Raw genomic sequence first — 235,189 nt, forward strand, 5'->3', positions numbered from 1 at the left:
AAATAAAGTCGGAAAAATACACTTTGCAAAATCAAGCCTTTCAAATAAATCTTTCAAAATCCACACTCTCTGATTGGTGGACAACGGAGACCTGATAGGTTCGCGTCGGAAAATAGTACGCTTTTCAATCTTGGTACAGAGCTTTCATCTGGGAACGATGATGTCGCAATACCGGAAGTGGGCTGTCTGCAAACCGTTCATGACCGTGTGCTACGTACATCTGTATTTCTTTTTATTTTATTTTATTTTATTTATTGCACGAAATGCCACTGTGTGGTTGAGCGGCGTCCCTTTCATATTTATACTTGTTCAATAATGATGTTCGACTTGTTCATGTTCAACTTGTTCACAGCGCAGCAACTCTTCCTGCATGTTGTGGTGTGTGTGTACGTGTGCTTCGGTGACATGAACAGTTTATCCACTGCGATGTGACTGTGCATGTCTCTTGACCGTGTATTTCGTATATTTGGGTTCCTTTTGCACGAAATAGTTGCTACCCGCTACGATCTCCAGGAGTAGCCTCGTTCACAGCTCAACGGAAGAGCATGTGTGCTATGACTGTATTCATACGTGTCACCCGCGGCACTTTCAAACGGGATATTTCGATTTCTTCAGCTATTATGAAAGAAATATGCTTAATTGCGCTACATATCTGAATAAAAAACGTTAATATAGCGAGTTTCGCTGAACAGAAGATAGTTCCACCCGTAAACTAACGTACTGCAGAGAGTAACCTCACTATATGATTTATTTTGACAATGTGAATTTTCTGAGCGTGAATCCTTAACTGATTTATTTCAGCGAAAGGATTTTGACGCGCGGAATTTTAAGCGTGCATTTTTTAACGTTTTAATTTTAAGCGTTTACAGCCTTGTTAAGGTAGGAACTATTGTGAACCGTTGTAACGATTATCTCAAAACTGTAACCGTTGATTATCTGAGGACATGCATGTGTTCAAGTCACGCGCGGTGACTGTTTCTTCCACAATGTTATAAAGACAGGCTACATGATCCTGACGCCATAATATCACATAAGACAAGAAGCGTTCCATGACATCCTCTCTCACACGCACACAAAATCCATGGCATAAAAGGTATTCGGGGCCTCCCACAGTAAAAAGAGTTAATGTTCGAACACAATGGACCTATAAGAATATCCCATTCCAGGGTGGTGACCATTCTAGTCACCAGCTTGCTAGCGTGCTTCCTAGCAATTCTTTCTTTGCAGTCCTTTCTGTCTTTTTTCTTTAAGTTCCAGTAACCTCGCAAACGTTCGGACACTGTCATTGCGGATGCCGAGAACCTCTCATCACATATTCATTTCAATTGAATTCCATCGGGAAAAATTGCCGCTGATGAAGGCTGCAAGAAATCGTACGATGATGCCACCTCATTCCTCAAGGATTCAAATAGCTGACTCACGATGACTTCATTGCCGCCACGCTTCCAGTCAACAAGGCAAAGGAAACCACCACTAGATGGACAAGACTGCATGCCCGTCACTATCTTCCGCTTCAATTCCTCGAACGCAATAGGCTGTCATCCTCAGCACTATCGTCCACTCCTGGTATACGGATATCAGATGTCGGAAGACATCGAGAAAGTGCTGGATAAAAGATGGCAAATTTCTTAGCGAAACAGTCTTCAAGCATTCAAGGACGCGGAAACAGCAGATTTCCGTGCCTGCATTTTCACTATATGCTCACGACACAAGGTCGCACACTGTGATCCTTTCCTAGAACATGGACTCCCCACACTCAGTGTGTACTAAGAAATCGAGTGCGACACCGTTCGTGGACCAAGTTCCGCGTGTCCTTGTTCCTACTTTTAGGTTGGTGCTGTCCTTGATTCATTCTAGAACTCACCCCGTGTTGTGATGTTGTGGAGGTATTACTCGAAGTTTGTCGTCGCCTTTTCCTTGGCGAATACGTAGTGGAGCGTTTCAAGGTCCCGTCCTTCGGTGGGGTTGTTAAACTCGCTTCTTGGGCAAGAGAAGCGGCGCGACGCGTGCAAGTCAACAAGAGATACGTGTGTGAGATACGCCCGTGCATCGCGAGCCAGTTATCGCTTCTTTGGATCGAGAAAAATCTACGTATGCATGCGAAAGTAGTAGCTTTTTGGCTGACGGTTTCATGGAAAATTTGAACATGAATCGTGTCGCAATCTCAAAATGTACTTGCAATATATATATATATATATATATATATATATATATATATATATATATATATATATATATATATATATATATATTGTAGTTGGGAGCGCGGGTACTTCCTTGCGCTGCATCGAAAGGAAATAATTCTTAGTAGTTGTTAGTGGCATTGGCAGTGGCATTGTTGAGTCTATGGTTTCCATTTGTACTTGACTCACTTGTTGTTCATGTTGTATATTCTTGGGTTTCTTTTTCTTTTCAATTAATATTTTCTGCTCAAAGTTACATTGCACGAATCATATTGTGTATTGTCGTCACGTGTGTATTGCGTGTATGTACTTTACTGCCGTTGTGCCGAGTATCCTCTTGGGGGTGTGCCCTCGTCAAGCAGCAGTCTTGCTGCTTTTAGGCCATCCCTTGTACATAGCCAGTGTAAGTTACATTCCCATCTCGTGAATAAATTCAATTCAATTCAATTGGTACATTTTTATACACACACTAAATAGGCTTCAAATTCAGGGCCGAAGTTCTGTACTCAAACGTACGTATATATATATATATGTATATGGCTTGAATATGCGGCTTAATATGCGGCTTGAATATGCGGCTTGAATATGCGTCAAGCGTCTGGGATCCGCACCATGCTAACCTCATCTGCCTTCTTGAGTCCGTTCAAAACCGCGCCACTCGTTTCATCCTTTCAGACTATTCCTATCCTTCTAGCATATCATCACTTAAGTCTTCTCTGGACCTTCCGCCTCTCGTAACTCGCAGAAGTTTCTTCCGTCTTTCCCTTTTTCACAAATTTTATTCCAGCCCATCTATACGACCATCTTTCATCACAGCCGCACCTTACATCTCAGGCCGATTAGACCACCCATATAAGGTTGAACCAATCACTTGTCACACTTCCCACTTTTTGTATTATTTTTTTCCACATACGATTGCCGATTGGAATGACCTTCCTCAGTCCTTAGTCACCTCGCCTAACCATCAAACTTTCCGTAGAAACTTGGCATCATATCTACACATTTAGTGAGAAAGCATTATTTCATCTCTTGTATGTGTGTGAATTTTGTTATTACCTTAACTATTTTGTGCAGTGTATGTGCTGTTTCATGTACTAATGTTGCATATATTGTACGTATCCCCCTCATGTATCGCCCTAAGGGCTCTTTGAGGTATTTACATAAATAAATATATATATATATATATATATATATATATATATAAACAAGTGTTATATATATATTCCTTCCTTGGTCCAGACAATTCCTTGGTTTATCAGATTGCTGTTGCGGTAGGTGTCATAACTGGAGGCTGCTACTACTTTTGTCGCAATCTCTATATGTCGCAGATAATGATACTGGAGAATGTATTTAAAGCTCAAGTGAACAAGGATGGTCGTTGTGTGCTTACCTGTATTGAACACGCACCTCAATGTACCTTGGTCTCTGAACATAAAAAACAACAGCTGGAAGTCCTAGTTCACTTAGATCCAAATGGATTCGACCTATCGGAACATAGTGGGGGAAGGGAATGCTTACCGTTCTTGACAATTGAAGGCCCATAGGGGACGGTGCCATACCAGAACGATTCCGAGTACATCGCATCTTTATCTTCAGGAAACCCATGGAAGGGTGCGTTTTTTTATTCTACCCGGGTAACCCCCGAGTTACGCACCACGTGACCCGAGTGAGATGTCACGTGACCTGTGGTTAGGCACTCCCATTTAGAAATTTTCGCCCATTACGAGTTACGCCCGTCTCAGCGAACATGGCGGCAGAGGCAGACGACGTTTTTGACGAGGACATATTTGTAGAAGTTGCGGCACTTGTGCTGCTTGACGCATTTGACGAAGGGGAAGATGGTGACGAAGGAAGAAAAAGGTATGCATCCAACGAAACAACAGTCGTGCTAAAGCCACTGAAATATGCAATCGAATGGCAATGGTGAAGGTGACAATCAGCGCTATGCGCAGTATTTGCTGACTTGGTTTTGCTTTATGCACGTTACGGCCGAACGATTCCGAAGGTCGCCCACTATGCCGAAGAAACAGTGCAAGCCATGAGGGGAAGACACCTTCAAGTCGCACTTTCGACTCCACAGGTCAACTGTAGAGAAGATGGCAACGCTGTTGGCCCCAGCATTATAATCTGCAACTATTCGCCCCGGACGGCCCACGATTCCCGCCATGAAGCAGCTTCTTGTTGTTATCTGGTCACTGGCGAATTTGGAATCCTTTAGGCAAGTGTATCTGCACGTTACATGGCCTGAGAAGCGAAATACTGCTCAGTTGAGGAATTCTAATGCGATCCTGCTGTTCATACCACACATTTTTAGTAGTGCCCACTTCGAACAGCAACAGATTAGTATCCTGTCTGTCTAGTGCGAATGCCTCGCCTTGTCTTACCCCAGCTGTTACATGACACTATCATTCACTTGCAGGAGTGTTGGGGACCGCTTCGGTGTTGCAAAGTCTACGGTCTTCCATTGTGTTCGGAGGGTTGGTTCGGCTCTCTTGGACATGGCACGTCTCTTCGTTGCCTGGCCTAGCAACTGTCACGATGCGTTGCCCATCATACTTGGCTTCCAGGGTAAATCTCGGTTTCCTAAGGTCCTGGGAGCAATTGACGGGTCGCGTATAGAAATTGTTGCACCTAAGGAGAACGCTTCCTCGTACGTCAACAGGAAGGGTTTTCACTCTGTGGTGCTACAGGCAGTTTGTTATCATGAGATGCGGTTCCTGCACTGTTCAGTTGGTGAGGCAGGCTCAGTGCATGATGCACGCGTGCTTCGCCGTTCTGAGGTGTATGGAATGCTCAACTCAGATAACTTCCCACTGGACAGTTATCTAGTGGGAGGTGCCGCCTATCCCATTGGCCCACATCTCTTGACGCCATACAGAGACAATGGTCACTTGACAGCCAAGGAAAGGAGGTACAATGTGCATCTTTCTAGGGCAAGGGTAACTATCGAGAGGGCATTCGGACTGCTGAAGGGTCGGTTCCGAAGGCTCTTTCGTGTGGAAACCCGACGACCAGACATAATTGTCACCATCATCATTGTGGCATGTATTTTTCATAATGCTTGCCTGATGTGGGGTGACACATTTGAGGAGCCACCGGTTGCTGACAGGCAGGATGAGAGGAGTGTCCCAGAGGACGAAACCCCTGCCGACGTAAGGAGGATTGCCATCCAGAAACGCGAGGATATTGCAAATTCCTTGTAATCGTTTGCTCCATGGCCGTTTTTCATGCGTTTCAACTTGATTAGTATGTAAAGGGTGTCTACCAGACTTCACTGACCCTTCCTGGCTTTTGCTGACAATTGGAACAAAACTCCCTGACCATCAGGCATGATGTAACGTTTTACAACCAACGCCGTTCACAAAGCTAAGCAATTTACTGAAAGCAAGCAAAGGATGGTTTCGCTGACACTTTCTGCCTCAACTGTACTTTGCCATTATTCAGTTGACCTTTTTTGGCGTCAGTGTTGTGCTCATCTCCAGGAAACACTAATGCAAAAGGCGCATCAGACACCCGCAGATCAGGATGCTGCAGTGAGTGAAAGCTTGTGATCTTCCCTGACTTTCCCGGCCATTTTCATTTTCCTTTTAATTCTCGGTTGATAGACATCCTGTAGATTCCGTGTACTACTTTTTTACCAATGTACAAGCTTTTCACTATTCACTAGCGTTTATTTACTGTACAGTCATGAAAACCATCCAGAACTGTATCCATTGCAAGCATGGCCATTATTTGCACATTGTTGTGTACATAGCGCAATGCGACTGCAGGTTGCATTAAATAAATATGACAAAGACAAGTGGAAATGTCATTTTTGCTTTCTGTTTTCCTCTTTTTCTTTTTTTGCAAATGCACATCAGTCTTTGGTACATTACCCTGTGCTTCTTGTTTGCCAGAAGTCATTTGTCAGCAGGGCAAATGCTTAACGCATTAACTTTTGGGCATATTCATTTGCACTTTCTTCATTTCAAGGTACTCTCTGAACAGCTGATTGAAGGTCCCCAGCTGTTCAACCCTCTCATTTTCCAACATTAAGCGTTCTCCAGCATAGCGTACGTTGTTTTTTTATGTTCGACTCTTCTTGCGAGGTGGAGAGACTTCACTACGTGGGGTTTCTGATGTTTGTTCTTGGTCCTCAACGAGGTGGAGTCCACTAGATGTTTTGAGCCAAAGCGGGTGGCTGTATCTCGGGCTTCTTCCCAAGAACATCGTGCATAATACTCCAATACTCCCACTTTTGACTGTGTGAAAGTAAAAAGCAGGTGTTGGCCTGAAATCAACCTGACTTTATGAAGGAACCTTGAAAAACCCAACAGACCTTCCATTCCCACTCTTGTTTTTGCTGTCTGCCACTGTTTTGTAGGTTTTCTTAAGATTTTTCCACTTGTCAGAGCACTGGGTGGAAGCCAGCGTGTATCCCTTTTCCGCAAGCAAGGCTGAAGCCCTGAGGTAGAACATAAGAACTTTTGCATCTGTAACATTTCTGGATTGACACTACACCCCTTCTCCAAACGTTTGCGCGGCTTAAAGCACAGCTGAGTTCATGTGGTGCACTTACTTAGACCAAAAGGCCTTCGTGAACTTCATTGTGCCACTCCTCTCTTCCTCCTCTTGGCAGAGGCTTAGAAAGAACCTTACTGCCTTATCAGGCCACAGGACGCCGTTTAGTCGGCTTGTGTTGTTTTCAGCAGTTTGGGATGGGGAGATGCTCGGCCCATTCGTGCAGGGTTCTCCAAACTCATGTGGTTGCGCAGCAACTACCTCTTGTTGAAGAGGGACCACCTTGGGCGCTGTCAAAATACGTTAAAGAAGCTGAGCAAGCCATTCATGATCTTCAGCTGCAAAGAAGTTTGCAGACGCTTGTCAGCACATGATTCATGTTCTGCTCAGCCGACATTTCTCGTGCAACACCTAAGCACGGTTTGAATACGTGCCCATATATTCGTTACGACCCTCTAGAATGCGTGCTTAACTACCACCGAGAAACGCAGACGACCATGTGTAGCTGACAGCACGGCTTGCTTCTCGACCGCGCATAAAGCAGACGGCTTACCGTTTGACACGACAGCGACGAGACCGTGGACGATACTGATACGTTCCACGAGGTCTTGTATTCCAAAGCTGGGGACATCGCAGTATGGGCGCTTCAGTGCCTGCACCGCCTGCATGCTCGGAGTCCGAAAGTTAAAAGACGCAGGACTCTCACTTGAATCGTGTGACGTCATAACCCTTTGCTACCCACCTGCTGAGCTGGGTCAGTGAGAGTAGGTACCCAGAGTAACCCTCGAGCGACGAGAGTTGAATTTTCGCCGGTAGGTTATGACGTCACTTCCTTCACCCTCGATTTTTCGCCCAGTAAGGGTTACCCCCGAGTTACCCGGGTAGAATAAAAAAACGCACCCAAAGTTAAAAGCGATAACGAAGCACGACTTCGCGCCTCCTAGGGGCTATAGGCTCTCCCGGGTTAGGATTAGGGGCTAGGATCGTAAAAGGATTTGGCATGGTTATTGCTTCTATGTTCCTCCTGATTAATTCGAAGACGATTATTGCGGTTTTTCACAAGGGTCTAGGACATCTCGCTGCACGGACATCTCGGTGCGCAGACATTTCGGTCATTTCGGTGTCTCCACGGTCTCCACCTTTTTGGCATATAGTACCTTTCCGGTGGCCGATTTTCATCAGCGTGGGTTTTACTTGTGTTCTTCGTGGCAGCACGTATACCTAACATAGGATGCAATTTTTCTTTTCTTTTCTTTCAATCTTTTCTTTTGTTTTCTTCTTCTTTTCATTCTTGACAACGACGGATTTGAGAAGCTTTACGCGCGAGGTGCTGCCAATACACTGAATGCTCGCGATACTTTGCAACATAATTTTGTAGGAGCTGTATAGTTTTTATAAATACTTTCCCATTCATCATTAAGTTATCTGTTGTTCTTTTCGCGTGCTCCATAATAAGGATAATAATAATTTACTAATGAACGCCGCGAAACAACTGTGGCTATGAGCGCTCAACAGACGTGGACAGATGGAGAGAGGACAGTAGGAAGGAGTGGGAGACAGAGGGGTTAGTACGCGTCATGGGTCGACTTCAGGGGGGAACTGTGCCGACATTAGTCTGCCGGACAACCCAGGGAAAACCCAGACAGCACAGACGGTGCGGGGATTCGAACCCGCTACCACGGGAGCTGGTGGAATATGCTTTTGACGGAACGTTGCGATATTACTTGTCTTTCCCTGGTTGCATGCTACATCGTCGCAGAAAGACCTGCGTCACAGTATTGACAATACTAAATTGGAATACAGTCCGATTCTTATTCGGTCGTCGTTAGAATGCACTTTTTTTCCCGCGTGTGTCTAATATTCTTGTATGTGTCCGCCTGAGAAGCTATTTTGTTTTTGCCTCTTACTCATCTATAGGATAGCCTTTGCAAGATAACGTAGCGTTGACAGTCACTTGGACACAATATTTATTTAGAACTTAGCTATATGATACGAAGGGAAAATTAGAGGAGAAGTGAAAGAGAAAAGCTTGCCTGCGGCGCAGTGTTCGAACGAAAGAAAAAAAACAAATACAGAGGGACACGATGAGCAGAACCCCGAAAATGACTCCTGATCTCTTTTTACTCCTGAAATGTCTCAAATGTACCATTTCTTAAAAGAGAAATGTATATTCGTGTCTCTGCATCTTTCTGTATCGCGTGGTCGTTGGCTTCGTCGTCCGAAATGTCATCATTTCCCAGAAAGAAGGAACGATGACATTCTTCTTCAGACGAAAGTTATTGAGCTCCTCAGCAGTTCGGTAACTTTAGAATCGTCAAACACTTGATATCCCAACGTAAACATTGACCTTGTGGTCACCCTGCCATGTGGTATGTGTCATAACATCGCATATTTAGAGTAGGCTTCGTAGGATTGCTAAAGGGTACGTATATTTATCGCCAGTTGCACATAGGAGGTCGAATTTCAGAACAAGTGAGTGTCTGGACCACGCCAAATATTCAGCATTTTCTTTAGGTGTCCGTCACGGTCGCGGTCACGTTTCTTCGCGCGGAGTTTATGGATATTTGTTCCGTCATTGCAAATTGGAAAAAATAATTCTAACATCACCTCATTTTGAAAGCAGTGTTGATCCAATGTTCTATCTTTCGCCTCGTTGCCTATACCTGAGACCCCTGCCCCTTCACCTACCTTGTCCATGTCGCAGTTCTTCACATCGGAAATAGTCAAAACCGCACTAAAATTGGGAGGTGATTTGAGATCCAATCCCGTTGCCTATGCCATCTGCGGGTTTTTCGCGAACGATTTCACAAGCATATTGTCCCGGTTCTCGACGAAGTCGTCCCAGGGCGCATGATCAGTCGTGCCTCCACCAGGCAGGCGAATCGCTTAGAGAGAGAGAGAGACAGAGTGGACAGCGGTCTTTCTGCGGACGGACGTAGTTTGCTCCGACACTAAAGTAATTCATTATGGCTTCTTTTTTATTCGTGTCGTATCTATGAACTGGCTTTACAGTGGCTTTACACTATAGGTGCCACTAAGCATGAGCAGCCGTGGAGCACTGGTCTCCTTTTTTTATTTATATTACCCCGAGGGCCCTTACGGGCATTACATGGGGGGTGGGAAAAAACAGTTAACAGCCATATTTGTGGCAATTATGAACTTCATAATTTCCACAAAAATGGCCTACGCACACGTTTCAGCACATCAGGGGGATGAACGATGCCACTCGGGACTACGGTTGGCGGGAGCGTGCTATGTGGTGAAGTTCATTTTTAAGAGTGTACTGCGTCTCCATTTTTATATGTTTAAATTGTAAATACACAAATACAAGTTATAAAACTTTAAAATGTGTTTTGTGATCTCTTACGATCTTATGATCTTAAAATGTTAAGCGTTATCTCTCACATGTACAACTCAGCGTTGTGCTAGGTTTGCAACTATGGTTTACAAGCAGAACGCTGTTATTTTACGCCATCAACATTTACCGCCTGTCTGCTTGACCTCTAACGTTTCGTTTGTGTGCCAATACTCTATTCATGGCCATTGCCACGTTTCCCCTTGCCATTGTGCAAATGCACGTATTCTGTTACAAACACCCCTATATGTAAATGCCAGCTTCTTGTTACAGAATCGGATATGTTGTTTACAGTGAAGCCCCCTAGTGACGTCAATCACAACAGTGACTTCACACAGCAGACGCGCGCACTCATTAGACATCACGTGATGGGATAAAAAGGAGCCAGATTAATATTAGATGCGTTGAACCGAAGAAGTGCCGGTCGCTGGGCTCAGGATCTACACGGTCATGGGCGAAATCGAGACAGCCATCGTTACAGCTGTCGTTAATTATCCTTGTTTCAGCAAAAATAGAAATACAATGCAAACAGACACTGGTAATCATTTCATTTTATCTTTTCTTACAACCAACCTACCAACGCTGGTAATTTACGAAGTGGCTGAGAGTCATTTCGATATTTGTGTCCACAACCGTTGTGTTTAAATCAACGCCGTATATATTTTGAAAATGTCGGAACTATAGATATTTTTAGGCTACCAAATTTCATCGATGTTTATCGACACTCTGTTTCAGACATTGATATTTATTGGTATTGCGCGAAGAGTAATTTTAAGACCGAAGCGAATAGTTATATAACCAACCCCAACACATATGCAACTCTTATGCAGATATAAGCAGCAGATCTACGTAATATTATATGGATACAGATCTTCGTATGAAGCAGCACTCGCGTTTTTTTTCTGTTACGAGATTAGCTTCGGAACTATTGGAAGATGCAGATATTTATCACGAAAGAGGCATTTTTTTTTTTTTCATTGGGGCAGGGAGGGGTCTGTTTATGGGAGTAGCCGAATTTTTCGTGCGACGAATTCAGTCTCTCCCTATTATTATTATTTTTTTCGCCAACCAACCAAAAACAATATACCAGAGGCATACCCGAGCGGATTAAAGCGTCCCGCTCATTGGTGGTAGCAGCCAAGGTCGTGCTGAAGACTGCCAGTTCGATTCAAAATTTGAATATAGAATTTCATATTCGGAATCGGAGTCAGATGTGCAACTACTGAATTCAACTGATTGGGAATAGCGAATTTCCCCATTCATTATCGTTAGCTTATTTGTTGTTGTTGTAATTGAGAATAGCGTCGTGCAACTACAGTTCGTTTCAGTAATCAAAAAATTCGAATGTACTGTCACAATTTCATTCAATTTCATTACTTCACTCAATGTCTATTTGCGAGTACTCATTCAGTTGCAATGTATTGTGGTGTACGGTGAAACGGTATCGTGTTGTTGTGTTGCACGTATGTGTGCGCGTTTTGCATGTATTTGCGGTAATTTGCCACTCTACGGTAATTGCTATTTCTCTGCCTCTCTTTATGTGCACCGACACCAATGCCCTTGTGGCTGTTCTTGGGCACGAATGAATCAATAAATCAATATTCGCACGGCCCTAATATTTACCCATATTCGAAATTCCGGTACTTTTGCACCTCTATAGTGCACACCGAATGAGCATCCACTTATGCGTTATGGTAGGGAATACAATAAAAACAGGTATTTTTCTTCGTTTAAGTTTTTCCGCACAGATAAGCACACTCTCGAGAGCACAGGTGTTGTCCAAGGCCCTCAACGGTTCCAGAAATGACGGCATTCGGAAGCTTAGTTGGCTGTTTTTGACGTCACTCAAACATGGGATTTCATACGACGTCGGTATATGTCTGGACCGTGTAACGTCTGGACCACCAATATCGCTTTGATCAAGAAGTTTGGTAGTGTTGACGCTACATATCAAATATTTTTATTTTTTGTTGTTGTTGTTGTTCAAATTCCGAACGGCATGCCCCACTCGGGTAGGTACGATTCGTCAAGGGCAGAATATGCCGACATTGATCTGAAAATCCAATTGGGATGGCAGATGGTAGTGGCTAAACTTGGTAAACTTAGTAAAGTGGCTAAACTTGGCTAAAAGTGGTAAACTTGTCCCGGTCCTGACTCTTGACCGTCAGTTGTCTACGTCTCTTGAACGTCCCCTGGGCTGCACAAAGCTTCCGATATCATCAAGTGAAGTTTCAAATAGAGAACGAAACAATAGTGGCTACGAGCGGAGCCGTGTACAGATGGAGAGAGGGCAGCAGGAAGGGGTATAAGGAACGGGCGGCTTAGTATGCGTCCTGGGCCGACTTCATGAGGAACTGTGCCCACATTCTTCTGGAAAATCTGCCAGAAAACCCGTGGAAAACCTCAGACAGCTCATACGGTGCTGGGATTCAAACCCACGTCACCTCCCAGTCTCGGCGTGTAACTGCGCCACGGATCTGGTATAGTCAACTTTATACTGTCATGTTATAGGTACATGTATATCGGCATGTTATTATGCCCGGCAGCACGTTCGGAACGCATATCATGAAACCAAAGTATAGCAAGGCCTTTTTCGAAAGACGCACGGTCGGCATCCTATATAGTCTTCTGCGGCGAACGCAATCAGAATGTGGATTGCACAAGAAAACGGTAGTCCCCCGCAGCCCAATGCTAGCTCTCGCTTCGTCTCGAGGGGCCGTGCTTCGTTTATGTTGCTCGGTTCCACGGTACAAAAAGCTGTGGTCCACGCATAGGACTTCGACATTCTCGATTGCGAAATCCCCGATCTCGAAATTTACGTTCTCGAAACAAGGACAAGGAAACAAGGGGAATGCTCGATTGCTTCGTAAGATGATATGCCGCATTTAAAAACACGACACTCAAATTTACAGGTTTTCGATGCATAATGTAAAACCCCGAGACTAGGGAACACGAAAGGACAGACACAAACACGAAGTCTCACGAAGTTTCGATGTCTGTCCAATACACTTTAACGAACGAAAGCCACATTTTAGCGGTTGTTAGGCTTAGTAGAGCGGACACGAAGGAGCAACTTGTTGGTTAGTTTATTATATGGGTTACATTGTTTGGTTACTGTTCCGTCCCCGCAAGAAAAGTATAAAGAAAATAAGTTTTTTGTGTCAAACGGTGCTATAGCGTAGCGTTGCCCAGCTGCCCCCAACCGCATGGCCGTAAAAACGAGCCTAAACTAACCTAACCTCTGAAAACTAACCTACGTTCCCACCAGGGACGACTTCTGCGGGGCCGTTTTTTCCGGGGTCGATTTTTCCGCATCCCGTGTGTTTTGATGGCGTTCCGTCCCCTTTGGCCAAAAATAAAGTTGAAGTGAACCGGACAGCTGGGCCTCTTTAACGAATATTTCATTGGGTATCGTTCTTTGGGCAACTCCAATAGAGTGCAAAGACGCGTCCTGTTTGGCAGTGTAAACAAGCAGGTGATAATCCGATGCGTACGATACATTAGTACCGCGGACTTAACGATCAATCCCAATGTCACCCCTTAGAAGGGTCACTGACTGCAGATCAGTGAAGTTACTAAGTGCCCGTAAGCCTTGTGTTTTCTGAAAAAAGAATATGTTGAGCAGCTGGACCCTGAACTTTATCTCCCGCGAGGTTATATGAGGACAGCTACACGTCAGCAAGTCATCTCTAAGCCCCGCGCTGGACACGCAGACTCAAGAAAGGTAATCCGCTGTCTCAAGCCGTCAACGTTGGAGGGCAAATTTGTCACGACTCCTTAGACCCACTGGTGCCACCCAAGTGTTAACCCTGGATAACAGCACACAGAAAAGCATGGGTTCATCAGTCGCGACCTTCGTATACCCCAAACGCGGGGACACTTGCTTCAAAATCATCCGTGTCAATCAATCATGGAGCGACGAACCTTGAGACGCATCCAAGGACACTTGTCCACATGCAGTTGGACGACCGATAAGTTAAGACAATGTTTCGATATACCACGCCTTTTCTGGCTATACAAGAACCTCTTCAAGATCTTGCTAGTGGATTGTACATTTTCTGCCTTCTTTCGTATCTCTTCGGCTGATGGACAGTCACTTGACCAAGGCGGCCTCCTGCACAAGTAGTGCACTGTGTCATCTTGATTGCGCCTTATCTATCTCCCTTTTCTACTTTTTCCCCCAGCTTGTAGTACTATACGTTTGTTCAGTGATAAACACTGTGTCCAGCGTAAATACGGCTCTGTTTCCGCGAAGAAGAAAAAGAAGAACATTGTCAAGGACTCGTAAGCTTCCGTTACCTCTTGTTGTTGCATTTCACTATGGCGGGCTAGCCCGCCATAATTTCACAAGTATGCTGTAAGAGTGTTGTGCAGATTGGTTGTTTGAAGGCATGTGCTTTTCGCTAAGGAAATCGAGACTTTTTTATGGCATGGCAAAATATGCAGGGTCTTTGAAAGGGGGGCAGAGGGGATAATGCAAAGGAGAATATACGGAGACGATGCTGCATTCGTGTCTTGGTGCAGACAGAAGCCACTAGATGTACCGAGGTCTCCTCTTGTGTCTAACAGGTCTTTGCTGTTGATAGGAAGAGCCCCAAGGACGAGGGGACCAATATGAGCGTTAGCAACTTCCACGTATAGCGAAGTACTTTACCATACTGAAAAAAATTGCATACACGCGGGCGAGCTCGTGGACAATATTCATGCCGACGAAGCCTGAGCTTGGGCACAACGGCAACAGGACGTAACGTAACGTAGCACAACACGAGCTCAATTTTTCCGTTTACTATTCTGCAATTTTAGGATCTACTGACCCGAATCCTGAAACAGGAATGTGTGAGTTTCGTGAAAATTGGTTGATAAAAATTAGGGATGGGCCAACCGAACCCGCGAATACTCGATTCCTATAGGCAGGGATTCGGGATACGGGAATCCGAATCCCAGTACCCAGAATGGCGAATCGAATCTTTCGAATATACCAACCACGTTTGTTTGTTTCAATTTAAAATTGGCGCCTCCGGAGCCCATCGGAAGCCTGATTGGCCGACGGGTTGTTTGTTTGTTTACATTGCTCCGGACCGAAAGAGTTCAAGCAGGAACTGTCATTACATGCATAAAGGCAACACGGTTTTGCTCTCGATTATCTCTTAGTTTTACGGAAGAAATTCAGACTAGAGAGTTTATCTATTTCCTATAGTCTATGAACAACATGTGAAATAAATCATATTTAGGAAGAGGTAATACGGGTATGTTTCCTCGTTGAAAGTGAACTATTTTATTTTAGTGAATTTGTTTTTCATAAAACAAAGATATCTGATTCTGCTTCAAAACACTTTTCCGTAGAGGTGTTTTTTTTTATTCGGATTCGGAAAATACCGGATTCGTCTCATCTCTAATAAAAATAGTCCATACACCAGAGGAACACATACATTTAATCGGCGTCTAAAATATGCACTGGTGTCGCAACAATGGAAAACAGACAATATGACGTGTCGGAACTTATGCAAGTTTAATAATCAGATCAAGTTGTCTCTTTTTAATTGTTGTGACACCAGTGTATATTTTAGACGTCGAGTGTAAGCTGGTAGAGTCACATGCGAGTGCTGTCTATCTCTGTGTTTTTACTCTTTTAATCCAGGTGCTAGAGGATCAAGCGTACCTTCCACTTTTACGAGCGATACGTAGGCTTCCGTGTCATCGAAAAAGCTCGGTAAAATGCTGCGGTCCTTCGTGTGTTTGGTAAATGTGCAAATCAAATGGGCGTACTTGGTCATCTGCTTGTACTGCGTTTGATACTGTAAAGCTGCATGTCACGGTCAGTGTGGAACGCTATGCGGCGTATCCTGCGCAGTGCAACTCACTGCGTCGTCCATATTGTATTTCCATATTCATAACATAACATGCAGCTTTTGATTGATTGATACTGCCATGCATAGATTCGTCTACCCAAAGTGCTGGAATTCCGTACTTTCGGGTTATGACATTAGCGGAGGACTGTCTGGGCTTCGAGACGACAGGAACTCTTCCGATTGTGCCACTCTTTCTATGGTCCATAACCATAAGTAGTTACACTTGGATTTAAAGTGAGGACAGCGTTGACATTAACAAAGAGTTGAAGCTGATCGGGGTATTTCAGCATGATGTCGCCTATGGGATCACTGACGGGATCGGAGTAATTGTGTTTTCTTGTAAATTCGGTGTTCACAGTATTTCCTCCAGTCGCGGGTAAGTTCTCAAAAAATGTAATAAAGTGAAGTTACAGTTAGCCTACAAAAACAGTAACTGAGTTACAGTTACAGTTACTCTGTTTGAAAAAGCTGAATAAATGGAACTCAAAAGCTTGTTTTAGCACTTGTACTGTCCATGCATGGTCATATACCGATAGATGATTTCCAGTGGGCATCACGGCGTGAGCTAGTGCAAGGCCATCTTGGCTGCCTGTGAGGTGACAAGATTAGTGAAATTCCTAGCAGGGAAAAGAGGTGGGGTATTTGATTTTTTTTTAAAATTTCGCGTTAGCGCCGCGAAGCAACTGTGGCGGTGAGCGGCGTACACAGACGTAGGCAGATGGAGAGAGGACAGCAGGACGGAGTGGGGGACGGGGGTTAGTCTGTGTCTTGGGACGACTTCAGGGAGAACTGTGCCGACATGCGTCTGGAAAGTCTTCGGAAAACCCCAGCACAGCCGGTGCCAGGATTCGAACCCGTGTCACTTCCCAGTCTCGGCGTGGACATGCGCTATTTGAAGCCTCGACAAGACGATGCCAGAGAACTACCGCGCGGAAAATATCGCAATATGTGAGTAGCTTAGTTACAGTTACATTTTACAGATGCTATTAACAAAAAGCGGTAACAAGTTACACCTACAGGCTACTTTTGTAGAAACGTATGAATAAGTTGCTGTAAGTATCACTCTAAAAAAAAAGGTGTACTTTAACTCCTTTCCCTTGCCACATATACCATTCCCTTTTGGAGAGTACAATTACTCTCAAAAAGCAGTCTCCTCACTCCCTTCTGACCCTTTAACTCCCTACTGGAAAGTAATATTACTCTCCAGTAGGGAGTTAAAGGGTCTCCTCACTCTCACTCTGGGAGTGAGGAAACTCCTTTTTCACAGTAATTGTACTCTCCAAAACGGAGCGATATGTGTGACGAGGAAAAGGAGTTAAAGTACACACTTTTTTTAAGAGTGTATAGTCGTGTTCAACTTAGGAACGAAGGGGAAAAAAATGTAGTACGTCAACTACATACGCCGTTGGAGATAAGGAGACGCAACAGCGCGCCAGGAGAAATACCGCAGCGCCACCAAGCAGCGTATGTGTGTCATGCAGGGATATGAACTGAAACTGAACCCGAACCGAAAGCCGCTAAAAACCCGTATTTTTCGCTGAACCGGAACTGAACCGAAATAAATTGAGGTGGTTACCGGTTCGCGAAACGGTTCAGACATAACGTGCGTTGTGAACGATTGGAACTACGATTGGAATTGAACCACGTTGCTAAACAAATTTGAAACCGAAACTGAAAATAATAAAACTGCAACCTCAAGTGCACGAGGTATTTGCTCCTCGCAGCTACTGCGTTCATTCAGTTGTGTTAGCTTTGAGGTCGTCCTTCTGGCAGTTGTAGGCTTCGTTGTACGCGAGTTTTGTCGTCCAGCACCCCCAGGTTTTCATTTTGGGCTGTGAAAATAACGGCTAGTCCCAGAGGAGGATGCAACAGCAGTAACAAAAGTACATTTGTGTTGTTTGAGAATCGTAAGGATGTGCTTGCTTTTAACCCATGCAATCTGCTCAAAATTCACTTTCCTGAAGCGGTTCGAAGGGGCTTAAACCGTTTTTACTGCGCACCTTTTACGTATAGCCCGAAACCGAAACCTTGGCGAGTCAGCGTCGTCTGACGACAGCTCACAAAAAATTGTGTATGAGGCAGATGGCTCAAGGTAGACGAAATCTTCCTGGATGTATCAATTTGATATCTATTTTACTAGTGTTAAATGGATAAGAATTCCCCTTCGAGGTATCTCCATTTTGTGAGTGATTCAACAAAGTGAAACGAACGCATGAAATGCGACATGAACGATGTAGAAAAGTACGCCCGATCCCCTAAAAAAGAGAGAGAAGAAAACGTTAGGTTCAGCATTAGTTGTACACCCTCTCCCCTCCCCAACTACGCGCTTCGCAAAAAAATAAAAAATGAAGCGAGTGTCTGGATTCGCCCTGGTAATGCGCACACCGAAAATTTAATCGCACTATAATCTACCAGCCAAGACATATTTCTCGCAAGTTGAACAATTCCTCATGGCACTACGGGATCTTAAAAATGCATGAGGATCGAGTCCCACAGAGGCTGGAGAGTGTCGCGCCTTCTTAATCTCACGAATTTTGAGCTCCAGTAAGGAGCGCTTGTTGTTTCTTTTTTGCGCGTGTATCTTGTTTGTCTTAGTGGGATGTAAAAAAAAAAATAATAATAAGTGAAAACCAAGAACCACGTGCATTCGTGTCTGCTCTCCTTTCGACATGGCGCATAACTGGTTCTACACTGAAGGGCTACCGGGGCCAGGAAATAGTGTTGCCTCTGCACGATGACCGGTCCGGAAAACCCTCTGCAGTGTAAAGCAGAAGGACCAGCAGACACGCTGCCCAAACCAGTTTTTGGGCGTGCAGGTAAACAAACCCGCACGTGCGTTTCTGCAATAGAAATCAAGGTGCCAGCTCTCTTCCCTTTCGCCGACGGTTGAAGAGGGGAGAAACCCCGACAATTTCTCACGCTGTGACGTTGTTATGACGCCAATGAATGCCGGCTATGACGTCATCAGCAGGAACCGTGAAATACACCAGACGCCCGCGCGGGTTCGTCGCACCGAAGACACGGCAAGGCCAGTAGTACGCGCGCAAATCTGTGTCGCCGCGGCATATCAGCGGAAAGAAGTGTGCTATAATTGTCCCGCGATAAATAAAATACGACTAGTGCGCGCCGCCTCTGAAATAGCCAAGAACTTTGGTGGTTAAGAAAAGAAAAAAGGAAAATGAAGGGGATGTGAAAGGAGACAAACCAAATGGACGAATATATGGGCTACACAGAACACAATGGCGATCAAAGTTCTCGGTTTATGCGTCGAGGCAACTGAATGACGGCATGATCCTGGTCAACCTACAGATCAGTTTATCCCACCACACGGTGGTACTGTGAGTGACATACGCAGAAGCAGCAGTATAGTGTAGTGTTTACCGGCCCTGGATGGAGACGACCTGAACAACCTACGATGGCAAAAACCATAGTAGGGATTTGTGGGCGCCCTCGACGGGTGTACCTCGAAATAAAGTGATCGAAATCCCCGTTGCAAAATGAGCTACCGTAAATAAATGTTGTTGGGAAACTGAACTGCCAACATCGAACTTAGACTAGCATAAATATGTAACCACCGAACAGTGGTGGTGGTGGTGGTGGTGGTGAAAGGGTTCGCCAAACTTGGACTAACCTAACAATAAACTAACCAACGTGCTGTTCCGTCGTGTCCGCCCTGCTAAGCCTAACGGCCGCTAAAATTTGGCTTTTGTTTGCGAAAACAATCTTGTACAGACACGGGAAAACCCGTGAATTCGATTGGTTAAGTAGTGATGTCGTGATTTTAAACATCGCATATCATGCTTACAAAGCAGTCAAGCATTCTTCTTGATTTTCCTTGTTTCGAGAACGTGTATTTCGAGATCAGGGGTATCGTAACCGGGAATGTCCAAGTCCTCCTTCCTCGACCACCACTTTGGCGCTATGCGTAGCCGACAATGTTCTTTCCTGCAGCACCAAGCCTGCTGATATACCGATAATACAACAATTCGTTTTCTTTTGATTTACATATTTTCTCACACACTTCTTATAACGGTACCTCTTGTTAGGGGCTGCAACTTTAGGGGTTAACCCGTTGCAACCTTAACGCAATTGTAACAAAGACACCACCCCACCTACTTTCCAAACACCTACACCACTTCGTCTAACACGACCTCATCCTTGCGATTCAGTATAAACGGCTACACGCTAACATATTAGTTGCATTAAGAGTGACGATCCCTTGGTCTGCATTGGTCACTATTCGGATAAATTTGGACGCTGTAATTCTTCTGTCAAAGAAAGAAAATGTACTCCCTCTGAGGCACGCTTCAAGTGTGGAATTATTTATTCGCAGAGCTTGCCCATACTACCGCAGAACAGAGGTTGTTAACAGCAGACCGCCCGGAGGCCTGAGGTGGAACATTCGCTTCCTATTCACGGCCGGCAATGGGGAAGCAACGTATAGCGCACTTGTTTCCTTCATGCTCTGCATGATCTGCTTATTCCAAACTCATCAAATGTTGCCTCACGTGAGAACTGTTGACTCGTTGCACAAACGGGCGCCAGCTGTAGTGCCGTGCGAATACTCGAATTTTTAGAATATGGAAGCGAATACTTGTATGTTCGATTCGAATCGAATAGAATCGAATCGAATGCCTCTTCTGTACCGAATATGCCCGAATAGTTGCCGCGCAAAAAGCCACGCAAGAACAAACATTTAAGCTACAGCGAAACCGCCAAAGACACTATGCATTAGTAGACTCCTCCTATCCCTTTCCTTTAGCCAAAAAGAGGTAGCGCAGAACTCTGTTTCGTCCTCGAATGCTTCGTCGTCGAATGCGCCACGTTCTGAATGCATACTGACAGATATTTTGCGCTTGTATACCGCTGCAAATTATAAATATCTGTTCTCTGCTAACGTTTCCTGTACGTTTACACTTTATTTCCCCTCAACCTATGCGTGCAAACCGTTTCATTTTGCAGCTATTCGCTTCGTATTCGCTTCGGTTGTACAGTTATTCGTTTCGTATTCGAATATCCAAGCCAGCTATTCGCGTCGTATTCGCTTCGGTTTTCAAACCACTATTCGCACGGGTCTAGCCAGCTGCTTCGGAGATCGCAATCAAAGCTAGCAAGCGCACATGTAGGGCAAAAAAGAAGCCGGAACTCAATGGCTGCGCGTAACGCGTGTGGATACTTAGTTACACATACACACGGCACTCGTTGTGTGTACGTGTCTCTTATCTACGTCCAGTTTTTCGCGCTGTTTTTTCTATGGTCATTTTCGTGTGATGTTTGGCAGCAGACTAATGACATTCAATGTGAATGCCATTAGCTGGGAAAGACATTTCCGGAGTGACAGGCGCGGGCGCGGATCTATAGGAAGTGCGTCCGGACGTCCTGACCCCCTTCTCAATTTCTGTCTTCACATACTGCTTCAGTTGATCTTATAGGTTGTGCATGTAGCATGCTGGTCAATGCGTGGACCCTCCTCCCCCCCACCCCCCCTCAGAAAAATCCTGGGTCCGCCCCTAGACACTATTTCCGTACCGGATCCTACACAGCCGGAGCATATTCCAATATGGGAAGAATATATGGCATGTCGACAGTTTGCCTCACATTAGAAGGTACAGGCATGCTTGCAGCTGCGTCGAAGAAAAAGCTAATATGCCAGGATACCGGCATATTAGACATATCGAGTAAAAGGGCCGTAAACAGGTATACAAGGCGCGCATTTCTCACCGTTATACTATTGCAACTTAGGCAGTGAAAGCTCCTTGTAATTACTAGCGCTCAAATCGAAAAGACGCTTTGCATACGGTTGAAATATTCACTGCACTCTCTCGATCGCTTTTTACCTCCGCCACGCGCAGTAACTTTACGTTATTTTGACGTGGCGCTTTCCTCATCAATTACGATCAAGGGCTCAACGTATTATTTTATTTCACTTGCGGAAATTGACTAGATGAATACGAGTCTTATTCTATTCAAAATCTAAACAGTTACGACCTCAAACTGGAAAAGAAATGTGTCCAATTTAGATATCACTCGCGCACTACATTTTCCGCGCAGTAGCACGTAGCACACCGCGAGCGCGAATGAATAACCGGCGCTACAATTCCCCTACAGTTACCCCAGATTGTCATGAGCTGAGCTGGCACCAGGAACACAAACGCACTGTGACCTCTTTGTAAGATAATTGCTTAGCCACTTAATTACCAACGAACCTAACTTGACGTTATCGAGCAATACAGCAAATTGTGAGGCACAGCATCGAGAGCTATATATAAAAAATAAAGACAAGGAAAAATAAAAACGCAAACCGCTTGGAAAGCCCGGTCTTAAACCAGAGTGTCAAAGTGGTGGGAACTCACTAGGTGGGTAACACATGAGAAACTGGCATGGAATACGTGCCGGAAGGGTCAAGGTACTTCGCAGGTGTTAAAGTGAATGATATTCTCGAGTGCCTTAGATATAGTACACAAGGACGATTTGTGCTGCCTTCTCTTCCACTTTTGCTCTCTGCAATGCGTTGCCACAACTTCCTTCTGTTCCTCACTCTCTTTCGTTTCAAAACATGTCGCTTTCCTTGTGAATTCCGAAATCAGGGACTGGAACCGGAACGGAACCGAAAACTGAGTGGAATCCGAATTTTTTTCAAGAACCGTAACCGGAATGTAACCGCAATTCACCATCGGCGCAATTAACCGAAACCGTAACCTGAAAAGAAAAATGTGACTTCGGTTACCGGTTCATATGAATCGGTCAAAAAAAAAAAAAAAAAAAAATACCGGCTCAACGGTTTGGTCTCCGGTAACCGTAGATATTAAAACGGCGAATCCCGTAGCCGTAACCGCATTGAGAGTTCTAACACTGAACCGTAACCGCAACCGAACCATATTCGTTTCGGTTCAGTCCTTGTCCGAAATGATATGTGGCGCCATCCATGGGCACTACCTAAAACTTCGGAAGAAGCTGTGAGTAGTTGGCTGTAGATGGCGCAACACGACGAAGTCGTGAAACGTAACCGAAACTTTCTGGCAGAGTGATCGAAACGAAAGTATGCGACATCAGTAACGTGCCATAAGCGGAATTACGCTTGTGTTTCTGCGAAAGTGGGACAAACGTTGCAGGTTGACGTCGATTTGCATCTGACATTGGTAGACGAGAGACAAGTACGTGAAACATTGCCTATATTTTGTGTTAGCCATGACCGAAATTATCTTGGTACACACGCACTTGACATATGCTTTTGCCACTAATCTCGAATTTTGACAAAATAGCAACACCCTCGATTCATACGGAGTTTGCTTCGACATATCATATTAATATCTGACTTCCTACACCACGACGGAATGCAAAATATTCTTAGAGGCGTTTCCCACAAATATTACACATTTCCTTCAATGAGTAACAGCAACTTTAGAAATTCCTGTGGGACTATTTGTCTTCCTGCTTTCGTAGTAGACGAGATACCTTTTTGTCGCCTCAAATGTAAAATGATGTTACCCTGTCAAATCTACCCAAAATCTGTTCCAAATATTGTTCCTCATTTAAGGTACGCAAAATTTTCCTTCTGCTCATCCAATTTCTTCATTTACGATCTCCTTATGCCGTTCTATGATCGCCGCTGCAACCACCTATACACAGCGCCCGTCTCAAGTTCCAACATTACTTGATAGATGACGCCCCACTCACGACTCTTGACGTCATCGAGCCACGTGCGTTTGTGCTGCTCCGCTCTTTGCCTCCGCTTTTGGAGTACGCCTCGCCGTAGTGTTCGTTCTGGCTGTTCTCTTTGGTGGATCTGTGCCGTCAAACATCTGTTTCTAGCGCTAAATATGTGCAGAACTTCGTCGTTGTGTGCAGCATAACAGTGGTGTGTTGGTCGACCTTCGGATACCGTCTGTGATACTGGTTCAAAGCTCACCATGGATTCGTGGCACTAGCTGGTAGGTGGTGGCATTTTTCCGATCGTGCTCTCTGGTTGCGCATGTTATTCGGCGGGTGTTTTGAAACCCCGGCGACACGCCGCTGTTGTGAATGTATCGATTTCTTCCTTTGCGTTTTCTACGGACGTGGGGTGAGAGCTCGGCCGTCTTCGATTCTATACACGAGCAAGGTGGTGTACATAGTTCAACCGGTTTCAAAGATTGCCTGCGCGTAGGAGCTGGTCGTAGAAACCGGAAAAACAGTGATATCGTCTATAAAAAGATTTTCCTCTACAGTTTGAGGCTGATGAGTATACAGCACGTAGAGGAGGGCGTGCTAGACGGTGAATGACTTCTAGGATCGAAACTGGTCTGGGATTGTGTCCGACATTGAGCATAAAGAGGCCCATGAACTGTTTTATGCGTGGCTGCCATTAAATATTACCGATCGCTGATGACTGATGCCGATAGATGTGCGTCTGACGAGGTTTCACTGCGTAGTTAAACTCCTACAACGGTTGGAGTAAAGGAACATCCGCTACTATTCATTGGAACGTCTATATCAGTGGCCCTCACTGCTGTTTACCATATGGCGAACGGCACTGGATATCATAAGGATAAGATAACAATGGCAGTATTGGTTCATGCTTGCTATATCTTTGCCGGTTGATACCTTCATCCACGTGCACGTCCTTTTAGTCCATGGAACATTATTCGAGCGCATGTCAGCCTCAAAATGTCAGGCTGCTCTGCACAACATTTCTTTGCAATCGGTCATTGAAGATATTTCACAATATGTGCAGAAGCAAAGAAGTCATTGTTTCTTTCGTCTTCACACACTGTTCGCAGTCTTTCAGAGCAAACATAAATCCAAAAACGGCGCTCTATGGTCTCAGTCGCTTTTGCGCCAAAAACCTCCAATTATCATCATAAATCCAAAAACGTTGTTTTCCACGAGCGCAGACAACTGACACCATCGCAGAAACCTGTGCATTCCAAGAACGTTCTTCGTCTGCACGCTGATTAATCACGTTATCTATACTCGCAGTATTCTACCCTATGGGAGAATCTGCCTATATTTGCGGTTCCCGAATAACAGCAGGAAATAACCAGATTTAAAACGAAATTACACCCTGCGCAACGGTTTCTTTCTGATACCGCCTATTTGCGTCAAGCATTCGAGCATGTCGCATTCTTTTCTTCAAACTATGTTGGCTGACGCAGGCGTTTCAAGCAGATACTTTCCCAATCTCGTGCTCGGCTGACCTGAACTCTCCCGGCTGAAGTAATCCAATAAACCTCCCCATGCGCTGCTTTGTTTGTGGATCGGCTCCCCGATCCCGTTGCAATAATGAATACCGATACTCGCCTTTAAATCTGGGCTTCTCTGTCCGGGACGAACATTGCATCCGCCTCTCCGCGTACGGTCTTCGGTGGATGAGTCCGTGATATTTCCACGTACTATAGCTAGGGAGTGACTTTTTCGGATTAAACCCGATTCCGCCCGGTTATTCCCCCCGAACTGACCTCCGACCAATTCGGGTTAAACCCGATTTCTCCCCGAATTCCAGTCACTATGAAATCCTCAAGTGACGTTTCCACTGAAGACGAACAAAGGTCGCCACGCGTAACACATGTAAGAATGGGTCACTTACGTTCCCAGCGATACACCCATGTGTGTCCACACTGTCTATGCCTTCGGGGATTTCCGCTGGAAGGTCACGATCTCGCAAAAAAAAGAAAAAAAAAAGAGAGATTAGGAAATGACTTAATAGACAAGAGGAGAAACAAAAACACCCGACAACCCCCGAAGGTACAATTATCGCCCGATTTCTCCCTGAATTACAGATTTAAAAATAGCGCCCGATTTTTACCCCCCGAATCTGAGAAAGGCATTTAACCCGAAAAAGTCACTCCCTAATTATAGCTCCAAGGTCGCGGGTTCGTACGCCGCCGGGGACGCTAGCAACTTCGAGACATGGTATAGTACGATAATGTGGTACGTGTGATATGCCACGCACGCAAGAGAAAAGCTGCCATGCTCTTTATGGAGTGAGTAATAAGCGAAGCATAAGACAAAGCCGGAATATTTTCAGAAGTAGTATATCTTCCAGCGCTTTGTGCTCTGTATTCATTTTCTGACACGGTGGTTTACCATCAAACAGTCTCTCTGAACTGAAACGCCTCCTAGATAACAGAATGCCTGAGCACTCTTTTGATAACGTCACGCACCAGAGAGGGCTTAATCGCTTCGCGGGTCCAACTTAACGACACGAGACAGCTGAACGAGTCGTTCAGGCTAACGAAACGAGCAACTTTATCGATGCTTTGCTGTGGCCACAATCTGTGCTCCTCGTGAAGCTCCCTCGTTGTGGCTATTTTGCACGTTACGTGCGCTCACGTGTTGTGATGTCACCGCCATGAGCGAAGAGCAGGATGCCCGCGAGGCTGCATTTTCTCCGACCAATAGGACTGTTTTATTTGTTCCGATATATCGCATTCTCGCGCGCTCGTGCATGCTCGTTCTGTTTCAGTGTTCGTTCATCTTCATCTTCTTCGTCCAGTCTCATTATATGGCTCGCTAGTCGTGTAAAAATAATGAACAAAAAAGTATGTCACTGTATGTATAATCGTCGAGCAATACACAATAATTGTAAATCGTATTCTTGCCACGGCGATGGTGTCGGGTGAGAATGGTATTAAGTATGACACGAGAAGTAGTGTGTGCCCAGTTCTAGGGCACATTGGGAGTCCGAGGCGAGAAAAGGAAGACGTAGTGGTATCAGTATAGTACCAGACAGTATAGTACCAGAAGAAGAAAAAGGATCACGGCCATTATCTCATTGGTAGAAGAAGAAGAAAAAGGAAGATCGAGGCTGCCCTTTCTCCTCAGCGTAAACACTTATTTTATTACCTCTATGTAAATTTTTCCTTCAGGCATGGAAGTACAACGCGCAGCCTTCGGGCTTCATCAACAGCAGACTTAAAATAAATTTGGAGTGCAATAAAGCGTTTTTTTTTATTGAGCTTGAACAGAACGTTATTGAACTTTTTTAAAATTCCGTGTTCAATTCAAAATTATCTACCTCAGGACATATACAGAATGCTCTGCTGTTCACATTCATTACGACATCAACACAATGTCTGCAATCTACTCTAAAAGAGAAGAATTCGAAAACTACTATAGGCATCCAATTCGCACTTAGTTGTGCATCACAACACCCGTAGCTATCAAGGCGGTGTGAAGTACGGTCGCAACGATGCGGACAGCGTTTTTTTGGCGGACTTAACAACCTTACAAAATCTGTCTCGTCCAGTTGAAAGGCATCCTGACGCCATCGAGTCCATGAGGCACGGTTAGCCGTGCTTGTGTGATCGTCCGAGCGAAGATTCCTTGCGCCATCTTTCTTTGGCAGCTTCAAAGTCAGCGAGTCGTTAGGAAAAACGAAACGAGGGACCTTGTCGACGCTTTGCTCTGGTCACATTCTCTGCTCCTCGTTTAGCTTCCTCGTGGTGGCTATCGTGCTCGTTACGAGCCCTTACTTACCCTTACGTGTTGCGATGTCACCGCACTGAATGCAACACACGTCAACAGCGATGGCAGGGCCACGTGCGTTACGTCAGTTGAACGAGTGCTGAGACCTTGTGTTGTCTAGGTGGTGTTGACTGGAACCACCAGGGATTTCCTTACGCCCCCCCCCCCCCTGAAATTCCTGAGATGCCCAATACAGCTCGACTATCGATCCGTTAGAATCGAGCATCCTGTGCTGTACATGACATTCCGCTTTGTAGGGCTTGGATGACAAGTTCAGAGCCATGCAAATAACCGTGATGCAGTTTGGAACGAACTTTTGCAACCCCTTCAACCCGGATATAAAATGAAGCACAAGTTGCATAGCAATCACCACCGCTCTTACATCTCATTTTACCAGCGGCATGGTGGTAGCAAGGTCGTGCTGAAGACTGGGAGGTGGTGAGTTCGAATCCATCCACCGGCAGTGCTGTCTGAGGTTTTCCCTGGGTTTTCCGCAGACTTTACAGACGAATGTCGGCACATTTCCCCCTGAAGTCGGCCCAGGACGAATACTAACCCCCTGTCCCCCACCCCTTCTGTCCACATCTGTACGACGCTCATAGCCACCTTTGCTTCGCGGCGCTAACACAGAATCAAAAGGAAAAAAAAACAATTTTCCTGCTGTTCTTCTCACCCCAGAACAACACGGGGCTGTCCTATTGATATCCGATGTACGTCTGAAGCTGGATGTTGGGATATCCTGGAGATAACGAGTTTCGTCCAATACGAACGGACGTCCGAAAGATATCCATGGGGACGTTAAGCGGACGGGGGAGGGACGGTTTATGCACATTTCTTCCAGGTAATGCTCCTAATAAACCAGGCATACTATGTTCTTAATTTTAAAGCACACACGCTATATTACTAATTTGAATAATTTAATCAGACGAAATTGTTGGAGTACGTTAAATTAATGGTTAACACGGTAAATGCTACGCTCAGACTCTCGCAGACTTCTCCAGCGGGAGCGCCCCTCAACTTCTCGGCTCTCATCGTTCGTTGTTCGCTTTGTGTCGGTTCGCAGACGTGTTGTGCGCACTTGCCAAGTTCGAATATTCTAAGAAACAGTCTGTGTTGGTTCTTTCATCTTTCCGAAAAAGGAAAGGCGCGTTTATAGAGTACACTAACTGCAGGCGAGGAGGGGGGGGGGGGATTATACTCTCACAGCTACACTCTTAAAAATGAACTTCACCGCATAGCACGCTCCTAGCCAACCATCGTCCCGAATGACAACGTTCTCGCCCGTGATTCGTTGAAAACGGGAGGCGGAGCCTGTTTTGTGTTCATTATGCACGGCACAGAATAGGCTCCGCCTCCCGTTTTGAACAAATCAGGGGCGAGAACGTTGTCATTCGGGATGATGGTTGGCTGGCTAGGAGCGTGCTATGTGGTGAAGTTCATTTCTAAGAGTGTACCGTCACTATTTCGTGTCAGTTCAAGTTGTTTCACAAATGATGAAATTCCTGATTCCGGTTTCAATAACGGCATGTTGTGCTTACTGTCGATCCACATTTACGGTGCAAAAAAATGCTGGGTTCACTAAATATGTCACATCAAGCGCTTGAATCACACAGACAAAGAAAAAATAAATAAATAAATAAAGAACGAAAAATGACATCAGGGGCAAGCAGCGCAGGACACTGGATATCTGTCGGACATCGCAGAGGACTCCTTTCTCCAGTTGGACCTGTGAGCGGACATGTATTATACCTGACGAAACTCGTTATCCCCAGTATATTCCAACATTCAGCTATAGACGTACATCGGGTGTCCATAGGACTGTCATATGTTGGTGTTGTTGGAGTATAGATTACCGCGTAGGTCCGTTTCTGGATATCCTGAGGATATCATTTTCGCGCTTTATTTTCTTCATCCATGCTGGATACCCATCAGACAGACTAATCCGACCACGGACGTTAGGACATTAATCTTACATCCAGTGGATATTCGGTGTTGTTGGGGCCGTTAGTTATCGAAATTCGAGAGGCACACAGAGAATTCAGCTGCGCTGAGATTGTAAGGTATTGTGTGGTCATAACATATTTGCTTACGGAAGAATATTATTGACATCTCATCAACGTACCGGTGTTGTTCTACAGTTCGCACAAAAATTAAGCAGACGAGGACTTCAGCAAACCTAATACCCCCCCCCCCCTCCTGGATGCTCGGCACCCCACAAGAGATCGATTACTGGGGACATTACTGGGAACCACCATGCACAATATTCTCGCCGTATACGATGTCATGTCGCGGCGAAATTAAATTCGCAAAAACGGCTTGGGGGACATGGAGCCAGGACAGATGCGGTGACGTAATCAGATTCGTGAGACGTAGCATCACCGTAGCGGGCAGCCGCGATGTCTTGACTTTCCCACTGAAAATTCGTCTCATATGGGTAGGGTTGCCACCCGGCCGGTATTATACCGGCACGGCCGGTTATTTGCCCCCCCTGCAGGTTGCCGGTAGGAAGGTGATACCGGCAGCCTTTTGCCGGTATTTGTGGCTCAAGACATTTCATAGGGGCTTTTACGGCTCCCTTCAACATTCCACTACAGCTTGAATAAAACTGGAACCCAGACCCAACGCCATAGTCACCCAACTCCGTAGTCATTTTCGTAGTTATTCATATTATTATTATCATTGTTGTCTTGAGCGAGTACGCTTGTTCTTTCTCTCTCTCTCTCTCTGTATGCTCTCCATCCCTCTCCCACTTTCTCTTTCCAGCAAACATTTCCTCCTTTCCCTCTATTCCACTTCCTCTCCCTCAGCCGGTATTTTTCACTACGAAAGGTGGCAACCCTACATACGGGCACGGCGCGGCGCTACTTGCGGCGTACTCTATACGTCATTCCGTGACGTCACTCGCTCATTAACTTACGGGCTCTCTTAAGGAAGAGAGGGTATATGTAGACCAAAGACCTCTGTCGCGTGGTGCATGTCGACTATATACGATCATCAGGCGCGAATCAGGCACAGGCCACGTATTCGCGCCCTTTAAGTTTCGCGAAAACTTCATGCTGAAATTCGTGGTTTAACTGGCTTACTTCGTGATAAGCCCGATATCATATGATTATACCTCCTTTGATAAAAGGGACGACACAGGTGGTTGTGCTACAAAGAAGTTAAAGCTTACCTGTAACCTGTACAGCCAACTGGAACATAAAGGTTTCGAAGTGTCGAATCTTGCTAGACATTTTCGCGAGCCCTTAAAATTTGCGAATTTTCCAGTTAAGGATATTTTTGAAAATCGTGGGTTCGCGAACAATAGGCGTTTTACATATATTTGTTGCACAGTACGCCGCATCCAAAACGAGAAATTTATATAGGGGCCTTCGCACCTCGTTTAAGGCCTCTCAATATTATTCTATAAATTGAAAAGCGCCAACGCCTGGAAGCGCTGCAGGATAGCGATATATGTCAATTTATAGGCGGTCGCCATAGCAACTGCACTTGACGGAGCGAAATGTCGACATTACGTCTTTGGTGTGACGCTTCGAGAACTGCCCAAATGGTTATAAATGAAGCGATAGAGATCTCCTCCCACCGTTTGCTGATGGCTGTCCCTCCAAATGTTTTCAGACATGTGATTCGTCCGTCTGTGAGACCTGATTACGGTATCCATCGCCCATTCGCTTTTTCCAGCTTTTGCGTACTGGATCCTTTTTTCCCGTTCGGGAAGATGCATGATGGCTTCGAAATGGAAGGCAAATATTCAAAACGCATTCGCCCCCTCGCTAATCTTTGTCTTACCTGACAGGCTAAGTTCTTCCCATTCACACCGCAGCAAATGAAGAGGGTTTCGTTAACGTCCCGATGAATCTTAGAATTTGCAGAAATAGCCGGATATCTTTTCCAGGTTGGAAAGCTGGCACAGTATTAAAGACAGAGTGACAAAACTACAGAAGGAGCGAGTTCTTTCACTTCATTTCATTTCATTCTATTGAACCCCTTAGATGTCCGAAGGCACTACGTAGAGGGAATGCTCAGTGGCATATAGCGATTTGGATGATCGCGTTCCAAGCCGAGACTGGGAGGTGAAGCGGGTTCGGCTGGGATTCGAGTCTGGGGTCTTCCGGTAGCCATTCCAGACGAACGTCGCCACAGTTCGCCGTGATGCCGGCCCAGGACGCATACTAACCCCTTTGTCCCCCTCTCCTTCCTGCTGTCATCCTCTCTTCATCTATCCACGTCTGTACGCCGCTCATAGCCACAGTTGCTTCGCGGCGCTAACACGAAAAAAAAAAGGGGGGGATGGAGTATCCACACTCTAAAAAACGAAACTTCACCGCATAGCACACTTTGCAATAACCATTGCTACGAATGATAGGGCTGCCGCTTCTTATTCCATAAGAGAGAGAGAGGGTATGACTAGGGTTCCGGCGTTTGCGGTTTTTATTTTTTTGCGGATTCTGCGTGTGTTTTTCGGTGTTTATTGATTTTCACGAAATCGGCGTTTCTCGACGTCTTTCCTGGCGTGTACATGGTTTACCCGACAGTTACTGGCGAACAGAAATCCAATGGAATTTCCGCACGCCGCATGTTGAACATGGCGTTGTTGACTGCGGTGGCGTTTTACGGCTGACGAAAACGTCAACGGACATTTTTCACGACCATCGTATTTCTGTATGGTTTTCTGATCTGCATCAACAACTTGCTGGGAATGTGTAGCAAGTTTTCTCTGTCATGCCCTGGAATGTGCCTGTGTATTCGATGTTTCTCGATTAAAACCGAATGAGGGAAAATTTATCCGGCGTATGTTTTTCGGCGTTTTTCGGTTAAAACCGAAAACGCGGAACCCTGCATATATCACAAAGGGCGTACGCCTCCCTCTCTCTTCGAATCAGAGGCAATAACCCTATCATTCGTGGCAGTGGTAATTGGCGCACAGCGTGCTGGGCGGCGAAGTTCTGTGTTTAGAGTGCAGGAGTACACATGTTCATAATCGTAAACGGAACAATACAGGAAAATGTGCACAAAAGGGGACCGTATAAATGATCATAAACTATTGCATACCGCTGTTACTTTACATAACATGCGCTCGCGACATCATGCTGCGGTGCGTTAATTATGAAGCGCGGAATAATCATTGTTGTCGACCTCAAGCGGTGCGTTTCAACTGTACGTACTTTATGCAGATGCATCACTTATACAGATAAAAAGTAGAGAGATTACTCCACACTAAAAGGGAAACCAGAAAGAGAACGCGTCAGTGCATATTTCATGATCTGAAATGGTAACAACATGTTGAAAAGAATTTCTCCTCCAGGATGATTTTTCTCCACATTTTTATTTCCTAACTCTAATCTAATCTAATCTAATCTAGGATGATTATAATGGTTGTTGATTGTATTACGGGCGGCTACACGGCGGAACGTGGCGTACCTGGCAAAATTCACACTCATGAGCATGCTAACTCATACTGAATGTGACGAAAGAGTTGAGCATGAGAGCTGAGTGAGGAGTGCGTGAGCAAACAAGGAGCTGAGCTGAAGTTGAGTGAGTAGGAGTCACAAGTGCCGACCTCTGCATCTGGATACATACTGGCTACATCTGGCTTGTTCCGCGGAAGAATAAAAGCTAGAAAGCCTTTATGCGAGTCAACATTACATGTCACCTTAAAATGCTTCAACTGAAAAACTAACTAAATAAAGAAAGAAAGAAAAAAAAATAAAGAAAAGGGTAACGCGACTTCAATGCACGCAGCTTCGACGAAAAGGAATTCTCTTTACATTTCTTGTCGCGAGAGCGCTCGTCGAACAAAAGGAATTCGACATATGCTCTGCCGGCGGTACTTGACGTAGCAACAAATGAAGATCGAATCAAAGAGTGAAGCATAGAAAAGAAGTTACGTTGTCGGGACGAAAGAAACTCCTCATAAAAGGAATCGAAAGTGGACTCTCCTGGGCGGAAAATAATGATTTGTCCTCGACTGAATTGCCAAGACACGCTCTTCGGACTTCACTTGCATAATGAACGGTCTTCTGCGTCGGAAGAAACGTACCGCCGTGTTAGATAGGAAATATTATAAACCGGTTCGGTGGAGACGACTTTGTGTCCAACGAAGCTTATTGACAAAGGGGAACTAAGTATAGACCAAGATGGGTTTAGTACCCCGACATACGAGTGGGCGGAAGTGGGGACTTTAATTTCAACTTTTATAATTGAAGGAAGCTTTGAGGGTTGGCTTTCTTCGGCACTCATTGTGTTCTGCATTGAGGGAGTCTTTTGGCGGGCTCTTCATCAGTGTTCGCTTTCTTTTCCTCTTCACAATGTGCCGAGATTTCGATTCCTATTGTGACGCCGGATTGTGTTGTGCCAAATACGACGGTGATAGCACGGCGCTGTGTGCGCTCAATGAGGAGGGTACATATCAACATATTTCCGGGAGAGATTTCTGGACTAGCGATGAAAATTTTCAGTGAATGACAGAAAGCAAAACATTGTTCGCGTCTCTCAGAAAGATGAAGAATTTCGAGAAAGAAAAAAGGAAAATAAATAAATAAATATGGTACAATTAAGCCATTTAACGTATGGTACCATTATGGTAACGTATGATACCATTAAACGACGTTAGGCTTATGATAAAGGCAACATTTCCTGAAGTTTGAGGTGACAGATTCAAGGCCAGCAAAAAAAAAAAAAAAAAAAAAGAAAAGAAAAAAAGAAAAAAAAGTGTTCATTTATGGTTTGGTGTGTGTGCTGTCCTTCCGTGTCTCCTCAAATTCGGGAGTATTGCCCTCCTCACGTGTACACTATCGAGCTTGCATTCTCCCACATTCTCCCACTTTGTTCGTACTATTATTCCGCGACATTGCAGGTTATGCAAAAGAAGAAGAAGAAGCAGCAGCAGAGAAGGTTCCTGCAGAATTTTCGCAGCAGGGATGTAACATTTCGCGTCAAGCGACAAACTCGAAGGTTTTTATCACTTTGAGTTGGTGCCGCTGGGAGCGTTTCGCTGCGAATCGCCCCATGTTTTTCCCCACATTGAGATATCTTTTCCTCTTGGCAATGTGCAGATATTTCGATTCCTCTTGTGACGCTCGATGTGTTGTGTCAAATGCGACTGTGATAGCACAGCGCTGCGTTCGCGTAATGAGAGGAAATACGTACTCCATAGTCATCGCCTGCGTTCCCCGGCATTCACGTTGCGTATTTTAGTATATCCGCGCATTTTGAGACCAGCTTCGTTACGCGACGCAGATGCCTTCCAGGGCAGCGGAAGCATCGTGAGGCATGAGGATGTAACATTCCTGTCTCAGGGGCAGTCTTCTATAATCATTGAGACCAATAGCTATTGAGCGTGTGCTTAGCGGCCCCAAGCGGGCAACGTGTCAACTTCTCAAACAGCACGCCTGGTGGTTCAATGCAAGGTGCCTACATGCCCTAGTTCAATGGCCGTGGGTTTCAACGGTGATTGAAGTCTTCCCGTGTCCCAGGGGCATATAAGCCACGTAGGCCACATGTAATCCGTGGGATACTTTACATGTGCTTGGAGACTGCGCGCCTTTTGCCTAGAGTCGATAATTCGTAGATTCGTACCTGTGGAGAAATGTTGCGTAGTGTCCATTATGCCGCATGGACGAGCTGCTTTTCAAAAGTTTGCTATACTCGCAGAGGAAATGCGCAAGTTTTATTTTTTAGTTCCGTGTTAGCGCCGCGAAGCAACTGTGGCTATGAGCGGCGTACAGACGTGGACAGATGGAGAGAGTACAGCAAGGAGGAGTGGGGGGTTAGTATGCGTCCTGGGCTGACTCAGGGGCGGATCCAGACCATCGGTTTGGGGGGGGGGGGTTTCTGTGCCGGAGCGCGTGGTGGGGGAGGGGAGAGAGGGAAATCCAATGTATAATCTGAAGTTGGGAGGAGCGATCGCCCCCCCCCCCCCCCGTGGATTCGCCACTGGGCTGACTTCAGTGGGAACTATGTCGACATTCGTCTGTAAAGTCTTCGGAAAACCCAGGGAAAACCTCAGACAGCATAGCCGATGGTAGGATTCGAACCGGCCACCTCCCAGTCTTCAGGACGACCTTGTCTACCCTACCACCAACGAGCGGGTTTTCCCTGGGCTTTCCGAAGATCTTCCAGACGAATGCCGGCACAATTCCCCCTGAAGTCGGCCAAGGACGCATAGTAAACCCCCTGTCCCCCGCTCCTTCCTGCTGTACTCTCTCCATCTGTCCACGTCTGTACGCCGCTCATAGCCACAGTTGCTTCGCGGCGCTAACACGCAATCAAAAAAAAAAAAATCTCTACTCGGAACATGTTGTCACCTCGTTGCAGTAGGTGTCTGTTGAATGGGGACGAGAATGTGCGGAAGTCTTCTATCTTTTTTTTATTATTCTGCACGTGTGCAAGCGTGAATGCCCCAGCGTTGGTATCTTGTCAACCTTGCTCCTGTTTTCGTGATACGTCCTTTCTTTCGCAGACGTTCTACTGAAACTGCATCTTCTGACGTCACTAATAATCGCGTTATCTAAGTTGGTCTGCCATCAGCGTATAGTGGATGAAATAAACGATAGAGACGGAAGCTGCCATGATAGGGCCACAATTAAAGGGCGGCTACCGCACGCATGCCCGTTATTGTAATCTGTAGCGAACGGGTCTGCTGGCAGAGCCTCAAATTACGTTTCACTAATATCATTGTTTGCGCGCTCAAATTACGCTAACTTTTTTTTTCTGAGTGACGGATAAATAAAAAGAAAATCTTGCGTTTGTCTAGCGCTGTGCGCTTTTGTCACTACACGGAAAATATTGCTGCCAACAGGTTGATGATACATCAGTATCATCGTATCGTTTTCAAGAAGTGTCAATAAAAAAACCCGAATGTCCACATTTTGTTGTAAATCCGCATTTGGACACGCGTTACATTACGCTTGGTGATCCTGTTTTTTTATATTTTTGTCGGAAATTCTATACAACGAACTTCCTAACAAAATGCGTTCCGATCCTTTTTGCAATGGGGACTTTGTTTGAACGCCTATATGGTCATTGACATGGTTTTTATGGCGGGGTCAATTGCAATAACCCTGCAACAACCACGCCCGTGGCTGTTCCGGGCGGAACAGGAAGTTGTTAGCCATTAAGTTGATGAATGACACGGTGGCAGGTCCGGTTATTGCCTCGCACGCTGCGACTATATAACCCATTGGGATAAGAATATGGTGGATACGTGTGCGAGAAAAAAGCCATAAAAACGCTCGTCCGTGTTCGGTCAAAGTCAAAATTTGTGTATGTATAGTTCCTGTGACATTGACATTATTCCTGTGAAACTTCCATTATTATGATTATTATAGACTGTGCCTGTGACAAAACGGCACTCGCCGCAAGGCTCGTGGCGCAGGAGGGAACAGATGCGACACGACAACACCAACGTCTTCTAAGAACTGAACTTTAGTTTTTTTTTCTCCCGGTTTATTATTAGTCTATTTATTTATTTTATTTACTCGTTCCGTTTTGTTTATTTTTTTTTCGCTGTTCTGTTTATTTGTTTATTGACTATTAATTTACCTGTCTCTGTTACGTCGTGCTCCATGTACCTTGCGGTTCACACATCCAACTCGCTCGCGTCACCGCTCTTGAAGATGGCACTGCAGCAATAGCGCATACTGTATGCCCTATTGCTACAGTGGTTGGCGCACGCGTTGAAGTTCCGTTTTTTAGTTCCGCACGCGTCTGAGGTTCCGTACACTCTAAAAACGGAACTTCACCGCATAGCACGCTGTGCGCCAACCATTGCCACGAATGGTTAGGTGAGAGCCACGAAGGCTAGAGGTCCGCGCGGTTGCGGGTGTAGCCGCGGATCCGCGCGGATACCCCCACCAATCTCGGATTTGCGGGTAGGAAATGTGACTTTATGCGGGTCGCGGCCAATGTGCGGGTGCATCCGCGTTACCGCTCCGGGTCGTGCGCGTTCCGCGTTCATGCTTTTTCCCAATAAACACACAAAACACCGGACTTCCAGTGCGTTTTATGATAATTTGATGACCGTTCTTTCATCAGTTATGTATCATGCATTTGATGTACCAGATGTAAAGTGCGATGAAACGTCTCCAAGCGCTTTCGTGTTTTTCTTCATTGCGCTGCAGCACTGTAACTTGTTCAACTCTGCTGCACGCCCCTGTAGGGCGGGTCTGCGGACGACCGCAGTCCGGTCGCAGGCGGATCGTCGCACCACCAGCGGGTGTGGGTAGCTCCACCAAAACTCGTGCGGGTGCGGCTTGGGAGACCGTGTCTGCCGGGGCGATGCGGGTGCGGGTCGAGACTGACATACCCGCGCAGACCTCCAGTTATCGCTTCTGATCTGAAGAGAGAAAGAGGGGGGCGGGGGCGTACGCCTTCTTGAAAAAGAAATATGTGACACCGCACTCGCGCCTTTCGATTGCAGCGTGCGTTTTCACGTGTTTCTTTTTTTTCTTCTTTGCATTTCGTGGGTTTTCTTTTCAGACCCGAAAAAGGAAAGAGGTAAACAAAGTGTACACTTTGTTGGGAATACCTCGGTTGAAGTCCTTGTCAAGGCGCTCTGCAACGGTGTACGATAAGAGGAATATGAAAGTTCTAACGGTATCTTCCACGGGCAGTACCAATGCTCTAAACCACCAGTGACTTTTTGTGTCTGCTTCCAATCACTTATGTGATCAGATAAATATATTATTATAAACCAGAGCGATCCGACCTGGAGGAAGAAAGAAGATGGAAGAAACAAACAACTGCCGAAGCTGTTGTCAGAGCGCTCCGGTTGGGCAGTCGAAGATAGAGCACACGTTCTATAGAGGTCGATTGGTGGCTGCCAATGGAAGATACCATTATTTCTTCGAACGAGTCTTTTCTTTTTTTGCGAGCAGTCTAAAAAGGCACGGCATCTTTGACCGGCGATCAGAGTATTATGGGTGTGGTGCCGTGCTTTCTTGCTACAGTGCCCCAAAACGGAGCTGTGCATTACGCGAAGGAGAAATCCATGGGTGGCTCTGCTCTATGCAACATGAGGATCCCGGATTTAGGCTTATTTTTGCGTAACAAATCGCCTGTCGCTGTCGGATACATAGAACAAGTTTATTGCGTTTTCGCAGTGCTCCTAAAAAATCTGCTCTCCGGCGTCCCTTTCCGCTCATAATCGGGTAACTTTACACAAGTAGTAAAGCTTTATATGGCACAACTTCTTATAGTGCCGCCTGTCGACTTTTATTATTTCCAACATTTATGATCGCCAAGCAATAAAGTTACACGCGCGCACAAGATCCCTTCTTTTTTTTTTTTTTTAAAGGGAGCGATATCGCGTCTGATAACTCTGCTTTCAAGCTGTCCTCCTTTCAAAAGTCCCCGGAAAATATCGATCCTCGTCTTGTATGCTTGCCATTGTAGGGAGACCTACAAGTCCGGCAACAGTGGGTACCACCCGCCGCCACCTTTGTTTTTTTTTTCCTTGCGCGTGTCCACTGTACTTGTCGATTGCGCTGTGTTGCTTCGCTGACCTTTTTCTTGCGTTTTCAGTCGAATTTATTGTCGATGTCCGTTTTTTATGCATATGTTCTTCTTTTTCTATGAACTCCGAATTGCGTTTTACAAAAACGGTCTTTCGGGCTGGTTGGCTACGGTTAGACATATTAACCTCCGTAAAGAGACACACACCCACGAACAAAACAGCGAACACGACAGAAGTGCTATTCGTGTCCTGTTTTTGTTCTCTCTCTCTTTTTTTGTGTGTGTCGATGAGTCCTAAAATGTGTAAGACGGAAGTCGTCCTATCAGTATTTCAGGTTATGCGGCAAATCTTTGGAAATCATGCGTACGTTACAATCATAGACTACTATAATACGGACGAGTTTTAATTAAAATTGCAGTCGATGAAATGATAGCAACAGTGGTATATGAACCCATACCCGACCAAGCGGTAGTCAAAAGTGCTCCCAGTTCCATCATGCTAGTGACCTGTTTAGCGTGGCACGCTGCAACTGCATGGCAGCAGCTGTGACTGGAAATCGGTCTACTGCCGGTGGCTTTTGATTTAACTGATGGTTTTTTTTTAAATCGAAGTACGCAACTTGGCATTGTGAAGGTACGAAAACGTTGGCACACGTCTTCTTATGACCATTAGATTCACCATGCAAAGTATTCAGAGTTAGGATGAGGCAAGCTAGCTGATGTATCCGAATTCGCCCTACATTACACCCTGTATCACACCCTCATCACAATATTTTAGAAAAGGGTGTAACATACCATATTTACACTCTCAAAAACTCCGAAACGAGACTCGTGGGGTGTAAAAAGGGTGTATAGTACTGCTAGATACACCCATTTTGCACCTTTAAATGTGTGAAAAGATTTAGAGTGACATAGTATATAGCATTGATAGGACATCTTCCTCACCCGGAACGCCTCGCTGGTGTGTCACGACCAATCCTAGGGGCGCACAGTACTGGAAAGTCTATCTAGCGGGCATGGTCGCGGCAGACTTGTACACGTTGCTTGGAAAATGTTTCCTTTTCACATACGCGTGGTATCCTAGCGGCTCTCCAGCGAACCACGCTCGGCGCGCGTCAAAACAAATCCACGTGGGGAGCACAAAGGACCAAAACCGGTCCGGAGTGGGACCGACGAGCAGCGCCGTTCGTGCGGTCTCCCCACTGGTCCAAACTTTTGTCGTCTTCCTCCATCTAGAGTAACTAAATATGGATCAGAGTAGCGACACTGAGTCAAGCCGGCGAGCGAGTCCGCCATCTTGGGTCCGGCGCGGCTGCGTCGCCTAGCAACGGGACGCCAATCTCCCCCTTCTCCGCCGGAGAACAGCGCGCAGGCGAGCCAACTCGCAACCGAGGAAACGGGTTTTGGATGGAGGGGACTCAATTCGGACGACGGGTTCTTGGAAGGAGAAACCACGTGACACGATCGGCCCAATCGCGGACATCGAACGGCGGCTCCGGCGCGGAAAAGGAATGCGATACTCTGTACCCCTATTTAGTGACTCTAGCTCCATCTAGTGAAGACGGAGATAACCCCTCTCCGACGCCTCAAGGTCATGCGCATGCGCATAGGCCATTGTGAAAAAGGTCCATTACTCTGGCGAAAAAAAAATTACCGTTACAAGGTACTCGACTAAAATTGTAATCAAGTAACGGTTACAAAACTAACGCCTTACTTTGAGCGTTACTTTGAAGTTACACATACCTTGACCGGCTTTCTGAGATTGGAGTTCGTCGCCTTTGAACAGGATGTGAGCTCTTCTCCATGTAAACATATTATGCATTTAAACATTCCCGAAAAAATGAAGCCATGGCGGAGCAGGAGCGCTAGTCGACATGGCAGGTGTCGGAGAGGAAGGACAATCGCAACTACGAACTCGGTTCTGAGCAACCTCCCATACAGTAGGTTGTGGTATAGGAAGAGACTAAGGTGACCCCAGGAACTCAAAATACATACGTGTGGAATGACTTCCAGTTATTGTAGTCGAAAGCAAAGCAGATAGGAAAGGCTGTGATGGAGCCTGTGGGCTGGTTTCGTCTATGAATTGAGTTTGGTCGAAAAGTAATCGATTACCCAAAATTGTAATCATATCAGTAATTGAAAAAAAAAAAGCTTGCTCGCTAAGCTAACCGATTACTCGCAAAATTACTCAAAACAGTAATTGATGACTAGTACCGCAATTACTTGTAACGCGTTACGTACAAGTCTGTAGTCGCGTACAACAAACAATACTTTCGAGAATTGATTACATAAATGCATAATACAATACAATACATTAGATACAAATACATTGAATTTTTTGTATATTGTTACTTTTGAGGCATTGTAGTGTGTGTGTGTGGTGAGGAATAACGCTGAATGGCAAGAAAGGTTCAGGGAGCAAAAAAAAAAAAAAAAAAGAAGAAGAAGAAGCAGAAAAATAAAAAAGCCTGTACCTTAAGACCAACAAAAAAGGAACGGAATTTATACTGATTCGTCCGGGATTTGCGTGCGAAAGAAACCACAATTTACGCTTTCCCTCTCCTCCTCCTTCTCATGAAGGCCGGTAGTGGGGAGCTGTCTCCCATTGGTCTCCTCAAACGATGTGTCTAATCACTGCTGGGATCCTTTCAGGAGACCAATGCGGGGCCTCTCCGTATTGTCGCGCTTCTAACGATGTCGTCTTCCGAGTATTGTATTCCTCTTTCATTGCCTCAGTTACTGCTAAAAAAAATTGTAGATGAAAGACTTTCCGTCCGGCACCTATGATATTCTTACGTACTGCGAAAACCGAATATTAGCAAAAAAAAAAAAAAAAAAAAGGAGCGTCCTTAGCAAGGAGCAGATGCTCGTCTCCAGGGGAACAGACGAGGTGTAAAATGAGAATGCAATCAACGAACCTCTTGCGACGCGACCGTGATTGAATAAATAATGGAAACTCTGGGGAAGAAATCCTGCTGGATTATGCCGTACAGGCGTGTACGGGAGACCGCGCAATAGGATTATTCTGAATCAGGTAGGAGGACCAAACGTGCCTCGTTTTTAGTACTCATCCTTTATAGGATTTGAGGCAACCGGATCAAGAATGGCGGAATGTTCATGGGTGACCGTTGTTTTGGTGTGTGTCTCCCTTTAATGCGATGAACGCGAATATTTATGCCCAACGGTCCTGTGGCTTGCTTTTTGTCTACCATCGTGCGGTGCCCTCTTTCTCTATGTTATGCATGATCATATTAAAGAAACGATGTTGATTTCACCTTTGCGTATATCGACAATAAACGGAGTCTCTACTAAAGCAATGCACTATCCGCGTATATCTTCAGGAAACTTGCGGGTTCGGATGAAATATCGACGATTGTTGTGATCTGCGGATTGGATGCGCGGATGGTGCCGGATCAGGATCGGATCGTATGCGGTTGTTAAGGGAGCGGATCGGCGGCGGATCGCATTCCGATAATCCGCGAGATTGCGCCACCAATTTTTTTCTCGCTAGACCCCGAACACCGACTGCAAGGTAAACGCGAGCCGCTCTCGCGACTGGAAAAAGAGACCTCCGGCGTCTCGAGTCAATGCGCGCGTTCGGCGACGATCTTGCGTTCCACTCGCGATAAGCCCTACCTGCTCCGTTCGTTGCAAAATCTGTGTTTGCTGTAGTGCCCCCTTTAGTAGCATCATGGAGGCTCAAAACCTGCCCTCGCTATTGCACTCAAAGCTATTGCACTCCGGTATCTTCACTGTCAGAACAAGAGAGAGGAAGTCGCCCGTGTGGACGAAGTTCGGTGACAGCAATTTTTGTTATCCTTTTTTTTTCTTTTCTCGGTGATATTTTTGCCGACGGGAAATAAAGTTTATTTCCTGCAAAATTGGCTAGATACGTCGAGCACAGAAACTGAACCATCTCTGCGTCCATGGGAGACGCGGACTTTGCGGGTCCGATGCGGATGACACGCTCAACTTTGCGAGTCGGATGCGGATGTAGAAGTTGGTCGTCGTTGCGGATACATTGTGCGCGGATGCTGATCGGGTGCGGATGTCAAAAGGCTCATCCGCGCAGGGCCTTAGTCTCATCCATCATCAGCGTGATCCATCACAATAGTTTCAGACTTCCGCCGCGTGACGACGTAGCAGGTCTTCGGTTCGCAGTGGGCACATTTAACCGAAACTGTGGATTTCAACTTGTCGATTACAGCATAACGGACCCCATTGTTCAGAGTACGTCCTGTGTTTTTACCACGGCTTTCGTTGAGATTCTACGGCAAGTTTAGGTGGGCCACTGGTGGAGCGCGTTACCTACCACAACTAAATGGCACGGCCGCACAGGTCACGAATTACGTGGCGCTATACAAAGAAACAGTGACGCATTTTCTGAAGGAAACAAAATCCCGCCGTGCATGTTCGTGAGCGTTTATACTTTCAGGCCAAGGTGATCTGCAAATCAAGCATGATGTTCCGGCGGCGTATGCTTGGGGGAGGGGGAACACTTCCTGTTTGTCTGAGTTGTAACGGTGAATTGTGTCTGCGGCAGCGAAGCCACATATCAGCTCTGCATCTATACCTGTGTTACACTCGTACTGTTGGTTCCCCTCTAAAACAGTTGCGGTTGAAAACTTTTCGTGTCTGTGTAATTGACGTCACCAACGCAATATTTTTTATGTAAAAAGTGCGAATTAACTGAAAACGGCAGTGGATGGGACCTATTGGGACAGATGGCGCGTAACGTTACTACTACATACTACATTCCACGATGTGACTTTCGGGGGAATACATCCCGATGTGTCCCATTCCATTCTTCGAGTTGATATAACGAACGCCGCGGTTAATTGCAGAGTGTGACAGCGATGTCTGAGATGCTGACGAATTAGCTCGTGTCGTCGAACAGCGACATTCGAAAACGATGCGAAATCTTCCGGGGGAAAAACTGGACGGCTTGGCGAGCACTTCGCAAAGGACACCGGGCGAAGGAGAAGGGAGTCGAAAGGAATGTTTCGCTCGAATGTTTATTTGCTCAGAGTGTCTCTTTTCCTGTGTCGCCACGATGCAGCCATTCGCGAAATACAGATTGCTTCGTGTACCCATTGTGTATAGTTGCTTCTGCGGCAAGCGTTGAACCCCCCGGCGCGCTGAGATTGTTCTTGTCTATGAGCCGGCCAAATTTTGTCTATAACGCATTTCCGTTTCTTGTTTTTCGGGACTCAGACCAAGATCCACAGTCCACTGTGGACCAAATTGCAATTGGTATATTACTTGATATCTGTGGCTCCTGCGACTTCTACGGGCGTAAGGAATGCCACATAATTGTAAACAAGTATCTTTCGTTTCTGGACCTGCCTCAACAATACATAGAATGAAAAATTGAACCTCTCCAGAAAAGGGCTTCCCGCTTCATACCTAGGGTTTATTCCGTCTAGAGTATAGCATCTCGCAAATAAAGAAAACTGTCTGTTTCTCTACCACACTTGTCAAATAGGAAGAAAACAAGTTTATTGTTTTTTCACAAACTTTACTAAACTTCTTCCCACTTCCATCGGCTACATTGTCCGCTGGCTCTTCTGTCGATATATCGGTTTCTACCGTCCATGCAAAATTCGTCCATGTGTATCCCATTACTTTAGTCCCCAGATCAACATATTACATATTGTTCGTAACCTACCAGTCAATGTAATCTCATAGCAAGTCATCCGGATATTCCGTTCAATATAGACATCTCCCGGTTTGTAAACAAATGACGTCGATAGTGTTCGATGGCGCCACCAATAGAAGAGTTCAGAATATCCCAGTGCTCTTTGCGCACGCATTGCATCCTGGGCGCTTGCTGAGCGGAGGAACGAAGAATAATCCTTCACATTTCGCTTTCGCTTACCTTGACACGCGTCGTGGACAATGGACCAGTAGGGAAGAAATCTGAACAGTTTGGAGCCCCCTCCCCCGCCCGTTTCTTTCGTATTACTAAACTCCCACAGTTCAAAGCGGCGCTAAGCACTCTGGGATTTTCCGAACTCGTCTATTTGATAGAGTTGAACTACGCCGGAAGCTAGGGGTGAACAAGGCCGCGCCCGGAAGCCACGGTCTTGAGGGGATTACGATGGTCCCTGAAAAGTTCGAGACCATCGGTCCTACTTTTCTTTCAATAGGAGGCAGCGAACAAGTGCCCATTCGTGGAACCCAGCCCTCCCCTTCCGATTTGTTTCGGTTTCAGTCTGTCTACCAACGTCATGATGACGTTTCTCGGGTAGAGGTCTATTTGTGAATCAGAACTGTGAACCTTCTGAGCGCTTAATCTGCATCCCTGCTGTTCTTTTCTGCTATTTTAAATGATATTTCTTTTTGTCTTCAATGGCGTTACGCACTATTGTATGCGCTTGCTGTCTTCCTGAAACGGAACAAATATATGTATTGAGCGAAGTCGATAAATAGACGCCATAACTGTTGACTCTTGCTGTCACACCTATGCGTTACGAAAAGTAATTTCATTGCATCACTGGAATCTGATATCTATGCGCCACCACCTTCAGTTTTTACCTTACAAATAATGCTTTACTTTCCAGTCCTTCCATGGGCACCTTCCTCGAGAGGCTCTGTGTTTTATTACCTCGCAAGTGTTCCTTCGTCAGGAATATAACTGCTGTCTGTACTATATATAGCAGTATACGAAGCAATGACCAGCCACAAAACAATTGCGCCGTATACCAATATAGGGGGCACAATACTGAACAACTCCATTATACGGCTGCGCCTGAGATTGATCCGGGCGCTCTCCACGGCAGAGAATAATACAAAGCGAAGTGGTGTGCAAATCGACCCTCGTTGTAGGCGAAGGTAAACTTAACGGTGTGTAATACCCGAATCGATGGAGGCATGACAGGTTTTGCGATGACGAATGAGTCGGAGTATTTGCACGCTCCCATGATGAGCCAATACTTTCGCTGTGCATTTGGTCGTTGTCGTCCTTACATGTTGGACGAAATGATCGGTTTCTTCCGCTGGACGCAAGAGGGCATTTCTACTCGGGACTTCCTGTTCATTATCTGCCGTACGCGAAGACGAAAAAACAAAAACATGCATTCCTCTTTGATGTACTTGAATGATAAAGAATGGCGGTTGGTTAAAGAATAGAAGTTGATGAAATGACACCAGCAGTGAGATTCGACTCCCACATGCTCCGATGCTAGTCACAAGTGCTGTACCAGTTCATTGTCTCCTGTATACGCCGCCTCCTTAAGAAGCGCGGCAATGCAGAGAGGCCTCGAATTGGTTGCCTCTAATGATCTCTCACGCGATGATTGGACAGATAATTTGAGGCGACCAATGAGCGGCCGCTCCACATTGGCGGCCTTCTTAGAAGGAAAAAGAAAGCGTACATTTGCTGTTCTTTTCTCGATATAGTTTCGTATGTGGATGATGAAAAAACACTTTTGGTCTTGGTTTGGGACCGATCAGAAGCGTTCTATGGTGCATATAAATGCATGTTATGCACGTTGTGGCATATATCGCATGAAAGTGCTTTAAAAGTGCACATTTTGCCTTATTTTAGGATGCGAGAACTTGCTTCTTCTTTTTTCATGGGTGGTTTTGCTGGTTTTCGGACGGCGTTGGGTCTTTCGCAAAAATTTCGGTCGGGATCGAATATTTTCCATTTTTTGGTGGGGTGAGGTGCGGTATTCAGTCCGTACCCGGCTGCTCCATCGTCCACAGCTTGCATGGCTGATGAGCCACGTTACCGTTACGAAGACGGGCGGCGTTCGCATTTTAATCGGCATGATGCAGTGTCAAGCTCAAAGCCATGACGAAACAAGCCTGAGCATGACCAACACGAAAAACACGAACACACATGTTTGTTCGTGTTTTTTTTTTTTTTGTGTGTGTTGCCCATGCTCATGCTTGTTTCGTCATAGGTTTGGTCCACCAGCTAGCCCGCGCTTACAATATTTCATCGATCACGAACGGAAAGCTTTCAGTTCCACGATTTATATATATCTGTGGCGCAAGTAGCCTTTGTTGTGTTCTGCAGAACGAATGCGTATTTATTTTATCGTATTATCCCTAAGAAAATGCTGCACACTTTTTTTTTAATATAGGCATTTGGTGCGTTGCTTTCGCACCAAAAACAATGAAAAACATTGCATACTATATTAATGATTTTTACTGCATATTTCGAAGATTTTCAGTGCATAGATTCATGCATATAAATCACAGTATACATAACGAACGACGCAACGGATGAATCTCGTTTGATTTTATTTGATTTGATTTGACTTTACTGGCGCAAGGATAACAGAGGGATGAATCTCGTCCCTCTCTCTCTACGTCCCGCACAAGGATTATAGACCTCTCCCTGCTTGTAAACAAATGACGTCATAGTGTTCAAGGACCAATTCGGTAGAGTTGAACTACGCTGGAAGCTAGGGGCGAACGCGCCCGAAAGACTCGGTCTTGATTACGATGGTCTCTGAAAGGGACTCGACCTTCGGTCCTACTTTTCTTTCAGTGGGAGGCAGCGAACAAGTGCCCATTTTTGGAACCCAGCCATCCCCTTCCGATTAGTTTCGGTTTCAGTCTGTCTACCAACGTCATGATGACTTTTCTTGGACGTCCGGAGGAGTTGAGCACGTGGCTGTCGTATCGTCAAAGAGAGAGGACGCAGCTCGTGGGACTTGCCTCAAGTTAGCAAGTTATCTAAAAAGGAACGAGTTCCTCAGGAAGTTACTGGACAGTCGAAAGTAAAGAGTTAAGAAGTAACTCGGTTGCAATAACCTGAGCTCTGGTTTCGCTTTGGTGCTAAAATACATATATATTTATATTACTGGTGTAAGCCCATAGACAGATGATAGATGTGTATTTTACTCTATCAAGTATAAGTAGTGCATGAATTGATTAATTAGTTTCTGCATATAGAGTAAGCGTCTTCATATATTGAGTAAAAACATTTTTTGCAATTTTTTGGCACAAAGACGGATATTTCCATCTGGTATGCCTAATCGACGTTTAATGGGCATCGAATCCGGAGGTTTTGAAACTAGTCTGACAATGCAAATGCTGACAAGGACGATGCTTCAGTATGTGTGCATTGTATGTGCAGCTTTCGATATATCATGATTAGATGATGAGTAATGATGTCGATTGCCTCCAACGATGATATTTTATCCGTTTGTACGCAAGCAACAACCTTTGTTTTTTCTTATATCGCTGCAGGAGTGACAGCTTATTATTTTTTTGTCGCATGAAATGAAGCATGGTCTGCTCTGATGACATCACGCGCCAGTAGTCGCCCGGAAGCTGCTATTGTTGCAGCTTGTCGTCGGGCAGCGCGCGCGGAGCGGTGCTGTTGCACAATGTTGTGTGCTTATCCTGCGCCAGCCTGTGCGCTGTTCTAGTAAAGAGGCGCCCCAGTGTTGCTTCGCTTCAAGCTTGACGCTTCTTTTTCGTGTTGTCTTTTAGCAGTCGCAGGCCACCGCACTTAAAATATTCAGTCTGGCTAGCAAGTACAAGCTCTTGAAGAACAAAATCTTTCAGTGCCGACGAAACAATTTAACGTCGGTTTGACATACGCACACGCACACGCACACACACACACGCACACACACGCACACACACACACACACACACACACACACACAAAGAAACACAGACAAAGACACACAAAGAAACACAGACAAAGACACACAAAGAAACACAGACAAACACACACAAAGAAACACAGACAAACACACACAGACAAACACACACAGATACACACACACAGAGACACACACACACACACACACACACACACAGACAAAGAAACACAGACAAACACAGACAAACACACACAAACACACACAGACAAACACACACACACGCACACAAAGAAACACAGACAAACACACACAAAGAAACACAGACAAACACACACAGACACACACACAGACAAACACACACAAAGAAACACAGACAAACACACACAAAGAAACACAGACAAACACAGACAAAGAAACACAGACAAACACACACAAATAAACACAGACAAACACACACAAATAAACACAGACAAACACAAACAAACAAAATTAAATTCTGTCATTTCGCAGTGTTGTACCCGTTACCAAAGTAATGTAACGTGGTCCCAATACTCGCTACATACGCAAAACGTAGCGAAATACAGACGTCGACACAAGTTTTTTCGAGTCACGCAATACCGCAACCCGTTACTCATAAAATGCAACGCGATACTTTGTCCGTTTCCCCTGATGGCGTCCCAGGACGCATACGAACCTCCCACTCCCCTGTCCCCCTCTCCTTCCTGCTGTACTCTCTTCATCTGTCCACATCTCTACACCGCTCATAGCCACAGTTGCTTCGCGGCGCTAACACGGAATTAAAAAAAAAAACTTTGTCCGCAACTTTTGCTAAAGTTAGAAATAGGTGGCACGAAAAGCGCGCTACTCGAACCTAACTCGAACGAACACTTAATTCGTGTCAAAGTGAGCTAGGTGACAAACGCCTTGCAAACAGAAAACTAAAATATTGGTTAAGCATCGTGGTTGACTTTTAACAGCTATATTGTCTGTCTCTTTCGTCACCGTGTCTGCTACAGCTATTGCTATATCTGCTGCGTTCCATCGTGACTGCATATTTACCGTGACAAAATTTGCTGCAAGATATGCCACCGCATATTTTGATGCGTCAATTTCTGCAGTACTTTGTACTTCAGCTTTCCTTAGTATTTTTGTACAAGCGGTGGATATCACACGAGAGATGCTTCTTTCTAAAGTTGATTATCATCATCATTCTACATGTTTTCATATGAGCTGTCGCCTGCTACGGTAGTCGCACGTCCGCTTTCGCGCGTTCAAAACACAAATTTCCATTGTCCAATCATGATGTAGCGTAGATGTCGCAGGCCGATGAGTAGCGCCCCTAGCGGATCGTGCGGTCGGGCTCCTTACAGGGGTTGCCGATTGTGACACGGTCGTGTCTTTATTCGCACTAGGTTAGGGGGAAAAGGAATAGAAAACGCGATGCGAATGATTCGCATCGCGTTTTCTGTTCCCTTTCTATTCATTTTCGCTTTCTATTCCCTCGATGAACGAGTTTGGACCGAACTTTCGAATCGTTAGCGTTCATTTGCACGCTTTCGCGGCAGGCCGCGGGTATTTACCCTGCAATTTTAGCGGTCCCCGAGGAGAAGCCCAGTGTGCAATCGTTTGAGCTCTTTAAACTATCGATTTTGCTGACACAAAAGTTGCCGTAATTGACGAGCAAACAATGGCCTCTTCGGCTTTTCGAAATCGATATTCTCAAGTCACAAGATGCTGGAAACGAAAGGGTTTTAAACTTCGGAAAAGGGATAAGAGGAACGGGGAATTAGGGAGGGCGTCGAAGGAAAAGAAGACAGACGAGGGGAGATGCAGCAGTCCTGCCATGCTCAATCGAACACTCTGTTAGCTGGAGGGGCAACTCAATCCTATTAATCCCATCAGCAGAAACACGTAACACTTTCACTGAGTAACGATCTATGTATGCTGCATTTCTGCATGCGTGCCGTCCTTTGAGCGTGCCGTCTCAAAATGAAGTTGTTGTTTGAGTGAGCTCGGTCATATGCTAGTCGGGAGTGCGTTGCCGTTCAGAGCCATCAGAAAGCTTACTTATACGGTGCTGCAAAGCGTGTAAATGTTAGCGTTATTGCACGCAGTATACGAGATGCCTTATTCTCGTATCTATACATGCTCACGCTATTTTAGCGGGAAGTTGTAAACGTAGGTTCGTGTAAGCGGGCAAAGAGTTCTCGCATGTTCGCAAAACCCTGTGTTGTCAATATTTTTTGTGTTGGTCCACGAAATCCGCGGTTTTCCATCACTTCAAGGCAGTGGCATATAGGCAACACGAATCTTGGACAAAGGCATACGCGTGTTCAAGTTCTCCAAAAGGAATAGTCACGGAAGGCACGGATGCGAGCAACTCCACTATAGTGAACTGATGGGCTGTTACACAACATTCCACAGCGAGAAATCATGAATGGTTTCGTAAGGTCCGTGTCTATTCTCTCGTCTTGGTCGTCGTTTTGACTAAGTATGTTACGTGTTGTAGGGTCCGATCTCACCGCTACTTACAAAACGCTGTATCTGTTTAGCCCGTCGTGAAATGAAAACCGTTGCTGTCCGATTGACGAGGGTTTCCACAGCACCAGCCTGAAGTGTTAAGAAGTAGCCGAGATCCTCAGAAATTTGAAATTGTTTCCACAAATCCAAATGGTAGTGGCGTGAAACTTGCGCGAGCAATCGCTGCAAGTGGACTATTTTTTAGTGAAGCGTTCCGCTCTCGTGCGATAAGCTTGCGCAGCGCAAGCGTCGCGCAGAGAGATGATTTATCCGTGATCCTGCCACCGATATCTAGCATCGCTAATCGACGTGACGCGTGGTCATTAAGAGGACAATATTAACTACAATATATTACTCCCGTTTCATGCAGCTTTGTGCCACCGCGAAGAAATCCGCTGAAAGCCAGCCGTTGCTCTGATTTATGGAAAACGCACGGTTTGGACCGTTTTCTGACGATTCACAAAACTGCGTAGTTGCCTTAAAATTAAGGCGTACGCCTCTCGTTTTGAACAAGTCAGTTTAGAGAACGATGTCATTGGGGATTATGGCTCGCTATGAGCATGTTATGAGGTGAAGTTCTGCTTTAGGAGTGTAGAGGAACTCCCGTGTTGATATGCCCAGATCATCCCTTTTCATGTCCAGCAACTTCAACTTGAAGGATCTCTGAAGAGAACATCAACTCATCACTCCACTGCCCAGCTACTTGACATTCCTCAGCAGGCTCATAGGTTACATCGTCTAACGAGTCGGATGTGCCAGTCAATCAATCACTTGGCCAACAATAGCTGCGTTCTATCAAGCGTCTAACGAACTGTCTCCGCGGGCGCCCACCCAGTTCGTTACTCGCACGTATCGTCTTCGCTGCCACGCCCAGTAGCTTTACAAAATAATCTCTTCCTGAACATGTCGTAAGCTCACATTGTTCATTCGCCATGTTGCCAACAAAGATGTTCGCGAATTCCCGTACACAAAAGCCATGCACCCACTCATGGCAAAGGGTGTGGTGGAATAGCGCGTCCTCCATGTAGAGCACGTCTCTATCCAGGGTGAGTCCCTTTCACCTTCGTTCACTTTGTACTGCTTCTCATGCAAGACGGCCCCAACCCCAGCTCAGCGAGTAATGGTCCGGCGTTACGCTAATTTCGTTTAATGACTCTTAATTCTTACTTTTTTTTTACCTTACTCGGCGCGCTGTATAGCGGTGCCCTCACTTTGTATTCATGTGCGGTGGCCCTCTCGGCGGTACTTTTGGGGCTGGGTTGTCGGCTGCCGCCGTTAGTTTTTACGAGGAATACTTCCTCGGCTTTATTGGATCTTGTGGGGGGGATCCGATGGAGCTGGAAGGGTTAAAAGTTTGTCGTGACGGTGTGTATGGTGGAGTCGGAATGCCCAGTGATGTTACCCAAGAGCGGCTGTATACATGGTGTTGACTAGTTTGAAAGCGCTTGCGCATATATCATTGGACCGGAAAAACCTTACGACGTCGCTGCTGGGAGAGAATTGAATGTGGCAACATGTTTAACATTTTCATCGTGGACAAGGAAAATTATAAGAACATATCTACACTTTTCGAATCTACTTACAAGATTCCAAATTCGGCTCGGAATTCGACTACATCACAAAATCTCTGGCTGCCGGGACCGTTTTGCTTCCAGCAGCAAGATAGGCTCAGTTCCCGAGATAATAATCTCATGGTCGTATCGTAGCACGTCGGCATGCAGTAATCACTTCTGCCGCCTTTCGTTTTTTTCGTGCTGGGAAGCAGTGATGATGATGACGGCACTTTCTGCTCTTTGTCAGTGAAGAGGGGGCGGGAAATATATGCCAGCCATGGGACAGCCGCCATCCGGCGCGCGTTGCAGTGAAGGCAGCAGTACAATCGGGTGCTGCTTGGGCAATTCCCTCGTTAGATGACATTTGCTGTGCGATGACTGCAGTCTTTTGTGTGCGAGAACCGATTGCCCGCTTGGAATGAGGCCGCTAGTGAGGCCTGTCTTTGATGGGCTGTGAGAAGCTGCCATTGTCGTCGGGAGGTCGCGGTTCGCCCTTTTTTTTCTTTCTTTCTCGTATAGTGTACGCGGTATAGTGACTTCGACGCAATAATGCCAGGAGAGCGAGAGAGAAAGAAAAAGAATAAAGTAGATAGAAGGTTCGAGAGTCTGGATTCGGACGAATAAGTGTCATCGGGGAAGGGAAATGCTACTAATTTAAAACTGGAGCGTCGCTATGGGTCGTGTTGCTTACGTTTCGCGTTCTCTGGTCTCTTGAGGGCAAGTAATTGTACCATATAAACAACAAGCATGAAGGATCGTACCACATAGACAAAACGTCGCATCTTCTGGCCTTGACTCTGACGCAGAGGCGCGCAGTGTTGCCAGAATTCTAAACGAACGAACCGCCAAAGTAGCCAACCGATTCCATCGGAATCCGCGAAATTTTGCGAAGAAGCCGCTAAGGTCCGCTAAACGTTGAAAAGTGCCTGAACATGTTGTGATTGATGTAGATTGCACCTGTACTTATATTGTTCAGGAGCTTCCTTCGCATTGTCGTTCATTTCTTCGGTCCGATGTTCCTGGCAACTTCAGGAAGGAGGTCGTACTCGAAGCAGCTCTTTCCATGCCGCCTCAAGCATGAGCGAATTGCCAGAAGAGCTTCGAACAGGTCCTGCTTCATTTTGTTGCGCAATTTGTTCTTAATCGAAGTTCAGCTGGCTGAAGGTGCGATGAAGATCGTCCTTGAAGTGCGGAAAAAGCACATTCTTTAACATGGCTGAATATTTGGACCGATGCATCTTGTATTCCTTTGCCACAGCACTGTCGGGGAAAGACTTCTTTTAAAGTTCCCCGAGATGATCGGCGGTCAGCACTGAACTGTGTTCAGCAATAAAAAGCGCTGTCCTACCTTCTGTCTCATGCGCTAGATCGACCATCCTCGGGGCGATGCAAACTGTCTGTGGACCGGACGTGAAATGTCCCAATGCCTTTCTGTACTTTGCGCTGTCTCCGTGTGCCTTCAGGTATGAGTACCTCGCACACAGCACAAAGCCACAGAACCGGCACAGCGCCGTTTGTGTCCCATCTGCCGCCGTTCTGCACCGTACCCATGCACTTAGCAGAGGGTCCCGGAATCATTCCTTGCAAAATTATTACTTGTAACTCACTTTTAGCATTTCAACAGAATAGAAGAGTGCACACTGCCACAGACGCTAGTGAAGGAGAGAAACGAAGCCATGGACGGCAACTCCACCTCGCAACTGTAATTCGTGTTCTGGCGCAAAATCTCGGACGGTTATATGTCATCATTTCCCCTCGTAAACAATGCTGTGCTGGTTGACGGCAATATTGAAGGCCTTAGTAGTTAGGGCCTTAATTTCGTGCCCTTAGGACAGAGCTAAGTCGGTTCGATGCGATGACATTTGAGTGACTTTTCATTTTATTTTAGTACTTTGATGACTCCATTCCCTGCAATGCTCTAAGTACTACACACGAGAGCATGGGAACAAAGAGCAATACTGGATCTCGAGGGTGCAACCCTCGCTTACCTCGTCCCAGTCCTCATAACTCCATGACATCAACACGTGACTATACTCCACCACAGCACGAGGATGACAGCATATTTAGTTATTTATTTTGTACTTTTTTCATTTTACTATGGCTATGGCAGTATTATTTACTGCTGAGAGTGTCCGCTTATGAATGCGACATTGGATGAAGATCACGTCCATCTTGAGTTGCTGGACTGGTTGAGTGGCTGAAGACTGAGGACATGTTCCTACTTTTTTTTTCTTTTCATCTTGCAAGATGTGCACATCCCAACGACGTAAAATTACTTGTGCAGTGTGTACGCGTGACACCGAAGCAGCGCTTGGGCAAAACAGGGTACTGACAGAGCCGGACTGGCTGTCCTCCAGCAGCTCTGTAACAGCCGTTCGATTACCGGAAACAGTAACGGAAACGAAATTGAAAGGCTGGTATCAGAAACAGACAGGAAACGAAAATATAGCAGTAGCGAAAATGGAAACTGTAACGGAAATATGTCCGTTACCCTTCCCTGGTTTCAACGACTTAGAGTGTCGACGTGCGACGTGTTTCTTCACTTCTATGGCTGCTGAACCTGGTCCAGAGCTGCTTCTGGCAAAGATCAGTGTGCATCTAGGGAAGAACAACTTTATTTGCTAGGGAAATACTAGGGAAAGAAGAGCCTTCGCTCGAAACGTTACCCTTTATGCTTTCCTCCCAACTTCGGTACACGAGTCTCCTTATTTTCTGTGTTCGTGTTGTGCATCTGTTAGCCCCTTGGGTTTTCGTTCAAATACTATAGGGAAATGCGAGTGGGCATTCGTTTTCTCGGCTTTCCCCCGCAATGTCTCCAGAAAATGAGCAGCACACAACTTTCACTTCAATTTCGCGCATGTTCGTCTTGTTCTATCTCTTAGCTGCTCTGCACTGCGTGACTTCCGAGATTATCAGTATGTCTCGTGCAATTTTACGTTCCTGTCGTTCCCTTGCTGACATGGGATGGTAGTTTATCCAGAACCGCAAGCTCGAAACGGGGGAGGGGGGTGCAAAAAATTGGGGGTGCAGTTACATTGTAACAGTGGTACAGAGGAAAAATACATTTGGGGATGTTTGGGGGGGGTCTGAATAAATCACTGCTTGGGACCTTTGGAAAGGGGGACAAATGTATAGGCAATTTAAGCGACCATTTTTGCCGCAGATGTGAGTGAAATAACGTATCAGTTACGCCCTTTTCGGCAACAATTCTTTGGTGAAAACGGTGTTTATTCGATGGATATCATCGTGAGAAATCTCAGAAATTAGGCTGTAATGCAGTCTGTGAGAGGTTCGCTTTATGCTGTAGACAAGCGTTTTTATTGTGATTAACAGCCAAGCCATTAGGGGCCTCAGGTACTGCAAACGGGCACGATATGTTCACACATTTCATCAAACGACATCTTACAATGAAAGATGAAAGTCACTGAAAAGGTTAGCCAGCTGGTAGGACTCGATCTCACATCTTCTGGATTACCGGTCCAGGACTCTACCGACTGAGCTAAGCTAACACTCCTCCTCAGCGACTTCCAATGGTGCGTCATCTGAAGGGACAAACCAGCCACTCTCTTTCACTCATCCTCCTTTCACTCTTACATTTTTGCTCACTCATACACACATTCATACGACGGGATCGACGCAAGCGGCAACTGTTGAGCAAACAACAACAACTTTATTTTGACTTTGGAGAGTGGGGAGGTTCATCGCCAGAGGCGATACTCTACCCCATTGCTGGTGCATGGGGATGTGAAGAATAAATTTTTGTGGGGAAACTGTTGAGCAAGATGTATGTATTTGTCCTTTCTATGTTGTTCCAGCCTCAGAACATATCAGTTGTCTCTTGACATCCTACAGTCTGGAACCTATACAAATGGACGTACACGTGCCCGCGGTGTATTCGGTCTGCTTTTCCACCCCACACCGGCACAAACAAATGATTGTCAGTCTACCTAATGGTTAGTATTTCAAGTACCAAGTACATTTCTGAGTACTTGTAGTTTATTTCAAGTACGTTTCCAATTGCATACTTTGTGACGTACTTTCCTATCAAGTACTAAAGCACCCAACTTGACGTGCAAAGACAAAAAACTGAAAGCATCTAGTAAGTTTTGTGTCACGAAGCAGTATTTTTGAACAAGAAAACTGATTTCTGTCCTCCTTCATAGTGTACCAAGAGATGCGCGGTTGAATACATCGGGACACTAGCGCAGCTCTGCAGCCTCTGCAGATGTCAACGGAAGTTATGCCATGTCTTACACTATATATTAATGAATAAGCACAGACTGGCATTTGCAAAAAATGCCTGCATTGGCATTTAGCCAATAAGAATATGCTCATTTTATCAAATTTTGTCACCACCTAACGTGGACAAGTGGCGCTACACAAATGTTGCAATCAATGCCGTGTATGCCAGAGGGAGTCTGGCCATTAATGGGACTTGCCTATACCTGGAGCTCCACCCACTTTTTGAGCTCTCTGGCCAATCACGAGCCAAAATACAGTTCGCTATTAACCCCAGGCTATCCAAGATATATATTACCTGTATTCACTGGGTGCCGACATTTTCGGGAAACTGGATTGTATTAGATTGAATAGGATATTCCCTGACGACCTAGCAACATAATGGATTTTGCGTCCACATTTAACGGCGCCATCTGGATGGTGAGGGGCACGCCGGGAAGACGCAGAATAGCAGAAGTAGCAGAAGCAGAAGTGCTTGCTAGCAAAACTGATTGGCCGGCAGAACCGCTAGTTGGAACAGACTGCCGGTATTATACGTATTTTAACTATGAAACATAAGATTGAACCAAGAACGGGCAAAGGTGTGTATATGAATAAAAGTATATCATAAAATGAAAATTTTTGGCCATCCGTGGCGTTTTTCTTGCTATTTGCCTGTGATCGCTGTCGTTACTAGGCCTAACAAGGACGACGAAACATATTTTCAGGTAAACATCGACACTGGAGCGTAATTTAAAGGTGATTTGCAAGATAATTGCAACAGAATGTACACTTACGGAATAAAATTGACGTAATTTATGAAAAAAAAATTGTCATGAAATCCTCGCTTCGCCGTTCCAAGCTACGCCGCCATTTTCGGGAAAATTTTGGTGTCATGGCGGCCCGCATAGAAAACAGCAGCCAATGAAAAACGCTCAATTTGTTTGACAGGTCGAGCCCCTTTTTTAGGCTCCTCCTAATGGCCAGACTCCCTTTGGCATACACGGCACTGGTTGCAATGTACTTCACGAGTATTTTCCCAGTACTTTCTAGTTTTCTTTAAGTACATTTATATGGCACCTTGTACTGTACTTCAAGTACCAGAGACACCAAATACTTTGTACTTTACTTTGGTACTTTGCCCATCACTGTATAGTCTATACAACTCAGCAACATAACGGCGCACCGGTAAGTACCTCCCGCAACTTGACTACATGCTCTAACCCGAGCCCGGCCTAATGTATGCAAGCAGACTAATATGTGCATGCCGTGTTCTTGACATGTTCTGTCACGGCGTCGACTTTTCCTCAACTTCTGTTGCCGTCACCTAGGAAGCGCCAGGGTTGCTCATCGAAGGATGAGAAGTCACCTCGTTTTTTTTCCCTTTTTTTTCGGGCGGTGTTTATGCTCTGGCCTGGGTGAACATGTTAATTTCCGGTCGATGGCTCCATTCGCGTCTAGCAACCGCACGTGCTGTTTCGACATCACGCTCACTGCTCTGACGTGGGGAAACTTTCAAATGGCATTCGTCTGTAGGGAGCGTTTAGTTGAACTATAGTTTGGAAGTTGTCTCTCTCGTGCATCCATGCACAGATCCGCAACGCATAGATTCTACGCTGCTGTGACAGCGTCCATAGTGCAATTTTGTTGTGTATAGATTGCGCCCTATCATTCGATATGTGATACTGTTGCACCATTGAATTGAAGGAGCGGCTCGGACAAGTACGATGATCAGTTGTGCAAAATAGGTTCTGGTTTGTCCAATAAATTCGAGGTGAATGCGTTGCCTGTGCTGCGACTCCAATTAGAAATCGTTACAATTCGATTCGTAAGTGTGTTGGTACATTACTTCCAGAAGGTATTCAACCGGTTAATAAATAAAGCTTCAAAGTGAAAAACCGGGCGTGTTGGTGTTGATGTTGCATGGCGAACTAGCACTGGGAATGGGACAGAGTGAAGAGATGCACAGGTCTGTCCTGCACCTGACCTGCCGTCTCTTCTCTCTGTCCCGTTCTCAGTGCTAGATCGTTATGCAATAAAGCTTCGCTCGCCATCACTCTAAGAAAAAAGGGTGTGAAAAGGTGGTAACTTCTATATAGTTACCACCTAAGTCGACATAGCCTCTGATAAAGGGTGTAAAAGGGTGGCAGAATCAGTGATCATATATCCAAATTGCTACGAAAAGGCATACGCCCCCCTCGCTCACCGAATCAGAAGCGGTAACCCTATCATTCGTAGGCAGCAGGTAGAACTTTGCAACCTTTTAGGCACAACATATGGGACAACTACTACCTCCTAAAAGGTGTAACTGCTCCACCCTTTTTTCTGAGAGTACTCCATGACGTATCGGGATACTAACATTACGCATTCTTAAAACGGAACTTCACCGCATGGCACGCTCCTCGCCAATCATCGTCTCGTATGGCATCGTTCGCTCCCGTAATTCGCTGGAGACGAAAGGATACGCCTTTTTTGGTGATGCCCATGCAGTTAATTGCGCCATGTGTCACAAAATGATGAATGGGGAGTTTCATCGCCAGGGGGCGCGTTTTAGAGTGTGCTCACTACATGGGTTTCTAACATTCCATGTGCAGAAATCGGCGACTTGCACCATGCTGTGCTGCGTCCAGTCTCATATATTCACGTAACTATAACTTAGTCCTCGTACTCACCACTTCTCTGCACAAAAGGCTCAGAACCAGGCGCGCCATTCAGAGTGATGACGTCCGCTTTCCTGATTTGTCGAAAATGGGAGATGTACACCCCAGCCGACCATAATCCCGAATGACATCTGATTTGTTTAAAACGGGAGGCGTACGCCTTTTTTGTATCAATTATGCAGTACATAATTGGTAAAAAAAAAAACAAAAAACAGCGTACGCCTCCCGTTATAAACAAATCAGGGGCAAGAGCCGTCATTCGGGACGATGGTTGGCTATATACGAGCGTGCTATGCGGTGAAGTTCATTCTTTATAAGTGTACGCCTTTTTACGTCGATTTGAATGCATGCATTCACAAACAGGGGTTATGTCCAGCTCTCTCCTCAAATCAGAAGCCAGAACTGTGCAGTCTCGAAACAGAATTTCACCACGTAGCACGCTGCAGAGGCAACCATCGCACAGAACTGTGCCGTTATCATTCGTAATTTTTCGAAAGCGTTTTGCGAACGGCGTTTTGTGACAGTTGTGACTGCATAATCGTCATTAAAAGGCGTACGCCTCCCGCCTTCAATAAATTCAGGGGAGAGAACGACCTCATTCGGGATGCTGGTTGGTTAGGTCATGATTAAACCTGTTATGTGTTTAATTTCGCAAGGTTACCGATAAGACGTTCGATTCCATGAAAGGCTCTCACCGTGCTCAATCATTTACCATTACGCTTGGCTGCGAGCTGTTGTTCGATCAAGTTCTGTTTTCAGAGTGTGTATTGATCGTCCACTTTTTCGAATTACTACCTTACACGGAAGACAATAATGTGCTTCCCGAAACCCACCCATTTGTTTGTCTTCGTTCGCGTTGCAATCGCCTCTCGTATTGTAGAACACAGACCGGAATCGCTGTCGTCTATATGAGCTTACCGGAATGGAGCTCTGAGTTCCCTCCCAGGCGATTATTTCGAACTGGCGTCCTTTATGGCGCGTTTTATGACGCAGTCCGGGGCTGAAATGAACGACAGCGAGGACTTCCATTCGATATAATCGCGCGCTGCCGTACTATATTTCCTTCGATCGGCGACGGGAATGCGCCTGGATCACGCCATCGGGCATAATAGGGCAACATTTGGGCCGTCCAACTCTCTTATATTAAGTTGCAGGAACCAGCTGGCTTGTTCGTCCCCGTGAGGCGATGTAACGTCCACCAGAGTTTGATGTAATGTCCGATAGCGGATGATGAGCTTTTAGTCTTGTTTATGTATTTTTGCGCTCCTCATATCTTTCGTTGACGATGGGAAGTAAGAGTGTATTGGTGTGTGATGTGAAGGATGATGAAAGGAGGATTTTTTCTTAAAGGATGTTTTGGATCTGAAGTTTGCGTCACTTGATTGTACGACGTGATTTTCTGGACGACGAACGATTTATTGCCGACCGGAGATGGAACTCGATTCAAGGGTACATTTCATCACCAAAATATTGATTACGTGCTTCTACTGACGACTCTGGGGACCGGCCAGAGCGCGATTTTCGGTTCCGAAAATAGCACTGCCCTCGGCCTGAAACGAAAAGCATACTCATTGTGCTGTTATCACAGGGCGAACGTGTATAGAGAGCAGATTTGAAGATATAAGTGTGCTCGAAAAAAATTTTGACTGTTTTCTGTGTGGCACTTTGATTAATACTTTTCACATCCTTTCACTGTATTACCAGAACCTCACCACATGACACCGCTCGCGGAGTCAACGGCCATTGCGAATGGCACCAGTCTGTCTCCTGGTTGGTTGAAAATGGAATGGATCAGCCTATTTTGGACGCTCTGCGCTTTGCGTAATGTGTCGAAATAGTCGGATCTATCCCATTCTCAACCGAGGCGAGAGGACGATGTCATTAGGAGTAATGCTTGACCAAGATACCCTTATGCGGTAAAGTCCCGTTTTAACAGTGTACTTTTCGCATCTCCAATATGTATGCACCGCTTCAACGGTAGGACGGCATTCGAGAAGGTTATATCTTCGTGGTGCTTACAAGAATCATTTTTTCTTTACAGGGGCGATCTATGTGAGGCTCAAGATGAGTGCATGCTCCTGACTAGGCGAGCTGAGTGACAGGCACCCCCCGGTTCCTTCGGGGGTCTTGCCCTCCACGCCATGGTGCGGCGTAGCACAAAGCGGCTTTTCAAGCTGGTTGGATGGGCAGCGGCTCTGCTACTGTGCACGTCCCTCCTAGTGAAAATGTTTGGTGCTCATCAGGGTTTGGACTTTGTGCCTGGAGGTGGAGGCGCCTTCATGCCTCGTGCGCCACATTTAGACAGATCACAACAGGTGAGACACGTCTTGACGACTTCCACGTGCCCCATACTGTGTATTCACAGAAGCGATATTCTAACGGAATATTCTGGTGAATATATATATTAAAAAAAGTAACTGCTCACAGGGAACAAATACCCCCGCGTGTTATGCTGTGCATTCACACGGTGCCGGAATATTGCGAGTGCGCACTTAGCAGAAGACTCTTAGCAGAAGACTCTTAGCAGACTACACCATCCGCGTGTTTTCCTGTGTCGTCTGCTTCGGAATATCATGTGGCTGCGCAACGGGATGTTTCCCACGGTTAGCGATGCACGAAAAGACATGATTTTGAACGCGCGCGCTTACGTGACAGTAGAGAAAGCTATGACGTTTTTCGTACCTCCCGCTGGACTGTTCTGGAGAGCCTCACACATGCGAATACACGGATACAGAACATTGTATTTGCATCCTAGACCCCGATCGTCGTCTTCGCGATATTTAATATTCTACGATAACTGCAACGGGTGTTCGCAAAGCCTATTGCAGTGTCCATTGATAATTGATGTCCACCACGATGGCGATACACATGCTCTCGCTTCTGAGGCCAGTGCCTCAAAACTTGGCTGAAGACTCCAGCGGGCTCCTGTTTTTGGTCGAATGGTGTTATTTGATGTCGCATATACGTCGAACAATATTGATACAAAGGCACACGGTGCTGTAGAACCGTAACATGCAGCGTGTGTATCTTGTTTTATTTTCGTAAGCTATAAGCGATTACGTACAGTTCAGACAACGTGCACATGTGAACTGCTCTTTTCGACCACCACTGGTTGGTAACACACATTGACACGAGTAACTGCGGTGCCCTATCCACGGCATTCATGTTAATGCAACTTCGCCGACGTCTACCAGCATCTGCGATACCTGAAAAAAAGAAAAGAAAAAGAAAAGAGAACATCAACAAAATAACGGTTTATTATCCAAAAAATGAACTTCGTGCCGTGGAGCTTATGGATCGTAGAAACTACAAATCGTGCCTTGTTTGCAAACAATATAGCCTATACAGTACGATACAATGGTTATTTATTCGAGAAATCATACAAGCAATCTACTAAGAGACCGCTATGATGCCCTGTAAAAAAAAGAATAGCTTACGCTACTAATGCGCTACTATGCACCACTTTGCGCATGGAGATTCATACCACATAGCGATATATGCCATATATTGAAGCAAGGGCGCGCATCTGCACACCCGTCAATGCAGTCTGCATTTTCACGCTGCTAACCCAACGACACCCATTAAAATGCGCATTTGACACCATGGGCCACCATGATTATAATCAGTGGCCATTCCTCAAGGGGGTCTTATTGCACACATTAATTAAAGCGAGATCACCTGCGCACGTGGGCGCGCGGCGATGGGATGGCGGTAATTGAAACGCATTCATCAACGATGATGCGGAAGAAATATTTTGGCGTTAGCAAAAAATCTCACCAGGGATATTGCTGGATTTTCAGGAACGGGCATAGGTGGAATCTTGAGGAATCCATGATGAAGGAATTCCCCCTTCGCGATGAAAGGTGGCGTTACCTTGACATCAACGCAAGAGGAAGTGTATTCGTCGGTTGTGTTGTTCGTGATTGATGATCGAGAGGAAAAAAAGAAAAAAAGCCCAGTCTATATGCTTTCTCTCTCTCTCTCTCCTTCTCAAGAGGTCAACATTGCGGATGCGGCTCTCATTGGTCTCCGCAAACGATTTGTCCAATCATCACGGGAGGTATATAGTTTGAGGGAACCAATCCGAGGCCTCTCCCTCATTGTGGTACTTCTTAAGAAAGAGAGGGATGGGGAAAGCGCACATTGCGGTTTCTTTCGCTCACAAACCATGAACTACGCAACCGTTGAGTCCCGTTCCTTTTGTGTTGGAGTCAAGGTAATGATATATCTCATTCCGCGCGAGAGGCACATACGTCACATCCACTTCTTCCACCAGAACGGTGGAAGAAGTGGATGTCCTGCGCAGCGCAAATCTCTTTTGCTTGTGGGACACCGACACACCGTGCGTATTTATCGACTGTCCGCTATCCGGTGCCGGAACATCAAAAACCCGAATTTTCGCAGCAGTGTCCCGCGTTCGTACACGGCTTCATTAGTCTACCTCATGCACAGACCTCGATGAATAAATAAACACCGGACTATATATCGTGTGATAAACAATGGTGCAACCCACTTTGAGCGTCACGTAAAGCTGCTTCCTTGCCGCGAAAACAGGACAAACGGTTTCCGGAACAAATGGCGTGTCGGTTTTTGTCCCGAACCGCAAGCACGGTGCCGTTCTTTTTCGTGCTCCCGTCGCTATGGGCATGCGTGGTGGTGGGCTAGTGGAAAGTAATTAGGGTTCCTCGCGCCACACGCCGCTGGATTAATGGTCGACCGTCGGGACGCTGCGGGTTAACTTTATTTGGACGGGCGTCCGTTAGGCTTAGGTCCTTTAAGCGTACGATTGGAGTGTGGGTTTGCGTCGGCGTTGGCTGCGGCCGCCGGAAGTCGTGTAGGCGTCTTGCAACGGGATAGACGTTCCGTGATATGGCTCCTTAATGTGTGCAGTGTGGGTTTGCATGTGGTAATGTTGTGCGGTACTTTGAAAGTTTGTTTAATTGGCCTAATTTGGGACCGGGCGTTTCAACATTCGGGGATTTTGGAGATGAAACGGTGTATGTGGAGCTTACGAAAAATTGTTTCGGAATGTTTGATTTACGCGCGGAATTTCTTTAAAGACGATTTTTTGGAATGTTTCGTCAGCCCCCATTGCCGTACACTCTTAAAAACGAACTTCACCTCATAGGATGCTCCTGGCCAACCATAATGTCGAATGGTATGGTTACCGTATATATGCCCTGATTTGTTGAAAACGTGGGGCGCACGCCTTTTTTGTAACAGTTATGAGCAGCATAAGTGTCGCAAAAAAAAGCGTACGCTTCCCGTTTTCAACAAAGCAGGGCAGATAGCGATATCATTCGAGATGGTGGTTGGCTAGGAGCGTGCTATGCGGTGAAGTTCACTAGTAAGAGTTCATATGTGCTGTTGTCGTTCTCAGAGCCACGGATTATCATTATCACCATCTTGGCCTATTACCGTATTGTTCTTATTATCCAGTACAAAGGACAACTAGAGTGGAATTGGCGTTCAGTACCGTTATTTCGAAGACCAATTCCAAAATGGTTCCGTTTAAACCATTTGGGTTTTGTAATCGATAGGAGCGGCTTGTCTCCAATAAACACTTCTTCTACTGCGCGGCAGTCTGGGTTTCGTTCCTCACGCCATTATTGCGTCTCGTTGCTTATTTAACAGAGTGATCATTTTCATGAAAGCAGATTATCTTCTCAAATGTCATGTTCCCGCGTGTTCGACAGTCGATGCTCTCTTTCCATGAGAAGTATAAATTAACACAAGGCGTAAACATGTTGAATTTGGCACTGCAACAGAGTAAATTTGTCATAATGCGCAAGTCGTGGACATCATAGATATCGTCGCGGTTGAAGAACACAGTTCAAACAGAACTTCACCACATAGCACGCTGACACAAACCATACCACGGCATGAAGGCAAAATTCGTACGCCCCCATGCTTTCCGCACATCAGAAGCGATAGCGGTATCATTCTGCGCTATGTTTGGTCTTCAGCGTATTACATGGTAAAGTTTCATTTGAGAGGGATAGTTTACTTCCTAAGCTAATTGAAATAAATGTATGCGACGGGAACATTTGACTCCAAACAACTCCCCTGTAAGACGCTTCGCGCGAAATCATTGTATTTCCACTCGAAAGCCTTTACTCTGCACGCGCATGACGTTTATTCCGGGCCGCTCACGTGGGAGCGTAGACGACATTTAGCATAACTGCATAAGTGCCACAAAAAAGCGTACGCCCCCGTTTTTAACCAATCAGGTTGCAGAACGATGTCATTCGGGATGGTGGTTGACTAAGAGCCTGCTGTCCGGTGGTGTTCTCTTTTAAGGGAGTATACACTCTAAAAACAGAACTTCTACACGTAGCACGCTCTTAGCCAGTCACCATCCCGAATGACATCGTCCTGCAACCTGATCGGTTAAAAGCGGGAGGCGTAAGCCTTCTTGGAACACATACGCAGTTCCAAAAAAGGCTAAGCCACAAATCGGGAGTGACAAAGGTATCATTCTGTGCAATCGTTGGCCTTCACCGTGCTATGTGGTGAAGTTCTGTTTTTTAAAGTATGGTCTGGCCAGGAGATGGGTGGGACGCCCTCGTAACGTCGCAGTGCGTCATAATGACGTCGCATATGCGTGTGTATGAGCCGGCACTACATCGCGAAGCGGGGGCGTCGTGCAAAGGCTGGTAGCCAATCGCAGAAGCCTTCCACGGATGAGTGGGCGGTCCCAATTGTAGGACTTGCGTTGTCACTGACTATAGGACCTAGCAAGATCTAGCAGTTAGCAGCACCTTGACAGCAATACAAAGGACACCGAATTCAAGCGTCGCGTCGTTCGTGACCTTCTTCCTCTCCTTCTCAGGAAGGACGGCAATACAGAGCGGCCTGTTATTGGTCTCCTCAAACGATTTGACCAATCATTGCGGGAGATCATTTGAGGCAGGGGGGGGGGGGTCGGACTCGGTTGAGGAAGCGTTGTACCACAAGGGAGCTGCCATCCGTTTGTCATGGAAGACGTTGCCTTCGGTTGACTGCTTCATTCCGCTAAACCTGCTTGTTTTTCCTAAATTCGTCGCCCGTCATCGAAATTCGGCATACTAATTGCGTATCTCATATATATTTGTTAAACAAATAACCAGTGAATATTTTCCGCTACATTACTCGCGGGTGTGCTGTCGTTCGTACGTCACTTTATTATTACAGAAACTCGATAGACCAGAGCAAGGAATGACAGGTGGTTTCGGTTTTGCATACTTCTGGTTCGCGTTGGTTCGCAGAGCATCATGAAGATCACAGTTAAAGGGGCCATGAAATGATTTTCGAGAAATCTGAGTACTCTGCAGGACACCGTTCTCATGATCCATCACTATCGTACACACATCGACTTTTGGCCGTATTCAGTACAACGGGGGCGCAGTTATCAGACAAAAATAGAAGGGCGTGACCGCTGGATATATGCCTTCGAAGTGGGCTTACGTCATCGCCATCCAATCCTCTCAGCCAACTGTGAACGACGAGGAGGACACACCCCGCCGAACCACGTGGGTGCATGGTTTCGGTTTGGACAACAACGACGTTGTATATCTCCCGTCGAAATCACTTGAAATATGGCGAAAGGCAAATTATCAGCAATGGAGGAAGAGGTTATGCGACACACACAGCGTCTATGTATCGTTCGGTACGCAACAGCTCATAAAATGTCACCGACGAAGGTATGTTCTGACGAAGATGAAGTTAAAAGGGGAAAACGTGCTCCGGTAACCATGCTGACAGTCAACGGCTATATTACATTTCTCGTAGGATTTTGTGTTAATGGTTAGTTACAATCTTGTCTCCAAGTCAAATTAAAACATATTTCATGACGAAGTATACAAGCTTGTTTGAAAATTTCGCACTTTGCTCGCAAAAGCCCGTCCGCGAATCGGCAACATGTTCTGTGTATGATGTCACGGCCAGTTCGCCTCGGAGGCGGGCCGTAGCAGCTGCTGTTCACGGCTGTGGTAAATATGGAATATTTTCGCTATTTGTACGATTTTCAACTTCATATTTCACAGAGTGAATGCTTTAGTACAGGGGAACTAATTAAAAATGATCGTGGGCTTGTCAAATATCGTTTCATGGTCCCTTTAACTGTGTATTCATCTTTCGATGGCTGCTGTCTTCGGAAATGCATGCCTATATTCCTCACGATTTATTAATTTCGTTCGCAAAGCATACAAACGCTGCTTCAGCACGTCATATGCGGTAAACATGCTGGAAAGCAAAGTGCTCGCGGTGCCGTAGACGACCTCATGGGTAAGATATGATTCACAACGTTTACGCTGTGATACCGATACACCTCTTTCCCAGAAAGGCCGTGCGTACGTAACACAACGTACGGGCAGAGTACAGGGCTTGCCTCGCTTCCTTCGCTGGCCGTCATTCCCTCCACCGGCCCGTTTCGCCTTTCGGTTAGTCCACGTGACTGTACAGGGTTGGTAACAAAACGGAGCAGCTCCGCTGTAGTTAGGGGGCAGAAATTTGTCCACTGTCCATGACCAACGGATTGCTGCGCTCGGGCGGTCACACTCGGGGATAGGATGACCCCATTGCCGGCGCGCCAAGTCCATTCTCTAGAGTCCTCCTATCTTAACTCTGTGGTTTGCGGATGCTAAATGGCGATATTGATGCGTATACTGTAGGGATATTCGTATTGATGCAGTAGGTAAACTGAAGCAACATCCCTCATGCACATCGTGCGCCAGCCGTCTTTACCGCTTTCCTCGTTTACCTTCTAACCGCATCAAGTTTCAGTCTCGCCAGGAATCTGAATAAGAAGAAGAAAAAAGCGCGAAGTAAGCAGACCGCCGCGTTTTCTTCGCGGTGCCTTCAATTTCTTAGCCTCCCTTAAACACCCAGAAAAGCGCTCTTATCGATTCCGCCGAAAAAAGCCCTTCTATACTCTACGCCGACGAAAACGGCACGGATGCCGCCCAGAAAATGTAAAACTGTCCAACCTTAGCGCCGTTATTCCGCTCCTCGTGATGATTTTTTGATCGCATTCGAACGTGCGATTCAATTCCAACTTTGGTCTCTGATTATTCGAAATGGATGAAGGGAGAAAAATAAATGCCGGGAACGATTGGAACGAGATTACTGTGCGCCGTTTCGGGGTGGAATCCCCCCCGACTGTTGGCGCGATCGGGAGTGTGCCATTCAATTCCTGCCGCCTTACAACGCGAAAAAGGCGCATTCGCATGGCTAAACAGTTTGCGTTTTGATAGTGTCATGGGAACAGAATGTATGTGCAGCTGTTGGATCATTTGCTTGAAACATGGCACATGCAGTGAATGCGCGAATCAACGTATAGGGAACATCATGTGCTACTATTGTTAAACTGACATCTAGCATTGACAGTGCTGTTACTCACTATCTGCTTCTGTTACCCATCGTTGCAGTATTTTCATGTGAGGGGAAGAGGCTGAGGAGCTGCCGATATATCGAACAGAAACTCTTCTTCGGGGTATCGTCGTTATCAATGGTTCTGATGAGGACGGTGCCCAGAAAAGGAGCAGTCCCTGTTCGAAATATCTGCGAGACATCGGCGAAATATCGGCGTCCTGAGGCTTTTCCCTCCACATTTCCTCACCGGCCGTTCGGTGAATTTTCAACCTTTGTATTTTCGTGCCTTTGTGATATTATGGTGTGATTGGCGGTAATATTGTAGTAGTTAACGCATTACCAACCGTTGTGTGCAATATTATTACTTTCGGTAGGTACTCAAGCGGCACAATATCTTGGTCCTATATTAATTGGATATATGCAATACTGGTCCAATACTGGACCAATATTAGAGCAGTATTGACGGTATCCAGCCAATATTTATCCAGCCAGGGGTAGTAGTTACACGTTGTTACGGACGTGGTTACAAGTACGACGTCATAGAGTCCCGAATCAACAGCACGTCTGGCAACATTGCCCCTCTGAGGTGTATTTCTGTCTCCTGACTACAGCTGTTGGCAGCCTTCCAACGTGGGACGGAGGGTAGAGACTCGCGCTGTGCCTATAAGTAGCGGGTTCAAACCCATCCTACTGGACACTGGCGACTTGGTGCCGGGCTGCATATTGCTTTGTCGTACACTGCGTGGAGCGTCGAACCCGGTTCTTATGAGATGTGCAATCCAGTTGCCACTTCCCGAACCACTAGTTCCCACCGCACCCTGTCGAAACTTATTCACCTGTTCCCAGTATCAACGTTGACAGCTGTTGCACCCTTTTGTAATGAGCCGTTGTCCTCTGTTAACGAGTCCTCTGCTGCTTTGAATATGCAAATGAAGGTCGCCAAAGCATCCTGTTGCTACAAAACTGACGCTGTGTCGCAACAAATCCCCCGCTCTTGTTGCCGTAGCCGGAAAAGCCGTTAGCTCTGGAGATTATATGTCACCGTAGGGGCCGGTGGTATTATGGAAGCTCTTCGCTGATGCAAATGGCGTGTGGTAATGCGGTGGATCCTTGGATCTGGAAGTGTTGTCTGGAACTATGGTTCAGCGACAGCGCCACTTCCTGTATCCGGTCCACGGTTGATGCGTTAGTCGGTTTTACTGAATGCTAATTGCGCACGTGCTCATTCTATCAGCTCGCTTGTATGTAATCTTGTATGACCAGGCTGCCGTTGTTCGTGGCGTTCGGAATTGCGTTTCCAGCAAGGTTGTGCCAACCACACGGATACGAGAAAAAGCAACGTTAATTTGATAACGGCTGACGAAGCTAATTGCCCCTCCTGGTGTTGCGCAACCAACACACGCAGGACACGGCACATGCGCTGCGCTAGATATCAATATGGCTTCGCGGTGAGGATGACGTATACGCTCTCCAAGCGCAGCTGCAAAGATGTGCATAAGGGGCCATTGAAAGATATAGATAGTTTCAATACTGACTGCGGAAGTCTACGCAAAAGCATTGCGTACGCGAGAAGGGCACAACTGTCAAGAACACCGTACGAAAACTCTCTAATGTCCTAAAGACTTTTTTTTTTGCGCGGGCGTACTGCATTGCAAAACGTGGAAGGGCATAACAGGTGTTATGTATACACATAAGGGTGTACAGGTGTTCTACGTAAATTGTCACAAAAGTCTATTGGAAAGTCTACTTGTCTGAAAGTTATGGGGCTCAACGATATTTAGTGTCGACGAACTTTGACCATGACTTACGAGCACTTCGATGAATTTGAAGTCGCGAGAAATTTTCTGAATTGAACTCCGAAATTGGCCAAGTCAAGGTAACTTTTTGTTATAAAGCAACAAAGCGGATTTACCCCATTCCATTACCAAATAACATGCGTCAAGACATACAGCATTCGCTGGCATCATCATCATCATGTCAGATCGCCGATACCACAGTATGATCTACGAAATTGCTTAATATAGTTGGTTGGTATTACCAATTCCTTATAGTACCTCTCACCGCCGTCACATAAGAATATGGAAGATATTTTTCCGCGTTTTTGTAAATTGCACATTTATATGCAGTTATCGGTCTGGCATCTTCTGCTGCATGCTTGCACCTATAGTTGCACGCGCAAGAGAATTTCCAGGCGCCAAACGTCACCCATGAGGCTTCTCATGGGGAGGGGGGGGGAGGGCTCCACGTGGCGCCATCTATGAAAACATCGCAATCCGGGAAAAGAGCGGCCGATGGTATCTTAATGGTTTTCATCATTTCTCGCTTCCACTCCTCGGTGTCACGGCTCAGTGAACTTTGTCACACCAAAAATCATACACGCGTTTATTTCGGGGTAACTTCGTTCCTCTCAAGCCGAGCCTAGTTCAAGAACAAAAGCGGCACTTCTAAAGTCCACACATCGCTATACCAGGGACCGTAAAAATGGCTTGGAGTGCGAGAAACATTACACATAAACGAACCCTATAAAGCCGAAACAAATTGTACAATCTCAAGACGAGACAGAACAATCAATTCAGCGTTTCGTAAAGTGACAAAAAAAAAGGGGGGGGGGGAGGGGCAAGAAAAGAGAGGCAGGAAAAAAGTAAGCAGACGATCTTCTGCGACATGGCGGCCGCTCTTTGGCGCCAAACCAAACTTCGTTAGCGCTGACTTTTCTCCGCGTCTTGGAAGAATGTTGTTCGGGGCGCTGTGGCGCTGCGCTCCGGTTGGCCGGACGCTTAAATAGCCGCCCAGTGAGAATCACTGGAATCACGTGTCCGGCGGTGAGGGATTACAATTATGCGTAGAGGCCCTTCATGAAGGATGTCATCGTCGATGAATTAGCGGAACTCGTCTTCGCTCATGATTCGTCTTGGACGTCGCCGTGGCAGTTGAAATTGGGGTTCGCCGAATTTCAAACGCTAAAAACAAGCCCATTCTCCAGTGCAGAGGTTTTACTGAGTTATTTTATGTGTACGTCAAGCATGTATTTTCCGTCGGGATTACATTTGAGAACATGCCGAGCTCGTTTGTGAGCTGCAGAAGTTAATTAGATTTCGAAATGAACTTTCTCGGCATCCATATTCTTCAGCGCTTTCTCGTTTAATGAGTTCTTCACGTCACTGTCAGTCTAAAATGAAGTTGCTAAAATGAAGTTTCTCTGCCAGTGCAAAACGTAAAACAGGGCTTCACATACTAATTAAACGAAGGAGAATAATGATTTTTAGTTTTACAGAAATAACTGGGTTTACGATATTACATTATCGTGAGGTGTTTGGGGGAAATGCGCAAAAACATACATAAAATATGCGTGCATATCTGATGTAAGGCTGTCGAGACGTGCTCGTCAATAATGAAATACAAACAAGTAATATGCGAGAATGAACAACGCTTCTGAAACAGATTGTTCTTCTGACGTCGTAATATTGCGTGGGAAAGTGCACATACGTTGTATAAGCAAACACACACAGAAATATAGGAAGGAGTTGCCTCAGGACAGAAGCCGCCGATATTTCGAACAGAGACTGTTCTTCTTCTGGGCACCGTCCTCATCATTGGCATGGTATTTAAAGGGTTAGGTGTGACGTGTTTAAAGGTTCATGCGAATTGTGCGTCAACAGCCCGGAGGGAAGAAAGGTTCCGTACGGGGTTTTACGGCCGGAGTAAATGGCTGCTTTGTTAGAGTAAGAGAGAAACTGATGTTCTGAGGCTGGAACAACATAGAAGGGACAGATACAAACAAAGCCTCAAATTGCCTAAGAAATCAACGATGGTGAGAAATAACGAAGAAATAACGAGGGTGATTGAGAGTGAGTGGCTGGTTTGTCGTCCCTTCAGATGACGCACCCCGAAAGTCGCTGGAGAGGCGTGTTAGCTTAGCTCAATTGGTAGAGCCCTGGACCGGTAATCCAGAAGATGTGGGTTCGATCCCTACAGCTGGCTAACCTTTTCAGTGACTTTCATCTTTCATCGTTGTTAGAGTGTGGAGGGGATTATGTGAACATAGTGATCTAGGCTACAGACCGGTTACAGAAAAATGGAAGGTTCACGAACACGTGGACGAAACGGGACAACAGGCAAGAATTGGCAAGCATAGCGAAATATAAGGAGGTTAGTGATTACGTAAGGAAAATTCCAGAACGAGCAACGTTTTTTTTTTTTTTTTTTTTTGATATTCGTAATGCAAAGTTGTGGCATGCAATAAAGAAAGTAGAAAGCAGTGGCCATGCAGAACATAACAGATGATAATGGAGGTAGAAGGGAAAAGCATATTTTATTTGTGAAGTGTTTCTAGGGTGCCTTGTGATTTGTTGATACCGGACGGGTGAAGAGCGTTGAACTTGTATATGAGATAAGACTCCCTATCACGTCTGTCACGTGTGGATCTAAACCCGGTTTCTAGAATATATAGTTTAATGTTGTCAAAATTGTGACCAGGAACGTTAAAGGTACTATAAAGCAGTCGAGGTCGAACCTATGCAATCAGCATGACGTGAGAGTGCTAGACTCAAAGGTTCAGCACAACAAGTAATATGCGCAGGAGTTTACTCTAAGTATTTTTAATTGGTAAATAAAAACGCAGTCAAGAATGTCATGGCGACGCCTGGTGGGAAGAAGTCCTCAATTTGTCAAGCAACCCTGTAAACAAGGAGACCGATAAACAGATGGCTTTCCTGTTGGGATTTGCAAATACTATCTTTTGAGAAAATGTAATATGTGTGAAAGAAAATAAGCAAAAGCCGAATCTTGCACTCAGTAGCTTAACGTCTATGCCTGGGCCTTGTTTCAGCACCGTGGCGCTGCTATCGTACGTCGCTTCTGTTTGCCCCAGAGTCGTGCGCATGAGACATTTTCGCCGCCGTACTTGGCGGAGTTGGCGTTTCGTCGGTCTGCTTCGCCACAGTGTTGCCAGTAGATTTAAATTTGCATTTTTTCGGGAGCTATAACGTCTATGTGAGAAAATTTTGCGCCATTTTACTCCTGAGGACGTACACAATTCCGGGCACACAAAACATGAGGTTACACCTCGACTGCTTTATAGTACCTTTAAAGTGTTCGGCGACTGCTTTGGGGAGTTTGTTGGACGTGTCGGTTCTGTGTCCGGTAAGGCGGTTGTTCATTTGTTGGCCGGTTTCACCAATGTATTGCATAGAGCAGTCGCCGCATTCAATGCAGTATATGACATTGGAGCTTGTGCATGTGAATGCGTGGTTAACGGGGTGGGTGTAATTGCTCGCAATGCTTTTGATGGAGTTAGCGTGTTGAACGTGCTTGCATGTTTTGCAGCGCGGGAGGTTGCAGGGTCGAGTTCCCGTGTACGGGGTGCTTGTTTTGCTGATTTTGGCATTGACCAAGGCGTCTGCCAGGTTTTTTGCGCGTCGGTATGTCACCTGTATGGGATTTGTGAATATATTGCTAAGTCGGTCACTGCTTTGAAGGAGGGGCTCGTGCTTCTGTAGAATGGCTTTGATGTTTGGAAGTGCGTTGGAATATCTTATGATGAAGCTTATTTGGCACGCGTCAGGATTTTTTCGGTTTTCCAGAACCTCGTCTCGATCGAGTGTGAGTGCCTTGCGACGGAATTCGGTTAGGAGGGAGTCTGGATAGTCCCTTTGGGCAAGTGTACTGCAGAGTTCGTCAAGCTTCTCAGCGTAATCTGTGTCGTTTGAACAAACTCTGCGTAGTCTTACACTCTGCCCATTAGGAATTCCAACCTTACAGTGACGCGGGTGGTGACTCTTGAAGTGAAGGTATTGTTGTTTGTCAGTTGGCTTTTTGTACAGGGTTGTGATGAGGTTGCCGTTGTCTAGTGATATTGTGGTGTCGAGGAAGTTAATTAAGTGAGTTGACTGTTGTGATATGAACTTTATGTTGCTATGCGCGGTGTTCAGTAGATCTATGAACTCTTGAAATTCATGTTCCCCGTGTTCCCATATTATCAGTATATCATCGATGTATCGAAGGTACACCGTGGGTTTCAATGAGAGGGCGCTGAGAACTTTGTTTTCTAAGAACCCCATGAAGATATTTGCGTATGTGGGTGCAACAGGTGTGCCCATACTTGTACCGTGTACTTGTAGGTAGTGTTCGCCATTGAACTCGAAGTAGTTCAGTTTAAGGACCAAGTCCATTAGAGCGAGTATGGTTTCCGTGTCTTTTCTGGTGTTTGTTGTAGAAAGGGTATTGCAGAGGGCTGTGATTCCGTCGTTGTGTGGGATGTTAGTATACAGTGATGTCACATCCAGCGTGGCTAGTATTGTGTCCCTACCAAATGTACGAGTGTTGTTTATATCTCTGATTATTCTGAGGAGGTGGGGTGTGTCTTGTACATGCGATGGCAGTGTTGTCGGAATATGGTTTAAATAGTGGTCCAGGAATTTCGAGAGTCTTTCTGTTGGTGTGTTGTTATTAGATACAATTGGCCTGCCGGGGATGACAGCCGTATAGAGCTCGTTGGCGTGTACCTTGTGGATTTTGGGCAGTAAATAGAAACGACCTGCGCCTGTGTTTGATGGGGTGAGATATCTGAGGTCATCACGTGTGATGAGCTTTCGTTCGTGGAGGTCCTGTATGGTATGGGTTATTAGCGCCGTGTACTCCTTTGTTGGGTCATGGTCCAGTTTGAGGTAGTGTTGCGTATTGTTGAGTTGCCTATGAGCTTCAGAAATATATTTATCTGTGGGCCAGATGACGATACTCACACCCTTATCTGCGGGCTTGATAATGATATCATCTCTGTCAGCTAGCGCTTTGATGATGTCACGCTGTGTTTTAGTGAGGTTGTGACCACGCGAGCTTTGGGAAACACCGCGAAGGATATCGTTGCTTACTTGTTTAATGTACAGGTCTAATGCGGGTTCACAACAGTCAACTCACTTAATTAACTTCCTCGACACCACAATATCACTAGACAACGGCAACCTCATCACAACCCTGTACAAAAAGCCAACTGACAAACAACAATACCTTCACTTCAAGAGTCACCACCCGCGTCACTGTAAGGTTGGAATTCCTAATGGGCAGAGTGTAAGACTACGCAGAGTTTGTTCAAACGACACAGATTACGCTGAGAAGCTTGACGAACTCTGCAGTACACTTGCCCAAAGGGACTATCCAGACTCCCTCCTAACCGAATTCCGTCGCAAGGCACTCACACTCGATCGAGACGAGGTTCTGGAAAACCGAAAAAATCCTGACGCGTGCCAAATAAGCTTCATCATAAGATATTCCAACGCACTTCCAAACATCAAAGCCATTCTACAGAAGCACGAGCCCCTCCTTCAAAGCAGTGACCGACTTAGCAATATATTCACAAATCCCATACAGGTGACATACCGACGCGCAAAAAACCTGGCAGACGCCTTGGTCAATGCCAAAATCAGCAAAACAAGCACCCCGTACACGGGAACTCGACCCTGCAACCTCCCGCGCTGCAAAACATGCAAGCACGTTCAACACGCTAACTCCATCAAAAGCATTGCGAGCAATTACACCCACCCCGTTAACCACGCATTCACATGCACAAGCTCCAATGTCATATATTGCATTGAATGCGGCGACTGCTCTATGCAATACATTGGTGAAACCGGCCAACAAATGAACAACCGCCTTACCGGACACAGAACCGACACGTCCAACAAACTCCCCAAAGCAGTCGCCGAACACTTTAACGTTCCTGGTCACAATTTTGACAACATTAAACTATATATTCTAGAAACCGGGTTTAGATCCACACGTGACAGACGTGATAGGGAGTCTTATCTCATATACAAGTTCAACGCTCTTCACCCGTCCGGCATCAACAAATCACAAGGCACCCTAGAAACACTTCACAAATAAAATATGCTTTTCCCTTCTACCTCCATTATCATCTGTTATGTTCTGCATGGCCACTGCTTTCTACTTTCTTTATTGCATGCCACAACTTTGCATTACGAATATAAAAAAAAAACAAAAAAAAACGTTGCTCGTTCTGGAATTTTCCCCACGTAATCACTAACCTCCTTATCTTTCGCTATACTTGCCAATTCTTGCCTGTTGTCCCGTTTCGTCCACGTGTTCGTGAACCTTCCATTTTTCTGTAACCGGTCTGTAGCCTAGATCACTACGTTCACGTAATCCCCTCCACACTCTAACAAAGCAGCCATTCACTCCGGCCGTAAAACTCCTTACGGAACCTTTCTTCCCTCCGGGCTGTTGACCCACAATTCGCATGAACCTTTAAACACGTCACACCTAACCCTTTAAATACCATGCCAATGATGAGGACGGTGCCCAGAAGAGAAGAACAGTCTCTGTTCGAAATATCGGCGGCTTCTGTCCTGAGGCAACTCCTTCCTACATTCTACCGGTTCGCTGGATTTCTACCCATCTACACACAGAAATATGTTAGTCGATTATATCTATCTTTAGTATCTGTCTTATTTATCGTATCATATTATCTAGGTGAAGGATAACTTGATACAAAATCCTGACTGCGCCTGATAAAAAATAACAGCGCCTGGCATATCTATATATGTTCATACTATTTATATATTCCATTCAAAAACTAAGTATCACACGTGACACGAATACGACAGAAGCGTATCGAATCGAGTCGAAATCAGACAGAAGGCGATACGCCACCGTTTACATGGGTGCGCATCGAGTCCAGACAGTCCAGACAGAGCTCTGGGTCCAGACCGGAGATGGCGCCACGCCGTGTCGTATCGGAAAATCAGAGGCGCACTTTCGCAAATACTGCCGTTTCCGATGTCCCGCTACCTTCGCACCGAACGCCAAAATGTGGAAAACGTATCATCTACGCCCCATGCTGTTTCAAGCTTACTTCAGAATGAACTCTGCATGCTCTACGGTTGCAAGCCCTGCTGGTTCTGTCAGTGTAGACTAACCTACATATCCAAAACGGACGGTGGCTGGGAACTACCTAATATCACCATTTTGTCATCCCGACTAGTAGCAGACGACACAACTAGCCCGCAGCCGAACCCTCCTTTCCATAATCCTCTCCTCTTCCCTCGTTGCGCATCGTCTGCTCACATGCACAATCTGAATGCGCTTGTGTGTTCCATATTCATGTAAACGCGGCTAATGCAAAGATTTACAGTGCTGTTAATTGAAGGCAATGCAAAAAAAAAAAAAAAAGGAGTCCATGAACCTTCTGATGTTCCTGTTCATTTCATTTATTCCCGAAAGCGCTCTTGGGGCATTAACGTATGTTAATGTGTGTTATGTGTGGGCATAACTGCATGTTCGTAACGTTCTCTGCGTTCAAGTTTGCAGTAGCAATTTTTTTAAATTCCATGTTGGAGCCGCGAAGCAACTGCGGCTGAACAGCCATCAAGCAAGATTGTGATGATCCGTGCGAACGGGACCGAACATATTCTATCAGCCCTGATCAGACTTGTGCCCGTTACTCGAAAAAAGTAATTGATTACCGTTACCGTTACTTCTGTGAAAAAAGTAATTGATTACCATTACCAATTACTCGACTTCAAATGTAATTGAGTAACGAGTAGAAAAGTAAGTTACTTCGGTCGTTACTCTGCATTCACGCAAGTTATAACCGTGTTTGTGTGCCTCAGAAAAAAGAAAAAAAAAGGTTAACAGCGGAACAGCAAATAACAAGACAAACAAAAACACGTAGGACAAGGAGATCTATACGACCGGGAAGACGTTGACCCGATTGTGGAAGAGCATTGCGGGAACTTCCCCATGACTCACTAAACCTCCAAAGCTTCAGGTACCATCACACTGGTGTAGGAAGAGATTAGGGAGAGAGACTCTGAAATTCCAGAGCGTTATTACAATGACCTCCGCTTGCTATAGTAGAACAGCCCAACAAAGGCTGATGGCACCAGAGGCTTGACTTGGGGCAGAACATCTGAAAGGTAAGCTAATCTTTGCCGAAAAAGTAATCAATTACTGAGTAATCGATTACTCAGAAAAGTAATTGATTACTCGAAAAATTACTTTGACAGCAAAGTAACTGATTACTCGAAAAATTACTTTGACAGCAAAGTAACTGATTACTCGAAAAATTACTCAAAAACGTAATTGATTACAAGTAACGCAATTACTAGTAACGCGTTACGCACAAGTCTGGCCCTGATGGTGTACCACGGTGAATGGTAGTTGGATGACACCACCAGAATGTCAGTTGACTTGACTGACCATCACGACCTCTGATGCGTCGATGTACTTCCAATCCACATGATGGTCTGGTAATTCAAAATTCAAGACTGATGCCTATGGAAACGATTACATGCACACTTATTTATTTATTATAATACTTCTTCTGGCATTCTAGACTTCCGGCACGGGTGCCTTTGAAGGAGAGGCAAATACATAGTATTTAAGTAAATTCGCCGAAACGTACACGGGACAACTCTGAAGTCTGAACGACGGCTAATTGACGGCTCTGCGTCTGCGAACCTGAAATCCCAAATCAAATACGAATGTGGTACTAAAAGAGTGAAATATCAGTACCGTGAACACCACAAACCACAGCACACTACAAACAAATCGAGGTGTCACGCCCTTTCTTTGTTCACAACCAAACTCAGTTATGCTTCGAGGGTTTGCAGTAACGTCGCACGGTGTCGCTTCCGTGGAAGGTGTTCTCGTTTCTCTTTTATGCCCTGTTGTGTTAACTCGCAAACAAACGAACTCTGGAAACAGGCAGAACAAAATTTCCTATTGAGTTTGGTACAGAATGCTTTAGCTGTGGAGCTGCTGATGTGTACATGGCGAATGCGGGTGCGTATACGGAACGACCGGTGCAATAAACGGCGATGTTCCCAGTCAAATAAAACGTCGCGACGACGTATTCAACAGTCACCACCGTGTAAAACTTCCGAACAAACAAACAAGCGCACAAAGAATGAGAGGAATGGTGAAAAAAGAGGAGCAGGAGGAAGTGAGTCTTGGGGATGCTCCAAATGAGATGCACTTGAAACTTTGTTACCCCGAACTTTTTCTTTTCCTTGCTTTCCGTTCACGTTGCTCTTGATACCTCTTTTCCCCTCTACGTGTTTGCGAAACGCTCTTTCGGGGAGCTGCTGAGTGGAGTGGAGCTGTAAACCGGACCCAATAAGGGGGTGGAGAGTGAAGCTTGTGGAAGTGCGGTATAGTGTGTTTTGGGGGTAGACTCGCCACAGCGCCACCACTTGGGGGCGCCCCAAGCGTGCCACGCTTGAACGCGTTGTGCTCCTGCGTGGCAAATCTCGAACCCTGATCCGTGAAGCCTTCTTACGCTGTTGAGGAGTTCCGTTATTGCAAACCATTTCGTTGCATCCACGAAAGGGTTACTCGCAATCGCCTTGCTTGCGTTTACGTACTTTACGTCGCGGAACTGGTTCACGTTGCCGCTCTCGTAGTCCCCGTCTTGTAGTCCTCTGCAGACTCCGTTCCCGAAAGGAAAACGCCGCAGCTATCATGTGCTCCCTGCGCACACAATGAGCACGGGTTATGTCCTCACCTCCTATTATACACTTGACTTGTGGTTGCGGTGCTTGCGTCTAGAAAGTTGAAGTTGGCTCAACTCCTTCTGTTCCGCTTACGTACTGCGTTTGCGGAGAGCAGGGCCATGTTGCCATGGCGACGTTTTCCGTACAACCGTAGACGCAGCAGTGTGAAGCAGCCTTTAGTGCGTGTTTTTCGCTAGAAATACGTTACTACGTTCTATGTCTTTGACAGGACTTGTTGCTTATCTTTCTTGGTTGTTTGTTTTCGCCTTTCTGTCTTTCTTTTTTGTTACGTCACACTGGGAACGCCACTTCTGAGAGTAAAGCACAACAGCAAAGTGGAAAGGAGCTGCACTATATAAGAAACCTGGATGGGAGCCTTGCCTCGGGCAGTTTGCTTTGTAAATAGAAATAATAAAAAACGTACGTACGCTGCCATTTCCAGAAAGCGCCCGAGAAACGCGGATCGGGCGTGTCGTGGAAGATATCCCCAGATTCTTTCCTCACATTCCGTTTCCGTCCACACGTTCCATATAAGTTGCGCTTGACGGCTTCCTAAAATGGCTGGAAATGCGTCTGTCACAAGTAAAAGCTTGTACACAGCTTTCCGTTTTCAATACTTAAAACCTCGATAAGAAGAGTACCCTTGTACTGTGAGCCAGTGGGAGATCATCTTTATTGTATTCCTCCTTTTTGCCTGTTAGCGAATTTTGCCGCCTGAGTTTGCCACGTATTGCCGAAACAGATAAGACTGTCATGGACCTTTGTTCGCGAGGCGCCTCTTAAAATAAAACTCGCTCTTTTTTTTCTCACCCGCTATTGCTTTGAGCTCGAGGCGTTTTTCTCCCCTTGCGCAAGCAGCGAGGGATTTGTTGCGACGGTTTTATGCGGCTTCCTTCGTTCTGTTCTCTATATGGCTGCAATAACATCATCATTAAAAAAACAAAAAAACAAACAAACAAAAAGAATTCCCTTGGGGCCTCCTTTTTTAGAATCATCTTCCAAATAGGAAAATGACGCACAAAACATGCTCAGGGAGAGATGCATAACGAGAGGAAGCTGCCTGTGACTTATTCGCTTCATTTCTCTGGCGTTGAAATGCCTTTGGCGACACGTTTTAACTGTGAACACAGCGACGTATTTAATTTGTGTTTCCCTGGTTTACACGTACTTAGGGTGTGACTTTTTCGGGCTAAATGCCTTATTCTGGGATTCCGGGAGATAAATCGAGCGCTATTTTAAAATCTGCAATTCGGGGGTGAAATCTTGTGCTGCTGACACATTCCTGTGTTATCGAGGTATTCATTTCTTGTTCTCCAGCAAGCCGCCTGCAGTTAAAGCGCATGTATTGGTCAAACATGTAGTATACCTCGCTATTTGTAGTGAAGTGATAAACACACGTGTATGTGATTCGCATAGTTTATAGTTTCACTGACATAATATTTGCATGAGACATATATGCGTACAAATTTATTCAAAATAGTGCACGTAGCACGTGATACAACGTCATGTATACGCGATTTGGAATTCGGGAGAAATCGGGTTCCACCCGAATTGGTCCTAAACTGATTCGGGAGGAAATAATGGGGAAGAATCGGGTTTAGAAAGTCAGAAACAGCCGAAGAGGTCATACCCTGTCATACTCAAAAACAGTTACGTGTCCGGGGACGTTTCTTGAGTTCAACGTACACGTAGAACGGACGCGTTCCCACATTTGGCAATGTAGGGACTTCGGCGGAACCCGGTTACAGTTGGAAAAGGAAATGCCGACGACATCAACATCATTTTTTATTTTATTTTTTTCAAATGTTTGCCTCTCCCTCGGCTTGGGAACTCAACAGCCAGTTAAACCTCTGTCATTGTGTTTCTCCTGGTCATCCTTCGAACACATGACACTTGTTTTCCTTGTCAGGGAGATAGTATACCCGCTCACTTGTTGTATTGTGCACGCCTCAGCTTTTATCCCTGCGCGACAGCAAGTATATGAAACTGAAAAAAAAAAAAAAAAAGAAAAGAAAAGAACTGAATAAAACTGAAGTGTTTAACGTTCTGTATTTTTAACCGTTTGCCTTTCATCCCGTAGCAGCTTTCTCAGGTGTTCTTTTATGCAGTTTGAACAGCCTGACGAGAAAAAGAGAGAGAAAAAAAAAACAGGTTTGTTAAACATGCGCTACAGATGTTCCAGTTCGAAGAACATAACGTTCGAGACTTGTCAGCACCGACGTGAAACCTTTCAAAGAGAGGAAAGGAAGCACAGGGGAATGGTATTTCTTTTTTTAAAAAAATTCGTGTTAGCGCCGCGAATCAACTGGGGCTGTGAGCGGGGTGCACAGCAGGAAGGAGTATGGTACGGGTAGGGGGGGGGTTAGTATGGGTCCTGAGCCGACTTCAGGGAAGACTGTGCCGACATTCCTCCTGGAAGGTCCGTCGGAAAACCCAGAGAAATCCCGCGACGTGGATTCGAACCAGCGTCACCTCCCGGTGACGTCGGCGTGGAAGGCGATCATCCTAACCACTGCGCCACGGGAGCGGGTGTACAGTGAAGTTCATGGCGATATTGATGCATGGTCGCTTTCATATTGAAACCATTCACCAAGGACTCCTCGGGAGCATGTATAACGTAGCAATAGAGTATACACTTAAAAATGAACTTCAACACATAGCACGCTCCTAACCAACTATCATTCGTGTGACATCGTTTTTTTTTAATATAAGTAGAGGAGGCAAGCAAGCTGGTTTATACGATTGAACGGAAACGTCTCCTTGAGACTGAGGAGCAGCGAAGGGGGGATTGTCGGTTCTTGTCCCGTGTCCGTCCTGTCTAGTCCCCCCTTCGCTGGTCCCCGTGCTCAAGATGATGTTTCCGTTCAATCGTTCTTTCCCCTGATTTGCTGAAACCTAGCGGCGTACGCCATTTTTGTGGCATTATCCCGATCATAATTGCCACAAAAATGGCGTACTCCCCCCGTTTTCATCAAATCAAGGGAAAGAACGATATAGTTCTGGATGATGGTTAGCTAGGAGCAAAGGGGAGGCGTACGCCCTTTGTGTGACAATTATGACCAGCATAAGTGTCACAAAAAGGCGTACGCCTCCGGTTTTCAACAAATCAGGTCAGATAATGATATCATTCGAGATTATGGTTGGCTAGGAGCGTGCTATGCAGTGAAGTTCATTTTTAAGAGTGTACTATGCGGTGAAGCCCTGTTTTTAGAGTGCAGCAACTGTGACCGGAAATCGGAGGGTGTGGCTTCGAATCTCACTGCTGGTACCTTTTCCTCAACTGGCATTATTCAAGAGACGACTTGCTGTTTGCAAACAATCTACGTCACAACGCCAGACGTCGCGACCCGTCGTTGGCAAAAGAAAGGCACGTGCCTTGGCAGCCGGCGATCACACGCGTTGCTTTGATGGTTGTTTCCGATGATGGATGCCATTGCACGAAGGAAAACTTCATGTGCGAGGCAGATACTACAACAGAAAAACAGATCTCCACCGCATAGCACGCTCCTAGCCAACGATCATCCCGAATGACATCGTTCTGTTCCCTAATTTGTTGAAAACGGGAGGCGTACGCCTTTTTTGCAACAATTATGTACTGTGTGTGTATAGATGCATAAGTATCATGAAAAGGGCGTACGCCTCCCGTTTTCAACAAATTAGGGAACAGAACGATGTCATTCGGGATGATCGTTGGCTACATTCTAAAAACTGAACTTTACTGCATAGGACGCTCTGCGCCAACCACTGCCGCAAACGGGTTATCGCTTCTGATTCGAAGAGAGAGGAGGGCGTACTCCTTTTTGTGTCAGTTTGGATGCATGACAATTCACACAAAAAAAATGCGCCTTCCTTTCTCCTCGAATCTGAAGCGATAACTAGAGGTGTGCGTTTACGCGGTTATACCCGCGTATCTGTGCGGATATCTGCGCGAAACCTCGCTTTGCGGATAAAAAGTCTTTGAATGGGGACGTCAGCACCAGGTGGAATAGCAAGTTGCGTATGCTACAAACAATCCACTCCCAATGGGATTCCATCGATTCAGTTTTGCGAACTACACGAAACAGCCTCTACATTGATGTTATTGACCGCATAGTTCTCCGTGCAACACAAAGATATTTGGAACCGTTCACACAAGCGTCAGATGCCATTGAGGGCTCTATAGCTACACAACTCTGTTCTTTACTGTGCCTTGGTACTTCAAGCTGAAGAACATCCTTGATGGCCTTAGTGGCCTCTTAGTGGTGAAACGAAACGGTATTCAGCGCTGAAGGCACATGCAAAAGCTTGTCTGCTGTCCAAGTTTGAAACCACCACTTGGCATATGATTGCGCTATTTCTTCACCCCAATTACAAAGGAATGAGGATGCTTACTGTCCAGCAGAAGGCTGAAGCAATCGAAAAAGTTCGCGAGTTCTCGGAAGCGCTCGGAGAAGACTGGGCTCGTTCCAGTGGCGTAGAACGCGGTGACGGCCACCGAGTTTGCAAGAGATCCAGATCTGAGGGCCAACTGTCAAAATTCATGGATGACTCAAACGACTAGGAGGACAATTGTGAAGAGATTGATTCCTACCAACAGATAAAAGGAAAAATTGATGACGCAGACTTACTGCAATGGTGCTAAATGCAGGAAACCAAGCTCCCTTCTTTAGCAAAAATTAACGGCTGCGTTCGTACACAGCATACCAGCGCCCAGCGCGCCAAGCGAGAGGGTTTTCTCGATCGCAGGCCACGTCCTCGAGCAAAAGAGAACGTGACTCTAAAGCGAGACAAGGTATAGATGACGTACTGTTTCTCAACAGTCTGTATGCAAAAAAATATAAAATGATCTCTTTCCATCTAGTACCCTTCTAGCGCACGTTTCTTTCCACCGAAGATATGACCTTAATTTGCGCGGATCAATCCAGAAACCGCGCGGGTGCGGATGCAGATACGTAACTACTTTTGCGGATGCGGTTGCGTTTAGTGCAAGCGCGCATGCGGATACCGCGAAGGCTATCCGCGCCCACCTCTAGCGATCACCCTACACTCTAAAAACTGAACTTCACCGCATAACACGCTCTGTGCCAACCATTGCCACGAATGATAGGGTTATCGCTTCTGATTCGAGGAGAGAGGGAGGCGTGCGCCTTTTTGTGCCAATTTGGATAGATGATAATTGACACAAAAAGGCGTACGCCTCTCTCTCTCCTCGAATCAGAAGCGATAACCCAATCATTCGTGGCAACGGTTGGCGCAGAGCGTGCTATGCGGTGAAGTTCAGTTTTTAGAGTGTATCGTTCATGGCAGTGGCTGGCACAGAGCGTGCTATGCGGTAAAGATCTGTTTTAAGGCATTTTTCTGGCATTATGCAGTTCATAATTGTCACAAAAATGGCGTACACCCTCCGTTTTCATCAAATGAAGGGAGAGAACGTTGTCATTCGGGATAATGGTCTCTCTCAGAAATGACTCACACACGCCCTTAGAAATGAACTTCACCGCATAGCACGCAACGAGCCAACCATCATCTCGAGAATGATATCGTTATCTGTCCTGACTTGTTGGAAACGGGAGGCGTACGCCTTTTTTGTGACAATTATGAACAGCATAAGTGTTACAAAAGAAGGCGTATGTCTCCCATTTTCAACAAATTAGGGCAGATAACGGTGTCATTCGAGGTTATGGTTGGCTAGTATCGTGCTATGCGGTGAAGTTCTCTTTTAAGGGAGTATCCAGCCATCATCACGAATGAGATTGTTTCCTCCCCGGATTTGTTGAGGACGGTGGGCGCACACCGTTTGGTCACGCTTATATTAATTTTCACAAAAAGGCGTAGCTCCCCCCCCCCCCCCCCCACGTTTCCCTAAATCAGAAATGATAATGCCTTCAGCATGTCATGTGATAAAGATCTGTTTTAAGTGTACAGGATCTCTCTCATTTCCTTCGTGCTTCATCCTTCTGTCTCTGCCAGTCCAGTGTTACGACGATCCGATCATCCACGATGACATTACCTGAACGGACAACAGAAAGACATCCCTCATTCATCCCGAGTCACAGCCATCAAGAGAACATCCCACCGAGCAGCAAAAAACACTCGGTAGGCCTCCCTTCCTCGTCTGCACACACACACATACGCCTCCTCTGTCAATGTATATTTTCGTGTGTGCGCGCCCTAAAGGAGGACGTAGCCCTTGTTTGCGCAGCTTGCCTCTTACAATCCCAGGGGAAGGTATCGGATGCTACCCAGAGAATGTCCTCACTGGCTTCCGTCTCTGTCAATCCACCTAATAGGGAGACCGCGAAAGTTGCCCCCTTCTTGGTTCTTTCCCGTCCCCGTTCCGTTTTCCTTCTGGTCAGATATAATCCGCCCCTTTTCTCCCGGCACGGAGCAAAGTGCAGTCAGACGCGATGATATCTGTTTGCTCTCCTTTTGTTGACAGTCGTCTGTAATATGGCCATATGGGAAGGGACAGCCTTTGTTATCGGTTTGGTACGGTGTGTGCACGGTGAGGCTTGGCGATAGTGTCTGTCGTCTAGCGGATTGGTAGAGGTCAGGTACTGCTGCCTGTATCCTAGACGAAGGATTTAAGCTGTAAGGACAGAACTTCACTGCGCAACACGGCTTGACCGGCCGATCCGCGTCCCAATTCGTTCAGGGGCATACGCCAGTATTTGTAGCATTTGGCTAATACGTAAATAATAAGAATAACGACGACAACAAATAATTATAACTACACTATGCCCGGAACCAGGGGGGGGCCGCTCCCCCCCCCCCCCCCCCCCCCCGGTACCGCCACTGCCCGATGGAAAGTAATTGTTCTGAGGCTGGAACACACAAACGCGACGAACACAACACGAGCCTCAAAGTGCCCAAGAACGCGAACAATTGAAATGTGGCGGTTGTGGAAAAAGCAGTACAGCGGCAGGATTTCAACCAAATGAGGCCCTCGGTAAGTCGTCGCGGGCAGATACCAGCGTAGCATAATTGGTTAAAGCACACGACCGGTAATCGGGAGATGCCTGGTTCAAACCCCGTCGCTGTCTGGCTTTTTCGCCGACTGCCATATTTCAATTGAACATCTTTACCCGTTCCCGAAGTAGGTTGGCGGGTTGCGGGTTGGCTTTCCTTGCTGCATTCGATTGGATTGGATTGGATTGGATTGTCCGCTAACGTGGCTACTCCGACCAGCTTCTGCTAGATGGAGGAGGATGAAAACCTGGATCTCGAGTGTTACTGCAAACAGCAAGTGTATGAGTGTCCACGGTTGAACGCTGATGCACCTCACGCATGATAGTGCCTATGGGGTGATAAATGTTAGGATATTAGGACGGAAACGCAGATGCTCACGGGAGAGAGAGAGAAGGAAAATGGATGCATGGTTGGGCATTGCTGCGCACTTGGTCACGTGTATCGCCATTCAATTTATTTAATACTGAACGAAATCGAGCTTAGGATTACGAAACGGTTTTTCAAATTAAACCTCGTATTGAAAGCATTTTGCTGTTTTGTGAATTGGACTGCTACCGTGCCAGTGTAGCGTAATGGTTGGAGCACTTGACTGACACCGCAAGCGCAGTCGTCGTGGTCTGGTCACGGACGGACATACCAGGAGGTTGGTCCCATAAAGCTACTATATAAGAGAGAGAGAGAGAGAGAGAGAAATGAAGAAAACTAAACGAAAGGTCTGCACGTCCATCACTTGAAATGCTAGTATTTACCTGTTCAATGAAATTTGAAACGGCATTATAACTTTCAATGAAATGTCAATGAAAAATTTCAATGAAATACTAGTACGTATATGCGTGTTCAATGAAATTTGAGACTGCATTCTGAGCGGCCGAGAAATAAACGCGTTACGTCATAGCATAGCAGAAATTCTTGACGTGAACGCCATTTATTCAGTGCATCGCGGAAAAGAGCTGTACAAAACAGAAACAAAGACACTCAGGACGATAACCGCGGATATTCCGAACAGAGACGGGTGTTCTTCTCCTTCGTCTCTGTTGGAAATATCGGCTTGTTTTCGTCCTCACCCGTTCGCTGGATTTTCTAAAAACGGCCATAGTGACTAGCGAACTAATCCGCGCGCGCAAAACTAATTTCGGTACGATCTCTTCCCCTCAAGCACTAGCCTCGTCATCGCGTTCATCGTATCGCGTAGCGAAATAAACGTACGCGGAAAATGCGTTTTTAATTTGGCGCGTTGTTCTCATAAAAAGAGCATTTTGCCGGCTGTTCCGCTCTACCCGTTTCAAGGCAGCTGTTCTCGTCCCCTTATCGTTCCGGATATGTATTTCTGACGCGTGAGACACGCGCCCTCACTTCCCCGCATCCAGGAGCTCTTTAATCCCAGGGCGTTTCACAAGGAAGGAAGGATTTGATCGACGTGCAGTTTAATTACGGGACGGAGGGCAACGAAGAAGGTGAGGGCTTCATTTGCTTTCCCGCGGCGGTTGACGCTATGGGAGAGGGAGGAAGCTTCTCCTCCTCCTCCTCTTCAACTTCCCTCGTTGCGAGGTTATGAGCGTCCCTTAGGGTTGTCATTGCAGATAAGGGAAGGAACGGAGGATGCTGGGCTCGATAATGAGAGAAGATATAGCTTCAAGATATACGAAAGTTGTAATTTTATATTTCATTCGCGTTTGAAGTTTTCGCAGATCTTCGTTAGAGGGTGATAGGAGCTCATGAGAGAGAGGCGTTTCTCGAAGAAGCGTGTATGAGTGGTGAGGAAAGTTTCTATATGACGCGGAGAACTCCGCAGGATATGTTTTCGCACACTCTTAAAGGTGTCGTGAAGCACAGACATGCTATCTCTGAAAACTTATGTAATGTAATATAAATGTAATGTAATGTAGCCTGAACACTCAGTACTGTGGTGTCGAATTTTCGCCCAATTGCACTCGCAGTTGGAATGGAAAAGAAAAGCGAGATTGAAAGCTACGGGCCGCACTGCGTCCATGCCGTGACCGACTTCGCGCTGTTCGTCAAGCATTATGGCAGAAGCACATTAAATGCGCACAACATTGGGTTTAAAAAAAGGTCGCTCATAGTTACATTTAGAAGATTAAAGTAGAAAATTACGGGCGACACTATGCAGAAGTGGCCACCAACTGCGTATTGTTCGCCAAGTACGGCGGGAAAACGACATCGCGCGAGGACGACACTGGGACTAAAACGACAAAGTTGTCCTACACTCTTAAAAATGAACTTCACCGCACAGCACGCTCCTAGCCAACCATCATCCCGAATGACAACGTTCTCGCCCCTGATTTGTTGAAAACGGGAGGAGGAGCCTATTTTGTGCCGTGCATAATGGCACAAAATAGGCTCCTCCTCCCGTTTTCAACAAATCTAGGGCGAGAACGTTGTCATTCGGGGTGATGGTTGGCTAGGAGCGTGCTATGCGGTGAAGTTCATTTTTAAGAGTGTACACTCTTAAAAATGAACTTCACCGCACAGCACGCTCCTAGCCAACCATCATCTCGAATGACATCGTTCTCTCCCCTGATTTGCTGGAACCGGGAGGTGTACGCCTTTTTTGTGACGCTTACGCAGTTCATAATTGTCACAAAAATGGCGTACGCCTCCCGTTTTCAATAAATCAGGACAGATAATGATCTCATTCGATATTATGCGATATTATGGAGCGTGCTATGCGGTGATGTTCATTTCTAAGAGTGTGGGAACGGTTGACAAACAGTGTGCTACGCGGTGAGGTTCTGTTTTTACAGTGCAATGTTCATTTCATGGATCCATTTCGAGGGGTTCTCTACACAAAGTGATGAGATTGCGGGATCTATACACGAGCACGACGCTTCTCAAGATGAAGTGCTGCAACACTATATATGGGAGGGGGGGGGGGGGACGTAATATCCGCTAGAAAAATAATACAAATCTTGGCATTTGATCCAGTAATTTGTCGATGCTGTGATAATTAAAAAGAAAAGGATAAGAGCGTCGTCCTCTTAAACAGGTAATAAACTGCAAAAATTTCGCATCCCGGAATAAAAGATGTTGTTACCTTAACAGCAATACAAAAGGAACGAGATTCATCCGATGTGTTCACTTCGTGATTTTATGCGCGAAAGAAACCGCAGTTTACGCTGTCCATCTCTTGTCCTTCTCATGAGGGGCGTGGAGCGGCTTGCCATTGGTCCCCTCAAATGATCTCCCGCGATGATTGGGCAAAATCGTTTGAGGAAACCAACGACAGGCCGCTTTTAAAATGCCGTATCGTGTAACACGCACTTCTGTTGTTTTGCTGCTGGTAAACATGCCATCAGGAGCAGCACCGATGCCTCCGACAGTTCACTCCGTTCGAAACACCGCTTTTAAATTTTTCGTACGTTACTGAACGAAGCTGAAAATTTTGTACGTCCTTTTTGAGCACTTCGTACATATTTCTTCTTTTCTTTTCTTTTTTTTTCAAAATTCCGTGTTAGCGCAGCGAAGCAACTGCGCGTCCTGGGCCGACTTCACAGGGAGCTCTTCAGACTTTCGTCTGGAAAGTCTGCCGGGAAACCAAGCAATTTTGATTGAGGGAATAGGCGAGAGTCCAGTTGACTAAGAGACCCGGAGAGTGGTAGTCGGGAAGGTTGGTAGCGTGGGCAATGAAGAAGAATGTTCTCCAGATCCTCTAGAGCACCGCAGTGACAACATCTGGGAGAGTCAACTTGTCTCAAGCGGTAACGCCGCTGAGCTGAAAAAGCCACATCGAGTCGCATTCCATGAATTATCACGGAGCGGATGAAAATACCGTACTTTATCTTGGAGAAAGCCTGTGGGTATACTTCGAGAACATAGCCTTGTTTCTACAGCTCAGCATTGAGATGAGCACACAGTTGTTCACTTCGGGACGCACCCGAACAGGGACTTGAAATATTCCATTTCAATTCAAGACCCTTCATTCGTCATTCGTAAGGTATATAGGCTGGAACGTGTGCGACATAGCTACCATATACACGTATACTTTGTGAGCCTCCTCGGCGTACGGCTGACTCTACCAGAAACGCGTTCGAGGTTCGCGTTACGCTGCTCATTTCGAACAGTAACATTCTCGCTTCCGCCGCTCTCTTCTAACTCCAATTTCCAATTTTGAACCCCATCGCCCCACCCTGTCCCACGCCATGCGCGCTGTGTGCAATCACCCCCGAGGCCTGACGCAAACAGAGAGCCCGCAGGAGCTGTAATCCCAATATGATCTCGTGTTCCCCAAATTCCCTTTCCCACCTAGTCAATTCCGGAGGGAATTTCCCAGTGTATGACGGTGCTCCGTGATGCACTATGGCGTCTCTCAGTGTAGGGGTACCCAAGCAACGGCTGGTTCCCATAGCAACGAGACTCGCATCTCTTGGTGCCCTGTTCTTACTCCCTTGCCTATATAGCAGAGGCTGGTGCTGTCTCCACATTATTCCATTCCGTCCTACCGTCGTTCTTTTTGTTGTTTTCCCCGCTGCTACTTTCTCGTTCCCCTCCCGTGTATCTGTCTCGCCGAGAGTTGTGGCTCGTGCGGCGTATCTCGTGTCTGGCATGTTGGCGACCGTGGTATTTAGGCTTATTATTGTGGCCGACGGATGTCATGCCGGCCGCGTGGGCATCTCGCGTTGCATGCTGTCTAATTCTGTTGGGACGTGTCGCAATATGCGCTGTCATCGCGTCGAGGTACGATGATGAGGCTGGAGTGAGGGGAGAGTATGTGCGCGTGTACGTATTTCCGTGTAATGGCAGTTTTCGTAGTTAGTTTTTTAGGTGTTACATCTTTCAACTAATTTATAGGTAGTAGTTTATACTGGGTTAGTAGTTTACGTTAGTTTACACTGCAGTTTATACTGGAACATACGCGTGGCAGGCTGGTGATGACAGATGTTGAAGGAAACAACACGAAGAATACGCAGGAAGAAAAGAAAAAAAAGTTTTGAGTGAGCGCAGTAATAATGAGGTATGGTATGGTGTGGCGAGTGTGTGTTGTGAATGTGAGGTGGACAGTGCAAAACTACTGGGAGTGCGGCCAGGTATACAGGATGCCGAAATATGAATTATGCAAGGCTTAATGAGATTTATAATGTTGTTTATATCACTGTGATAACACGTGTTGTTAAACGTCGAATAGAGCTGTGGCACGGGCTTGTACAAAATACTCACAAAAAGTAGTTAAGTTACCGAGTACTGGGCAAAAAAGTAACTGAGTATAGCGTACTAAATACCCAACCTTGAAAAGTGTTTGAGATGCAGTATGAAATATTCTTAAAAGTTATACCCGTTAGTTTCAAGATACTTTGATGGCACAGTTATAATTCGCTATCAGAAATACGAAGAGCGTGAAGTTGAAAATGGCATTATCAAAAAGCCTTATTAGTTCGCAGGAACAACTGCTTTTCAAAGTTACTATCCAATCGCCTGCCCCTTTTTTTTTTGTTTTCTTTCTGTTTTAGCACACTACCCCCAATACTGAACAGGCGCTCTACAGACGCAAACGAATGCTCTACAGAAACCACATAATTTGCTGTAATTTTTCTCCTTATCGTTGCTTTAACCTCATGAAGTATTTTTACAATTTTACGTGCCCTCTCTCGCTGCGGCTTTCGGCACGGGTCTTCTATGCTGCGTGATAGGGGTCTCGAAAGTTTACCCTCCAGGACAAGATGGACGCGGATGCCCCGAATATTTCGGACGCTAAACCATATATAGAGCACAAAGCGCATTGTCGAGGCGAAAGAGAATCTTTCTCTCGACCTCCATGTCACCCACAGAGAAGTATATTCGAAGTAACTTGAAAAATGAGTAGAAGTTATTGAAAAAAGTATTTAAGTTAGATTACTAAATACTGACCTTTGAAAGTATTTGCCATACCAAGTTACTCCAAAATTATTTAGTATAGCTTTAGTATAGTTTTATTGGCTCATTTTTTAGGTAATAATTGTCCCATATGTTGTGCCTAGAATGTTGCAAAGCTGTACCTTCGACCTACGAATTATACACTCTTAACTCGGTACCCTTTAGTAAAGGGTAAAAAATCGCAATATTTTACCCTCTATTTCAGAAGCTACCAGGTACCCTCTGAGCAGTACCTTTTATAAAAGTTACAAGAAAACCCACTAATTAGAGGTTACGGCCTTCAATCCAGCACCTGCCCGTAAAGGGTACGCCAACGCGTGGCTTTTTATACAGGATGTTCATTTTTATTCGCAACAGAGTAGCGCTCATTTGGCAGGTGGGTTATGTGAATTTTTGCTAATTAATCGCTCCGTAGTTACAAACACACGCGTCAGGAAATGTCGGAAATGTTTGTAACTACGGATGGGTTAATTTGCAAAAATTAACATAACCCACCTGTCAAATGAGCGCTGGTGTGATGCGGATAAAAACAAACACCCTGTGCGTCGGATATGGACAGACATTTACAGAACACACCAAGGTACCAAAATGAACCCGCAGAAAAGGAGATCTTGAACATACGTATATTACAAAAACAGAAGTCTGTCGAGAGGTGACACATTGTGCACAAGTGCGATTCTGATGTGAGGAGAAACCATGGTCGCTTTACCATGTATGTGGAAAAAAGAACTATCTTCTAAGTGAGAAGCAATGCATAAAAGTGCGAGGAAGCCAGCGGGTCAAAACAACTGACCTATGTTTGCTAAGCTGAACAGACCCAACGAAATGGAGAATTGCAGCAGAAAAAAATTTATTCCACATTCGTGTTGCAGAGGCGAGCGCAAATGGCAATACAGTATTACATAAAACGCACACAACCTTGAGGAATATGAGTGTACAGTAACGCAGGAGATACTATACATTACTGCGTTATCAGCGTTGGAGGCGCTCTGGGACGAGTTTGTGAGGTACTGCATTGCGCTGGTGACGGTATGTGAACCTGCATGTGGGATCCTGGGAACAAAAGTTTGGGCAATGAGAGTAACATTTACGGAACCATTCAAATCCGTACAAAGCACAAGGTACAAAGCAGCTTAAATGCGGGAAGGCGTTCACTCCGCGATTGAGTCTTAGAATATCGTAAGAATATACAACAAGTAGGAAGCTGCGAATTATATATCTCGATGCATATATCCGCAGCTCGCAAAATGCACGCCGGTGTATTGACTTGGCGACCAAGTAAGAGCAGAAAAGTAGTGGCGTTCATATGCAGGACCGCAAAACGCTTGCCATAAACACAACAAACATGCGCTAAGAGCTCTTGCTATCAAAATAACGCACGTACCTAGCACAAAATATACACTTACCCAGTGTATGAAGTGTGTGAATTAGGGCTGCGGTGGTGACGTTCGTTTTCGGTTACATATTCTTTGCAATCTTCGCACTCACTACACTTTCCCCTGAGAACACCGAAAATATCCTTGTTTGCTAGCGACATCTAGCTTTTCCGTTGTTCCTGACTATACTATGATAAACGCGAGGAAAACCACTGATTAAAACAGATTACACTTGTTAACGGACGGACAACGAGCGTTAAGCGTTTCAAGGAAACCGCTCTCAGTGTGGATAGACCTAACCTAGACCAGGCTCGGCTACGCAGCGAAATCGGAAATCTTGGTGGTTGCGGCATTGACAATGGTTTTCCACCCTTTAGAAAGAAACATACTATCAGTATTCCAGACTGCGAACTTATAATCTGTGTTCATACAGCATTGATAACATGTAGTCGACGTATAAATGACGCTGAAACAGATAAAAAATAACAGCGTAGATTCGCAACTGTCGTCTCGAATGGGAGGCTGAAACGCGGCATTATGCTGAAAAACAGAAGAAAAACAAACGATAAGAAACTAACAAAGAAACTATCGTTGGAGATTTCGCTTAGAAGTTACAGTGTCGGAGTAGAGGGTACATTTATAAGTTACAACAAGCTGTTTTTGTTTTTTCCGAGATGTAACTTCTATTCGTGTTGTAAAGACATGACTTTGGTCGCTTTTAACCTCTAAATATACGTTACAGTGGTGTAACCTATAAGAAATCTCGAAATCTACGTCTATATAGAAGTTACATGTTTCTAAAAGTTACAATAAAAGGTACGGGTTTAAGAGTGTAGGGTTACCGCTTCTGATTCAGTGAGTAAGGGAGCGTACGCCTTTTTGTAGTAATTTGGTTATATGATAATTGCTTTTACCAGCCTTTTACACCCATTATCAGACGCTATGTTGACTTAGGTGGTAACTATATTGAAGTGATCACTTTTTCACACCCCGTTTTTCTTAGAGTGTATTGCAGCGACGAGTCCAAGGCGCGTTCATACTCCTATGGAAGATTACTTTTTTTTTCTTCTCAGAGCATTGAATTTTTGAATCCCCACCACAAACAAACGCACCCGTGTGATTGCAACGGCGTTGTGCCTGACAACTTGTTCAATCCAATTTCTACAGATTCCTTTCTTTGATGCGATCGTCGATTGTTTCAATAAACTCTAGCCCAGCCGTATCTCTTCCCACCTCCACACAAAATCCCGCGAAGACCATTTTTTCCCCGTCTCCAGATCTATTCCGATCGCCTCCCTTCGCAACAAAACCGCGTTTATCCCCAACTCCCGCGGAAACTCCGCGCTTCCATTTCTTATCGTACGCACTTATCGCAAGAAAGCAACTCCCTATCACCTCTTCCTGCCCTCCTCGGGCAGCAGCTGTCAGAGACACATCGGACGTTGACCAAAGGAAGAAATAGGAAGTATAGACTCGGGAAAATAAGCAAGCTCATCCAATTTCTGCTTTCCTTCTGTACCAACAAGAGGTGTATGTTTTTGCTTATCTATTTTTCTCTCTCTTCCATGTATATTATACCTGTATCCACGGATGATAAAACGACAGGTTCTCCCCATCGCCGAAAAGAAAAAAGAGAATGTCGGATTCAGGCGTTTCGATATCAGATTTCCGAATGGCCCGTAGCCCCAGTAGCCTCGTTTGTCCATAGGGCTCAGCCTTCTTTCTCTTTTTTTTTCTCTCTCTCATCGTCGTTTCTTTCATTTCTGATCTTTTAGCTTCTTCCTCTTTTTTTTTTCTTTTGCATGGGAAAAGTGGTTCGAAATGGAAGGGAGTGAGGTACAACTGCGTGTTTGGGATCATGGGAAAGAGACGGTTCTTTTGTTCATGTCCGTCGACACCGTTTTGTGGGTTTGGTGCGTCGGAAATTGGATTTCTTCCAGTGTGTATGGGCGACGAAGTTTGGATCGCAGCGGGGAAGTTGGACCGGTGCGGAAGGGGTGATTTCCACTCGGCTTATTTCGTTTGATTTTTTTTTTTCGCGTGGAAGATGAAATTAAAACAGCGAAAGAAAATTGGAGAGATTTCTGGCTTTGTAATCGCGCTTGCGTGGTTGTAAGACGCGCGCGCTTTTAGCCCGGACAGGGAATTTCCTTTGATTGCTCTTCTGATTCAAGAGAAAGCTATCTCCTCATGCGACGTGTCGCGAGTGAAATTAAAATCAATTTGAGGAGCTGTGCTGAATGAAAAAAAAAAAAAACGGACCATCAGGGATCTGCGCAAGATTGTCTTCTCACGGGGGTGTTGGAATCGGAATGAGGGTGTAAGAACTGATGGCACCCGTATCTGCTGGCTCTTTTGGCGGGTACTTTGTTTGGAGGGGGCGTTATGAGATCTTTGCAGGTTTATGAGGGTTGTGTGTATTTGAGGTTGCTGGGAAAATATCTGCGGTGCATAACGGTACTGCTTTATTGAGTGGGGAAAAAGATGCAATGTCAATTCGGTCAGGGGAAGTATGATGTCCGTCGTTTTCTAATACTTCAGTAACGTCGTTCCTAGGGACAGATTTTGTCCGTGCCGTGCTTAGCGGCTGGCAGAATATCGGTTTGTACAGTGCTATGTAAATGGTTAAGGTCCACGGCTGGTGATCAAAAATAGTCCTTACAGTCACGCCTAATACTGAACTGTATAAACGACGGCTTGGCAAAAGGGTGGAGGTAAAATGTGTGGTCCGGTGAGGGACGGAGGTAAAATGAGGTAGAATAGAAGGTACAATGATGGTACAAGGTGAAGCCCGTCAGGCTGTACCAACTATTATCCGCCCTCCTCAATATGGGGAATTCACATTTACAGGTTGTACGAATTCAGAGTTAAGTCTCGATCGATGGTAAGTAATGTCACGGATTGCCGAATGGGGGTGCTGGGATGGTTCATAACCCATGGCCCCACTCCTGAACTGCCTTGATATATTCAGCAACAACAACATTATTTTATTCGCTCATAGCCACAGTTGCTTCGCGGCGCTAACACTCCCAACATTATTTTATTTGGAGATGATGAATGGGGAGTTTTATCGCCAGGAGCGATACGCGTTGATATACAGGGTGAATTTAGCAAAGGTTACACATTTCGATCGGGTCGTAAAAATGAGAGATAACGTCTCTTGGGCTTCAAACTTTACAGACTGATTGTCATTCGCCTGAAGTTTTATCTATATTTTTTTTCAAATGCTATCACTTTGTAGAAAAAAAGTTAAAAGCAAAGCAAATTCTCACTCCATGCATTTCCTATGGCCTATATCGCCCACAAACCGCCATTTTTTCCCTTTGTCTGCTTCACGTTCACATCACCACGTATAGGTGGCGCTGCAGAGAGACCAAGCAAAACTAAAACCTATGGATATGGGCCAGATTCACGGTTTCGAGGCAGCGCCAACATGGTGGTTGGCGACCGGTATAGCGCATAGGAAATGCATGGGGTGAGAATTTCCTTTGCTTCAAACTTTTTTTTCTACAAAATGATAGCATTTGACAAAAATGTGAATAAAACGTCAGGCAAATGACCATTTTTTGACAGATTTTGCCATTACTTTGTGACCACGTTTATCAAATTTAATTCGCGACAAATTGAATTTTCCCAGTTGTATTCCGAAATTTGCCAAATCAACCTCGTGTTTTTTTGACAGAAACAGAAAGCGCGCTTCGGATTTACCCCATTGCAGTGCAAAATACATTCCCTACTACTTTGGCAATAGCGGAAAAAAAAAAAAAGCGAAAACCGCCGTTTCGAAGCCCCCAAATTGCCGGCTGCGCACAGATCTCCGAAAGGAGCGATGCGAACAGGCAATGTATACCTGCCCTTTCACTCTTCCTTTTGCAAGGTTCTGCTGATAACGGCTGCATGGTTGCAACGCGAAGTTATCTGAGAGAAGAGCGAGAAGGAAACAGGAAGGAGCAGCTGACTGTTCTTCTTCCACCGCACCTCGCATTAACTTAACGCAAAACTGGGCTTGGCCACCAATTCGCGCTCCTCGAAAGGACGGTTTTTGCGTTTTTTTTTCTGCAATTACCTATGTAGTAGTGAATGCATTTTACACTATAATAGGGTAAATTCCGCATGGGGTTTCTGTAAAAAGAAAGAAAAAAAAAACGTGAGGTTTACTGGGCAAATTTCGGAGTTCAGTTTATTAATTAATTATTATTATTAATATTTATTAGTTAATAGTAATTAGTTATTAATATTATTATTTTAATTATCATTAACAATCGAAATTATCTCGAATTAAATTCGATAAAAGTGCTCAGAACTAATTGGAAATTCTCGCCTCTGATAAGTAGCGTTGACCCCATTATGTTCAGACAAGTAGATTTTTCCATACGATTTTTTTTTTTTTTTTCACGTTGGGTGAAACACCCTGCACATTACCACGTTTGCTGTAAAAGCTGGAATGCAGGTTGATATCGACGCAAAATAACTGCCTTTACATTTTTGTCGGGCATAACTCGGGGCGAAGCGTTCCACTTCAAGTTTCATCAGTGCTCTTAATAATTATGAGCTGTAAGATGGCAGAACGTTTCTTCTACCGACGTGCTGCGGGTGTGTTGAAGCAACTGCTGAATTAGCGCATTAGCGTTCAAACATGCACTGGGCTGCAGGGACGGGGAGGATGGTAACGATCCATGGCGATCAAAGCAGCCAAGTAAGCACAGGCAAACAGAACATAGCAAGACAGTACAACTGCTAACTCGCAAGTCGCAACAAACGGTTTTAATTCACAGCAAGAGAAGCTTAAATACATTTACATGAGTAATGTAAACGGAACCCATATGCTACATTCCAAAAACACTGCAATCTTTTCCCTTACCTTCTCCTTCGCTCTTTTGATTTCTGCACTCTTAAAAATGAACTTCACCGCATAGCACGCTTCTAGCCAACCATCATCCCGAATGATATCGTTACCTGCCCTGATTTGTTGAAAATGGGAGGCGTACGCCATTTTTGTGACTCTTTATGCCGTTCATAATAGTCACAAAAACGCGTACGCCTCCCGATTTTCAACAAATCAGGGCAGATAACGATATCATTCGAGATGATGGTTGGCTAGGAGGGTGCTATGCGGCGAAGTTCATTTCTAAGAGTGTGGTGGTAATAATCCTATCGGTATACACTCTTAAAAATGAACTTCACCTTATAGCACGCTCCTAGCCAACCATCATCTGGAATGATATCGTTATCTGCCCTGATTTGTCGAAAACGGGGGGCGTACGCCTGTTCTGTGACAATTATGACCAGCATAAGTGTCACAAAAAGGCGTGCGCCTCCCGTTTCCATCAAATCAGGTCAGATAACGATATCATTCGACATGATGGTTGGTTAAGAGCGTGCTATGAGGTGAAGTTCATTTTTAATAGTGTAGAGTACGGATGCAGGGGCTTGTGCCGTGCTTTTCGATGAGGTATGCCTCCCAAATTTCTCGATGTTTGTTCCCTGAATCGGGCTTCAGCGGAATTGTTTAGGAATGTGGTTCGGCAGACGCACTTTACACTGCGTGCATTGTGTATAGACAGATGGCCTGACGGCGTGGAAGCTTGCAAAGAGGAATCGTGGTCCAAGCATGCGGTGATCTAAAATTTAAAATGGAACTTCGCTATTCACAACTTTGAAGAACGGAAGAGGGCCAAGATGACGCATGTAGAACAACAGGTCGTAACCGAGGAAAGGGGAAAAGAGAAGAAAGTGCAATTAACGAAGCTGCTAATAGCGGCAGTATACTGTATGACAACGCAGACTTCATTGATTCCGCTTTCTATACAACTGTATAGACAATGGCTTCAACTCGAAAGTTCATTCCTTTCTCTCTGTCGTCACTCGGGTGAGCCAGGAATGTCCTTTTACGCCTGAGAGAGCGGAGCACACCCTTTAATTTAATTGCGTAGAACAAAAGACGAGCGGACCTAATCGGGATTTACGATTGGCTAGGAGGAGGAGCGCCCTCTTTTGTTCTCCGCTTCATTTCGCTGAGTTGACCATCGGCAACTTAAAGAAAAGCTGTACACAACGCCCCCTAGGCTCCTTTGATCTTCGGAGCGGCGAGGCGCTTGTTGTGTGCCTTTAACTGCTGGTGTTGCTTCTTCTGTGCGAGGACACGGCTTCGTATTGAAAGCTCGAATTCCTTAATGGCGAAGGGGGTTGTTAGTTTTGTTCTGTGGGAGAAGCAAGATTCTTTCCGATGGTAGTGGTTCCTCGGAGAAAGAGCGTTAGGGAAAATGAAACTATAGTACTAGGTGTTGGATAGGTTGGTCGTTAGTCTCGATGATGGGAAAGTGTCTGTACTTAGTCTTCACTTTTCTATTTTCCGCAGTATTGGTCGGTTTAATCAATGGAGTGTTAATCAGGCGGTCAGTTCAGTGGTTTACCCAAAATTTCGTCTTTGGGGGGAGGGGGGGGGGGGGGTGTTGGGCTCCGCAAAAGGGTGTATATTTATATATGCTCTTTGACGAAATATTGCGCAATCTCACAAAATTTTAGGGGGTCTCCTTCAGTTTTTTTTTTTTGGGGGGGGGGTGTTAAGGGGGTGTAGTGGAGGTCTGGATAAGTCACTGGCTCAGGTGGTCCTCAGCAGGTCGTCGTATGTGGTGTAGCCCTTGTTGGAATTCGTACGGTCTCAGCACTTGGATAGGGCGTGCATAAATGGCTAACCGTATTTGTACTTTCATCGAACTGCTATCTCCCGAAGCACAGTCTATACTTGCTTCCTTTCACGTATTACGGTGATTATCGTTGCACTGTAGAGGTGTGAGTGAATTAAAGGTACTGTAAAGCAGCACCGATCAAATGTCATTTAGTGTGGCTATTCGATAGTCCAAGCCACCAGGATAAAAACTGTGCAAGTTTCATTCCAATCGACGGTGCAGTTAATTAGAAAATTACAATTAAAAATTACGGGCAACACTGTACAAGGTATTCGAGATGAATCCGTACTTCTGACACATACGGCGGCAACCACATTGCATGCGTATAACACTGGGTCCGACATAACAATCCACCACAATCCACCACAATCCACCATAAAATGCAATCCACACAACGATCCACATCTGAGGATAAACGAATAAGCGAACTGAAATGAAAGGCTGAGCCGTTGAAAAAAATGTGTCAGACGTTCAAGAAGCCAGACAGCGTCGGGACTTGTTTGTTCACAGAGGTTCACAGAGAGAGTTCGTTCGTTCGAAAGAGGCCGCGAACAAAAGGAGCGCGCAGGCGCAGCGGAGAAGTAGGGAGAGCCCCCATCGAACAGCGGCCAGCACTGGGTTACTTCGCAAAAACAGAGGTTAACAGGTTAAACTGTAAGCGGGGGGTTTCAGAATGCATAGGTAAACAGGAAAACTAGTAATATGGTTACTAAAATAATGAAGTTCCGATGTCATAGTGTGTAATACCAATTTTCAGTGTTGCCCGCTGTATAGGGGGTTGTTTGATACCAGGCGTCGCACCGCTCCACTACGCCGCATTTTTCATGGCAAATTAAAAATATTTATAGCGCGTTGTCGGTCGTATGGTTCCGCATATGGTATTTAGAAGCAACAAAGTCTCTAGTCGCATCACCGGCATATCATGCTTGTCTACTGCTTTACAGTACCTTTAAGGAACCGCTTTCATTTCTTGGGACCCCTTGTATACCATATGTGATTTATTCTTGCCTATTCGAGAACCAACTCAAAGAGATCGACCTCATCTCGCTTGACCTCACAAGCGCATACGACGCCCTGATGTTTCGCCTCCCTTTTGCTCTGCACCGTGTCGGCTACATTTTTTCGTCCACACTTGACACTGTTAGTTGTATACACCAGAGACACATCGGGAAGGGACGAGATTCGTCTCGCACATCAATTAATGCATCCGTTATTGATCACTGATGATAGGAAGTATGCACTCTCAAGAACTGTAATAAGAATCCGCTGCATAAATATTGGCGTTACTATGTTCGGGAAAGTTGGAATAGCGCATGGCGTTTTGACACTTCATTACCTGCAAGAATGTACTGCTTTCCGTCGAATTTACATCCGTGTCCACGTATCAGTGAAATTAGCTAAGCCCGGACACTCGTCTTTTATTTTAACGGGTGATCGGCTGTCCAGCGTCACGAGCGTGTTTTTTTAGTGCTACTTCTATGGACGCGGTATGAGTATATACGTACCTATATCATAGGTACGATGTGTCATCGCCCCACTGAAGAGCGCCAGCTCTGGGCGGACAAATCGTCACGAAATTTCGGGTGTGATGAAGCAAGTTGTTGGTTTTGTAGCAGACGAATTGGAGGTGGAACATGTCTTCCGCCGGTGAGGCGGAAGAAGTAATTTCGACGCTTTGCAACAACATTCTATGTATCCTTCTATGTTTATGCGTATCCTTCTATGTTTAATTGCCTCATCCGTCACTGCGTTCTTGGAGAACTTTTGCGTTAACTAATAATAATAATTGGGGGTTTACGTCGTGAGACAACTACACTGTTAAAACAGAACTTCACCACATAGCACGCTCATAGCCAACCATCATTCCGAATGATATCATTCTGTGTCATGATTTGTTCAAAACAGGGGGGAGGCGCCTATCTGGGACAGATTATATTGTCCCAGATAGGCGCCTCCCCTCCATTATGCACGGCACAAAATAGGCTCCTCCTCCCGTTTTCAACAAATCAGGGGCGAGAACGTTGTCATTCGGGATGATGGTTGGCTGGGAGCGTGCTATGTGGTGAAGTTCATTTCTAAGAGTGATGAGCGACGCCACAGCGGTCGGTCTGTGGATTGCTTTTGCCCACCTGAGGGTTGTTTAACGTGCGATGAAAGCTCACCACACGTACCCTGTACAACTTGTACCCTGCCACCAAGTTGCTGGCGTCCTCGGCCGGGTTCGAAACCGCGATCTCGGGATCAGAAGGCGAACACGTTTTGCGTTAACTAAATTCTCACTAAATAATTAAATAAATTAACCAATAGATGGCGAAAAGCAACAAGCAGTGAGGATTCCAACGCACGCCCTCCCATTTCCGTCCATCTGTGTCTCACTGTCCCACACTCTCAAACCAGAACTTGCTGAACGCCAGTCACTGCACAGAAGGACCCCGTTGTCGCTCGTGATGTACGCCTTTTTGTGACAATAACCCTAACTAATAACAATTCGGGTTCTACATCGCGAGACAACTGCGATCACGAGCGACGCCACAGTGGCCGGGTCTGTGTATTAGTTTTGCCATCCTGAGGCTTCTTTAACGTGCGCCGAAAATTAACGTAACTGCATACGTGTCGCTAAAAGACGTATGCCTCCCGTTTTCAACAAATCCCTGCGGAGAACGATGTCATTCGGGAGGTTGGTTGGTTAGGTCGTCATTAAACCTGTTATACGTTTAATTTCGCAAGGTTACCGATAAAACGTTCGATTCCATGAAAAGCCCTCACCGTCCTCAATCGAACGACGAGTGATCGTCCGTACTCGCATGTTTATGCCACCATGACCTTTCATGACATTCGTAGATCACAATATCTCTGCGCAACGTTTTCATTCCAGCTACAAAGTCCTCGTGCAAGTCACGGGGAAAAGATTATGACGGAAACAGGGGAGGGGAAGGCGTATTTCCTTCAGCTACCGGTGGCAGACAGCCGTCTGCAAAAGGAGAGGAGGAGGGGGAGGGGGAGCTCATTCATCAGACTAGCTATTGGGAAGCTGTCTCTCCTTGCCAACCGATACGGACTCTGCCCACGCTGCGTCTTTGATGGATCATCCGAGTACATCCCCAATCGGATGGAGAATCAGAAAGCGAAGGGAAGCTTTTTTGTCTTTAGGACTTCCACAGTGGGGGCGCTGTAACGAGCGAATTGCAAAGGATGACCGACGTGATGCTATGTTTGGAGCTAAATGGGAAAGTTTTGCGTTTCTTTTTTGCTTTGTAAACGTACGAATAGTGGGGCTCTTTAAGAAAAGCAAAACAGTGAATGGGGGAGTAATTCCAGCTTCCAGTTCCCCGTTTTAGTCCCCTGACCTTGAAATTTATTTCTCAGCTCTGCGGATAGTCCATAGATTCCGCAAATGGTCCACTAAGTGCAACAGTCTACGTAAAGTGAGAGTACTCTGCTACCCTTGCAAGAAATAGTCAGTGCAGTTCTTGAGCAATTGTGTAACTTGACATATCAAAGTACCACTCCGTGACCAGTCTGTCTGGTCCCTGCACATAGTATATGCAACGCACTAAGCCCCTAAAAAGACCTAAATTAGTCATTTTTTTTCGTTGAGTTGAAAGCAAGTTGAATGATGAAGAGAGAGAGAAGAGTAAGGGAGCATAGAGTTGCGAAAAATGGAGGAGCAAGCTTTTTGTGACACTTATGCAGTTATGTACAGGCTGGGACACAAGTTTACGGAACACGCGAACGGCGTACTTTTTCTTCGGTGCGACACCCTAGCGGCTGGCGGAAGCGGGTGAGTTCACTGTTTCGGAGGGGTGGAAGGTAGAAGTATGCGCCGTTAGCGACACACAGCGGTAGCTTCCACTTCCCCGACACACCTAAGCGACACCGGAACTATACCACTGTGTGTCGCTAACAGCGCACGCTTCCACCCCTCAGAAGCAGTGAACTCACCCGCTTCCGCCGGCCGCTAGGGTGTCACACTGAAGAAAATGTACGCCGCTCGCGTGTTCGGTAAACTTTTGTCCCAACCTGTACGCTAATTGTGGCATAAAGGCCCAGCGCTTTCCACAAATCAGTTGTGATAGCGGTGTCACTCTGCGCCATTGGTGGCCTTCAGTGTTTTAGGCGGTGACGTTCTGCTTTTAGAGTGTAAATGCTTAAATATAGGTAAATATGTTTCTGTGAATATTCGAAAGCAATAATTGGTAATTAATATATGCCAGATGCCTGCGGTGCTCTGACTTTTGCCCTGTGGTGCCTATGAGCTACGTACGTAAAGTTGTTCGTTACGTTTTTAGTAACTGTGAAAAACCGCCTCTAGCCACCTCTATTTCTGTCACACGTCACTGGTCATGGGTCTCGTCTGCAAAAGTGTTGCGTGGTTCAAATACCGCAGCTATCTGGCTTTTCCAACGACTGCCATATTTCTACTGTTCCCTACCCCATTCGGAAACCGAAACCGAAACCGGACGTGCACGTTCTACTTCCTTTTCTTGTTTACCTCGGAAACTGTGAGGATATGCTCAGTGAAAGTTTGGATGCAGCCCCTCCGCATATAACTCACTCTATAGTCGTCGTTTAAGACATCGTTCACCGCTAATTACTCCTCCGCTACCTCTCCATCGACTCTGCCGGAAAAAGTCCGTGAACGCGCTTCAAACACCATAAGCCCAACGCATCTAGCGCATCTGTCTTGAACAAGAGTATGTCCGCGCTTTCGCTGCAGTGCACTTTCACCGAAAAATCTCTGAGCCAGTTAAGGGTGTCGTCTTTAGCGCAGATTTTTCCTTCCCCGATTCTTTTGACGCCCTCGAAGTGAAAGCGCCTCTTTACTGTCTCGCCGCCCCCGTTGTGTTTGCCTAGGGTCTCTCTTCACGCGGAGGCACCGTGAAGATCGAAACCTTCTTCTGCGTTCAGTCAATACCTCCTGGGTAAAGAAAATAAGAAGCAGACGACGCAGCCATATGTCGTCTGCGCCGATTTCCAACTTGGGTGCAGAACACAGGAGCTCTTTCTCATCTGGAGGGTTCGTTTTGCTCCCTGTTTTGCTTCCTACTGAGTATGTGCAAGTGCGTATTGGCATTCGTAATCTGTTCCTTTTTCCGATATGGTATCGCTTCTTCCGGTAGCGTTCACTTCTGCCCACGTGTGTCAGTCGAGAGATGTTCTGGGTGCGTGAAAGGTGTCGTCTGCAAAAGAGGCGGCTTTGTGCATCCTCTGTACTTTGTTCTCGCTGGGTCTTGAAGAAGAGGCTTATTTCTATTTCGGGCTCAGGGTATTTCGAGAAGCTGCAAGTCGTTTGGTTGTTTTTCCGTAGGCAGCGCATTTTGAAGATAATGGTGGATGGGTCTTCTTTCACAACGCTTCTGCGCATGCTCTGTGACCATGACGGCGCCGAAGAAGTTTTCTTACATATTCAATAGATGGCGCCGGCTATGCTTTGGCACGCGCCGATCGTGTTTCGCTGGACAGCCGCTAGGTAACGACGCGAGTGTGAGAAACGTCCATTGAGCATGGATTTCTCGTTATGCTAGCACAAAATATCCAATTTAAAAATTCAGTCAATTTTATTTCGGAAATATAGGCCTTCTACTTCGATTCGTTCTCAAAATTCCTCCATCACTATATGCCAATAACAAAGAGAAAATTGGGACAAAGTGTCACGAACTTGAAACAAATTTCTACCCGTTAATTTCATCACACTTTAAGGCTCTAGTGGATTTGAGACATATGTCTCTACATTAACATAGAAGCGCACGTTAGAAGTACGCGTGAGAGACACATAAAGAAAAAGAACATTCAGTGAGCTATACTTTGTGCAAAACCGTCATCCTGGGGAATTCGAGCAAAGAACCTGTGGAATGGTGGTAGTTTTCGAAGATTTTCTCAAGCCGTCCGCATACAGTAACACATCTATATAGTGCCAGATTATTAGATCACTCCAAGTGGCCTCTATATCTTCTGAAGCACCAGAAAACTTCGAAAGTTTACGACGAAAGGAAGAAAAAGATTGAATAGCCTTCAAATTTTCTCACATGAATGCTCTTTTTTTTATGCAGATTCGTGACTTTTACTTTGGTCGTGTCACGAACGCATTTCCTCTCGAATAGTACGTACTTCGCAGGCGTTTCCGAAATGGACGTAGTACTGCGGTGACGTGTCCGGTTGATGGTCCCAGTGCGAGTCTGCAGACACCATAGGACAAAAGATAAATTGACTTGCATGTAGCTTTCGGGTAATGGGAGATAAATGACTCGCTTGAGAACAGTGTTCATGCATCGCGGTTGTCTCTTTGAAGCATTGTGGGACATCGTCGGTCGGAGCTCGGAACTTGCATGGCCGCCCTTCGACAGTGTTTTGAAGCGCTCATCTTCAACGTTTTGCATTTGCGGACGACAGAGAATGGCAAATAGGGGGGAATGGCGTAACACTCCATCACGATAACGCCACGGTCAACGGTACACTCTTAGAAATGAACTTCACCGGAAAACACACCCCTAACCGACCATCATCCAGAGTATCATCGTTCTTTTCCCTGATTTGCTTAAAAAGGGGGGCCATTGTTTTTGGCATTACGCATTTGGCATTCATAATGGATGCCAGCCTCAGAACATCAGTTCTTTCATAATGGACCTCTCCCTGTTTGTAAACAAGTGACGTCATAGTGTTCGACAGCGCCACCAATTTGGTAGAGTTGCACTACGCTGGAAGCTAGGGGCGAACAAGGTCGCGCCCGAAAGCCACGGCCTTGAGGGGATTACGATGGTCCCTGAAAGGGACGTGACCCTCGGTCCTACTTTTCTTTCAATAGGAGGCAGCGAACAAATGCCCATTCCCCATCCGCCCAGCCCTCCCCATCCGATTTGTTTCGGCTTCAGTCTGTCTACCAACGTATTGATGACGTTTCTCGGGTAGATGTCTATTGCACAAAAATGACGTACGCCCCCCGTTTCCATCAAATGAACGGAGAGAACGTTGTCATTTGGGATGATGGTTGGCAAGGAACGTGCTATACGGTGAAGCTCTGTTTTTAGAGTGTAGAACGTCACCAAGAACACGGTATTCATCAGCGTATAACGAGGAGGCGGGGGGGGGGGGCAAGGGGTCTGTGCCCCCTCCTTGAGCTCCAAGGGCACCTGTGGAAATTGCGCTCTCTCTCTACTCATAAGATCTCATTGGTTTCTTCTCAGATGCCGTCATAATAATCTGAACCTTTCGTGCCGCAGAGGTTCTGCTGCATCATATCAGAGGAGAAGCGCTTTTCTCCTTCTTGATTTGCGCCCTCGATTCCTGACTAGGAAGGTCAGCACTTCGGTGGCACGAAATGCTTAGGTCGGCCGTTTCCTGCGAGGGAGTTCATCGCACGCCTGGGAACCTTTAGGTGGGCTATACCAAATCCACGGTCCGACAACCCTGATAGCTCTGAGCAGCAACCGAAGTTTGATCCTATATACGCTTCTCCCTAGCGAATCGCCAAGCATGATGATGTCGATTTTCTCTCTCCCCCCATGCACCCTCTATCGCTCATTTTCTTTTTCTCGGAACATCGATCCCTTTCTGCTCTTTCGTCAGGCTGAGCCTCGGAGCAAAAAGAGCACTTACAAAACACCGCCAAGACGCCGCCTTGGTGTCGGAGTGGTTTGGGACGTTCTTCGCTCAGAAGTCGCGACTATCTTGACACTTTCAATGGTATCGGAGGCAGCAATCTTAAAACAAATCCTCACCGCGCACAGCACGCTGGGGGCCAACCACACAGAATGATGCTACTCCTGATTTGCAGAAAGCGCGAGGCGTACCTCATTTTTGTGACAATTAACGTAACTTCAAAAGTGTCCCGAAAAGGCGCACCGCCTCCCGTTTTCGAGGAATCAGGGTGATCTCATTCGGGATGGTGCTCACGCTAAAAACTGAACTTCACCGCATCGCACGCTCTGCGCCAACCACTGTCACGAATGATAGATTTATCGGCCCTGATTCGAAGAGTGAGGGGGGCGTATGCCTTTTTGTGTCAGTTTGGCTACACGATAATTGACACAAAAAGGCGTACGCCTCGCTCTGTTCTCGAATCAGAAGCGACAAGCCTATCATTCCCGACAATGGTTGGCGCAGAGCGTGCTAGGATGTGAAGTTCAGATGTGAAGTGCTTTGCTATAGCAGCGTATTACGCGGAGAAGGGTAGCTAGTACAAGGGTACAAAAGGGTAGCTAGTTCGTAAGCGCGTATGTAAACAGCTTATTCTGATTACTGAATTCCAATTGAACACCGCGAAACCGCGAACGGCGACCATTGACGACTTCATCCTGCATAGCTGAAGTGACACCTGGCGCGGTGAAGGGACGACCTCTGACCAGGGTTTGGAATCGCGCTCCACTTTTACAGTCCCGGCATATCGGGATTTTTCCGACTAATCCCGGGACGGGATTCTGAGATTGATGTAAGACCGAAACAGCACGCATATACACAGCCTCTGTGTTGTAACTCTGATGATTCTTTTGTGCGTTTTGTTTCCTCGGCATTCTGTCACTGCCCGTTAAAAAAAAAAACATTCGTTTTTAATATACGACACTTTTTATAAAAAAAAAAAAACTGATAAGGCTCGTTTTATGTTCTCCTAATATAAAAGGCTCGTTTTTATTCGCAGTTGTCACGCATGGCGCCCACCTATTTGTTTCATCACTGTCATCGAATACGAAAGGAGGATTCGACTTCCAAAACTCAATCACTAAAGTTTCAAAAGTTGCCGAATAACAGGGAGTTAATGCCCCCGGCTGCTGCCTGCTTAATGTTGAAGAAGAGGCTGGTTTTCGAAAACACTAGCTTTTTCTTATAATAGCCAATATAGTGAAAGCAATGGAGGGAGCTCCGATGCATGTCACGGGCATCAACAAGAGAAGCCTGCTTACCTGCACTCCATAAGGGATGAAATATGACGCGTAAGTCTGCCAAGACTGCTTGAGCTAAGGACGAAACATTGCCATTCAAAATGCGAGCTAGAAGTTAAATAACTCGTAATTGTGTCGCTGTCCTGTGTCGCGACTTCGCCGACGATAAGTTTGCAGTACTCACCGCAAATCCCGAAAAATGGGATTTTTTTTTCTCCAGAAAGTTTCGCGATTTTTTTTTGATTCCGTGTTCTCGCCGCGAAGCAACTGTGGCTATGAGGGGCGTTCAGACCTGGACAGATGGAGAGAGGACTGCAGGAAGGAGTGGGTGACAGGGGAGTTAGATGCGTCCTGGGCCGACGTCAGGGGGAACTGTGCTGACATTCGTCCGGAAAGCCTTCGGAAAGCCCAGGGAAAACCTCAGACAGCACAGCCGGTGGTAGGATTCGAAACCACCACCTCCCAGTCTTCAGCAAAACATGGCTACCATCAACGAGCGGGACGCCTTAACCCACCCGGCCATGCCCCTGGTTCCCGGGATTTCGGATCGTGAAAAACAGCCGGGATTTCGGCATATCCCGGATCCGCCTGACTAGGATTGGCCGCCGCTCAAATGTTTCCAGAAACGGGGCAGGACATCACCGTCGACTGGAAGGAGCGCGTTTTGGGAAGAGAGAGTCTTCCTACCATCTTCCAGGTTTTGCTACACATGTTCCAGTTGTGGGCAGGCACGCTCGATGTCCTCCTTACATTTTGTAAGGGTATCTCACACGGACGGACGTTGGAAAGCGACATTGCGAGCTCTAAATGCTGAACCATTCTCAGAACACTAACATAACGTTATCATTTCAGTTACGGAGGAACGTCGCTATTTTACTGCTCAGCACACGTTTTGACAAACACGAGTCAGCCATTCACCTCGATACGTGACCAGCTCGATGTCGTCAATCATCATCCCGTCACGAACTAGACCGGTCACAGATTCCACTTATTCACACGTGTGCATAACTCGTAATCACCAGCTGGTCGCCACCCGTCATCATCGCACGAAGTCCAACACCGGTGGACTCAGTGGGGTGTGCGTAATGTGTTATGTAGTCCAAGGGCAGATGATGGCGAGGTAAGTCATGCGGTCTGGCAACCCGGCTCACTTCCGGCTGTCGCTTGGGCGACTTCTGCAGCAGGGTCATTAGCCGCAGCTGGCTTATACCGGGATTGCGCGCTCCATTAGTTCGCCACGTCCAGTGCGTTTCTCGTTTGTCGAAGGGCACAGCCGCCGAAGAAGCAGCGCCACTTCCTTTTCCATCGATTTGCGTTCGGGTTGAGTGCTGCTTGACTCTGTAACGGAGGGGCACGTGCGGAATGTGCGAGTGAGAAAAGAGAAGATGTAAAATTACTGAGGACACAATCCGCACCTTGCAAAAAAGGACACAAAACGAGGACGCGTCAGTGACGTCGTGATGTCTGGACGTGACGCTTGTGCTTCTTGGATTGCGAATCTGAGCCGATATGTGAAACCTATTGTAAACTATACATGTAAAAATTTGTTGAAAACAGGAGGTGGTCCATGCGTGTCATGGACATATACATGACGTGTCCAAAATGTCCCCATTTTCAACAAATCTGTGAGACAGAGTGATATCATTTGGAATGGTGGTTGCCTATATAGGAGCGTGTCATGCTGTGAAGTTCGGTTTTGACAGTGTGGAATGGACGACTGGCTGTTTGCAAACAATCTGCGTCACAACGCCAGATGTCGCGACCCTCGTAGGCCTATACGATAAAAAAAAAATGTATTGGGAATCCTATAGAAGCTGAAGACTGTGGCGTCCCCTTAAGGACATTCCCGAACTATAGTACATCATTACACTGTGTCAACTTTCGGTGGCTTTCCTCCGAAGCCTTCAGCAACCCGTTGTAGGTCTACACTTCCGTGCACACGTTACCTATTCTATGACGAGTGGGGTAAACTATGCGCGATATGGTGGAGCTTGTGCGCGTACACAGAGAGTTATTTTACAGCAAGAGAGGAACATGCTATACACGTATTACGAGCACTCTGCGTGACGCTTCTCAATTCCTAAGCGTATCGCGGCAATTTGGCCTCCTGTGCTACTCTTTTATTACCGTAACGCCTGTCATCAGCCATACAAGTACAAGTAGATAAGGCGCGCAATCCTTAAATTGCCGCCTTCAATCGGCCGTTAATCATCGCGGGCAATTGAATGGTCTCGATGAGCGTGCGCACCGTGCGTTTTCCGAAATGGCTTGTTCGGTGAGTGCTACGAGATAAGGCAGCCATTTATGGACATCTGGCTGCAGTCATTGTGCTCACTGCTATGAAATTACGTCAGCGTACATTTGGTTGAAGCAGGGCGGCGAAGAGACATCGTTTGTGTGTACCTCTCTATCGGGGTTTCATTTTTCATGCTATATAATACTACGCGGTGACGTTATGCTGACAACGGTGGGGAACCGGTGAAGTTGGTATGAATGCATCGAGGTAAACGAGCACTTCAATGAGGAGTGTGGAATATACGAGCGGCTGTTTGCAAACAATCTACGTCACAACGCCAGATGTCGTGACCCGTCATTGGCACTCATGAGCGCACGAGAGAGATCGTGGAAGCATTTCAAATAAGAAAAAGGGGGTCACTATGCGTCAGTCAGGCATCCGTGGCGTTGTATGATCGAGGTATTGTTCCTGGTGAAGTGGGATAAAGGGGCTTGAATTGTAGACTGAAATGTGACGCGTGAAAGATAACAACGGAGGTATTCATAAAAGGAGCCTGTTTGGTTGTCAATAAATGTTCTGTTTGTTGGAAGTCTATCACAGTGTTTGTCATCTCCCCTGTCTGTCCCCGTTTGGAGTGCTAGTTTACCTCGATCCGTTATGCTGACATCCTCACATTGAACGTATACAGGCGGGTGAACTGGAGACTGCTTGTTAAAGTTGTCGTGCTGTCTACTTCAGGCATCCTTAATGATTCGGACGCCTTCGTAAGCGAGAGGTTTATGGGGCCGACGGCAATCGTGTTTGTCCATCCGTAACAGCTGTGGAGAGAGAAGTGAAGAAGAAGGAAAAAGATGCATTCAACTTGCGGGGACTCTTTAACTCTTAAATAGCTCTTAGATGCACTCTTCCCCAAGTCAGGTTAGGGATGTGGGTTCTGTGGTTCAGAGGAGGCGTCTCCTCTCTCCTGTCCATCACCCAAATGCCACACAATTAGAGAGGCACAATGAAAACAAATTAATTAAACTGGAACATAGAAGGAGGAAGCAAGAAAGAGTCCATCTTGTCCATTTCTTTCCTCCGTCCGCGTCTTCGTCTGTGGTTGTTCCGCGTTGCTCCTCACACTCTATAGGAGGAGCTACCTTTGTCCCAAATTAAACCTATAGCGCTCGTAGGCGCGCCAATTTCCACGCACATGTGTTCCAGACAGGTCCCCTCACCTCGTGCAAGATGCCACGTAGAGCAGGCACTGTGACAGAATGCATTCTTGAACGAATCGTCGGACGGTTCTACTTTCTAAATCAGGGCCAGTGATTCGATTTACCCATCTGGGCAGAGAGTGTAGGGGCTGTGCGACACGGAAAGGCACTCTCAACATCACTTGCCCCCTATTTAAATGGACGAGAACAATGGACCGATAAACAGGTGCTGCATCGCGCAGCCTGGAAACCTACACGGTGCACACACACTCTCTCTCTAATGAGCAGTGCACCGTTTTAGGCGCAATTTTGCGCGGTTAAGTTGTAAAGTGGGCGAAAAGCGGAAAAGATTTGGAGGTTCGTATACGTCCATAAGTTTACGTTTCGCTCTTTAATGCCCAATTAGAGTCCGGGAATGTGGGCGGAATGTACTGCGTGAATTTCGGGACTATAGTGTCCATTCATTTACGATAATGGATGCAGAATGAAAGAAGGAAGTCACGGAAAGGTTAGACAGCTGTAGGACTCGAACCCACACCTTCTGGGTTGCCTGTCCAGGGCCCTACCAATTGAGCTAACACGCCTCCCCATCGCCTTCAGAGGTTGCGCCATTTTGAAGGGACAGTCACATCGACTGTCACTCTTACATCAATTTCCATCATGGATGCAGAGCGTTAGGGCCCGTTCTCGCATACAGCGCTTTGCTTCACAGCGCACGTAAACAGTGGTGGAAATCAAGCGCTATTTTCTACCTCTGTGCTCTCACTTGGAAAGCAGAGCGCACCGTCGGCTGACTCGGCAGTTCAGGTGGCTACGTGACGCAGGGCCGTATCGTCTTCTGTTGATTCTTGATTCCAGTAAGCTCAATCAGCTGTGCGAACGGGAAATTGGGAACCCTCCATGTTCAGTTTACCACAGTATACACAGCACCGCAAAACCAGAAAGCAAAACAACCCACAGCTTCCGCGACGTCATTGGAAAAAGGGCCTCTTGATCGGCAATCAGAAAGGAGCGCTACCCGATGTGCGCTGAAAAAGTTGACAGTTCAAACTCTGAGAAGCGCTGTTTTCCAGCGGTTCGTAGCAGCGCGGGGAGGAAGAGACAGCGCTATTTTCTAGCGCTGTGCAACAAAGCGCTGTATAGGAGAAACGGGCCTTTATATGAACGGCTCTTGCGCACAAAAGCAGTAAAGACGCACGGGAAAAGTTTCTAGAAATGTGTTGTTTTTAATTACTGTTTCTCTAGTCACGCTAGGCAGGGGTTTATGCTACTACCCTGTTAAGTGTTATTGTCACGTTCAGTGACTGTGTGTGTAGCTTGAAGCCAAAATCTCAGCGAGTCTTATTGGCTAAGAGCTGACAAAAGGTGTATGTGGGAGACCTCTCGACGTATAAGAAATATTATTGGACAGGTTACTTTATTGTACGTTTCTCTTGCGCTTAATGAGGTTGGAATTCTCGTTTGAGAAATTGTTATTTTGTGAATTATTTCGTTCACAGCAGTGAACGAAGCACGAAATGCGCTATTATTTCTCGTGTGAGCACTCTCTAGAAAACTAAAAAATGAAAATTTAAACCTCCATGATAGGGGAGTCACATCTCATTTTCATGTTCAACGCTGTTCACTCATTCGGCATCAACAAGTCGCAAGGCATTCTAGAAACACTTCGCAAATGCTACTACTCCAGACATTTCCTTTTTATTCTTTATTTTCTATCAACGCTGTTATTCTTTGTATCGTTACAACTTTCTTTATTCATTGCATAACACGATTATGAATACATATATCTTTAAAAAAGAAAAACTTGCATGGTTGGAAACCTCTCGCTAAGCTTCTTATCTTTCTAGCCTACTTTGGTATAATTTTTCATTGATTCGAAACATACAAAAAAAAAAAAAAAGAAACAGCGGCATGGCCGAGTGGGCTAAGGCGTCCCGCTCGTTGGTGGTAGCCAAGGTCGTGCTGAAGACTGGGAGGTGGTGAGTTCGAATCCTACCACCGGCTGTCCTGTCTGAGGTTTTCCCTGGGTTTTCCGAAGACTTTCCAGGCGAATGTCGGCCCAGGACGCATACTAACCCCAGTGTCCCCCACTGCTTCCTGTTGTCCTCTCTCCATCTGTCCACGTCTGTACGCCGCTCATAGCCACAGTTGCTTCGCGGCGCTAACACGCAATAAAAAAAACATACAAAACATGCACGCCTGCAAAGTTGGTACGTTCATTCACCCATCCCACTTCGACACCCGAAGAAAGTGCCTCAAGCGTGAAAGCCCAGTTGGATTTTCCCCATCCATGCATGCTGTTGACACATCCATGAACCCTTTAATACGTCATCCCTATATAACGCTTCATATACCATGCCAATGATGAGGACCGTGCCCAGAAGAAGAACAGACTCTGTTCGAAATATCGGCGGCTCTCGTACTGAGAGTAATGCCTTAAGATTCCCCCCACAGTTTCGCTGGATTTTTTTTAGATTTCTCCGTAAACGGAAAATTTGTTTCGTCTCCAGCGCAGTGGTTTATGCTAAAGTACACAATAAAGCGGCAAACTACCACACTCCCACCACACTAAAACATCACAGTTGTTGCCTTTTACCACGAAGTACCACAACGTGCTCGCACTGTGCAAAACGTCATTGATCAAGCATCGCACTATGCGGACCAAAATCGCACTAAGCTGACCACACGTCGCACTAACTAGGCAAACATGAGCATATACAACGCGAACATTCCTTTCTGTTCGAAAACGTACATGCTAAAACCTTTACATACCATTTGTTTGTTTCGTTCTGTACGTGTTCCGAGAACAGTACTCCTTTTACGTTTTGTTGTCGCTTTATTTTGATTTTGTTTCGTTTTCGTTTTCCTTTTCTCCAACTCAGGAACCTCAGAAAGCTCCCGTTGAAGCGAAGGAATCCGCCGTCGCCGTTCATCCAGAGAAGGTAATGTGTTTCTCCTTTTGTTCGTCTCGCTTATGTCGTATGGGTTGAAACAACTTCATTACTTCGCGATGCGGGCGGTATCGTTGCTGTAATCAGGCGTTCGCGAGAACATTCTCGTAAATGTCACCGTTTGATGCGGGGGGCGCACTTTGTACGTATATATATATATATATACATATATATACACGCCCGTATCTTATTGGAAAGCCCTAATTATCCGCATAATATAATGTATCATTACAGATGAAAATCACGTTGAGCCTAGTACAAAGATGAGAGCGGATAAGGGTAATTGAAGAGGAGTAAATAAAGCTACGCTAATGTTGTCGAAGCCGCTCGCGTTGATATCTCTCTTTGATGTTCGCGTGCTGTGAATAGGGGCAGCGTCAATGAGAATGTGGTGTGTGGGCGCAGAAGGGTGCGAAGTATTTCTCGCTCTTCGTAGGTATGCACCCTACACTCTAAGAAGAAGAAAAAAAAAAGGAGTAATTTTACTCCTTTTCGGTACTAAATGCATTGCCACAAAAAAATGGCCTCTTTCGGGAGTAAATGCACGGGAGTAAATAACTGTCACAGAGTGGAGACTGCATTTCACGCTCTGTTCTAAGAGTCTCAGGTACATAATTCGTGTGCATGCATGAAAATACTTTGAATCAGACCTTGAACCGTGATATATCGAGTGATATAAAATCTTGCGGGCTCCGAATTTGCGAAGAAAGAAACGCTAACTGTTTCTTACTCTGTGTGGTGTTGCGGTTCGAAAAAACGAGTCTTTATTATGATGACGATGAGGATGGGAACGATGGGTCTGAAATCCTTCTCACAGTGGATGGAAAAGTTGGCTAAGTTATACAGCCTTATGCCATCAAACTGGCCAGAGCAACATATTTACGTAGACTGTCGCCTTCGGATTACCATTTTCGAGGTTCAGTGACAATTTGCAGTCATGGGGAGTAAATGTCGGGGTTAGGAGACCAAAATGGGGAGTAATTGCAATCTAGGGGACTATAAGCTGCAATTACTCTCCGTTTTACCCCTTTTTGTTTTCTTAGAGTGTACATCAGATAAGCCAATAAGGAGGGATTTCGTAAGTAGCGAGTTTTAGTACATCGGTATCACTTCACGGAAAGAAGTACAGTAAGACAAGCGTGTCAAATCGAAGATCAGTGACCTTACGTCATCTACTGCAAAGGGATAAGTTCATGGGCTTATCCTGTTTTCGGAGCCGTTATCGTGAACACCTTCCGTGATAGCGCCACGCAGTAAATGTGCTATGAGCGGCCTGCAGACGTGGACAGATGGAGAGAGGGCAGCAGGAAGCGGGGGGGGGGACAGAGGGCTTAGTATGCATCCTGGGCCGACTTCAAGTGGAACTGCACCGACATTTGTCTGGAAAGTCTGCCGGAAAACCTAGGGAAAACCTGAGACAGCACAGCCGGTGCGAGGATTCGAACCCGCGTCACCTCCCAGTCTCTGCGTGGAAAGCGGCCATCCTTACCACTGTGCCACGGGAGCTGGTATCCACGTACTGAAACTTGCTACTATATCACTGGATATTCCAGGAGACAGGAAGCGTTCTACCTAAAGCCTTCGGCTATTCTCCAGAGACGCGGTGCTCCAACTGGAAAACATAACTGCTATAGGATGGTCATCAGTAATTATGTTTAGATAGCCGATGAAATAACGCGTGAGCAAGTTGGAATGTGCAAACGCTAAAAAAAAAAAAAAAAAGATATACAGTCAACCCTCGATTTATGAACCTTCGATTTATGAATTCCCTCGTTTTATGAACAGGAGCACGAGGAACCAAACTTTTTACATGCATTTTCCCCTCGTTTTATTAACCTCGATATCCGAATAATGAATGGAATTTCTGGGAACCAACTAGGAGTTGCCCAGCGTTTTTACCCTCAATTTATGAACGGATGGTTCCGAGGTCAGCAGAAATGTTCAAATGGATTATTCCGTGGTCTTATGAATGATGCCGGAACGGACGAATCTTTTTCCAGGTATTGCACCCTTTGTTTTTACCCCTCAAAATTCGAACAACAAACGGGTTTTCTGGAGACGCATTAGGGACGACCAAGTGTATAGCAGAAGGCCTGGTCGAAAGCAACATTACACAATATATTGAAATATAAACACAATCCCAACTCACAAATACTGTTTCGTCAGCCGATAGTACTGACTTAATGGAATTTTCGATTTATAAATCCCTCGATTTATGAACGATTTTTCCGGGAACCGAGGGTGTTCATAAATCGAGGGTTGACTGTATATATATATATATATAAAAAAAAAGGTAAGGTAAGGTCACACTTCCTACTCGTCTAGCTAACGTGAGTGTCGCGAGAGAGTGTTCGCGGTTTATCGGAGGAGAAGGTGAGTGAGGAGGGGAGAACTAGAGAACTGGGCGAGCAGGGCAGTGAGATACTGTACGGTTCGCTGACAAATCTGCAGCCAAGAAGCGTTAGTCAGGACACTGAGCGTGGGCAGGCATAAAACAGGGTACAACATAGTCGATCGAATTTGATTCTGTTGTGTTGCGTCGTGAGGCGAAAGCAAGGAAACTAGACCACGTGATATATGCGTTTTGCTTCGCACCGTCGGCTGTTTTCGAGAGACAAAACAGAGCGAAAGTGCTTGCTGCAGTCCTCTCTTCTTTGGAAGGCAGCAGGCAGAACTAATCAGTTTTTGCCGTGTGTCGTATCGATAACGAAGAGCGCTGGCGCATAATCCTCCACGTCATCAGCACATTGAAGGATGACAACAAGCTCGCGTGCTGCTTCAAAAAGCACTTCAGGGGCTATGGTCTCCAACTGTTTTTATGTCAAACTACAAGGTCAGTGACACATGAAAAGGTGCTAGAGGAGCGTCGAGGGTCGGTGACGACCGCAAACGGAGTGTGGGAGGACTACGTTCCTGCAGGATATCGTTGAGCCAGATGACGGCGAAAGGAATAGTACACACTAGGCTGGGTACAGAGGACAGTGATGCGGACAGGATTAAGAATTCGTTTGAGGTTATATTGAGGACGCCAGTAATAGCACGCATGTATGGTGCCCGTCGCTTTAGCATGTGGCTGTCCTCGCGTTTATCACTTCCTGATGACGATGGGTCTGCAGTGTGGTTCAGGAGGTCTCCTTCTGTGCCTGGTGCTGATCACATATGATTCAGTATTCCATCGTATAAATGAGTAGACATACGCCTGCTGGAACTATTCCGGTGACGTGGTAAGGCACAGCTATACGTATAGTGCAAGTCACTGTGACATGGTGACTGAGCAATCTTTAGTGCAGATATGAGAACAAGACGACATGTAGCTTAGTAATCTTTGGTGCAGATATGAGAACAAGAGGACATGTAGCTTATCTTTCGCATGATTCACAATGCCTTTGGCGTTGTACACTGTGCTGTGACATCAAAATGGCGTACAACGCAGCTGCACTCTAATTTAGATACTGCGAGCGTGACGTGTTCTACGGTCACGGTCAGAGGCCCGCGAAAAACATTGCTGCGTTTCTTTTTCGGCATTTCTCGATAACTATTGATGCAATCCGGTCTGCTCCCTTCAGACGGCTATGGTTGCAGCTCCACATTCTTGTCTGGAAAGAGAAGGATACGTCCTCGGTACTTCGAAATTTGATGCGCTAATATAGTGCACTTACATCTCGCAACATTATTCATGTGCTCGCAGTACGGGGAGTGTGGCGAAAGTCATGCGGGACATATCTGCAGCACTGCAGCCGTGTAATGAGAAACGTGCTGCTCTTAATGATTATCGCTGGCATCCTTGCGCCGCTTTCATAGCGAGACGCCGGCGAAAGTGGTGACTGGCTTTCGCGCAGCGCCAACAGTCCTCATAAAGAGTGCGTTAACGTTACCGTTGCTTCCACTTCTAGTTCAACACGTCTGCGTTGCGGTGGTTAGAGCTAACGTGTGTGATTACCATTTCTGCAACGTTTAATTGTGGAGGGGCGCTTTTTGGATACGTCGAGGAAGAGCTCGTTAGCAAGCGAAACGTGTGCAGTGTGTTAAAGGAATCCTTTCACACGTGTTCCTCCCTCAACAAACCCCCAGGGGGCCTAATCGCTTACGTGCTAACAAAGGGCGGGCACTCGTCGAGAAGGGCACGTGATAAAACACGTGCACGGCGCTCTTCGCACGATTCGTGAAGGGCGTGGAAGACGTCACGCGCAACGTGTCCGCCTTTTTGAATTTACCGTCACTCGTTAGCTCGTAACGGCCGTAATGACGATGAAACGATTAAGCCCCCCGGTCAGCTTAAAGTGCCACTACGGACTAAATCTCGTGTCTTCAGAATCCTACCAAAGTTATGTTACTGAAATCCGCATTAGATTCCTGCAAAATATTTTAGGCCCTACGTAACGCGAAAGCTAGAGAAATTTTTATTAAATTTTTATTTTTGAGAACTGTGACGTCATGTTATGCTCCGACGGAGCGCCTGGCTCTCATCTGGCAACGTTGTTGCCCTTGAAGTGTTCCGGGGGGGGGGGGGGCTCACTTTTTGCACTCCTGTAGCGGTAACATCTCATTACGGCCCGAGTCTCATTACGGCCGAAGTCTCATTACGGCCGAAAGTCTCATTACGGCCGAAAATCCTTTAATCCCCAAGTGTCTCGTTACGGCCAAAGTCTCAATACGGCCGAAGGTAGTCTCATTACGGCCGAAGATGTCTCATAACGGCCAAAAAGAAAAAAGAAGCATCCACCATAGTAGCTCTGTATATACTGTGTTTTATGCTTCCCAAAATCTGTCCGAGGCGGTGTGCCCCCACGGCTTGTGTCACACACAATGGTTCATGCACACAATATTGCGACAGTGTTTCACGCATCCCTCGTGAAAAATGTTTTTATTGTCATATGTGTCACACGATATTTGTATGTGTTACGCCATTTTCTCTCAGTATTCAAGCAACATCCTACTCGTTGGTTCTGTGAGCAAACTGTGTGTGTGTGTGTGTTCTGAAAAGTACTCCACAAGGGAGCCCACTGGGAGCTCCAGGAGTCACATGACCTATGACCATGATCTTCTCTCCCACTAGCTGCCTTCTACAATTTACGTCCACCTGAAATTTACAAAAAAGTACATAAGCCACTGAACAAAATGACATATGCTCTTGTTTGATGATGACTATAAGACATATGCTGTCAAGCAGACTTTTTTTTTTTCATATATTCGAAACATATTAAAGAATTATGGACAACAATGACAATTATGTCATAATAATGCAGCTGCATAGCCAGGAAACTATTTCAGGAGGTGTTTTATGAGGCTTGACATGGGGTGGAGGAGTCCCCCTCATCAGTGCTTTATCCAGACCCCCCCCCTAACTTTTTTGCCTGTGCACCCCCTACAGGGGGTGCCCTTGCAATTTCAGCTTCAGATACGTCTGTAATGATATGTTAAGCTGTAATGACGTAACTATTCCAACAATTTTTTCCAACACCCTTCTCGTGCTTGGGATTCTGGATACACCACTACCCCTTGTTCATTTTCGTGGGGCACTACATTAGAGCTTATGCCACTGCACTGATGTCACAATGTTAAAAGTGTGTGTCACTCTGGGCATTCGGAATTCCTCTAAGCTACAATATGTAAATTCAGAATATCCGAAGGGTAAACATCAGATGTTACCTGCAGGCTTCATGCTGAAACGCGTGTACGCAAAACACTTCCGCCGTGGTGGGCGACGCCGTTAGTGTAATCATACACGCAAGACAATTGCGGGCACATGGAGTAGTGGCAGCAACCTGAAAACGATACATTTTCTTGTTACATATGAGTAATCAAAAATATACATTCCCACATGTTTCGTTTTGTCGTTTGTAGGAAGCGCTAGTAAGGGAACAGCACTTGGTTGGTCACATGCAAGCCACAATGCGAGAGGTGCCGATATTTCGATTACGCGATCAAAAATTAAAAGTCTAGATCATGCACACTTCCCCATGCAACTACTTCCCCAGCATCGTGAGACATGACACCCATGACATGACACCATGTATTCACGTATAGTGTAATGATATGCAGGAATGAAAAAGATGCCAACATACCTGTAATCCAGTGTCCCATAAGTTTGACTCGATTTTTTGGCAGCTACCATGAAGAGCAAATGCACGATTCACAAGTTTCGTTTCGCCATTTTCATTGTTGATTTCGCAGCGTCGAGCAATCCCACGTGACCTCCTTTGGATCAGTGAAAAGTGAAAATTACTCGCGTCATGAACATATATGTTCATCTCAGCGCAAATCACGTTTTGCATGCTATAGAAGGAGGGGGGATCAATACTCTTCCTTTCGTGTTTTGATATCTTGTTGTTTTGCTACTCTCACTTCGGAGTTCGGATGGTGTCTAGCAACGTTGGGTACCTCGTTTCTTGTGTGTGTGTGAGCGAGTGGTTGCTGTTTACGATGTGTTCATATATCGCTTTGTAGTGCTGTAATGTGCAAATTAGCGGACTTTATAGCGGCTCTCTATTTTCCGTCGTTGTCTTTCGAGCAGCGCCTGTTGTTCCGGTAAAAATCGAGTTGAATGAATCGCCACAGCCCCAACGTATATCGCGCAGTGTTGACCAAGACCAAGTCAAGCAGGAATTCTGGTGAGTAATGCTTTCGTAGATTGCTTGTCTTAGTAGTGTGCTGTCCACACATAGTTGGATTCTCATAAGAGTAATTTAAATTAATCAAAACAGCTGAAGTGCCTGTAATAGATGTAACTCGGTATCCGTTCGTAGGTTTGCGCCGTTTCTAGTTGGTTGCGCGTTTAGGAACAACAAATTTATTCGGAGACGATAAGATACCGATAATGCATCACCGTACAGCAGCATTTACTCGTATCATTGTGAGCCATATTTCATTTGTTAAAATTTGTCGTCGTATTTCTTCAAAAATAAAAGCGCAAGTCGGCGTACTTGAATTGATCTCCAAGAACTGCTTACGTCGAACGTCTGCAAATGTTGTACTTATGTGCCTTCGCGCACCATAGTAGGCACAAAGCATATCTGATTAGAATAAATACTTCAAGAGGAAGTCATTCAAATACATTGTTATTTATAGCTGGTTTTCCATTCCAGGCATGGTATGTGGCTGCACGAAGGATTCCGAAAAAGAAAAACAACAACATGGCTAATAGGATGTTGCTGCCCAGGGAGTCCTGGCGAAGAGGTGAGCTGTTAAGATCATCATAAGGTTCTGTTGTGAAGTGAGAAATTTTGTAGTAGTGCACGAATGTTAATTCGTGCACTACTTTTATAAAAAAGGAAACCAGAAATGGAAAGTTATGCATGCATCATTTCATGAATTGTAATGTATTACTATTTGATATTCACATGTTTCCATTAAGGGAATGAACTACTGAACCTATATTCATATCATGGTCATGCTCTGTGTTTACCTGGAAGTCACATTTTTAAGGCTTGTCATTCTTTTGTCTAAATGAATATTTATGTTAACCTTGTATGAAATAGCAGACACGTATCAACACGTGTGCAGCTTGTGCACATTAAAACGAGCCATGTAGAGACAAATGCTTGTTGTTTTTTTTTTTTAATATTCTAGCCTATTCATGGTTGCTCATCGCTTCTTGCAGGTTTACTCATTCCAGAAGCAAGAATTGTATCATTGTAAGGCGAATGGAAATAAACTGACATCGACTGAGATAGGTGCTCTGTCATGGCCAATGACTGTAGGATGGCTCCAAAAGGGTCACAACAAAGCCAATATTCATCTAGCTCTCTACAAGTAGCTAACTCCACATAGTAGCCTGCTTCACAGCCTACACTACCTTGTGGGAGTACACATTACACAATATGTTGCATTGTGCTGTGGTATGATAACATACCGTTTGTCTCGCAATATGTGTATATAAATATGATAAGGGCCCTAAGGGCACAGTGCATGGCTTATACCCTGCTGAATATATATCCATACCTGGCTGCGACATTGCATATCAATGCAGGTTACAATACACATTTTGACATTTGGCCGTTATGAGACATCTTCGGCCGTAATGAGACTGCCTTCGGCCGTATTGAGACTTTGGCCGTAATGAGACACTTGGGGATTAAAGGATTATCGGCCGTATTGAGACTTTCGGCCGTACTGAGACATCGGCCGTAATGAGACTTCGGCCGTAATGAGATACAATCCCTGTAGCGAGCCGCACGTGACATACCCATCCGACGGCTCCGACCTTGGCGGAAACACAAGAAGGGAGAAGACATCTCTCCCATTTTCCCGTCTTTCGATCAGCCTCACATGAATTCTCCACCACGTGACCACCCTCCCCGGACGCCGGCGTCGTTGCTAGGAGACGAGTGCCGTCTCCAGAATGTGACATCATTCCAGTTTGTGGGTTTATGATTGCGTCACTCGCTGGTGGCGTCATCGAAACTTGTGGAGGCTCAGCAAATCTTCAAAAATTGACAGCACAGCGTTCGTAAACAGGATTGAAATTTCGCGTATGGAATCCTTCAGGCTCCTTCTTTTCATGGACACAAATAAGTAGCGATGAGCGAGGAAATTGGTCACCTAATTTATTTGCTCCTGTTTTGTTCAATAATTTATTTATTTACACAAGAACTTCGGTTTGCTTTCGGGGAGGATTCGTGCACTCAGCAGGTAGGAGCATAGAACCGCCTACGCACCCTGAAAAGGGGGTTCAATAGTATGATGAAAGATGAAAGTCACTGAAAAGGTTAGCCAGCTGTAGGGATCGAACCCACATCTTCTGGATTGCCGGTCCAGGGCTCTACCAATTGAGCTAAGCTAACACGCCTCTCCAGCGACTTTCGGGGTGCGTCATCTGAAGGGACGACAAACCAGCCACTCACTCACTCTCTCTCACTCACCCTCCTTTCACTCTTACATTTTTGCTCACTCATACACACATTCATACGACGGAAATCGACGCAAGCGGCACCTGTTGAACAAGAGATAAACTGATGTTCTGAGGCTGGAACGACATAGAAGGGACAGACAGTCGCTGGAGAGGCGTGTTAGCTTAGCTCAATTGGTAGAGCCCTGGACCGGCAATCCAGAAGATGTGGGTTCGATCCCTACAGCTGGCTAACCTTTTCAGTGACTTTCATCTTTCATCGTTGATTTCTTAGGCAATTTGAGGCTTGTTTGTATCTGTCCCTTCTATGTCGTTCCAGCCTCAGAACATCAGTTTATCTCTTGTTCAACAGGTGCCGCTTGCGTCGATTTCCGTCGTATGAATGTGTGTATGAGTGAGCAAAAATGTAAGAGTGAAAGGAGGGTGAGTGAGAGTGAGTGGCTGGTTTGTCGTCCCTTCAGATGACGCACCCCGAAAGTCGCTGGAGAGGCGTGTTAGCTTAGCTCAATTGGTAGAGCCCTGGACCGGCAATCCAGAAGATGTGGGTTCGATCCCTACAGCTGGCTAACCTTTTCAGTGACTTTCATCTTTCATCGTTGATTTCTTAGGCAATTTGCGGCTTTGTTTGAATCTGTCCCTTCTATGTCGTTCCAGCCTCAGAACATCAGTTTATCTCTTGTTCAACAGGTGCCGCTTGCGTCGATTTCCGTCGTATGAATGTGTGTATGAGTGAGCAAAAATGTAAGAGTGAAAGGAGGGTGAGTGAGAGTGAGTGGCTGGTTTGTCGTCCCTTCAGATGACGCACCCCGAAAGTCGCTGGAGAGGCGTGTTAGCTTAGCTCAATTGGTAGAGCCCTGGACCGGCAATCCAGAAGATGTGGGTTCGATCCCTACAGCTGGCTAACCTTTTCAGTGACTTTCATCTTTCATCGTTGATTTCTTAGGCAATTTGAGGCTTTGTTTGTATCTGTCCCTTCTATGTCGTTCCAGCCTCAGAACATCAGTTTATCTCTTGTTCAACAGGTGCCGCTTGCGTCGATTTCCGTCGTATGAATGTGTGTATGAGTGAGCAAAAATGTAAGAGTGAAAGGAGGGTGAGTGAGAGTGAGTGGCTGGTTTGTCGTCCCTTCAGATGACGCACCCCGAAAGTCGCTGGAGAGGCGTGTTAGCTTAGCTCAATTGGTAGAGCCCTGGACCGGCAATCCAGAAGATGTGGGTTCGATCCCTACAGCTGGCTAACCTTTTCAGTGACTTTCATCTTTCATCGTTGATTTCTTAGGCAATTTGCGGCTTTGTTTGAATCTGTCCCTTCTATGTCGTTCCAGCCTCAGAACATCAGTTTATCTCTTGTTCAACAGGTGCCGCTTGCGTCGATTTCCGTCGTATGAATGTGTGTATGAGTGAGCAAAAATGTAAGAGTGAAAGGAGGGTGAGTGAGAGTGAGTGGCTGGTTTGTCGTCCCTTCAGATGACGCACCCCGAAAGTCGCTGGAGAGGCGTGTTAGCTTAGCTCAATTGGTAGAGCCCTGGACCGGCAATCCAGAAGATGTGGGTTCGATCCCTACAGCTGGCTAACCTTTTCAGTGACTTTCATCTTTCATCGTTGATTTCTTAGGCAATTTGAGGCTTTGTTTGTATCTGTCCCTTCTATGTCGTTCCAGCCTCAGAACATCAGTTTATCTCTTGTTCAACAGGTGCCGCTTGCGTCGATTTCCGTCGTATGAATGTGTGTATGAGTGAGCAAAAATGTAAGAGTGAAAGGAGGGTGAGTGAGAGTGAGTGGCTGGTTTGTCGTCCCTTCAGATGACGCACCCCGAAAGTCGCTGGAGAGGCGTGTTAGCTTAGCTCAATTGGTAGAGCCCTGGACCGGCAATCCAGAAGATGTGGGTTCGATCCCTACAGCTGGCTAACCTTTTCAGTGACTTTCATCTTTCATCGTTGATTTCTTAGGCAATTTGAGGCTTGTTTGTATCTGTCCCTTCTATGTCGTTCCAGCCTCAGAACATCAGTTTATCTCTTGTTCAATAGTATCTCAGGATGTATGGAGAGGATTACTCATTTCTTTCCTTTGTCGCGCTCCCGCTATGAAAGCGTCAAGGGCGTTCAGAAAGGGGGGCATAAAGGGGGCGTGCCTTCCACCCTTTGCCCCTGGAGCTCCAAGAAGGCCACTTGTGGACTTGCGAGCCCCATTGCTCGCAGACAGAGCTCGACGTTTCGGGCCCTTGGAACCTCACGATCACAGTCATTTGATAAGGTGTGAGTTCCAGCGCTGCTATGAACTCGGTTGCTCGAAACTTGCACTATGCACACGATCTGACAAACCGTTTATGAAATGTACCACCCCAAGCTCAGCCGAGATAACTGCGACTGTGCTGGAGTGAAGATAGATACTTTTACGCGCTTCGAAAAGGGAACACCGCTTGGAAAAGGAGTGAGGAAAAGAGCACTCAATAGTAACACGTACTGCATACATATTTGAATTAAATTTTTTAGTTAGCAGACACCAGCGCACGTGCCATGAACATGATTAAAAAAAATCCACGTTAATTATGCAAATACTCCACTAATCAAAACCTGAGGTATGCGTTTGCGTACGAAAAGAACCGTTCCAAGTAATCAAATTTTCCACTCATCGGTTCGCGCGAGAATATTTAATTATGCTATTTAATTATTTAATAAAGTCGAAAAACCTAGGTACACACTCACTCGTCGGCTGCAACAAAGTATAGTCATTTCGCAAAAGTAGATTAAAGTTATCCATGCATACATGTATGAAGCCAGTCCTGACTGGTTCGCTTGGATATATAAAACACTGCATTCACTCGTGGTATTTAGCTTCCCATCTGGCATTCTCTTGTCTGATTTTTATTGATTTATTTCGTTTTAGCGCTGCGAAGCAACTGTGGCTGTGAACTGCGTACAGTTGGAGTGAGGACAGCAGGAAAGAGTTGGGGACAGTGGGGGTTAGTATGCGTCCTGGCCCGACTTCAGGGGGAACTGACCAGATATTCGTGTGGAGAGTCTTCAGAAAACCCAGGGAAAACCTCACATAGCACAGCGGGTAGTAGGATTCGAACCCAGTACCTCCAAGTCTTCAGCACAACCTTGGCTACCACCAGCCACACCGGCCGCTGGTCTCTTGTATGAACTATTTAGCTACCAGTGGCACAATCGAGCGGATGCCGCACTGGCCGTTGGTCGTAGCTCCAAGGTCACGCAAAACACGGAGAGCTGCTGGGTTCGAATTCCAAAACCAGCCGTGCTCTTGATTTTTGCGTCAGACTATCCAGAAGAATGTCGTCACAGTTCTCCGTGAAGCCGACTCAGGAGGCGTGCTATCCCTCCTGTCTCCTACTCCTTGCTGCTGCCTTCTCTCCATCTGTTCATGTCACCACACACGTAGCCACAGTTGCTTCGCAGTGCTATTACGGAATCGCAAAACAACTACAAAAAAATGCTAGTACTGAACATTTCGTTCCCATGAGTTCAGAAGAAAAGTACCTGCATTGAGGAACTGTGAACGGAGTGAGATGTATTGTTTCACTACAAATATTTTTCCATAATCCCCCCCCCCCACACACATAAATCCTGCTTGATAAATCTTCATCAATTTCTACATTCAAGTGCTCGAATGCTATCCTCGCAGATATTAAGTTTCACTCTGAACTATTTAAAACGGTAATATTAAAACGGTTAGGAGCAACAAAGGTTTATTGGAACAAGAACTTGCACCGCAAGAGGCTGCACTTCTTCTACAGAAGTGCAGCCTCTAGACTTTCCAGACAAATGTCGGCACAGTTCCCCCTGAAGTCGGCCCAGGACGCATACTAACCCTCCCTGTCCCCCACTCCTTCCAGCCGTCCTCTCTCCATCTGTCGACGTCTGTACGCGCCGCTCATATAGTCACAGTTTCTTCGCGGCGCTAAGTGCAGCCGCTTGCACGAAAGTCCTCGTTCGAATAAACCTTAGTTGCTCCTATACGTTTTAATATTACGTTTCTGGTTCCCTCATCGCGGGCTCCTTTACAGTGGGTTTTTGTATTGTTTCCCATTTCGACGTATTTAAAATGGCGCAAGCGAGCTCGTGTCCTGTAGAAATAGGGAACATTTCTTTGAAAGGGGAAGGGGAGGCAAGCCAGCTGGTGTGACGTGGATTCATACCTTGAGGTTGAGAAGGACTGAAGGACAAACACAATTACACGAACTCAGAACCAGAAAATGATTGTATCCTATTGAGCTAAAAAGATCTCTTCTTAACATCCTCTCCCTCTGATGTGTCAGGGTTACGAAAAGTGAACACTTCTTTGCTGGTTTTGAGTTCGCGTAGTTGTGTTGTACTTTTAGACCTCCTCAAACTCAAGGTACCCATCTTCAGTAACATTTCCTGGGGTTTGAGGAACACGCAAGACGATGCAGTCGAGACAAGCGTGGTCTGCGAGGACTGGTTGTCACGCATTTCTTATGTGAACTGATTTAGATTTTCGGGCACACTGCGGGGCTTCAGGGGAGGATGTCATTGAATTCCCAAAAATAGGGTTTACTTCAGAAAATTGTGAAACTCCTTGGAATACACCCATAAAGACTTTTGCCACGCATTCGTGTCACATATTAGTTAAGCTAATTTTGTTACTTGAACTCTCAAATTAGCCAAGCAACGGTAGCATTTTTCTCCATGAATTCGGAATACCGCCGTAGCATGCTATTTCAGTCCAAGTCACGGGGTGTTTCACAAGACCAAAATTTGACAGCCGAAAGTCTGTGGCTGGGCGAAGAATGCTCGGGGAGATTTGCGTTTGTGGACTCCGCGCGCCTTTATCGCGGCGAAGTGGAAAGACCGACGCAGTTTTATTCCGATCGACGGACTTGTCGCGCCAGCTGTCAGTGGCTGGCGTGGCGACTGAGGATAGACACGTTCATATAAGGGCGAAAGGTGTGATAGCGGCGTGGTTTGTTTTCTTCTTGCACAGAAGGGAGGGTATTTGGACGGAACGAACAGTTCCGCAAACGCAAATAGTGAGTTTTAGTATATCGTACTCTATCGCATTTGCGTACGTAAGGGATAGCATTGGTGGTTCTGCGCACGCGCAATACATAAACATAACTTTGCGCATTTCGCAGAACCGCCAACGCTATCCCTTACGTACGCAAAGGCGACAGCGTACGGTATACTGAGACTCATTATTGTCAGCGACCGCGGTTCGCCCAGTGACGGAGTTGCGGAGTTGGTAGAAATCCTGTGAAAAAAACCCTGCTTTTGAATGGAGTAGTCTGCTATTGCGACAGGCTTCGGAATTCATGGAGAAAAATGCTACATTTGCTTGGCTGATTTGCGAGTTCAATTAACAAAATTAGCTTAATTATTGCGTGACACGAATACAAACGGGCTGAACGTGTGGCAAAAGTCTGTATGTGTATGAGTGTATTCCAAGTAGTGTCATAATTTTGTGAAGTAAAAGATGTTTCTTTAGGAATTGAATGTCATCCTCTCGTGGAACACCGTGTGTATAGTGCAAATTACTCAGACAGGGTTGGTGGAGGGGGGCGGCATAAAAATGATGCCTAGTTTTGCCGGAAGCTCACGCGACGAGGCAGTATAGCGCAAGAAATTTCTCCTCGCGGTAACGATATATGCTGTTACCTTGAATCTAGCACAAAATGAACGGGATTGTTCCGTTGCGTCATTCGTGAAAAAAAAAAAGAGAAAAAAAGAAAGTAATTCCTCGTCTTCTGTAGAAGGCCGGGCAGAGCTTTCTCTCAGTGGTCTCCTCAAAGGATTTGTCGAATCATCGCCGGAAATCGTTTCAGGAAGCCAATCGGAGCCCTCTCCGCATCGTCGCAATTCTTGAGAATGAGGGGGAGAGGGGAAGAGTAGAAATGTTTGCACTTTCATTTTGCGATGTCATTCAGAATTGTTGTCTGGGAGCGTGCTATGCGCTAAAGCTCTCCTCTATCACAGTGCAGCCATCGTCGTAAAATCCCTCCATATAGCAGTAATTTACCCACATCAGTGTGGCTTATATAGCTCAGTTGCGTTACCGCTTTAGACAATTTGACTCTCCCAGATGCTGCCACTGCGGTGCTCTAGAGCAGCGTTTCCCAAACTTCTCGTTGTGTCGGACCCTCCAAAACCACCGAGAGTCCATTCGAGGACCCCCGGTAAGTACTCGTGTTGACATAAAATAGGGGACGTGAGGAAAGAAAAACAAACAAATAAACAAACAAGGAACCGCGATGCGGGAAATGAGACGGCAGTATATTTCTGCCTTCTTTAGTATCATAATAGCGCCATATATCAATATCGTTTCCCTCAGAGATGACGTGACCAGCACTAACCAAGACGGTCTTCGGACTGTCTTCGATCGTCGAGGGACCCCCACGAACACTTTTGGGGGACGCCCGGGGGTCCGCGGACCACACTTTGGGAACCACTGCTCTAGAGCATCTGGAGCACATTCTTCTTCATTGCCCACACTACAAACCTTCCCGAACCGCACTCTCCGGGTCTCTTAGTCAGCTGGACTCTCGCCCCCTTCTCTCTATAAAAATAGCTTGGTCCCTGGACAGATCTAGTCCATCAACGCTTTGCACTCTTAGAAATGAACTTCACCGCATAGCACGCTCCTAGCATACCATTATCTCGAATGATATCGTTATCTGCCCTGATTTGCTGAAAATGGGAGGCGTACGCCATTTTTGTGGCAATTATGAACAGCATAAATGTCACAAAAAAGGCGTACGCCTACCGTTTTCAACAAATCAGAGCACATAGCGACATCACTCGAGTTGATGGTTGGCTAGGAGCGTGCTTTGCGGTGAAGTTCATTTTTAAGAGTGTGCCCTCAAAATCCTTTTGACCTTTTTGGAATACGACTCCGATCCTTCTTGTGAAGGGGCTTATTATTTCATTCCCCACATCACCACCAGCGACGGGATACAGTATCGCCCCTGGCGATGACACTCCCCATACCTCATCTTAAAAATAAGGTTGTTGTTGCTACCCACATCAAATACAGCCGTTCGCTTTGAACAATACGCTTCATGTGCGGAATGAAATTTCCTGGTACCAGAACAAGGTCGTTGTTATTCAGACCATCTTCTCGCGGTCCTAGAAGAGCTGAAAGTATACGGGATTTATTCCTGCTGTTCTGTCTCATATCATGATGATGGTGTCTGTCTATTGTTAAACGTCCATTTCCTATAGTCTGTTCACGAGGTATGCGGAAAAAGAAACTCCTGAACGTTATCACGGTTCCGTAAAAGCATCCCATGGGGTCTAAAAAAAAAGAGAGAGAGAAACTGTCGACGCGATGACGGCTTGACGCGTGCATTTCTTCGGTTTTATTGACGATCCTTTGAATATTGTCAAATCTAAAAATTATACGAGCTCGACGAACACATGAAGTCTCCCAGAGAGCTGCCAGAATGTTTCTGTGAAGGGGATGGTATTTGATTTGTCATCATAGGGAAATAAAAGTATGGTTCGTGTTATTGCAACACGACTATTTCGATACCAGAAAGGGTTCCTAGTGTTTGCTTGCTGAAGCTCGCGTGCGTCTCTGCTCTTATTTCTGCTACATGTTCAGTGTTACTCGAACACGTCTTCTTCTTCTTTTTTTTTTTTTTTAAGTACTCGAATGCGATAAGCCAGTCGTCCGTTGGGACCGGTAAATTGAGTTGTGTTTGAATAAAAACAATAATAATAAAAATGTAACGCGAGCAGGCAGTACACCGAACGAAGGGAAACAAAAGATAAAAATTGAGCCCATAAGCTTTGATGCAGGGTTGGAAAATGTCTCGTTTATTGCAAGAGATGAATTGGTTTTGTTTGTCTCTTTCGGTGCAGTTATGGGAACTTTGGATGAAACATTTGATATTTGCTTTAACTTTGGGTGAAATATTTTTCTTTAGGTTTTGTGAGCAGTATTTTGTGATAAAATTGTTGTTACTACGGTTATTATACATTCAAAAGAACAGCAGGCAAAATGTTCTGATGTCATTACGGTTGAACTTTACGGCGTAGTTCGAATAAAAACGAATAATAGCGAAATAGGAGATTGGTTGCCATGGTTATGAATAGGTAAGATGCAGGTATAGTAAAAGATGCAGGTATTGTGTATTTGAACCGGACGACTAATTTCGGGAGCTTCGGCCTTTTTGTGCTGTTGAAGGGCTGGGGGGATGGCGTTGTATTACCGAAGTAAGAGAGAGAGAGAGAGAGAGAAATAAGAAAAGTAAATCAAGACAGATATGGATCAAGTTCAGTGTTCGTACCAATCTCCCATGATTGTAATCACGTTAGTCTGGGACTGTGTATAACTGCGACGCGAACAATTTTGGAAACGTTGCTTCGAAAACTTAAAAAAGAAGAAGAAGAAAAATAAAAAGGAAAGAATAAAGATCAGCTAGATTCAAGTCAGTGGCTTCCCCGTATTATGCACGGCAACAAGGCCCACTACACAGTTTCCTCGGTTGCGTATTATACAGGGGCAACAGTCCCCACGGTAATGGCGTTTTGATATTCTTGATTTCCGGAAATCGAGACGGATAGTCATCGTCTGGAGCACCCGTGTGTGATTAATGGAGGGACCCTGGCCGCTGGTTAGCTAAATCATCTCAGGAGGAGCTCATGCGCGCGATATATTGTCTGCCCACTCTCTTTTCCCTTTCGTCTGTAACCTAGGAAACAGAGCGCCGCGAATCGTGTTATGATCCGAGCCCCTGTCGGCTGCGTTTTTATTGCATTCCCGGGAACACGGTCTGCTCGTATAACGGTGCCTAACTATACGAAGAAAGAATAGCTATAACCCTGGCTATACATGAAATGGAGTGCGTGACAATGAGTGGAGGAAGCCGAAGCAGATGGCCCCATTGTGTGGCTGGCTGCCGGCTTTTCATGAAGTAAACGCTATTAAAGAGTTTTTCACCCCCCTTCACTTTTACGACCCGTACTTGGGGAGAGCTTGTTAGAAGTTAACCGTGCCTTAAATGGCACTTGAGACAAGTGCCGACGTAATCGGGACAGCTATGGCAACTAGTAAGTCGGTTACAATAAATGAATCACACATCACTCGTTCGGGGATAATTTTTTTTTAATCCGTGGGTTCTCTATATGAGCAAAATGAAGAATGAATGAAAATGAAGAACCCCCTCACAGCACACGTGTCACTTTCTGGGCGCACCGGTTCTGAGCACACCAGTTCTGAGGAAGATCAGTTCCTTTTCGGTTAGAGATACAGAAGGTATCTCTCCTCAGAAGGCCTCAGATCGGCACAAAGAAGCAACCGATAAAGCGCACTAGGGACTTTCTTCAGCAACATACCCTTTCTGTTATACCAGCAGACAAAGAAGGAGGTTTCGCACTCTTCTCCAAAGACTTGTTCAAAGAGAAAGGTGATAGTGCCATAAACTCTGTATTTAATTGTCACAGAGAAGTCTCCATATCACGCCTGAAAAAGAATGCTGTACAGTTTTACCAGCAACATGAGCTAAGAAAACGTTTTGAAGAGTATTTCGAACGCATCGAAGGACTTTTTGGATGTATTTTTTAGTGCCAAGACTCACAAGCCCGATATGCCGTTTAGGGTAATACTATCAGAAAGGGGTACTTGGCAGAAAGCTCTTGGCTTGTTTCTCCAGGAGATGCTAAAACTTCTTGATATCGATGATCCTTTTCTTATTAAAAACTCGGAAGAAGTTCTCGATTTTGCTCGCTCTCAGTCTGAGGGTAAGCTTTATGCCTTTTCTGTAGACATCAAAGATTTGTATTACTCCCTGCCCCATGACATGTTGATTTCTTCTGTTGAAGCTAACATTGACCGCTTTGGGATTGTCGCTTTCCAGAACACAACTGGCTTATCTGCTTCAGGCTTTGTACAGCTGCTAATTATGTACGAGGGTGGTTCCATAAGTTTCCGGGTCGAGGTAGAAAATGCGCAAGAATTTGAAAATGCGATTAAGTACGCGTGGCGCCATCTGTTGGAGGACCGGAGCACCACCCTCAACCCTCTCCATGCTTTTGTCGGTTGGAGAGCGGCATTTTAAACAGCCAGGGTGCACTATTCAGTTAAAATGGAAAAAATCGAGTACCGCGCTGTGATAAAATTCTTGACAAAAGAGGGACTTTCGCCTAAAGATATTAAAGCGCGACTGGACAACGTGTACAGGGAAGCCTCTTCGTCGTACACAACGGTAAAAGACTGGGCTAAGCAGTTTCGACTGGGGCGAGAGTCATTTGACGATGATCCACGCGATGGTCGTCCAGTGGAAGTGGTGACACAAGAAAAATTGTCTCTTGTCGAGGAGGAAGTGCTGAGCGACTGGCGTCTGAAGGTGAAGGAAATCTCAGAAAGGCTGGGAATTTCCAAAACAACCGTTTTGCGCATCATTGGCGAGGGCCTTCACATGAAAAAGGTCAGTGCGAGATGCGTGCCACGACTTCTCTCATCAGTTCAAAAGCAACAGCGCGTCGTCAGTGCCAAAGAGTTTTTGGAGCTCTGAAGCTCTGGAGCTTCGAAGAAATCCACCACCCACCCTACAGTCCAGGCTTGGCACCGAGTGACTACTTCCTGTTCTCAAACTTGAAGAGGGATCTCAGAGGACGGATATTTCAAAACGATAGTGAGGTGCAAGAGGCAGTTTTCCAGCATTTTGCGGACAAAACTTCGGACTATTTTTTCAAGGGTATAAGAATGCTGGTTGAAAGGTGTCAAAAGTGCATCGAAGTTAAGGGTGACTATGTCGAAAAGTGATACACTTGTTTCGTCTCTATGAATCTTAAAAGTTGGTCGGGCCGGAAACTTATGGAACCACCCTCGTATCTTAAATCCACATACATTCACTGGGATGGGAAACCGTTTCTACAGAAGAAAGGAGTTTGTATCGGATATTGTATAGCCCCAGTGCTCAGTGATCTTTTGTTGGCAGAGGTAGATAAGTCCATGTTAAGTATTCTACATAGTGTGGATGTCATAAAAACGTTCCGTTTTGTAGGTGTCTATCTGTTGGTCATCAGGGGGAATGTTACCAACCCTGAGTCCCAAGCACTGTACATCATATCCAAGGTTCAAACTTTCTTGAGCCCACTAGAGCTTACACATGAGTTGCCAGTTAACAGTTCCATCAAGTTTTTGGACATTACTCTCACCTTCAATGAAGACCTTATCTGTTGGGCGTGCTGCCCGCGAGCAAACAAACCACTCCTTCCTTACAAGTCTGCGCATTCAAAGTTAGTTAAAAGAGGGATTGTCAAGTACTGCTTACGTAATGCGTTGCAGAAGTCTTGCCCGCATCAAATGGGAGAGTGTCTTCAACGACAAACCGAGAGGTTGCATAGTGCAGGTTACCCAACACATGTTGTGGTATCTGTGGCTGAAGCCTTGCTCAGGAAAATTCGAGCTCATGGTCCTAATCAACTGACGGCACCCGACACCGACAGAAGTAGGGTAGTTGTCATTCCCTACCTGCATAACATCTCGCACCGCCTAAAAAAGATTGGTGAAAGGGCAGGAGCAAGGGTTGTCTTCTCGGCCCCGAAAAAGCTGTGTAAGCTCAGTAAATTGAGTTGTCCCCAGGCTGCGCACACATGCAGTACAAAGCACAGAAATCCCTTTGTTCCCTGTGATGAAGGAGTGGTGTATAAGTTACCACTCACTTGTGGAAAATGTTATATAGGCCAAACAGGGCGATGCATTAATGATCGCTTGCGCGAACACCGGAACCATGTGAACAACAAGAAAAAAGAGGGGTGGTTGGCTTATCATTGTAGCACTCATGGATGTGAACCTATCTATCGAGATTGCCATATCATCGCAAGAAACAAGACTAAACTAACAAGGGAAATAATAGAAGCAGAAAAGATAACCATCAAGATGTATGCGTTAGCACACCTTCTGTATCTCTAACCGAAAAGGAACTGATCCTCCTCAGAACCGGTGTGCTCAGAACCGGTGCGCCCAGAAAGTGACACGTGTGCTGTGGTGGGGTTTCTGCTTTTTTTGCTCATTTTCTTCAGTAAACTTAGTTGGAAGTTAGCGCCCGTCCTGTCTATTTCTCCGTTCTTTGTCCGTGTATCTTGCGCTCTCAGTTCAGATGTCTCATTACCAACTAGCCCAATCCTCAACCCTTCTCCTTTCTTCCGCCAGCCCAAGCGATATATGTGTTTCCAAAACGTTCATCTGAAAGTGTGTTTTAAATCGTACACAATCCCACGAAATGGTGTTTTGTATTTGTAAAATATGCCATTTAAAACGGCATATTTGTAGCATGCATCGTTTAGAAGGATGTTCTGCAAAACCGTTATCTATACGATGTGAAACTCACGCTTACTACTTATCCCCCCTGTTAGATAGGCGCCTCCCGCCTATCTGGGACAAGATAATCTGTCCCAGATAGGCGCCTCCTCTCATTTTCAACAAATCAATGCACAGAATGATATCATTTGGAATGATGGTTGGCTAGGAGCGTGCTATGGGGTGAAGTTCTGTTTTAACAGTGCTGTACGGTGAGCGGGTTTTAACAAATCGGGGGAGACGACGAGGCCGGAGCTGGCTAGGAGCATGTTGTTACGATGAAAGGATCATGAGCATGCTCACATCGGTACCATATCTGATAGGAAATCCGAGGGTGTGGGTTCGAATCTTGCTGCCTGCGCCTTTTCATTCTTCTGTCGAAGCACTACGGTTTATTCAACATCGCATTGATGCGCCCTTTTGCACACGCACGGGGTTGTGCCTCGCGTGCAAAAGCGATATTTTGAATTCAGCCTCTCGCTCTCTGCACATTCGCTGACGCCACCCGCAGGGGGGCGCCCGCACTTCTTTTATCGCTTTGGTGACATCTGGCGACTAGGCGGGGCGTAAAGGTGACGCGCTTGGTTGCGTTTTGCGTGGCTACTTTGTCATAGGCGATATACTGCGCTGCCGCAGATCTCCCACTTTTCGACTGCTATGGTGTTGTGATCATCCCTACAAGGGGAAGTGACCCGATAAATAGGTATGGGAAATTGGTGCAGTGTCGTGAATGAAGTGTGCAGGATGGCGTGGAGATGTGACTAGTACGTTTGACTAGTAGGTTTGTGCGCAATGGAAAAGAAAACACGCTGTTCAGTGCAGATATATTAATAGCACAAGTACGGAATGTTACGAACGTATAATCTTGCTCATATTAGCTGACGGTAAATGCTGGCACCTCTTTTTTTTTTCTGTCTCCTTCTTCTTGTTCATTAAACTACAAGCAAAACTTTATCAGCGGGGAAAAAAAAAAAATTCGGCGCTTCCCTGGTATTCCTATCAGACGTCTCGCATGCAGCCGCCCACCATACGAAGCTATCCGATCTAAGGAAGTGAAAGCGACTGAATGCAAAATTGACGTGCTTTTATTCTGAGAAATATAAACATGCATTTCCATAATACTCCGCAAGTACCAAACCGAGACACAATGTAGATAAAAGGCGGTTGTCGGTCTAATGTAGAAGCAGCGGACCCACAGACACCAAACTTTACCTTTGGACCTTCATCGATGGATGCCACCAGAAAATGGCACGTAGTCGTGGCACGGTTTTATGTGGCGACCGCCGGCAGGTGACGATTCAGGCTGATTTGCAAAAGTGGACCCACGTGCGGTCATCTGATATTTGTCTCGGAAGGGCCCAACTCCCGCAAGCGCACACCGGGACATAGTGGTGACCGTTGGTGGAGAATGCCCCATCCTGCAGCAAGAAGTGGGCCACGGAATTCAAGCGAGGATGGGACAGCCTTGAAGGCGACCCCCCGTACTGGCAGCCTGCAGTACGGTGGACTGTACTGACTGTGTGGACAGAAAGGCTGTACTGGCAGCCTGCAGCAGTGAACGCGTATGAAAACGTTCACCGTGAGCACAATGATGCCATCGGATATAGCCGTGTCCACATCCGGGCCATCGCTGAGGTCACAGGCATGCCAGGATTGATAATGCCTGATCATAAACGCACGTGCTACGCCACATGCAAGGACAATCTCCAGCTATTCAAGCAGATCTGCGGACTTCCATGCCCGGTTTTTGACTGTAGACGAAGCCCGAGTTCGTCATTTCCAACCCGGGAGGAAAGTCCAGTTCAAACAGTGGGAACACCCGTTCTCCCCACCGACAAAGATGAGCCTGTCTATTCCATCATCAGGGGAAAGTGATAGCCACCGTTTTCTGTGATTTGGAGGGCGTGCTCTTCATCGATTACCTCAGGGCAGAGAAGACCATAACGAGGGGAGTATACGTAACCACGATTCTTCGCTTGCAGGAAGCCATCAAGACCAAACGTCGCAGTATATATGCTCGGAAGGGGGTCCCGTTCCATCGGGACATATGCGACTCCCTACCGTGCTGCTGTCACTATGGCTGCCATCCACTCCTACGGCATTTCCTTCGGCTGTCCTTTTGCTTTCCTGTGGCCAACCATTCACCACACTGGCCTGATCTCGACCTATCAGACTTCCATCTGATGGGTGATTATGACGTCATTGGTGGGGACTAGGCTGAAAAGCAACATTAGTTCACTCCCTTTGGCCGCGAACTTCGCATATTTCGGCACGAGTCCGACTGATGTCGTCTGATTGTTATCACAGCGCCCACGGGCATATCCGCGTCTTCTGAAAGCACCTGACCGCAATAGCCAATCAGAGCTCTTATCGTGTTGCACCTCGCGAGTATCCCGTAGTAGCTCATTAAAACGTATCGTACATGAATAATACTGTTTACTTCATTTTGATTAATGTTACCCTCACTTCGTCGTTTCTTACGTTCGTTACTTGTACATTCTTGAAGATATGCTGCAGCCAAGTCTCTCTTTTTTTTTTCTTTTCTTTTTATCGAGTCGTATCAGTCTCTTAAACCACATTGCTTTGTGATTATGTTCTGTTGACACTTTATTCCACCTTCACTATCTGCTCTCTCAATCGACACCTGCAACATACGACAATCCCAATCTCCAAATCACCAATCTTTTGCCTTTGCTGCAACATATCGTCTACCTTTGCCATCAAACTTAGTGGCCTCTGCAATGCGCTGTACGAAGGAACCAAGCTCAGCGCGCTCTTTATCCTTCATGACTCAGCTCTTCTTCAGCATCAAGGCCCGACTTTATTAGAGGAAGCGATTTATGCCCCGCGAGGGGTCGGCTCCTTTTTTCTGTTGCTTCTGTTGCGGTCGGTGGTTCATTTACGCTCCGCTACAGGCCTGCACTGTGCCTTGCATGCAGTAGAAGTATGCGGCAACGCTCATATAGCTATGGATACGCTGCTTTCTTCGCTAGCTTGCGCATTTGAATGGATGTTACAGCCGGATGAATTATATTTTGGCACCCTTTTCTCTTTTGCGTCAGGTCGTCTTTATGCCTTTATTGGTACTACGGGAGCGGGGTCTCCTAGGAAGCCTATGGAATAAGATACGATGTTTTGCTTGCAGTAGCAGCTAATATGTGGCGCAGCAGTTCAGCTGCACACGCTTGCAACAGAACTTCACTACATAGCATACTGGATGCAAAACATCGCACAGAATGATAGTGTTATCACTCCGGATTTGTGGAGCATATACTTCGTGGGAGCGCGTCTTTTTCTGACAATTCACTTAGCTGCTTGAAGGGAGACTCCATATACCAAAAGCGTGTTGAGGTAACAGTGCGATACCAATCCGTCCCGTACGATATTTCAGTGAATTCAATTTATCATCCCCAAGTCGCGCAGATAATTAGAAAAGGAATATTTTCATTTCAATGATTAGGCGCTACTCCACGGAAAAGCAGTCCAGCAACACTGGGCTTCACCGCACCGGTATTCCTCGTGTACGACCTTCCGTAGGGTTTGCTTTTACCGTTGGCGAATATTTTAGAACGAAATCGAGGGAGCAGATGACTGGTCGCCCATGTAGCACGAAGAAGCTTCAAAGCGCGTGCCCGAAAAGGAGACAGTGGCCCACACGAGACTACCGATGACGTCACGCATGGTACAGGACGGAAGAGAGGGAACATTCAGAAGTTTCGGTTTCGTTCTGAGCTCCCCAGCTCTTTCGGCAACTAACGAGTCCCCGACTACCAGACCAACTTTATTTTTCATTTCGGCAGCATGTATCGAACTTATTTACACAGCGATTATAATAGTTTCGGATTGTCCCGGAGTCTCCCTTTAAGTGTCACAAAGGGGCGCACGACTCTTGTTGCTTCAGGAAAGAGAAGGACGGCGTTCTGGAGGATGGTTTGCTTGGAGGGAGTTATGCGGCGAAGTTAATGCACATGGCTCTTCCCTTTCAGTGGCTTGTCGTCGCTCTCAATGACTTAAAAGAGTCCCGATAGACCACCGTGTGTTATAGACCATAGCGTCACGCCATAACGCGTTTTGCGTGCAAAGGTTGGGTGTTTATGGGCAAAACGAAATCGTATCATACAACAGTTTCTGACCATTTCAACGTGCGACAAGGATTTAAGGTCCGAAGTAGCAGCACAGGTGTCGCTGGTGACAGTGCGGTATACCTTCACAGTGAACACCTCCAGGACCTTATCCTTTTTCTCGTACTACTATATACGACAGTCTTGTGTTGCCTTCTGCGAATTTCCCGCACAGGGCACGTGACTGGCAGCCCTCATTCTGGATTTTGTTTCGTTCATGTCTCTGCAATCCATTCAACGACGTATCGATGGAATTTCCACTTTCCGCGTCACTCCGTTTCTGTTGTGTAGTCTTGCACTGTTCGACGTCATCTTCTGTCCCATTAGCCTCTTTAGTCACCCGGATATCACGTGACTTTTCCGTCGTTTTTGGTATACTTATTTATTACACAAGCTAACGAAGGCGCGCGAATGGATACTCTGCCAATGTCGTAACACTCTGTTCCTGTGCCATACCCATATATTCTGGTAATGACAGATTTACTACCCGGCACACGTGTATAGGTTTACGTGTCACGGAAACCTTCGATAGAGAGGCTGCGCGTGTCATTCAGCGGACACCTGCGACGCATGCGGTCTGCACAATTGAGCGCTAATGTTCACGGGAATTTGTACTGCTTGCTTTCCCATATTGGCAGGGAACACACGCATGAAACAAATAAATAAATAATTGGGGGCTTACGTCGCGAGACAACATAGATCATGAGCGACGCCACAGCGGTCGACCTGTGGATTGCTTTCGCCCACCTGAGGACACGCATGAAACGCACGTGCATAGTGCACGCCTTGATATGATGGAAGTTCCAGTTGCCAAGTGGCGTTAGGCATACATGAAAACACAATGTGTCCCATGTAAACGAAATTAAGTGTTAACGTGCAGCGTGCCCGTGCAAGGACAAAATTTTACAAAAATAAAAAATATAAAGAAATGGAGAAATGTCTGTTTCTTTTAGGTAGTTCCACGTCAGGGGGGGGGGAGGCAGCTTGTGGCCGCACTAGCAATCTTCTGTGGCGTTGTTCTAACCAAATTTGACTAATGTACTGAAATGTACAGGTTGGGACAAAAGTTTACGGAACACGCGAGTGACGTATTTTTTTCTTGGGTGCGACACCCTAGCGGCTGGCGGAAGCGGGTGAGTTCACTGTTTCGGAGGGGTGGAAGGGTGCGCTGTTAGCGACACACAGCGGTAGCTTCTACTTCCCAGGCACACCCAAGCGACACCGAAACTACCGCTGTGTGTCGCAAGCAGCGCACCCCTCCTCCCCTCCGAAACAGTTAACTCACCCGCTTCCGCCAGCCGCTAGGGTGTCGCACCCAAGCAAAAGTACGCCGCTCGCGTGTTCCGTAAACTTTTGTCCCAACCTGTACGGTCACACACTCAAAGGTACGTTCGGCGCAGTGACAACACCTGTTCCTCTTGATGAGCTGTTGCCGTTGCGGATTTCAAAAAAAGGCTTGACCCAATACAGCGCGAAGAAGTTCTCCCCGAAAGATAGGGCAGACTTGGGGGCCACGTTTGTCGGACAGCCTGAAACGCGCTTTCTCTCTTGCCCTTAAATGTGAGGGAGAACAAGCAGCACCTGCTGTTCTTCTTCCTCGCATTCTTCCTCAGACCGACAAAATGGTCTGCAAATATGCCGCTTTTTCGGGACTCTCGAAGCGGAATCAATGAGCTCTTGCTCACTTGCGAGCTGTACTATCCAGGTGCGTAGAGGAGCAGACAGTGGTTTCACATTTCGCGGACTTTCTTTGGAGCAAAAAAGAAAAGAGCCTCAGCCGCCTGGTGGGCGCCCGCCGTACCATGACTAGGCACTGGTATATTAATGCGGACGAGGTAGACTCCACATGCAGGGACAAAAGTGTTTACCGGGGATGATGGCGTGGAGCTGTGTGCATAAATCACGGCGAACAAACTTTAATCTGGTTGCGTGCGCCGCTTGCCTGATTTATGCACACGGAAGGGTTTGCCAGGAAACCGTTTGTTTACGCTTCGAGGTTTGGATGGATGCCCCTCTCTTTGTTGTTCCTTATCTTCGTTTATGTCGCCGGTGAAAGCGGAAGGAGTGTCAGGTTTGTTAGCGGCGTGCGAATAATCATGATTGTTGAGGCGTCACAGGGTTCCGGAATACGAATGAAACCTGTACTAATTAGTGATGTCATCAACTCTTCGTGACCCTGAGGTTCGCGCGGTTTGACGAAAATCTAATCTGGTTGGTTAAGGTTTAGTTTGCGGAGGCATTTTCAACCTTTATCTGTCCAGTGAAAGTTAACTGCTATTGATATAGCTTTTATAATGGACCCAAGTGAGTTTAAAATTGAATGTTATGAACGTACAGGACCACGAGAAAAATTGTAAAGACGTCGTTACTCCGCCGCACGAGAACTGGCTCGCTATAGATGGTGCCCATAACATAGATTTGCTGGTGTTTTCACCTGGCTAGCACACACTTACACCTACTCAATGGACTCATAGTCATACAAATAGTCATAATACGGACATAACAACAATAACCGCCAGCATCTCGTGCCATTAAACACATGCAGGCAATGTAGTTGAACCTCGGCGAACCTTTGCGAATTTGAACTTCGACAGGTCCCGATGACGTAATGCGAATGCAGATGTGAATGCCTGCTTGTGGCCGGCAAACATCTGGTTTGGTTTGTGTACTGGGTAGTTTTACGAGTGTGCACGGCACGCATGCTCCTGGAGAATAACTGCGATAGTGAAGAAGTTATCGCCGGCGGTAACATCGTGTGTCGCCCCCCAGCTGCTCTCTGTCGGCCCCCAGTAGAACTGGACATAGACGACGTACTTGGAAGGACTATAGGTTGCGCTGATGGCGTTAAGTTCATAACACACACTGGGAGAAACGAACTTTGGTTAGTCCACATGGACATCGTCGTCGTCGTCGTCATCATCATCATCAGTCATTATCGTTTTTCTTCCTGATTGTCTTCCTGAGAACTGTGCCGGCACAGTTCCCTGTGAAGTCGGCCCAGGACGCACAATCCCCCAGCGTTAGTCGTGACGTTGCCCGCCTGAGGGTGACCGACTACGGTAAGCAGATCCACTACTACCACTACCACCACCGTATTTTTCTATTCTTTCAAACTTTAAAACCATCGCTCAGAAATATAGTTGTACAATTTTATTACTGTGCTGCGTGTTTCTTGCACTACTGGTTAAGCCAACAGATAACGTGACACTGTACTGTGACACTGTGTCAGTAATGTGACACTATATTTGAGTGTCACGTTGATAATTGATTGATACGAGATAATGTTTGCACACGTGGATAATGATCGATACGAGACGAATCTAGAAAAATTACGAAAGGCGATATTTAATGAAGGCGTGCAAAAGGCATCGTATCATATTCATGCGATTTTTTTTCATATTACATTCATTCATTCTCAATAAATGAAAATCACAAGATAGGGCGATGGCATTAAAACTTAATAAAAAGTGTGTTTTTTCACATGCTCTCACGTATTAGATAGTTGGTTCACCAAGTCGCCGCCACTAAGTTCTGGTAATGGCTTTGACGTGGTACGACCACATTAACAGTTCCCCTTTCTTGTGTACTGTACGAAACGAAATAAATATCCGCGCCTGGCTGCCGTCCATTACGCTCCATAAACCAATCCCGCGTACGTAGTTTCTCCATCCTGCAATGGAAAATCTGCGCACATGACCGTGCCCGTATCATCCTTCCATCAAGATAATCCGCGCGATGTGTAGCAAAATGGGAATGGCAAAGTTGCGCTGAGAGAAACGTCGCATTAGGCTCGCACAGACACGACGGATGTACGACGCTTTCATCTGTCAGGTACGGTTCCTCGAATTTCCCTGATCACATTACGTTAACATTTCCGAGCGAATTCCTGCGCTTTGATGTCGATCCATATCGCGTTTTGTGAACCTGAAACCTCTTTGAAAAAGCGTTTGTTCAAGCGCTCCGAGGAACCAAAATGCCCTTTCGCAAACTGGGAATTCGTGGATTTTTATGGTCATGTTTTATGGATGGAGTGCTAAATGTCTTTTATCTTCACTTCGAAGCGTGCGACAAAAAAATTCCTTTTAAAAGACGCTTTCTATCCCCAGATCACGTCAAATAGCAATGAAAGGCAAAAGAATGCCTTTTGAGCCGCTTTTCCGTTTCCTTTTTGTTTTCAACATTGGGCGCGCATGCTACAATCTTCGGTGCTGCCTTTTTGTGTGTGTGTGCATCTGGCGTGCTCATGGGAGCACTTTGAAGGCCCTGCCTTTGCAGCACGGTGAAAACATGGTGAATCAGAAAAGCACTTAAGTGCATTACGAAAGTGGACGTACTGCTGCGCGTGATCCTTTGCGAGCGGCTGAGCTGAGTGCTTTCTTTTTTACCAATCTTGGTATTGCTACGCTATTTGGACGCCGACGACTTTCGCTATCATCTTGCGTAACTGACAGATTCTTTCGGCGTGCACGAAACGACGAGAAAGAAATGTGTTTCCCAGAATGCTGTTTTCGTGAACGGCCCAGCACTTTGATCGGATAGAGAAAGGCTTGGATTCACGAACTTCGGACGAGCCCCCGCGTTTTTGTATTACACGGGCTGCGAAACGATTCTCTAAGTTTGGAGGAACCACGCTGATGATGTGGGGATTTGTCTCCCGAGTATACGAGCAAAGTCCTATGCCGATGCGATCCCGCGTTCGAAAGTTACTGCACACCGGGAACATGGCACTGTGGGAGAAGCACCTTCGCACTCTCCCTCCTCAGTCTCGCAGCCTTTCAGTCAGTCCAACGACGCGCGCGCCTGTTACCATGGTTACTGTCCGCTCCTCCGCAGGAAGACTCCCTGTTTTTGCGTCGCGCTCTGGTCATCCAGCTTTTGAAAAGCGCATCTTTTTTCGCCAATATTTGTTCAAAAGCAGCCTGCTCCGGAGACATATGGTTTTGTGCGTTGAATATGCGGACTACATTTACGAAGAGTGCACGAAACACACGCGGTTAGCGATGGTCTCTGTACTTTTCTAGGCTCTCTAGAATTTATCGTCTTACGTTTAGAAAAAAAGTGCTTCCGCTTGTTGCGTCACACATCATCTCTGGATGAGACGTTCACGACTGTTCGATGATTTTGGTCGATTTGTTCCCAAAAAGAGCGTCAATTTTCATTCGAATCGTTCGTTTCTCGTTCTTTTGCGAGTGTGTTGTTTGGTGAAACAAAAGCCTCTTTGCTTGTTTGCAGACCGAGTGCGCGTGAGGTTCGGCCGTGCCCATCGGCGAAGAGTATGCCTATGCCTGTGTGGTAAGGCATGGGATTTGAAAATCAGGTACTCGGACTGAAGCCCCCGCCTATCGTATCGAAACGATTTTCCACCAAAAGGTGCTCAAACGAGCTCGCGTGGCAATTTAAGCAAAAGTCTCGGTGGTACATCCAGATTCGTCTTATTCCATGTGTTCTAAAATGCATTCTATGTTTTAGCCCTGTCGTCGATGTGCCTTGAAGGACGAACCGGTTGAAATTGTCTGATTTGTCGAACAATAATTTCGAATTTGAAGACTCTTAAAGTAATGCTGGTTCGAGAATATTGTGGAGGGGCGTGTACACGTTCAACTTAAAAAAAAAAAGCGATGACATGACTCCTCGCATGACCTTCCTGCGTTGTGCTGTCAGGTCGCTTTTACAACATCCCGGTTTCGGGGGATGAACAGCTAAGGATGTACGAATTACACAGCGAGTGGCCACTGTTTTTCTGCTGCCCTGTAACAATCCTTTGTTTCTTTCTTCTTACAATTCTTCTGTGTCTGAATGTCGATTAGCATGGCTGTATGTCGGTCTGAAAAAGAAAATAGAGTGTACAAGTTTTTTGTTGCGCTTCCTCCCTTTCACTTTTACATTGCATACTTTAATTACTTTCATTTCAGCGGCATTCAGAAAAAGACACGCCATGCACGCACGCTACATCGATAATCTTTTAATTATGCGTTTAGCTACAGGCGCGTGCAAATTGAAACGCACAATGGACGCGAATTACCGTCTTTAATGATTTATGCAAGGTGCAAACCAAAGCAGCGCTTACCGCACCCTTTGCATACCCTCTCTGTTCATTGCGCTCTTTTATCGGTGCTACCTCGTTGTGTCCGCGCTTGAGTGCTGTCGTATTGTTAATCGAAAAACACGCCATCTGTTTGGGATGTATTGATGGTTTGCTTGCACTGCAAAACTTTGCAATGTACGGGATGCTTGTTCCTTTTTCCAGCCTCTTCACTTTTAGGATCTGTAAATGCACTGTAAACTTTTTCACACCTTTAAAGGTGTGCGCTATGTACATTCAACCTGGTTGCGTAACATTGCATCTCCAGGATGATATTTTACAAAATTTGGAAAGCATTACTAAAGATCAAGTGTCAGTGCAAATATTGCTTTCATTATGTCTTGGATATCGTAGGTACGAGCTAATGCCTATATGCATCGCTATCGATAATCGAGCACGCGCAAGTGTCTACAATACTGTTGAACAATGTTGAGATGTTGCAAGACTGAATTTTTGGAGGACAAACAACACTCGAGTAAAGAAAATTTGTGCGAAACCGTCCTCCATTATGATGTTACCAAGATTACAGCTGAAAGGGCGTGCGCCATGCACGTTATTACACCTTTAAAGGTGTGAAAAGATTTAGAGTGTGTTCCTCGTGAAACCTGTCCATATGCGACTTTGCGAGTTTTAACTTGGCGTTCGTCTTCAGAAAGGAACATGTATACTTGTGGGGGCTCATTTTTAATCCTCTTTAATGGTGTTTAACTTTCTTCGTGTTTTATGCTTCGGAAGATTAAGACTACCTTGATATCACGGTCCACTTTATCGCAATCGCATTATAGACGACTAGCTAATTTTGTTGTTTTTCTTTTGGAGTGCCCAGAGCAGGTGTTCCCGAACCAGTTTTAAGTGGGCACTAAAGCGCAATAAAATTTTCCTCGCGGGATGATGAATGCCGATACCTTGACCAGCATACAAAAGGAACGCAAGAAACCGCAGATAAACCGGAATGAGAGCGACCGCAATTCCATCTGCTCCTTCCCAGGAGGCGCGGACTTGTACGCCAACTTGAGCAGAACAGTTACGTACCTTAAATACCTTTGCGAGCAACTTCGCAATGGTCTCTTGACAACTTCACATGTAAGTCATCTAAGTTAAATACTTTTTTTTTCTTTCAGTAACTTCTACTCATATCCCAAGTTACTTTGAAGATACTTCTCCGCGCGTGACACGGTGCTCGAGCGAAATATTCCCTTTTGTCTCAGCAATCCGCTTTGTCCTGTACATGCGCTTTATCGTCTGACATTCGTATTCGGAACATGCACGTCTCTCTTGAGAATTGGTATCGCGCACCGCCTCGGGTTTGGGAGCAAATACATGAGCCGCTGTGTTGTCCTAAGGGTATATACGGGGAAACGGTTGAGACCCTTACCAGGCAGGACGAAGACACGTGTGGAATCTCTTTACGAGGTTAAAGCAACTATAAGGAGAAAAACCACAGCAAATTATGTCGTTTCTGTAAAGCATTGGTTGGCAACTGTAGAGCGCCATTCTGTATTGGGGCTAATGCGTAAAAAAAAAAGAAAGGAAAACCTAGGACAGGTTATCGGATAGTAATTTTGAAAAGCTCTTGTTCCCGCGAGCTAATAAAGGTTCTTGATAACGCAATTTTAAACTTCGCGCTCTTCGAATTTCTTTGATAGCGAATTCCAGCAGTGACGTCAAAGTATCTTGAAAGTAGACGAGTTACTTTTAAGTGTGGTTATTACTATTAAGTAATCTTAATCTTAAATACCGTACTTTTCAAGATTGGGTATGTGATACTCTACTCTGTTACGTTTTTGCCCGGTACTCAGTAACTTAACTTAAATACTTTTTGCGAGTACCTTGTATACAAGCCTGCTCGGCAGTATAGAAATAGGGCGTGCAATCGTGGGGAATCATTTCCGGTAACCAATGGGAATGCCGCTCCGCATTGTCGCCCCTCTTCAGCATGGACTGCTTAATTTGCAGCTTCCTTCACTCCTAATTGACGAACGACCCAGTGAATGGATCTCGAGTTCCTTGTGTATTACTGTCAAGGTAATTATGTTTTCCATATCGCGGGGAAAAACTTCTGCACCTTAGAGCCCGTTCAATAGTGAATGTGAGGAAGATTAAGAACTTTTGTTCACGTCAAAGCCACCAGAAGCTGAACATGATGAAGTGTGAAATGTGAACTTTAGTTCACTGGCGGAGTCGGGAGGATTCTAGCCTACGTGGAAGCGTCCCCTGCTTTTTTTTGTGTGTGTGTGGGGGGGGGGGGGGGACGCGTTTGGTCTTCTGTTATTCCACGTACATTTTTAAAATCGTATCGAACGTCGAGGAACTGTCAATTTGCGTGAAATATATATGAAATGTATATAAATGAAATATATTTCTGCAGGCTCTAGATGTTCGGATTCCTACTAGGATGCCTCAATACTAGCTCCCTCTGCATATAGGGTGAAGACAACCGCGTCGTCTGCTACAGATTTCCGCCATCTTGACGCCCACGCATAGCTCGCGATGCGCTCACAAAAGCGTAGCTATACGCTTAGCTACACTCTACATTTTGGAGTTGAGTAAACACATAGCAGAGGAGGTTTGAAAAAGTGGGTGAAATCGGTACACAGCATTCATGCATGGTAAGCGTGGGCATAAATATCGCGGCTTTGCGACATTCCTTCTACAAAAGGTGGCTCCACCCTATATACACAGAGCGAGCCGGTATCCAGTCACCCTAATTCCTACTTTTCTACAGCCCCCGGAAGATGACAAAATCAATCCATTTGATAGCATTTCGCAACGTTGAGCCATATGCCTTCTACACAACCTTTTGTCAGCAGTGGCTGTTGGGGGAATTAGTCTTGCAAAGGTTTCACGTTCCGGCTTTAGTGGAAGGTGCAACATAGTCGCTTAACGTGTTCATAACTCAACAGGTCGTAGCCCCCTGTCGGGCGTGGGTGGAGAAACAATGATGGATGGTGCGTCCCATGACTATCGCTTTCCGTCGAGGGAGTCCCATTTGGATTTTGGAGGCGTAGAATTTTGGTTGAAAATGCTTACTTGTACTACTGGCAACCCTACTACTATTTTAGTGGTATACTACTAAATGAAGAAGTACTAAAGTGCTAAAGTACTACTACTAAAGAAGAGTAGCTGCACTCTTAAAAATGAACTTCACCGCATAGCACGCAACTGGCCAACCGTCACCTCGAATGATATTGTTTTCTGCCCTGATTTGTTGAAAACGGGAGGCGTACGCCTCCCGTTTTGCGTGCTACGCGGTGAAGTTCAGTTTTACGAGTGTGGTTCTTAAAGGGAGGGTCTCGTACACCCTGGCCCATCCACAAAGCGTACCATTCGATTCCTCATTGCTGAAAACGTAATACTGTGAATTCGCTCGTCCAGAATCGTCACGGTTATTAAATAAACGAATTAAGTTGATAAGAACAGCGCCAGCACATTGCGATTTCTGTTGGCAACAGCGATATCCGCTACGATGGCAGACCGCTTATTGGATGAAAAAATCGTCTGCTCTCGCGCCTTTTTGCAGCGGTGAGAGCAGACGACTTCCAAAAGGTGCTCGAGGATCACGGCGACGGCAATAAATTTGCTGCATGTGGTCTGGTCAAACGAAAGACGCGTATTGTAAAATGTGGCCGAACAACAATGTCAATACGTCTCGCATCTTCATTTCGAGCGGGAGTTTACGTGGATGACTCCACCTAATCAAGGCAGTTGGCGCTTATTTACTAACTTGTCTCGTATCGTTCGGTATTTTGAGCACTTCTAGTTCGTTTCTCAACATGTTTTTCATTCAGTTGATACAAGAATTCGTAGTAGCTTGCTCTACCCAGATCATTTTCCCAGTCATAGGATAGTTGCTTCCTGTGTCCATCAACTGATAGTGTTACAGAACTAACATTAAAATGTTCGAAACAAAAGGGGCTCGACTTGTAATCACCCTGATAAGCTTCGGTGCGAACTAGACATACAGTAAGTTGATCAGGAATTCTATCAGGGAATAAGTTTTCAAAGATTGCATCATGAAGGCCCGGCGAAAGCGAGCGGACTTTGCTTTCTAGTCCACGCATGATGTAACATGCCGGGGATGATCTAAGGGCTTTCTGGTGTGCAATAAAACTTGAGTTGCTAACTTTGACTTTGCGTGCTACAAGTGCCGCGCTGTGGATTTTCAATTGATGCTTATGAGTTTCATTGGTGCCAGTTAGCAATCTAAAGCTATCCGTATTATGTAGAGCAGTCACTCGAACCCCCACACCGGGTAACAAAAGCCTCCCTTGGTTTGTGAGGTCTGTGTTAACTTTCATGACAATTTCAAATAGTTTCCCCCCACTTGTCCTAGCTATGCGCAACTTTGCATCCCGAGCGACTGGATCATTTGCTGCATGCTCTCCTGTATCATATGTATACATTGCACAATCATCTAAAGTCTTCTGCAGATGAGTATTCGTATGAAGTAGGGTATCAATCATACATCGATAGGAGTTCAAACAGTTGCTGCTTGCAAGACGTTGATTCAAGTGAATGGTTACATATTTAAATAAAGCGGCACCCAAGTTGTTGACTGGGAATACAATGTCCTCAGTGATACCATCTGCTCTTCGGGTAATTGGTTCACTCCCGTCCGACCTCAATATCTGCATAGTTATATTAAAATACAGAGATGATAAATCGAGATACAAGTCTGAGAGATTTGTTATGTTCCATTCGATCGTCGATTCTCCTCCGCTGATTGTAGAAACAGGATAATAAACTTGCGCCTCGCATGATTCTATTGAAACTTGGGTCGGAGGTATGTTGAATAACTCACACTCCCCCTTCAAAGCCAGCTGGGACTGTGCGTGTACAACGTTGACCTGCGACATCTTTGCAAATGAAAAGGTACAATGCTTTCCTCATAGCTTTATTTGTTAGCATCTTACCCGAGCAAAAAGACTCTTCCAATCCCCCTTTACCTTTTGACATCGCCCTCTCAACCCAACCCTACCTGGGCCACCTGTATTTCGGAATGCGATGGTCGTTTCGAAGCATTGTCCACCACACTTTCTACAAGTGAAAGGCGCCCCATTGCTCAACTTCTAACCAGCTTGGATGCTGATGCACACTTTTAACCCCCCACTGACCCGCTGTTTTCAGAATGCAATCCTGTTCACAATTGGAATCATTGTCCTCCAGTCCCCCTACAATTTGACATTGTCCGCTGGCGAGCATGGTCCGTTTTTGCTAACCATCAGCCGTTCCACTCCTCTAACCCCCCGCCGACCACTTTTTTGAATGCGATCCCGTTCACGATTGGAATCATTGTCCTCCAATCCACCTTTACCTTTTGACAACACCCTCACAAGCCAGCCCTACCTGGGGCCACCTGTATTTCGGAATGCGATGGCCGCTTCGAAGCATTGTCCGCCACACTTTCTACAGGTGAAAGGGGGTGACCCATTGTCCAGACTTCTAACCCCTCTTGGTCGCCATTTTCGGAGTGCGACCCTTTTCCATAGAAAAACCTTTTTCTTTATAAAGAAGAAACATCAACGTATGAAAAAAAAGTGTCTTCTTTATTTCATGGTTACAGAGGATTAATCGAAAATGTCTCTTCTCTTCCTCTTTTTCCTTCGATGTCCGCTGCCTGCAATGTCCTTCAAAATCTGTGTGCCTAATTCATTTGAGCTTGCTCTCAGTGCTTGCTTGATGTTTTGCCCTTCAGATAACTTTTTCGCCAAATTTTTCGCTGCGCTCATCGCAGTACGGGCTATGTAAGGCTTTGCACGATGCAATAGTGGCAATGCTAGCTTACGCAAAGAACTAAAGAAGCCATTCCCAGATTGAAAAAGAGGTCCTTTATACGGCACTAAATCACCAAGTCCCAATCCATAATGGATCTCCGGCACGTCTTTAAGATACATTTTTGAAGTGTAGAACTAGAGCTGTACGACCTGGTCCTCTAAAATGAAGTGGACGACCTGTCTCATCATACAACTTAATCGAAATTGAGGTGATTTCGTTCTGTAACAGCTTCAAATATTGCACGTTATGGAAGCTGTAATGAATCTGGGGATCATCTTTATGTAAATATGGGATGAGTTTCAAAATGGGAAACTTTTTTGCACCTATATGAGATGATTCGATAATATCACAATAAATCACGAAATTATGAAACAATGGTTTAAGATTGAGTGGTGTGGTTCCGGTGGTGGTGTTTGCAATAGACTGAATTGGTGCGAAACCCAACATATTACTCAAATATTCAGAAAGATCTATAGTTACTCCATCAAGAGGAGTGAAAGTAAACAGCTGTGTATCTTCATTGTACGTTAGTATAGCATTGCTGCCTATCACACCTCTGATAGCTTGTAGAAGCGAACGTGGTGTCTCGTAATAATTTGGTGGAATTTGGACTTCTTCCCTTGCAAGTATTACTTTTTCTAGAACAACACTAAAACTGAATGTAAATGGATCTCCAATGTATTGTGTTGTATTTTCTAACAGTTTACTGGAGTTTAATTTGAGGAGTCTCTTGAGTTGTTCAGGGATAACAAAGAGACGTGGGACCAATAATGTATAGGTATTGTTTTGAAATCGTATCTTTCCATCGATTTCATATCTTTTAAAGAAGCGATTTAGTGTGACAGTGATAGGGCGACCTGGTATGAATATGATTGGAGCATATTGTGTAATGATAGTCACCTCTTCCGTTAAAAGCATCTTTGAGATAGCTTCCTCTCCCATGTACATGTTCTGACGTGGAACTTTAGCACCTGCAACTTTCAAACCCTGTATAGTGGACACACCCATGGCTTGTTGCAGTTCTTCATCCAAAAACTTAATAGAACGAATTATTTGAGGTAGTTGGAATGTGTACCTTCCATCAACATAACCAAATGCGATGTTGAATTCTTTTAAAAAATCTTGCAGCGCATGTTCCAAAGTCGTTATCACAACAACTTCCTTATGCAGCTCAATAATGCTTCTGGAAGTAATATGTATAGTAGCATCGTTAGTCCGTGGAACGTTGTAGAATACATTAGAGATGGAAAGTTCATGCAGGCCAACTTCATATTCTTCATTCACTTGTAGTGGTGCACTCAGAGTGATTGTAAAGTCATTGAGACTGTTGTTCGGGTGCATATCCATGCAATCATTGGATAGGAGATACATGTAAAAATCAGAACTTCGCGACATCTTGGGCTGGAACCCAGGAATTAAATGAGTCATCGTAACCTAGCCATTTCACTTTATAATGTGTGACACCGTTTATTTTCTTTCGACTTACTATGCGTTCAATCGGGTATGGGTCGTCTTGCGATTTCACTACACGTTGCAATTCATTGGCATAGTAAGTTGCATCGTCTTCGACCCCATCTGGTCCAGCTATGTAAAACACTGGTGGATCCGAGTTCTTGTATCGTGTGATCGTGTAGACAACTAAGGACCAGTGCCCAATGTACCCCTTGTCAAAAATTGATCTACTTGTGAGTACGCGCACCTGATCACCGATATTCAATGTAATCTTGTTTGGTTTGTTGTCATTTTTACTGTGAAGTCTATTGAATAGTTCAATCTCGTTATTTTTATCGACGTCGTTCGGGGCCATCTTGATAGTCGAGTGATATGATGAATTGTAGTCAGCGATGATCTTTGGGAGAACAGCAATGTACTTGTGATGGCCTTTACTGGCGAAATAACGATAAAGTCTAGCTTTAATTGTTTTGATAGCGCGTTCAACGAGCGCAGCCTTGAAGGGTGAAAAAGAGCTAAACATATGTATTGAGTGACGTTTACACCATGCTTTCACATGTTTGTTATCGAACTCTCTCCCTCTATCTACCTGCAAGAGATTTGGATAGGCTTTATGACTCCTATAAAGCTTGATCAATCCTTTCTTCACATCTTCACCACGCTTGGTCTTAATGGGTGTAGCCATGAGTCGTCTTGATAAGCAGTCTATCACAATGAGTATGAAGGAAAATCCTTTATTTTGTTTCTTGTACTGCAGGAATGAAATCAGGTCTGCTTGATGAAGATCGTCGATGTGCAGTGAGATGGTCTTTCTTCTCTTAAATCTACGTCTTCCTTCTTTGTAAAGTGTGTAGACATCATCTCGCTGTAGTTCTTCGATTGCCTGTTTCTTAGAGATGTTTCGACCTCTGCAGTATCGGGCAACCCCCCCCCAAACCAGCGTTTGGATCCCTATAATTCATTCTTCTTCTGTGATATATTCATCTGATGATGATGATGAAAGCAACTTTGTTCTTTGGGGCGATTTATACGTTTCCCATAGTATACGTTTCCTTGCTTTCCTCTTCTGACGTATTTTGTGTGGCTGCAAGAACTTTGCCACTTTTCGATACCAGGCAGGCTTCCCTTTCTTGTGTCCGGACAGATGCAACACCAATTCTTTTATATTAGAACCATCGATTGTTTGGTTGTTATGAATGATTTCTCCCTTATCATTCCAAGTCAAGCTCCTAGGTAGCACTGAGACTACACGTCTTACTTTTTTAATGTTGACATTAGAAGGTAGTGAATTGTAATCAAATGAGCGTCCCATTGGAAGTGACTCATCATTTTTTTCTTCCTGTACTGTGGATGCTGGCTCTGTTTCATTAGATGGTTTCTGATGATTTTTTATAATGTAGTACATAGCAGTTAACATTCGTTTTACTTTAATATCATCGCTTTCGTTAGATTCCAGAATTGATTCGATAGGAGTCAATACCTCAACCTTTGTAGCCATTTTTTAGACACCTACCGTCTTTGCTAGAGCACGACCTGCGACACCACCGAGCACACTGGTTAATCCCGTGAGTAATAAGGGGATTAGTGGCACTAATCCACCCCTCTGACGATAGAGGAAGGATCTTAGTCTTTTTGGTGATTTGTGCAGCGTTTTATATGCAATGTATCGAATGGTGTGTTTATACTTTTCCAACTCTTTGAACAATCTGGGCGGTAGCTTAATATTACCATTCAATATATTCTTACAGACTTCAGAAAGAGCTTCTATGCTATGAGGTGGCGCCTCCTTTAAAATCTCATCGCGCTCTTTAGGTGTACATGTTGCAAGGACTTTTAGAAAAGTTAAATGATGACGCAGAGTTTTCATTTTGGCAAGAAAACAAACTGTCGAACGTTTCCAGTAATGCCTGTTCGCAGACGAAATTGAGACTGCGTCAGAGGGTGTAGGTCAATCACTAGATAACCAAATGGTTTCTCTGTTGCCTGCTCAAATGCACTGATAAAGTATGGTAATTGAGCTTTGCCGAAGATCTGGCGTCCTAAAAGTTCCAGCTGCGTACGTGACCTTAAATTATTAAATAATATTATATATGTGCTATTGTGAGATAATGTTCTATAGTTGACGTCGTTGTGAAATAAATACTGACAAAGAAAAACAATGGATGCGTTCTTATGATGTGATGCTCTCGTATAGAGATGAACCATTTCTTGCATCACATTCTTCTCAGTCATGAGATCGTCGACTATAATCAAAGTAGGCACGCTCTCATCCCATGTCTTTGGTAGCTCTTTCTGGAATGTAACATCATTTGCGAATTCATTTTGCCAGGTCGCATCATATTTGCTAACGTAAAAGATTTGCTCTGGGACTACAGTGAATACTGTAAGATTTCTTAAAATGTTACGAACGAGATAGGTTTTACCCGACATTGAAGGACCGCAAATAATAACCCTTGCAGGGTGGATAAAAGCAAATCGACCTGCGTCAGACATCACGATGCAAAAGTAAATGAGACAATGAATAAGTCATGGTGTGAGAAATGGATTTATTGTACATCTCACCAATCGATTTGATCGTCTTGACTTTTCGCGGAACGACGCTTCATTTCTATAAGACGCTCGTGTGCAAGGAACCTCCTCACAGCTTCTGCTTTTGCTTCATATATTTCTTGTTTAAGTCGCCATTTTTTCTCGTCCGCCGTCTCCCGCTCATCATCATATTCCTTTCCAAAACATCGAGTGAAAAGCTTCCATGCAGCTCCCATTTTGTGTAGAAAGTTGATAGGTGAGTTGATCGTTGGTAAATGACGATTAAAACTCCACGCTCGGGGATGTATTAAAAGATGTGGAAAGGGAATAAGATGTATTTTGCATGTTCACGCATGTTCAAACGCGAGAAGGAAACCCCTCTCTACGCGACGCGCGGCCGCGAAACGCACGGGGCGGTCTTGGTGCGTGCTCCTCCTTGGCGCGAACGCTCTTGCTCCAAATAGCTTCCTATCTAGAGCGGTGGGGAATGATGGTCACCATGCTCTTCGGTTCTGCGAATCTTTCCCCTTCTACTACTCACGTGGAGCTATCGCATGTCACCACCACCACGCAATCGCTGGACGGCGCGTGCGGTTCGCGGTGACAAGCGCAGTAGCTGTGAAAACGCTTTCTGAAAACGCTTAAAGGCTTTCAGTAAAAATTCAACAGCATTTCATGAACAATTTCGCCAAAAAATTACCGCCAACGATGGCCTTATAGGAATGATGCAGGCACTTTTTTCTCATTTTGTCGTATCAGCTTCTAGAGCATATAGGCTTGACTAGGTCGCAGCCCGGCCACGCTTTTGACGCTACGTATTTGCCGTTCGACGGGACCGGCGACAAGGGTATTAAAGGTCAACACGGCCCTTTTCTATTTTCCGTTCTTTCGCGCACATCTTGTTTGCTTTACGTCAAAGTGAACTGCCGTCGTGTTTCGCCAGAAGACGGAGTGTCAACTAAGGTTGGTAATTTTACGTGTGCTTGTTTTTCCCAACTTCGAAGTGAAATTGATTTCACCTTCGCAAAGTAATTTTGTCCCACATCATCATTAATCACGGCTTGCTGTCGTGAGAAGCCGAGGCCGTAGAGAGCTAGAAGGTGAGCGAAGGTAAATAAAAAGGGAGTTTAAAAACAGGGGGTGGTTTCCGAGGCGCCGGGAGAAAGTAACCTGGAGATTTTACAGTATTGCACCAGCGTATAGACCTGTGGAGACCTGTAGACCTTGAACCTTCTTGCCTTTCTAAGGTTCTGGGTGGGAAATGAAAAAAAGTTGTTTTTCGATAAGATCTGATCGCTAGCGTGACCTGCATTCACAAACCGAAAAGAAATATGTTCTTTTTAGTCGAGTTTATCCGAGTTATTTTTAAAGTTATCCGTTAGAAATCGAAAGCTTCCTTCGTGTAATGATAATGTTTTTCTCATGTGCTCCTTGTGTACTATACACTACTAACCCTCACGGGAGTGCGACATCTCACTATACATTAAAAAATAAAAAATAAACATGTAAATGTATATATAAACGTAGATATATATACTTGCGTACGGCCATCCAAGCGTTATTAGAAGAACGCTTTCATTTTACATCACTCATCTTGTTCCATTAGGCGAAATGGACAGATCATTCAAATGGAATGTTTTATGTTTTTTCGCATCCAACCTTTTTGTGATGATCAACCAACGCCAATGGCGATTTGCGCGTATTCCTATTGGCTGCAATAGTAGCCGCATCACTCTACGTCAGAAGTAGTAGTGCGCCGACGCCGAAACTAGAGGAGCCCTGTCGGCAGCACCTGGTATAGCGCACGGTGGCGCTGCAGTATTATTTCTCCGGCGGAGGAACTCTGTTGTGTTGACGGACTACACGTCATGCCTTTCTTACGTTGAACGCGAGTATCGGAGCATTGAATATCGAAAGAAAGAAAGAAAACCCACCCATAACATGGCTGAAATCAATCAATCACTACATGACGCCTTGGTGTCTATATTTACTCCTATACACTCTAAGAAGATAGGTAGAATTTTCTTCCCATGCAAGTAGAACGACAGTATTTGTACGGGCCGCGTTGAACCAGCGCGCCTGTTCTACTTCCTTCCGCATGACCTCTCTCCACCTATCAAGCAAGGCCGCAGTTGGCTCATTCGGTAACGTGTTGGCCTGCTGAGCTCCAGGTCGCAGGTTCAAACCCGGCCAAGGACTGTAGTAGTGTGGGGACGCAAACATTGCTTGCAGCACCGTGTTTCGGAGATTTCCGGAACGTCAAAAGAACCCAAGCTAGTCGAAATTATCTGCAGTTCTACCCTGCGGCACGTGCAGACAAACCTCGCGTGTAACATAACAGCACGTCGCCTACTATGCGCTAGGTAGCCCTAACGGCTGAAGCTGCAGTGCTATGGATGGATGGATTCGCGCTTGGATGCCGAGATCCAGGTTTTCTCAAACAGTGTATATAATTATGTTATAATAACAGTTTATATAACTGCTAACTGTTTTGAGCTACTAAATACTACTAAACTAAATAGCTGTTTTGAGTACAACTGTTGTACTACCAAGAAACGTTTGTACGTTTGTGTTTTTTTCTTTCTTGGTGTGTACGGTTGTCGAACCAACGGCCCACACCGAACCAAAATTCAACCGTAATGATAACCCTTTCCATGTAGAAAAGTGTAGCACGCGTAACGATCGATTATTCGCTCACGTCTACTCGTAACCTTTCAGACCCCCGGTTGCGCAAATCTCCTATACTCTGCCGATGAACCCGACTCTCTTCTACTTCAAAACAGAGAGCTCAGACGATGAAAGTGAATCAGGTATTGATTCGCGGGATTACAGATGTGAATCTCCATGGTGACCGCTTATAATACTTCCGATCTAGACTTAGAATTTCTAATGAGGTATTATGAAAATCCCACCGAGATCGAGGACTTGGTTTCCAAGGAAGTTTGCGCTGTGTATTGTGGAGCTTTAATCGCGGGGTGTTTCTAAGCCTTGAAGAGGGCGTTTGTTGGAGAGTTGTTTTGAACACAAAAGTGGTGCGACACCCGGTGCGACACCCTAGCGGCCACCGGAAGCGGGTGAGTTCACGGCTTCGGAGGGGTGAAAGCGTGCGCTGTTAGCGACAAACAGTGGTAGTTCCAGTGTCGCTTGCGGGCTTGGGTGTGTCTGGGATGTGGAAGCTACCCCTGTGTGTCGCGAACAGCGCATCCTTCCACCCCACCGAAACAGTGAACTTACTTGCTTCCGGTGGCCGCTAGGGGGTCGCACCGAAGAAAAAGTACGCCGCTCGCGCGTTCCGTAAACTTTTATCCGAATCTGTACGTGTCTGCTATAGACACGCAATGAAGGTGCTGATCACAGCAACGTGAGGAAATAGACGGAAGCCCATCTGGAGAGAAGCGTGGTAATGTGCGGTGCTATGTTTATGCTGCTTGAACGTTCAAAGCGGCATAGGTGTCCGTCCACCCGTACCTTGCCCTCAGTAACGGACTAGATTCTTTGCCGTCGAAGGTTTGCTGACATAGCGATGCTCCACTGAATCAACACATGGTCGGCGATTCCGACAGGCAGAATGCGCCGCGGGGGATTCCGTACATAGTTCTCTATGCTTGGCGGAGCTGTTGTTGTGATAACTTCATCTCGACTCCATGTGCTTGTGTTTGGAAAATAAGTTACCCGCGAAAGTTAGCTGAAGTTGTGATGCCGAAAGAAGGGAGTACTCGTAGTAGTAGTAGGATGCAGTCGAGGAACAGACGAAAGTTGTGGATGATGTTACCGAGGTACTGAGTGGAATCTGCGGGAGCAATGCATTGCTCGCTCTTTTTTTTTTTTTGCATTAATTGATTGAATACTCTGTCACTAAAATTTTTTTTTACAGCTTATCTCGATTTCTACCTATATGATATTCAACCTCGAATATCGATCGTCTTCCTCTATATACTATCATGATTTACCATTTAGGGAGCATATTATGAGATTATTATGACATTGACAGTTTCGCTCCTTATCTTGAGTTTCTTACAAGTATTAGTGGCAAACAACAACTTTATTACAAGATGATGACGTGGAGTTTCATCGCCTGGGGCGATACTCTACCCTGTTGCTGGTGGTGATGCGGGGAATGAAACAATGAAAGTATTAGTGCCATTAGGAACTTTGTTGCCATTTTGTCTATTTGAATGTATGTGTTTTTCATAACCTACTGAAACATGGTAACATTTCGTGGTGCACCAATAAGAAGACCCAAGTCGTTGTTTTTGGGCACCTAAACAAAAATAAAGTTGTTATTAATATTAATATGGGATGAGGTGGTTGGCGCATAATAATAACAATAATAACTATTATTATTATGAGATGATGCAGTTGACGCTTTGCTGGCCTACCTTGCAATGGCTGGAGATACCATGCAGACGGCATTTACGCAGGATACGTGGTCGATGATAGTATAAAGAAAGCTTAATTTGTTCACATGGATTCGTACGGACAGTATACCGTTGAAAACGGAGGTACTGAATGATTCGAGAGCATTTTCTGTGCGATCGCCGTAAGGAAATAAAACGCGCGAGGTGGTTTCGAGACAATCCTTTTCTGTAAGGTCGTTAAAAGGAAGAGAAGACAAGCGTATGTAAATCTTATACGCATGCGGCGAACTGTATCAAATTTCGACGTTCGAGCGACAGCTTCGCGACAAAAGAGCAGCGAATGACGGCTTTGGTAAGACGTACAGCTTTCTGCTTGTCGTGAACTGAGGGTTACACAGCTGGGGGGGGGGGGGGGCAGCAGCGATAGCTCGCGGTATAGTCGTGTAATTTATATGAAAGAACTGATGTTCTGAGGCTGGAACAACATAGAAGGGACAAATAGATACACAGCCTCAATTTGCCTAAGAAATTACCGATGAAAGATCAAAGTCACTGAAAAGGTTAGCCAGCTGTAGGACTCGAACCGACATCTTCTGGATTGCCGGTCCAGGGCTCTACCAATTGAGCTAAGTTAACACGCCTTCTCACCGATTTCCAGGGTGCGTCATCTGAAGGGACAAACCAGCCACTCACTCTCACTCATCCTCCTTTCACTCTTACATTTTTGCTCACTCACACACACATTCATAGGACGGGATCGACGCAGGCGGCAATTGATGAACATGAAAGAACTGATGTTCTGAGGCTGGAACAACATAGAAGGGCAGGGGTAGAGCCCTGGACCGGCAATCCAGAAGATGTGGGTTCGAGTCCTACAGCTGGCTAACCTTTTCAGTGACTTTCATCATTAATTTATATATCCCCATAAAGTCACCACGAGACTTTACAGAGCGGAATACATCGAAATCGTTTGCGGGCACTGTGTTGCTGGGTTCCAGAGCCATGGATTTCGGTATAGTGCGGCCCCTAGTGGAGCACCTAAGAAACAGCCACGGGACGGGTGGCTGGTCTGCTCTTCAGAGATATTGGCAATAGGGAGTGTCTGTAAGCCAATATTCAGTGTCCTTCTGGTGTTTTTTGTTATACCAAGGCAGTTGGCACTGGCGCTCAGGTTTTTGTGTAGCTGAGCGTCGACTCCAGGGTGTCGAACCGAAAGGTTTTGCGTTCCGGTTTTTGAGAAAGGAAAACGGTTCAGTTCCGGTTCAGCTCAGCAGTAAAAAATGAGGGTTCGAAACCGGTTCGAACCGGTTCAGTTTCACGTGGTGTAAGTATAATTGATTCTAGCATAATAATAAGCATATAATCGATATAATCAATTCTAGCAAAAATAATACCCATCATTCGTTTAAAGAGAGAGGTTACAATGTCCTACCATGCGACTTATAGACAAAAACAAGGAGCCCGTCTTGCGCTCTGCCATATTGTTATACAGGTTTCTGAAGTTTCCTACCCAAACACCGATGGATGCCATGTTGTTGTTGTCGTTGTTGCTGCCATGTATTGTGCACTTGAGTTCTTGCGTTACGTACCTTTGAGGGCCAAACAGTTCAATTTTACGTCTCAATCAAAAACGGAAAACATATGTTTCCGAAAACGGTTTCCCGCCGGTGCATACATTTTTTCTTAGTTTTCGGTTCAGGTTTTGGGTTCGCTTCTGAACTCTGGTCAACTCAGTTAAAGACTGTATCAATGCCGTTTTGAAGGAATAAGTTGTTTGCTTGACCGTAAGGGTCCACGAAAGCTTGAAGATATCCTAGTGCAGATGGCGACGGACAGCCACTCCTGAACAAGTGTCAACGCCTTTGGTATCCAACTTCTCTCGACAGCCGCTGAGTGATCGCAAACTAGCGCATTACACAACAACGACAACACTAATTCTCTTGTATGGGGTGACATTGGCTTTTCTTCGGACGAATTTGTACCAAAAAATCATCATATTTCTTCAGACGAGACAAATAACAGCCTGAGCTGACAGCAGACAGCTGTCTGCTGTCAGTTCCAGTGTCCAGTCAGTTATCTGCTGACAGCAGAGAGCTATGACGTTTTTCGTATCTTCCGCTGGAATATTCTGGGGAATGTCACTCGTACAAATACGTCGCATGAAACGTCACGATGATATTTTTAGCTTTTACTAGTTGGGGGAACTTGTTCTAGGTACTATGCCTCTTCAGCATTGTATGTTCCAAGCGCGGAAGATATTGAATTTAGAATTGTGAAGTTTCAATAGTAAAGGTCAGCGAACTATATGTGAGAAGTTCTTTGTTTATATTGGAGACAATGAACCTTTTAATGTGCACCCTTTTAGACAACAGCTTCGTGAATCGGACCGGACAGTGCTGGTATCCACGCTACAGTTGCACCACCACGACCATGTACGTTCTTTTGGTCCATGTAAGAAAGTAACTCAAAGCTATATGCACACCTCAACGTCGTACTCGTAGCGAACTTTTCGCGCATGTCATGCAACACTGCCGTCAGTTCGCTTCCGCGGTTCCAGTTAGTGCAGCGGTTACCAACGACAAAAATGCCTTCCCAGCAATCTTACCATCGCGTGCGACATTTAAATACTCTCCCACTCTTCAAGCGAACCAGGAGAATTCGCAGCGCGGAATTTTCTCTCCAGCTGCCCGGAAAGAATTTTTCCCGGGTGCCCAGCGAAGTCACGCATCACTGCTGATGCGCAGTGTGCCAAAGCTAATTAGGTGGGTCGGTTTGAAAACTGATCGCCCTGGTGCGTGACCGGCTTTAACGCGTTTTTGCGGGCGAAATCGTGCGCCGTATGTTTGCCGACTCGGTGTGCCGTGGGCCTGCAGTGTGGCTTTGCTCTTTTTGGACATATGGAGTTTTTGCCGCAGATAGCGGGTTGAATGAGCTGCAAAGTTGCTTTCGCTTCGAAGTGGAAGAGAGTGGTGGAATCCGCTTTCTCTGCTCACTGGTTCGAGTTAAGTTCTGACGTGAAATGACGCGGAATCAAAGTAATGGCGGCCGCGGTGGGAGAAAGCATATATATCGGGTGGGGTTCTTTGTGCTCAGACCGGAAACGTTCTAAAATATCCGTGTATTCAAACGCGCGACATCCTCGCGGAAGGTTCTAGTGGAAGAAAAAGCAAAAAACTGCCCAGTTCCGCCCGGTGTTACGTTGAGCATTCACACGGTGCCGGAATATCGGGAGTGGCGTATTGCGCACTTCAGCAGACGACAGCTACAGCGTCTGTTCCTGTCGTCTGCTACGGGATGTCTTGTGGCTGTTTCGCAGGGTATTTCCCACACTTAGCAGTGTACATGAAGACACGACTGACAGCAGAGATCTATGACATTTTTCGTATCTTCCGCTGGAATATTCTGGGGAATGTCACTCGTGTAAATACATGGCATTAAACGTCACGATGATGTTTTTAGCTTTTACTAGTTGGGGAACTTGTTCTAGGTACTATGCCTCTTCAGCATTGTATGTTCCAAGCGCGGAAGATATTGAATTTAGAATTGTGAAGTTTCAATAGTAAAGGTCAGCGAACTATATGTGAGAAGTTCTTTGTTTATATTGGACTTCACATATCGATTCATACAGCGGGGATTAGACACTTACGAGCTAGCCTAAACGTAAATAGCCTAAATAGTCTAATTAGTCTAATAGTCTAATAGTCTAAATAGTCTAATTAAATAGCCTAAACGTATCGGGGCACGCAGAATCGGTGTGGTTGTTTTAACGATCTTTCCATGCTCGGCGTTATGAACAGGTTATTTTGTCTAATTTGATTGGTTATTTGAAGGCAGGCCTAATTATATTGTCACAAAAGAGCGTTCACCCCATGCTTTCCACAAATCAGGTGTGATAAAGGCATTTTGTGCAATGGTTCACCTCCAGTGTGTTGTGTAGTTTGTGTTGTGTAGTAAAAGTTTTGTGCACGGAACATATTCATTTTTGTGACACCACAACCGCATAAATGTCACCAAACGGCGTACGGATCCCACGTTCAACGAATCAGAGGAGGGGCGATATCATTCAGGGTGATGACTGGTTGGTGAAGAGCTTGTTATGCGATGAAGTCCTGTTTTGAGAGTCGCCGCGTCGGCAGACAGGTAATAGAATCGGCAGGAAAATTCAGAGATTCCCTCCCACGGAAACAAAGCAAACTGGGCAGAGAGACGCGCAGAGCCTTGACCCAAGAGACCCCCACCCCCACCCCGAGACAGCGACGCCGTGCACTCGTTTTGGGGATGTATCGCTCCGTTTTGACTGTACAATTACTCTCCATTGCCCTAGTTAAGCTGTGAGGAGACTCCTTAGCGAGGGTAATGGAGAGTAATCGTACACTCCAAAGGGCGTGATATATGTGGCAGGGGTGTACTCTCCAAAAAAGAATCACAACACACCCTTTCCTTTTAAGAGTGTAGGTGTAACAGTATACGCGTCAAAATACTCTCCCATCGCTAAAATCCACATCTCCAGTTGCGCCACTGCAGGCGAAATACGATCAAAATGCGCACAAAACACAATACTTCACCGTCTAAGGAACCACTTTCTCCTTCCGATTTTTTTTCGCGGGAGTACAATAAATTACTGCTCCAAACAGTCGGCCTACTTTTTCCGAATGCGCTATAGCTTTGCCTTTATGCTTTAGCGGAGAACCGTGTACCAATGATATTTCACTATCCTTTTACGGCTGGGTCCGTACGACTGTATATATCACAAGCTGGCATGATTGACGGTGACGCTAGAGGGCTTCTCTTTACTGCTTAGAACATTTTTTCCCCCTCCATTTAATGTAACGCGATACGGTTTGCTGGCTGTTATTTACTGCGAAGAAATGGAATGCTCTATTTTACATTCACTTTCACTGACTCCACGTGCTCCGTAGGGTATATATATATATATATAGTCGCATTTTGCACGCGCGCAGAAACGTTGGCTCCTGTGCTACTTCGACGGAGAATATGGTTTCTCGCCGCTTTTGCGAACCGTCAACTATGTAAATTATCTTCGAACTCCGGGAAAAACGTTTTATTTGCGTAACGGCGCGCGCAGGTTTGCATATTGCTCTGGAGAAGAAAAATGATTTTTGCTTTTGAACTGCTCCCGCTTGCGCAATAACTAAGGTAAATATTTCGCGTTACTCCGGGGTGGGTGGGGTCATAAAAAAAAGAAAAGTAGAGAAGGAGGAAAAAGAAGTAGATATGAACGAGCGAAAAATAAAAAATAAAATGAATGGGCGCGGGTGTAGAATTATTTCTGGCTGTCCTTTTTCTCTTCCTCCTTTTTTGTAGAGATATTGATCTTGATATTTGCAGCATTTTAAAGTGACCTTTCGTTGGTTTCGTTTGTTCGCCTTGCAAGTGCGATAGGCACCAGGGGCACCCTGAACAATTTAAGACGTATACGCGTGTGTCATACCGCAACATTTACAACACCTCACGTTGACGAACATTTGTTCACCTCAAGGAGAAGAAGAAGAAGAAGAAAAAAAAGTCACCTCTGCCAAGCTTCAGTGTAAGTCCCTTACAGAAGCACGCCACTAATTCACTATCCTTTCCCGTCGCTCTCAAACTTTCAACCTTTCCGAATTCCAATTACAACCCATCACACGTTCGCTTGCTGCAGAGAGCGTGTTTGCGAACTGGCAAATTAGACTCGCGCAGGATCGAAATGCGATCCCGTCTGTACTCACGAGTTCACCGCATTCGTGTTTGTTCAGCCGGCCCTGCTTGCCGGGCATGTCGCGCCCTGAAATGCCCGTCGTGCCACCTGCATCTATGGAATGGAATTTCGACATAGCGTACCGAAGTAATCACCAAGCCGAGGTTCGCAATGGGTGCTGACGTTTTAATTGGGTGCTCGAGTCTTCCCCCCTACACTTGGAAATGGCCGTTGCGCAGGTTCAATTAGGTCCTCTGCGCCCTGGACATGTAGTGTTACGGAGAGAGAAAAGGAGGGTGAGGAGGATGGAGTTTGTTGAAGTGGAGGAAGAGAGGAACCCGGGCGTGAACGGAATCTGTGTTGATGAGTTGAATCCACGTATGTTGGATTTCCATTGGACGCCGTTGTAATCCCGTGTTAAGAAAGCTATGTTTGCTTTCATGTAAACACGGAGGCAGTAGTCACGCATGTTTCGCTTGTGCATCCCCCCCTCCCCCCGTTTACTGGAGTTCACGGAAGTCCCATATTTGGAAGAAGCTGCAGAAACAGAAGCTGATAGAAACAGATTACCTGGCTGTCAGGCCGTTTTCGGGGCTCGCCAAATCGAAACCCGCAAAGAGTGGGTCAGCAAGCTACGCCCGAAAAGCGCCCTGGCAACGTCATCCTCAGTGGCATCGTTGTCTCCTCTGATTTGTTTAGAACGGAAGGCGTACGCCTTTTAGTTACAACAACAACAACGACAATAATAATAATAATAATCGGTGGCTTTCCGAGACAGCTATATGATCATGATTAGCGCCACAGTGATCGGTCTGTGGATGTCGAACCCGCAACCTTAGGATCAGTAAGCAGACACGCTGACCGACTGGTTCACCGAGGTCGGAGACGCTTATGCAGTTACGTTAATTGTCACAAAAAAGACGTATGGCCCCACACCTTCCACAAAGCAGGAGTTGTACCGGTATCGTTTGTCGCAGTGTGTTGGCCTTCAGTGTGTTACCTCGTGAACTTATGTTTTAAGAGTCTAGAAAGGACACATATCTTTATTTACCCGCCACCCAGGCGGAAGTTTGCGGATTATTCGGGCATGGATAACATCATAAAAAACGCGCAACGGTACAAGACGTTACAAAAGCTTTTGCATTAAGTTTATGTTGCGGTACTTGTAAATATAGGCTTAAAAGTTCCACTAGCTGTTACCTGCTAAGTTTTCCTATCAGTTGTTGCTGCACAGTGAAACTCAAAAAAATAAGCAACAGAACGTTTCGAGGAACTGCGTTCATTGGAATCGGAATCTCCACAGAAAAAGAACAGACGAAAGACTTTCGACAGAAGTTTGGCTTGACATTTTCCGGCTCAATTTTCTTTTAGGCGTTGCACAAGAGCTCCGTGAGTTTTACTCCTTGCGTGAAGTTTTCATGGCCTTTCAAGGAAAACATGGAAAATTCTGAAGGCGGCAGTGTCGTCTTTCTGACGTTTCTTTCTAGTGACGGAACGAGGTAGATTTTTCCATGGATTCTAGAGACGTTTTAGACTATAGGGCGCGTGGAAATAGGGGACCCGAAAGGCAAGCGCTGTAATGCATGCAGCGCCCTTTCCCTGCCCATGACTTATAGAGTTTTCATAAATCAGAGTGGGGCGCTGCCGTTCGTCGCTTTCAACGCCCCCACAGCTGTTTACAAACACTACTACAACGTACGACGACTACACAACGACTGCTTACAAACGATGAAGAAATTAAGAAACAAATCTCCTCTTGCATCGTTAACAGTAAAAATAATCGGTATCGTGAAACGAAACCGTTTTGTTTTCCGTTGTTTTCAATGTTTTTTTCACCTTTGCAGACGACGCACTCACACTCATTGTTGCCCCCGGCCGCGAAAGCAACGCAGGCCAACTGAAAGCGCGGTTTGGGTTCTCGACATTCGCGAGGACGCTATTTCTTTGGGTCTCTATTTGGTATCCTATTTAAAAAAATTACTGTTAATATTTTTTTTTTGATACATTTTTCGATGTCTATATCGATCTTCAAAATTCCGACATGTTCGCTCCGCTATTTCTTTCTCGCGGATGCTAACCTGCCTGATCTTCTCGTACTTCTGCTTCATCTCCACCACTGCGTCATTTACCGATCTCCACCCATCACATCGCTATTAGAAGCGCGGATTCCCCCCCGTTAAACGGTCAAGTGGCCTTTCGACTAGGTTTTAAGCTCGCGTTGTCCACGTAGTGCGTGAGAAGGCGAATCACGCAATTTCCGCCCATTGATTTTTTTCGGCTGCGTTTCGCGTTTCACATTACTCTGCACGTCTCATGTAATCAGGGCTGAGCGCGCCGGGCGCTACTGTCACATCTACTACAGCCTACGTACGAGCCTATTGCGTGCGAATAATGCCACGAGTCTTAGGGTACTCAGTGAGTCCATGTCGATTGCGTGAGATCCTGATTTTTGGTATATGTTTTATCCTTTTTTTAAAATTTATTTTTGATGATTTGCTTGCACATTCCTTTATTAAATCGCATGCGAACAGTTTTGTTTTTCGCAGGAGACTGGTGGCAACTTGCGAAATACCGTAAGGCGGCCAGAGAACTGCTGTGCAGTAATATGATTATTTCATGGGTGGGATTGTGCATGCACAAATTGTTGGGCGTTGTTTCTCGGAAAATAGGTGATACTGTAGCTTTTGTACAAAGCCGAATCGCGTTTCTCAAGTGAGCGAACTATTTATGGGATCGGACAGCATTAATCAAATAAATTTCATTTCATTTATTTATCCGAAATAAATGAAATGAAAGGAGATGTATGAAATGGAGTCATAAAACAGTTGGAGCTTGGCTATTTCTTCGAGTCTCTCTGTAATACTTGCGTGCTGCAAACCTCTCAAGTCAAAACCGATAAGTAGCAATGTGCAGCTTGCGACATACTTGTCTGCAATCGATAGCTTACGGTTTATCGTGCCTGGAATCTCGAGGCTTTGCAAGATTATTTGTTTCGACTAAGAAACACGTACTGGGTAGCATACCGTGCGTATTTATTAGTCGGAGGAAACATCCTTGCAACACCTGTAGATTTCAGACAGGGTAAACCGCAAGCTCTCGATTCTAGACAAGTATGTCGCAACCTGTACATAAAAATTTAATGCTTTTGCAGAATTTAGGTAAGAAAGTGGCATTGAAATCTCCTAAGCTGTCGCGAAATATAAGGATGTTTTACTCCTAAGAAAAATAGTTGGCGCATACAGGATGCTTATTATTATCCTTTACGTATTTTTTTCATAAAAAGCTACGAGAACAGCATACATGTCCTTCTTGCAGTTGAGTTACACGGCCATCCGGACATCCTCTCGAAGAAAGTATGCGACTTCAAGATGACTAATTACCAAAAATTCATTAATTAACTCTCTAATTAGGAGATTTGAGGCAAAAGCGAGATAGCAGAATGATAATAATAATTGGGTGTTTACGTCGCCAGACAACTGAGCTCATGAGCGACGCCACAGCGGTCGGTCTGTGGATTGCTTTTGCCCACCTGAGGGTTCTTTAACGTGCGATGAAAGCTCATCACACGGCACCCCGTATTTAACGTCCCTCGCGGAAGACGGCGTGTCTAAGCAACTTGTACCCTGCCACCAAGTTGCTGGCGTCCTCGGCCGGGTTCGAACCCGCGATCTCGGGATCAGAAGGCGAACACGCTACCGACTGAGCCACCGAGGCCATAGCAGAATGAGAGACTATCCTCGTTGAAAGACATTCGACGTTTAAAAAATCCTGAGGCACGCACGTGCGTCGAAATATCCATCCTCGAATTTTGATATGCAAATGAGCCGAACTCGAAACCGTAAGTTGACCGGGGAACGCAGGGAGCATATAGCTCTCATTTCACGTCAGAAGGCCACGTGATTTGGAAGCGATGGAGGTCATTGATATGCTGGCCCGATAAACCGCTTTCCGATCCAGATAAGCCTTCGTCGGCGAAGGTGAAGCGCTCCTGAGGCATGCTCTTTCGGTTTCGGCTCATTTGCATACCGAAATTCAGCGATGGATATTTCACGGCGCGCGCTTTTTTCTGGAATTTAGGAAGCAGAATACGGCTTTGAACGAGGATTGTCTCTAATTCCGCTATCTAGTTTTTGCCTCAAATATCCCAATTAAACAGGTAATTAAGGAGTTTTAGGTGATTAGTCGTCTTGTAGTTGCATACTTTCTTGGAGAGGATGGAGAGGCCTGGCCTCAACTCAAAACTACTGCAAATAACTCAACTGCAAAAGCGACATTCATGCTGTTCTCGTAGCTTTGTTTATATAAAAAAAAATCTGTAAACGATAAAAATAAACATCCTATAACCCGACTCCGCTTGCTTGTTTGTCACTTACTTACAGCTGTAATATACAAAGCAAAAGTGACACTGAGAATTGATTCCGTTCCATGCCCTTAGAACTTCAAAACGGTTCGGAGACGCAGGAGGAGGGCACGCCTTGAACACTGCCGAACCGTAGTGTTTTTTAACGCCCATGTACTAATGCCTAATGAGCTAATGCTTATGTGCAGTAGTGTACAGTTTCTCTGTACAACACGTAAAACACGACTAGGTTAGAAAATTCGAAAGAGGTGAGAAACTAAGATTTTGAATAGTGTAAGAACAAGATAACGGTGCGACTCAGTCTAGTTTAAACTGCACGCAACTGCTTGAAGTAGAACTTGGTCACGTGGCTTTATAGAAATAAAGACCAGAATGTTATTGTATGAGCTGTTCCTGAACTGTCATCCTCCTCCTCTTAGTTTGAATCCAGGTGCATTCACGACAGTATACAGGGTGTTTCAGTTAAATCCCCGGGCTAAATAATTCGCGAACCGGTGCACCAATCGAATAACTTTCTTTTTTACAAGTATCTGTCCAATACCGCCTACAAGATGCGCACCGCGTGAATGAGCGGGAGGCGCTCATTATTTAAATAAAAATGCAAATGAGTTTCGTAAAAAAGCGTAACTTCTAAAGCAGGGCGCTGTCGGTACTAAAATGGGTACTACCCCTTTTGGGACCTTCAGTGGACACCTTTCAGAGAAAAATCTGCCACCGAAGCGGGTCATTTGTTGCATAATTAATTGGTTTCGGTTTACGTATTTTTGTCGCGGCTGGTCGCGGCGAAGCGCAAAAGGACGTAATTCATTGGTGTAATTCATTGGTGTAAGGACGTAATTCATTGATGGATAAGGGAGTGAAAGAGCGTCTTTTTGCGCTTCGCCGCGACCAGCCGCGACAAAAATACGTAAACCGAAACCAATTAATTACTGCAACAAATGACCCACTTCGGTGGCAGATTTTTCTCTGAAAGGTGTCCACTGAAGGTCCCAAAAGGGGTAGTACCCATTTTAATACCGACAGCGCCCTGCTTTAGAAGTTACGCTTTTTTACGAAACTCATTTGCATTTTTATTTAAATAATGAGCGCCTCCCGCTCATTCACGCGGTGCGCATCTTGTAGGCGGTATTGGACAGATACTTGTAAAAAAGAAAGTTATTCGATTGGTGCACCGGTTCGCGAATTATTTAGCCCGGGGATTTAACTGAAACACCCTGTATAGCGTCGTACATGACCGCGACGTTACATGTGTATTCATCCTCGAACATCCTCAAACTGTTTTCTTGGCGAAATTCCTGACGGAAAGACAGGGAATGATCATCTCGTCCACGGGCAAGCGATATATCCACAAGAACGGCAAACATTGATTTCGCTTCCACAAGCTGCACTATAGGTCCATTTACGTTCACGGCCAATCTATCTGGCGCTCCAAGCACGTACACCGAGGCCTAATCGTATCACCGTCCGCGTTATCGTCTGGCGTTTCTTGCATCGTCTGCGCGCATAATATAGCGTAGCTGTTCAATGGCGACGTAGTCCATTTTCTGCATCATTTCCGGTGCGCGTCCTCCTCTCAGTGCCAATGGCCGAGCAACCTTGGGCATCCCCTAAATCTCGAGAGACGCGTCTAAACGCTTCTTGTTCGTGTATTTGCGCTCGGAAAGGGTTTTTATACTTTTTCCTTTTTTTTTTTTCAGCTTTGAGGGAGGTGGGGGTTTAGGCAAATGGACCGCAACGGAGCTGGTCCAATTTTAGCGTGGGTGCTTTGTTCTTTCGGTAAGCTCTTTTATCGACTTTCTTGGATCCTGGGTGTTATTTGGTGGGAAACTTCCTGAACGATCTTGGTAAGCTCGAATTGAAGCGCTTCCGCAGAGTGTCAACTCACATTTCACTTAGAGGGCGAGTCGGTATCTTTATTTGCTTCTCATTTGTGTGCTTCGAGGGCAAGCGGTAAAATGTTCGGGATAAAGGCTGTCTGGGAAGTGCTGTCTAGAACGCCACACATATAGTTTGTAAAGTTTAGCCCATAATGATAGTTGTCTTGCGACATAAAGCTAGGAATGATGAATCAAAAGCCTGCTTTCCTGCAATGTTGCGGTCTTATGCAGGCGAAGCACGCTTTACAGGGACACCTTCCGGCGTGTGCGCGTTCACTCTAAAGGCAGAACTTGGCCGCACGACACGCTCAGAAGGAACTTCCATTCAGAATGATATCTTTCTGGTTGCTGATTTGTCGAACATGAGAGCCTTACGTTGTGCTCTCTTGTCAGAAAAGAACTGACAACTCATGAATTAATTCACCAACGTGTGATGTCGGTACCCCACCAACACAAGGCTGTCCTATGAATATCTGCTGTACGTCAAAAGTTGGATGTTGGGATATCCTGGGGATAACGAGTTTCGTCCGATATATGTACGCTCACAGGTTCAAGTGAGAGAAAGGGGGAGCCATCTTTGATGTCCGACAAACATCCAGCCCTACAACACACGGCTGTCCTAGGGATATCTGATGTACATATCAAGCTGGATGTTGGGATATCCTGGAGATAACAAGTTTCTTCCAATATATGTACGCTCGCATGTCCAAATGAGAGAAAGGAGGAGTCCTCTGGGACGCCTGAGAGATATTCATAGGGACTTTTAGAGCGTACGAGGGAGGGACACTTTATGGAAATTTCTTCCAGTTAATGCTCCTCATAAAGCTGGCATAATATATTCTTAATTTTAAAGTACACACGCTATATTACTAATGTGAATAGTTCAATTAATTAAACGAAATTGTTGGACTACAGTAAATTCATTGTTAACGCAGTCAATTCTACGCCTAGAATCTCTTGAATCTCGACTTCTCCAACGGGAGAGCCGCTCAATTTATCGGCTCTCATCGTTCGTTGTTCGTTTTGTGTTTTTGCGCTGACGTATTGTGCACGCTTGCCACGTTCGAATATTCCAAGAAACACCACTATGCCGGTTCTTTGGTGTTTCCGAAAAAGGAAAGTCGCGTTTATAGGGCACAAGAACCGTTGGTGAGGGGGATTCTACTGTCACAGCTACCGTCACTTTTTCTTGTCAGTTGTGTTCTGAAAATGATGAAATTCCAGATTCCGGTTTCAGTCACGGCATGTTCCTCAATTCATTTCATTTCATTTCATTTCATTTCATTTCATTTATTTCTGTTTGTGTCAAACACAAAACAAGGTGGTACGCCAAAAAGCAGCAGAAGCCGCTTGAGAACTGTTGATCCACACTAACGGTGCAAAAATGCTAATTTCACTAAATATGTCACATCCACCGCTTGAATCTAAAAAAAAAAAAAAAAAAAAAATTAACATCCAGCTTTAGACGTGCATCGGATATCCTTACGACTGCCAGGTGTTGTTGGGGCATAGGTCACCATCTATGTCCGTTTCTGGATATCCTGAGGATATCATTTCCGCGCTTTCTTTTCGTCAGCCACGCTGGATATCAGAGTGATATCAATCAGACAGACGAATCCGACCACGGACGTTACGACATTAATCGTACATCTGATCGTATGCCACGGAGAGGCGATGACGGTGGCCTATCTCCATGGCCGCGCCGGTGGAACTGAGAAGCGGGTGCTCCAGGCGCGTGGCCATCTTCGTCGTTGTCCACGGTCCGCCACTCCCCCCTCAGACGCTTGGCGGCGATGAATCCCACGAGTTCACTGGAGGAGGACAGCGAAGGCGACCGTGGATGACGTGCATGGTTGAACAGGTGCATGGCACGGCACACGTTGGCGACACGTCACAGGTGGTGAGGACGGGAACAACGATCCGTCAGCTAAAGACGAGCGGGAAAGAGTGAGGCACTCGGTGTCGTGGTCCTGGGGTGCCGCGACCGGCACGGGAGCCGAAGCTCGAGAGTCCCAGGTTCAGTGAGTGAGGCGAGGCTATGCGAGCCGTGGTGAGACGCCGAGACGCCGGCTGCAGCGTTCCGTGGCGTCAGCTGCCACTTGCGCGACCGGCCAGTGAGCGTAAGGCTCGAGTGTCACGGCCGGCAGTGAAAAGCGTTGGGAGCGGTGAAGAGTGCCGAGATGCGGCAGGAGTGAAGGCGGCTCCATCTGTGAAGCGCGTGTGTGCCGGAAGAGCATGCTTTGCAATATGGCGTGTGCAATACACCTGTGGTCTTAGCGAGCAGAGGAGGCCTTTGGAAATCTGACCAGGGCATGGCGTGTGGATCAGACGGTCCGAAGGAGACGAGTCGCAGTTGAACGGTCGGCTGTTGCCAGAACGCAGGGTGTCGTTGGGCCGGGAGGCTTCCAGGATGGGATGCTCAGCACCATGCCGGTGAAGCTGTTGCGAAACTTGGGATGGTAAAAGGCCTAATTGTTTATCGAACTGAGGTGTTCGTAGTTCGGGTCACCAAATGTAGAGGAGGTGGTGTCCCTCTGCATGAGTCCCGACCGGCGATGATGGTATGCCTCGGAGAGGCGTCCTCTACACATCCACTAGATATTCGGTGTCGTTGGGGTACGTTTCTCTAAAATTCTGTGTTAGCGCCGCGAAGGAACTGTGGCTACGAGCGGCGTACAGATGCGGACAGATGGAGAGACGACAGCAGCAAGAAGTGGGGGACATGGTTGTTGGTATGCGTCCTGAGCAGACTTCAGGGGGAACTGTGCCGACATTCGTCGGAGATTTCGATATCACATTCACAAATATAAGGCGCATCCGTCTGCTCCTAAGGCGTTCCCACAAGGCGCTTACATTCGCATGTACATACATACATACGCATCGCCATTCACATTACCCGAGCAAGCGTGAATGCCGAAGGGACGTGTCCTCACTTGATATTCATGGCCGTTGTCACCACAGAGGCAACAGCGTCGCTGCCGCCTGCAGCATCCTAAAATGCTGCCGCACTTCGGAGAAGGCGACGGCAAAAAAAGTAAAACGTGGCGCGGCATCTCTATAGATCCGCTTGCACTCTTTTCCGCCTCATGCCCTTTCAAGTCTTTATTTTCCAACTAGAATCCGTTTCGTTTCTGGCTTCAGAGCACGATTTTCCAGAGGGCCCTTCTTGGTCGGACCGTTGATAGCGTCCGATGTGATGCTATCTGGTCCTATTCTTTTTTCTTCCGCGGTGATGCCCCAACAAGGTTCTGTTGCACGCCGCTTCTCAAGTGGTATCGATCGCCGTAACTTTGACGTTGATTTGGGAGATAACAGCGTTGGAGGGCGCGGGGGCCTCTGATGCTTGATTGCAGACTGACGAAGGTGTGTTGAAGGAGGGTGGTGAGAACGGCTTTGTTGCTTCATGGGGGTGGACGTGAATAGAATTGAAGGACAGGGGAGTGGGAACGGATGAAACGTCTTCTTAAGGTGCGAAGGAGACAAGTGCTATGAAGAAAAACAGAAGCTTAGCTAGCAAAGGGTTCACTTGAAGATGCATGCGCAGCGACTTCTTGTATCCTATTGGGGGAGGACCCACCCGTGGGCAAGTTGACTTTGTATTCTACGGGGAGACAATGTACGCGGATGGAATGCTATGCGGCGTGCTTTGTGATTTCTGTTTCTGCCGTTATCAGTCAAACGGAGGATGAAGAAAGAAAGATTCGCCAATGATGCCTTTACGACAGTGCGTGTAATGGTTAAAGGGAGATCTTCAGCGAGTTACCGATCGTAACCATTATTTAAAGGAAATGTAAAGTGAAATATAACCACACTGTTTCAAGATACCATCATGTAGAACCTGTCTGCGTGATATCTCTCTCCCTCACACACACACACACACACACACACACACACACACACACACACACACACACACACACACACACACACACGCACGCACGCACGCACGCACGCACGCACGCACGCACGCACGCACGCACGCACGCACGCACGCACGCACGCACGCACGCACGCACGCACGCACGCACGCACGCACGCACGCGCCATCACCTCTCAGTTCTTCATATTTTTCGCACTAATTAAATTTTTAACACTTTTATAAACTGAAAGGTGGCGACCCTCAACGTTCGCAGAGGACAAAGTTGGAGTCGGCCCTGGATTGGCAGACAGACGTCGCGTGATATTGATGTACAACGTAACGTATTTGAGACGGGTTACTACTTACCATTAGTTTCTTTTGGAGAACAACAGCAATTCTTGAGAAGTTCAGTTTACACTGTCAACGATTGTAACGTGCGAGTTCCGAGCCTGCGTGAGAAGTATTTGTGCGATCTGCGCCATCTGTTGGCCTTTCTCTCTCTTCGCGTCTGTGCGTCGTTTGCTCTCTGTACCGCATCCGATGACTTATACGAAGGTCTGGTTTGCGTTCTTGTGGTACGGTATACACAAACCGTGCACCTTCGACAATGAATGTGTGCTGCACTCGCGAGAAACACGCATGGCCTCGCCTGATGCATCGTCTAGTTGCTTGCGTTCTTAATAGATGACGCGCGAGTCGCCTCAGGGATGACGCGCTTCTGGAGTCCGCTTTGCTTTGCGCAGCAATGTTTGAAAGTCGATTGCTGAAAAAACGCTCAACATACAGCAGAACGATTATCTATATGAAGCGTCCAAGTTGCAAGCTTGCTTGTATTAGAGGAAGAGTCCTCCTCCATAAATTGTTTGGAAACGGCGCGTGTGCCGCAAGTAACATACGCTTTTACGCAATAGACCGCATGACGTTGGTAGGCAGACTGAAACCGAAACAGTTCGGAAGGGGAGGGATGGGTTCTATGAATGGGCACTTGTTCGTCCAAAGTGGTGGCGCTGTCGAACACTATGACGTCATTTGTTTACAAACAGGGAGAGGTCAGTTGCTATGGTCTCAGCTGTTCTATGGCGTGCGAGAGGGGTCTTGCGCGAGTGAACACCCTGTAACCCCTCCCCTCCTTCAGAGAGCCCGTAAGTGGATGAGCTGTGTGCTGACGTCATTGCGCTACGAGGAGAGTTTCGCTGAAGGTGGCGCCGCGTTGTGTCCGTGTCAGATGGGGTTCCAGTGGGAACTAAGACCCCACGGCTGCTCGCCATGGTGATACTACGTCACACGGACCTGGTTGCGTCACGCCAGGCGATAGGGGCGGGCCTTCAAGGTCACGACACACCGCTCATGGTCGTTTTTTTTTTCAGGACGTTTATCTAAATTTAATTGCGCAGATACAGGAAACCGTGCAGCGAAAATATTGTGCGTGATAACTCACAATAGATTGCTTGACGAATGAAACAGGTTTTTTCGGGCAATGCTCAGTGCCACTTGCGTGCTCCATTCACGTTATGACAATATATCCTTTCCAGTGCGGTTCTTTATTAGTATTCCTAACGCAGAGCACCATCCGCAAACAACTTTGGGACCGAAGACATTAACAACTCGCCAATCCCCTGCGTGAAAGAAGGGGAAAAAATTGATAGCTAGGAGATTTCAACGGCTGGTGTTGCCTGCAGTGCTGAATTCACGTGGTCTCCATCTGAGATTCGCATCACGTACAGCGGAAATGGACGGGACCGAGCTTTTGTTTCGCCCTTGATTAAAAGAAAGGCCGTCGTGCAGGGTTGTTGCCACCGTTTGTGGCGGTCTATCACCCACGGATAAGGCTTCTCATGCTAAAATTATGCATTGCTGGCACGGCGCTACGGTATCTACACGGTTTCTTCGTTTTGTCATTTACCTTTGTTTCTTGTGTCGTAGTCCTATGGTTAAAAATGGTTGTCCTATGGTTATGGCCTTCATATAGTCTGAATATCTGATAGCTGAACGGTACCTGCTTTATGGTAGGAAAATAGCCGTTTCAGACTGTGGTTAGACGTCTGCAATACTTTGCCTCGGCAACTCACTGGCTCCCTTGCCTGTGCCGCGTCCTTTGCATCCCAGAAAAGAACGCCGGGAATTTTAACTTCATTCAATCAACTCCTGCTTGTTTCGGTGTTACTCCTAGGCTTACACATTTCAAAGCGAAAAATAACGTGAGATAAACCACCCTCTTTCACGACTCGAACTTCGCTACTCGTCGACGGCTCTACGCATTTCTCCCACGTAATAAATTCTATTAATTATACGCACTACGCTCTCATTAAAAATAAGACAGTACTCATACGCGCTATTGCCCTTTCTATGCACCTTTGTGATTCAAAATAAATTTAAAAAAAGCCATAGCGCGCCGTTGACATAATTCGACTTTCTAAATTACAAAGCGAACGTTTATGCGAAAGTGCCCGAAACAATTCGAGCGGTCGTCGCAAACTTCCATTCTCTATCTAATGAGAACACGCGTTCTTTCTTCTTCATGCCGACTGAATGAATTTCTAGTCGAAGGTCGTTAAGAGCGCAGGCAGAACACGTTTTCGTGTTTGCTTGAGGCTCGCATTAAACGGGGGTCCCAGGGCCCCGGGGATTCTGCTCTACCTAATTGGACAACGAGCCTGCAGCAGCGGCGATAGCCCAAAGTCTTGAGTCGTCGCAACGGGCCTGGAGCACGTTCTCTTTGCTCGCGCGATTAAACCTTAGTGTGAGACGCACTGTTATACTCCAGCCGCACGGCAAATGAGGCTTGTGCACATGACGTCACGCGCAGCCTTTGCGCGCCTTGGAGCCACGTTACATGGGAGAACATCAGGAGGCGCATGGGGATGCCGAATAAGGCAGCAGCGTGTTTTTTTTTTTCAATTTTCTCTCGTAATAGGATGGCATGCCGTAACAACCCACGGCATGCCTACCTACTGTGACTCCGCTGCCGCAATAGGTTTTCCAATGTCACGTGACCAAACATGATGTCACTTCACAAGCCTCATTGAATGTCATTTCCAGCGAATGTCATTCGTTTGTATTGCATCGAGTAGATAATTAAGGTATTGCTTGGGACAAAAGTTTTACGGAACACGGCAATGGCGTATTTTTTCATCGGAGGTGTCCCGTGCTAGATATCGCAAAGAGATCGAATAAGAAACGGATGACTGGCTGTGCTATCAATCTCTCAGTATGTGTGTCCGCTCTTGGTTGCTGCTAGGGTATCACTCCAAGAGAAAAACGCGACACCCCCAGTGTTCCGGAAACTTTTGACCCAAGCTGTACCGGGGCCGAACATATGAAGCGTTATACGAGTACAGTAGTATTTTTTATTTATTTTTCTCGAAACTAGCGAATTATTAGATTATTTCACAAAAGCGTGGCGTTTTGGACGACGCTTAGTTGGCAAGGACAAGTAGCCTGTCTGCACCACACTTGGTAACATGGTCACTGGGAACAAGGGTAGTTCGCCTAAAACCAATGTTACGCCTTCCTTCCTTCGTGTCAAACGTTATTAAATTCGTGATGAAATATTGGATTACAACTTTTCCTCCGTGCTTGATTTCTTCAAACGTTTTATCGTTGCTGTTTTCGCTACCTCTCTACTGCAAGGGCACGCTGTCGGTGCGAGGGGAAAAAGCGAACGCGTTCGGGGAACTCGTTCGCATGTATTGCCATTTGGTTTCATAGTGTGACACGGAACGAATGTCATTCGCTGGGAATGACATTCCACTTTCTTTGTGACAGGGGTATTAATCGAAAGTGCCACTTTGATAACATAAACAATGAAGAAGAAAAAAATCGATGCTTTGATCATGAAAGTTGAGCTGCAAGGAAACGTACGATGTACAACTTATTCCAGCCGATACGACGCATGCAGATGCTATACGACAGTATTGGATTGGATTAGATCTGAAGGAAATATAATATGGAGTTGTGGCTCCACAGCAGTATTGTTTGCCCTGATCTTGGCATTTTTACGTAGTTTAAGCGACTTGAAAGTGTATTTTACAATATTTTCTGCTAACAACAACTTTATTTTAATGATGGGAGTTTCATTGCCAGGGGCGATACTCTACCCCATTGCTGGTGGTGATGTGGGGAATGAGTCGCCTCAGAGTGAGGACCGAAGTCCTACCGTGTCCGTACTTTGAGGGCAGAGCGTTGGTGGGCTGGATTTGGTCATGGGTCAAGCAATTTTGACGTGGTGAGAGGGCGAGAGCCCAGCTGAATGTGTGGTTCTGAAAGGTTGGTAGTGCGGGCAACGGAGAAGGCTGTGCTCTAGATCTTCGATATCTCCTCAGTGACGACATCTAGGAGAGACAACTGGTCGCACATTGAGTCACACCCCCGATGAGTTAATGCAGCGTCTTGCCGAGCGGCTAATCTCATTCTGCACCAGCGGCATGGCCGATCGAGTTAAGGCGTCCCGCTGGTTGGTGGTAGCCAAGGTCGTGCTGAAGACTGGGAGGTGGTGGTTTCGAATCCTGCCTCCGGCTGTGCTGTCTGAGTTTTTCCCTGGGTTTTCCGAAGACTTTCCAGACGAATGTCGGCGCGGTTCCCTCTGAAGTCGACCCAGAGCGCATACTAACCCCTATGTCCCCCACTCCTTCCTGCTGTCCTCTCTCCACCTGTCCACATCTGTACGCCGCACATAGCCACAGTTGCTTCGCGGCGCTAACACGGAATAAAAAAAAATCAGTGTACCGTCTGCTAGCTTAATACATGTTCGGACACCAGAATCTTTGACGGTGGGCATGAGATAGTGTTCTAGATATAACGATGGGCCTCGTTATAACGAAACAGCCTTATTCGAAGCTTTACGAGTTCCGACTGAGATACATGCGTTCCTAGCCGGATTATTCCAGTTATATATTGCTAGCGAACCCTTCTTACTGCGAAGGATGAGCCAACAGGAATCCGTATGGGAAACCCAGCTCGCCTCTTTTTCTTTTTTTTGCGCCTAAAATTGAAAGTTTGCCGAGGTGCTCAAGCCCCAAGATTGCTTTCCTTGCTTGAATAAACTTGAATAAGACTATCACGTGCTTCTGCGCGCTTCCAAGGCTGTTGTGGCTGTTTCCGTGGGGCTTCCTGCTATATCGGACTGCCATTTGTATCCAGTTTCCTCCTGGTCCCGTTGACTTCGTTATAAGTAGGCATGATTCTGACTCCTTAGTGAGGTTTACGAGAGGACCGTATTCCAAGGTACACATGCAATTTCTCCGATGCGATTGAATGATTGAAGTAAAATACATAAACCGTTATTGATTTTGTATACCGCGCAACAGTCGTGCTTGGACATACCGTGTTGCACTAGACGTATGAGCCAGCTGTATTGAAAGACAAGCGTATTGAAAGCAGTCCCTGTTAGATTTGTTACTCGCTTTTTAAGCGATATTCAGCGCTCAAGCAAGCTGGTGTAGAGCTAAAGTGGGCAAATATGGCCTTGGCAACATAATTGGAGCATCGTTCTATGTTCGGCTTGTTTTGCTCAAGCTCAATGTTTTCTCCCTTCACGCTATCAGCTAATTGGAGTAGAAAGGAAATATACAACATCGCGCCTACGACACTGGTTGCAGGGCTCGTAACCTGGTGACGCGTGCGTATTACGTGCGACTGCCATACCAGACGAGCCATCGTGGAAGCGGAACGCATGGAAGACTCGCGTTTATTGCCGTGATTCAGGCCTTTTGCACATAGATCCTTATAACGTTCATCCCTTCTTGTCATTGCAGAAAGAATCAGAGAGCGAAGTGGTGACGGCGAACGATGGAAAGAAAGACTGGCACGACAGGGAACTCATGCTTCGAGAGTCGAAAGCTCAAGGTCCCGGAGAGCAAGGAGCAGCTTTTTATCTGCCACCGGGCATGGAAGACAAGAAAGACGCGCTGTACAAAGTGAACGGTTTTAACGCCCTAGTTAGCGACTTCATTGCACTCAACAGGTCACTACCTGACATTAGGCATCCGGGGTAAGTAACATCTTGCACTTTAGTTTTCGGAGCAATGTTCAAGTTGTACGCGCAGTGAGAACAGGACCACAGAGTTAAAGTGGTCGTGCACCCTCCATCCTATTTTCTACAACTATGCTTCACATGGGGATTGTATTACTACCCTCTTATGTCTTATACAGGGTTTAAAAAAAGTAGAATTGACATTCACCTAGGACTGCCTCCCATTTTGCTGTCTCACTCACAGCGTAATAACATTACATGACAAAGAAGACGCAATTCAAATGTGCATTCAAACGTGCAGTGCGTGCCATAAAAGTATCGTGAATAGAGTCAAAACGCATGCTAACTGGTAATACATGATGAAAATGATTAAATCCCTAGACAAGGGAGACACAGACGATCAGAAACACATTCTCGACAGCGTAACGGGTTTATGCACACTCAGGACGTTCCGGTTGAAAGTTCCTGACTGTGAATAAACCCGTTACTGTGTCGAGAGTTTGTTTGTGATCGTCTGTGTATTCCTTGTCTCGTGTCTTAACCATATTTATCACAAAAGTATCGTCGACCCTTCGCTCAGATCGCGGATGTGGTAGGTAAGGTTCCAGCGGCCTCTTCGAAGGTCCTGACTACGCTAATGAGCATTCATGGTAATCGCCAACGGCCAGTGTCTGGGTGTCCCAAAAGCTTCGTAATACACGCGACGATGACCATAAGGTGCTCAATCTGCACTCGCCCTTCAAAAAAAGAAAAAAAAAATCTGCATATTTTGGAAAATGCTTCTACTTCGTGGCGGTGAACTAATCAATGCGGACCTAATTTTTTAAAGGGACCCTAAAGTGGAAAAATTGCTCTTCTCCGAATATGTCTTCGCGCGCACACACGCACACGAAAAGAAGATAGAGTGAAAAGAAAAACAGCAATTTAAAGTTTCCCTTTCCCTCTTTTTCTCAAGAAGCGCGATAATGGGGAGATGCCTCGGACTGGTCTCCTCAAACGATCTGCAGCGATCATTGGGCAATTCGCTTGTGGCGACCAATGAGAATCCTCTCCGGCATTGTCGGCCTTCTTGGGAAGGAGAAGAAGAGGGAAAGCGCGGTTTCTCTCGCTCATAAACCGCGAACGACGCAGCCAATGAATCCCGTTCCTTTCATGTTGGTTTCAAGGTAACGCCATCTTTAGAAATTGAAACGGTGCAAGCAAGCTCGTGTACTGTGTACAGAGGTTAGGTTTCGTTGAGTTTTGTGGAATGTACGGATACAAAACAATGAGGACAACATCGCTTTGTCCTGATCGACGCCCTCATCGTATATGCTCTTCTAACTCAAGATTATGTTTACATATGTTTACGCATCACTATCCCGCGTAGAACTGAAACTATTTGCCCGTATCAACACCCAAGCGACACCTTTGGAGTGACCTGTTGATATTCTGCGACGAAAAATTGTGCCTATCATATTTCTGTATTTTTATAGTAACGTACATCGCCTATTAATTACAGGGCCGTACTAATTAGAGAATGTATCATATAATATTCGATAGGCGTCAAGTAATAGCGAGCCTCCAACTCGCGCGTTGAATTCGTTAATTGCACTAATTGCGTAGGCGTTAACAAGGTCTCTTTCCAGCACCGAGAATGGAAATGCCGTTTCAAGTCGAAATTCATTAGACTTCATTGTAGGTATATGTACGACACTAAGGAGCTTGAATGAATTATTCGTTCGTCTGACGAAATGATATCACTTTTTCACCTCCCGTTCCACAAAGGGGTCGTTCATCAATTTTTCCTTCACTTAGAAATGTTCTCTGTCTTCCCCATCGGCGCCCACTCCTCTCCCCTAAATAAGGGGGAAAAAGGGGGAGGGGGTTACATCCGAATGCTGTTCGCACACAGCTATTTCTTTTTCTGTTCGAAGCCGTATCTACGTCATTTATATTTTTTCCCTTTCTGTGAGCGCGGAAAGGGGCTAGCGAACAGCTACACGAAGCATAAGACGAAAGCCAAAGAAAGAGAGAGAGAGAAAGAAATGTGAAGAAAGCTAATGAATGCACACGCACTGTAGTGAATTTCAAGGTTAAATGATGGTGCACGAGAAGAATTTAAGCAGGGAAACGTAAATGAAACGGTAACTGAACCGGAAAAGGTTTTTTAGCGGAAATATAACCCGGTAACGGTGACAGAAACGGATATCGCACACTCAAAGTACTTGAAACAGAAACGGAAACTAAAATTATTTCCATAATAATTCGGGTACTATAGGACCCGAATTATTACAATCTTTTGCCGTATCATTTAGATAAATTTATGAAATAGATCTGACTGAAGCGAAATAAAGTTAACTGCTAAACATAGAATCAACTATCAAACTGGAGCATACAAGTAAATAGAATGCTGTAAACAGAGGAAGCATAACTCTATACGCTCCTGGTGACTTGCAAGTCGCAACTCGCAAGCGCGTGAGGGACATTCGTGAAAGTCATGTCCAGTGCTTCTCAATACACCATTACGCGTGGCAGAATTTCGGCAGTACAACTTCTGCTGTAATTTTCGACAACATATGCGTGTGAATATGCCTTGTCAAGGCGTACATGCCTGAAAAGCAGGCAGAAATCGCAGAAAATACAGAAATCGCCTGTGTGCCAGCACAGGCACGTTCCTTTGTCTGACTGAGATTGCTCCACCTATCAATGTACAGTAAAAATGAAATAGTCCAACCCTCGTTTGATTACCTTTAACTTTCAAGCAATGAATAATATCAGTCCACACTGACAATTTGTTGCAATCATTTTTCTCATGCTCATATGATGGTGTACCCCCTCCCTGCCGTACGCGCTGAACGGATCTCTCATCAATCCCTCTAGCTCCCCGGGGTCCACGGGATCTAGGGGAACCCGACACACACATGGCTTAGAGCCACTGAGCTATTCAAAGCAACTACGTACTCTCTTTTTGAATGATTGTTCTCTGCACTGTGCACGTATCCCTAAAAATCCCCATAATATATTTCGAAATATATATGTAGAGTTATTTTTGTGGCAGTCTCGAGGCTTCCAGAAACAGAAGCGATACACCAAACTTAAGGGGGGGGGGGGCTGTGCCGAAACCGGAAAGAGAGACCTAACAGAAACGAAACCAACTTCTGTGGTAACGGAAACAGAAACTAATATGGGCCAGTAATGGAGGCCGTAACGGAAACCAAAAAGATTCCGTTACCTTTCCCTATATTTAAGTTAAGCTTCTTACAATGGGAGCAGCTATCTACAGGGTGTGTGCAGAAAAAGTACTTCCGGTGGCACACGACAACGCATTCATGCGATGAAAAGGAACAAAAAGTCGTGGTAACCACACTCTGCGTAACAAAAAAGTTAGCCATACAAGCTTTGCTCTCCGTGCATCCTGTATTGCCCCTACAGAGGCCAATACGGCGGTCACGGCACAGTTTCGTTCACCTGCCGCTAGGGGTGCCAGAGTTTGTATCGGTTTCTGCGTAGGTTGCAGTCCTAGCGGTAGGGCGACGCAACTATGCCGACGTCGCCATGTCCCATTGGAAATGCACGGGGAGCAATGTTCGCGTGGCTAACGTTTTTGTTACGCAGAGTTTGCTTACCACGTTTTTTTATGTCTTTTATTTCCGCCGCATAAATGAGCCAGGCAGTGAGGTAAGCAGGGAACGCGCTACGCGCGTAAATGTAGGGAAACTTTGTTCTGCACACACCCTGTACATCGTGGGTTGCCCGCCTTTTCTTGCTAAATACCAATCGGATGGAACGAATTACGGTTCAGAGGAAGGTGCTCGTAAAACTAGATACGAGAAAGAAGGTTGGAAGCGACGAGATTTCTTCTGTCTTTCTGAGACGTTACGCAACCTGGGTACAAAAATATCTACGTATTATGTAAGGGTCGCAAAAGCTGCCTAAAAACCAGTAACCGACTTACTGCAAATCACGAACCAATCTCATTATTATCAGAGGCGTGTAAGGTCATGGAACGTATCATTGCTACAAACCAATAGACCTCTACACGAGAAACGTCATCATGACGTTTGTAAACGGACTGAAACCGAAACTAATCAAATCGAAAGGGGAGGGCTCAGTTACACGAAGGGGCACTTGTTCGCTGCCTGTTATTGAAAGAAAAGTAGGACCGAAGGTCGCGTCCCTTTCAGGGACCATCGTAATCCCCTCAAGACCGTGGCTTTCAGGCGCGACCTGCTTCGAGAGTAGTTCAGCTCTACCAAATAGACGAGTTCAGAAAATCCCAGTGCCCTTTGCGCACGCATTGCATCATGGGCGCTTGCTGAGCCGGGGAACGAAGAATAATCCTTCACATTTCGCTTTCGCTGACCTTGACACGTCGTGCACAATGGGCCGGTAAGAGAGAAATCGGAACAGTTTGGAGGTCACCCGTTCTTTCGTATTAGTAAACTCCCACAGTTCAAAGCGTCGCTAAGCAATCTGTGATTTTCTGAACTCGTCTATTGGTGGCGCTGTCGAACGCTATGACGTCATTTGTTTACAAACAGGGAGAGGTCTAAGTATGGCATTCTATCCAACTAGCGTGGGTTTCGTAAAGATTTCTCGGCAGTTACGGAGTTGACTTAAGTATGTCCGCAATAGACGTGAAAACACAAAATAGATGCTTCAGAGTGTGGGTAATTCAACGCAGAAAAAAAGAAAAGAAAAGAAGACTGTTTCAAATGTTCCTTCTTCACGGAGTTTCGCCGGCATTTAGCGCAAAAAGTGTCTCACAGTATCTTGCAGGGACCTGGGGACACTTGCCTTATAATCTGCATCTGTCCTTTTGATTGAATAATATACTGTAAACCATGCAGCATTTCTGTTTTGGGGCCATTCGTATTCACTGAAATCACGACCTATTCCTGTCTACGCCGGGCCCGACACAGGCCTCGTAATATGTTCAAGTATATAAACAAATAAATATCAGCGCCACCTCGCCAATATCGTGTGCAACAGCAGCGGTTCGAGAGGCACGATAAAACGTGTCTCAGCGCAGTCGCGCACCACTGGGTGCAAAATCCGGTTTCGAAAAGCAGTGAGCACTACGCTATTGTTGTGTTGCAATAGCACCACTATTACTCCGGAGAAGGATTATTGGGGGGAAGATCAATTTTTCTGCCCGCTACACTCTGACGGAGGCGGATGAAAGGGGTTTCATTTCCGAAAGTTGAGGGCGGAAGCTCGCCGGAAATTAGACGATCGTGCTCCAGTGTTTCCGGTGCAAGAGTGCAGTACATCGTTACTCTTATATATGCTCGGCGAGTGAGGAAACGGCCGTGCTTTCTATTAGTCGTCTATGTATCGCCATTTTTATGAGCTGTCGTGAATGAAGTCACAGCGTGCCCTCGAAGCTACCGTATGGACAGGAATACCTGTCGCACAGGACAGAGCCGTTCATTGAGAGAGTTTGGCCATTGGGAGGAGCCTGTTTCAAAGCTCGTCATTTTACGTCACACGACGGGCGGCGCCATGGCCAGTGCCGCCATATTGGAACGGAGCAACTGCTTCGAAATCTCCCCGTGCCTTTCATTCTGGCCAAGTGGGCGGAGTGATGACGTGTCTGACGTCACGCCGAGCCCCCATTTCCGGGCAGCAAAATATAAAAAAATGGCCAAAGTCTCGTTATGAAGGGCTCCGGCACCGGAGCGTAGGCAACGCCATCTAGATAGAGAAATCGTGCTTGATGCCTTCGCCGCGCGCACGTACGTACATCGGGGTAGGATATATGTCCTCGTTCCAAATGAATTAGCTCTTGGTAGTCGTGGTGGTGGTGGTGGTGGTGATGGAACTGCTTGCCGTTGTCGGCCACGCTCGCGGAGCTAGCTGGACAGGATATACGTATATGGAGTCGCAATGTCGTCTGCTTCAGCCAATCGCCGCGAACGATTTCGAACACAGGCTTTCTCTGGCTACGAGTGGCTGTCCATGCTGCTCATGACGGCTCTTCTGGCATTGGTCGACCCCTCACGCCTCGGCTTATAAATAGTAAGAAAAGAACGAATGTTTCTCTTTCTAAAAGGAGTGAGTGATTGGGGTTTTTCTGGCGCATGAGCGACTACGGCTATTATGCGCCAAGACAATGATAAAATGTTATCTATTTAAAAAGGGAATAATTCAGTTAAAATTTAGTTTAATTTAGTTTAAAGGTACTTGATGCAACCAACATCGTTTAAAAAATTGTATACGCAATTAAAAGTAACCAGGGGCTCATCACCCAGCAAAAGTGCGGGATGGAAGGGAATGTTATGTTTATAAAAGACGGGAAAGTGGCGGCGACGGTGAGCTTCGTGCAGTGGGCACATTACCAGAATATGCAGAACAGAAAGCAGTTCCCTGCAAGGCACACACTGGGGTGGATCCTCCTCCCGTAAAAGGAATCCGTGTGTCAGGTAGGTGTGGCCAATACGCAACCGAGCTGACAGAATTTCGTGAAGCCGGTTACTGAAAGCATGTGTGGGCTTGCCTATGTCATGTTTGATTAGATGGAGTTTATTAGTGTTCGGTGTGTTCCATTGTTTTTGCCATTTCTCATTAATCGTCTTTCGTATGACTGAGCGCAAGTCTTCAGCTGCCACTTCTGTAAATGCGAGGTCGCCGGACAGTGCCTTGACAGCGGCTTTGTCGGCTTGCTCGTTGCCACGTATACCTACGTGACTTGGCACCCAGCAGAGTGTTAGAGAGAAACCTTTGTTTGTAATTTGGCTGAATAAATGCTGGGCCTGTTGCACAAACGGGTTCTTTTGTTTCCGTAAGCTACATATAGCTTGTAGACAGCTCAGGGAATCGATGTACACGACTGACGTATCAATGTCAGAGCGTAACACATGATTAAAAGCAAGGATCACAGCATATACCTCTGCACTGAAAATGGAAAAAGTGTTTGGCAGACGGCGAGACACAACAGACGTGCCTGTGACCAATGCACAGGCTTTCTAAAAGGGGGCAAGGCTTCATTGGGAGTAAATTTGTTCGAGAATGAAGCAAGACTGGCTGCATATAGCAGTGGAGTGACACAGAAGGAAAAAAGTCAAGATGGCCGCGTGCACCTCCCATTGTTGGAAACTGGTGTAGGTTTTCTGGAGATAACGGGTATACAGTACGGGATACGACACTTCACGGTACAATTACTAAAAAAAAGGAAGATGAAGGAAAGAGACTAAAAAAAAAAAAAGAAAGAGAGAAAGAAAGCAGCCTCCGGGTATCACTCTGTGCCCTTTTCTGGTACAGCGGTCTTCCGATCCGGCTGTCTGCAGCCTTTAAAATATTAAGGCGCAGGTGGGTCGGACCGGAGAGGAGGGTGGAGAGCGCGAGAAGCACTCCGACTCGTGGGTAGGAGCGCGGGAGCGCCACACTCCGTAGAAGGACAGAGCCGTTTATAGAAAGAGTTTGGCCACTGGGAGGAGCCCGTCGCGCCTCGTGCGACGTCACATCTGAATGACCTCCCCCGCCTGGCTCTATTATTGCCCTGTCGTCAGCCGGCTGCCGACGCCATTTTGATGCTGAGCTTTGTTTACGTTGCAAGGAGGGAAGACACGTGGGTCCTTCGTCCTTGAACTGTTTCACTTTGGCAACAAAGCCCCCTTATCACTCAATTCCCGCCCACCCATTTCCCAATATCTCAATTCAGGGACTTGTGGGTCATAAGCCGATTATTCCGGTAGATAACATTCAGCGCGACCACAAAACCTGCTGGCCAAAGTCGACCAGCTGGCGGACAGCATCAAAATGGAGCACACCAGATGGCTGATAAGCGGATTCTGGGCGGATTACGCTTGGATAAAGTCTTTTTTTGCGGCGCAACGCCGACTCTGCCGTCAAAATAGGCTCCACCCACAAGGCGGCAAAAGATCAGAGAATGGCCAAACTCTCTCTATAAACGGTTCTGCAAAAGGGGATGTCCCGTTTAGTAAAAAGGAGCGCACTTCATGCGCTGCGAAGCCACCTCTTCACGCACCCATTCTGTGCAGTGGCTGGCCTTCAATGTGTGTCGTAGTGAAGTTCTGTTCTGATAGTGCACTGCTCGCGATATGGTGTTCCGAAATTAGCGTCTCGCTGTTTATCCCATCCTAAATCTCCAGGTGTTGCGAGACCATTCGTTTCGAGTAATAACATGTGCGCCATGTAGTTTACCTTTAAGCATAATATTGGTACAACATTTCGGAAGACAACCAAAGAAGCGCGGGCTGCGGATCCACTGATCGGCGATTACCTCGGCAGTACCTCTTTGAGCGGGTGGCGAAAATGCCACTGTAACTGACGTGCATCGGCTAGCTACTGTTACTTTCCTACACTGTAGCAGGAAAGTGTACGTGTAACACGATCTGAACGAGTTTTCGTGGAAGACGTTTCGGCACCGGGACGGGCTGCAGATGGCCCTCAGTTCCACGAGGGTGTCGCCTTTCCTTGTTTTGGGGGACCCGTCCGAGAGACATTATTCGCTCCAAGACACTGCACCAGTTTCTCGCACCCAACAAAGGATTCGGGGAATGCTTTCTCATGCCGACCGAAGAGATATGAGCGGAGACCAGAGTGACCCAGCCGTCTTTCGCTCAACCGACGATGAGCAGGCTGGACGGATCGCCGACAGTTTCTCTGTATAATCCAACTCTTGTACTTATGTAAATAGTTAACTTGATTTGCTTGTACCCTGAATTGGCTCATGGTCCTTTCATTGATGTGTTGTCACGCTACCAGAGACAACACACGCAACACTACCATAATTTGTTCAGCCGACAAGCAAAACCAGCAAGATTCCGACGAGTGTCTCCGATCTAATTCACGCGTTGATAACCCCGTTCCAATTTCAGCCAAGTCGGGCTCTGAACAAGCTCCCAATCTCTCTCTCTCTCTCATACACACATACACACACACACACCTCTCGTGCAACAGTTTCGCCTGTTCTTTCTTTTTAATAATCCACGTTATTATATTACATGCGTCTTACTCGCTATTAAAACGAAATGCCGCTGACATCTGCTGTCGACACCGCATTTTTTTCTTCCTCTCAGTGCTGCAACATTTCTTCGTTAGAGAAAAAGCGCTGAGCAGGAAAGGAAAAAAAACAAAGATGACGGAGCAGACGCAAGCTTATTCCTTCGAGGTGTTTTTATTCTGGTTCCGTGGAGGAACAGGCAGCGACTGAAATGCAATATGATTCGGAATGGGCACGGAAACATGGCATGAAGTGACAGGTTTGTCATAGCATGAGTTCGCGTGGGATCGCTTTGTTCGGTGTTTTGTTATAAAGAGGTTGTACGTTCGTCCGCGTGTGGGAAACCGAAAAAACGGTCATACGATGTTGTCTGCGGATACACGTGTGTTATTTTCTCGGGAATTCTTGATATTCGTGTCGTTGCAGTGGCGTTTTGCGTGTTCCCTTCGAATTTATTCTGGTGTGCTCGGGGCATGAGAAGTGGAAAGAGATGAAGTGAGATTGTTGCTCAACGATGACAGCGCTCCGCGAGAACCTGACTGTGCAGTGTGAAGTATGAAGAAAAGAGTGAGGGGGGGGGGAGTAGCGTTTTTTAAGGCTGCATGACTGCATGAAAGTCTGTAGGCTGTCTTGGAAAGTACGTAGCTCTTCGTTATGGCCTTATTAGAACCGTTCTCTTTTTGCTGTCTCTGTTGTCGTTCCCTGCTTCATACTTCCTGTCTTGGCGCATACATCCTGTATTGGCGATGTATATATCGACCGCCGTGGTCGTAGTTGGGCATGAAAAAAAATAAATAAATAAAAAAAGAATCAGCTATTGCTCGCCGAGAAATCTCGTCGAACAGCTCTGAGAACCGTAGAACCCAACTGAGAGGACTTCAAATGTGGTTTGTCTTGCCGTCGAAACTAACATTCAGTGACGCCACGCGGGCACACGCGGAAAAATGTTTTAGCGACTTCAGGAACCCGCTTTTACACACCTCTGCCTCATGTTGTTTCTTAGCGATAAACCAGAGTTTGAAGCTTGGTCGTTATATTTCACGTGTTTACGTGTTTACTGTGTAAATGCTTCTACGTAAACATATCACAAAATATTATAATGTTACAATTTATTATGTAAATATATTTCAAAATATGTAAATATTATAATACAAAATATATAGATATTAAACAGGTATCGTCAACTCTTGCATGCAGTGCAAATTATGGCGAACAGAGGCTCGCAATTCGCATCAGTGTACCAAAGGGTTGTGTTAGGAGGCATTTTTATACAGGGTTCGAAACGTGCGCAATATGCACATGGATATGTATCTTGCATAGTCGTGTATATGTACACACTTGCTTATTTTATGTATATACTCGTATTATTTTCTCTCTTTCCGTAGACGAAACGTAACTGTTGACTTGCTGTACTGTACTGGGGCAGTGACCCTGTCAAGTCACGTTTAGTGACTTCTTGTCTCTGCCCTGAGTCACATTCGCGATTCAATAAATTATTATTTTATTATTACGATTATTATAAAATGGGTGAGATATGACCGACACAAATAGCGGAAGTATTTACTCGTATTAGGAGGCAAACTCCATGGGAGCAAGTGTAAGGGGCAGTCTGACAACACTCTTGAAACAGAGCTTGACCACATAGCACGCTCTCAGCTAACCATCATTCCGAGTGATATCGTTCTGTTCCCTGATTTGTTGAAAACGGGAGGCGTACGCCTCTTTGTGACGCTTATGCAGCCACGGAAATTGTCGCAGCCGCGTAAGCCCCTCTCTTTCCACAGGACAGGAGAGAGAACAGAATCATTCTCTGCAACGTTTGGCTTTCAGCGTGTAATGTGGTGAAGCTATGTTTTAGGAGCGAATGGGACGGATTTCCATCAATGCAATCTTCCTTCGTTTATCCGGAATTCAGTAACTGTACCGCGGACGTAGCAACCGCCGTGACTTGTCTGGTGTTACGCTGGCAACGCCAGTGCATTTCGCTTTGCCCAGACTCGGGTGACGTTTTTTGCGTCCAGGTATAACTTAAGCGAAAACCGTCACATTCGTGTGAACGAGCGTCTGTTCGCTCCCGGCCATAAGTACGTCTTTTCCTCAAATATGGCCGTACACTCTTAAAAATGAACTTCACCACATAGCACGCTCGTAGCCAATCATCACCCCGAATGACAACGTTCTCGCCCTAGATTTGTTGAAAACGGGAGGAGGAGCCTATTTTGTGTCCATTATGCACGGCACAAAATAGGCTCTTCCTCCCGTTTTCAACAAATCAGGGGCGAGAATGTTGTCATTCGGGATGGTGGTTAGCTAGGAGCGTGCTATGTGGTGAAGTTCATTTTTAAGAGTGTAGCACTAGGGAGTTTATTTTTTGGCATATTCGGATGATGTTTTTCGGAGTTTATTATTTTCCGAGGATTCGGAGTTTTCGACTTTTGTTTCTTATATATCTGTTAATATCCGAAGTTCGGAGAAAGAGTTACAGCTACACTCTAAAAACAGAGCTTCACCGCGTAGCATGCTGTGCGCCAACCATTGCCACGAATGACAGGGTTATCGCCTCCGATTCGAGGAGAAAGGGGGCGTACGCCTTTTTTATGGCAATTTGGATATATGGTAATTGCCACAAAAAGGGGTACGCCTCCCTCTCTCCTCGAATCAAAAGCGATAACACTGTCATTCGCGCCAATGGTTGGCGCACAGCACGCTATGCAGTGACGTTCTGTTTTCAGAGCGTATGGAACGATATACAAGGTGTTTATTTTTATCTGTTACGGAATTTTTATTTAAAAAAAGCTATGAGAGGAGCACAGATGCCTTTTTTTTTGCAATTGAGTTCTACAGCCAGGCGAACATTCTCTAGGAGACGTGTGTCACTACAAGATGACTAATTACCTAAAATCAATTAATTAACGATTTAATTGGAGAACTTTGGGCAAAACCGAGATAACACAACGGGAGACAATCCTGGTTAAAAACCATTCGAACATTAAAAAAAGAGAGACAGAAACGTGCGTGTGCCGTGAAATACCTATTGCTGAATTTCGGTATGCAAATGAGCCGAAACCGAAAACTCCCCTCAGGAGCGCGTCATCTACGCCAACAGAGGCTTATCTGGACCGGAAAGCGGTTTATCTTGTCAGCAGATCGGCATCTACTCATCATCTATATCGCTCCAAATCACGTGGTCCAATCAACGCTCTGACGTGAAAAGAGCACTGCGCTCCCTGCGTTCCAGGTCGCCGCGGTTTCGGCTCACTTGCACATCAATATTCGGGGGGCGGGGGGGGGGGGTTTAAACGCATTTGCGTATTTCAGGATTTGTTAGACGTGGAATTGCTTTCAACGAGGATAGTCTTTCGTTCTGCTATCTTGCTTTTAAAGTTTAAGTTTAAGTTCAAGTTTGAAGTTAATTAATAAATTTTAGGTAATTAGTTATCTTGTAGTTGGATACTTTCTTCGAGAGGATGTCCACTTGCACTCTTAAAAATGAACTTCGCCGCATAGCACGCTCTTAGCCAACCATCATCTCGAATGATATCGTTATCTGCCCTGATTTGTTGGAAACGGGAGGCGTACGCCTTTTTTGTGACACTTATGCTGTTCATAATTGTCACGAAAAAGGCATACGCCTCCCGTTTTCAACAATTCAGGGCAAATAACGATATCATTCGACACGATGGTTGGCCAAGAGCGTGCTATGTGGTGAAGTTAATTTCTAAGAGAGTGGCCGTATAACTCAACTGCTAAAACTACATCAGTGCTGCTCTCATAGCTTTTTTAAATAAAAATTCTGTAAAGGATAAAAATAAACACCCTGTATATTCACGAAAAGAATGACGGGCTGCCTCCCCAAAACGCTCACGGTCAGGCAGCGGAACTTGTGGACATCGACATCTGTGCCACGATCACCTGGAGACGTGAACACCTCGGAATTACTGATATTCCTCTACATAATCGTTAGGCATCTTTCGCTTGCGTCCGATCATCAGTGTTGCAACATCAAGCTGCCCTGTCATGAAGACAATTTATATGCCATCCGTGTTTTCTTGTCTACTTCACCGCATTACACCGCATTGCACGGATGCTACGCGCGGGTGCTTCGCGACGGACAGCTGCACGGTAGATTTTGCTTAACAGAGTCACCGTTCCTCGTCGCAGGAGATGGTAACCCGCGATGCAAGGTAACCTCGTCACCAAGGGAAACGATCCAACCAGTCATCAAGGCATGGCTTTTCTTGCTCAGTTCTCGACTACTGGAACCCACAAATGCGTATTTTTTCGGATAAATTCGAAAATCCGGAAACCTAAATATAGGTCACACTCGCGTCGATAACGTTTGCTTGTAAGACTTCCGTAGGATAGAATGAGGAAAAGTAATAGAGTCAATTGAAATAGACGTATGTACTCAATAAATAAATATTCCGGTGACGTCCTCAAAAAGCAATTGCTACTCCTTAGCTGTAGCCGCAAATAATTCCAAAGGTACGCATACATGAAAGTATCCTTACGGATGAATTCGTACAATTTGAAGGAAAATACCTCAAATTTACTGTACGAAAACTTCTAATTTTTAACTCTCAACAGAAACCTTGCTTTTTATCGTTACCTATAGTTGTTCCAGGCTTAATGGCGCCGAGAGAGGCTTAAACATGTAAACGCGGCTTACCTGAGCCCAGACAACGCTAACGTCTTTCTAATTAGCACCGGGTGTCCCTCCTGCCCACTCTTCTAATCGCCATGAAAAGCTGACACACTTCCGCACTGAGCACAGCAAGCGACAAACATAATACCATGGGGCGACGGTCATTAAAGCTGTCTCTCTATCCGCTGGAGCATCAACGTCAACGACAGAGATTACAGCGGGAAGCCAAATCCCATTTATGTAATGCGGATCTGAAACTGTTTGCGTTCTGAAGCTATTCTCTTTCCCACAATGATGCCTCGAAGACGAAATTGCACTCATTTTGTTAGTTTACTTTTTGGATACGTCCGTATAGCGTTTTCTTTGAAACTCGTTACAAAGCTACATGGGTAAAGACTTGTTGGCATGCAAGAAAATCGGGTGGGTGTGTTGGAGGCAAACTTTTCTAAATGGGTGCTTTAATATGCGGTTTTCTTCGTTCATTCGTTCGTTTGTTTGTTTGGAATACCCTACAGTGCTGTATCAGGCATTAGAGCGGAGGAACAGCATGTATACGAAGGTTTAGTGAAATCCATAACGTTGTGCTCATGGGAGGTACAGTCAAAGCAAAATAGAAAACAAATGATCTATCAATCACTTGCCAGCAGACTTTAAAGCTTTAAAAGCAATAAAAAAAAAAGAAAACACCGTGCCGGGAAACAAGGAAAAAGACGACACAACGCACAGCACAGAGAGAGTTTCTTTGTTCCCCGGCACGGTCTTTTTTAATCGCTTTTCAAGCATGAACTGTCGAACAGCCCAATTTTTAATCCTTCACCAGGAGAGCTCTGATATTAGGCGCAAAGGCGTTAGGGGCGTCGGAGGGTCCTGCGCCGCGGGATGGAGGTGGGCCGAAGGATTGTCACACTACGAACTCCTCTGTACAGAAATATGGCCGAACAGAAAGACGCATGTTATAGCAGAGCTAAATTACTCCAGCGATGGTGACGGTACCCGTGGGGATGTAACGTGGTAATAAATTCCAAGAAACAGGGCAGGACCCAGGACGCGTTCGTTAACGCGTTGTTTGAAGACGCGTCCTCTGTGGGTCCATGTTTCTTCACGTTTGTTATCTTGGTACTTAACCAACACTCTCTACATCTTCTCGCACGGTCAAGATGTGTCCGTAAAATAGTAGTGGCAGTAGTAATTGATACATAAAGAAAACGTTACTTGCGGTAAGATGAGTTCGCGCAAGGAATTGTGCAGATTCTGTAAGCATCTGCTTGTAAAAATACCAGACAACCCTGCGCGATGTCTACGCGATGTCCGCGCAGCATGAGATCAGTGGGGGCAGCTGCCCCCTTTGCTCTCACCTTCCAACCCCTAAAAATGATAATCTGTTCGGACAATTAAAGGGACAGTAAAAGTGAAAACAGAAAAAGAAAAAAGGACACTTGAAGGTACTTTGAAGGCTTTATTCATTTCGTAGTGGATGTTAGAACTCCAAATTGCCATTCAGTTACGAAGTTACAATCGAAATCATACCGACCTAGTTCTTGTCCCAGATTGCACTGTACTGCCGCTCGCGAGTGTCCCACTGCGGTTGTGGTTTCGTTTTAAAAAAATTACTATAGCCTGTCTGTCGGTCGTTGCTGGAGACGCTGGATGAACGCACAAATAATGCATTTCTAAGTAATGTCACCAATGACAACGCTCACCACAGCTTATCCATCTACACGATTGGCTGCCACCGTTCCCGCTTCTTCACAATCCCATTGGAGACTTTCATGACAGACAGTGGACCGTGATGGTGCACGTAAGGTTTGTCTGCCCAGTATGGCAACATGGTACACGTTTAGGACTGCGGATAATTTTGGATCACCTGGGGTTCTTTTGACGAGCGTCGGAAATCTCCGTCACCCGGTGCTGGAAGCAATATTTACCTCCCCCACATTGCTACCGCCCTCGGCCGGGATCGAACCCGCGATCTTGAGCTCAGCTATCCAGCACGTTACCGACTGAGCTACCGAACACGGTATTTCCCCCTCTAACATCACTACATGGTAGGGAGTTTCATTGGGGTATTGTATTTAGAGAGAGAGAGAAAAAGGCGTCTTCAGATGTTCGTTTTTTAAACTACAACGTTTGCTTCTTTCTGTTCTTTTTTGTTCTTTCATTTCTTTTTTCTTGTTTTACAAGGCGATCTACCCCGCACGACCCAAAGAATTTTGTGTTTCGTGCTGTAATTTGAGTCCGCTGCGCTTCCCACATATTGTCCAAATTTCTGTCGCAGGAGGAAGAAATGGACGAATTGTTACCCGACACAAACCTCGCAGGCTGATATTGGAGTGCTTCCATATTTCTGTGTTTCGTTTTACTGCTTATGAATTTCTATCTCGTTGCATCGATGTGTTCTCTGAATAGATCTAGATATCTTTCCTAGCGTATAAGGGGCACAGGCGAGACAAAGTGGATTACCCATTTGGCCCTTTGTTCGTCAATGTAGCAATATAAGCCTTTGTCTAGCCGTGGAGGAGTAGGCAAACAGGAACGCGCGCAGTCTAGACAGCGTCGTGTGCGCCCAACTTCATGAGCTCTGGCGACGCTATTGTATTTTGTGAAAGGAAGGCTTAGACACGGATTCTGTACTTTCATTGCGAACTCGAAAGAAACTCATTTCTTCTGTTTCTTTCGTCACCCAGTGTCAGTTAACCAATGTCCGCGCATGTGAATAAAGTCGAATCGCGAATTGCGACGATGCTTTCATTCGTGGACCGCGCGGCAATCCTCGCACTATCTGCGAAAAACGTGCAACCTGTTCGATAGAAAAGGGCTCCGTGCTCCCATAAATCATCCGCGCGATGATGCTGGGATATTTACGCGCGCGCATCTTGTACTACTGCGGTGAAGCTTACTTGCGGAACGCTGTCACGGCACTGCCTTCGCGAATCGTCTGCGCCTTTGGCCCTGCGCACAGCGGGGTACGCAAAGAAACACTCCGAGTGATGGCGTGGAATATAACGTGTATCGGTCCGTTTCAGTAACATATATTGATGAGTTTTCATTTCAGTGAATCCAGACGAATGCAGAATTTTCCTAATCCAAGGAAGGTTCAACGAATCCACGAATCTTACGAATCTCGAATCTCTCGAATCCTTTGTTCAAAAACTATTCCACTGAAAAGTGTTTTGAAGCAGAATTTGATACCATTGTTTAATGAAAAACAAATTAAATACTAGCTCACTTTCAGGAGAAAACATACACATATACTTCTTCCTAAGTGTAATTTATTGAACATATTGTTCATCGACTACAGGAAATACATAAACTCTTCTTCTAAGTTCTTAATTCCTTAGAGTCTTAGATCTTAGTTCTTAGAGTCTTAATTCCTTCCTTAAAACGAAGAAAGGAATCGAAGCAAAACAGTGTTACTTTTAAACTTTGAATATCGGACCTTTATGTTGTGGTTTGCGCAGGCAAAAAAAAAAAAAAAAAACGAACGTGGTTGGTGGATTCGAGGGATTCGATTCGCGAATCACGAATCCGTGCCCAGGATTCGGTTGGCACATCCCTACTTTATGCCGTAGTTACTGAAACTGTTATCAGAGCACATACGTTCTATTTTGAACGGTTTCACGTGCGCTATTAGGTACTTTCCACGGATAACCTATTTGTACACTTTTATCTTAGGACCTTTAAAAGATCTTTACGTAACAAGGCAGGCGGCAACTGCTTTGTTGCGATTACATTTTTCGAATAGTAAAAATGAGAAGTATATTGCGCTCCCTAAGGGCTCGTTAATAAATTCGGACAAGGAATGTTAAGAAACGGTTTTGCTGCAAAGTGGTACGCATCAGGGCAATTTGTGTTGAATAATCTTTTTCCAGTTTAGACTTTACTTTCTCACAGTATTTCAGACAGTATAGGTGGACGACCAAAACTGAACTGCGAACTACAGGAGGACAGAACTGGCGAGTACAAAATCCGTTGCACGAAACCTGCTTCGGATTGTAAACGTAGTATTTAATCAACAATCTAATCAACATGAACACGCCGTCGATGAAACCAATGCAACACGTCGATATTTTGGTTTCGACATAGCAAGGCGTGATACGTCCAAGCGTACGAGCAGAACCGTCAAAGTGCTAAAAGTATCAAACGGCATAGGGCGTGAGCTTGATCCAATATTATGTACACAACTCAAGCTAATGAACGGCTGTCATCATTAGGAAAACATAACAAACAGACAATGGCTAATATTAAAAACGTCTGAAACAGAACGAGGACTTAGAACGGGAGGACGAGTAGCGATCACAGTAAGAAAAAATACCAGTATCAAAAGCAGGGGGGCCAGCATCTTACACTTGAATCGAAATTATGAATTACAAAGTACTTTCACACATGAAGTGAAGTGAATTATTTCCTTGAAAACACCATGATTTGCAAGCATGAATATGGAATGGGGGTGAGTTCCAGACTTTGGCAGCAATAAATTGAACAGAGAAATAACCATGTCGCGAAGTTCAAGCGCGAGAAGAGACGAGGACCAGTGAAACGAAAAGGACGAAGCGCTACTCTCAACAGAAGATTCATTGAGCAGAATGTGTGGAACAAGGACGTGACAAAGGAAAGTCATTTGGCCTACCTGGCCATACATGCGGACGCTCACCATGCTTCGAAAATACCCAGATCCTGGGCAGGTCACCACGACAATTAACACGAGAGATTATGGAGGCATTCGACATAATCAAACTGGGATCTGATAGATGTGTCAGCCAGCCGTCTATTGCCTTGTCGGATAACGAAGTGTTGTTCTTGCGTTTGATAAGAACCAGTGTCCCACCGTATCAGTACAGGTGTCATAGCCTAACCTTGTTCTGCTCATTCTGCTCTACAAATCTTCAGTTTAGAGTAGCGCTTCCTCCTGTTTGTCCTCTGGCCCTCGTCTGTTCTCGCGCTTGAACTTCGCAACATGAACTTCCAACTAGCCCAATTATCCGTTTTTATATGAAGTAACCATAGCTAGTTCGTATACTGGGCAAAGATAGCAAAGAATCATGTAGAATGAATAATAAAGCATGAAGTTTATAAAAAATACTGTGTGACGATTCAATGGGGGCTTAGACACTCTCTATCTCAGTTGGAAAAGGAAGTTGACCTTTCGTCGTTCCAGAGGCTGGCGGCCGGGTGGCCGAGGTGGGGATTTAGGAATGACATGGAGGGAATGACAGCATGTTACATTCGCCTGCAATCTGCCCTTGCGCGCACTCTGCGTTGTATATCATTAACGGATCACGGGACATGTCCCTCGCCAAGAACGCCTCGACGGTATGTCATGGGCCTCATGGCTCCCTATGGGTGCCCACTAAAGTCACCTCGGATTGGAGAATCCAATCGTAAATCCAGTGACTTTAGTGCCCACGGTACTGGAAGGGCTATCTAGCGGAAAGGTCGCTTGCTACAAACAATACTGTCCACAAACTCGGAAGAAGCAATAAATTACCTCCAATTGTACTTATGCGTGTCGGCTTTGGAGTTACTGTGGCGATGGGATAGGGGATAACACTTTGATTAACGGGAAAACGGGTGCATGGAGCGAAAAAAATGAAAAGACTGAGAACCACTGCGTTATGCAATGTGGCTTCTGCAGAACGACTGCAGCGGCAGTGCTGCTGCAAGGAACGTTGCTTAATGCGCACGTTGGCGATAAATTGTCTCGTCTTCTTGGACTTATGTGAGGAACCGTGAAAGCGAATTGTTGCCTAGTTATGTCTGCTGACTGCTGTGGCATTAAAGTGGATTCTTCGTTGTTTGCAATGGGGATGTTATTACTACTGGCTTCATATGAAGCTGGAAAGTGCAATAGTTAAGACAGAAAAAGCAGAAAACACATACAAGAGGGTATTTCCCTTGACATGTCACGATATTCTTGGGAAAACAAATTCCTGTCTGAAAAGCATGGCGTAAACAGTATCTATATTCAGCAAGCTTTTGCCATGACTTACGAGCACCTTCATCCTTTTTGGGTCGCGAGAAATTGAACGTTCTTTGTTTAATTCTGAAATTTGCCAAGCCAACGTAACGTTTTTCTTGTTCTTCTTCTTCTTCTTCTTTTTTTTTTTTGTCGGAAACAGAAAGCGTATGTCGGCTTTACTCTATTCCATTACCGAATGCATTCCCTCCTATAATAGTAGGGAACGCAAAATAGCAATAGATGAAAAAAAAAAAAAAGAGAGAGAGAGAGAGAGAGAAGCGAAAACCGTTGTTTGGAGAACCGCAAATTGTCGGCCGGTATAGGTGAAGCGCTCTGCGCGTTTGTCCTTTCATGGGCATCGATTTTCCTCTTATTGAAGTCGGATGTAACAATGCGCAGTGAAGCCAGGTATGTAAACAACGAGAATTAGCCGAGGCAGGCCACAAATATGGACAACATAAAATACGTAAGCCACGCCACGTGACCGAGGACACGTTAGGCAACTATGTTGTTGAAAGTCGTAAATTTAACTTATCAATGACAACAGTTCAAAAGACAGTGCTCTGAATCGGGCGGGTTGTGCGTTCACCCCAGTTTTTACTGCACATGCCTGAAAGGTATACCTAAAATTGATCCATAAGGTTACTAAAGGTCGTAAGTGCCCAAGAAGAAACTTGTTTTCCACAAAAATACTCTCCTTCATCTGTCTTCCGCAAAATACTCTGTTCAGTTCGTGGAACCTTCGGCATATTTCACATCAGGATTAATTGCTGTCAGTTAACGATATCGCTGACGTTTACATATTTCTCGTTCATCGAAAAGCGCTTGTGCTTTCGACGCTCTATTAACCTGATCGGCCATTCATTCTCCCATGCACCACGCATTCAACTCGCAGACTTACATTTGCGAGCATTTCCTTCGCTCATATTTTACAACTTCACCGAACCGCTTGTTATCCCTACAATTGGGCCCTCGAAGTACCGCCGTCCACGTGCGCAATGTGTAAACATAATTTCTTCCTTCGAAGGAACCTCGAAGGGTGGGGAGTAAAAGAAGTGAAGCTCTCGTCCTGCGCTATTATCGTGCGCCTTATCCGCATTCCATTCATTATGAACTATCGCATTTTTGGTTTGTACACAAATACTTTCTCTCTGCGCGTGTGTGTGTGTGTTTCGAACCGCTTTTCAGCACGAGGCAATTTAGCGAAGCTTTCACCGCTCGTAGGAAATGCACAAAGCGTTTCTATGCAGCCTCATCAGGGATATAGCTCGCCAGTGAGAAATCCCCATCTCGCTAAAGTGCGGAAATTATAATGTGTGAGAGAAAGATCGGGAAGCGGACGGGAAGGAGATGGGAGAAAAAGATGGGGGGGAAAGCAGGTCTCTTCCGCCGAGGGAAAGCGTTTTAGAAAGCGGCGCGATAGCAGAATAAAAGGAACGATGCCTTTAAACAACGTCAAAAAACGGGTGGTAATTTGCAAGTGCGACGCAGCTTCGTTTCTTTCTTTATTTATTTGCGATATTTTTTCTTAAAAAAAAAAACTTTATCCTCCGCTTCAAGCGATCTTTGTTCGCGTTTAGACAGCGTCGACATTAACCCTGATGTGCTTCGAGTCGATGATCTAACGCACTTTTTCGGTGAGAGAGGGGATAGGGAATTACTGGAGGAAAATGGAATTAGATTAGGAGGGAGAAGCAGCCGTGAAGGCGGGCATGAGAGATGTGTTTTCCTTTGTGCGTAGATGAAGTAATTTGAGTAACGATGTTGCTTAATCAAGCCCCGTTCCATTTTTGTTACTACAGAACTGTGCCTTTTGTATTACTTCGGGGGAGTATTGTTAATGGGCCGGTGTCTAAACAAGATAAGCACGTTTCGTGACGTTTTGTATAGTTGGAGTCATGTTTGTGCCCTGCTCCGATTTGGAAGCGTGAGTGGCGAGTGCGGAACAGAACTCGTTGAAGTGTGTGCTTTCGTAAGTGACTTCTTGGAGGACTGAATAACGTGAGCTTTAAGAGACGTCGCAGGCCGCGACGCGCGAGGTTCTAGCAGCACTGGGAGTTTTCTCTGCCGAAGGCTGCTGCTCGACTTCAGTAACTTCAGTTAATGAAAGAAATAACTTCCGTTGTCGCATCCATGTTTCATCTAATTGACACTAATTTTCCTTTCCAGTGTTGAATAAATCCGACAGAATTTTGAGGAATGGCGTGAGCCAATGAGAAACATGCAAACTATATATATATATATACAGTCAACCCTCGATTTATGAACCTTCGATTTATGAATTCCCTCGTTTTATGAACACTAGCACAAGGAACCAAATGTTTTACATGCATTTTTCCCTTGTTTTATGAACCTCGATATTCGAATGATGAATGGAATTTCTGGGAACCAACTAGGAGTTGCCCAGCGTTTTTGCGCTCAATTTATGAACGGATCGTTCCGAGGCCAACAAAAACCTTCAAAGGGATTATTCGTGGTCTCATGAATGACGCCTGAACAGACAAAACGTTTTCCAGGTATTGCACGTGCACCCTCGGTTCTTAACCCCTCGAAATCCGAACAACAAACGGGCTTTTGCAGAAGTGTTCCTGACCTCAATTCATGCATAAGGTGTCCGCTGTCACGCGGAGATTAATAAACGTAGGTTAAAAACTCCAGAGGAAATCCGAGGCCAGGTAAGTGCGAATGTGCTGACATCTCCTCTTTCCAAGATTGACACAGCGGAAGGCATGGTCCAAAGCAAAATTAAACTATTTAGTATTGCATAATAAACAGAGTGTGAATGCGGTAACATCTGTGCTTTGTGAGATTGGTACAGCAGAAGGCATGGTCGAAAGCAAAATTACACAATATATTGCATTATAAACACAATACCAACTTGGAAATACTGTTCCATTTGCTCGATAGTACTCACTTAACGGAATTTTCGATTTATGAATCCCTCGTTTTATGAACGATTTTTCGGGGAACCGAGGGTGTTCATAAATCGAGGGTTGACTGTATATATAAAAAAACGTAGCCGGTGTAACGCGCAATACGAAAACATGATTGCTGCCACTCCCTCCATGCATGTTACGGGAGCGGTCACATGCCATGAATGTGCTCTCTCAATTCTTTTTTTTTTCTAACGGATTTCTTAATTTCTCATATACAAGTTCTCGGCTTGTGTCGTTTTGTCCTATGCTCCCGAGACAAGGGCACTCTGAAGTCCTTTCAAGGAAGAGACACCTATCGGAACGGCCGTTTGTGTTCGCAGACACCCGAGAAGATATAATATAATTTTGTGTACAGCTCTTCTTTAGCGGAATAGGACATCTGCCATCTCATTCGCGGCTGAAAAGGAATAGGCCTCAATGCAGGGCCAGCCGATGAGCTGTATCGCACGAATATTCGGGATTAAAATCTATTACTATAATTTTTTGTGTGAATCGTTAAAGCACTTTCGTAATCATTAGAGCCTCATCGTGCGAAATACGAGTGACTTTTGAATTTGATGCGCTCCCACGAAGGTCGTCAGTAGAGAGTTATAGTAGATCGTTTTTGATCTCCGATACGGTACCCGGTGCGGCCTTGGTCTCACGGCGCATGCGCGACGCTATCGGAGCTCAGCTAGCTTATCGCCGGTACGGATCTCCTCGAGTAATAGCGTACCGCGTTTGACTAGTATATCGGAGGTGTCACGCGGGTTGTGAGAAGAAGGCTAGACCAACTATATTACGCGAGAAGCAAGATGGTGATGCGAACTCCTGTAGCATTTTTATGCTGCACAATGTGATAGCGAGTAACCATTTCGTGGATGCTACGAAATGGATTGCAATCACAGAACTCAGGGCAGCAGCGTGACAGCGAAAGGCTTCACGGTTCGGGATTTGCCATGCGGGAGCACTACGACGTTAAATAACAGTATACCGTCTCTTTCCACGGTGTACGAAAGCAACTCGCGTATCGTGATATCGTTTCGAATTGTCGTACCGTGTACAGTGCCGGGACGTTGCAAACTGGTTTACTAAGACTCACTAGTGTTCACCGCGACATCAACACGACATTGGGGAGCTTCTGCTATTAATTATGAACTTCGCCATCAGATACACCCGCTGAACTATTTGAACAAAATGGGAACGTATTTAGCGATTTAATGTTTGTCTCCTGATAATTTGCGGCATTGTGCGAACAGCTAGCGCAATATTTCTCGCAGCGTGAAAAGAACAGCTTACAGGATGTCGGCAGTTCCTTGTGTCTCCTCCGTAAGCTTCATTCAATAAGGAGTCCTCCCAAGCGGTAAAGGACCCCTGCTTGAAAGAAATTCTACCCTGTCCTTGTATCAGCGGTATTGGAGTCCATCGCTTAACGCCGTTTGCATCTGGCGGTTTTCTGTTTCAACGAACTTTCTTCTAATAGTGCTTCTCTTTCATTTCGCTGTACAGTTAAAACTTTGTCACGCAGTTGAAAGGGGAGCTAGTGCGCACAAAGCGTACGTAGCTCACATTACACAAACACGAATCCGCGGTTTTTCGTTCCACCGAGACCACGTGACACCAAGCAATATGGCCCGCCGATCCCCCAATTGCCAACCTGACATTCCCCCCGCTTCTTGAGGTTGACTGGCGACATATGGAACCGTGTCGTAATAATATATCATGACGCGCGTGCAAGAGGATGATGGGGGCTGGGAACGGCATCTGGTGGTGCAGCGAAGCATCCTCCATCTTACTTTCATTCTAGCATGGGGAGATGGAGGAGGATGACAGACGAAGGATCCCCCAAACTGTCGTAAAAGGCGTTCTGCCGGAAGAATTTGAATTTGCCCCGCTCTCGAGAGCGCACTGCCCTTTTTTTCGGGCAGTGAAAAGAATTCGTTTGCGATCTATGGGATCAAATATTTATGCTCTTCCTCGCGTTCATATATTATTTGCCTTTTTTTTAATGCTCGGTGTTTTTTATCATTTTGGGCAGTAAAGCGAGCACTGTTTTTCATCGTGAACGATCGTTATGACTGCTCTTGATGTTGCGGGGCAGCGGAGGACGGTCGATTTTTACTGCCGCACTATACGTATATGTGCCCTTTTCCTCGGACCTTGTTTCGTTGTAAGGGCAGTATACGGTTGACGAAGGTCGCCGCGATTAATCGCTTGTCTCTTTCTGAAGATGCAATTCGCTTCGAGTTGAAGGCACGCGAATGTATGTATACGTGTGGAAGTTCTCCCGTTATTGATTCATCCGCTACATCGTTAGTGATTTTCGCATACAGGAAACTACAATCTACTCTTTCGTCCTCCTCTCTTTTTGACAAGGCGCGACACGGCGCTGCGGATGGGATACCCAATGATCGCAAGGACTCTGTTGCGGGGACCAATGGCACGTCGCACAGCCGTGTGGCGGCTCTTGAGGAGGGTAGGGAGGGTAGTCTTGAAAGGGCAGATTGCAGTTTACTTCTCGCTGTGGACTTTCCTTTTGTGTGTCTATCAAGGTAACGTCATTTTCATTCCGCGAGGATAAATATTTGGATTTTAGTGGCCCTTTAAAAGAGGAAAGAAGTGAATTCTAATGTGTCTGGAAACCTGGTTTCACCCTGACCTCAGCACACATGCGTGGCATCACCGCATCAGGCCTGCGTGGGAAGCATCAGGCTCGGCCATCGGGACTGCGAACGTCACAGTGTGACGTCGATTTTCTTCTCTCACACACACGCTCTTTGAAAGAGTGGTGGGTTTCTGGAGGGTTTGGATATCGGAGGCCTCTCGCGCGCGTGCTACAGGTCAGCTGAGCCCCATTCCTTCGGAAGATCTCGTGTTGTTATTTGTTGCACAACCTGCCGGAGCCACAGACTAAAAATTTTGGAGGGGCATTTCAGTGTTGTCATTTCGACATTTCAAGGGCGTCAGTGTTTGACCCAGAGGTTAGGCCATCATAAGAATGATCCAGACTCGAATTTATGTCACCATCTTAAGCTTTATAGAAATCGCTGACCTTTTTGGTCTCAGACGACTGTGTTAGTCGGGGAACCGGACACTCGAAAACGAGAAGCCTTGGCCATTCAAAGCGTTGGTGATTGTGTAAGTGTCTATCCACCCTGCCCTGAAACGACTCCTTTGACCCTCTTTCCCTGATGACATTGTTCCCATCTTTGGCTATCCCTTTCCTCCTTTCTTTCCCACGCGTCAACTGTATACAGGGTGTTTTTTTTTAAATCCTTTACAGATTTTTTTAAAAATAAAAAGTAATGAGAGCAGTATAGATGCCGTCGTTGCAGAGTCATACGACCAGGCGGACATCCTCTCGAAAAAAAAAAAAAGTATGCAACTGCAAGATAAGTAATTACCTAAAATTCATTAATCAACTTTTTAATTAAGGAATTTCGGGCAAAAGCGAGATAGGAGAATGAAAGACTATCCCAGTTGGAAGGCATTCCATGTTTTAAAAAAATCCTGAAACACGCACGTGCGATAAGATATCTGTCCCCGAATTTCGATATGCAAATGAGCCGAACTCAAAAAGCTCACCTCAGAAGCGCATCACTTTCGCCGACGGCGGCTTAACTTGGCCGGAAAGCAGTTTATCTTCCACGCATATCGACACCTCATAATCTCCATCATAATCCGTAATAATCTCCATGACTCCAAATCACGTGGCCCTCTGACGTGAAATGAGAGCTGTATCCCTTGCGTTCCCGGTCGCCGCTGTTTCGGTTTTCGCTAATTTGCATATCAAAATTCGGGGATGGATATCTTAACGCATGTGTGTGCTTCATGATTTTTTTAAACGTGGAATGCCTTTCAACTAGGCTAGTCTCTCATTCTGCTATCTTGCTTTTGCCCGAAATTCCCTAATTAAAGAGATAATTAATGAATTTTAGGTGATTAGTCCTATTGCATATTCTTGCATATAGTCTATATATAAACTATATTGCATATAGTTCCATATTTTCTTCGAGAGGATGTCCGCCTGGCCGTAGAACTCAATTGCAAAAAACATCTATGCTCTCTCATAGCGTTTTTATAAAAATTTCGTCAAGGATAAAAAAAACTATTTTTGCCTGTTCGTCTCGTAGAAATTAAATGATTTGCTTAATTAAATGGTTTTGGCGGTCCTGTCGTGGTTGTCTTGAGCGTTCACTTAGTTCGCCGCTCAGGCTTATTTACCTTAGCTTTCTAGTGCCCTTTGAGCTCTTATGCAGGCCAAGCCTCCGTTTTCAAAGTACACAAGCCTGTATTTTTGTCTAACGAGTTGCCAACCTATCTTTACGTCTGGTGGATAAATACGGGCAATATGTAATTAATGCCGTGCAACGGAGGTTCTTTTTCGAGCGCTGTTATTCCGCTTCGTCGTCCGCCTGTAAAGGATGCTTCGCTGCGGTAAGGGTCTTACTGCGGCAGAGCCGACGCTTTCAGGAGACGCCGATGACGTTTGTGCGCCTACGCGATGATTTCGTTATGTACCAGATCACTGTTTCGGGTGAATAAACATCGTGCATTGCGACGTACAGATTTAACCAGCAGTACATAATGGACATTCGCAATAACCTTGATTTGTTTGCTTCTCGCCGGGGAATCGGTTAGGATTTGTTGTCTCTTCGCTTACTCCAAGTGGTTGTGATCAAAGTCGTGAATTTTTTTCTTTTTAATGCGGCGTTTTTTGTGGCAGTTCTGTGACATTAAGAAGCATGAAAATGATGAGCGTTGCTACGTTCGTTATCTTCACCGCGTCTTTGTCGTACATACCGCGTTCAAAACAAAATGCAACATGAAGTGTGCAGGTCGGTTTGTATTTGTTCTCTGCGTGCTCAAATTTAGGAACGTAGGTACACTGTGGAAACTGGATTGCTTAGTCACCCCGCGCATGCGCAGATATGCCAAATGTACAAAAGTATTATTTTTCAGAATTAACTTGCAAAGCTTTGTGCAGAAAACTCATTGCAGTTAAAATTTTTCCTTCTAACTGACCGCTGCGCGCTCCACATCTTAGCTGGGCCAACCTTTTGCCCCCAGTTTCCTTTTTAGTCAAGTGGATAGCAGTAAAATATAGCGGTGGCCCGGTACAGGGCTGGTTGTGCTCGTAAAAGATAGCTTAGACTACACAGCGATTATTCTTTATGAGCTTCCGGAGACTCTGGTTGGTTAGCGACGCATTAAGAATGCATGCCTTTCACTTGGCTTCGTGTCCAATCGCGGGTAATGGCAGGGTATCTATCCGTGCTTCCGAGTTTTACACTTGACCGTTGAAAATTGACTTGGTTTTAAAAGCTTCGCGAAGTTCGTTGGGTGGAAGAAACCCACGACGCGTGCGTTGTAGAATGCGAAAGGTGAACGTGATCGTGCGCGTCCGCACATAGCACGGTAGCCACAAAAAGGAGGGAACCGTGTATTCACACCAGTGACATCCCCACGGAATATTCTAGTGAGAGAAAAATTGGAGTAAACTCTGAGCTAACGCTCGGATTTAACACTACACTTTCGTCGGTACATCGTTGACTGTAGTGGATGACGACGACGTTACGGAAGATGGACAACGAGCCGCGTGACGTGCTGCATTCTTCAGCTGGCGATCAGCTGTTTCTCAGCTGGCCGCGGCAGTCGCACATTAAACACTGCTCCAACAGGAACCCAAGGTCTAATGTTGGTATTCTTTAGACTTCCAGCTATCACAGTGGCGACGAGATGACTACGTTGGACGCAGCAGCAGAAGGCCAGTTCCAAGGAAGAGAATCGGCTACGCATCGATTTCATGGACCGGGGACCTTCGACCCTACAAAGGAAGACTGGAAGCTATATAAGATAAGGTTTCAAGCTTCATTGGATGTAGCCAGAATTGCGACGGATACCGACAAGAGGAACTTGTTCATAACGTCGCTAGGACCTGACACTTTCAAGCTACTGTACTCGCTGGTTCAGCCGAGGGACGTCACGGAAGTCTCGTTTGTGGACCTCATCAAAAAACTAGATGAATTCTACGCGCCGAAACGCTTTAAAGAGTTCGAAAGAGCAAGGCTTTTCTCAGCAAAGCAGGCCGAAACGGAATCGGTGGCACAATTTTTGACGAGGTTACGTGCAATTATCTCGAACTGTGAGTACGAGTCTGAGACAGACATTCGAGCTTCGTCGTTGTTGACGGCATTTATCGTCGGTCTACGGGACCAGAGACTCAGGGCAAGGTTAGTTCTTGAGAAGGGTCTTACCATAGATGCTGCCCTGAAGCTGTCGGAAAGCATACTTTCTGCTGAACAGGAGTCGCGACTGCTGGAAGAAGGAACCGCATCGAGCAGTTCATCCGTTGCTAAAGTGCAAGATAAAAGCAAGGACTCTAAACCAGTTAGGTGTTTTCGATGTGGTAACTTCAATCACGCTGAAAGCGCGTGTCGATTTCGACAGGAAGAGTGTCGTTTGTGCAAGAAGAAAGGTCATATCGCTAAAATGTGCAAGAACAACCCCAGGATGAAAAAGGGGAAAATCAAAGCTGTCACGGATATATTTCTCGCGGAAGAGAGAGACGGCAAGTTTGTGCTTTGCACGATTTTAGGACAGGACGTTCAACTGCAAGTTGATACCGGATCTAGACATACACTTCTAAATCACCAGTCATGGATAAAGCTTGGGAAGCCGAAGCTTAGTCCACCATCGTATAGCTTGCAAGGTTTCAACAAAAATCCAATTGCTCTCAAGGGTCAAGGGCAGGTAGAAGTTGCATACCAAGGTCGAACCCATCACCTGGAGATTGTGGTTACTGAGTCTCTCCACAGAAATCTTCTTGGCAGAGAATGGATTGAGAAGTTGGGAGTTGATCTTAACAAGCTGTTTGTGGGAGCTCTGGATAACGTACCCTATTCTCTGACTAATACCTTAGAGACTCATAGGGAATTGTTCAAGAAAGGTCTCGGCAGATGCCAAAAGGTCAAAGTGCACGTTCAACTCAAAGATGGCGCGTCCCCGAAGTTTTTCAAACCAAGGCCCATTCCGTTCGCATTACGTTCCTTGGTTGAAAACGACTTGGAGAGACAGTGCAAAAATGGAGTTCTGACGCCGGTAGATTATTCAGATTGGGCGACACCCATTGTAGTTGTACCTAAACCTAACGGCGCAGTGCGCGTTTGTGGCGATTTTAGTGTATCGATAAACCCCCAACTGGATATCACACAGTATCCGCTCCCGAGACCAGAAGAACTTTTCGCTAAGCTCAATGGAGGCCAAAAGTTTTCAAAACTCGATCTTTCGGAAGCCTACCTACAAATGGAGCTAGACGAAGAAGCGAAGAAGCTACTAGTCATCAATACACATAAGGGCTTATTTCAGTTTAACCGAATGCCTTTCGGGATCGCTTCGGCACCGGCAATCTTTCAACGCACCATGGAGCAAGTGACAGCAGGGATAGATCATGTAGCCTGCTATCTAGACGACATTATTGTGACGGGCTGCGATGATGACGAACATAACAAAAATCTGGAAGCTGTGTTCAAAAGGCTCAAGGAATATGGTTTTGTATTGAAAGAGGAAAAGTGTGCCTTCCTGAAAGATGAAGTGGAGTACCTTGGACAGGTTGTGTCACCAAAAGGCTTCTTCCCTTCTCCGAAGAAAGTTTCTGCGGTGTTGAACATGCCTGAGCCAACGAATGTATCCGAATTGCGAGCGTTTCTTGGCATGGTCCAACACTACAGCAAGTTTATACCAGGATTGGCAGACTTGTCATCACCGCTAAATAAGTTACTTCGTAAGAACATGCCTTGGTGCTGGTCTGAGGACTGCGTAGACGCTTTCGACGGCCTCAAACAGAAACTAACGTCTATCGACGCTCTAACCCATTTTGACCCCCGCAAACCAATCTATTTGGCAGCGGACGCCTCTTCAGAAGGAATTGGCGCGGTTATTTATCATAAGATCGACGGAAAGGAGCGGCCGATAGCCCATGCCTCGAAGACATTATCATCAGCCGAGAGGAATTATGCTCAAATCGAGAAGGAAGCGTTAGCCATCATTTTTGGACTGAAAAAGTTCCATCAGTATCTCTGGGGACGACGGTTTACGCTATATACGGATCATAAACCTCTCACTACAATTTTCGGTCCAAAGAAAGGCATACCAGTCACTGCAGCTAATAGATTGCAACGGTGGGCATTGATTATGATTGGCTATACATACGACATACAGTATAAGCCAACTCATCAGATGGGAAACGCCGACGGGTTGTCGAGACTTGCACAGGGGCCGGATGATGATTTCGACCGTGCAATAGCGACTGACAACATAGCAAACGTGGAAGATGTTAACCTTCTTTCGACAGAAGCGATTTCGATGCTTCCTGTAACGGCGTCTGCTATCGCAGAAGAGACGGCAAAGGACCCGGTGTTTGCCCAACTCTCCCATCACTTACTAGAAGGTCGTTCTGCTGGGGAAGACAAGCCGGAACTTCGTGCTTACTTACACCGTGAAAGTGAGCTGTCGATTTCTCACGGCTGCATTTTACTGGGAATGCGTACGGTCATTCCTCCGAAGTACCGCAAGAGTATCTTGGATGTGCTGCACGAAGGGCATCTAGGACTCACCAAAATGAAGATGCTCGCTAGATCGTATGTTTGGTGGCCTGGATTGGACAACGACATCGCAGCCAAAGTCAAAAGTTGTGAATCTTGTGCCTCAACCGCAGAGGACATTCAACCAGTCCCTCTACACCGTTGGGAACGCCCAGAACATCCTTGGACGAGACTGCATGCCGATTTTGCGGAGTACGACAAGAAACACTTTCTAGTGGTTATAGATGCTCATAGCAAGTGGCCGGAAGTTGTCCAAGTACGCCGTCAGACTGTGACTGACACCTTGAAGGCCTTCCAAGAAATCTTCCTGCGGCAGGGTACCCCTGAGCAGTTGGTGACCGATAATGGCCCACAGTTCACCAGTGCTGATTTCAAATCCTTCTTGGAGCTACGGGGAATCCGTCACATTCTCACACCACCCTATCACCCCAAGTCCAACGGACAAGCTGAAAGCTTCGTAAGGTCCCTGAAGCAAGCCTTACGTCGTGCTCAAGCTGGGAAGGAGGAGGAGCCTGTTGGAACGTTTCTCGCGAAATACAGAGCTACCCCACATGTGTCGACCGGCAAGTCACCCTGCGAGCTGCTAAACAAGAGACTCTTCAGGATGACTCTAGACCTGGTCCGACCATCCCGGCGCGAAAGTGGCGATGTCGTCATGCCACTCACACAGAACAAGTCTACCAGGAATTTCCAAGTCATGGAAAAGGTCTGGGTAAAGGATCCAACTCAAAAACATCACTGGATCAAGGGCGTCGTCTTGGGACGCATAGGTAATGTTATTTACGACGTGGACGTGGAAGGTAAGAAGCGCCGCCGTGTTCACGCCGATCACTTGAAGAGAAGAATCTCTGCGGACGATGTGCCAAATGCTGATGTCGAGAGCACAACCCGTCCAACTGGTCGATTAGATCTCCCAGTGGGTCTTGCCTTCAGCTCCCGGCACCCAACTGAGATACTTCCTCACGATGACCTCCCTGCGTCGTCGTCCATGGCGTCTCCTGATCGTCGGCCCCCTGTCCCTACCAGAAGATATCCTGTGCGTCGTCGGAGATCTCCCGCACGCTTCAAATTCACAACGTTAGGAGGGAGGGATGTAGTGGATGACGACGACGTTACGGAAGATGGACAACGAGCCGCGTGACGTGCTGCATTCTTCAGCTGGCGATCAGCTGTTTCTCAGCTGGCCGCGGCAGTCGCACATTAAACACTGCTCCAACAGGAACCCAAGGTCTAATGTTGGTATTCTTTAGACTTCCAGCTATCACATTGACAAATGGTGATTAAAGATTTTTACAAAAGGGTTCCTTCTGAGTGTATCTTATTTCATTGTCCCTCACATAGCTTGGCGGTGAGAGCCTTGTGATCTGAGGAATTCCGTCGTTAGAGCTGACACTTCTCTCGCACCAATGTTCGCTTTTCGAAGACGAGGTCGACGCGCCAATTGTTTTTGGTGGTGGGTTCTGTCAGCTTGCTGCGCAGATACAATGCCGTCCGCTCGTCAGCCGAGCTCGTTACATCCATTCTCGTTGTTTGGCACGGCACCGTTCTTTGGAGGCACCTTGTTCTGCAGGCGACGCCTTGGGACGTCCCATCCTGAGTAGATGGTTTTGGTGCCTAGACAACGCATTCCACAAGCAGAAGAAGAGAGAGACCCCATTACACGCACGAACGCAGAGGGGACGGGGAAGGAGGAGGGTTTTGTGTCAATAGTGACGCGGACTCATAAAGACGAAGTGTGGCATTAACAGCTGTAGCTGCTACCAACAGCTTACCATTAACTGCTGCTTACCATTACCAACAGCTTACCATTAACAGCTGTAAAAGGAAAAGACTGCTCACACGCATTCGTACGGCACATGAACATCGGAAGTGGCGTACTACGCACTAGCAGACGACACGATCGGCCCAGTCGTCTGCTACACAATATCTAGTGGCTGAGCCGCAGGATATTACCCATGGTTAGAAGAGCACGAAGAGACATGACGTGACATGAGAGACAGCGCTCGCGCTTAGGCGGCAGCAAAAAAGTATGACATCTTGCGCATCTTCCGCTGGAGTATTCTGGGGAATATCGCTCTTGTGGATACCTCTGTTCGCTCCAAGAGTGTAGGCGCGCTGCGGAGAAACGATGAACTACCGTAGTGTGGATAGCTTCCTCGCGTCGTCTGCTTTTACATGCTTATTCCGCATTCAGTGCAGTAGGTGGAGCATTCGGGAACCGAACAGTATCGTACCATCGCGGCACAAGGGATCTTCCGGTGAATATACACGAGAATTACGGAAAAGAACCATCAACTCCGAACATGGGCCGGTGTGTTATCCACACCAGAAAGGTGACGGTGTCACCCCCTATAGGTCGATCTCGCAGCGAATAGGTTTATTTGCGTTCCGTTATGTGCAGCGAATGATACAAGTCGCTGTGTTTTTAAAGGAACAAGAAAATGACGTTTCCGATCGCTTCAAACATTGCGTAAAATTCGTCAGAGCAGCTTATATCAGGATCAACAACATGAAAAAATGTTTGCAGAGCGGCGTACTGTCAGGGAACAATTTAGCTTACGAGAATGTTGTAGCGTAGCGAACGCGGAATAAACGTGTAAAAGCAGGCGACGCGAAGAAGCTATCTACACTACGGTAATTCACCGTTTCTCCGCAGCGCGCCGACACCGTTCGGTCTAGGAGCGAATAGAGGTATTCACAAGAGCGATATTCCCCTGGATACTCCAGCGGAAGATGCGCAGGACGTCACAACTTTCTGCTGCCACGTGAGCGCGACCGCTGACCGTCATGTCTTTTCGTGCTCTTCTAACCATGGGTAGTAACCTGCGGTTAATCCACAAGATATTGCGTAGCAGACGACAGGGCCGATCGTGTCGTCTGCTAGTGCGTAGTACGCCACTTCCGATGTTCCGGTGCCGTCCGTAGCGTTGAATGTTGTAGCGTAGCGAACGCTGCGCCATGCTTGGATAGTTCGCCTTCCAAGCATCAGTTTGTAGATATTTTGTTCATTGTTTGTTTGGTATGGCGTTAGTTCGGACCTTTATTAGTATTTTCAACGGGTAGCGCATTTCCAGGTTTACCGAGTGCCTTCTTCACCTTTCGCTGACTTGAGCGTAATAATTATCGGCATTATAAATAATTGTAATGAACGGGGTTTGAAATTCCAGCACAGAGAGACATATGCGCAGTGTTGAATATCAGGCATGAATAGAGGAGGAGGATGTGACCCACGAGGAAACGTAAGCAAGGGCCTCATGTTCTTACATGCTTCTTTTTAAGTATTCTAGCTTTGACGCCCCTAATAAATGGTTGTGGTTGATTACCAAACTTTTGAGTCTCCTATACTTCTAAACAGGCGACGTGAGTGCGACGACGTTGTGACGAGTCGAAGGCGTTCCCTTGGCGCCAGGGTTCGGTCACTCCTCGCGGCGAATTATTAGCGTCCGGCTCGCTGCAGAGAACGTGAGGAAAAGTTGTGGGCAGGACGCTGGCATTTGTCCATCCTGACAAGGACGTCACGGAAGCGTCACACGTGTTCATAAGGGGTTCTCTCGGTTGCTGCTCCCTGTGGTTGCGGCTCTGTTGCCGCATTTCACCACAAAGTACGTGTCGACTTCGAGCGAAAGGGCTCCCAGGAGAGTTGTTTAGCCGAATGCTCCTGCCAGACAGACATATTTGTGTTTGTTACGTTCGGGAACGAACTTTTTATGAAAATCTGGAGGAGCCTTTGTGACGAGGGAGGGAGTGTGCTCTCTTATTCGCTACGGGAAATATGACGAATGACAACAAGACACTACACTAGTTTTTGGGCCCTCCCCGGCTGCGCCAAACTCCGCAACGTTGGTGACCACTTGGCGGCTGACCCTACTGGGTGGCGCTGATATGTATCTTCACATGGGCGCCTGAACCTCGTGACAATTGGTTGAAGTAAACAACCCGACATTGCATGTCTACGTAACGAACTGGGGAGAGGAAGCATCAAGCAGACATTCCCAGTCTAGGAGGTGCTGGGAATGTTCATGTACACGGTGTTGTTAAAGCTCCCTGCCTTTGCACTGCTGCTACGAACGCCGCATTTTTATCAGCCAGTCAGTGTTTCAATAAGTGCTTTTGAGCTGCCGTCGTATTGTACGGGCACTCCATATGGACACATGGGAGGCTTTGGGTGCTTCTTCTGGGTGCACATCTGTGTGAGCTTATACTCCGGGATACTGGACAGCGGCATAGAAAGACGCATGACGAGTCGAATTGACGGGTAGCCACCGGCAGTTCCTTGGCCTCAGGTATCCGATTTTTGATGTGGATCGACAGGCTCCCAGTTTGGCATCTCGGGGTAACGCATGTGCGTCTTGACTTCTCCTGGACGCAGTTTGAGTTGACAAATCGTCGCTGTATGTGATACAGTTCATGCGACGAATCATAAGATCACCAGATATTAGGTTTCTCAAACCTTCGGGCGCCGTCTTTGGTAATATTCCTCTTTTAAGAACGGACTCCTTTCTGTGGATGTCGTGGTCCTATAGGCTAGCTTGTCTCTCCCGAGGATTCATCTCAGTATCTGGAGGCATGCGTGACATTTGAAGAAGGCTCCAAATTCTGTTGAATTTTAGACTTGGTCACCTGTCTCCTGGCATTCTACATCAGAACACGTGGAAGCATTTTGTATCCTCGGTTACTGCGGAGCATTCCTAACAAAGCTCATATAATTGGATCGTGGCATCTCGCACGACCGCCATCGATATGCTTCCGCTCAAAATATCGCTCTGACGTAGGGCACGTGATGAGAACTGACACAGCATCAATACCTCAGTCGCATTGTGTAAAGCAAGCGCTTTCTTTCATTTCTGCTAAATGTAACCGTCAATACCGGCCTCGCGTTTCATTTCGTATCTCTGGAATGAAGGAAATCGACTGCCTTCCAGGATTGTTAACTTTGACTCGGCGCATGAACGAATCGAGTTACTTTCCCTCCAGCAATGTATCGTGTTCCGAGGAGGGGAAAATAGGACCTTCCTCCATTTTTCTTTATTCTGAAACCTGACCCTCAAACGTATAAAAAAATTAATAAATAAAGGTGGGAAGATTGGATTAGTTCAGACGTTTTCATCTTGACAGCGAATATAAAAGGAAAGTATGTTGTTTCCAATGTAATTTCGACTTCCTATACTGCCTCTAGAGTCTTCCATTTTGTTGCCGCTGTATAGACAAGAGCAGGTTGACAAATACGCAGCAAAAGCATTCTTTTTAAAATTTCCTTTTTTTGTCATTTCTTTCTGTGGGTTTTATGGGGCGCTGACTTAAACTGCCGGTCCTCTTTTTTTTAAATATATCTTTACTTCGTAACGAAGGAAGAGGCAGTGCAGAGGAAAAGCAATATCGTCTGAATGTGCCTCGGGATGTGAGTGTTTCAAAGTCCAGCTCTTTCGACAAGATTTGGGTGGGAAAAGGAAGAAGAAGAAGAAAAAAAAGTGTCTTCCAGGGCTCACTCAGAGAGAAAATTGTGGTTCCGGTCTGTTGTGCCATTCTCTCTCTCTCTTTTTTCTTTTTAATGGCTCTTATTGTGAAAGCAAGCGAGGACGAATTGCAGTCCAGCAGGAAGGACGCTTCAAGTCGTTATACTAGTTTCGGTGTCAGTCGTATTTTATGGTTGGGTAGTGCCATCCTTCTTCGTTAGGGGTGCCCTATGTTCGCGTACGTGCTGTAGCGTACGAGTGTCGTGTCCTTATATGGGGTGAGGATGGTTGATGTGCGAGGAGGGGGGAATATTTGTTGTTGGAGATATCGCGCGTTTTCGTGCAGTGCTGGGGTTCATGTTGCTAGCGTTAGTTTCCTGGTGAAAGACCGTTAAAAAATAATAATCATACGATTATAGACCGTGAAAGCGAAGATGATTAATATCCCCCAGATAGGTGTCATTTTGATACTGCTACTCGCACACGTAGTATCATGTCATAGTGTCACGTCTGTACTTCCACTACTGCACGTTAAATATAATTAATCTGATGGCGAAGTAATGGAGAAGCCGCCGAGTATATTATTAATTAAAGCAAAGAGCGAACTTATGAATACGCAAAACGACAAATAAAATTGATCAAGCTAGTTAAAGGTAATGCGTAAGGGGTATCCCACATGATCCCAAAGAGACTTCCATCAGCATGCTGACACCTACGGTGTGCGTTAATATATCATCGAATAACGAGTGCATATGTAAGAGTAGGTAATGGTACTATCATTTCAGGGAGCCGGAGTACGACAGTAGGTAAAGGGCTAGACGACAAAACAGGAACATCTGGTTTTAGGGCGCATTAATTTATTATAGATCTTCTTTTGGCGGCAGATGCAGCATCACGTTTCAGAAAGGACATATACAGGTCACCTATCGCAGACAGAAAGATTTGGAGCCATTCTTGTCGCAGAACAGTTGCAAGCTCCCCACGTGATACTAGTTGGGAAAAAAGCTACTCATATGCTCCTCCGGGATAATCCAAATTGGCTCAATAACGTCAAGTTCAGATGTCGCGGCAGGCCATGGCAGGCAACCTGACTTTCCTGTTCGTCAAATCATCCTGTCACCAACCGTGCTGTTTGGAGTGGTCTATTTTCCTGGTAGACGGCACCACCTTTTGGGTATAATGTTGGAATTACTCGGCATAGCAGTGACTTCGGTATGACCGTGATTTTATTTCTCCGACCCTGTATAGTGGTTCGTCCTTCGTCCAACGCCGACATAGCGATCCCAGATATGTACCGTGGCTACTGGTGCACCGTGGGTGCCACGGACGCGCGACCGACAATTTGGTTCGTCGCGGTCGCGGTACGTCACGGTACGTCACCTGCTTCAGGGGCGGATTTAGGGGTGGGGGTCCGGATGTTCTGACCCCCCCTCAATTCGAGACTTGAACATAGGGTTCAATAGACCAATCTCAGCGTCCATCTGGAACTTGTCCATAGCGGAACCCCCCCCCCCCCCCCTCGGAAAAATCCTAGATCCGCCCCTGCCTGTTATGTCGTCCTGATAGAACCACTTAACATGCAGCCGTGTTACCTTTCATGTAATTCTAGGTCACGCCATACCCTTTCTTATCAAATTCAAGGTAAGGAAAGCTCGGGCGTTCATCGGCCTCGAAGTTGTGATCCCGCTATTGCCAGTGTTCGTTTCGTTGTGCATGACCTATATAGTCCTTGTTCCGAATCTTCGTTGGGATAAGTGCTACTGCGCAGGGTACACATATCGAAGGTAGATGGAGGGATGTGTACCGCGAGAGATAGCAGTAAGTGCAAGAGATCAATATTCTCAATAGGGACAATGTTTCGTGGCCTCTTGGCATAACTTACATTCGCCCCGTTTTCCTTGTCGACCTCCGTGAAAGTGCTTCAGGAAGTACTCTAACATGAACACCCACGGGGCCCTCTTCTGAAAGTGCATCTTCTTTTTCTTTTGTTCCAGCAGAGTTTTTAAAATCCATGGTGTACGCGTATCCCAGAAATCCTTTACCAAGTTTTTCAACAGGTTTTCAAACAACTTGTGTAACTTAACTGACACTCAGTGGTACGGTATTGACAGGCAAACCATGATATACGCTAGGAACGTAAGCATCTGTTCCTAACACGTTAGCAGTGCGTTGGTATCACGAAGAAGACGCGCAGAGACAACAGCAAAGATGCGACGCATATACTGCTGCAAACGAAACTCCAGAAGTGTACAGACATGTTATGCATGTCAACATAACGGGGAACAAGTAAAGAAAGAACATGATAAGAAATACAGTCACTGCCGCGAGCAGCATAAGACGCTTGTACGCTTGAAGTACAGTACGTGTACTTCGGTTTGTATTAAGATCGCGTTATATTAGTGTGAACGCGGACGTTTATCTGTCACATGTGCTTCATCTCCGTCTGTTCAATTTATGAAAAATATTGAACATTGTATTTCTTTCGCATACCAATCGATTTTCAAGCATGCGTGTGTCGGGGGGGGGGGGGGGGGGTAGCCAACCGCATGGCATTGTTTCATGCCGCAGCTCGTCATTCATCCTTTTGGTAACACGAAACTCAACTTGCACTCTTCCGTTTCCTCCTTTCTCGTCGTCTCGGTACACTTATCTCTTCGTATTCGATGTGCATTAAGTAAATGAAGTCTTTGGTCTAGTGCTACGTTCGTTATCTTCTGTTCTTCCAGAATACTATTCCAAAGCAATGGTTCTCAGCAAGGTAACAAGGGATGAAGTGACCACGATCGAGCAGGACTTATGTAGCGCAACTTGTCAGCAATATATGATATAGTATGATATAGTATGATAAATATGATATAGTATGATAAAGTGTCATGTACAGGGTGTTTCACCTAACGTGATAAAAAATTCTAACTGGCGACGTACTCGCCGGAGGATTGTTAGACTTTCGGCAGTTACCTTCCGGAAACTTTTGCCGCCATTGAAGAAGGCTTTGGACAATTTTTAATTGCGGGATTTTTCGTTTTTTCAATTGAACTTTGAAAATTGACAAGCGAGCGTCCTTTTTTTTTCTTTTTTTTTTTCAGAAATATGAAGTCCTCCGCAGACCCAACAAGAACCATGCACAGTATCGCAACAGAAATAGTCGAAAAAAAAAATAAAAGTTCGGTTTTAGCCCGCCTGCTTGAGTGTCGCAAAGACGATCGCGCAAAGTGTGCGTCTAGACTCTAGAGGAGGAAGTGTCCCCGCCTTCGTTTGTTTTGCCTTCTTTGTGATAGGACGGTTGTTTTGTTTTCTTTGTGATAAGACGGTTGTTTTGTTTTCTTTGTGATAAGAGGGTTGTCACTAGCATCAAGGTCAAAGCAGGGAAAAGAAACATCAAACAAGAGGCGGGAACACTTCCTCCTCTCCCCGACCTTCCGTGCGCTCTTCTTTGCGACAACCAAGCAGGCGGAGCTTAAGCGGAATTTTTTACATTTTTTTTCAACTATTTTTGTTGCGATACTCTACATAGTTTTTATTGGGACTGTGGTTATCCGTGGAGGAATTCATATTTCTGTATAAAAAAAAAGTGAGGTTAGCTTGGCAATTCTCAAAGTTCAATTGAAACTAATGCATTTCCTTCAATTAAAAGTTGTCCAAAGCCTTCCTAAATGGTGGCAAAAGTTTTCAGAAGGTAATTGCTAAAAGTCCCACAATCCTCCGGCGAGTATACGTCGCCAGTTGGAACTTTTTATGACTTCAGGCGAAACACCCTGTATAGTTCGTACTGTTTGGATCAGGTTTGGATATTCGTGCCGTCCTGTGATTGCCATTCACACTCGCAGATTTCTTGATGAGTTACAAGCATATCCTGGTACGTGGAAATCAAGATTTCACATAAAAAAAAAAAATGTTTGTTCACGTTTCTATAGGAAGTTGTCTTATCCCTGCTATAGGTTCAATTTACCATATTCGGCGAATTGAACACAGACGAATCCTCGCGGAGATATATTTAAAGAAGATACGAAGGCAGAAAAATAGGCGATGTCAAGTTGCCGGTGATGAGTAGATCAAAGAGTGATATTAAACGGTAGGAGCAACTTATTTATTTACACATGGTAACAAGTCTTTCGTGCACGGGACTACACTTCTTCAGGTTACCTATCACATACCTATATACATAAATACTATACTACTACTAATACTACTACCTATATATACTTACCTATATATTTAAAGCATCAATACGAATAATTGAAGCGGATGTGACAGGAGTTTCCTTTAACGGCACTGTTGTTTTGAATGGTTGTTGAACATCGTTATTATCATGACTGACGTTTGTTACTTTTTCATCATACTTTTCCACCCATCACTAAAGAGACCCATTTTGCCTCGACAGGTGCCAAAAGAAGCGATACGTGGCTAAGCTTCCCGTGGCCAGTGTGGTGGTGCCCTTCCACAACGAGCACCGGTCAACTCTAATGCGAACGGCAACTAGCGTGCTCAACCGATCCCCTCCTGGGCTTATCAAGGAGGTCATTCTCGTCGATGATTTCAGCTCTAAAGGTTGGTCTGAAGGATAGGCGTATGGCGTCCACCTCGATATAGCTTGTCGATAAACTTAATGCAGCCATCGTACGTCCTTTGCATCGATTACGGTTGGTAATGGGGGTTGTATTCACGGGAGCACATTTGAAGGTTGTGTTCACGGGCTTATGTTCTTGTCCAACGAAAGGTACAGATTCGTCCTGCGATATGTTTGTTGACGTACACATTATTTAACGGTCGAACATTTTGCCGCAGTTAATGGCACGTGCAATGCAGCTTGATTGGTTCGTGCTAGAGTCACTAAATAAGCTACGCTTCAGAGTATCGACACTGAGGCAAAAAGAGCCGCCATGTTGTTTCGGATGACCTCCAGCCCCACCTCTATTTTGGCAGTAGAAACAGATGAAGGTGAAGTTCAGCAGTGGAAGAAGACAACACTTCGAAGAGAGCTAAATGGATGGCGCTGGAGGTCATCCGAAACAACATGGCGGCTCAGTGTCGATACTCTGAAGCGTAGCTTATTTAGTGACTCTAGTTCGTGCATGATGACTGCGGTTGATATTGGTACAGCCGAAATTTTATTTGCGTGCAACTTGCGAGCTGTGGCATAGTTCGAACAGCTGGTGACGAGATTTAAAGCCTCCAAACCAACCACCATCTGCTTGTGGCGTTGTTTGTATTCAGCACGTCATTAGAAAGTAAAGTTGTAAACGTCACAGACTCTAGATGCCGATCGACACCGTTGCACAATAATAATAATGATGATGCTGCGGTGTTACACGCAAGGCTTGTCTGCCTATAGTATGGCGACGTGTTGGACGTGCCGCAGGGTAGGACTGCGGATAATTTCGAGCACCTGGGGTTCTTTCGAAGTGCGCCCGAAACCTCCGACACACGCGGTGCTGGAAGCAATGTTTACCTCTCCCACATCGCTACCGTCCTCGGGCGGGCTTGAACCCGCGATCGACAGCTCAGCAGGGCAACACGTTACCGACTGAGCTACCGAGAAGGGTACCGTTGCACACAAGTATGGTTTTGGCTGTACGATAATTCTTGCCTTTACGCCGCAATAGAACTGTGATCACGAGCCACGAGGAAAATTGATAGAAATTGACTGACTGACATCATTTTAGCTTCTTTATAAACGGAGGAGGCGTAGATGGATGTGTAAGATCGCTGTAAACAAAGATGCATTGAACGTAACCGTAAGAGTTCAATTTACTCGCGGTGTAAAAGCAACGAAACGGGTGAGCGATGGAAGAACTAGACTGAAGGCAAGGCGACAATAATATATCCGGGGTAGCAGGAAGGGGATAAGCTCACTCATGCCGACATAGTAGACGAGACGCTGCGGGGAGGACAAACAGAAGTTGGAGCAAACTGCAGGATTGCTTCTGCCAAATTAGGTTGGCTGAAGAAAGTGGGATTCGGACGCCTCCTCTGACAGTTCTCAGACGACGTTCGTCTGCGAGATTGTGACCGAGCGTTTGTTTACGGCAGTTAATTGAAAAGTTAATTAACTGAGCGTCGTTAGGTCATTACTCGAAGTCCTGGTATTTCTCCGAATGGTTTGAATGTGAAGAGTCCGTGAAATGTTTTCTTTTTTCTAGCTGCAGGTTCTTTCTTAACAAGGCACACTTGGGGAAACGCGGACGTAAGCTATTCTGTGCTAATAAGAGGCGTATGGTGATTGTGTTGCAGAACTTAGGTCATCATCGTATATATCTGTTGTCGTCATCGTCGTTTTCCTTTTACAGAACCTTTGTGAAACAACTTTTGTAATAATAACAATAACGACTACACTGAAACATCACAAACCAGGATACAACGCAAAAGTATACTGGATACAGTCACAATCGGCAGTTCGGATCCGTACCAGCTGAAGACGATTGCTTTAAATATTCATTTCTTTCCCGTACCGATATGAATGGATCAGTTCATACACAGTTTGATGAACTTGTTCTGTTCTTGTGATGGCGTTGAACATACACGGAGCTTCACCCAAAGTGATAAAAAATTCTAACTGGCGACGTACACGGCGGTGGATTGACGCACTTTCGGCAAAAGCTTTTGTCACCATTGAGGAAGGCTTTGGACAGTTGTTAATCGCGGGAAATTTATTTTTTCAATGAAACTTTGAAAATTGCCAAGGGAACCTCACTTTTTTTTAAACAAAAATACGAAGTCCTCCTCAGATAACCGCAGACCCAACAAGAACTATGCGCAGTATCGCAACAGAAATAGTTTAAAAAAGTTATTAAAAATTTCGCTTTATCCTCGCCTGCTCGATTGTCGCAAAGAAGAGAGCACGGTAGGCGCTGGGAAAGGAGGAACTGTTCAAGCCTCTCTTTTTACTTTTTTTTTTCTCGCTTTGACCTTGATGCTGGTGACAACCGTCTTATCACAGAGAAGGCAAAACAAATGAAGGCGTGGGGGGGGGGGGGGGCACTTCCTCGTCTATTTCGCGCGCGCTTCTTTGCGAAAATCAAGCAGGCTGGGCTCAAGCGCAATTTTTACTAATTTTTTAGGCTATTTTTGCTGCGATACTGTGCATAGTTTTTGTTGGGTCTGCGGTTATCTGCGGAGGACTTCGTATTTCTGTACAAAAAGTGAGTCGCTTGACATTTTTCAAAGTTCAATTGAACAAAAATAACTTTCCCACAATTAAAAATCGTCCAAAGCCTTCCTCAATGATGGCAAAAGTTTCTACAAGGGAATTGTCGAAAGTTCCGCAATCCTCCGACGTGTACGCCGCCAGTTACAACTTTTTATCACTTTAGGTGAGACACCCGTATATAGGTATAGTGCTTAGGTAATTGTTTTGCAATTGTACACTCCTAGTTGGGTTTCCAAACGGAAACTGATAGTATTCTGAAATAAATAAATAAAAATCGTGCACACTAAGAAAACTAATTTTAAACATTTTTTTTCCCAACTGACCGAACACAAACATCAATACTATTGCTAACTAATTTTATTCCGGGCAAGCCAAAACACAGAAGCGGGATAGCACAACTCCCCCACCCTTCTCGTGGCCGACTGGCGCGCCTTGTCTTCTCCACTTTGGAGCATCATCTTAGAGCTTGTCTGACCCACTCGTGCTCGCTTTTACTGCGGCTAACAACATTATTACGCGTTTCTCGATTTATTCAGCACATGAAAGACAAGAAAAAGAAAAACATACGCGATATTATACGAACCGTGAACGTTGTCAGCATGAAAAATTTTGTGCCCCCAAAATATTCCGTGCAGCCAGACTACTTTGTTCTGAGCCAAACATCTCCAATCAATTAGCCTCCACTGCGCGTTTTCTAAGAGAGCCCTAATTACCGAAAGTCAAACATGATTAGGAATGTTGCCCCAAATTCGCTGATGTCGCGGAAAATTTGCCTCACAAAAGGACGGACAACAAAGAGGAAGTAGCTAGTGGGAGACGACGTTAGCTAAAGGAAGAAGTTATGTATAACTCATTAGTGAGTGAGACGGCTCGATGGCAAATCGATGAGGACCTTTCGGCTTGCTGTATTAATATTGAGATTCGCAGGGCGTTGCTGTTTGCGCTACGGCAAGTGTGTCCTAGCAATGTGCCTGGAGGTTGGAACTGGAAGCATAGACTGCGGAACCGGAAGCGCTATCAGAACATCCAAAGGAAGCTCAAAACCCAAAGCGAGGGTTATTGGAATTTGTGGGGGAGAGAAATGCGATTGAAACATAATTAGGAGCGAGTGACCTTTTTCCAATCTGGTAGTCAAAAACATCGAAGAAGAGTCGAAGAGACCTGCCTATCATCTGTGCTACTAGAGAGGACACGCCTTCGATCCTTGAACCATATTCGTATTCTCTTATGATATAGACATAGTTCCAACAAAGAGGAAGATTGGGCAAAATTTTTAGATATTATCAAGACCCGCCCCCAACTGCAAAGTCTCTTAGTAGAAGGTACCAGTCCCGGGTGCGTCTTTTGTTACCGTCTGCGCCATGCTCGTAATGTTGCCATAAGTGACTCGTGGTCTTGAATGATCGATTCATTTTTGCAACGCAGAACAACTGAAGAAGCCTCTCGAAGACTATATCGCACAGCACTTTACCAACGTTCACGTTATACGTGCCAAGAGACGAGAGGGCCTCATCCGAGCCCGTTTACTGGGAGCTCGCCAGGCGACCGGGGACGTCATCATCTTCTTGGATTCTCACACGGAGGCCAACACTAATTGGCTGCCTCCACTTCTGGAGCCAATCGCTATGGACTACCGCACTGTCGTCTGCCCCTTGATTGACGTCGTCGACTATGAGACATTCGCTTATCGAGCTCAAGACGAGGGTGCGCGTGGTTCATTCGATTGGGAACTCTACTACAAGAGACTCCCTCTGCTACCCGAAGACCTACGCCACCCTACAGAACCGTTCAAGTGAGTAACCGTCTCCTGTTCTAGTCGATGTAGTTTGGAATTACAGAGAAGGTCCATATGGTACCTCTGTCGTCGTTGTTTCTATATGGTCCTTGGTTTAAAAACTGTGGAAACATCAACATGTTGTGCAGGACATCCACAAAGATGCCGTGCGCTTTCTCACCGCACTTCGATGTCTTGTCTTTTTGCATTCATGTGTGTCAATCTAAATGTTCTGTGTCCCTCTATCTTTGACGGATCTCGTGCCACTTGTTTCCTGTAGGAGCCCCGTGATGGCCGGAGGTCTGTTTGCCATCAGCCGAAAATACTTCTGGGAGCTGGGCGGCTACGACGAAGGTCTGGACGTGTGGGGAGGCGAGCAGTACGAGCTCTCCTTCAAGATCTGGCAGTGCGGCGGAACTATGGTGGACGCTCCATGCTCCAGAATAGGACATATCTACCGAAAGTTTGCTCCATTCCCCAACCCCGGCATCGGAGATTTCGTCGGCCGCAATTACAGAAGGGTGGCTGAGGTGAGTACTTTGGCAGAGCGTAGCTCCCTAACTTGCTCTCTGTGCGTTAGAGTGCGAGAGAACAGCAATGATGGCGTCCTCTAAAAGACGAAAGCCTCTTATTCAGTCCAAGGATTGCATGTACCATCCTCGAAAGGCACGATTGCTGGGAGTTATGTGGGTGGTACATTACTGCAAGGGCTTCAGGAAGACCTACAAAAACACAACAGGGTACAGGGTCTATAGGACCCCTTCTCGCTGGTGGTTATAGAGAAAGCGCGCGCGTGTGTGTTTTCGACAAAGGGCGGCACTCGTGACTGCCGCTCACTCATGTTCACTCAGTCCTACCCAGCTGTCCGATTGCTCACTGAAGAGGGTAGGAGAGGGGAATAAGGTAAATCGAAATGAAAGTGAAACCATGTAGGTTGTGTGATATAAGGTGTAAGGCAGTGGTCTACTCGAACCGCAAGTACGGGGGAGGAGGGGCATCGGACGTACTAGTCAGACTACTCAGGTTCACAGTGTGTAGGCGTTACTCAAGTTCGCTCATGCTCAGTTCACCCAATTTGGGCACTATTTCAGCTCACTCATGCTCAGCTCATTTGCCAGATTGAGAGTCTCGCTCATGCTTATGAGTGAATTTTGCTTATGCTCATCTCCTTGTTTGCTCATTCATGCTCGCAAGTAACCTCTGCTCATACTCATATTCTCGTTTGTTCACTCATGCTCACTCGCTCCCTGCTCAGCTTTCCTGTTGCTCACTCATGCTCACTCGTCTCGCGTTCAGCTCTCCATACACTCAATGATCAGCTCATTCGCCACATTGAGCATGAGTGAGCGTGCTCGTGGGGGAGCTTTGCCAAGGTCTGGTTTTCGGTGTCAGACCCTCCCCACGAAGTGCCACTGTTCTGTCTCTGGCCCAGTGGTCTTGAAGGGGGAGCCGTCTTCCTGCCCGTTGATTTCGGAGCTATCACGGCATAATATTCTTCTTGGTCATCAACAATGCTACCGAAATTTCTGCGTGAAACCATTGAATAGCCTTTTTTTTTCTTTGTTGTCTTCGATGTCCTGGTCAAATATGAGCGCTGAGCGTTTGGAAGGCGCGCAGATATCCCTGTCGATTTTGGGGACGGCAGCATCACGACTTCCATTATTGTACAGGGTCTTTACTGCACGTTGTGCCGACGATAGGGATCTCGTTATTCAGGAAAAAGCAGGATCACGATTTTAGCTCAGTCAGACGTTCGTCACCAATTCGTCACCAGCTCTGCGCGCTGTCTCGCGGTTCCCTCCTGAAATGCACGACACGTCCATGTTGTTGCTGGAGCTTCCTCTGCCGCACAGGCTATGTTAACCTACGAAATCTATTGTTTAATATCCGAGCACCTTTTTAGAGAGAAAAGATTAGCGGAAGCGAATGTCGAAGCATGTCAAGCACGCGGGTTTTTGCCTTTCGAGGTTTGCGTTTCTGTGCTCTACTATCACTTTAGCGGAGCAAGGAAGTGGCATTTAACGTGACTCGAAACCAATCTATCAGGAGCCACTGACGCATTTTCGACCTATAAATTCGCCATAAGGAAAGATCTATCGGACAGGCCCGATCTCCCGGCGTGACGTCAGCGGAGAACTGCGCTCTCAGAGCAAGGTCACCGAAAATTCGACGGCTACTGTCGGCGCTTCGGCCACGCCGGTGTACGTCACGAATCACCTGACCGGCCCTTCCATCGGACCGCGAACGTCACGGAGCAACGTCGACTTCCCTCCTTCATTTTCATGCTGTTTGAAAGCATGGAGGGTTTCTAGAGGGTGCGAGGACCAGAGGTCTCTCGCTCTCGTCGTGTCTTCGCGAGGCCTCATGTTATTTATTGCACAACACGCCGCAGCAAAAAACGTATAATTCTGGAATGGCATTTTACTTCTCTTTTTTAGACCACTCCCTATAGTTGCATTGTATCAGACTGGTTTATGCGTGGTCTCCTTCTGTTCCCAGGTGTGGATGGACGAGTACAAGGAGTTTCTCTACAATCGTCGCCCCCACTACCGAAATTTGGACCCAGGAGATCTTTCCAAGCAGAAGGCGCTACGCGAGAAGCTCAAGTGCAAATCGTTCAAGTGGTTCATGACGAACGTAGCCTTCGACCAGTCCAAGAAGTATCCCCCAGTAGAACCTCCCGACTACGCATCGGGAGAGGTAAGTGCCTGGAGAGGACGGAATAAATTATATAGGAAAAAATCGGTTAGCGGGTGCGATTGAGAGATCTAGAAGTAATGGGAGTAGGAAATCATGGTTTATGTACAGTTTGCATGGTTAATACACTAGCAACGTAAACACTAGTCTAAGAATGTCTCGTTACAGTAGCCTACTGACATTGCACAGAAAGGAAAAGTCGCAAATACGCGGGGATCTTCGTTTCCGACATTTGATATCTACATACGTAGATTCATATCCATGTGGTACCCGTACATAGAATGTTCAGGAACACTTACAACTCTTCGGTAAAACGTTTAACGAAGCAGAAGGGCCCCTACGGTATTTTTACTCAAGTTTCGCTCTGGACATCTAAAAGATATTTCTGCGTTGTACTTTCTTCATCCATTGTAGTTGTAGCCTGTAAAGTAGCTGTTTGCATGATGCTTTGTAGCTCTGAAGCGGTTCGAAGTCACACACCTTATGAGTATCATACCTAGGCCTCCATGTATTACACCGGGTCAGAAACCTTCACGATTCCACTGTAGGACGATGTTGTCGAGCATAGTTCACACGTTTGTGGTAAGACAGCTCCCTATCTCCCAGAGTCGTCGCAGATGCCGATTAGCGCAATGACAACGCAGCTTATGTCACGCGTATTGTTGAGTTAGGTTGCAGCAACAGCTAGAACGTGTAGGACTCGCTGGTATGTATTCATATGCTCATATTATGGAGAAAAGGTGATAACGGCGGCTAGTGAGGTCTTCTACGACCATTTGCTGGCACGAAGCCCGGCGACCCACGGCGAGCACCTCAATTACTTCAGATGGCGCTGTTTTCAAAAGTTGCATAGACGTTTAGAGTGTGTCACCTTTAGCCAAAGTACCTAGCCCTATCATCCTCGCGTTTGTGCACAGCTGTAACACTAACATGCCCAACTTGATAATGCAGCTACGCAACGTGGGCGCCAACCTATGCGTCGATACGCAGTACAAAGGCCAGAACGAGCGTTTCACGCTGGAGCCTTGCATCAAAGACTTGCATGGCCGCAGCGGGGAGCAGCAGTTCGTGCTCACTTGGCACAAAGACATTCGGCCCTCCAAGCGATCAGTCTGTTTCGATGTATCTACTTCTGACAAACGTGCACCAGTCGTCCTCTGGAGCTGCCATGGAATGCACGGCAACCAACTTTTCAAGTACGATACGGTAAGTGCGTGTGTTTCGACCAGGTCTAACGACACACCGTGGCTACGGCTACTGTTGTCATCTACGCCATGATCTAAAACAGTGCTGAAATTGTTGGCCAAGTCGACTGGTTGTTTTCGGAGCGAATTGTTTCTGCATCGCGACGGAGATGCTGGGCCCAGGAGTCCTGGATTCGGCCGGAACTCCAACCGAATATTGTCATCACTTCTGCAGCAGAAGTGGCAACCTGCAAGGCCGAGGAACTGTAAGCGTATTGCTGAACCGCTGAGTTTTCCGGATGCGCGCAACGATTTCCTCCAGGCTCTTGACTAGAGTGAAATTGTTCTTCGGTGGTGGATTCAGATTTGATCGCTCTATGCCGCGTTTTACGCGCTCGAGATCAACCAGTCGAATTCGCCGTATGTTGGCTTCGTTGTGATGAGAGAAACTCAATGATCCGAAAACAATGCAGAGGCGCGGGGATGTGACGACAGGACAAGCAAAAATGATTGGCTCTTGACATTCTGCGGAAACAGAAAGCGAAACGCGTACTGCCAGGAAGTATGCTTATCTCGTCGGCATTAAAAAAGTTGTCATTGTACGTTTCCACGTAGAAGTCTACTGTATTTCAGTGGATACTTCTACATGAAAACATACATTCGTAACTCAATGAGCATGGTAAATGCTAGGAGGTGGCGGAATAGAATCCCACGACAGCAGTGCTGTGTGAGGTCTTCCAATAGGCTGCTTGGGACATGTAGCAGTGAAAGGGCGGTTCGAAATAATGTGCCCTTAGACTTTTGTGCATTTGCGATTTTAGTAAAAGGCGTACACTACAACAGTTCCCTGTCTACTTCGGATATCGTCACTCCGTCACTGCACTTCCTCCCTATCTAGCACATTTGTCGCGACTGCTTGTTAAAGCAGCAGGAACTGTGGAATGTCTCAAACAACAAATTGAGCTCCTTCGAAATGAAATTCGGCTAAATAAGAGGTTCGTACGAACCAAACCGAACGAAATTAAATGCAACACTGGATTGAGTTATTTGTACTCGCCGGTCTTGCCTCGCTGCTCTTTCCCTCTTTCCACACCATGCTTTTACGTCGTACGCTCATGGAACGTACAAGCGTGTGACAGGTAGTTCGTCCTTACCTTTGCAGGCGTCGAAGCACCTTTTCCATCCAATCACAGCTAACTGCATGGACTGTGACGTCGAACGGCGTGAAGTCTTCATGAACCCTTGCGACGATAATAGCCCAACACAAAAGTGGACCTTCGAGAACGTGAACGAAACTGCGCTGGCTGCCTGGTGATCGCGCCGTCCCCGTAGGTGTCAAAGCCGAAGATTATGTGTGTGTGTGTGTGCGTATATGTGTGCTGTGACCACGCCTGGAGCTCACTCGAGATGTCAAGCGATGTTCCTTCAGTTAAGTAAGGGGCCTTCATTCTGAAACTTGTTTTGTGCGGGAACTATTCCGTACAAAATGACGGCAGTCTGCGCCGCAGTCAGTGTGTGCTGACTGGGATCTTGACAGTTCTATAGAGGACGCGTAAGTTTTCTACTGGTTGCGTGAGCTTGCTGGACATTAGCCTTATAGGAACAACGCATGTTTCGGACTCATCGGTACTCTTCAGCCTTATGAGAAGTTAACCGATGGCCACCGACCTCTCCTGGTCACCTCTGGTCACTGGAAGGACAGACAAAAGAAAGGCTTGAATATGTCAAGGATACTTTTTTATTTATCGTCGTTCTCCGGACTTTAAAAGGGTTTTCATTTTGGGGACAATGTGGTGCCTTTGCTCAGAAGGCAGCATCAACAGTGTATGGCGTGGGTTTGTTCATAGTGTTCGATGCTCCTCCTTGTTGTGTGCTGTTTGCGGAAGTAAAACGTATTTTCTAAGAGATATTCAGAATTATGACAGCCAAGGGCCTCGAGGCAGGTTCGTAGGTTTCCCATTCGTTGATTCATTCCAATACATTCCTTTCTCATTTGACTCTTCTGTAGGCACTTCGGTTTCGATATGAGAGACTGTTTAAAGTGCCACTATGGACTGAAGAAATATTTATTTTATTTCGTGTCAATAAATCAATATCAATAACGTAAATAATAAGTGGCGCCACTGAACATTATGCGCTACCGCGAATTTCGAAAAGAATTCGCATGACATAATAGTTTCGGATTCGCCAAGAGTAGGTGATGTCATCGCGAGCTCCGGCACTGTCTCCTAGCGACTGCGCGCATGCACCTTCCCAGTCACCGGTCTCCGCCCCACTTTGGAAGTCTGCCAACAGCTGCGGTGCATAAGGAGACGGAGATCCACCGTGGAAGAGAAATGTTGCGAGACGGATC

General features: G+C 45.9%; 1 protein-coding gene, 1 long non-coding RNA gene and 1 pseudogene across 3 annotated transcripts; 2 read left to right on the forward strand and 1 right to left on the reverse strand.

Moving 5' to 3' along the window:
* The first annotated feature begins 3,930 nt into the window (after window positions 1-3,930).
* Window positions 3,931-5,386, forward strand: LOC135395905 (uncharacterized; annotated as a pseudogene).
* An 18,203-nt stretch (window positions 5,387-23,589) lies between these two features.
* On the forward strand, window positions 23,590-234,743 carry LOC135394615 (putative polypeptide N-acetylgalactosaminyltransferase 10). 2 transcript variants are annotated; one of them, XM_064625444.1, is made up of 10 exons: window positions 23,591-23,818; window positions 61,351-61,624; window positions 116,233-116,292; window positions 183,295-183,530; window positions 224,416-224,582; window positions 228,607-228,973; window positions 229,236-229,485; window positions 231,455-231,655; window positions 232,604-232,858; window positions 233,999-234,743. In XM_064625444.1, exons 2-10 carry the CDS (start codon window positions 61,451-61,453, stop codon window positions 234,149-234,151), a joined length of 1,863 nt encoding a protein of 620 aa, XP_064481514.1. In that variant the 5' UTR covers window positions 23,591-23,818; window positions 61,351-61,450; the 3' UTR covers window positions 234,152-234,743. The 2 variants fall into 2 exon arrangements, with proteins under 2 accessions (XP_064481516.1, XP_064481514.1); XM_064625446.1 differs by lacking the exon at window positions 116,233-116,292 and having other exon boundaries at window positions 23,590-23,818.
* Window positions 121,147-122,446, reverse strand: LOC135396145 (uncharacterized). The gene is made up of 3 exons (XR_010423328.1): window positions 122,367-122,446; window positions 121,951-122,066; window positions 121,147-121,381 (listed from the first exon to the last, which is right to left on the reverse strand). It is a non-coding gene; the product is annotated as an uncharacterized LOC135396145 (long non-coding RNA).
* Window positions 234,744-235,189: the final 446 nt, after the last annotated feature.

This window comes from Ornithodoros turicata, chromosome 5 (assembly GCF_037126465.1).
Source record: "Ornithodoros turicata isolate Travis chromosome 5, ASM3712646v1, whole genome shotgun sequence".
In the NCBI taxonomy this organism is placed as follows: Eukaryota; Metazoa; Arthropoda; class Arachnida; order Ixodida; family Argasidae; genus Ornithodoros; species Ornithodoros turicata.

Bases quoted from the DNA above. Each gene is read 5' to 3' on its own strand.
- LOC135394615 (XM_064625444.1), top strand. From the start codon at position 61,451: ATGGTGCGGCGTAGCACAAAGCGGCTTTTCAAGCTGGTTGGATGGGCA. The intron at 61,625-116,232 runs GTGAGACACGTC...TCTCCAACTCAG, and splicing joins ATTTAGACAGATCACAACAG to GAACCTCAGAAAGCTCCCGT. The intron at 229,486-231,454 runs GTGAGTACTTTG...TTCTGTTCCCAG, and splicing joins ATTACAGAAGGGTGGCTGAG to GTGTGGATGGACGAGTACAA.